At 42.0% G+C, this 288,358-nt stretch overlaps 3 protein-coding genes across 7 annotated transcripts; 2 read left to right on the top strand and 1 right to left on the bottom strand.

Moving 5' to 3' along the window:
• Positions 1–61,667: 61,667 nt before the first annotated feature.
• On the bottom strand, positions 61,668–128,613 carry SS18 (SS18 subunit of BAF chromatin remodeling complex). Of its 3 annotated transcripts, XM_075920820.2 has the most exons (11): positions 128,355–128,613; positions 124,684–124,760; positions 122,559–122,643; positions 98,685–98,838; positions 86,812–87,033; positions 76,117–76,287; positions 71,974–72,078; positions 69,574–69,666; positions 68,708–68,830; positions 66,558–66,691; positions 61,668–63,369 (listed from the first exon to the last, which is right to left on the bottom strand). In XM_075920820.2, the coding sequence occupies exons 1-11, from the start codon at positions 128,421–128,423 to the stop codon at positions 63,343–63,345; spliced, it is 1,260 nt and encodes a 419-aa protein (XP_075776935.1). In that variant the 5' UTR covers positions 128,424–128,613; the 3' UTR covers positions 61,668–63,342. The 3 variants fall into 3 exon arrangements, with proteins under 3 accessions (XP_075776935.1, XP_075776933.1, XP_075776934.1); XM_075920818.2 differs by lacking the exon at positions 69,574–69,666 and having other exon boundaries at positions 128,355–128,540; XM_075920819.2 differs by lacking the exons at positions 69,574–69,666; positions 71,974–72,078 and having other exon boundaries at positions 128,355–128,540.
• Positions 128,614–144,126: 15,513 nt separating this feature from the next.
• Positions 144,127–155,908, top strand: PSMA8 (proteasome 20S subunit alpha 8). 2 transcript variants are annotated; one of them, XM_075920815.2, is made up of 7 exons: positions 144,140–144,615; positions 146,031–146,157; positions 148,574–148,698; positions 151,166–151,288; positions 152,611–152,730; positions 152,826–152,888; positions 155,379–155,908. In XM_075920815.2, the coding sequence occupies exons 1-7, from the start codon at positions 144,514–144,516 to the stop codon at positions 155,466–155,468; spliced, it is 750 nt and encodes a 249-aa protein (XP_075776930.1). In that variant the 5' UTR covers positions 144,140–144,513; the 3' UTR covers positions 155,469–155,908. The 2 variants fall into 2 exon arrangements, with proteins under 2 accessions (XP_075776932.1, XP_075776930.1); XM_075920817.2 differs by lacking the exons at positions 152,611–152,730; positions 152,826–152,888; positions 155,379–155,908 and adding an exon at positions 152,122–152,601 and having other exon boundaries at positions 144,127–144,615.
• Positions 155,909–164,048: 8,140 nt separating this feature from the next.
• On the top strand, positions 164,049–286,416 carry TAF4B (TATA-box binding protein associated factor 4b). 2 transcript variants are annotated; one of them, XM_075920812.2, is made up of 15 exons: positions 164,049–164,870; positions 187,276–187,424; positions 189,342–189,449; positions 193,642–193,809; positions 193,905–194,027; positions 195,398–195,487; positions 203,053–203,565; positions 207,687–207,822; positions 208,483–208,588; positions 212,128–212,297; positions 215,664–215,794; positions 228,403–228,528; positions 229,653–229,709; positions 252,351–252,470; positions 281,778–286,415. In XM_075920812.2, the coding sequence occupies exons 1-15, from the start codon at positions 164,453–164,455 to the stop codon at positions 281,943–281,945; spliced, it is 2,583 nt and encodes an 860-aa protein (XP_075776927.1). In that variant the 5' UTR covers positions 164,049–164,452; the 3' UTR covers positions 281,946–286,415. The 2 variants fall into 2 exon arrangements, with proteins under 2 accessions (XP_075776927.1, XP_089632410.1); XM_089776284.1 differs by lacking the exons at positions 164,049–164,870; positions 187,276–187,424 and adding an exon at positions 189,560–189,639 and having other exon boundaries at positions 189,424–189,449; positions 281,778–286,416.
• The last annotated feature ends 1,942 nt before the right edge of the window (positions 286,417–288,358 follow it).

The following is a 288,358-nucleotide window of genomic DNA, read 5'->3' as shown; positions in this document are numbered from 1 at the left end:
ATCCGGGAGCAGGGCCCTCTTAGACGCGGGCCCCCCTCAAAGGCGTGGGGCCCGATTCGGAGGATTCGGCCTAAAGCTGGCCCTGTGCACTATGACCCCAGATGTCCTTCTGCAGTACTTCTTCCTAGACAGTCACTTCCCATTCTGTGTGTGCAAAATGGATTGTTCCTTCCTAAGTGGAGTACTTTGCATTTGTCCTTGTTAAACTTCATCCTATTTACCTCAGACCATTTCTCCTATTTGTTCAGACCATTTTGAATTTTGACCCTATCCTCCAAAGCACTTGCAACTCCTCCCAGCTTGGTATCATCTGCAAACTTAATAATCGCACTCTCTATGCCATCATCTAAATCGTTGATGAAGATATTGAACAGAACTGATTCCAAAACAGGCCCCTGAGGAACCCCACTTGTTATGCCCTTCCAGCATGATTGCGAACGGTTAATAACTACTCTCTGAGAAAAGTTATCCAGCCAGTTATGCACATACACCCTTATAGTAGCCCTATGTAGGTTGTATTTCCCTAGTTTATTGATATCAAATGCTTTACTAAAGTCTAGGTATACTGTGTCCACCACTTCTTCCTTATCCACAAAGCTTGTTATCTTATCAAAGTAAGCTATCAGATTGGTTTGACATGATTTGTTCTTTTTAAATCCATGCTTGCTGTTACCTATCACCTTATTATCTTCCAAATGTTTGCAGATTATTTCCTTAATTACTTGCTCCATTATCTTCTCTGGCACAGAAGTTAAAATAACTGGTGTATAGTTTCCTGGGTTCTTCTTATTTCCCTTTTTATAAATGGGCACTATATTGCCCTTTTCCAATCTTCTGGAATCTCTCCCGATTTCCACAGTGCAGCCGGGAGCAGGTCCGGTGCAAAATTAAGGACCTGCGGCAGTCCTACTCCCGGGCCTGCCAGCCAGGGGCCGACCCGGAGGCCTGCCCCCACTTCCACGCCCTGGACCGCCTCCTGGGGGCTCATGCCGTCCCTGTCCCCCGGGACGTGATTGACCCCGGGGCAGAGGGCCCGCTCCTGGAGACGGAGGAGGAGGAGGAGGGCTCTGAGAGCCAGGAGCCTGCCGCCAGCCTGCCCAGGACCCGGGACCCCCGAGGCACCCCACAGAGCCACTCGTCTGTGTCATCCGAGGCTGGGAAGGCGTCCACCTGTGAGTACCATCGTGTTCCCCTTATGTGTACGGGGGGCTGGGGCGAGAGGGAGCCCCGGGACCGTGCGCCTGGGCCTTGCCCACCAAGGAGCAGCAGCTGGGGATCCTGCTGGGGCCCTGGCCTTGCAGAGGGGAGCTGGGTTTCACACACCTGGGCCCCTGGGGTAATTGACCGCTGGTCTTGTTGCACCACAGCTGCAGAACCTGGGCCTGCAGGGCGCACCACACCGCCTGCAGCAGCTGTTCGTGCCCGGGCAAGCAGGAGAGCCAGGAACGAGGAGGAGTACCAAAGGCAGCACCTCCAGTTCATGGACCACCAGCTCCGCACCCAGGACCACTGGGTCCAGAAGGACCTGAGGCTGCGCCGGAGGAGTCTGGAGGCCCTGGAGGAGCAGGGCCGTGCCCTGCGAGGCCACCTCCAAAGCCTGCTCGACCGCTTCCCATTTCTTCCTCCCCCTGCTCCCCCTGCTCCCCCTTCTCCTCCTGCTCCCCCTCCTGCTCCCGCTCCTGCTTCCGCTCCTGCTTCCTCCACACCCCCTGTCCCTCCTGCCCACCCCTCCACAACCATTTCCCACTGACGCCCCCGGACCCGCAGTGTGGCGAGACGGGAGAGGCAGCCGGACTCCCACCACTGAGCTTTCCTTTCCCTTCCTCCCTTCCCTCCCCTTCCAGCTCACTCGTCCCAGGTTTCCCCCTCCCCTCTCCCACCCTTCCTCCTCCCTCCCCCCACCCCACTTATGTTAAATAAACAGACGTTTTTGTTTGAAAAACAGGTGTCTTTATTTTACAGTAGGTAGGGAGGGGAAAGGGGAAGGGGGGTAGGGTGGAAGAAGTCCCCAGTGGGGCATGCAAGGGAGAGGTCAGTCCTCCTCCTCCACCAGGAAGCTCTCCCGCAGGGCTTCCCGGATCCGGACGGCCCCCCGCTGGGCTTCCCGGATGGCGGCGGTGCGGGGCTGACCGTAGTGTCCAGCCATGCGGTCAGCCTCAGCCATCCAGGCTGGCAGGAAAGCCTCCCCCTTCTGCTCACACAAATTGTGGAGCACACAACATGCTGCCACCATGGGAGGGATGTTGTGCTCGGCCAGGTGCAGACGGGTGAGGAGGCATCGAAAGTGGGCTTTCAGTCGCCCGAAGGCCCCCTCCACCATGATGCGGGCCCTGGTCAGCCTGGCATTGAAGGCCTGGCAGGAGGGATTGAGGTGCCCCGTGTAGGGCTTCATCAGCCACGGCTGCAGTGGGTAGGCGGCACCCCCACCAGGCACACGGGCATGTCCACGTCCCCGACCCTGATGTGGCGGTCGGGGAAGAAGGTCCCGGCCTGCAGCCGCTGGCACACGGAGGAGTTGCGGTACACCCGGGCGTCGTGTGCTTTGCCGGACCAGCCCACATTAATGTCCGTGAACTGTCCCCGGTGGTCACACACGGCCTGCAGGATCACGGAGAAGTACCCCTTGTGGTTGACGTACCGGGACGCCTGGTGTTCTGGGGCACGGATGGGGATGTGCGTCCCGTCGATGGCCCCCCCGCAGTTGGGGAAGCCGAGGGCGCCGAAGCCCCGGATGACGGCGTCCGGGTCGGCGAGGCAGACCACCCTGCGGAGCAGCACCAGGTTGATGGCCTTGACCACCTGCGGAGAGAGACACAGCAAAGCGCCAATCAGTGGGGCGCCCGGGTGGCTGGGAGCGTTCGTGCCCTGGCAGTGCCCCGCGCCCCACTCCCGGTAGCAACCCCCCTGGCGGCGTGTAGTACGGCCGGGACAGCCCGACCCCTCCGGTGCGGGGCGCTTTTGCCTCCTCCCGCCCCCCCTTTGTCCCTGGGGCGGCCCATCCCCTCCTCGCAGCCCCTCTCCCCCCGGCTCGGTGGCCGACGAGTGCCATACCTGCATGAGCACCGCTCCGACGGTGGATCGGTAGCTGTCCAGCGCGGAGAGCTTCCAGAAGGCGATGGCCACCCGCTTCTGGAGGGGGATGGCGGGCCTCATGCGAGTGTCCCTTCTGCGCAGGGCAGGGGCGAGCCACTCACAGAGCTCCAGGAAGGTGTCCCTCCTCATCCTGAAGTTCTGGGTCCACTGTCGGTCCTCCCAGCGCTCCAGGACGATGCGGTCCCCCCAGTCGCTGCTGGTGTCCAGACGCCAGACGCGGCGGGGCACGCCGGTGCCGGGGCGCCGCCGCGGCTCCTCCACAGCCCCCAGGGCGGCCAGGCGGAGAGGCAGGGGGCTGACGTGCACCAGGTGGTGCCAGGCAGCCTCGAGCCATTGCTGGCAGGCTTGCAGCAGCAAGTCCAGAAAGTGCACCAGAAGGTGCAGGGCGAGCCGTGGCTCCATGTTGCCACCTGCGGCAGCCCCCCCGAAGGGAAGCACCGACACACACGGGCACAGAGACCAACGCTTTGCTGTCCCTCGGCGAGGTTGGCAAGCAAGCAGGAAAAGCTGAGAACCGGCTGTCCGGGGGGGTCCCTTTAAGCTCGAGCCTCAGACAGCAGCCACACAAAGCAACTACTGACCTGATGCCCTGCCAGAACCGGTTTCAGCTGCCCTTAAATGCCCCCCTGCGTCCAATCAGTGTGGACGCGCTAGTTCGATTTAGCCAAACCCTAATTAGAACTAGTTTTTAGTTCTAGACGCGTTAGTTCGAATTAGCTTAGTTCGAATTAACTAATTCGAACTAAGTTAGTTCGAATTAGCGCTGTAGTATAGACGTACCCTTTGTTAGGCATCTCGCCACCATGAATCTTTTTAATGAAAACCAAAATAAAGAGGTCATTAAGCACCTCTGCCTTTTTCAAGTTTCCTAATATTGTTTCTCCCTCTTCCCTGAACAATGGGCCTACCCTGTCCTTGGTCTTTGCCTTGCTTCAAATATATTTGTACAATGTCTTCTTGGTACCCTTTATGTCTCTAGCTAGATTAAGCCTGTTTGTGCCTTTGCCTTTCTAATCTTAGCCCTGCATACTTGAGTTATTTGCTTATATTTATCCTTTGCAATTTGACCTAGTTTCCACTTTTTATATGACTCCTTTTTTATTTTAAAATCATGTAAGATCTCCTGGTTAAGCCAAGGTGGTCTCTTGCCATACTTTCTATCTTTCCTACACAGTGCAATAATTTGCTTTTAGGCTCTTAATAATGTCCCTTTGAAAAACTGCAAACTTTCTTCAGTTGTTTTTCCTTTTAGACCTTACCTACCAGCTCTCTGAGTTTACTAATATCTTCCTTCCTGAAATCCATTGTCCCTATTTTGCTGTTCTCCCTTCTACCATTCCTTAGAATCATGAACTCTATAATTTCATGATCACTTCCATCCAAGCTGCCTTCCACTTCCAAATTTTCAACCAGTTCCTACCTATTTGGTAAAATCAAATCTAGAACAGCTTCCCCCAGTAGCTTTCTCAACCTTCTAAAATAAAAAATTGTCTCCAATGCAGTCCAAGATCTTATTGGATAATCGGTGTCCTGCTGTGTTAGTTTCCCAGCATATGTCTGGATAGTTGAAGTCCCCCATCACCACCCAATCCTGTGCTTTGGATGATTTTGTTAGTTGTTTTTTTTTTTTAAAAAAAAGCCTCATCCACCTCTTCTGCCAGGGTAAATGGTCTGTAGTAGACCCTTAGCATGACATCAAACTTGTTTTTTACACCTTTTAACCTAACCCAGAGTCTTGTAGGAAGTCTTTTTCCTATGTCCATCTCCACCTCAGTCCAAGTGTATACATTTTTAATATATAAGGCAACTCCTCATCCCTTTTTTCCCTGCCTATCCTTCCTGAGAAAGCTGTACCCTTCTGCACCAATATTCCAATCACATGTATTATCCCATCAGGTCCCTATGATACCAACTATGTCATTGTGTTGATTTATTAACACTTCAAGTTCTTCCTGCTTATTTCCCATACAACAAGCCTCTCTAACATCTCAGATATAGGTTGCTGGCAGGCATACCTCCTGAGATGTCATGTTAGGGCAACAGAAACTACTCAAAGATTAAAGGTACAACTTAGTATGAGTTAGAATGCCAGAATCTAGTCCTCAGATTGTGAATTTCTAGGGGCAGAAGCATGTTCTCTACCAAATCTTATACAGCGTTAATCACATTTCTACTTAATAATAATTTGATAAAGTAATTGAAAATTATTATTAAAGACAAGCGGCAGTAGACAATCATGAACTGCTCACAGATTCTGAAATGTAAACTGACTGATAATTAAGCATGTAGAAGATGTTAAGATAATGAAACTACTTGAACTAAGGGGTAATCAGATTTTGTTGAGGGGAGGCTGTGTTTTGATTTTGGAATAAGCAAATATTATCTTTTCTTAGGCTAGCCATTGGTACATCTTAAAAACTACAGAGACACGTGTGATAGACTAATCCAGATTGTACAAAAGCCCATGACACAATAGCAAATTCAAAGTGCACAGAAAAATTAATGTGAACACTGCAATTAAAAGACAGAATTTTTAAAATTGTTAATTGTAGGGTAATTGGAAGTCAAAGCAGAGTCTATTTAAAAATCCAAGATGTCTATTAGGAGTCCACAGAAGCTACAGCACATCAACAAAAATTAGAAAAGGAGACTAAATTTTAATTGTAAATGGGATACTAATCATCAGCAGTTCAGTTTCCCAAGTGTAAGTCAGAGATAGTTGTTTGACATTTTACATTTTACTCTTCATTTTTAAAAAAGCACACAAGTGGCCTGCAGATGGGCAGGCTTTCTGTTAATTGGTAGCTAAAATACACTTAACCCAGAGAAGGTAAGAACAAATAGGGCCAAATTTTCAGTGTGGCCTGATTGTGTGCATCTAAGTACTGTAATCAGGGACATCGTTGCATATTTGCATGAACAGTGCATACAGTCAGAGACACTCTTGTTAAATCCAGGTGAATTTTTTTAACCTCTCAGAGACTAATGTATTCTGTACAGCAGTAGATCTTAGGTTCCACAATAAAAAAGCCTTCTTTTTTAGTTAACTTTCAGATATTCATCTACATAAGATGCAGTTTCAGAAATGACTTAAGATTATTAGATGAGGCAAGAACACAAGAATACATCCCTGCATTGCGAAAGTGTTCAGCATAGCTGCTTTACTTGAGAAAGACTACATATGAGCACTGTGTATACTAGGGGCAGGCAAGATACAGACCGTCCTGATGGGACCCTCATGCACAGAGCAGTCAGCTGCTTCAGAGCAGCCCCATGCTGCTTTAAGAGGCTGGCTGCTCCCTGTGGCTCTCTGCTCCAGGTTCTGGGAGGTGAGGATGGTGTCACAGAAACTGGCCAATGGAAGCTGAGAGCTCTCCTGCACCTTCACAGAAAACTGGCCAATGGGCACTTCCCTGCATTCCAGTCCCCTACCCCAAACTTCCTTCCACTCCCATCCTCCATCCCAGACCTCACACTGTCTCCATAGAAAAGTGTGGCCCTTGGCCAGTTACCAAAATCTTGTGGCCCCTATTCAAAATTATAACTACCCCGGTATATTCTATATTTATCTTCTGTAACAATCACCTCGATAAAAGTATTGCTTCCCACTAAATAAAACCCACTTTACTGTTTTAGAACATCCAGACAATCCAGCTCTAGCAGGCTCATATCTCCGAGGATGATTCTTTACCCTGTTTGTTCTTCTACTTGGCAGGTCTGTGAACCAGGAGCATCTTTTGTGGGTGAGCAGTCCTTTAAAAGTTATTCCCAAGCTGCTTGACCAGTGATGGGCAACTTGCAGCCCATGGGACACATGCAGCCCACTGTGGTTCTGCCTGTAACCTGCGGATCCCCACCTGCCCGCCTCTCCCACACTGGGGCACTGGAACCCCACACCTCCTTGCCTCTCCCCCTCCCTCCCAATACTTTTGGAGTGCCATGAATCTGCTGATTCGTGTTCTGTCCCCACCCCTCCCTCTCAAAAATGGAATGATGAAAATCACCTGCTCATAGTGTTCCAGTTCTGGGGTACATCTACACTGCAACACTATTTTGATATAATTAGTGCTCTTCCGAAATAACTTACTCCGTGTCTACACAGCAGGCAGTTATTTTGAAATAGTGTCAAAATATCCTCAAACTGGAGGACTTCATACTCCGACTCCTATAACTCTCATTGTACAAGGAGTAAGTGAAGTTGGAGGAACATGCTCTATTTCGAAATAAGTGCTGTGTAGATGCTCTCTGTTTTGAAATAAGCTACGCAATTGACATAACTCAACATGCATAGCTTATTTTGAGTTAAGCCCTGCAGTGTAGACACACCCTGAGAGGGCAAGGGAGGAATGCAGACAGAGCATAAATCAGCAGATTCCTGGTACTTCAAAAGTATTGGGTGGGTAGGGGAGGAGCAGGTAAGTGCGGGGCTCCAGTGCCCCAGTGCACAAGAGGGGGACAGAGAAGGAGTGAGAGGGCCACATGGGGCACTGAGATGAAGATATTGCTGTTCTTAACAGTCTGCTGGAAAGAATTGACTTTTCCCTAGACCTTGTATTGGGACTGAACATGGTCATTTTTTCTTCATTGTCATATTCCAGTGCCTGGTTGTGGCAGTCTGGGACTCCAGCTCCATGTAGAGGGCTGAGATAGCTCCTCAAGACCTTAATGCATGAGCTCTCTGCTGCGCAAGCTAACAGACACAGCTCTCTGACACAATCTCTAGGTGGCCAAGCCATCACTCCATGGATCACTCCATCACATCAAGTGGGCATGATTTACACAATTTCATTCCCCAGCAATGTTTGAGGAATGGCTGTTCTTCAAACCAACAGCTGTATTCAGGTGCTAACTTAAGAATTTGTGCGCACACAAGAATAATCATCGTATTCAATATCTGCTATTTCTCCTTTGTACCTCTCCTATTCAAAACGCTTCCATGAGACTTGTAGATCGTGAACACCTCCGCAGGCCACTACCTAACACAAATGAGCACCGCTCTTAGAAGGGGGTTCCTAGACGTTACAGTAATGCGAAGGACAGTAAAATAAATCAGCATTGGCTTGAGAACAAGTTTGCAGACAAAAAAAAAAGGAATGTATCCATCAAATAACTAATTCCAAATGATAAAACTGATTCGGTTTTACTATTCTTTTTTGTAACATGGCTTGTTTGTATAAGTGAGAGATGCTTGCTTTCCTAGTTCATGTAAATTCTCTTAATAATAAAGTGAGTTATAGAGAAATGAATACAAAAATTCAAATATGTGAAGAATGGCTTCAAGAGGTTGGTTTTTTAAAATGTAATACCCATTTTGAATACTATATATATAAATCAAAATAAATAGTCAAAGATACATGTCTACACCTAAGCTCATAGGTTCTGGTTTAGACACCTAAATATGTGACCCATGTTGTAAAGGTGATGAATATCCTACAAGCTCCCAAACAAAATCAGTAGTTGCTGGTAGGTGCTTAATACATTTGAAGATAAGTCAAATATATTGGTTTAGGAGCCTAATTCTAGATTCCCATTTTGAAAATCTTATCCTGAGTAAACTTCTGGAAACTTGCTATGATCTAAATGTAAAATCTAAAAAGCGCAGAACCCTGAATAGATTTCTTGGATGAGAGTGCCCATGTCAAAACTAGCAAGAGAGAACAGAACAGCAGTAGAGCAAATGGAATGAACTGGTTCTAAGAGATAAGACTGATGGAATCCCGTGCAACACTAATACACACTAATCTATGCAGTCGTAGAAAGGAGATGCTGTAAGGAATGTTTGTGATCACATATGTCAAAACAACAATAGATATTGAGTCGCATAGGAAAGCTTATGAATTATGAAGAAATTGTATAGCTATAAATAGCCCTATAACACCAGATCAAGGTATGAGTAGAGCAGAATGCAATAAGAAATACCTGTATATTTGTGTTGACACTTCCATCACAATAAAACTAACACACCATCTGTTTGTTTGGCTAGCAGTGATCAGAATCTGTGAATTATTTTAAAAGGTGACTTTCAAAAATATTTAGCAGGAGGAAATGTCTTTGAGAGATACTGTCTATCTTCTAGAGTTATTAGCTTTGCTCTGTTAGGAGGCTATGTGGCCTCCACAGTGGCAAATATTTCCCAGGATTCTCAGGGAAAGCTGACATACTGAACTAATCTTTAATTTATCGATGTACTACTTCGCTGAGAGATGTAATATATCAATAAATGGCTTTAGTTAAGAAGCTCAGGTCTAAGAAGAAGTGGCAGGAGCTTGCAAAAGTACGTCAAGGCTTGTGGAAAATAAAATCAAGAGCTCTGGAGAGAAAATTGATGTTTGAGAAGAACACAGGACCAAACAAATAGCACAAACTTTTAACATCCACAATGATGGTTTTCTACAAGGCAGTACTGCAGGGAATTTTTAAATGTTACCGTTTTTGTATTCTTTTACATCCTTATCAATTGTCCTATTGCTGCAAAAATGTCATCATGGATTAATTAACAAGGCAGCAATTGTCACACCACAAAATAGGAAATAACTGCAGCCCTGAGGACAATGCGGTGTGATAAATGTTGGCTATTTAATGGTGACCATTCATGCATTACTCATTCGTTAATATACCACCACAATTGATAGCACTTAGCACCCTAGTTGGACTTGGTAACTGATGCGACAGATAGGACAAAGGTTAAGAACGAATCTGAGCTCACATATCTGAGCACAGAGGACAAACTTTGTGATTACACTGCATTCCCTTCATTTTTTAAAAAGAGGAGTGAGGGGCTAAAATACATGAAAACTCAGGGATGCATCCACAAAAATAATGGGAAAAGGCAAATGGTAGGGTAACAAGGACTGTCCAAGTGACTATACCTTGCCTTAATCTGGATTATCAGAAAATTCAGGAGGCAGTCAGAAGGCAATGGACACCGAGGAGTCTAGGGTCACAGCAGCAGCAGTTGTAGGTCTCAGGACACCAGCTAATTACCTTGCAGATGAACAAAGGACACATAGTCATGCAGCGTGTGGCCAAGGACATTCCTTTCCTTGTGTGCACAAACATAGAGGAGGGGCTTTCGTGTGTTAATAGCACTGGCCTGTGTGTCTGGGAAAGTTAGTTTAACTCCCCTCAGAATGGTACACACAAAGTGGGCAAGAGAATGGCTTATCTCCCAGGATGGTCCATAGTTGCCAACAGGCCAAAAATGTTGCCAAAGAATTGCCTCAAAAGAAGTGACACATGCAGTACAGACACTTAACACAAACTTAGGAAAGAGGTAGCCATGGATGAAGGAGATTGAATAAGCTCCTCATGCAAATTTGATGCTTGAGTGTCAAGGGGTTGTGTTTAGTGCAGTGTTGAAGCATCCTCCCTGTCAACTTTGTGAACTCAATCTTTCTCTGAGAAGTCACCTCCTATGATTCAAATGGTGAAAATGGCAGGGAAAGGACCTGATGAAGCCAGAAAACTTAGCAGACTTTCCTCGTGAGAGACAATAATAAACACCACAACATCAATGGGATTAATCCCTCAGCCACAGCATAGAGCTGCCCATGAAAGCTGGAGACTTTGGCAGTGGCTGGGTGGCCACAGGCAGGAGAGTGATGGATTTGTACCATCAGTCCAGTAGAAGTCCTTGCTCCTGAGTACTGGGCGATGAGGTGTGTGATAATGTTGTTTGCACATTGAAGGCCTGAAGGCCACCTAAGTGCCTGAGGTAAATCTGTGTACAGAATAGCAGCCAGGATAGTGGAAATTGTACAGGGTCATAAAACTGACATGAGCTGATAGCACTGGCCTTTGCCTCTGGAGAGTCAGTTTAACTCCCGTCAGAATAGCGTACAAAGGGGACACCCGTGTAGATGGGCCAAATTTCGGAAAAACTTCTTCTGAAAAGGGTATGCAAATTGCAATAGATTTCCAATAGATCATGGTGGTCTAGATATAGCCCCAGTTGCATTCTCCTTTGAAAGTACTCACAGCAGATGCAAACTCCACTTGTGCATAATACTTATTGCCCAGACTAGAACCTGAATTAGTGTTGAAAATTCTTTATAAACGTAGCCCAAAATGGGCATGGACTTCTCTTTTAACCCCATAGTTGGTCCCTCCATATTAAGACTGAGGCAATTGATAAGACAGAAAGCTTGCTGCTAATACAACACAAAGCAAAGTGAAGAACCTTGCTACCCTGGGTATTCTGTGCTGTGCTTGCCCTATGGAGAAGGCTTCCACACTATCAGACACCTTTCACAAGTACTAAATTCAATTCAATTGTATCTGAACTCACTTTATTACTTTAAATTATCCCATAATAAAGATGTCACACTAATTTGTACTAACTATAGGTTCTTCAGAATTTAGAGTTTCCACTTTGTGCTTATTCAGGTAAAAGTAGCTCTAAAGATAATGAGAAAATTGCATGGATAATGAGTATCAGATTAGAGATTAGGTCAATGAAATCATTGCTAAAGAAGGGCGACAATAACCACATAGACACATAACTCCACTTAGCTGTCTGCCAAAAGACTAAATATTTTATTCCATGGGTCTTTTAATCCCCCTTGCCCCAGGAGCTTGCAATTTTCTCTGTAAAGCTACCACAGTTTAATTTGGCTTTGAAAAGAACAAAGAGTGTAGCACCCGATCTCTTTCTGAAAGGTGTAGAAAACTGAATCTTTCTCATTCAGCCTTGACTGGGACTCTAATTCTGAATCAGCGATTAGAGCTCCTATTCTACTATTTCCTCCAGTGATATGTATTTCATCTCAGATTCCTCCATTAGCCTCTTCTACCCCCTATTCTTTGCCTCTGACTTTTGGTCAGTCTTTCTGTCTGATTCCATTCACAGACACTTGAGAAGTTGCAAGTCTGTACTGAGATTTCTTAGTACAACCTCAAAGTCAGAAGGCTTAATGTAACCTGTAATCCAAGCAAAGGTAGCTGTGAGTGACTGGAAGAGAAAGAATCACTGACGGTGAGCAATGAGGACTCATTATGTATTTTATAGTTGGTGTGCTTGTCACAGCTGTCGTGAAAGGTGACCTGCAAAGGAAAGGAAAATGGGTTTGTATCTTTATTTGCTTCTTTATAGTGTGAAAAGTAGGCCTGAAAATCTGTATTTTTTGAATGTGTAGGAATGGGGGGGGGTCTTATTTTTTAAATTAGAAATAAAGCGATGGTGGTTGATTTTTTTCCAGGAGGACTTTATGACTGACTTGAGAGTTAGTAGGATTATCTCTAGTTCCAAAGAAGTGAAATTGAGCAATTAAGAATGGGAGAGATTTTTAATCAAACTATTTCAGCTTTTTGGGGTTTTGTTTTTTGTTTAAACCTATCTGATATTACTCAAATGCCTGATGAAAATCTGGATGAAAAGATCTCTTTGTTAAAGCTTTGTTCAATTAAGTCTATGAACTCTCCCAGACCTGGTATACACTAGGGAGTTATTTCAAAATAACCTCTCCCCCTTATTTCAAAATAATAAGTGGAGTGTCCCACTACAAAGCCTATTATTTCAAAATAAGGGGATGGTTATTTCAAAATAATAACTCCTGCTTTCCACGAGGAATAACACTTATTTCAAAATAATTATTTCGAAATAGCGGTAATGTGGAGGGTCCACTGCTTCTATTTCAAAATAACTACTCCCCAGAGTCTTTCAAAGTAATTCTTTCCCAGTGCTTCCTGGGGCTCCAAGTTGAAGTAGTGCATCCACATTAAGGGACCCTGCCTCAGACTGATTTCAAGGCTTCTCTATAGTGTGGACATGCCATTTCGAAATAATTATTTCAGGAGTTCAAAATAAATTATTTTGAAATAATTTCCTAGTATATACATGACCCCAGTGCTCTACATTAGTCTTCTAGGGAAACTCCAGCAGAAATTAGGAGGACAAGATTTATATCCTACTGATCTTTTTATAAACAAGCAGAATAATACGGGAAGAATAAGAAAAAAACCCAAGATTTTGCATTTGTTCTTTATTCTTTATCTATCATAAAGAAGGACACAACCCTACTCTTTCCATTTTGCAGGTAATTTTAAGGATTCCAAAACATTTCCATTTAAAATGACAGGTTTTCAGTCACCCGTTACTTTTTGGGAGTAGCAGATGGAAATTTTCCAGGCCTCAACTGCCGAGAAATGAAAGTCTGAGAAAAACCCCTTCAGATTTTTTGTGACCAGGCTAGTAGAAAACAATATGCCCTGCCTATTATTTAAAAAAAATAATGTGACCTTTATTTTTGGAACAGTTCTAGCACTGAAATGACTGGGAAAGAAAGCCAAAATCTGACAGGGAGACAATTCTGATTGAGAGGTGCCTGTGAGTGTTCTGCTGAGAAACGGTGGAAATTTCAGTTATAATTGTCTTTAGGAATGCACAGTAAATGTTTAACAATTATCTTGATCTGCCAGCATTCAGAGAGGTGGGATGCACTGTGCATGTGTGTACAGCTAACTTACCTGCCCAGTGAATGTCGTCAGCCTCTGAAGGTGCAAAATGAGAGAGTCAGGGCTCAGAGCAATGTTCCTTAATGGAGATACAAACAGGCTGTTTTGAGGAAAGTAGCTTGTGGACATTTATTATTTTGCCTCTGTGCTCAGCCTGTCTACAAAGGTTCCAGTTCCGACTGGGATTTTTCTTTTCTTATTATATGGAAACTAGTCCAGTCTGAGTTGAAAACAAAAAAAGCCTATAGAATATATTGTGTGGTTAAATCCAGGAGACAGTCAGTGAATTATATCAACTATTTTATAGATGTTTAGGATATTCCCTGTAATTTTTTTAGAGTGCGCACTGGGACACAGAGTAAGGAGTCTGTCTCTCCTGTGGTCTCAATGACCCATCATCCTTCTGGCAACCAGGCAGCCGGGCCATAATGCATATATGTATATGGGTACTAAATTATTATTGCATGGGCTACCTTAACTTATTTCATTTCCCAACAGCTGAGGGCTTGACTTTGAAACCTTAATAACCCTCTTTTTACATAACTGTATTACATTAGCATCTTGGGACACCTACTCAGATCAGGGCTCCAATATATTAAGCCCTGTTCCAACATACAAGAAGAGACCAACTGCTGCCCTGAAGAGCTTAAAATTTGCAAGACAGGCAAAGCATGAGAAGGGAAACAGATACAGAAGTCACCCACATGCAAGGTTAGTAGCAGAACTAGGAATAAAACCCCAGTTTCATGAATTTCAAGCCGGCACCCTGTCCATAAGGCCATACAACTTTTTATAGTGCCTCCCAGGCTATGTCTAGACTGCAAGCCTCTTTCGAAAGAGGCTCTTTCGAAAGATACTTTCGAAAGAGCCTCTTTCGAAAGAGAGCGTCTAGACTGCACGCGGAACTTTCGAAAGAGCAAGCCGCTTTTTCGAAAGAAAGCACCCAGTGAGTCTGGATGCTCTCTTTCGAAGAAGCCCTATTTACATTCAAGAACGCCTTCTTTCGAAAGAAGCACTTTCGAAAGAAGGCGTTCTTCCTCGTGAAATGAGGTTTACCGCCGTCGAAAGAAAAGCCGCGTTCTTTTGATTTAATTTCGAAAGAACGCGGCTGCAGTCTAGACGCAGGTGAAGTTTTTTCGGAAAAAGGCTACTTTTCCAGAAAAAACCCCTGAGTCTGGACACAGCCCCAGGGAACAGGGGAATTACCACTTGGTGCTGTATCCCTTTCCCTATTACATAAGACCAGTCCTGGTTCTTCACAGTAAAGTGGATGCCTAGATGATACGTTTTCTCCTGGTTTCTAACATCTCTTCATGCTTCCAAGATGGACTTAATATTAATCTTTTAATATTTTTGTAACTATGATAAAACCAAGTCTATGGCGATATATTCAAAAGGAAACAGTCTAAGTTCTTCTTTCAGGCTATGTCTACACTACAGCGTTTTTTTGGAAAAACAGCCATGTTTCCGAAAAAAGTCACTTACGTCCACACTGCAATCGCGTTCTTTTGAAAAAAATCGAAAGAACAGGGGGCTTTTTCCAACATTGGTAAACCTCTTTCTACAAGGAAGAAGCCTTTTTCCAAAAGAGCTCTTTTGGAAAAAGGCGTGTGTGGATGGGGAACAGGGAGTTCTTTCGAAAGAAGAGGAAAGAGAAAAAAGCACAGGTGCCCTGGTCGCCACTCTATAGTAATCACAGCTTAAATGTGAGATAGCATCCACACTGAATGGGCGCTAGCTTTCAAAAAAGCAGATCGCTTTTTCGATGTGCTTTGGCAGTGTGTGGACTCTCTCTTTTGGAAGATTTTTCGGAAGATCTCTTCCGAAAAAGCTTCTCCTGAAAGAGGCCTGAAGTCTAGATGTAGCCTCAGTGCATTCCTTTTATTATACTTGTGAAGTAGATGAATGAACTATGCCTATAACTTAGCAATTCATCAGTGGAAGTGAGGTAGGTGAATTGGAAGTAGAGCAAAACCTGAAAGATAATTAAAATGATATTAATGCTGATAATACTTTGCATTCCAAAAGTGTTTTCTTTTTCTAACTCAAGAATCTCAAAGATCTTTAAATCCCAGTGGCACCAGAAAGTATTATCCTTCTCATTTTTTAGATGAGGAAACTGACATGCATAGAGCTCCTGGTACTTATTCAAATTTACATAGCCAGTCAGTGGCAAAAAAAGGGGACCACAACCCAAAACTCGTTGTAACCCACTGTTCATTTATGCACCCCTCTTTTCTGCCTGTGGCTGATGCACAGAAAATAGCAACCTGCTACTGCTCCCTATTAATGGCCTTTCACTCAGGGTGTGTCTAGACTACATGCCTCCTTCGACGGAGGCATGTAGATTAGCCAGATCGGAAGAGGGAAATGAAGCCGCGATTAAAATAATCGCGGCTTCATTTAAATTTAAATGGCTGCCCCGATCTGCCGATCAGCTGTTTGTCGGCAGATCGGGAGAGTCTGGACGCGATGCCCCGACAAAGAAGCCTTTCTTCATCGACACAGGTAAGCCTCGTGAAACCAGGTTTACCTGTGTCGATGAAGAAAGGCTTCTTTGTCGGGGCATCGCGTCCAGACTCCCCCGATCTGCCGACAAACAGCTGATCGGCAGATCGGGGCAGCCATTTAAATTTAAATGAAGCCGCGATTATTTTAATCGCGGCTTCATTTCCCTCTTCCGATCTGGCTAATCTACATGCCTCCGTCGAAGGAGGCATGTAGTCTAGACACACCCTCAGAAGGTGAAAGTTTGCCATGACCATCCCAGGATTCAAGCCCTGCTATCAGCTTGTGGTAGGCGGGTTGTTACTTGACCATCAGAGTCACATTTTAAGTGGGAGCCTGTAAAACAGAAGCCTCTCCTCCAAACCTTCTTAATATCAGAGTCATCAGGAATAACATCAAGGCTGTTTACAGGAGTCATGCAGTGGAGCACCAGCTGGAGGATATCTTGTTAAGGAGCTGATTTAGTATGTGATGCATGCAGGGTTTTCTCTTGAGAGGCTTGGGGGAAGGATCTTCTTATGTTCCTTTTGAAGGAGGAACAAAATTCCAAATAACCTTAAGAACATTTGCATGTCCCTATTAGGAAACGGGGAGCAAAGTATATGGAGGAAGAGGAGAGTTGGGATTGTTTATGAAGGCAGTTATTCAATAGTTCTTATGCTAACACTCTTCTGTTCCAGAGGAAATCTTTGGAGAGAAGAGTAGATTCTGAAAGACCAGCTAGAATGTACTAGCAGTAACAGGCTCCTTACATCTAGTTGACAGTTTTTGGAAAAGCGGAGACCATCAGGGTTTAGAATGGCATCAGCTATTTCTGTTTGTTTTCATTTTTGCATTTTGAACAAGGAAGAGAATAACAGCATCTCATTATATATACTACAGGACGCATTTTTATCACTGTCATGCCAACAACTCAAACTAACTATTAACAAGAGCTGTGTGCATAAATTCCCTTCCCTGTTCCACATTCAAACCCTGCTCTTCTGCAAGAGACACTATTGCTACAAGGTGGATAGTAGTTGCAGGAGAGTAGCATTTTTATGGGGAGAGATGAGATGAGTTTGCCCCCCTCCCATTTGACTGGCATTGACTGACCTCCCATTGACCTTGTTGCAGAGTTGCAGACCCACAACTGAGATATACAAAGTCACCCTTCAAAAAAAGACCACTTGAACACGGCTTGGGGATGATCTCTAGAGGGAAAAAATCACTGCTTGTCAGGTTTTAACATTTTACAAACTTGCTGGAAAAAGAGAGTGAAGAAACCAAGTTGAGGGATCATGTCAAGCTATTTTTTGTTTCCAGTGCCCCCATACATTATTTATTTGTTAGTTTTTTAGTGTAAACTTAAAAAAAACTAGTATTATTCCAGAAATGAGATAGAAACTCCAGGGAAACCAAAGAGTCATTTAGTCAGTGCTAGCACTCAGCAAAAAGGAACATTCTTTAATACTTAATTTTTTGCAATGGCGTTCACAAAATCACTTGTCCTTACACAAAGTCTGGACAGACATACTGACTGATGGTTTTTTTCCCCATTCTGCCCAAGACAAATTTGTTCACTTATTGAAGCCAATTGGAACTCCATCAGGCTGAATTTGGTCCTCTGCATCTTAAAGCATCAATTACTCTCTTTCATAATGGTACACCAGTGTTCCCTGAATGACTGTCTCTTTTTAAACACCTGTTCTTGACAGCTTTATATGAAAATGTATTGTTTTATAATGCCTTTGTATAGTTCCCCTCCCCCTCATTTCACACACCCCCTGGTTCACCTTTCTGATAGCCAGGGACAAAGTGTGACAAATGTACTGAGCATACAGATGCCCAGGAAATAGTTTCTATAGCAACAACAACTCCATTAAAGCATTCTGAACTTTCTTCCTACTCATGATATTTTAGGGTTGCAAATATTACAATTACTGATACCAGACACACTTGATGCCCTTTATACACATCTCTGCTCTAGTCATAAACTAAGGCAAATTCTGCTTATTTACAGCACTGTCAATCCAAAGCAGGTCCATTGATTGTCATCGACAGCAGTGTAACTGAGAGCAGAATTTAGTCTGTTGCTTCTGAGCCTCAAGATGACAAGTCACAGACTATTGTTAGAACAACACTTCTTTGCAATGCTGAGGATGGCTGCTGTTTCTGGTATTGCAGCAAATTTGCAATGTGTGTGTAGTGTGCAAAGGTTACAGCCAAATTTAGTGGAACAGCTATAAAAGTGCTTTGTAAGCAGTTACCCTACCCTTTCTGCAATGTTTCTTGTTCACTGGGAGCCTACATTCTTTTTAAGCGTCTCAGGTCATTTCTATCAGGGTCTTCTATACATCTACTTCCTGGGCACCTGCAAATGTCCACTTGCAATGTTAAGGAGTGAGAGGAAGGAGAATTATTAAAGGAGATCATTATGAATCACAGCAATTAAACTCTAAAAAGGAAAAATTAAGCTGAAAAATCAGTAAAAAGTTTCCCAGGTGTGAGAGCTAATGGGTCATGAAAGACTCCCAAAGGGAAATGGTAGAAATCTCATCACCTGGGACATTTAAAATCAGCCTTGATAAAAATACAGTAAATATACAAAAGGAAACAATTCTGCCTGAGTAGGACATGGGGTGGGAGAAGGCAGAGAGAGGAGAATTAGATTAGAACAAACCAAGCAGGTCCTGTGATTTACTAGAAGGCTAATGTTACTTGGAAATGCCTCTTACTCCAGCCTGAAATCTTCATCCATGGAGAAAGAATGGGCATTTGTGTAATTTAATATCTTACATTTGACTACCATGTTTTTATATAAATGCTTTATTGTTCCATCTGCTTAGTAGTTGTACTGTATACAACAGTATAATAAGCAAAAAATAATACAAAACTGGGTATTTTATGTGGCATCCTCCTCCTTCAAAATCTTGCAGATGTTTGGGTCCCAGTGATATTTCTTACAGGATGGAGTTTGTAACTGCTATAATTAAGCAACACAGTACCATTAAGTCACTCGAGAGGAAATTAGGAACTAAACTAGCGCTATGTGCCGAAGAAGCCAAGCTTATGAGCTGAGATCTTTATTCAGTACATGAAAGTCTGCTCCTTTCGAGTTTATTTTAAGATAGAAGGTGTTATTCCTATTACACGCCATCAGAAAATGTAAAAAGTGAATTAAATCTGTATTCAATGTTTATTTTACATGTAAGTTGGGATCTTAAATAGTGGGAAAAGATGTTTTTGTCAACAGTGCTCTCTGTTTTGGTGTTAGTTTTTAATGGGCAGGAGAAATGTGCAGATTTGGAATTTTTCCAGGGATTTGGCTGTATTCCACTGAATCAGCACAGAGTAAAAAAAGAAAAGAGAGAGAGATCTTAGCCCTCCTTGTTACAATAAGAATTGGATAAAAGTAATGTCACTTGTATGAGTTGCTTTGCAAAACTCCATCTAGAGCAGGGGTCAGCAACCTTTTCAAACCAAAAAGCCAAGCTACATTAAAATTCAGACCAAGTGGTCAACAAAGAGCTATATAAGAATGCCCATTTGCATGACTGAAAATATACAACTAAATATTATTGATAATTGACATGATTAATAATAGCATAAATGAAACGAACTCACAGATTTTATGTAATGGGACTTCTACTGCTGCATCTTTTTGCACACATCTTTGAAGTTTACATCATAACTGGTCAAATTCAGGTTCATGCACACTGTGACGGGGTGTACCAACCCTGCACTGGCCGGGGAGGGGTTAGCCAGGCTTGCTGGGCTGAGAAGACCCCTCCCCTGCAGCCCTGCTGGGCATCCTCTAACTGCAGACCCAGTACAAAGGCCAGAGGAGCAGCTCAGGTGGGGCTGACCACCGAAAGGGAAGGAGCTCCTGCTGGAGCACAGGAACAACTACCTTCGCTAGCCCCACAGCCGCTGCTGTCGCCACTGCTGCTGCCATCACCACCATGCCAGCCACAGCCACCACCTCCACAGCCACGGGACGTAGCCGCTGCACCTGCCGCACCAGCCGTAGCCGCCCCAACTGCATCCACCACCACTGATGCAGCAGCATTCGTCAGCACAGGTGGGGAATATGCCAGCCAGTGGACAGGTGTAGGAAGCAGCCCAGGGCAGGGAGCAGGAGGCCTCCTGGCGGACTTGCCATGTTTCAGGGGGAACTCCCTGCCAAGCCAGTGGTGGGAACCACCTACCGCTGACAGGGCCCTGGGCTGGGGCCCGGTGGAGAGGGAGGGCCCGAGCCCCTGTACCCCACCTCCGCTTGCTCCCCAGAGGGAGGAAGTCAACTTACTGAACTATAGACTCGGCCGCAGGGCTTTACTTATCCCACAGACAGGGACACCATAGACTCGGCCACTGGGGCCGCACTATCCCGCTGACCAGGGTGTGGTGGACTAGGCCCTGAGCCATAACGCCCAGACTGGAGGGATTTTAGCCAAGGCTAGATCATGGGGGGAGAAGCTGACCTGCCTGGCCCTTTGGTGGGGGATGGTCTATGTACCCCGTGATACACGCTTTCAAGCTACATGAGTAATCATTTGTTTTAAAATTTTTAATTCATTTTTTTTATTTTAATTTTAAAAGTTGCATGTATTTTGGGAATGACAAAAAGGCATATTTGGTTCCATACTGAGCCATATTTGGCTCGAGAGCCACAGATTGCAGACCCCTGATCTAGAGAAAGAGACAATTAGGCCAAAACAATCACAGTATGTTATGAGGAAATGATATATGATGGCATATGAACTCCCAGTAACCTGTATGGAACACTGATACTAATACTCCTTATGCAAGTCAATTTCAACAGCAAATATTCCAACAGGGGCAGGAATGTTGTATCTAATAGAACAAGGACTGCCTTACAGATAACGCTGAGGCTGTGTCTACACTGGGCCACTTATTCCGGAAAATCAGCTGCTTTTCCGGAATAAGCTGCGAGCTGTCTACACTGGCCCCTTAAATTTCCGGAAAAGCACTGATGATCTACTGTAAGAAATCAGCTGCTTTTCCGGAAAAACTATGCTGCTCCCGCTTGGGCAAAAGTCCTTTTTCTGGAAAACTGTTCCGGAAAAGGGCCAGTGTAGACAGCACAGTAGTCTTTTCCGCAAAAAAGCCCCGATCGCGAAAATGGCGATCGGGGCTTTTTTCCGGAAAAGCGCGTCTACATTGGCCACGGACGCTTTTCCAGAAAAAGGGCTTTTCCGGAAAAGCATCCTGCCAATGTAGGCGCTCTTTTTCCGGAAATACTTATAATGGAAAACTGTTCTGTTTTAAGCATTTCTGGAAAATCATGCCAGTGTAGACGTAGCCTGACTGATTTGATCTTGGATAATCCACTATCACAAGTGTCTCACATCAGAGAGACTGACAGACCATATGGAGATTTACAAAGCCAAGGAAAGCTGTTCTGATTGCTGTTTTGAAGCAATATGAAAGCTTTACTTCACATGCTTTAAGATACAGGGGGTAGTCCACGTTCACACAGATATGTCTGTTCACTCCCCTCTGCTTCATATCAACAGTACAGCATCCTTGCTAGACAACTATTCTCCACCCTATCAACTGTTGGTATCCCCCTTATGTTTTGTTTTTGGCTGGCAGTGGGCCACTATTCAAATGAAGCTTTGACTTTGAAGATGGGTCTGTCCCCCAAAAGTTACACAGCATTTTGGCAGACTCCAAAAAGTCTTGGCAGGCACTGACTTGTCACAAAGAATTGAATTTCTTCTCTATTTGTCAGAAGAGCTGCCTTTACTCAGCACTGTACAGAAACATCAACAAGATATTGATGTTGTATGTTTTCAATTTAGCCGTTAGACTAATCTTTCTGCACCTGAATTGCTGCTTCAATGAATTGCTCTTCTCCCCAATCCTGACATGTGTCTCCCCTGATCTCACAATCTGCTGCATTTTGGCAGCCCTAGCAGATGAAGTTTTCTATTCTTCCAGTTTCTCTCCTGCTCATATTGCTCTTTTCCTCTCCATTTGTCTATCTTAAATCAGTTTTGATCTCGTAGGACTTACGTGAAGGAGATGTTATCAGTTGTCCTGTAACTACAAAGCCAATAAATTATTCCATTTTAATCTAAGTCATTCCAAAGGGCTTTATTTAACCATCCGCTGCATTTGTCATGGGCTACTCATGAACACACCATAACAAGACAATAGTTAACAGCATGCACCTCATTGGCTTATTATGCCTATGTTCAAACTTCAAGCTTGGTCTATTTCATCATTATGTATTCATTGTATAACACGGTAACATGTAGAGGCTCTAATTAAAATTGTTCCATTGTGCTCCCTGCTGTATAAACATACAATAAAAGTCTGTCCTGAAGACCTAAATTGACAAGAATGACAATTGGTGTGTGACGGGGTGTCTGCGCCACACTGGCCCTTTAAAGGTTAAAATCCAGCCCTGGAAGAAGGCTGGAGCAGTGAAGCCAACAGCTGAGGCAGAGACAGCCAATTAGGGCCCAGCTGGGGCTGTATAAATAAGGGCTCCTGGAGGAGCAGAGACAGACTCACTCTTGCTCCAGTTTTGAAGCAGGAAGGATCTGACTGCCAGGGAAGCAAGAAACTTCCTGACTTAGAGCAGGGCTGAGGAAAGGCAGGCAGAGCTGGGGAAGCTCTGGCCAGGCAAGCTTCCAGGCTGCAGAGCCTAAAGCAAGGCCTGAGGGTACTAAGGGACACAGCCAGGATAGCAGAGGCAGCAGGTCCGCACCCTGTTACAGGGTGGTAGAAAGGGTGTGTTGTTTTCACCACTTTACAGAGGGAAAATGGAGGCACTAAGGGTATGTCTAAACTACATGGCTCCGTCAACGGAGCCATGTAGATTTGTTTGTTCGGCAAAGGGAAATGAAGCTGTGATTTAAATAATTATGGCTTCATTTAAATTTAAATGGCTGCCCCGCTCTGCCCATCAGCTGTTTGTCAGCAGATCGGGGCAGTCTGGACGCTCCCCTGCCGACATGAAAGCCCTTTATCGACCTCTCTGGTAAACCTCATCCTATGAGGCGCGGGAGTGTCCAGATTAGCGTGCTGAGCCGACAAACAGCTGATCAGCTGTTTGTCGGCTCAGCGCAGCAGCCATCTAAATTTAAATGAAGCCACAATTATTTAAATCGCGGCTTCATTTCCCTTTGCCGATCAGCCTAATCTACATGGCTCCATCGATGGAGCCATGTAGTTTAGACACACCCTAACAGATTAAGTGACTCACCCAAGATCACACAGTCAATCAGTAAAGCCATGTCTACATTACAGATAAGACCAAAGCAGCTGCAGTTGATCTTCATGGCTTCGAATTAGCAGATCTAGTGAAGACAATTCAAACTGAGAGGGGTACTCCTATCGGTGGCAGTAGTCCTGTTCCTATGAGGAGTAAGGGAAGTCTAAGGGAGAGTGTGCTCCCGTTGACCTCCCACTGTGTGAATGGTGCCAAAATTCAATTTAAGATACTTCCACTCAAGCTATGTAATGTAGCTGGAGTTGTGTATCTTAATTTGAACGTATCCCCTACTGCAGACCTAGCCTAACAGAGCTGGGAATGGAATCCCTGTTTCCTAAGCCTCTGTTCAGTCCTGTAAGCCACCATTCCTCTCACCCTAGAGAACATTCATTTCAACTTCAAAAGAAAATAAAATTCCTTGGTCATATTCTACCATGGATACAAATGGCTGACTTTTTTTTTTTAAAGTCAGATTAATCACATCAGTTACTGGCATGCCAAACACAGTTCAGAGCTTCTCAAAAGGCACAGATCTGTTTTGTCTTTGCAAATTCTCTACAGAGGAAAGAAAAGGTGCCTGTTTGTCAGCTGCCCCTGTGACTATGCTCAATATGAGTACACAAGGAAGGTTTATTTTCATGAGGCAATTTCTGTGTTGCTATGACTTCCCTAATCTTCAGTCCATAAATCATTTGAGTCAACAACCCACCAAGGAGCTAAACTCCAGAGGAAATTTCTCTAAGGCTACTTTTTTCATCTTTCTATTTCCAGTCAAAGCTCAAGAGGTTCTTCCTGCATGGGGTGTCACCATCAGAGAAAGCTTCTGAACATTCCCCAGACAGAGCCTTAAATCATATCCTGAAGTGAAGATTTTAAGTGAATCAGGACTAGTGTTTGGTGGTCAGATTAATCTTTCCATTCTGTTCCCTCTTGACCCTTACAGGGGGATCCTTCTGTTGACTAGAGGATCTCAGTTCCTCTTCCCACTTCAAAAGCCTTCCTCCTAGCAACAGAAAAACTATTGACATGTGGAAGCTTTTAAGGCAGCCCAAGGCTGTGCTGTCTTGAATGTCAAAAGGTATAGGGCTCACAACTACAGATCAACTGTCATTTTAGTTAATAATATATTTCATAATGGTCTCAATCTAGTGTATGTTAAACAGTTTCCCATATATCCTCTAGGGCTTTAAGTAAAATGGCTACAATTGCCAAGAACTCTAGGATTGTGAAAACATGTACCAGCTTCATATCACAACTTAAAATATGATTATATCAGGACAAAGGAGAAGTCAGAGAGAACAGGCTACAGGAATCCAAAGGTGGGGGGACAGCATGGAGAGAGATAAGAGTTATCATAAGGTGGGTTTAATTCTTCATAGCCTTACACCTTCTGTGCCACTGACGGTAGTGCAAAGTAAGTTTAAATCCCCTATAAAATAGTGCCATATCAAAAGAGTTTGGTTTTGTGCTCACTTTGCCCAAGTGTGAAAGACTATACAAGGTATAAAGGAGTAAAAAATCAGGCCAAGGAGAAATACCTAGATAAACGATGGACTGATGTAACGGAAAGTTTGGTTCAAGGCTGCCAGTTACATGTTTGAATTCTTCCACGCTTTCTCGTGTGGACTGTATATTGCCATTTTATCACTGAAATCCCCAGAAAAGAGAGATCTTTTAGCTGTATTTAATGTGTAAATTGGCAGGAAAGGGCTGCACCTAATGATAAGAGAATGGGATTGAGAGTCAGGACTCCTAGGATTTGTGGCTGAGTCTGACACAGAGTCACTGCATAATCTTGGCTGTCTACACTTTACCTGCCTGTAAAATAGTTTTACAACTGTGCATTGTGAACCCTAATAAATAACATTTCTTGATAAAGTGGAACATCTTTTACTTTTGTTCCCAGTAGTTTCGGTGGAAAACACCCTGTAGATATAGTGGAGCTAATGTTTGCTTCCTAAGCTGCCCTAGATCCCTAGTTACTCTAACATTACAGAAACTGACCTGCCCATTTTTCTAGCAGGCTATTAAAGCTTTGGTACAGCAGGCAACAGCCTTAGAGATGCTGTTTGACAGCTTTTGTTTTCTCCTCCTCTGTTTGCCCTTCATTTTCTTGTTTTTCTTCAACATGACTTCAGGCTTCCCATTCAGATACGGGGTAGAGACTTCCCAGTTTGTCAGTTTTAGTGAGAATGTACTCACATATCCTTGAGAGATTACTCACTTCCATCTAGTGACAGAGGGGCATTCCTGATGCATGACAGTTCCAAGGACAGGAACAGGGTGGAGACCAACATTGCATGAGCCCTAATTAAAAAAAAAATAGACACAAAACACCAATTACTTTTAGACTTGGATCCATTTTACTTCCTGTATTACGTTGCTATCCTTCTTTAACATCTGAGATTATCTCTCAGGTACACTATTCTGTAAACTATCCTCTGATGTTCATGTATTGACTACACCCAATGGCAGAATTCGGGACCTCATTCATTACCTCCCTCCTTTGCCTACACATTAAACTGTTGAACAGTTGTAATGAAAGTTCAAAGTTTTCCAGGTGCTTTATGAATAGGAGTAAGCATTACTAGTCCCATTTTACATGGGGTGGGCGGGTGGACGGGGAATTGAGAGGTTATGATACTTATGTGAGATCATACAACAAGGCTGGGACTAGAAGACACATCTGATGCCCTGGCCTGTGCTACCGTCATTAGACAGCTATCAAATCTGTTTATTATATAAGCATGTGTAAGCAGGGTGTAAATACAATTTGCCCCTGCTTTGCTTAGATGTGTTAGATATTCAGCCATCACAATGGTGTTTTGCTCTTTGTAATCAACTTGGCTGGTGTTGGGTCACAGATTATGTTAATACTAATTGCAAAGTCTGTAATTATTGGGGGAATGCAAAAGACGAAAGTCTGCGCTTAACTGGGCATAAACTCTCAGTGTAAAGGATGAGATTCTGGGTGTATGCATGTAAATACACTCAGTTTGCTTAGGCCTGCTAGATATTCAACTGTTACAATGGTGTTTTGCCCATTGTAACCAATTTGGCTGTTGTGAGGTCACAAATTGTGTTAACACAAATTGAAGGAATTGTGAGATATGTTCAATGCTTGCAGTTATTGTGGGTGTCATGATTATGAGGGTTAGCCAGCAGCCTGGGGATTAAGGGGTTAACTACACCTAGCCAGGTGGAGTGACCAATAAGAATGTAGGTGGGATTTTTCAAACTGGGACAAAGGAATTTGGGTTTTTCCTTTGTCTTTTTGTCTCTCTGAGAGCTCTCTGCAACTACAGAGAGGGACAAGCATGTCTCTCTCTCTCCAAGACACCATTCTTCATTTTCTGTAAGTAGGGTAAAGTTTAGGCAGTTTCGTTAGATTTTATTGTTTTAAGGATTGGGTATGGGATCTGAGATCTGGCACTGTGTAAAAGATGTTTTGGCTTTTCTTTGTAACTAAGTTCTAGGCCCATGGAGTTTCTCCATGAGTATATTTTGTTACCTTCCTCTCTAGTCATTATACTTGCAACCAGAATATTGTTGTAATAATAAAAGTTCTTTCTTTTCTTTTATTAACCTGGCAGTGGTTAATGGTGTGCCCTGATTTTTGTTTTAGGGGGAAGATTTCCCAAATGATCTTTCCCCTGGTTTCTTTAGCAACATTTGGGTGGTGGCAGCGGAAGTTTTATTCCCAAGATCTAGGTTTTTAAGATCTTGGGGGAAGTTTTATACCAAAGCCTGGTAGGTAAGGCTTTGGGGTACACTTGCTGGCCCCCACTTCTGCATTTATCATGCCAGAGTGGGGAAGGAGCCATGACATGGTGGTAGCGGTGGGATTATTTGGAGAACCCAGGATTTTTAAAAGGGCACAGTTTCTTTTGAGTTGCAAGCTTTGCAGTTTTCCTTTTGTTTTTCTTTTGTTTTTGGGCTGCCTCAGGGAGGGGCAGACCTTAAGCCAGACACAGACCTACCCAAACAGTTTGTTTTTTTCTAGCTTTCGGGACAACTGGATAGCTAGGCTAGTTAAGACAGGATGTCCAACTCTAGGACAGATTCATTCCCCAAGGGGAGGGCAGGAGCAATGTATAGCAGCGCTTCTCCCCCCTCACCAATGCCTTCTACATGGGAAGTTGCCTGTAAGATCGGCAGGCCTCTAACTGACAAGGAGATGGAGTTTTTCCTACAGCTGGAGGACAGGCGTGCACAACGAGAGGCCGAGGACAGGCGTGCCCAGCAAGAACATCTGGAGAGGCTAGCAGCAATAAAAGCAGAAACAAAGGCAAAGCGTGCACAACGTGAGGCCGAGGAGGAGCGCAACGAACGAGAATACCAGGCGAGGCTAGCAGCAGCACAGGCGGGGCTAGCAGCAGCACAGGCAAGGCTAGCAGCAGCACAGGCAAGGCTAGCGGAAACAAAGACTGAGACCAGGCAAATAGAAGTGAAAACACAGGAGAGGATTGCTAAAGCGAAGGCCCCATCAACTGACCATCTTGCTCCCATGAATGTTCCAGTCCCTGTTCAATATCCCAGGAAACTCCAGATCCAGGGAGTGGAAGAACAACAGAGACTGTATCCTCATGGGGGTTCAGTGGAGAACCATGTGGGGATGGGGTGTGATTATGGCATGAATAGTATGTATAATCAGGCGGGTACCTTAACCCAGCCCCAGAACATGCATGAGGTTTGGGAAGGGGGTGAGTGTGAATCTGGGAAGTTGTCTGTGGCTAGTCAGGCCTATGGGGAACCAGGTAAAAGTTTTCTTCAGTGTTTGCCTGAGGGAGATAGTTGTGTGTCTGTGAGTGAGGCCTCTACACGTCTGCCTGGAGCCTCAGAGGAGAGGCTAGTGTCAGATTTTTGGGCTCTCCCTGCCCTATTTCAGGAAATTGTCCCTCTGGTGCAGTCTGGGGTGGCTGGCCAGAGTGAAAGTTTAGTTGGGGAAAAAGATCAAATTCTGGAGGGTGTTCAGTGTGAGCAGCCTCTGTGTGTGGAGCCTGGCAGTTTGGCTGCTGAGGAGGGCAGTATGCATGTGGGGGAAGGGTTTCTTCCCAGTTCTTTGTCTACAGGAGGTGCCTGTCAGCCTGGATTGGCTGAGGAGAGTGCTGTGGGCCCAGATTTAGCTCTGGGGGCAGCTGAAGCCCAGAAAGGAGAGGGGGAGGTCTCTGATCTTTCCCCAGAGGAGTCTGTGTGTTTTCCTGAAGGGGGGTTGTGTGAAGACCTGCCTGTTCAGGGGATAGAGGGATCACAGGAGGAGTTGGTGGTGGTTCAGCAGGGTGATGCTGCTGTAGAGCCAGGGGAAGATGAGCTTTTGCTTGCAGAAAGCCATAAGGAAGAGGATCCTTATGGTGAGCCTGGCCAGCAGGTTGCTGTGCCTGAGGGGGGTAAAAGTGATTTAGGGTTAAAAAGGTCCGGTGGGGACAAGGGTAAGGAAGTTGCAGAGGGATTGGAGGTTGTTTCAGATGGAGGGGGGATAGCCAGGGAGATGAACCAGCCCTCTGATGACCAAGTGAATGTGTTTAACCAGCTTGCTGGAGAGTGTGTGTGGCTGAGACATGCATGTTTCCAGTCTGATTCGGTGAAGGGACCAGAGATCCATAAGTCTATCAGGCCAGTTCACCTAGGCCCTGTCTCTGGGAAGCAGTGGCCCACTTGGAAAACTAGATTGAAAGCAGGGGGCCAGGGTATTGTCTGGACAGATTGCCTCATGACTAGCCATGGAGAGAAAGAAAATCCCATGGCCATTGTGAGTGGGGGAGGCACACCCAGCCAAGCCTTTGTCTTTGGAAGAGGGAGAGTTGAACTTAACCCCACAGGGCAAGGGGGAGGGGCAAGACTTGTGTTCACCAAGGAAGGCTGCAATTTTTTAAATCTAAAAGGCCAGAATTGTCAATGTACACTTAGGATGTATTTGTTCCTGCTACTGATGTTAACTTTCATGACCACTGTACTGCTGTTACTAAGAATTGTAACAATGTTCAATGTGCATGATTTTGTACCAAAACCCTGGAAATTGTTAAGAAATGTACCCAAGGACACACTGTATGTTCAAAAGCCTTGTGACCCTGGTATTTCACTGTTAATACTTGTAATTAGTGTTAAAGCTTCTCACCTGAGAAGGGGCATTCCAGAATTGATATACTGTGTGGGGAAGGGAAACTGAGGCACGGCAACATTTTGTGCTAAGGGACCCATGTAAGGTGTCTAATGAAAGCTTGTTCACTGTTGATTCTATGTATGAGATGTGTGTACATGTGTGATGTTTATATATGAAGGTTCTCATTAACAATCTTACTCTCGACATTTTCTTCCTTTCATTAATATATCTTTAGAGTTTAGATTCTAAAGGATTGGCCCAGCGTGATCTTGTGGGTAAGATCTGAAGGGAAATTGGCTTGGGACTGTGGCTGGGTCCTTTGGACCAGGAGGATCTGTTTGGAGTTGGTGAGTGGGTTTTGGTAACCTCTCACCTGTGTATGGAGGCCTAAGTCTGGTGATGGCACCGGGAAGCTGAAGTGTCTAAGGGGTTTTGCTGGTGAGGCTTCCGGCTGACCGGGGAGGCAGCTGAAGTGCTCGGTGTAATTTGAGGGGTGCCTGGGAAAGGACCCCAGTTGAGGGCGGTAAATAGCCCTGGTTTTGTGCTCGGTGTAATTTGAGGGGTGCCTGGGAAAGGACCCCAGTTGAGGGCGGTAAATAGCCCTGGTTTTAAGCAATTCGCCCTGAGCTGACACCCTCAGCGGTGCCAAGACCTGGCCTGGTGTATGATAGTGGTATTTTTGCAAGAGGCACAGGACCTGGTCAATTGAACTTTAGATCAAGACCCCACGCTATTCTAAATTTGATTTTGAGACTGAGAGTTTGATTGGTTAATGAGGCATTTCTGAACTCAACTACTTAATATTCTCTATAGATGTAATGGTACTTTATGGATATGGAAACATTTGCTTACTTTTCATGTCTTCAAGTGTTTAGTCAAGTGTGCATAATGTATTTACTATGTTTTCTCTTAGACCTACAGGAAGAAATCACAGCCAGTGTGGCCAGAGGCTGTCCAGCACCGTCTGTGATTTGGTGGGCATGTCATGATTATGAGGGTTAGCCAGCAGCCTGGGGATTAAGGGGTTAACTACACCTAGCCAGGTGGAGTGACCAATAAGAATGTAGGTGGGATTTTTCAAACTGGGACAAAGGAATTTGGGTTTTTCCTTTGTCTTTTTGTCTCTCTGAGAGCTCTCTGCAACTACAGAGAGGGACAAGCATGTCTCTCTCTCTCCAAGACACCATTCTTCATTTTCTGTAAGTAGGGTAAAGTTTAGGCAGTTTCGTTAGATTTTATTGTTTTAAGGATTGGGTATGGGATCTGAGATCTGGCACTGTGTAAAAGATGTTTTGGCTTTTCTTTGTAACTAAGTTCTAGGCCCATGGAGTTTCTCCATGAGTATATTTTGTTACCTTCCTCTCTAGTCATTATACTTGCAACCAGAATATTGTTGTAATAATAAAAGTTCTTTCTTTTCTTTTATTAACCTGGCAGTGGTTAATGGTGTGCCCTGATTTTTGTTTTAGGGGGAAGATTTCCCAAATGATCTTTCCCCTGGTTTCTTTAGCAACATTTGGGTGGTGGCAGCGGAAGTTTTATTCCCAAGATCTAGGTTTTTAAGATCTTGGGGGAAGTTTTATACCAAAGCCTGGTAGGTAAGGCTTTGGGGTACACTTGCTGGCCCCCACTTCTGCATTTATCATGCCAGAGTGGGGAAGGAGCCATGACAGTGGGAATGCAGAAAAGTCAGACTATGTTTAACTCAGCTAAAAAGAGAGACCCTGTCAGTGTAAATACACTTGGATCGACAGAGACTCATTTTCCACAGTCCTATGAGATTAAGCTGGGAAGTCAGCAGACTGCATGTCCTCCAGGAGTGAGCTGTAAGACTGGTTCAACCTGTTTCTCCCCACTATTTCAATGGTACAGCTAATGAAAGGCACGATAAGGAGTCCCTTTCAGTATTTAAATTTACTCCAGTGATGCTGGAATTTCTGGTGGCTGGACTGTGCTTTGGGATAAGAGCTGAGATCACCAAGAGCTGAAATCGCTAGGTATGGCCCGGAGCCAAATCCACCACTAGCCAGCAGAAGATGTGACAAGCTGCATGATGAGCAGCCAGCAGGGAGGTGATGGAGGGTGTAAGGAGTGGCCAGCAGAGCAGTGGCAGTGAAGGACGACAAATGGCCAGCAGAGCGGCGCCAGAGAGCAGTGAGCAGGTAGATGTCCAGAGACCAGCGGAGTAAGATGCCTCCTACTTCCTCCCCACTCAGGATAGGAGGTGAACTTTGCAGATGTACCTCTGAACTCTTCATCTGCCCTGATCAAGGGCAGCAGCTGTGGGTTGGATGCAGAGAAAGGTTGAGCATGTGAAGGGGACATTTACATTGCCGGACTTAAGAACCTGAGAGGAATAGGACACTGCCCTATCTGCTTGAGCTGGGACATATACTCATGGTTTTGGTTATGAACTCTGTGGTGTTTTCCCAAATTAATGCCACATTACTTCCCTCCCCTTTTATTAAAAATTGCTTTTCTTCACTCAGACTCTGTACTTGTGAGTGGGAAGCATTGCTTTTCAGAGGTGCCCAGGTTACTGGGTGGCGGCTTGAGCCAATTCTGTGTTGGATGGATGGAGAGGGACTCCTAGATATTGAAACCAGCCCTCAAAGGAATTTAGACTCAATAATTTAGAAACCTAAATACCTCTGAGGTTCTGGACCTTAGTATTAACCTTACAGTCTCAACAATATGTCCTCGTAATCAGATGATACTTTAGTAACAAATTTGATTTCTCTCCTTTCACAAATGCGAGACTGCATTGATTGAATTGCTCATTATGAATTTGGGAAGATATTTCATTGAGCCTTTCTTTTACTAGAGTCGTCATTCTGTTTCTCTGAAAAATGTCCCAGTAGAATCACCTCTTTTGCATGTGGTAAGTCTTCTGTTGCAGGAGACTTTGCAGCTAAGCTCAAACAGAGCTCTGTGCAGCCTCTCCTAGGGAGTTAGTATAAGAGAATATGTAAACAGAATTATAATATTTAGACAGACTTCCTGCATCAGTAAAACTAAGGATGAAATTAAGATTTAGATAAAAAAGGTCTTCCCATTAATCATATTGTTCTGGAGTACTCTAAGGCAGTGGTCTCCAACCTTTTTAACCACAAGATCACTTTTTCAATTTAAGTGCAATGTGAGATCTACCTCAAACTCAAATACCCTTGTCCTGCTTCCTTCCCACCCCTTCTTTGAGGCCCTGCCCTTGCTCCACCCCTTTCCCCGAGGCCTCACCCTGCTCATTCCATCCCCCTTCCTTCCCCATCCTCACTTTCACCAGGCTGGGGTAGAGGGCTGGGGGGCAGGCTCTGGTCACGGGCCAAGGAGTTTGGAGTGAAGGAGGGGCTCTGGGCTTAGCCCAAGGCAGGAGATTAGGACCCAGGAGGGGTTTCAGGATGCAAGCTCTGGGAAGAAGTTTGGGTGCAGGGGGACTTGCATCTGGGGCAGGAGTTTGGGTGCAGGAGGGGGTTCCGGGCTGGGACAAGGGTTCAGGAAGCAGGATCTGGCTGAGCACCATTTAACTGAGATGGCTGCTGGGTGGGGGAGCAATGGGGTTAAGGCAGGCTTACTCCTGCCCTGGCCCTGCACCACTCCTGAAAGCAACTGATATGAGGGGCAGCAATGGTTCCATGGCACCATGTGCTGTCCCTCATCTGCTGGGCTCGGTTCCCCATTATTGATCAATGGGAGCTGCAAAAGTGGTGTCTGCAGGCAAGGACAGCATGTGGAGACCCCCTGCTCTGCCTCTCTCAAGGGCTGCAGGAACATGCCAGCCACTGCCAGGAGCAGCAATTACCACAGGGGTAATTACTCCAACCATGATAGGTTAGACATTTTAGAACTCACTATTCAAAGAATTAAATTTAAGCAGACGAGAGAAGTGAAAATTACGAAATGCACAGACCAGTCAAAAACCAACCATAACCCACTTTGCAAGCAGTAAAAGAAGTTACAACAACCCCCTATGTGTGTGTTGGGTTGGGAGATAAGAGAGAAGGACAATGTGTGTTTGTGAGAATGACAGACACACACAGATTTGCATTGCCAAGCTCCCTCCATCTCCCTCTCTCTGCGTGAAGAGAGGGTGCACATGTGGGGGGGAATGACACCCTGACATAAGGGCCACCCCTCTTCTCCCTCCCACACACTACACAGCAACCAGAAGGTTTCCAGAGGGTTAGCTCCAAGGCAAAGGGCAGGAGCAGTATGATAGTGGGTGGAGGGGCAACTGAAGTGCCAACACTTGAAAGCTTTCTTGCCAGACTAGTCAGGATCACCTGTCAGAGGCTCCAAGATCTACTGGTAGATCCCGATCTATTGGTTGGTAATCACTGCTCTAAGGTGTACTCTTCTCTACAATTTTCTTGACCAGTCTCACCTACTTCCCGATTCCCCGAGCTTCTGTCTCCCCTCCCCCCCCCAAAAAAACCCAGGGCTGCATCTAGACTGGCAAGTTTTTCCGCAAAAGCACCTGCTTTTGCGGAAAAACTTGCCACCTGTCTACACTGGCAACTTGAATTTCCGCAAGAACACTGACGATCTCATGTAAGATTGTCAGTGTCCTTGCGGAAATGCTATGCTGCTCCCGTTCGGGCAAAAGCCCTCTTGCACAAATGCTTTTGCATAAGAGGGCCAGTGTAGACAACGCGGTATTGTTTTGCGCAAAAACGCCCCGATCGCGAAAATGGCAATCGGGGCTTTCTTGCGCAAAACCGCATCTAGATTGGCATGGACACTTTTCCGCAAAAAGTGCTTTTGCGGAAAAGCATCCGTGCCAATCTAGACATTCTTTTCCGCAAATGCTTTTAATGGAAAAACTTTTCCGTTAAAAGCATTTGTGGAAAATCATGCCAGTCTAGATGTAGCCCAACAGTTTATAAGCAAATAACCTCTTGCCAGAGAAATGACAACTGATACAGTCACAACACCCCCAATAAATAATATCGCAATATTGTGCTAAAAGACATACGTTATGATTAGCTTCAGAAAAGACTTAATAAAAGAAAAGTATTTTTTACTTTAAAACAACTATCCAACCTTCAGGCTAGACATGTAAAATATTTACAGCTATTTGTTTTTGTAATTAATGCAGACTTTGATCTGCCCAACCCCCAGTCTGACACTGATATTATTCCATTCAGATGAAACATTTTAAAAACACCAAAACCATATTTTGTATAGATTTTTAAAAGTTTTCTGTTAAATTGGTATAAAAAAGGTTTCTTTTCTGTTTTCAAAATGAATTTTCAAAAACTAAAAATGTTAACTTTTGTTTACGAGAACACTGTGATGGGTTGTATCACAGAGGTCCCCTTTGGGCTGTCACCCAGGCTGTGCCTTTTTTCGAAAAAACTTCCCCTGCGTCCAGACTCAAGCCGCGTTCTTTCGAAATTAATTCGAAAGAACGCGGCTTTTCTTTCGATGGCAGTAAACCTCATTTCACGAGGAAGAACGCCTTCTTTCGAAAGTTCCTCTTTCGAAAGAAGGCGTTCTTCAATGTAAATAGGGCTTCTTCAAAAGAGAGCATCCAGACTCACTGGATGCTTTCTTTCGAAAAAGCAAGCCGCTTTTTCGAAATTTCTCCGTGCAGTCTAGACGCTCTCTTTCGAAAGAGGCTCTTTCGAAAGATGCTTTCGAAAGAGCCTCTTTCGAAAGAAGCCTGCAGTCTAGACATAGCCCCAGTGTGCTGATCATGCCACTGAGTCCGCCTACCTTCCCTCTGGGTGCCCCACTGTTATATTCTGCTGGGCCTGAAGCTCAGCAAAGGTACAAAGTTGGGATAACAACCCCTCTACAGACCCACACAGACACTGAACCAGCTCAGTTCTGGGAAGGCCCATCTATAGGGCCTTTTTTCAGCATCCAGGAACACAACCCTCACAAGGGACCAAGAACCCAAATAAATCCATCTTATTCTGCATAAAGTTTTGCAGAGAAAGTTTATAAAGATGTTCGCTTTCTTTATCAATAAGAAATGTGCACAGCCGTGGCTTTCCCTTCATCCCCAGTAACAATTATTTACACTGGGCTTGATAATAAACAAAAATGTTTTATTAACTAATAAAAGAAAGTTTTAAGTGGTTGCAAATGAAAAACAGACACATCAAAATGTTTTACTAAGCAAAAATAAATAAAACATGCCAATTAAACCTAATATACTTGGGCTACATCTACACTGCAGGAGTTCTTGTGCAAAAGGTCTTCTACAAGAGCGCGTCCACACTGCCACGTGCTTTTGTGCAAGAGACGTGCTTTTGCACAAGAGCATCCATGGCAGTGTGCACACTCTCTTGTGCAAGAAAGCTCTGATGACCATTTTAGCCATAGGGCTTTCTTCCACAAGAAATTCATGTTGCCTGTCTACATTGCCTTCTTGTTGAAGAGCTCTTGTGCAAGAGAGCTTATTCCTCATGGGGAGAGGAATAACTCTTCCGGTAGAAGCCGTGTTTTCCAACGCTTTACAGTAAATTTACTTGTGCAAGAACGTCTGTGCAGTGTAGACACTCTGCAAGTTTTTGCACAAGAACAGCCGTTCTTGCTCAAAAGGCCTGCAGTGTAGGCGTAGACTAAGGGTATGTCTACACTGCATAGCTACCCTGCATCTGCACAAGCCACCCATTATTTCTAAATATTTTTTGAAATAATGGGCATGCTATTTCGCTATCCCGATAAACCTCATTGTATGAGGGATAAGGGATGGCTCGAAATAGCATGTTATTTTAAAATTTGGTGCTATGTAGATGTGCCAAATTTCAAAATAATCTATTTTGAAATAGATTCGAGATAAGATACACAATTTGCGTAGCTCAAATTGTGTATCTTATTTTGAGTTCATGGTGCTGTGTAGATGCACCTAAGAAACTTGTTACATACAAATTCTTACCCTAACATTAGTCCTAATCATCTTTTACACAATCTAGGCAGTCTCCTAACTTGGGCCCAATCCTTCCCTCAGTTTAGTCTTAGATATTTCCAGTACAGATCTTGGGAATATCTTTATATCCCCATCTTTATATCCCCTTTGCCTAAGGCAGGAATTCTTTGTGATCAGTTCAAACTTTTCTTATCTTTACTGAAAAATTACAAGATCTCAAATGTGTTCCAGTGTTCCAAATGGCCTGACCACATGTCCTGAGAGGACCAACCACAGTTTGGGCTAACAGGAAAAACGAAGCCATTTACAGGTTGCTGGTTTGAGTACCAAGCCATTATGTTTCTGGAGTATCACTAAGGGTATGTCTAGACAACATGGCTCCATCGATGGAGCCATGTAGATAAGGTTTCTAGACATAGAGAAATGAAGCAGCGATTTAAATAATCGCCGCCTAATTTACATCAAAATGGCTGCCACGCTGTGCCGATCAGCTGTTTGGCGGCACAGCGTGGTAGTCTGGATGCTCCGCAGTCGACAAGGGAAGCCCTTGTCGACCAGCCTATTATGCCTCGTGGAATAAGGTTTACCCAGGTGGTCGACAAGGGCTTCCCTTGTTGACCGTGGAGCGTCCAGACTACCACACTGTGCCGCCAAACAGCTGATCGGCACAGCGCGGCCGCCATTTTGATGTAACTGAAGCGGCAATTATTTAAATCACCGCTTCATTTCCCTTTTTCGAGTACACTAATCTACATGGCTCCATCGATGGAGCCATGTAGTTTAGACATTCCCTAATGGTTCCTATTAGCACATTTATAACTATAAACAGATTCATACTTCACATTTCTAATTTCGCATACAAGAATGATATATACACAGAAATAGAATATACACATTCAGCAGATTGTAACTTTAAAAATGGTATGCCACGTGATGCATTTTACCTCAAGCATCTTTGAGTCATGCCTATTCATATTTATAAGCAAGCTTTCATAAAGCATAGGGGTGGTGACAACCACCATATGATTCAAAACAATTAATTATTTTATTTTATGAAAGTGTCTTATTTCCGAACTAGAAAATGACAAGCAAATAAATTATGAAAAAATTGAAAATCAAGAAACTTTTTAGTCTAATTTTAAAAATGGGCAATATGCTAAATGAAAATGTTATTAAAATGAGCGTGTTAAATCAAATGCTGCCCAACATTGTTAAAACTAACATTTTAAATGAAAATATTGACAAATAAAAAGACATTTTACATTAAAATTGGTTTAAAAACTTTCCGCCCTCACTACTAAGTACTGCTTTACACTGGTGTAAGTGAAAGCAGAATCAGACCTATAGTCAGTCACTGACCCCTGGTTAACACAAGGGGATAAGTTTGAATTAAGACATGCAGCTTCAGCTATGCTAATTGAGTAGCTTAAGTTGAAGTATCTTAACTCAAATGTTGGCATCATCCATACTGTGGGAAGTTGAAGGGAGCACACTTTCCCTTCAACTTCCCTTACTCTTACTCTGCAGGCATTGACAGGAGCACCCTCTCAGTTTGAAGTAGATTGTCTTCACTAGACCTATTAATTCGAACCTTGGAAAATCATCTGTGGGTGCTCCGCTCTTATCTGTAGTATAGATATGTTTGATTCCTTTACAGCATTTCTTCCAGCAGTGGCTATATTTATTTAATATCAAATGTGGCTTATTGGTATTTGCCATTTACCCAACATTATTAGGTGTACACCGTGACTTGCAGTTGGTCAAATGTGCCCAAGAAGAACTATTAGCAGTCATGGAAATCAATGGGATTATTATTTAGAGTAGTAAAGTTAGGCATGAAGCAAAATGCAGGACAATGTAGCACTTTAAAGATTTTTGATCTGAGGAAGTGGGTCTGGCCCACGAAAGCTCATCATCTAATAAACCATCTTGTTAGTCTTTAAAGTGCTACATTGTCCTGCATTTTGCTTCAGCTACCCCAGACTAACACGGCTACATTTCTATCACTAAAGTTAGGCATGTTTGTGTTTGTTTTAGGGCCCAATTCAGGAAGGCATATTCTCAACAATACTTAAAAACATGCTTAACTGTAGGCATGATTAATATTAATGAAACATGCTTAACTTAATGAAATGTAAGCACATGCCTAAAGTTAAGCACATGCTTAAGTGTTGTATTGAATTGGGGTCCAAAACCCCAGAAGATGTCATGATACATGATACAAAGAAACCTGCAGGACCTTAAAGAACAATTGCTATGAAGGCTAAAAGGAGTGGTGAGCAATCAGTCTGCCATATAAATCATCTTTAACTGTATCAAAGTTTTGTATAATCTAATCACAAGCACAGGAAACAATGGGCCTGATTCAAAGTCAAGGAAAATAAATTGATGGAGGACACCATTTAAATGAGCTCTCAATCTGCAACTAAAAAAACCCCCAAACACTGAAAGCAATCTTAAAAGCACTAAGAATGCATCTACACAGCACCCTAAACTCAAAATAAGATACACAATTTGTGCTATGCAAATTACATATCTTATTTCAAATCTATTTCAAAATATCTTATTTTGACATTTGGCACATCTACACAGTGCAAAATTTGTAAATAATGTGCTATTCCGAGACATCCCTTAACCCTCATGGAATGAAGGATGCCGAAATAGTGCACCTGTTATTTTGAAAAATATTTTGAAATAATGGGCAACTTATGTAGACCTGGGGTAGCCACGCAGCGTAGATCTACCCTAAGAGAATACAGGTCTGAATCCTGAATGGAAAGGCATTCCACCAGCTGGGAGCCAGAATTCAGAACTCCCTGGTCTTGGATGTCATGGCAGAATTCAGGTGGCATAATCAGTGTTCTTGCTCAGTATGCTCCGTAATTCCTTGTCTGCCTGTGTCTCCAATCTGCATTTTTTTAAAAACTATCTATGCATTGAGAATACTTGTTATTATTTATGGGGCACTGTAAGTATACATGGCACTTTTGAAACCTGTAACCAAAACAAAGGGCCACCTTTTCAACCATAGCTGGGCATTCCCATGCTTGGTGTTGCAATTCCATGAATTGCATCCATGAATTGTCAATGAAATTTTGGCTTCGAAATATCAAAATGGCTTTTGGAAATTATATTTAGGCTCCTAAATCGGTTAGGTGTTGCAACGCTGAAACCAAACAAAACAAAACACCTTTAAAATACCCGACCCCACAGAGTTTGGCTGCACACATGCAGGATATAATATGAAAATACAAAATTGTTCAAATGGCAGAGGCGGTGGGGAACCTGGGCCGGATCTGGGGGTGCACTTCTCATGCAGCACATCACAAAAAGCACAGCCCAGGGAAGAGAGGACCAAAGCTGGCATTCTGCTGCCTTTGTGCAGCCCCTGCAGGAGCCATGTATTGCCCCTATGAAGAAGAAATTCCCCTGCTGGCTGCTTTGTTCACTTTACACCCCTATTCACTGCTACAGAGGTATCCAGGGGAATGGCTAGGGCCAGAACCGCACCCACTGTTGGCGATTAGTTCACTGCAGGAAATCAGTGGCATTTAAAGGACTGCACTGCTCAATAGCTTTGTTATTTAAGCACTCTCTAACAGATGACTGCTGCAGGCTGCAGGACAGATAATAACTCCACTGAAGAGTTCTTCAGACAACTGAGCGAAGCTTCCAGATCGCAGGCCCTGGTTCTTGTGGGGGACTTTAATCACTCTGACATCTGTTGGGAAACCAATATGGCAGTACACAGGCAATCCAGGAAGTTTTTGGAGAATGTTGGGGATAACTTCTTGACACAAGTGCTGAAGGATCCGACCGGGGGCCATGCACAGCTTGACCTTCTGCTCACAAACAGGGAGGAACTAATAGGGGAAGTGGAGGTGGTTGACAACCTGGGAAGCAGTGATCATGAGATGGTAGATTTCAGGATCCTGACCAAAGGAAGAAAAGAGAGTAGTAAAATACACACCTTGGACTTCAAAAAAGCAGATTTTGACTCCCTCAGAGATCTGATGGGCAGAATCCCCTGGGATGCTAACATGAAGGGGAAAGGAGTCCAGGACAGCTGGCAGTATTTTAAAGAAGCCTTATTGAAGGCACAGAAAGAAACCATCCCGATGCCTAGAAAGAGAGGCAAACATGGTAGGAGACTGGATTGGCTTACAGGGGAAATCCTTGGTGAACTTAAGCACAAAAAGGAAGCTTAAAAAAAGTCGAAACTTGGACAAATGACCAGAGAGGGGTATAAATGTATAGCTCAAGAGTGCCAGGGGGTTATCAGGAAGGCAAAAACGCAGATGGAATTGCGACTGGCTAAGGATGTGAAGGATAACAAGAAAGGTTTCTACAGGCATGTTAACAAGAAGAAGGTGATCAGAGAGGGTGTGCAGCCCCTAATGGATGAAGGAGGTAACCTAGTGACAGATGTGTGGGGAAAGCTGAAGTACTCAATGCTTTCTTTGCCTCTGTATTTACGGACAAGGTCGGCTCCTGGACTTCTGCGCTAAGTGACGCAAGATGGGATGAAGATGGACAGCCCGTGGTGGGTAAAGAACAGGTTAGGAACTATTTAGAAAAGCTAAACGTACACAAATCCATGGGTCTGGACTTAATGCATCCAAGGGTACTGAGGGAGTTGGCAAATGTCATTGAGGAGCCTTTGGCTATTATCTTTCAAAAGTCGTGGAGATCTGGAGAAATCCCAGATGATTGGAAAAGGCAAATGTAGTGCCCATCTTCAAAAAAGGGAAGAAGGACGATCCAGGGAACTAAAGGCCAGTCAGTCTTACATCGGTTCCTGGAAAAATCATGGAAGGGATCCTAAAGGAATCCATTTTGAGGCACTTGGATGAGAGGAAAGTGATTAGGAATAGTCAGCATGGATTCACAAAGGGCAAGTCGTGCCTGACCAATCTGATTAGCTTCTATGATGAGGTAACTGGCTTGGTGGACATGGGAAAGTCAGTGGATATGATATACCTTGACTTTAGCAAGGCTTTTGATACGGTCTCCCACAATATTCTTGCCAGCAAGTTAAGGGAATGTGGATTGGATAAATGGAAAGTAACATGGATAGAAAGATGGCTAGAAGGCCGGGCCCAGCAGGTAGTGATCAACAGCTCGATGTCAGGATGGCGGTCAGTTTCTAGCGGAGTGCCCCAAGGGTCGGTTCTAGAACCGGTTTTGTTCAATATCTTTATTAATGACCTGGATGAGGGGATGGATTGCACCCTCAGCAAGTTTGCGGATGACACTAAGCTAGGTCTTCTTTCCCGGGATGCGGAGGAACAGGTGGCATAGTGCTGCCTTGGTTGTCTCTACACTACTTAAGGCCACCTTAAGGAATCCTTTGCTACCCAGTTAGACAAGCAAATCAGCCCGATCCTGGGATTGAAAATGGAGCACCCAGCCATTTTAAAATAATATTTTCAAAGAGGTGCTCTTTCAAAAGAGATTGAGGGATCTGTTAACTTTCAGGGACACTCAGCATTTTCAGTGTCACTTAGGTTTGGAAATAAGACTCATGGAACCACAGGGCTAAAAGGACCACAAGGGCCATCAAGTCTAATCCCTGCCAAGATGCAACATTTGTTGTGCTTAAAATTCCATCCTAGCTATCCGCAGTCTCACTGTAAAACTGTGGTTAACCAGTGAAGGAACTAATTCACAATACTTTACCCTTCAGATTGGGAGGACATTGCCAGATTTCCACTGAACTGCATTATTTCGGCTGTATTTCAATATGAGGCCCATTGGTCCTCGCAAAAAATAAATTCAGATGGTGTGAGAGAAACTAAAGAGCAGATGGCAGGCAATAGTCTTTAGAGGATAATACAATAATTCCTTCTATTCTAGAAGGAAAAATACCAGTAGAGAATTTGGCAAATAGATTTGCTGTAAACTAGGACAATTAACTTCTGTGTGGACCAATTTTGGGAAAACTGGAATAAAGACTTTTTTTTAAAGATCGTTAGTGGAATCCTACCGTTCCCTAGCTAGCTGCTGCACCTGGAGAAACTTCCTGATATTAAAGATAATCACTTAGTCTCCTGGAGAATGAAAGCACTGAGAGTGAGGCTTGTACAACTGTAGCAAACTGAAATCAATCTCTCAAATAATGGTTTTCCTAACTCTCTACTTTTGGTCATTTCCAACTCAGAGCACCTTTTGAAAACAAGGTAAGAGGATATCATATGTAACTGCCACAGGATAGGCATTTTATAAGTATATTTGTGATTAAAAATGTGTCCCGATTTTATAAAAGCTGTTGCTTAGCCCTGCTCCCAACCCCTCACCTAAATGACTATAACAATGATTACAATGCACACTGGTTTTACACTGATGTAACTAGATGCACTTCACTGGAAATTGTGTGCACTCAGCACTTCTGAAAATCCAGTCATCTTTGTGTAGATGCCTACGTATGGAAATAGGTGTGTAACTTTAGGAAACCCAGTTGCAAGATTGAGTGTCATTCTGTTTTCAGTCTGATGGCAGGTCATTCAAATGGATACTTGCTCCATGACTGGGGTCCCAGATGCATGAGTTTTAGGATGTGCATCCCTTGTGAATTCCATACATAATTAGCTTCCCCTGAGTCTCATTCTGCCAGGCCAGAGAGCCTTCCTAATTCAGGGGGCAGTGAAGTGGAATAACCATAGAGGGATACTCACTGGCCTGTTGCAAATCCCTCCATCTTCGGTTATTTCTATCAAAGGGAATGATTGGGAGCATGAGATATAATATTGATTTGTTCATAAAGAAATCAGCAGGAAATTTGCTCAGGTCCAAGATGCTATTCCCCTGAACTCAAAACAACTGCTTGCATCCCAAACAATAGCTTGCAATGAGTAAACAGAATTAAATGAAGTCTGTGAAACTGGATGCTGATTACAACACCACAAGAGTTGCAAATTATTTTCCAAGTTGCATATATGGGGGCATAATCTCACTTCATTTCACGCATGCAGATTCACTAGGGGGCAGTAAGTAAAATATGTCATTGTTAAAGGTCTGCTGCTGCTTGTGGGAAGTCTTGAAAAGGTATTCTGCCTAGAAGCAGTTCTGCTCCCATATCATATTAGTTGCATTTCCCTTCTGTGAGTGCTCTTCACAAGTATATTGACATATAAATGGATGTTTGTTTTGTTGAACTCATCTTCTCTTGCTACTTTTTTCCCCGCTTGAACTCATTCGGTGAACCATTTGCACTGAACAGTGTATTGGACTAATTTACTCATTTTTGCTTTTCACAAACGATCTGTCAGTTTTTTAACTTTATCAACATTCTTTGCCAAACTGTTAATGATATTCCTACACATTGCTCCCAACCTGTTTGCCATTATTTAATTTTGCTTTAGTTCTTGTAATTTGTGTCAATGGTGCCTGGAGTTTTAAACAGGCAGCCCTTTGTATCATCTCATACCTCTAAAGACATTGTTATTTATTTACATGGAAGTATTGCTTAGGAGTCCTAGCCAGAGACCAGGACCCATCATGCTAGATGCTGTGCCAGCATAGAGCAAGAAGACAGTCCCTGCACCAAGGATTTTATTATACGAGGCTGTTTCTACACTGGAAAGATTTGGTGACAAAAGTATTGTCAACATGCAAAAGAAGTCGCCAAATCATGTTTACGCTGCCACCCTTTGTCCATGTATCATGGCCACATTCTTAGCTCTCCATCAACAGAAAGAGCACAGCAATGTGGGTATGCTTCCCACAATAATTGGCGTCACCATCAGTAGCTAGGCACTGCGGGAACATGGAATGTAGCACTAGACATTTAAAGGGCTTGCAGCTCTCAGCCCTGTTGCTATGCATTACCCAGCAGGCACCTGAGTTGCTGCCGCTATTTAAAGGGGTCGCTTCTCCAGCCCCTGCTGAGGTAGTGCTGTAACTGGGAGCCCTTTAAATAGCCACCGCAATCCTGGGCAGCTCCCAGGTATAAGCAGTAGCGGCAGGGCTGGGAGTCATGAGCTCTTTGCTCTGTTTTTATTTCAAAGCTTCTGGCCCTGGACAACTGTGTCAAGAGGCTAAGTTCCTCCCCAGCCCTGCCCCTTCTTCCCCAGGATCCAGTCCTGCCAAGAAATTGGGCAGAGGGAGAAGTCAGCCCATGACCTATACCAAAATTCATTAAGTACCTCCCTATGAAAATTATTGCCCCCTGCCCTAGAGGCAAACACAAATCTCTCCAGATTTTTTGAACATGGTGAGTTTTAAAGGTGGGGGAGAGTGGGAAGGAGGGTTGAACGTGGGTACGTAAAGTACAGTCCTCACTTGTGCAGCAGATGTACCTGGAAACAATTCTAATAACCCCCACTTGTCCACTGGATGCCATAATTCTGGCTGATATTCTCCCTATTGAAGCTTAACAGGCAAACCCAGGCTCAGCTTCTGGGTGCAGGTGGCATTACTGCTTATGCAGCCAAACTCCGCCACCTTGGTATCAACAGCACAGATTGAAGAATGGTTTGGGAGAGTGTCATGCCACAGGGGTGGGGAAACAGCAGCCCTGCCATGGAATCTCTGTGAGAAAATAAATAAGTACCTCAGGAAAAGCTTTGACACCATCTTCCTGCAAGATTCTATTGATATCTCTGTGCATCAGTGCCCTGTTTGGACAGACCACCAAGCCAGACAGAGCATAGCCAGCTCACAGAAACACAGCCATCAGTCAAACCCAGCCCTTCCCTCCCCTGCTGCAATAGAGCAACTTACCCTGCATCTCTTCTCTTGCTTCATGCTCCCCTTGGGACTTGAGAACAGTTCCTAGCTGCCTATCACAGCAGGTGACCCTGCATTCAGCCCCTCCTTCTCATTCACCTCTGCCTCTTCATCAAGAGCTTCTTCCTCTGGGTTAAGCCCTGTTTCTGCTCACTCTATGCCTTGAGAAGCATCCACAGGGTTCGTGGGTGTGTACATGGTATCTCCACCCAGAATTGTTTCCAGTTCTTTATAAAAATGGCATGACTTGCACGCAGCACCAGAATGGTGCCTCCTTCATCTGCCAAAATTCCTTTATCTTGGCTTGGCATTACAGGGTGTCTGGCTCACACCCCTCTTCACATAGGGGTACGTCTACACTTGCTCCCTAGTTCGAGCTAGGGATGCAAATGTAGCCAACCGAAATTGCTAATGAAGTGGGGATTCATTAAAAATGAGGAGTAACGTTAGTTCGAACCAAGGGGTTTGGTTCGAACTAATGCATCCCGGCGCGCACTTTCACTTTCGAAACAGCTGTTGAGTGGAATAATGGGAGGGCGAGATTATGCTAATGAAGCATAGGATATTTAAATCCCTGCTTCATTAGCAATTTCGGTCAGCTACATTTGCATCCCTCGCTTGAACTAGGGAGCAAGTGTAAACGTTCCCATAGAGACTGAAAAATGTGGCTGTACATGTCCCACTTCCTACATGTCACTTGCAGCTGTGATTGCACCCATTCTTCACCTCATATGCTCATAAGATCCTCTTAGGGTGCTCCAACCAGCAGAGCATCTTGAATGATAGCCATCATCCCTGTTTCCCTGAGATGATGCCATGGGGAGCACTCCATGCTGAATCAGCCAGCAGAAAATCAATTTTAAAGTTCCTGGGGCTTGCAGGGAAAAAGGGTGCATTTCTGTTTACCTGGAAAGCACTGGTCAGAATGGCTAATCAGGCATTGTAGGAAACATCCTGGAGCTCAATAAACTCGAAGCCAAGTCTCCTGTAACACACACAGCTTGATTGTCAACGGGAAGGGGAGGGGCAAAAGTCCCTCCTGGAGGTGGAAGTTTTCTGTCACCAGAAATGGGTGGTTTTTTGCGACTTTTGTCATGTTGTGATGTGAATGCTCTCCGAGTTTTGTCACCAAAAAGGGGATTTTGGCAACAGAACTGGCCAGTGGAGACATGCCCTAAGCATAAGAAGAAAGACAACAGATGGTTATAGACTGACAGGGAAGCACAAGGAAACGATGAAACAATATTGGTCACATGCTGACTGTATACACTAAGAAGAAGAAACACCCCAGCGGCCTAATTACTGTAAAGTTTTTTGTAGGTATCATGGCAAAGGACTATTTTAAGAAAGAAAGTGAAAGAGTACAGGAAGTTTATATAAATAAATACAAATAAAAAACAAATATTGTTTTGGGTATTTGCTCATATGATTAGTCACCTACATTTGTGTTGGTTTTGCATATCCAAGAGCTTTCAGGATGGCCCTGGGGACATTTCTTTCATCAATGTACAAGCAAAGAAAAAAAAGAAAGACACACACATATTTGTGATACTTTTAAAATAATTTTAGAATAATATTTGCAGAGAGTGAAAAAGAACACAAATAAAATCAAAGTGGGGATTTTTTTGCTCAAAGGAAGATTTTAGAAACAGTTTTGCTGTATTTGCTCACCTATCATTCTCGTAACAACCTTGGTGTCACAGAAGGCTATGGCTGCACCTCCAGTTTCAAAAAGATAGTGTCTGTTTTCATACAAAATATCCTCAGCAATAAAGAGAGCATAAGGAAATACTCAGAACAAGGTTTTCCATAATTTTCTTTAATAATTGCAATTCAATATATAGAATCTAACTGACAGAATGAGACCAGAGTATTTGATATGTGATTATATAATGGAGAAGTACTCATTGTTTATATAAAGTATTGGCTCTTGGAAATTTTAAAATTAAGCACTGAGGTTGACCCAAGTTGGGTCAGGTTGGGTGGGAAAGCTTATAGAATTCCAGGAAAGAACATGGCCCAGGGAAATGTCTCTGGAGATAGATATTTTTAGCCTTCCAGACCTGCATGACAAAGAGTGGATTCTGAAAACTGAGAGAAAAAAAGAGAAATTTAGTTTAGGGATGTTAGTATCCTTTCCCGATAGAACTTGCTATGATACAGAACTTGTAAGGCAGACTTTGCTTCAGATGAAGAAGTCATTAGTGGAGTATAATTTGAAGCAGCCATTTTGTTCCCAGCAAAACAGTAAGAGAAATCAAATTAAAATTTACATTGTGGGCATTGGCTCAACTGACAAATAACTGCATGAATCAAGAACACAATGATAGAAGGTAAAATTGATGATCGATGATTAAGAAATTGGAGATGGAAAAGTCTTCAGATAAGATTGTAATTGGACTTGACTTCAACCAATTGCATGTTTCATCTCTTTTTATATATGTAAAAAGGCCAATGTCTAGACAGATGTCATAATAACTGTTGGACAGCATTTCAGATACATTGGTGGAGCAATAGTAAAGAGAATTCCCAATATTTTATATTGGTGCCTGACCTTAGCATATTGCCATATATATTTTCAGCTGTTGTGTGAAATGCTAGGAGAGTTGAGTACAAATTGTTTTGAATGTCAATAGATGTTACCTGACTCTTATGAGGTGTGATCCTCACTCTCACTTTGGCTCCTTTGTGCTAGGTTAAAGGGCTTTAAAAGCCCTTGAGCTAGCCCAGGGTGGGGGTTCCCCCAGCACAGCACTGTAGAAAACAGAAATAAGGCTGACTTCTGAGGATGCCCTCAAGCACCATGGCATAGTTAGAGCAGAGGGAAGGGAGATGGGTCACTCCTTAGGTTGTGACTTTTGTGCTGTGCCATCACGGAATCTCACCCATAGATTTTAAGTCTGCTTTCCCTTTGGTGCGTGTAGTAACTTTGCAGTTACTTTGTATTACTTCCACTGGCATGTCCAATTGGCATTAGGGAAAGCTGGGTAATGAATTCATTCCTTGTGTGTTCCTCTCTGAGTCTCTCTTGCACCAAGCCCCCTTAGGAAGTGGGAAGATATACTAGAACACAGCATAAGAGCAGCTATGCTGTATAGAAAAAGAGCCTGTATCACAAATCTTCGCGTTGCTGTGGTAAGACATGTGGTGTACTTGTGAGGAAGAATCGCTGCTATTATATATTTGTATTGTGATCATTCCTAGAGACTCTACCCCTTTGGGCAATGTGACACTGTGTGAACACACATTAAAGAACAGTCCTCACTTCAAAGAGCTTATAACCTAAAGAGAGAGGGCAGAGGAGATGAGAGGAAACAGTCACAGCAGGTCAGAGGTAGAGGTAGCAAACAAACAAGTCTCCTGTATCCAAGTCCAGTTTCTGTTCACTGAAATGTGCTGCCTTCCAAATAATATACTCAGTGTTATAGCTTTAAAAATAAAAAAAATAATATTAACCCATGAAACCTTCACCTATATTTGCTGAAGAAGCATGAAGAGCCTCAGTAAGCCATCATGTGTTAGCTATGTAATTTATTCTCTCTTCTTCTATCCCCACCTCTTCCATTTGTTGCCCTTGTTGTTTATACTTAGATTGTAATCTCTTGAGAATGCAGGAACCATGGTTTCTCTGTGTTCTGTGCTGTGCCTAGCACACATTAGGATGCTTAGAAAACAATACATAATGTCTTAATATATATAATTTTCCCAGGGGAGTCCGACATTCAATATAATTTGGCTTTGCAGAGGTTGACCTCAAAATGACATTTGGATTTGGCATTTCATCATCTGCCCTCAAAGAATAACTTAGTCCTTATCATGCATCACTTGACAACCATTATCTAATTAATCCTTACAAAATCTCTGTCAAGTCACTAAAGGCCTAATCTAAAGCCCATGGAAGTCAAATAGATGCAGGCCTCGGATGTGAAACTTTGACCCCCTGTTATAGGTTGGAAACTGCTGTACAGAAGTTAAGTGTCTTCTCCAAGAACACCCATGAAGCCAGTGTCAGAGCTGGGATTAGCATTCTGATTCCCTCACTCTGTGCTCAGGCAACTAGAAAGACCATGGCTCTCCCCATATTAAATCAAACAAGAATCATACTGAAGTCTTAGAAATTAAAACACAGATGCCATGAACATTATACCTCATTCTGTTGCAGCACTTTTCCTCCATTGATCTAAAAGTGGAACATTCATGAAACAGAGAAAGTTGCAATCCACTTAATGCCCAATCCCACTGATAGCCAGCCTCATTCCATTAAAGATATTTAGAAGAATATCATGATACACAACACACCACCACAACATTGATCCTGGGCAGATTTTGTTTGGAGACATGAAAAGGAGTCAAGTTTCATTGATCTACAACCCCACATTCAATTCTTGCAAAAAGAACAAGGCATTTACAATCTATTAAAAGTCCAAAATAGCTTTAGTCTTTTCGTTGGATAAATCAGTCTCTCAGAATAGCCTGAGAGTTGTGAATGAAGAAAAACTTTGCCATGCTTATTTAGAGAATCTAACCCACTGGAGCCAGAGCTTATATGAATGCATTTTGCATTAGTGGGCTGCCTCGGAAAATCCTGAGTTTTAGTGCCAAGGGAGTAATTAAAATCAGATCATGTTTGCAAAATGGTTGTGTTTATGTGGGAACAAGGACTAAGTGCTAACATGTAGGGTTTCATGTATTCAACTTTGCTATGGAGTTAGAGCTGGCTGAAATGTGACATACTGAAAATAATGGACAGAGGTAGGATTTCTGTGGCTTGAAAATGCATAGCTGCTGAAGGGGGAGGGGCAGTATTAGTGCTGTGCTCATTAGGAAATTTGTATTCACAAAGGAAGGGTAGGTAGACACTAGAAAACGGTTCATGGTTTTTTACTTCTGTGACCTTAGGTGTCTCACTAAGCTACATTTTTATACTACGATTCTTTCCAATTCTGCATGCTTATTGTCCAGCTAAACTCAAACATTTCTGTTCTCACATGTAAATTCCAGTGGTTGGGTGTGAACAATATGCATTTCCATACAGCACAGGCATGGGGAAAACCAACTTGTGTCACAAATTCTGTGTAATCTGATTCAGATGCTGAGGCCACGTCTTCACTCCGCGGAAGATTGCAGCTCCCACAATCCTTGAGTGCTCTCCCACTACCTACTCCCCACTTTCTTAAAGGAGCAGGTGTGCAGAAGCTGCCTTGCTCTTTCTTGGGGAACACGTGTTCAGTTTGTAATTTCCACACAAATATAAATTTTCTTGTTAATACGGATACCATCAGAGGCCACAGCACTGGATAGCTCCAATTTAGTAAATGATAGTGGGTTAAATGGGTACTCCTAAGTATCCAATGATTGTCAGGTTTTGCATATAAAAAAGGAATAGAGAACGATAGAATTCAGTATATAGGAAGGACCAGTATAACAAGTCTTAGGGCATTGGAAACTATCAAAGGCATCCCCTGGATGATTAGTGGGGTGCGTCCACACATGGACAGCTCCAAATAATGAATAAGGGGCACTAAACCTAAGATTGTGCATGGGCTGGTAATCCTACCACATAAAAACAAACTTACTACAAAAATGAAATACCTGGAGCCATATCGTTATGCAGCTTGAACAAGAGACCAGCTTCGTGGGAAGAACATGATAGGCATTGGTCAAGACTATAAGAAAGGCCAGTCCTGACAAATGCCTGCCTCAAAGACAGATCAACAATGAAATCAAATTTTGGAATGTGAGAACAATGTATGTAGCTACTAAAACTGATCAAGCAATTTCCATCTTGATGTCCTTGGAATCAGTGACTGTAGATGGACAGGTTCAAATGAACTACACTTTAGAGAAACAAATAAAAAAATCATCTACTCCAGGAATGTGGACAATAGACATGAAGCCGGCATAGCAATCCTAATGTGCAGGAATCAGTCAAGCAAAGAATTAATAGTACTTGCTTTCAAATGAGAGTCTTCAAACTAACAGTCATACCATACTATGTATGAAGCATCAAAAAGACAGATAAGGAAAAAAAAGATTGTTTTTATGATTTGTTAAAAGATGTGTTAACCGACATCCCAAAATACAATATTGTGACTCTGAGTGATGTTCACACAAAGGCTGGAAGTAAGAATGATGGGTTGGATAGTTATGGGCACAAACGCAGGACAGGTTTGGAAATAAACCAAGTTTGGAAGGGAATGATTAGTAGAAATTTGCAGACTGAACAATTTAGTGATAGGTAGAACAATATTTTCTCATAAAGTGACAGGGAACTCCCCTGAAGGCACAAGAAAGAACCAGCTAGATCATTTCTACATTTCAAGAATGTTTCTCAGCTTGCTGGCAGATGTATGTTTGTACAGGAGAGTAGATGTGGTCAGTGCCCATAACCTTGATATAGTACAAATTGAACATTAAGTTAAATTAAAAGAAGACCAAGTGTTTTCAACTTAAACTGACAAACAGGTCTTGTGTGCTAATGGAATTAACTGAAGAAATCCAAGACACTGATATTCTGTGGGAAAATACCAGATCTAGACTATCTAGAAAAAGGACAGTGATAGAAATGTAGCCGTGTTCGTCTGGTGTAGTTGAAGCAAAAAACAGGACTATGTAGCACTTTAAAGACTAACAAGATGGTTTATTAGGTGATGAGCTTTCGTGTGCCAGACCCACTTCCTCAGATCTGGAATTTCAGATCTGAGGAAGTGGGTCTGGCCCACGAAAATCCATCACCTAATAAACCATCTTGTTAGTCTTTAAAGTGCTACATAGTCCTGTGTTTTGCTTTAGAAAAAGGACAAAGAGAGTTCTTATAACAAAGAAATCTAAAATGGAAGAATAGGTTATTGGTGCTCCTTGGGAAGCAGCGGACTAGCGAAGACGTGTAAAGCAATAACTCATGAATGCTAAAACATGTGAAAAGACAAGCAACTGGAAAACAGAATACAAGCTCAAGGCAGAGAGGTAAAAAGAAGGGCTAGAGATAAAAGTACATATGTTGATAGACAATGCTAAGAGGTTAATGGTGCCAGCCAAAGAGGTCACCTTATAACTTTGTATTAGACAATAAAATGGCTAAAAAGAAACTCTAGCAGTACTGCAGGCCTTATTAAAGATGCAAACAGAAAGACTTTTAGTACAGAAGAACAAAGGGGAAAAAAAGGTAGAACATTTTCAGGCTGCTTTAAATAGACCATACCCAACTAAACTATTAGAAATACAGCATGTAATGAAGAACTATCACTAGAGCTTCATGTTGATGTAATAGATATTACAGTGGAAGAAGTTAGAAAAGCTGTTATTAGCAAACAAAAAAGGGAAAGCAGCTGGAGAGGCTGATATTATGGGAGAGATGCTTGAAGCAAGTGATGAAATAGCCCTCCAGATTTTCCCAGTGCTTTTGGATAGAACCTAAGTTAGTGGAAGAGAGGCCTTCTAGTAAAATTGCCAAAGAAAGGTGACTTTACCAACTGCAGTAACAGGAGAGGATTTAGTACCTGGGAAAATCATGTGCAACATCATCCTGGGACATACCAAGAAATTAATTATACATCAGTTTTGAAGGGGTTAAAAACAGAACATTTCAGCTAAATGATGGCAGGAATTTGGTACTGTCGTGAGCAAATAATTTACCTATATTTCCCAGCTCTTTCTCTCCCAACCCTCAGTTTCCATGGAAAGGGGTGGCTGGCAGGATGTTCTCTGAGTGAGTCTCAACACTGGAATTTACTCTGCCCCATGCCCACTGCTGTACTTTTAGCTGGAATTTCAGGGATATTTGATGGAAGGAGAGGACTGAAGGCCAGAGGTAGTTTGGCAAAGGACCTGCCTGCCCTGTAGGGTTCTTGCTGGCTGAATGTGGCTCGGTAGCACCCTCCCTCTGTTTCTACTTTTCTTGAGGCTCCTTACCAATTCCACACAATCCAAAGGTATAGACAAAATCCCATTTGGGCTTCTCCTTTAAGAAGTCCAAATGAAGTTGAAATAAAATTTCTTCCACCCAGCATCAAAATAATCCTTCAATATCTTTCTGGCAAGTAGCCTCCTCTCAGATTCAGGGAGGTATGTAGTTCTCCTTTCTTGGAACCTGTTTCTGGGCTTTCAACAGCACCACCAGCAGTTTCCCCAACTTCTTCCTTCAGGAACCCTTTAGCAACTCTCTGGCTACGTCTAGACTGGCATGATCTTCTACAAATGCTTTTAACGGAAAAGTTTTTCCGTTAAAAGCATTTGCGGAAAAGAGCGTCTAGATTGCCACAGACGCTTTTTTGCAAAAGCACTTTTTGAGGAAAAGCGTCCGTGCCGATCTAGACGCGGTTTTGCGCAAGAAAGCCCCGATCGCCATTTTCGTGATCGGGGCTTTTTTGTGCAAAACAATACCGTGTTGTCTACACTGGCCCTCTTGCGCAAAAGCATTTGCGCAAGAGGGCTTTTGCCCAAACGGGAGCAGCATAGCATTTCCGCAAGAACACTGACAATCTTACATGAGATTGTCAGTGTTCTTGCAGAAATTCAAGCGGCCAGTGTAGACGCAGCCATCATGTAATATTTCTCCTTACCTCCCTGGGCTGAGAGCATGCCACAAGAAGCAGCTTTTCCCCTGATGCCGTCTCCCCTTCTTTCATTAAGGCCAGTTGGGCAGCAAGTAATTAGTCACAGGTGCATTGGTCTCAAATCCCTTATAAAAGGAGCCAGTCATCCTATGATGGTCATATGTGGAACAACTGTTTCAGTGGGCAACCATTATTGTGGAGCATGTAATTAGTCCAATCCATTTGATATGTACAGTGAATCTTATGTTTTATTGGCAATTTCAAGATGAATACAAATGCCTTGAGCCAGAGATCTGTGTTTAAATTTATAAACTAAAATAAATAAATGATCTGTAAGGGAGAAACTAATTACACCAACTTCTAATCACTGGAAATCAAGTAACCTTGACTATGTCACATAGACTAGTTAATTTTGCATGAGCAGGCTTCTCTGAAGAAAGTTAACAATGGAAACCATATTCTTTTGTCACAAGATACAACAGGAAGAACATTGGTGATGCCTGTACAGAAGTTCACGATTTAAATCATGTCAGAAGGAAAATGATATCAAAATGAACTTCAGACTTTTGTGATGCAACTGACGAAGTGGGTCTTTGCCCACGAAAGCTTATGCTCTTACACTTCAGTTAGTCTATAAGGTGCCACAGGACTCCTCGCCGCTTTTGCAGATTCAGACTAACATGGCTACCCTTCTGATGCTCTGAAAAAGCACAGGTGGAACAAGACATACAAAAAGTAGACTTAAAACAAACTCTAAGTTAAGACAACAAGGAGAAAATTACATAAACTAGAATGCATTCTCCTTGAAAGGGATGCAAAATTAACTGTTTTAATTTTAAGGGAATTGGGGCTTTTGAGACCATATTGTGCAAAAATTGAATTTTTCAACACTGTCAAACTCAGCAGAACAGTCACTCCCCACGATACAGTCATGATGGCGTCCACATCTGCCTTTGTACATGTGCTCCAGGGAATATAAGGAAACATTTGAAGTGTCAGTGCACAGATGTGATTGCTAAGACTGATTAAAGATTTCCGGTTACCTGTCGAGAATCCATTTGCAGGCCTGAAAACATCCATTTACCAGCCAATAAAACCACACAGGTTATAGCAAAGGCTTCCAATTTTGCCACATGTTTTGTTCTACCTTTATGTTACTCGATCCTGGGAGTACATAGATGTCTAAAAAAGAGGGCAAAAGTGCAAATTACTGCCAACTTGGTTAGTAATTTGCTACACTTGGATGAACTAGTCCTCTGGTGCAGAGAAGTTAAGAAAACCTTGTGAGAAGTATTTACAGCTGATATCCCTCTCCATGAACATTAATTACATTTATACGCTATCTTATGGCAAAAGGCAAATATTTCATCTCAGCAAATGACCCTGGGCACAAACAGGTAGCAGCAGTTATCTAGGTTCTTTGATAAAAAAAAGCCGGCTCTCAAAGGACCTATGTCAATGTGGAGGGTAGGGGAGAACAACAAAAAACCCAGACACACAGATCAGAGTTGGGCACTTTGGAGTTTGACATCTGAGCCACATATCAATTCAACAAGATATCTCGATAAGTACAGCTGTAACTAGTGTTTAGAAAGTTACAACAAGAAGTGGTGACACTTGGTTATACTGTACTTTATTAAAAGGAACAAAGCAACTAACTGAAGACTATACCATTAGACACAGAAATAAAAAGAGCAACCTATACATCTGTATATCAAAAGTGTTTTCAGGACTTAAATTAGATGAAAAGAACAAGTTGTTGATGAGCCCTAATGTACCACAATTTCATAAAAATAAAATGGATATCCCCACCAATTATCTATCTCTACAAAATATCTCCAACAGGCCTATTCAGAGATGTCTGCATTCTGTGTTGGCAACAACCCTCTGAAGTAGGAAATTAGAAGTTATGTGGTATAAAATTAACTTTTAGCTGATGTAACAATGATAAAAATACACTTTTTTTTGAAGGCCCCATAGTGTAATTCACCTACAACTATTGTTTTAAACAAAAAAATGACAAATCAAGCCAATAGAATGCACTGTTCAGAAGAGTTCACAAATTCTAATAGCTTTGTTTAAACTAGCAAAAAAGAGTGAGCTAATATGTTTCTATAATATTTATGAAGCTGCTGACTTTCTTCATTTGTTAAGCATTCTGATGAACAAGCAGTAAAGCAATATCAGTAGCTTAGAAAAAAGTCATGGGTTGTTTTGTTTCTCATTTACTGAATACTGAAAAAAAGAGCCCTATAAAAATGATTAAATCCCAGGCATGTGTAAATCATACATTGTATTAAAATAGTCTAATTTTTTCTTCTAAAGGGGTATTTTTAACTCTTTTCAGAGAAGTGTGTCTGTGGCCAAAAGAAAGCACTTTTCCTCTCTTCCTTATTAAATTACAAATAGATGTTTTGTTTATGTTTAAATTGTTCCAATCAGGAGTTGGAAACTCTTCCAAGCTACACACCCCTTCCCCGTCAACCCCATCTTAGTAAGTTCAATTCCTGAGCATGCTGGGAATTTAAGCTATAAACAGCCCTGTCGAAGTCAATGGAATTTCAGGTTGAATGTGGTTCAGGACTCTCTGGTTTGGCAAAATCTATGGTCTGGCAGGACCACAGATGTTGCTGGACCAGAGAGAGCCCTAGTGGCATAGGTTGCTGGTGGTTGGCAAGTCCGCCAGAGGCCTGCAGGGCTGGTGGGTCCGTGAAGTCTGCATGGTCTCTGGATCATGGTGGGGCAGCGAAACTGGTGGGGGCAGCAAAGACAGTGGAGTCTGTGGGGCTGCTGGAGTACATTGGGCCAGTGGGGCAGCGAAATTGGTGGAGACCAGCAGGGCAGCAAAGCTAGCAGGGCCACTGGAGCCTGGCTGCTGGGGAGAGGAGCCCAGTGAGGAGGCTAGTACCACGCACACACACATACCTCCCCTGGTCTGGAAAACTCCCTTGTCTGGAACCGGTCAAGTCCTGAGGGTACTAGGCCAGGGAGGTGCAGCCTGTACTTATAGGCTTGCTGGTCTGGTGCCAGCCTGCTGGGCACTTTGAAGACTGGCATCCTACGCTGGACATTGGGAAGAGAGGGAAGGAAGTGACTCTCCACCACATGCCTCTCTCTGTGAGACACCATGGAAGCCTCTCTATGGACCACTTCATTGTGAGCTCTGAAAAACATGAAAGCTGAGGCAGTGGCTATTCCAAGTGACATGTTACTCCTCCAAAGAGCCCTATCCAACCCCTACTGAAATCAATAGAGGCATTTCCACTGACTTCAGTCGGATTGGATCAAGCCCTAAGGCAGCAAATGTGCCCCCAAAGTGGCTTTAGAAAATAGCAATGTGAATCCTCAATAATCTATTGCTCCTACCCAAAATCAACCCACCCCCTAAAGAGCTGCCATTTCCAGGGCTCCCAATGGTCAGAGATTGAAATTAAGAAAAATAAAAACAATCTCTAAGTCATTAGTATGTTTCACAAAAATGGTAGAATTGGAAGGGTAATCATGTACCTAAAAATACTTAAAGTTATCATGCAGAATTAATTAATGAGTTTTTCTAAGTGGGAATCAAAGCGAAGTGATTATCTAGGAAGGAGTACTGCTGAAAGGGATTTAGGGGTCATAGTGGACAGCAAGTTAAACCTGAATCAACTGTGTGACACTGTTGCAAAAAAAGCAAACATGATTCTGGGATGCATTAACTGGAGCGTTGTGTGAAAGACACGAGAAATCTTCTCTATTTCACGCTGATTAGGCCTCAGTTGGAGTATTGTGACCTGTTTTGGGCACCACATTTCAAGAAAGATGTGGAGAAATTGGAGAAGGTCCAGAGAAGAGCAGCAAAACTGATTAAAGGTCTAGAAAACATGACCTATGAGGGAAGGCTGAAAGAACTGGGCTTGTTTAGTTTAGAAAAGAGAAGACTGAAAAGGGACATGATAGCAGTTTTCAAGTATCTAAAAGGGAGAAGGGAGAAAAATTGTTCTTCTTGGTCTCTGAGGATAGGACAAGAAGCAACGGGATTAAACTGCAGGAAGGGACGTTTAGGTTGGACATTAGGAAAAACTTCCAACTGTCAGGGTGGCGAAACACTGAAATATATTGCCTAGGGTAATTGTGGAATTTCCATTGCTACAGATATTTAAAAGCAGGTTAGACAATCACCTGCCAGTGCTTGGTCCTGCCGTGAGAGCAGGGGACTGGACTCGATGATCTCTTGAGTGTTCTATGATTCTATAAACATACACAGGGCTTGGCAAATAATACAATCTACTCGCCCATGGCGAGTAGATTGTAACCCGGAAGAGCCAGGTTCAGGCGATCTGCGCATGCGCAGATTGCCAGACAGCGCAGCTGGCAAGCAGGGTTTGCCGTGGTTCTGCGAGCCCTGAACATACATAGTTAGTCACATGCCCACATCCACGTTACAGATTTCGCTCTTGTAGATTTACATCAAATCTCTCCTTTTATCATAAAAGCCAAAAATATTACAAGGATTTCATGTTCAGAAATGGAATATAAAAAATGCCATACTGGTTCAGATGTGCCCAGTACCAGACATGTCAGAAGATGATGATAAATAAAAAGTAACCAAACTAGCAAATGCTAAATAGCTATTGGCTTATTACTACCGAGCATGAGGCTTTATATCCCTTCTAAATAGTGTTTCATCTGATCTAATATATGTTCTGGGGATGTTCTTATCCATATAAAAATCCATTTTTTTAAAAATCTACCGAGCCTGTAGCCTCTGTGATATCTTGTGGATTGTGCAGTTATGCATTTCCTATTATCAGTTTTAAATGAGCTGCCTTTCAGTTCCATTGACTATTCTCCTTGTTCTTACATTATCAGAAAAAATGAGTAGGAGTGCTCAATTTACTTTCTCTATTCTATTTATAATTTTATATACCTCTGTCATGAGCATTTCCCTTCTGAACTAGACAGTCATGTTCTTTTCAATCTTTCCTTATATTGAAGTATTTTCCATACCTCTAATCACTCATTGCCCACCTCTGGACCCCTTCCTATTTCTCCTGTCCCCTTTTTTGAGAGAAGGTGGCTGGCCTAAGCCACGCACCCCACGCCTGAGGCCAAAGCTGAAGCATGAGGGCTTCAGCCTGGAGCAGCTGGGCTCAAGTTACAGACCCTCTACCAGGGGCTGAAGTCCTTGGGCTTCTGCTTTGTTCCCCTTTCCAAGGGCAGTGGTGCTCAGGCTTTATTGCCTTTCTCCTCTCTTCTTTCCCTCCTTCCCAACACGGGCAGTGGAGTATGGGCAGGCTGTCTTTGGTCCCTTTTCCTGGGTTCGTGGAGTGATTTTTGTCAGGAGGGGGTAGCTATGAAATGAAGTTTGAGAACCCCTGGGCGAAGATAATAGAAATCCCTTTCTTAACGTTGTTTCTTTTTTACCCCAGCTGCATATTGAAAATGTTTTCATGTGACTGTGCATAAAGGAGATGTCTACACACCAACTAGACAGCTAAAGCTGGCCCATACCGGCTGACTGGAAGTCGTGAGGCTTGGGCTGTGGGGCTGTGTAGATTTCTGGGTTTGGGATGGAGCCCAGGCTCTAGGACCCTGTGAAGTGAGATGGTTCCTGAGTTGGAAGTCTACAATAAAACTGCCCTACAGTCCAAGCCCCACGATCCCAAGTCAGCAGGCAAAGGCCAGCCATGGGTTTTTCTTTGCTGGGTATTCATACCCATCTTAAAGAGTTTCCAAACTATGATGTAGGGATGTTAGATATCCGGTAATTGAATAGTCGTATAACCACATGAATTCTTATTGGTTACACAGCTATTTGATAGTCCCCAGTGGTGGGGCCAGTAACCAGTGCACTCCCCCCATGCCATCCCATGCTGAGGCAGCAGTGTGGAATGCCAGGCAGAAGCCTGTCCATGAGGAAAGCCCATTTAAAAACTAGCTCCCCCTACAGCCTGGCTGCCGGCTGCCCTGCGCTGCTGCCTCTGATACTGCTCCCTCCCTCCCCACCGTCCTCAGGGGTCCAAGTGCCATGCAAACAGAGGCTGCTACCAGGGAGGGGGTCAGGTGGACAGAGGCTGCTCCATGGGAGGCAGAGCAGCCCCTGTCCATGGGGAGCTCTGGACTGCCACAGAGGCTGCTTTGCAGCAGCCTCCCATGCCACCTCTTTTAAGCCAGTTCCCCCCAACACTGGCTCCTATTCCCCCTCTCCCTTGCTGCCTGTCATACAGAGGCAGCAAACAGCGGGGGAAGGGGGAAATGCATTTTGTTGATAAGATTAACTGATAATCCTATAGTGGACTACATGTTGACATCCCTACTATGAAGGTTCTTATCTTATGACTAGTTTCCTCAGGGGCATCTTGTAAAGACTGTGCCAGGGTTTTTTTTGAAAATCCAAATAAATATCAACCAGTTATTTATCCACTATACCAACCACTGAAACATTCAAAGAATTCTAGTAGACTAATACTAGTAGGGAAGCACAATTTTCCTTTATAGAAAATACACTTGCTTAGCATATCATATTCATCCAAGTGTTACATAATTCTATCTTTAAATTACTACCTCAGCCAATTTGCCTGGTACTGTAGTAAGGCTCATTGGTCTTTATTTCACACTATCCATCAGGCCTTCAGTCTTCTGGCACAGTAGCTGATGTCAATTAGAGAGCATTCAAAAAGCAGCTCACAGCCACTTTATTCTTAAATTCCTTCTAAATTGTTCAATAAATTCTTGTGTGTCCTGGTGACTTGTTACTCTTCAGTTCATTTGGTTTATTCCAACAGCTTTTCTTTTTGACCCCTCAAACATTTGGTACTGCTTCACCCTGAAGATCACCTGAAAATAGTGTGCAATTCCTCAACAGTCTCTGTGGTGAAAACTATGGAGAATGACAAAGAATATTTTTCTGCATCCATGTCCTTAATCCTCTTCATAGAAACACTGTCTATTTAAAATTCACAGCTACATGATTTTAGTGCATTTCTATTACAAGTAATATGAGATTACTTTAACTGAGAGTCTTTACAGAAAAAGTATGTATTTCTCTATTTTTCAGTTTGTTTCCATTTTTATTTGATTCTCAAAACTAGTCAATTTTTTGTTTGTCACACACAGCAGCAGAAGAAAAAAACATTTTTTAAAAGATGAAAATGATTGTTCAATCAATCATAAAAACTAACCATAGACTAATGTGAGCCCCAGACTGCTACAGACTCATTCGTTTTCCTTTTTACTCTCAGAACATACTAATTCTTTCATAGGATTCTTGCATGCAATACTTTCTTTAAAAATTTCAAGTGGATTTTCAAATTCCTTATCAGACCTCATATTTGACACAATCCATTCGATATTTAAGTTTCAGATTCTTTCTGTTGGCTTTATAAGGGTTGGATTTCTGTTTGCTTAAGGATATCTGGTTCAAATAACCTCTTGTACCTTGCCATTTTGTGTCCTATCCATTTATATCTGACATGCCTACTTCCTTTTTTGTTTAAGGAGATGTGAATAACAAAGGTATAATTTAAATGGGAAATACTAACTTTTATGGGGGACTACCTCCTCTTAAGTTGTTCTTCTAGTCTGGTATCAGAGGAATAAAGTAATTTTTGTCACCACCAATTAAAAACTTTACGAAACAGGACCGTTATAAAACAATTAAATGTTGCAAATGCACTAGTCTCTAGGAGGGAAACCCTGGAGGAAATTCTGCTTATTAAAATTGCAATTTTAGTTTCCATTAAAAAGGAGAATAAGACAACAGAAGATGGGTTGGCAAGACAAATTATTTCTTAATGTCAGTTGAGCTTATTTCAAATGAGATAACGTAGCTATACCAGGTTGGGTTCAGCACATTTTTTTTGTCTCTTCAACTCATTTATCTAATTCAGTCATCTTGATTATAGCCTCATGGACCTTCATTTTCAGAGAAAGAATTTTGTAACAAACAGCCTACACAACATGCTGATTACTGAACAGTTAATTCTAATTAACTTGGCTATGGCAAGAGAATTTTGATAAAGTCCTAGAATGCAAATATATTTTGGTTATCCTGGACCAACGTCTATAAAATAAAAACCTACAGCAAAGTCTCCAGATGAGACATTAGAGTGATAGAAATCTAATTTAAAGAAACAAATGAGAAAATTAAAATCACAAATAATTTATTCTTCCTTTAGAGTTGATGGAGTACAGTTTTAAATAGCAATGAAGTACACAGTGGTGGAAAATTGGCACAGAACCTACAAGCATTTCATTCATAATAATGCTCCTCAGGCTTTATCTGTTCAAACCTTGATGTGCATTTTCTACTAATCAACTTTAAGCCAAAAAAATCTCCCGTTAAAATCAATGGACAAATTGAAAAATGTTTCCATGTACATTTTGCTCATTCAAATACTATGTATTACAATTGCTTTCTCCCTGTTAAAACATTATGGTCAACTGTGAAAAAATATTTTACTCCTGGGCTAATTTTATTTTTAAGTTATGTCCTTTGCAAAGGCTGCCAAGAAGTCCTGAATGCAGGTATTCTTGCACAACAGACTATCCCTTCCTATATCTGAACTACACTTGCAGGATGGTCTCAAAACCAGATTGTGTACTATGCTATTGATCAAGGTGCTGCCTCTATCTCACATGCAACACTATAAGCATCAATGCGGTTCACAATAACATTTGGCATTTCCCTCAACAGCAGGTTTATATTTGAATGACCTAAAACATACCTTGGTCTCATATTAACCAGTAAGAAAATGGACACACACAAAAAATGCCCCCTTTCTAAATGTATTAATTCCCAGTTAATAAAGTTTAGATAGAGGTTTACAAATTCTTCTATGCTAGTTTGTTACATACAAAATATCCAACTAAAGGTTAAAATACACTTATACAATATACTTTGACCTGTTTTCAGTATTAGTTTTTGAATTTTTTGCATATTCAAACCAGGTAAAACTAACATTGTTTTAGTCTTTGTTATTGCAATTAGAAAGGGATTACAGCTTGATTAATGTTAAACTGTGACAAAACACCTACAATTTGAACAATTTTTCTGGGTACCAAACCATGTTGCAAAAAATTGTCAAACTATGTTAGAAACCATCTTTACAAAAATGCTTCACGCAGAAAAATTGTAAAGCTTAAAAAAATTAATCCTTTGCACAAGACTATCACATTGTTCTTGATTACCTTCCTGTCTAGGTAACCAGGATTCAAATTCTTTGTGCAAGAGCCTATTGCTGATGTACAGTATACTATGTCTTTATTCATCTTTATTATACACCATTTTGAGACCAACACATTCAAGCATTTACCATGCCCCCATCCATATTAACAGCAGATATCTGATCCTGCCCAGTGAGTAGTGTACTGTCTTGCATATTCACCACATGAAAAACATAATATACAAAATATTGCTGCTGTAAAAAGTGTACATTTCCCCCTTCCCCTTACAAAAGAATTTGTGGAAAAAATATTAAATCCCCATAACCTTCATAAAACATACAAAGCTGTTCACACCTTTCAGTCTGTAACAGTCTGTTTGATGCACAGTTCTGAACTCACTGAAAACCGGTTTATGTTAATGCATTTTCTGTCCAATATTGCCATCTAGAGTACAGATGTGAAATTAGAATTTGAGAGACTACAGCCTTTTATAACTAGACCATAAAGACCGTATATTGTAAAACAGCCATTTATCCACAATATTTTTCCAAAAGCTATATGGAATGGGAGTATCTCTTCACAGGGAGATGTCCACAGTGCTGAGGAGACAATATGGCTGCTAATAGATACTGGATACTGGAATGTAAGTACTTTTTCATTGCTGATAGTTTCCATATTGCGCCTAAAAGTAAATATAAAAATATGATTAGATAATGATTTTGGTTTTCTAAATTAAAACTGAAAAAAAGCAATATCCAAGAGTCATGTGATTAAGATTCAAACACACTTGAAAACATTTTATTAATCTCTAAATTCATCTGTAAATTACATTGCTGATTATAGGTTTATGCCTGGAGTTTAATTCTGTCCAAAAAAATTTTCTTGAATTGGTATTGGTAATTAAATAAAAAACATTAAACATTTAAGACAGATTATGGTAAAACTGGCTCTCTAACAAAGAGCCACTGAATACAAAACTGGAATTTGAGCAGTACTGCAAGAATTTAATTATATTCAAAAGCATAGAAATTCAAAGTGAAGGTATCCACTCAGCCTTTAACTCATAACTATTGTCCACATAATTTCAGAGCACGAGACTAGACTAAACACATGTTGTTCAAAAACCTGTGCATGATCCAAGGCACATCTAAGCAATCATAAAGGTATAGATGGCCAACTTGTTCTACAGAATCATAGGACTGGAAGGAACCTCAAGAGGTCATCTTGTTCAGGCTCCTGCACTCATGACAGTACTAAGTTTCATCTAGACCAGCGGTTGTCAAACTTTTTGGGCTCCGGAGCCCTTTACATGCGTAAAAATGTATGCGGAGCCCCAGCAGTCCACTGATTGTATGTGTTGTACCTATCTACGTTTCCAGTTTGTCAACCTCACGGAGCCCCTAGAGATGTCTCATGGAGCCCTGGGGCTCCGCAAAGCACAGTTTGAGAAACACTGATCTAGACCATCCCTGATAGGTGTCCGTCTAACTTGCTCTTAAAAATCTTTAATGATGGAGATAACAGTCTTCCTGGGCAGTTTACTCCAGTGCTTAAGCACCAAGTTTTTCCTAATATCCAACCTAAAACATCTATACTGCAGTTTAAGCCCATTGCTTCCTGTCTCCCTCCTCCTTGTAACAACCTTTACAGTATGAAAACTTAGGTTTCCTCTTAGGACCAGTCTACACTACAAGCTACACTGGCTGTGCTGCTGCTGTAGCATGTCTGATAAAGACACACTATGCTGACAGGAGAGCGCTCTGCTATTGGCATAATCACTCCATCTGCGTGAGAGGCAGAAGCTATGCTGGCAGGAAGGTGTCTATCGCTGACACAGTGCCAGTGTGGACAGCGCTTAGGTTGCTGTAACTTGAGTCACAGGTTTAATACCCCTGAACTATGTAAATTGCATTGACTTAAGTAGCAGAGCAGCTCTGCCCTCAGCCCTCTCTTCTCCAGGCTAAACAAACCCAATTTAAAAAAAATCTTCCCTCATGTTTTCAGACCTTTAATTATTTTTGTTGCTCTTCCCTGGGCCTTCTCCAATTTGTCCACATTTTTCCTGCAATGTGGCACCCAGAACTGGACACAATACTCCAGTTGAGGCCTCATCAGATGGAGCAGAGCAGATTTACTTCTCATGTCTTGCTTCCAACACGCCTGCTACTACATCCTTATTCCACAGATTTGATGCATAGAAATACTGGTCTCATTACTCTCCTCCAATTCCTCTGATGGAAGAGAACTTTTGAGATGTAACTGGGGTGAACAGCCAAGTGGGAACAGAGACATCAGTATGTGCTTCTCATGATCACTGACAATGACCACATGCATTGTCATCCCTCAATCACCTCAAGATAATGCAGCAAAAAAACCACATCTGATAATGCCAATATTATCTTAAATTGTTTCTCTTGCCCTAAAACAATGCTCACCCACAGGAGGTAGTTTTCAGGGCAGTTGCCAAAAAGGAGCTTAAATAGCACAGTTCCTAAGGGAGTAGTTCTACTGTGGAAAAGAGGGAAACCCTTCCACAAATGGATTCCCCTTGGAATTTGCATTATTCAAGAAACTGAAGGACTAGAACATTTGTTATGTTCCCGATTAAAAATCTTTAAGAGGGAAGTTATTCCTAGCCCATGCCAGAATGACCTGTAGGAAATTCAACAAATTGAAACTTCTTTCCTCCCCCCTCTATCTTCCACCACCTCCTGTTATGTCTTGAGCTTGCATTGGGAACTATGGTTCTTTGTATACTATATTATTTTTAAGACTTGGGGATAAAAAAGTAGTTCACTTCTCCGGTTACCAACGTTAACAATATTTTGTTGCCTTTTCTTCTCTTTTTAAAATAATATTTGTGTACAGGGAGAGATCTGTTCTCTCTGACAGTACTCTAACCACTGTTACATGGGAAACATGTTTTTTCTTGTTCAAAGTCTAAATAGCTGCCTATGAACAAATTATTAAGAATTTATTGTTAAATCTGTGCAGTTACATACATATATTTAGTCAGAATGTCTAGCTTCCTTATGAACAGGTGAGTAAAGGCCTCTATTGTAATAAAGTTTACACTGTAACGTTCATAGAGACATTAGACAACATTTGCTGTTCTGTAGCTTGTAACACACAAAGGAGAAAATCCTCTGTCCTATGTCTAATCTTAATAACTAGGCATCCATACAAGGAACAGAGAGGAAGGATTCAGTGTTCCCTTCTCAATGGCCTTAAGCAGCTGCGGAGCCAGTCTTGCCCAATGGCTAGAATAGCCTTTATAGGCTCTTACTTAGCTTTCTCGAGGTGAGATATAGCAATAGACCCTGACTCTGTCTCTCCAATGCTCTGCCTGCCTGTACACAGCCATGTAGAGAACCAGTAAAAACTGAGGCTTCAAGTCTGCATGGGTTCCTCCCAACATCTATCCCAACACCTGTACAACAGAATTGCTCTGCCTGGGCAAGCAAGTTGCCTTTTATAGCAGCCAAGGAGGAGGGCCGGATTTGCACCTAAGGGAATAATAATAGTAATTTAAAAAGCATTCAGCTATATTCAATACACAGGAATAATAAAATGTGACCCTGCAAGGGGCATTGTGTCCACAATTTTCACTGAAGTCACTCTCATCACTAGGCTAAAATAGTTCCCATTAATTTTGATACAATGGTGAGCTGTATATAACACACTGTTTTGCAAAGTTTAGTATAGTCTGGCCAAGTCCGAAAAGAATAATACAGACTAATCAACTTTCCTAACTGTACATGAATAACTCCAATGGAAATAAAAGCTGGGAGAGTTTTATATATATAAATTCATTAAAAACAGTACAATAAATGCACAAGAATTAATACATTTTATTAAACAGTGTTGTACCTGATCATATCCATAAGGCCTCTGTTGTGGTGGTTGTGGTGGTCCAGGCTGTGTGGGTCTGTATGCTGCATACTGCTGGCCTTGTCCTTGGGGGTAGTTAGGATACTGAGGTCCTGGACCACTCTGTGAAGGACCTGCAAATCATTGAAACAAATAAAAAAAGGTGGGGGGTGGAAATAGAATGGTAAAATATTGCATTGTGCAACTAGGAACACACCAATTAAGTACCACCATTATTTATCAAGCTTAAAGTAGGTTCTCACACCACCTACATCAGGCAATACAGAGTTACATGCGTGGTGCCTGCCACTAGAGCCCCAGAAGACCACATAGAGCCATTAAGTTCTACAGCTTATGAGAGGGTGCTTCCTCTTACACTCTTACACAAACAGGCAGATCTATTTCTGGAGCAAAATGTGACTTGTGTAGACAGTAACTCGATTTAGTGCTGACAAGTGCACATTTTACCTAATCACACTGGTCACTGAGCAGCCATCAGATGGTAACAAACTTGGTAACTTTGGATCTGTGAAAGGTTCAAAGAGATGATCTATTCTAGAGGATAAAAATCTCCATATTCCATTACCATTCTCCTCAGGCATCAAGTTTCCCTGAACTATGCAGCTTCAGCTCTCTGTGCTTCTCTTGGATTGGGACAGAGCCTTGCAGATTCATAACAATTATAAGGATGCTGATTGCAAATAACTGATTTTTTACAAATTAGTAAGTAAGAAGATAAATATTACATAAACAAGGATACTACAGCCCAAAATGTACTTTGGTCATTGCAAACATAATTCAGTTTTATTTATGATATTTCTTTAACAGTTTATTACTAAATGTTCACAAGAGATTTTGTAAAAAAAAGAGTTCAATCTATTAATTTAAGACTTCATCATCAGCTTCAAAAATTGAAATTGAAAAGTGAGCTAATTTGGGTGTGTAAATCATGGTGTGTGTGGACAAGCAGTTTTGTTATATTAGTTTCACCTCTTTCTTCTAATATTGTTATCCTAAACTCCAGATTTTCAAAATGAGTATATGGAAAAAATGAGAGTCCAATTTTTGAGATTTTATTGATTTACTTGTTTTATCCTCTAGGTATAAACACAAATATTTCAAAATTGTTTAACGGTCCAGCCCCAACTTCAAAAAGAAACTCTCCCAAATTTCAGTAGGTCCTTTATAACCACTACCTCAACTAGGCCAGTTGTGAAATTAATATTTGCATGCACAATCATTATGATTGCATATACAATCTCACAAACAAAATTATGAAACTGGTTTTCACGGTCTTTTTTTGAGAGGGTGTTTATTTTAAGACAACTGTGTAACTTTTTAGAGTATGAAAGCAAGGACAATTTAAAATGTGTAGTATTCTCTATTCTGATTCAGAATCTTAAATAAAATAGCCACATGCCACTCTGTGCTACTTGTTATGGAGCTGAGTGAGAGTCTGTGCTGAATCTCTACATCTACAGGTACGTCTACACTGCCCATAGTACAGCATGGCAGAGCTGCCACCATAGCACTGTGACACAGAAAGAGTAGTCATGCTTTATTGCAGGGTTAGAGTTCTTCAGGGGATAAAAGAGGTGGTAGCTTTATCGCCAGGAGCCATGCTGTCTATACTGATGCTTTTCAGCATTAAAACTTTTGTCACTCAGGGGGATGTTTTTACACCCCCGGCTACAGTTTTAGTGAGGAAAGAGGCAGTGTAGACACAGCCGAGGTGCAAGACAGAACTGGCAGCCCTGCAACACAGGGAGTTAAAATGGCTTTATGGGATAAAGATGGTGATCTTTGTGCTCTCCTAATCCTATGCTCCTCCCTGGACTGGAAAGTATAATTTAGCCCTGAAACCTGCCTAAATTACATATACCTCTCTTATAGGCCACAACACAGCCTGGAGTCTCTGCAGTGCTATGTGCTGCCCCCAACGTCCTTCTCTTAGCCTCCACCCCACCCCTTCAGGAAGTTGTACTCTACAGTGTCTGTGCTGCGGAGTTCCTCCCCCAGCTGAATACAGGGATTTTAGGGCCCACTTATATTGCTCCAGCCCTTTCACCCCCCATAAAGGGACTGAACCAGAGGTGAGGGTCTTACCCTTTATTTTTTCTGTGAGAACTACCTTGTTGTCAGCTACTTACCATAACCCTGCTGTTGTCCTGGATAACCCTGCTGGCCAGTGTACTGCTGCTGTTGTGGAGGGTAACCCTGCTGCTGAGGAGGTCCTTGATATGTATCTTGCTGCTGACCATACTGAGAATTTCCTGTAAAATGGTTGCAAGAAATTAAACAATTAAAGATGTTTACTACCATTCTATTTTTCTCTAATATGCACAGCCAATAACACAGGAACAAAAATGGAAATGCAATCTTGATTTAAAAAACGTAACAAAATAAATAAAACTCAAACCAAACAGAAGGAATTTGGCCAAACAAACTGCAGTTAAAGCCAAGTTTGCAAGGTTGAACTGCAGCTTTTTCAGCATCTCTGCCAAACAAGCAGTACATATACTGGAACATCACAGTCATAAGGTCATGACTATGCTAAATAAAATAAAAAAGACAAAATTAAAGACAGCTACAAGAGCACAGACTAGCTACACAAGATCAGCAAGCTTGTTTCCTAATGACACTATATTTATATATATATAAATATATAAATATATATATATGTATATATACACACACACACACAAAAATATATACAAATGAACCAATGGATTTATGTTTAAATAAAAAAATTCCATTGGAAAAAAAGTTCTCTAACAGTGTTTTAGTCATTTTACTGTTGTTAGAAATGGCAAATTGTGATTATACATTTCAGATGTTTGCAAGAAATTATTTTGAATGCTTCAAGTTCCCTGCAATTTTTAAGACAGCCAGCAACTAGTATTCTACAAGAGCTTTGCATGTGTATAAATTGTTTTGTGTAAGAATTTTTGTTCTCATAAGAGGTGGGGGAGAAAAGGGAATGTATGTGCGTATGTGTGTGAAGGTATATAGATACCTCCTTCGTAGTAATGTTGTGAGGAATCCTCATAAGGCCTATCGTAGCCTTGTTCAGGATACGACGGTTGCTGATAACCGTAATCATTATGACCTACATCAATTCGACAAGAGACAGGAAGAAACGTTAATGGTCTCTGAGTGAAAACCCTAAAAATATTTCATCTTTCAGAAAAATCAAAAAAGTTAACTGGAAATACATAAAAAAGATTTTTCAATGTATTAGCCTAAGATTTACCAATATGATTTCCTTTCATATTGAATTAACATGTGACAGGGAACAGAAGCTTAGTGCACTAGTTCTAGCAACATCACAGCAAGGGATGATCTTAACCTTCTCATAATCTTTGTTGGTGGGGGCTGAGGGGGGGGAGAGTACTTTATCTTTTATTTTTAAAAATGAAAGCATTTAGGCCTTTCACGTGTAAATAACATGAATTAAATTAGAATGAACAAAGGAAGCAATTATCATACTTTGGGTTCATACCTGTTCTGCTGATCTCAAATTAAAAGGCATATGCTAAAGGTAGTGTGAAATATAACAAAGCTCAATGAAGTTATGAATCCAGTATTTTTATAGTAAATTTTGCTCTAAAGTGTCAAAAGAAAAATTTCTCAAGGCTGATTTTTCTGCCACAAACATCATTCCTAGCAACCTTAAGATTCCCTGGAGAATCTCATTCATCAGCACAATCATTAAAAAACGAAGTTTCAATTCAGAGGCAATGGGCATCTCTGACTTAGGAATCAAAACATGAAGAAAACCCTACCTGTTTGTTGTTTTAAGACCCAATATATTTATCCCGCAGATTACTAAAATGTACTACATCATAGTGTCCGCTTTTGAAACTCAGCCATGAAAATAAGTGTTCATTTTATTAAAATCTTAGCACAAATTTTATAAAAGTACTTGTATAAGGCAGAGGGCGGGAAGTTCTAAAAATAAATAGACTTTGGTACAAATAGAGAACTCAACACAAACATCTTAAAAACTGACTGATGGTCGTACATCATTGATTTTTAGCACAATTTTTAAAGATTAACAATAATTCTTACTGAACTTAATGGAAAATGTAAATTTATCTATGCTGCCATTTAATTTTAACTGATAATACTCAACTGAATGCATTCAATGCATGAATTTTACCTTTTAACTATTTGAAAACTATGTTATGCTGTTAACTTTTTTTCGTACAGAATAAATGAGGTTGTGTGTACAACATAATGCAAGTTCCAGAATTAAGGCTTTATGTTATGATTTACCATAACTTATGAAATATCTTTGAATGTACACAAATAAAAATCAGTGCCTAAACAAAAATATAATAGGCATTGCTAAAATATTTATTTAAAAAACCTAACACTTTACATTAACAAATAATTCATTTCAATCATTATTAATAAGCAGTTGCTCTGAAATGTTGATAGGATTGGGGGAGGAGAGCTGAGCTATGAATGTTTTAAAAATTGTTACTATCTACCAGGTCTTTGGACTTCACAAAACATGTAATTAAGTAGCAAGCAGATCATCACAACAGCTATGAGTCAACCTGTAATCTTCACCAATAAAGTTTATTCACCCAACTTCTCCCTAAGTAAAACCAAAATAATAATAAAAAAAAGGAACCCCATCCTCAAATTTACAGCACAATCCTGATTCCTCATGTACAAATACAATATATACAGATCTCTACTTCAAGAGAGGAAAAAGGACTGATCTGTGTAATTTTATTTCAGCATCTGATCATGAAAGCATCCAGGGAATTCCACAGAGGAAGGGGCTTACAGGATCAGGCCCTTCAACAAAGACACTCCTCAAGGCAGGGACTATCTTATGCCTTTGTCAAACACTATGTATGCTTAAGGCCCACGCCACAGCAGCAACAAAACATTTATGCAATTTGTTCTTAATATCAAAAGTAAATTATGCTATAGGATAAGAACAATAAAACCCCAAACATTAAGCTTATAAGTAAGTGTTTAAATTTCCATATACTAGCTATAAAAAGAATATATTACTCTGTCTTTTTATACACATACAGTATCATAAAACAGATATACAGCACAACTACTTTAATTCAGATCAGTTCTAATATACTGAAGAACCCTCCATCCTTGTAGCTAAACGGGAGGATTCACATTATAGAATATGAAACCCAATATTAGGGAGTCAAATTAAAAGTATTATAAATGATGTACGTTGAGTAAGCTGTAAAATTATTTATCTTTAACATTTTAAATTATAATAACAATTCTGAATTTAGAAGCTTTTATAAATACAAGATCTGCTATGGTGATCAATTACTAATTATTTTCACCCCATTCTATAGTTTTTAAGTAGTTCTCTACATTGATATTGGGCAGTATAAAAAATGGGTAAGTTAATATTATGAGAGATTACCATCAGGGTAATATTGCTGGTTCATGCCTTCTGGAGGACCTTGTCCACCATGACTGTATTGGTCCCCATAATAGTCTTCCTGGCCTGAGTACTGCTGTGGTGGGCCTGAAAAACCACAACCAGTCAATACGTAAATATCTTGCTTTCTCTGTTAACAAGCTTGCTAATTTCTGACTTTAGTATGAGAAATGTTTCCCCACCCACCCTGTTGCATTTCAGACAACATATTTAATCTACTTCACTATTTATTTAATTTTATACACATTCAGCTGCACTACGTGCCATTGCATATACAGCAGAAAAGAAAGTTACCTGTTCTCATAACTAGTGTTCTTCGAGATATGTTCACATCCATTCCAATCAGGTGTGCGCGAGCAACAGAAACTTTCTACACGAGCATCAGAAACTTTTCCCCTACCACCTCCCATAGGTTTAGCTGTGGAGACCCCTAGAGTGGTGCTGCTATATCAGTGCATATATACCACAGCCGACCCTATCCTCCCTCGGTTCCTTCTTGCCAGCTACTCTGACAGTGAGGAAGGAGGGTGGGTATTGAATTGATGTGAACAACACAACTCTAAAAACACCAGTTACGAGAACAGGGAACTGTCTTTTCTTCTTCGAGTGCTTGTTCACGTCAATTCCAATCAGGTGACTCTGAAACTGCTACCCTATGGAGGTGGGGTCTGAGTTCAGAATCACCGATTGCAGCACTGCCTTACCAACATCTGCGTATTCCCTGGAGAATTTATCGATTGTGCAGAAGCCTGTGAACGTATGAATCGAAGACTGCGTGGCTGCCCTGCAGATCTCACAAAAGCCGCTGAGAGTCAAGTGGCCTGTGACCAGTGGGGGAGGGACCCATGCTAGGTCATAAGAGGTGTGTATGCACCGCACTATCCAGGTAGATATACACTGAGTAGAGACCGGGTCACGTTTCATACATTCCACAAACAGCTGTGTGGACTTTCTAAACAGCCTAGTGCAATCTATGTAAAAGGCTAATGCTCTTCTCACATCCAGCATGTGTAGCACTCTCTGTCTTAGCACTAGAGTGTGGCTTGGGATAGAAAACTGGAAGGAAAATCTCTTGGGTCAGATGGAATTGGGAGACTACTTTTGAAAGGAAAGATGGATGCAGCCTGAGCTGCACTTTATCTCTGTGAAAGACCGTGTACAGTGGTTGTGAGGATAGAGCCCTCAATTCAGACACTGTCCTTGCTGAGGTGATAGTCAACAGGAAGGCTATCTTCATAGAGAGATGAAGCAATAAACACTCAGGCATTGGTTCAAAGGGTGGTCCCATGAGTTTATTGAGCACCAGGTTCATGTCATAAGCAGGTACAGGTGAACAATAGTATGGATATAACCCCTTCCTAATCCTTTCCTAAAACATGCAACTATGGGGTGGCTAAACAGGGAATGCTGAGAGCAACCTGAATGAAAAGCGGATACCGCTGCCAAGTGAACTTTGACCGAAAAGGGCACTAGGCCCTGAGACAATAAGTGCAGAAGATACTATAGAGCTCTCCCAAGGGAAACATAGGCACTCTCCCAGGGGAAACATCCCTCTCCGCACACCAGCTGGAGAACCTTTTCCATTTGATCAAGTATGCCACCCTGGTAGAGGGCTTTCTGCTGCCCAAGAGGACCTCTTGTACCTGGACAAAGCACTGAAGCTCTAGCAAATTGAACCATCCAGTTTCCATGCTGTTAGATGGAGTGAGTGCAGATCCGGATATCTGAGACGCCCCTGATGCTGCGTCAGGAGGTCTGGGTACAGGGGAAGAGCTATCAGGGCATCCACTGACAAGTTGAGCAGGTGGAGAACCAATGTTTGTGAGGTCAAAATTAGATGGGCCTTGTCTCTGCAGGTTTTTAGTAGGAGGGGAGTTGCAGGAAACACATACAGGAGGGGCATCCCCTCCCCCCACTCCATCCCCAGCAGAGAGTGAATGCATCTCCCATTGAACCCTGATAGTGATTCTGGAATGAGCAAAAATCCAGGCACTTTTTGTTCTCTGAGGTGGCGAACAGATCTAGACGGGGAGTCCCCCACTCTTGGAAGATTGATCATATCACATCATCTCTTCATCTCTGACTGACCACTCGTGGACCATAAAGATCTTGCTGAGAGCGCCCACCAGTGTATTCTGTAGCCCGGTGGTTAATGGGCTTCCAAATGGATTTTGTGCTTTATGCGATAATGCCACAATCTCTGCACCTTGCTGCAGAGCCAGGACGATCATGCGCCCCCCTGGTTCTTTATATAAAACATCGCGGTCGTATTGTCTGGACACACCAACACACACCAGCCCTACAACTGGAGTAGGATCACCTGGCAAGCCAGTCTGACCGTTCTTCACACTGATGTGAAGACTTGTGTCTGTGGGCGATCGTAGTCTTTGGGTCCTCAGGTTGCCTAGGTAGGCCCCCCACCCCAGATTAGAGGCATTGGTTACCAGTGTTAGAGTGGGGCTCAAGTGAGCAAATTGTACCCCTTCTGACAAGTTTAATGGATCCATCCGCCACCCGAGGGATTCTATCACCCCGTGGGAGATGGACACTACCATGTCCAGACTATGGCGTGAGAGTACATAAACTTAAGGTGAGCCAGTAATGAAGGTATAGACGCACATATCTAATCAAGTGGCAACAAGATGCCACGTGGCCTAGAAGTCTGAGGCACGTCCTTGCTGTTGTGACTGGGTACTGGGTGAGGGTGCCTATCAAGTCCTGAATAATCTGGGACCATGACTTTGGTAATGTTGCTTTCCCTTGGGTTGAGTCTAGTGTTGCCCCTATAAATTCTATTCTCTGCACTGGACTCAGGACTGGCTTATGCGATAATGCCACAATGCCTTGTTGAACAGCTCTAACACGAGGTCTAGGTGAGCAAGAAGCTGGTCTCTGGAAGTTGCTTTTAGCAACCAATTGTCCAGGTACGGGAAAACTTGGAAGCCACCACCATACATTTAGTAAACACTCATGGGGCAGAAGAAAGGCCAAACAGTAGCACCACAAACTGATAGTGCTCACTCACTATTATGAATCTGAGGTAACACCTGTGACATGGAAAGACTGAAATGTGGAAATATGCATCTTTCATGCTAGGGACTAGACATTTGATAAAGCAAGAACTATATAATTCCAACGTCGCCATGGATGGTAAGAAGGAACTAAGAGAGAGTAGAGTCGTCTGTGGTATATATGAGTTGATATAGCAGCACCACTCTAGGGATCTCTACAGTTTACCATAAAGGAGCTGCTCGAGGAAAAGTTTCCAACACTGGTACATGCAGCATACATACAACTGACTGGAATCAACGTAAACAAGCACTCGAAGAAGAAACTCAGAGTTACAAACATCGTGGGAGTAAAGGTGTTTGTAACCCTGAAGAGTTTGTAACTCTAAACAAAATGTTATGGTCATTTTAAAAAATGTACAACTGAACATTGATTTAACACAGCTTTGAAACTTTACTATGTAGAAGAAAAATGCTGCTTTCCCTTTATTATTTAGTTTAGTAAACACACTATTGTACTGTATTTGCCTCTGCTGCTGCCCGATTGCGTACTTTCAGTTCCAAATGAAGCATGTGGTTGACTGGTCAGTTTGCAACTCTGAGGTATGTTACTCTAGCTCATAGTTCATTTTAAGAACACATGTACAACAGCAACAGGACTAAGCTATCAGTCAAGAAAAATATAGACCTTTTAAAAAGGAGTGCAGTTAAGAAAAAAATTATAAGATTGTGGAATATACTTATATTTTCTCTCACTTTCCACTAATGTTTGAGCAATTTTAGTACCAAATGGTTTATTTAATTATTTTTCATACATATCAAACTTTTGTCACAACAAACTGAATTCTACTTCATACAGCTGGTTATACGGGGTGTAAACTTTTTGACACTCTTTTTATTCAGAAAAGAGTTTCAGACAGAAGAGGTACACATCTCAAAATTCATGTCCATACTAGTAACTTTTCTGCTGCAACAGCTGCCTTTAAAGAGGAAAAATATGCTGAAGACAAAGAAACATGAACTTTAGTTCAAGTATGATGTAGGCAAAAAACGATTTTAAAAAATGTCCTAGCTAATAAAATTAAACTAATCTAAGAAGTTCAATTAAGATTCTTACCTTGCTGTGGTGGCCTATATGGAGGAATCTGCCTCTGACCCATCATGTGATTTCCTTGATTAACTTGGCCCATCATTCCCATTGGCGGCTGCTGTCCCTGGTAATGCTGCGCACCTCCTTGTGGCATATTATATTGCTGGGAAGGAGGAGGCTGCTGGTGCATCATTGGACCTGTAGAAGAAAAAAATTGCACGTATTCATCTTTTCTGTCATGATCTGTATTAAAATCCTTTACAACAGCATAACAAATCAAAATTTAAGCTATTAATAACCAAATTCATGTAGACATTTCAAAAGCAGTATGATTGAGCATTGCTTAATTCTGGACCTATGCAAGCTTAGGTAACCAACTGAACTTTAAATTTACAAAACAGAACTTCTCCAAAAGAGTGAAGATGGTTGCAAAAAGGTATTGTGGCTTTTAAAACAACCAAGACAATGGGCATATTGTAGATTTCATTCCTATTTTCTTCATGGTCAAAGCTAATGGAATCATTTCCCCTCCGTTTCCATAATGGATCAGACCAAAAGTCCATCCAGCCTAGTTTTTTATCTTCGGATGCTGGCCAATCCCAGATGCTTCAAATTGAATTAATAAAACAGGGCAATCATCAAGTGATCCAATGAATAATCCAGTCCTCACAGCTGGCTGTTAGTTGCTACAAACACCCAGAGCATGGGGCTGCATCCCTGAATTTTCCTGGCAAATAACCATTCATGGACCTATCCTCCACAAACTTATTTATTTTTTTTAATCCAGTTATAGCTTTGGCCTTCATAACACCCCGGACAACAAGATCCACTAATTGAGGGTGAATTGTGTCAAGTATTTCCTTTTGTTTATTTTAAGCTTCCTGACTATACATTTCATTGGTTGATCTCTGGTTTTTCTAAGTAAAGGGGTAAATAACACTTCCTTATTCATTTGATTGCGATTACAGATTAAACTACTTTTAAAAATAAGATTAGAATCCTTTCTCCTCTTTTTGTGTCATCACAAGGAGGTTAAGGTACCATATTTTGCTAAATCGTAACAAGGCGGAAATTGTGAAGCACCTACATTATTCCACTATTTACATCATTAGGGGAAGAAAAGTACAACTAGGTCTTAATTGCTGTTTCTTTTCAAAATTCTGAACTGTATTTAAATCCTTTAAAATAGCATAATAAATCAAAACAAACTTCAAAAACAATGTTTTTCTTTTTTTATGATTAGGTTCTAAATTGGGAGCAGATAGTATCAGAGAAATTTAATGGTGGAAATCTGGTAAGCAGACAATTTTGAGGATGCGCTTACAAGCATAATATTTCAAGGTAACATTCAGGAAAGTTAAATACAATTAACTGAAGGTGTGAATCTAAAGTGCATTACACATGCTCATTCAAAAGTGGCCATATTTCAGTTTAGTTTAAACAAATGATAATTTAATTAACAGCACAGTAAGAGGGAGCCTCTTCTAAGTTGTGTTAGTGCCCAAGGTACCCAAAAAGTTCTCAACAAGAGGAGGCAAAAAAGGAGCATTATGGAGGAAAGAGATGTTTCACATTTTCTTTTGAAGATAAATATAGGCCATTAATTAAGACCATAGGCTTTGAAATCCCGCTTTTGTTCTCTAGTATGACAATTTCAAATGTTCCAATTTTAAAGTACTGAATAAAAGGGTTAAAATGAAGATGCTAAAATTATTTTCACTTAACTGAAATTATATTTTGTATTCTGGATTTTCAGAACTAGACAATTCCACCCATTCCATTTCATTACCACTCTATTGGAATGTACTGAGGACAATAACACAGTCATGAGAAAATTATAAAAAATAGTTGCCATAATATTCCTAGATCTCAGGAAAGCTTGTTAATTAACAATATTAATATTAGTCACAATACAATGTGATAAAATATGCTGGCTCCTGACGGTGCAATGTAGCGTTTTCTATTTGCTTTTTAAATTAGAGCTTCATTAATACTTTGTAGAACCACAATGAGAATCTACTACTCTGCATCAACCTAACTGTATTATTGCCAACAACAGAGGACACGGCTTCTTTCCAGTTTGGTTTGGGTCTCCTTTATAAGAATGGCATCAAGAAGGTGAACCATGGGTTTTATTAGTTTCCAGAATGGAACCATTTTGTGCAGTGGTTTTGGGAGTTGTATTTGTTGTTGATGATTTTTTAGAGGGGTTGAATAGTGAGATCTGGTAGCGATTTTTTGTTTTTCAATTACAGAACAGAACAAAACAAAACATTTTGGTGCATTAGCAGTTACTCTGATGGTTTAGGAGCCGAAGTTTGCCAACCTCTGCTGTATTTTAAAAGTTGGTGTAACAAGAAACACACACGGAAGTTTTCCTATAATTATATAATGTAATTTAATGAAAAACCTGTTATAACAGCTTGAATACATATTCACATACTTTCAAAAATACAGTCAACGTTTTAAATATCCATTTACTGATTTTAAAGTCTCATATACTAACAATTTTATTTAAAAAGTCTTAAAATCCTTCAAAGTCTGATTCAGTCTCTCAATCACCAAACAGTTCATTAAACTTGGTTTGAGTCATTGCAGATGTCACAGCAGTGTCATCTTCAGACTCCTTATCAGCCTCCATTGTGCCATCATCAAATATGGCACTGTCTTCTGAAACATTGAGCTGACGCATTGCTGATACAGCATTTTTAAAATAGCATTTCCAAGGGAATGGACTCCCATGCATCCTTCACCCAAGGGGTGACCAGACTGATTTAGGATTTCATAAAATGCCTGCCTTTTTTCACCTGTGTCATGCCTGAGCATTTCCATTCAGACAACATTTTGCATAGTCTGTCTGTAAAGGGTTTGTTCAGGCAGACTAAAGCAGCTGTAGTACAGAAATTAAGACTCCAGGTATTATAATCAAAGTAGTTTTCATTTTTTGGCCACATATTTCACTTCATCCATCTTGTGTGCCCTGAGCATGTCACAAACGAACACAGCAGGTTTCTTGAGAAAATGTTGCTAATCTCTTATTTCATACTTTTTCGCCATTCAATAGTTCCACTTTCGTCCATCCATCCCTTTTTGATATGCGCATATGATAACACCAGCGTGACTTTATATAAGAATGTCACTTGCTTTATCACTGTCAAATTATGATTGTTTTTTATTTCAAAGCAGCCCAGTAGATTGGCACGTCTATGGCGATAACGGGCTATTTAAATTTTATTTCAGGTTCAGTAGATTGACCTGTTAGGGTAAGCTACTGTCACTCCAGGACATTTTGTGTACCTGGAGGGTCTGCAGGCATAGAGACCCTAAGTTCCCAGTGGCCGTGGTTCACCATGCCCAGCCAATGGGATCTGTGGGAAGTAGCACGGGCTGAGGTACATGCTGGCCAGTCACTTCCCACAGCTCCAGTTGGCCAGGAACAGCAAATCATAGTGACGAGGAGCTGCTAAGCGCTGTAACTGTGGAAGTTTCAGGTAAAGAAAATGCCTCAGCACACCAGCATCTTACTCTGACTGTCCAGGAGCTGAAGTTTGCCAAGCCCTAAAACATTGGCTTATGAAAGGGTCATAGGGTTTTGCCCTTTTTACCTATCCATCTTGAGGGGCCATCTTATAAACGAATGGACTAATGAACGATTATATATGGTAACATAACCTTCCTATTACCACTTCAGAAATTGAATTAGCTCTTTTGATCAAAGCATTACACTGGGAGCTCCTGTTCAGGCTGTAAGTATGGCCTATTTTCTTTGTTCCTATATGTACAATTTTACATTTGGTCATATTAAAAAGTACATATTGTTTACTTGTGCCCATCTTACTAAGCAATCCAGATTGTTTGTATTAGTGATACGTCTTCATTTTTTTACCATTCCCCCAAATCTTTGTCATCTAACTTCACTACTGGCAACGTATGCCCTGTTGATCATTCTAGATTATTTTAATCAAAATGTTGTGTGGTACAAAGTCAAAGCCTAAGTATATTATATCAACACTATCACCCTTATCAACCAAACTTGTAAACTCATCAAAAAAGATAAGTTAATTAGACAGGAATCTAGTTTCTATAAACTAATCTTGATTGGCATTAACTGTATTTCCCTCTTCGAATTCTTTATTAATCGAGCCCTGTATAAGCTGTTCCATTTTGTTGCCTGGAATCAATGTCAGGATTAAAGGTCTAATTAATCAATATCATCCCATTTACCTTTTTTAAATATTGTCATAACATTAGCTTTCTTCCAGTCTTCTGTAACATCGTTAATTTTCCAAGAGTTAACAAAAAACACTAACTGTCCAGAGAGTGGCTAGCTGGCAAGTTTTATATTAGAAGGAATGCTATGAATAAACATGAAATATACTACTTTGAAATAGGTGAATCACTACTCCCTAATCACTACTCCAGTTCATCTGATTAAGTGAATTTTGCCCATGAAAGCTCATGATTCTCTATATTTTGGTTAGTCTCTAAGGTGCCATAGGACCACTTGTTTGCAAAGTTTCAGACTGACACTGATTACTCAGATTACTCCCTAACAGGTATGTAAAATCCCATTTAGTTAGTTAACCAATGAAACATTATGTTTAACCAATTAAACAGGGGCAGACAGGGGTTACTGTACATGAGCTGGAGCACTCCCTGCCCACAGCAGGCTGCTTCAGCCCTCCGACAGTTAACCATAACTGGTATGCTTACCAGTTAACCCGGGGTGGGCAAGAGAGCCTTCGCAGATCAGATCTGGCCCACCAAGCATGCAGCCACTCTCTCATTCCCCAGTGCCCAGGCCAATCGAGAACTGGGGACAAGGGAACGCTCGAAGTCTCTTCCCCCCTGCTAGAGATGAGCAGCACCCGAGGGAACCACCAGCTGTTTTGAACAGCTGGCAGTTCTCTCTAGGCACTGCATGCCCCTGGCACAGACAGGGGGCAAAAGACTTCACACGCTCCCCCACCTCCAGGCCAATCAAGGTCTGTGGATGGGGAGGGAAGCATGCAAAGTCCCCTGGCTCCGCCTTTTCTGCCTGAGCCCATGCCCCTTCCAGGACAGCTCACAATAACTTCTGAAATTGATAAAGTGGCCCCGCCTTCAAAAATTATTACCCACCCGAGTTAACTGGTTAACCATTCACATTCCTACTCAAGTTTTAAATGGATCGATTACTTACAAAATAAAGTGATTTCTGCACAGATATTTAGTTTTAATTCTTTCCTTGTGTTTACTTCTTCCTACATCATTTACTTAAGAGTCAAATATTCATAACTAAGGTAAACTTCAGCTACAGCCTAATACTTTCTTAAAATGTTTCACAAATGTAATAAAAAATGCCTCAGGACCCCCTGTCTAAGCTGACATTTTTTGTGTCTTTTTATAAGCATAGATATATTTGCTTTGACTTGCAATCACAGCTACAAGCCTACTGTAATTTTTCTTAACTATCAGATTTCTAAGAGCTGTGTAACTACAATTGGCTAATCTCAGAATAATCAGTTTTCTTCTTTTTGCTAAAGTAACAACACTGGTGGCTCGACTGCCTTCTGAACTAAGGATGACTGGATCTTCCTGTTAATTTGAATCTCTAGCTGACCTAAAAAAAAGAAAAAAGAAAAAAAAACCTATTCTGCCACTGACAGATGTGCAACAAAACATGGAACAAAAGCCATTATTGGAGAGCAAAACTCAATCTCAATTTACACTATTGTATTATGTGTATTACTGACCAAAAAGTCTTCCAAAGTAGAAAATATTTTTTCCACACTAGATGAAGTAACGGTAGTTCCACTCATATTTTTAGTCGACTTGTTTGCAAACAATCCAGAGAGATAGAAAACAAACGTTTTAATTACAAAATTTATATTTTTATTCCGTATTTTGGCTTTTAGGAGGATGGCATGATCATATCAGATGCAGCAAGACTTCACAACCTTCATGCGGTGCTCTGCTCTGCCTGTTGAGCACATTTCCGTGAATACGTACCATAGAAACAAGTTAACAATTTTGTTCACTGTGGTAGTAAGATGATATTTTTATACTACAGTGTACATGACACTAAGATAAGGACCACACTGCTAATAGGACAGAGCATCTCTGCTCTTTATTCTGGATAAATATCTTAAACAGAATCAGTTCTGAATTTTTCTTTCCAGAGTCAGAAAATACTATGTAGAAACAGTGTATCTGGGACTGACATTCCATTCCTAAGACAAAACAAACAGGTATTTCAAGTTAAAAACATGTGTGATAAAGAACAGGGTACACATGGTAGAAAAAATGTACAGACAATCTAATCTTATTTCTACCATTTATCCATGAGATTAAAAAATGATTTGTGAATAAGTACTTTAAAAGAAAATTAGAGCTGTCAATTAACACGTGTTAATGCCTGCTATTAAGCAGAGCACAATTAACGCGTTAATCGCAAGCATTTCCACAGCGCTGCCAGGACTTTTCAAAAGGGGCAGCGCAGTAGGAGCCTGGGATCAGCTGGATTCGCCAGCTGATCCGGGGCTCCAGGCAGCGCCTGGGGTTAGTTGTGCAGCGCTGCCCCTTTGAAACATTTCAATGCGTCAGTGCAACGCAGCCCCAGATCAACTGGGGACTCCAGCTGATCCTGGGTTCCCATTGTGCTGTCCCTTTGAAATGCCAGGGCGGCATTTCCAAGGGGCAGCGCGAGCAGAGCCCAGGATCAGCTGGGGACACTGGCTGATCCTGGGCTCCTGAGGTGCTGGCTCTGGGGCAGCGTTTCAAAGGGGCAGCTGCACTGAGCCTGGGGTCAGCTGAGGACTCCAGCTGATCCCAAGCTCCTGCAGTGCTGCCCCTTTGAAATGCTGTGGCAGCATTTCAAAGGGGCAGCGCCACACAATTCAAAGGGGGCAGCGCACGCAATTAATCGCACAATTAAATTTTTTAATTGTGTGATTAATTGCAATTAATTTTTTTTAAGATACACACAGCAATGTAGTAACTCCTTTATATCATCATCTTCACAAAATGCTGAATGTTACATAAATAACACTAGTGCCATTAGATAGTGTGTATTTTAGTAATTGTATAGCCGCGACCATTATTTGCAGTTACATGGTTACTAAAATATTCTCCCAGGGAAGGGCCAGTAGTCAGCGCACTCCCAGCTCCTAGCCCCACTGCTGATGAACCCCCTGCCACCCAATGTTATGGTGGCAGGCACAGCAGGTCCATGAGGGAAGCCAGTCTGCGAGGAGAGCCAGTTTGATGGGGCTATATGCTAACATCCCAAATAACACTTTAAAAAAAAAAAAAAAAAAGATACAGGTTCCAATTCAGATTTGGCAAAAGCAGATACTTCCAGTAGTTTACACTGTGCATGAGTGTAGCACAATGAGGGTATGTCTACACTACCCCGCTAGTTCGAACTAGCGGGGTAATGTATGCATACCGAACTTGCTAATGAACTTGCTAATGAAGTTCCACGAGGCGTACAGATAGTTCGGAATAACTACGTAGTTCGAACTATCTAGCCCGTGCCGCGTGTAGCCGCACGGCACGGGGTTCGCACTAGCCGGCTTTTAAAAATGGCGGAGCCGGCTTTATGCTAATGAAGCCCGGGAAATTCAAATCCCGGGCTTCATTAGCAAGTTCGGTATGCATACATTACCCCGCTAGTTCGAACTAGCGGGGTAGTGTAGACATACCCTAACTGAAAACACTGACGTGAGAGAACAATGGCATAGTGAGAGTGTTATGTGCCCAGTGGCAAAGGCAAAATTTGCACCCTCCAACCAGACCCCCCCACGGTTTGCTTGTTCTGCCGCCACATGGGGCTCCCTTCGGCGCATGGGACCATTCCATCTCCAGCCAGACTGACATGCTCTATGGCCAATCGGTGGCTGTGGTTTCTTGAAAGGGCTACAGGCGAGGACCCAAATGCTGAGGCCCAATTGGCAATGCCTTGGACCAACATGCGGCGAAAGGGATTGTGGGGGTTATAGTCGCAGACGGGACTTGTGCACCAGCTGCGTATTGCGCATGCTCAGCCTGAACCCCTGCGCATTGCTCCCGCTGGGCGCTTTGCACTCAGTTTTGATTTCCTACAGATGTGGAAGCGGCCGTCACCCATGGGGTCCTAGCGCCGTCCTTCCCTCCACTGCTAAATAGGTGCCCCTCTAACGTGGTGCCCAGGGGCAACTGCCCCCCTTTACCTTCCCTTCGCTACTCCACTGTGACAGAAACACGGGAGAAAAAAGACAAACTTCCAATTTTTTCCAGGGGTAGACATGTTAGTCTGGTTCCACAAAGGTACTAAGGTGTCTAATGTCCATTTTTAGACACCATTTTGACCCCAAAATTCCAGCTCAGCTGCCATCTAGGCTCTACCTAAATATAACTGCTTTATAGCCACAGATGCAAATATCCGTGGCTAATTTTTGCAGATAGATATATGGATAGTAGGGTTCTACTCAAAGATGCTTAAACTCACTTGGCACCAAATTTTTTGCCTCTAGACCAGTGGTTCTCAAACTGTGGTCCAATAATGGTCTGTAGCTCTTTCTGCTGCTCCCATTGGCCAGAGTTGCAGCCAATAGGTACAGCAGGAGACTGTGCCTGGAAGTGATGGGGGCATGAAGCCAGGTAATCCAGCCCCTATGCCCAGACCCTACACTCCAATCCCCCTCACTCATACCCCCAGCTTCCTCCCTTCTGGCCAGACACTATCCCTACCCCATATCAGAGGGGCAGACGTGTTAGTCTGGATCTGCAAAAGTGACAAGGAGTCCTGTAGCACCTTATAGACTAATAGATTTATTGGAGCATAAGCTTTCGTGGGCAAAGACCCACTTCATCAGATGCATAACATGCATCTGACAAAGTGGGTCTTTGCCCACAAAGGCTTATGCTCCAATACATCTGTACTCCTACCCTGCTTCTAAACCCACCCTTATTCATGCACCGTCCCTCCTGGCCACATGCTGCACCTTTCCTTGCTCTTGCTTTCTCTCCCTGGTCTGACATTCTACTGCCAGCCTATTCCTGCAACCTCTCACCTAGAACTCCCATCCTCACCCCCTCCTGAGCCCCACCTCCTGCCCAGATCTTGCACCTTGATCCCTATCCCACTCGCTGACAGCCCTGTCCTGCACACTGAAATCCTCATTTCTGTCCCCACCCCAGAGCTTTGGTGGGGCGGTTCACAAAATCCACTAACCCCAGAAGAGTAAATCCAGCCCATGGGAATCCTGACCCTCAGTCCTCCCTGTCCATCTCACTCGCCCTGTGGGGCTGGAGTGCCAGAGGAGTGCGGTGTCTCATTTGGGGGCCACATCAATGAGGTTTGGAGTCTTTCTGGAATTTTTTTTTTTTTTTTTGCGCTTCTCACTTGTGTAGTCCCAAATGATTTTTTCTGTGGGTCAGTGGCCCCTGATCTAAAAGATTCCCCAGCCCTTCCATAAATAAAGAAAACATTGAAACCTTTTGTGTAAGACATAAATTAATATTTTACTTTTATTTTAAATGAAGTTTGATAAACATGAGAGAGCTAAAGCACTTAGTCTGTTTAATAATTTAATATTTCCTTTCTTACCGGTTAAATTAAACTGCTCTCCCTAGCTGCAGCACTAGAAAAATGGCTCGGGCATAATTATGTAATTAACGGTGAGTTTCCATTAGCAATTGGTGGCCACAGAAAGGTTTGCATTGAGCCAGGTGGGCCACAAGCCAAAGAGTTTGAGAACCACTGCCTAGACATGTGAACTGCAGCCTCACTCCTATCTCCTTCACTAGGACCCATTCTAGGCAACCAGATGCCTATCTCCCACCAAAGAGCCAGAGTAATCCACAAATGAGGAATGACAGGCATTCAGCAACCTATATGTTGCATAGAGGCCCAATTCATTTGCAGCACCTATATAAACATACAACACAAAACAACCTGGAGGGGAAGAAAGAAAAGGAGGATCTCCTTCATAATATTTGGCCTAATGCACAGAGTATTCATCCAAGACATGGGAAAAACAACACCAACATCACCCTCCATTCAAGTCCCTATCCCTCATGAGGTGGAGAAGGAATTCAAAGAAAGATTAGCCACTTCTCAAGGATATAGAATCATATCCTATATCCTAGCAGCCCTAGGATATAGAATCATTCCAACTCTATCTCTGACCCAATTGATATTTAACTATCCCACTGTTTCATTAAACAATCATTCGGAGCAACTTCAACAGGAAAGACTGAGGGACACATCAGACTATTCCACAGCCTACTAATTGGGGCACTCAATTGAGAGATGCTGGTTCAGATCAAATGACTTATCCCCTTCAGGTATCTATCTCCAAAAAAGGAGAGGAGTTTAACATCTACCCTTCTGGTCAGCATCTCCCATAGGCTATTGTAGGCCGTTCCCTAACTAGCATGCTGGCTTTTGTGGATCATGTTCTTCAGTGCTTATTTCTCTCTATTCACTGTATAGGGGGTCTAAGTGTCTAACTCAAGCTTTGTTGAACTCAGTGGTTCTAATGATTTTTTAGGCACCTAAAAGCTAGGTGTAGCAATGCTGAGCACCTAAGTCCCCACAAGCATCCCAACCAAAGATCTTCAGGGACATAAAAGATATATATGTAGAGAAGGAAACATTTTAGCTTGGTATAAAAGCTCCCCCAATCCCTTTAAAAGCTTAAATGAGGCCTTGCTTTCTAGCTAACCCCCACGTAGAAGTAATGAAATTTCATTTACCTTGGTTTGGTTGCATGTTCATATTTGGTCTGGGGCCATAGTTGCCCATAGGCTGTCCTTGGCTCATAGTCATCTGATTCTGCACTGGCATGCTTTGTGAAGATGGCACTGAGTGATTATAACCGCCCATAGACCCATGATTACTTGAAGGCATGTTCATGGAACTGTTAGTTATACTGAGTTGATTAGGCCCAGGTCCCTGCATAGGCATATGGTTAGGTCCTTCAGAGAGAAAAAACATGATATGTTAAGTATCATTAAACAATCAATGGCAGTCACAGTCACAACACTAATTATATTATGTACATATATTAAATTAGGGGCCTGGCTCATGATTTCTTGTTCTTATTAAATCATAAAACAGCTTGCAATTGTCATTAAGTATAATTCTATTCACATTATCTCTTATATAGTAACTGAAATTATTAACATAAAAGTTGCAATCTATCATTCACTTAAATCCATACTCTATGCAAACCTAGTCCTTTTAACATTTAGGGCTTATTGTACTATGTCGGAGATCGATGCACCAGCAGTCTGTTTAGATGCAATAAATTGATCTCCGAGTGCTCTTCAATCGACGTCACTACTTCACCAGGACAAGAAGAAGCATAGCCGGCATTTATGGGAGAGTAGCCCCCACCAACCTTGCTGCACACACGACACTGTGCTAGGAACGTCAACTTCAGCAACGCTATTTGTGTCATTGAAGTGATGTAGATTAGCTCAATGGCGGAGGTCACTATACACAAGGTCTTAGCTCACATATACCCTTGATTTGAATACATCCCTTTTGGATCAGTGAAACAGTAGGATCTCTAGGTTCAAGAGCCCAGCTAAGCAGATTAATTTATTCATACCAGTCAATCTAGATATTATTTTGAGACTGGTACAAGTTGAACTTCTAGTCTCAGAACATCCATAGTCTGCCATGATTTTAGTTAGCTGGATGTCCACTTATCATGGGTGTGGCCAAGTTTCCTGCACTCCCATAAAGTTTGTTTACAGCCACCAGTTCTGGCACTCAGTGTTTTATGCTGTTATTTAGCTCTAATTTACCCTAAATGTATTCTAAAAGTGCAATAAGCAGTGGAAGTGTTGGTAATGTCGTTAGACAATATTGACCTTCAGTGGTTCAGCAAATTCTCTGGTTTGGTGCCAGTCAGGCCCCGAGGGTGCCAAACTAGAGAGGCTCAACTTATATTTAATACTTGGGAAGTAATAACAAGCACTAACCTTCATACAGTGCAAAGACACACACATGAAAACAAAAACACATGATAAGTATATTTAACATTATTTCCTAACATCAAATCTACAGTCAAAAGCTTACAAGTATATGTACAGATTACAGCGGGGGGGGAGGGGAGAGAGACGAGACCAGTTAACCTCTCACAATTGCTCCTAGTGAAGACCCAAAGATGAACAACCTGGTCACACTCATATGGCCAGTTATACCTCTTCACCCTTTACCTCCCTTCCTGGCAAGACAGGTTGGAGTTTCATTAATCTTTTGATTATACCCACTCTCAATGGATATTTTAAAAAAAGCACAAGTATGGCAGTTTGATAGGCCATCATCTGGTCAAATTACTTATTCTTTTAGCTGAGAGATGTGAATTGAAGTCCCTTTTCTCCCAATTTGAATATCAACTGTTCACATGCTAAATATTTATTTCATAACTGCCAATTGCTTCTATCAAAGGGTTTTTCTTGCCTATGGTAGGAACTGAATACAATTTTATTTTGTATAGATTTTTTTCATATAAGCTTTATCCCCCAATACTTGACACAGTATTAAATAATATATTTAAGCTAAAATGAAAGAATACAAGCAGGCAGAGGGGGGAAAAAAGCAAGCGAGAAAATTATTTTTCTGATCAGTTATGAAAATCAAGAACATATTGACAGCAAGAAGGCTTATGTAGATGACAGGTATCCTAAGAGGGTAGTATTGTATGACATGCTGTACCACAGAGTAGCATATGAGTAGAATATGAGAACTCTCATATTCATTACTCATATTTATGGCTATGATATTTCACACAAAGCACACCATAAAAAATATCATACGAAATGCCATGATCTGCTGAAACCCACTATTCTGTCAAAATATGTACATTAGTGTGTATGAAGTTACAAGCTTTTTCCTCTACGACAGTTACTGAAATTTACTGAGTTTCGGAGTTGCTCACTGCTAATTCTTTAGTGACAGCAAAGGAGGTGACCCATCCAGAGGCAGGTTTTAAACAACCTGGCTGTGTCTACATTGGCACCCTTTTCCAGAAAAGGGATGCTAATGAGACACTTCGGAATTGCAAATGCCGCGGGGGATTTAAATATCCCCGCGGCATTTGCATGAACATGGCTGCCGCTTTTTTCCGGCTCGGGGCTTTGCCGGAGAAAAGCGCCAGTCTAGACGGGATCTTTCAGAAAATAAAGCCTTTTCTGGAAGATCCCTTATTCCTGAATTTAAGAGGAATAAGGGATCTTCCGGAAAAGGCTTTATTTTCCAAAAGGTCCCATCTAGACTGGCGCTTTTCTCCGGCAAAGCCCCGAGCTGGAAAAAAGCGGTAGCCATGTTCATGCAAATGCCACGGGGGATATTTAAATCCCCCGCGGTATCTGCAATTCCGAAGTGTCTCATTAGCATCCCTTTTCCAGAAAAGGGTGCCAATGTGGACACAGTCCCATGGATTAGAAGGAGAGTTGTAAACAAAAGATGTATAATTCTGTAAGAAAGGCGCAGAAGCACTGCATAATATCCTATGACTTAGTTGCACAAACCATACCAGGTGGACTGCTAAACTCTGACTCAACAAGGCCCACTAGGACATATTTGGGCCAATATTTTCCAGGGATAACAACTCAGTGTATAAAATAAGCATCAGCGGCATCATGCAATTGCCTCTCTTCTCCCCCACCTATGCTGAAGGCAACAAAAACACTCAGAAGACAAAAACTTGAACTGAAGTTTCCCAGGCTAAGCAGGAAAGTCAGCCTGTGTATTAAGAACTATAGTCTACTTTGGAACATCCAGTGGGGGGGGGGGGGGGGGGTGAAAAAGCAGTTTAATTCACCTTTGTCTTAGTCTAAAAGTTTAGAATACGTTTACTTTTTATTTTATTAAGGCAGCTCTCTCACTTTTATGCCTACCACCTACAGTCACTTAAAATCTTTCTGAAGTTAATAAACTTATTTTAATATTTTATCCTTACCAGAGAGTTTATCTAAAGTGCTCAAGAAATTTGCTCAGATTACAAAGGCTGGAGCATGCCCACTTTCCTTTGATGAAGTGGCAAGTTAATTAATAAGTTTACACTGCTCAAATGAATGTCTTGAGCAGTACAAGATGGTATATTTCTGGGTGCCAGGATGGGGGATTAGGAAACTAGCTGGCATTTCTCTGTATATGATTCATGAGTGGCTTGGAGAGCTGGCTGTGCCTCTACTTGCTGGTGATAGATGCTATGTCTATACTTGCCAGTTATTGTGAAAAAAGTCAGGTTTTGGCACAAAAACCATGCTGGCGTCTTCATGGGAAAGCCACATTTTGCACTCAAACTGCTGACCATCCAAACAAGAACCTTTTAGCACTGATTGGTTTTACTTGTTTCTTTGCCCTCTGGAGCTGTCCAACAAGGCAGAGCTCAAATAGCTGCTCTTTGACACTCATCAGTCCTGCCTGTATGTATGCACTGTTCCTTTCTAACAACCAGGGTCACTGCTCTGGACACAAAACATCATTATTGTGGCATGCTCCTTCAGCCTCCCATAATATGAACAGAGACAGACAGCATTTGCTGTGCAGAATCAGGAAGGGAGGTGGGCTGCTGAGGTCAGTCTCCACCTCCACCTAAAGATGGGTTTCTTCTGACGGCTGTCACACATAAATATCTGCTCCTACCACAACAATTATTTGCTGTGTTCCAGAGCAGTACCAGTGAGCTCCTCTCATCGGCAATGTGAGTGCTGCAAATGTAAATGCACTCTGATGTCTATGGAAAACAACGTGAACAGAAACCAGCACTTTTCTTTTAGTGCTTCTCTATCACTAATAAAACTGCCAGTAAAAAAAAAAATACTGCAAGTGTAGACATAGCCAGAGCAGTAACAGCAGCTGGAGGGGTCTGCTGCTTGTCACTAGCAAAGCACTGTGAGAAACAGCCCAGCTAGAGAATTGAAGAGCCACAGTAGTTTCACAGTTGCAGGTTGTACCCCCAGGGAACCTACCACAGAAAGGAAGTCTATCATAATACCAAGATTATGTGATGGGGGCAAAGAGAGGAGGCCAATGTTATACAAACTCAATGGAAATGTAGAAATAATAGGTCTATAAATAGGCAACATCATGACTAATAAGTGTGAAATAGTCTGCATAAAGGATACTACATTTGATCTCAGCCAAAAGGACAATTCTGAAATGGATTCTAACAGAAACTCACAACCAGTGGAGCTGTATGGGGACATGGCAATTTGGTTGTATTTTTCTGTAGGTTTGGAAAGATATACACCAGCATTTTGTGTGTGTGTGAAGAGCTGAACCTTGGTTAAAGGAAATATAGCAGCAATATTCAAAGTCAGACGAAATTAAGGTAGAGGTAAGGATTTTAGATGAGGCAGTGTTATACTCAGTGTTACAGAGTCAGTTATTGACAGATTTGCAAACAAGATGCATAAAAACAAAAATGAAGGTCAGGGATCATACACAAACAAAAAAGCCAAATGAGAAGAAAATGCAGAGATGAGCTTATTGTATGGTTGGTTGATGATTACTGTTAGAGCCCTGCACAAATGTCTAGCCATGGACAAGGCTGTTCCTGGAGGAGGCCAGAGCGTGGGGAACCCCCTTTCTCCCCCGACTCTATCCTTTCCCCAAAGTGGCCCCCCCTTGCTGAAGCTCCCTACCCCAAGCAACGCGAGCCAGGGAATTACCCAAGGCCAGGCGTAGGGAGGCAACAGGGGTCGGTTCTGCCCCTGCACTCACCACAACAGTGGGAGCTGGAGTGACCCACCCAGCAGCTGTTCTGCTCCACCCTGCTGCCCTCTGTTTTCCTGCAGTTGTGGCGGGAAGTAGAGTGCAGCAGAACTGAGCAAGCACGCCGCTCACCACAGCTGGGGGCGGCACAGTCATACTCAAGGGTAGAGCTGCCAGCGCAGGGCATTGTCTCCCAGGAGCGACAGACCAATGCTGCTCTCCATTGACCACAGTGTCTCTAGAAAGTAGAGCCCTGCAGATCTGTGGATACCAATTTCTATCTACTTAAAATACTAAATTTCATTTAAAAATAACAGTTACAATTAAATCTCATCACAAACATGCTATACCTACACTTAGTCTCATAAAAATGAATTAATGGCTCTCGTCTGTCCAGCCTAACTACCGGCTCTTGCTTCTTGAAAGTTCAGGGCTTTCAATTTCTGTTTCTCAGCAGACTAAAAGGTGACAAAGACACAAGTTGGATAGAATTGTTTTGTTCTGTGCTTATGTGGTGGTGGACCTGAGTGAAGCATGGCAAAGGAGTTAGAGAAGAAAATATATAGGAAAGGATGGAGGCAGCACAGAAAAGAACTGAGTGGACTGGAAAGAAAAAATGAAGAAACTCACACGGTTTCTATATTCTCCCACACTTTTGCCACAGAAAACTGTCATGGCTTCTGGGCATAAGAGAAACACTATCTAGGAATATTTTGAAGAAATTCCTTCGCTGGGTAAAAAAGGAAAACATGTCAGTGTAAGCACAGTATGCGATCAAGATGATGATGCAGGGCCTAGTTGCAAGAATGAAACATCAGAAGGAAAACTGTTTATTTGGGAGAAAATGATGTGGATGAAGCTGTGAATATGGCTGAGTGGTTCAACTAGTTAAGTAATTTTAATTCAAGGAACGAGGAGTCCCATGGCACCTTAAAGACCAACAGATTTATTTGTGCATAAGCTCTTCTGCGTAAAAACCCAATGCATCATTCTTCAAGACTATGCCTTTTAGTGTAAGTATGATTTGATAAGTAATTTCTAAGCTGTTTATGGTATTAGATATTGCTAGAAAATAAAATTTTAGCTTAGCTAATCATTATGGCTTGTTTAATTAGTTAACTAAGTTTAGAATCTATTACTCAAGTATACAATTCAGAAAGCTGCAGTAAGAGAAACCTAGAGTTGCCACTGTGTGTCAATTTCTTATTTTCTATTACATAGTACATGCCCCTTATTTTGGGGCATCATGATCACAGACCATAATGGTCATACCATTGGTCTATTCCCTATTTTACTTATCAAAAAGAATCAGCTTTTCCAAGGGAACCCCATTCTATACTTGGTTTCTCAAAAAACAAAAAGCTGCTTGTGTGTTCAATGGGGCTTACTCCAAAATTAAGTGTACTATAAGCACAGTCAGTCTTAGCTTTTTTTGGTGACTTGATCTAAATTAATGTGGGCTTTGGTTGTTTTTTTCAGTGATTTAAATTAATAATTTAAATAGCCTTGATATAAATCAATCCAGCCTGATTTAGCTGGTGAATGAGTGAAAAAAAGCAAACAGTCAACACAGTAAAAAAATAAAATGAACTAAACAGAACCAAAGAACCTCTTTGGGTTAAAATTCCATGTTTGAAAAACAAGAGTATACATGTAGAAATATAAATATACCACTGATCAACTGACCAAGATGGTGATAGTGTTTATGAAATGATCAGGGACAGCAGAGAGCCTACAAAAACAAAAAAGCATATAAGAAATAGATCTGGACTTCACAAGAAATTAAGCAAGTTCCAGATAATAGGTCCATCAATGGTCATTAGCTAAAACGTTCAGTGACTCAATTCCATGCTCTGAGTGTCCCTAATCTCTAATTGCCAGACGATAGTGGATGGGTAACTCAATAAATTGCCCAGTTCTGAAGCATCTGGCACTGGCCACTGTCAGAAGACAGAATACTGGGCTAGACGGACCACTGGTCTGAACCTGTAAAGCCACTGTTATGTTCTTATGGTGTTGTGTTTAGGAAGAAAAAAAAGTAAAGCCATAAGTTTACTGGATATGGTAGACAGCGATAGATGATGAAAGAATAGCTTGAAGGTGTGCAGTAAATACCACAAGTACAAAACAGGTAGCTAATGTTAAAGACAGAGAAGATAAGTGGAAAGATGGGAGACTCAAAATCAAGTTCTTACAGGACTCCATAAAAGAGGAGTTAATGGCACACAGGAAGATCCAGAAAGAACATTTTGGAGAGACCTGCATAATCACATCTCCAAAGAGAAAAAAAATCAAGCAGCCCTGCTTGTTTAAGGCTACAGTGGTGACAAATAGCATGAAGGTGGCTTTCATTAGAAAAAAAATGGCATCAGCAGTAACTGGGTTTCAATGTGCTAGAGTAAAACAAACCAAGGTTTGAAAGAAAGCTCAAGGATATGTACAAGAAATTATTACAGGGAGAAAGTAGCCTTCTTTCATCAAGTATCTTATTGAAGGGAAGGACGGAGATAAAATAGAGTCATGGTCTAGGAAGCTTTTATTTGCTTTGTTTTCATTTAAAGAAAAGCATTGTCAATGATAGAGTTTAGAGAGCTAGTAAAGGTACAGAGACAAAAATACTGACAGTGCATTAACAGAGAGAAAGGGCAAAAGACAGGAACCAATAATGTGTGAGAGAAAGGGAGAAGGACCAAAAAAGGAGATTTTTTTTTCTTGAAGGACTGGTTACAGTCAAATGTTCAGCAAGATGGCAAGGGAGGAAAAATAAGCTGGAAAAAAGCAACATTAAGGAAGAAGAAGTGGAGGCAAGGTTGTCATAAATATGCATGGCAATGTATTGAAAAGACGAAGCTGGCTGGGGAAAGACTGGAAGGAAAGGTGGATGAAGAAAACAATTGTAACGAAGGGGAGAGAGCAGATTAACAGCCTCTTAGGAAATTTAAAAATGAGAACAAAATGGTTAATATTTGATACAATATTTTTAATTCTCATACGTCCCTAAGTCCCAGTTTTCTTATACATGAACACATCCTCATGAGGCTCCTCTAGATATGACAATGACATGAAACAATTCAAAACTCATAAAAAGTTAATTTTTTAAAAAGACTGCTTTATGTGCAATTTTACATATCTCCCGAGTAACACTTAAGCCAGTGGAATAAAATGTTTTATCCAAGTATAAAATAACATGAACTTGTCTCTTGGCCCATTATGGACCATGTATTAAAGATAAGAAAACATTAGGATAATAATTATAATGCAGGCCACACAGGCTGAAGTGATGTTCACAGGGAGGGGAAAAACATTTTGAAGAGCTTATTGGTAATTTGCAAGAGCTCATTATTCAGGAAGTACAACTGCCTATGGAGAAACACTTCTAGAACTCTCGGGTACCCACTGTCTGAACTTTCCGCACAAAGGCCCATATTGCAAGACTGGTCAATATGATATTCATCACCTGTTGCTTATCAATACTCTCTGCCAAATTTTCTCAGACTGTACCACGGGAATCCATGCTTTAGAGAGACAGGCTCGAATAGTGTAATTTTCTCCATTAGACTAGATCCAGAATCTTCCACAGCTACAGAATGCAGCTGCTTCATAGGGTCAGTATGTTAAATGATACAATTAAGGGCGTATGTGGTACATAAAGACTCTTGAAGCTGCAAGTTCTTAAGCAACCATCTTTTGCCTGATTTCCTTGCCCAGCAGTTATGATCAGCAGGGAATTGGTCTAAAGTAAGTCCTTAGGCTTGCTTAGGACTGACTCTTGCTGAGTAGGTCTTTTTCCACCAAAGGACCCTGTTTATGGGAGATCTTTCCAACAACAGGCCTTCCTGAATCCGTAAGTTGGTGTTTTAAGTGCTTGAATTCTGTCTTCTTCAGAAAGGTCTATTCTTGATAACTTTCTCCTCTGTTCTGTTGGTTTTGCATGTTGTTAAATGGATACTGGTTGTGGACTAATTGTCATCTTAGATTTTAAAAAATTTTGGTTTTGGCTTCTATTACAAAGTGTTTATTGGATCGGTTAAGACCTCCTGCTGAAGGCCTCATGGCCCTGCCATACTTAACCCCAGGAAAAGGGCAACTGCGAAAGTCCTCCAAGCAGCCTAGAGCAGCAGTGTGGCACACAATTACACAGAGAGGGGCTGGGCCTAGCAAGCACAAATAAAAGGGAACTGCAGTGCAGAGCAGAGTTCAGTTCCTTGCTAGAGCTGGAGGAGTGAGCAAGGTGTGCCTGGCTGTCTGAGGGAGCTACAGGACCTTGGACAGAGCAGTACTGGCAGATGGAGAAGGTAGGATGAGGGGAAGATTCAAATGAATGCTAGGCTGGCTGCTGGGACTCAGTCAGGACAAGGCCTCAAGGTAATGATGAAGAATGAGACAAAGCTGTAGGAAAGTAGACCAAGGAATAGTAGCAAGGACACAGGTTAACTAAAAGGACACGATGCTATATGTAGAGTCCCTTGGCTGGGACCTGGTTTAGAGGGTGGGCCTGCATTCCTCCACAAGCCACTGAAAAAGTGGCCTGGACCTCAGTATGCCCCAAAAGGGGAACTGAACTTTTTTGTGGCCCAGAAACAGAGCCGATGTACAAAAGCCCACGAAGGTGAAGAGTCTCTGGGCAAGGAGTCTCTGGGATGCAGCCCCATGTGAGGGTCAGGGCTGCTTGAAGAGCAGGGACAATTTGAGAAAACCCAGAAAAAAAATGACAATTCAATCCAGGGTACTATGATAGGCCCTGCTGGATTGACTGAGAAGTAAAACCAGAGATAGGACTTCAGATTGAGGGACTTTACAAAGGGTACGAAGACAGGACCCTGTTGAGCTTATATCCCAGAAGGGGTTTGGGTTTGGCTTTGGTTTTTTTGTTTGTTTGTTTGTTTTAATTTATCTTAGAGGCAGTGGGCTGAGTCAAAGACCTACCACAAACAGAACAGCATCCACATTGAGGCAGGGGTGTTCAAGTGTGGCTCCATTACAGGTATTTATTCTATGATATCTAAATATATAAACATATACACAAAATAAAATAACTGCCTGCAAGCATGTGTGTCAATTACCAAAGGTATAAATATAGGGAAACTCCAGTCTCTCAAAATAAAACAAATTATCTACATTTCAAAGTTTAACATTTAATGATCTTTCTCCAAAGTGTAGGAAAAGCTGTTCTTCTGTGTCACTACCAACATTAGGAAACAGTCCATGTCTATATTCATATTCTCAGAGACAATCTTAAACAGAGAAGAGAAGGAACAGATGTATATTTAAAAAAAAAAAACCTATGTTGCTGTGGAGGGTAAATTAAAGCTTGGTTAGTAACTGTATTTTAATATTCTTTCCACTGGAAGAATACCCAAACAAAATGTATTTACCTTTAACATTTTCATATGAGATCTTCTTGTATTCTACTTAACTGGCAAAAGATGTATATTTAAGCAGAGTAACTTTCTCCCCCTTCATTCTGCAGTGAAGTGTCAATGTTGACATTGTGACAATGATCTTTTTCAAGGAAACAGATTACTATCATAAACATAATATTATGATTTCACTAGAAGCTCAAGAGTCTAAACTAGGAAGGACAAAGGCATTTTCAATCTGAGCAGATGGACAGTAGGAGAAGCAGGAAACTCCCTACTGAGAATCTCTGTTCCATTTAGGAAGTGAACATCATCATGTATGACCAAGCAGAGAGGTCTCTACTGCCAAATGCAGACTGTGCTAGAAATAGATAATTTAACTAAAGTCTGCTCCTCACACACACGTCACTAAATGACAATTCTTCTCTGGAGGCTAGCCAGCCACTTTTGTCAAAAAGAAATCGGATCACTATCAAATCAATTGGAAAAGAGTTGAGGGGACGCTTGTCTGATTATTGCTAATGTACCAGCTCCTTTTTTATCCTCATGTTTTAAATTCTGTCTGGTTTGTTTATTTATTTATATCTGTAGAGTTTATTCATGTACTTGTTTGAGAAGGGTGAGTCTGCAGGGAACCTCTGATGACAGCTTCCTTTCTGTGGAAGAATCATCATCTTAGAGAACATGGGTCTGAGCTCACTTGTACCTACTGTGGGGAGAATGGGACAAAGGAAATCCGGGGAACACAGTTTTTAAGTCAAAAGTTAAATCATGAGAAATAGGCACCAAGACTTTATGAAAATAAATTTTGGGAAGTGGATTCCCTATAAAAAAAAGTAATCTTTTCCATGTCTACCTCTATTCTGATCTTACAGCTAACAGGAGCACTTATCTCTGTAGTCTCTACTTATGCAGTATGGAATTTTACCATTGTATTTCATTGCTTTGTTTTTTTGCTTCTAAAGTACAGATTCTTTTTTTGCAGTTTAATTACTTAAATTTACCCCTGAAACAATTTCTTCACAAATTCCTCAACATTCAATGTCTTCAATAATAAATGGAATACAGAAAATTAGTGGAAATTAGATTTTTCATCAAGTGTTCTAATTTTAAAGCTTACCCAAGTTTGAAGGAGTCTCTAAGATATATTTATTTCCTTACTGTCTCACTACTTAGCTATCATGATTTCTAGTTTCTTTCCTTTATGGAAGAATTTATATTTCTTCAGCTACAGACCAATACCTTTCCCCAATAAGCCTTCTAAAGCCAAGTGTACTGCATGGTTTTAGACAGACTAAATTTAGCCAGTTCTGTTCAAAGGAATGCTGTATGTCAGCTACATCAAAGCCCAAGGGCAGCCTGATAAACACTGAATACAGGTCACGTAGCTCTGTAGCTAACAAACTCTAAGAGAGCTTGTACTCGGGGGCATTCAAACCAGTTTTGTCATCAACAATCTAGTATCCCTTGAGCCCCCATGTCGTTTCAGTTGCTAAGCAACACTGGTGTTAATGTCTTAGAGGAGAAAAACTTACCAGGCATCTGGCCGTTCATCTGGCTCTGCATGTGTGGTGCAGGAGGGCCCCCACCTACCATACCATCTGAAGACATGTTGTGAGAACGTGGAGGTGGGGGAGGGCCACTCTGACTCATCCCTCCTGGACCCATAGGCATATTCTGTGTGGGTGGCTGAAAGGAGACAGTTTAGTCAAACAAGAGAAGCAGTTAGTCTGACAAAAAAATATTATATGTACATATGGCACAACAGTTGCCTATATTGTTAAGTGAGGTACGAAGGAAAGTACTGAAAAGCATTTCTTGTCTCTTGACACATTTAGCATCTCTTAATATTAATTTTAGTAAAACATTTAATATTTTAAAATTTATTACATCAATTTTACATAATATATTCGACAAAGCATCACAGCTTCATTCAGTATAGCTATTAAATAAAATGCAAATAATGCCTCATTTTAAAAAATTATAATAGTTTAATATTGCTTAAAAAATTAACCCCTTACCCATCCACTCAAAAAAGAGCATTTTAAAGAACCACCCCCTTATAGCTGATCTTTAATGTGTTTGATATAAAAAATAAATATTTTATAATCTCTCACCAACAGATTGTGGTGCATCCACTGCTGATAACACACTCTGCACCAGTAAAGAAGCAGTCACAAAGAGATTAAAATCTCTAAATTCTGAGAACATGCCCAAAATCTGTACTATTACAGAGGAGAACAGTGGGTGCTGAAAGGTCTGAGATCCCTTCTTTTTCTTTTCCTCCCTCTGAAGGCCTACTTCATAATTTTGTGCGGAACACCCCCTACAGACAGAAAACATATTAGTGCTGGTCTCCAAAGGTCCAGAGACAGCTGCCTAGAAAGGATGTTTATGGCAAATTTCCTAATGAAATGGTGAGGAAAAAAGCTGAATAACCTTGTGAGTTTAAAGGGTGAAAGCAAGAAAAAAATATATACATAAGTAGCAATTTACCTACTTTACTCAGGAGGATGTAAAGGGGCTACAGAAATTGCTATTAGATAGTTCCACTGTCCCATGCAACCCTCAGGAGACAATATTAACCCTCTTCTATATCTCAGCCAAATGCTTTCTGTGGGATAAAAATGCTCTCTCTGAAAAGGCTAAGGGCTCTCATCTGGGGCTCCCCAGAAAACCACATACCACCTCCTACAGGCCACCAGGCCACATTCCCTTTTACAGAAAGAAATAAAGGTGACCAAGGGATGACCTCCTATGGATTCATTTCCCTGCAGTCCTGACCTTCCCTTCACTATGTCTATTCATTGGGGATTCAGAAGCAGTTAGAGCTAGAAGTGGCCAGTGTCTTAAAAATGGATAGCCACTCCTCACTTTTCAGAGGGCAGTTTGTTTCTTCACAATTTATTTAGGAAGTCTTCTAAAGTTGTTCTTTCTAGTCAGCTGTCTCTATACCGTTGGAGGCCAAGACCAATGTACTTTCGGTAAGCAGGAGGAAGAAAAAAAAATCAGTGGAGATGGCTTCTAAGACCCTACTAATACCCTTCTTTCCTCTACACTGACAAAGCAGCAAAGGGTTGTTTTTTCATAACCAACTCACCCCCCAACCACAACAACAATAGCAGGAGAAGATGAAGGGGTAAAGAGTGGAAGGCTGGTACCAGTCTACAATACAACCTCAGAGTTACAAACACCACAGTTAGAACCACATACCAGACCAGTCAACCAAACACCTCATTGGGAACGGAAAGTATGCAATCAGACAGCAGCAGAAACAAAAAAACAAAACAAAAAAAATGACTTCAGTGCAATACTGTGTTAAACTACTAAAATAAAAAGGGAAATCAGCATTTTTCTTCTGAATAGTAGTTTCTAAGCGATATTAAGTTAATGTTCAGTTTGAAAGAATCACCATAATGTTTTGTTCTGCATTATGAATATTTCAAAATTACAAACAGCCTCCACTCCTGAGGTGTTCCTAACTATAAGTACTCTACTATGCTTTATCTTTTTTCCTCTGTTCAAGCATGAGGGAAAGCCTCTTACATCCAGCTATTGCTTACTTCTACTTCAAGAGGCTGATCTTTTCTCACTAGGGTTGTGGAACTCATTTTGAGTTGAGAAAAGTAGCTCAAATATATTTCTCAACAGACAAGAATTTTGAGATGTTCTCATTTTATTTTGAATGGATTGTTGTTGTTTTTTGAATATGTGGGGCACCAATATATTGGTCAATGGCATAATCCGGTGCAGGCAGAATTCTCTCAGGGCAGAACCAAAAGAACCAAACAAGTTGGAAAGAACCAATAAACTAAGCATTTTTCCGCTAACACTTTCACAGAGTAAGAATCTGTCACCTCTCAGAATCTGTCTACATCCAACTGTAAATAAAAGCAAACTTAATTTTTACAATAGCACTTTTTGGGTGAAGAATATTATCAAGTTTTGCTGTGATTACGAATGAAGTGGAAAAAAATGACAAAAAAGCGTGTACATGGGGGGAGAATTATGACTAACCCACATACTATTTGAGCCAAACTGGTACAATACTTCAGAAAAAGGAAATCCTGCTTTAGTGAAGCAAATAGAAAACATCATTATCACAGACAGTTAAAATGTAAGATATAAACTAGAATGGCTCAGAGAGATTTAGAGCAAATAATCAAGGACACAAAACATTAAAGAATCATATTAGGTCCTACTTCCACTGTGAATTAATAGGTCCATTTGAATTTACTGGGAAATTAAGGGATCAGTTAGACTAAATACATCTCTGCACACTGATTTATTTGCACAACACTCATTATTGAAGATAGCGCACCTCAGACCCATTCATTTCAGAAGAAAACAATAAGGTACTATCAAATTAAATTGCTAGAAGGAGGTGCTAGAGAAACTGCTAAGTTAAGGAGCAATACCAGAATCAAATGACATTCATCCAACAGTTCTAAAGGAACTTAAGAACGGCCGTACTGGGTCAGACCAAAGGTCCATCTAGCCCAGTATCCTGTCTACCGACAGTGGCCAGCACCAGGTGCCCCAGAGAGGGTGGACTGAGGACAATGATCAAGTGATTTGTCTCCTGCCATCCCTCTCCAGCCTCTGACAGACAGGCCAAGGACACCATTTTATCCCCTGGCTAATAGCCTTTTATGGACCTAACCTCCATGAAATTATCTAGCTTCTCTTTAAACTCTATTCTAGTCCTAGCCTTCACAGCCTCCTCTGGCAAGGAGTTCCACAGGTTGACTACACGCTGTGTGAAGAAGAACTTTCTTTTATTAGTTTTAAACCTGCTCCCCATTAATTTCATTTGGTGTCCTCTAGTTCTTCTATTTAGGGAACTAATAAATAACTTTTCTTTATCAGCCCTCTCCACACCACTCATGATTTTATAGACTTCTATCATATCCCCCCTCAGTCTCCTCTTTTCTAAACTGAAAAGTCCCAGTCTCTTTAACCTCTCCTCATATGGGACCCGTTCCAAACCCCTAATCATTTTAGCTGCCCTTTTCTGAACCCATTCCAAGGCCAAAATATCTTTTTTGAGGTGAGGAGACCACATCTGTACACAGTATTCAAGATGTGGGCGTACCATAGTTTTATACAGGGGCAGTAAGATATTCTGGGTCCTATTTTCTATCCCTTTCCTAATAATTCCTAGCATCCTATTTGCCTTTTTGACCACCGCTGCACACTGCGTGGAAGTTTTCAGAGAACTGTCCATGATAACTCCAAGATCTCTTTCCTGATTTGTTGTAGCCAAATTAGCCCCCATCATACTGTACATATAGTTGGGGTTATTTCTCCCGATGTGCATTACTTTACACTTATCCACATTAAATCTGATTTGCCATTTTGTTGCCCAATCACTCAGTTTGGTGAGATCTTCTTGGAGTCCCTCACAGTCTGCTTCTGTCTTGACTATCCTAAACAGTTTTGTATCATCTGCAAACTTTACTACCTCACTGCTTACCCCTTTCTCCAGATCATTTATGAATAAGTTGAAAAGGATTGGTCCCAGGACTGACCCTTGGGGTACACCACTAGTTACCCCTCTCCAATCTGAAAATTTACCATTTATTCCTACCCTTTGTTTCCTGTCTTTTAACCAGTTCTCAATCCAAGAAAGGACCTTCCCTCTTATCCCATGGCCATGTAATTTACACAAGAGCCTTTGGTGAGGGACCTTGTCAAAGGCTTTCTGAAAATCCAAGTATACTATATCTACTGGATCCCCCTTGTCCGCATGTTTGTTAACCTCTTCAAAGAACTCTAACAGATTAGTAAAACAGGATTTCCCTTTACAGAAGCCATGTTGACTTTTGTCCAACAAATTATGTTCTTCTACATGCTTCACAATTTTATTCTTTACTATTGTTTCGACTAACTTGCCCGGTACTGAAGTTAGACTTACCGGTCTGTAATTGCCAGGATCGCCTCTAGAGCCCTTTTTAAATATTGGTGTCACATTGGCTACCTTCCAGTCATTAGGTACGGAAGCTGATTTAAAGGATAGGTTACAAACCACAGATAAAAGCTCAGCAATTTCCCATTTGAGTTCTTTTAGAACCGTTGGATGAATGCCATCCGGTCCCGGAGATTTGTTAACATTAAGTTTTTCTATTTGTTCCAAAACCTCCTCTAATGACACTTCAATCCGGGACAGTTCCTCAGATTCATCACCCACAAAGGACGGTGCAGATTCAGGAATCTCCCCAACGTCCTCAGCCGTGAAGACTGAAGCAAAGAAATCATTTAGTTTCTCCACAATGGCTTTATCGTCCTTGATTGCTCCTTTTATAGCTCGATCATCTAGGGGACCCACAGGTTTTTTAGCAGGCTTCCTGCTTCTAATGTATTTAAAAAACATTTTGTTATTTCTTTTTGAGTTTTTGGCTAGCTGTTCCTCAAAATCTTTTTTCGCTTTTCTTATTACATTTTTACACTTGATTTGACAGTGTTTATGTTCTCTTCTATTATCTCACTAGGATTGGACTTCCACTTCTTAAAAGATACCTTTTTGTCCCTCACTGCTTCTTTTACATGGTGATTAAGCCACAGTGACTCTTTTTTAGGTCTCTTGCTATGTTTTTTAATTTGGGGTATACATTTAAGTTGGGCCTCTATTATGGTGTCTTTAAAACGTTTCCATGCAGCTTTCAGGGATTTGGCTCTAGTCTCTGTGCCTTTTAATTTCTGTTTAACTAACCTCCTCATTTTTGTGTAATTCCCCTTTTTGAAATAAAATGCCAGGGTGCTGGACTGCTGAGGCGTTCTTCCCACCACAGGAATGTTGAATGTTATTATATTATGGTCACTATTCCCAAGCGGTCCTGTAACGGTTATATCCTGGACCTGATCCTGCACTCCACCCAGGACTAAATCGAGAATTGCCTCTCCCCTTGTGGGTTCCTGCACCAGTCATTTAAGCCACTGAGAAATTTTATCTCCGCTTCTCTTCCTGAGGTGACGTATCCAGTCAATATGGGGGTAATTAAAATCCCCCATTATTATAGAGTTCTTTATTTTGGTAGCCTCTCTAATCTCCCTTAGCATTTGAATGTCAGTATCGCTGTCCTAGTCAGGAAGTTAAGGAAGTTAAGAATTAAGTGTCAAATCTGTTAACATAAGAAATCTCTCATCAGAATAACTACTCCTTCAAAGGATGAAGGGTAACAAATGTTATAAGTATTCTCCAAACAAAGGCAGTGCAGCTGATCCTAAGAATTGCAGACCAGTGAGCCTTATTCTTCAATATCAAATACACTGACTGATAATTTAAACAAACAAAACAAAATGACAGTTCCCTGTTCCATAACTGATGTTTGAGAAGTGTTGCTCATAGCCCTAATGTGGAATGGGTGTGTCTACATTGGCACCCTTTTCCGTAAAAGGGATGCTAATGAGACCAGTCGGAATTGCAAATTCCGCGGGGGATTTAAATATCCCCCGCAGCATTTGCACTTACATGGCTGCCGCTTTTTTCCGGCTCGGGGTTTTGCCGGAGAAAAGCGCTAGTCTAGACGCGATTTTCCGGAAAATAAGCCCTTTTCCGGAAGATCCCTTATTCCTACACTTGAAAGTAGGAATAAGGGATCTTCCGGAAAAGGGCTTATTTTCCGGAAAATCGCGTCTAGACTGGCGCTTTTCTCCGGCAAAACCCGGAGCCGGAAAAAAGCGGCAGCTATGTAAATGCAAATTCTGCGGGGGATATTTAAGTCCCCCGCAGAATTTGCAATTCCGACTGGTCTCATTAGCATCCCTTTTCTGGAAAGGGGTGCCAATGTAGACACAGCCTAGGTGTGTGTGCGCATGCTACATGCACCAGGACTGTTAAGTTTCTCCCTCCAAAGTATCAGTATGGAAGCAGCTCTGTTGTAGTATAAGAGATGCCATGTGCTCTCTCCACCAACCATCCTTTCTTTCCAGAAACTTCAACAGTAGAGAAGGAGGGAAGATCGTGGAATGAACATGAGAAACATCTCTCAAAGAACACCAGTTATGGAACAGAGAAATGTCTTTTCTTCAAGTGATTGCTCATATCCATTCCACATTAGGCGATTCCAAGAAGTACTCACAGATGCAGGTAGGAGTTCTCAGACATATTGATCGTAATACAGCCCTGCTGAACTCAGCCTCATCTATAGCCTGGTGAACATGGTGTAGTGGGACATGAACTTGTGGACTGAGGACTGCATCACAGCTCTACAGATATCCTGGATTGCCACATGCCAGTAAATTTGCCAATGATGCCTGCACCTTTGTCAAATGGGAACAGACGATCAGCGCCAGCGGGACCTTTACAATCTCGTATCTGGTTCATAGGCAAAAGGTGATCCAAATGGAAATCCTCTGTGATGAAACTGGAAGGCCCTTCATCTTATAGGCTGTAAAAATAAAGAGCTGCATTGACCTGCAGAAAGGCTTGATTCATTTCCAGTAGAAAGTCAATACATTCCACATGTCCAGGGTGTGTAGCTGCCTCTCCTCCACCGTCAAGAGAGGTGTGGGGCAAAACACAGTCAGAAATGTCCCGATTCACATGGAAGAATGAAACCACTTTTGACAAGAAGGGTGGGTGAGGCCATCAGTGGACCATGTCTTTCTAGAAGACAGTATACGGTGGTTCTGAGGTCAGAGCTCTGATCTCAAAGGAGTTGTCTTGCCAACATCACTGCCACCAGAAACACCACCTTCCACGACAAGTAGGAAAGAGAGCAGCATGCTTGTGGCTCAAAGGGTGGCACAGTGCATCTGGAGAGGACTAAGTTCGAGTCCCACTGTGGGACAGGGTCTCACACCTGCAAGTAGAGCTGCTCAAAGCCCTTCAGGAACATGACTGTTGCTTCATGTGAGAACACCATTTGCCCCTGGACCAGTTTGTGGAACATGGAGATGGCCGCAAGATGCAGCATAATGGAGGAATGTACCAGACCTTGGTTTCTGAGCTGTAGTAAGTAGCCCAGAATGAAATGCACTAGGGATGTAAGCAAACAATCAACTACTCAACTACCCAATAAGCATAAGTTTATCGGGTAGCCAAGTGGAATACTCAACTACTCGCTCCACCCTACCCCATCCTTGCTGCCTCTATATGAGGGACAGCAAAGGAAGGGGGGAAAAAACAGGAGTCAGTGCTGGGGGAACCAGCTTAAAAGCCAGGTCTCCCCAGCACTGTCTCCATGGTGCCACCTAGCCCCTCTCTTCCCCACTGCCTCTATCAGGGACAAACAGCCCCTGTTCCCGATGGTCCAGGTTGACGCGGGCAGGGGCTGCTCTGGCAGAAGCCCCTGTCCATGGCCAGCCCCGGCTGCCACGAACAGGGGCTGCTGGACACAGTGCAAGCCGGGACTGGGACCACTGCGCCTCAGCATTTTAAATGTAGTAAAAGCTGTTGTCAGATGGGAAAGGTCCAAGAAAGGACCAGGGACACACTCATGAGTGTGCCGAATCAAAACTGGTGAGGCAATCATGATAATCTGAGCTTTATCCCTCTTGATCTTTTCCAGGACCCAACAGAAGAGAGGCATCAGCAGAAACACACTCATCAGCCCCTCTGCAGGAGGAAGGTGTCAGAGAGGGAACCCCACCTCCAACGGGCAAAGCAACCACTTACGGTGAGAGACGTCTCTGCTAAAGTGATGCTAGGGCTCTTGTCTCCAGAAAGATGACAGGCTTCCAGATGGATGTCATAGCTGATGCAGAAGTGCCAGAGACAAAGAGCCTCCTGCCATAGAGCCAATGAACACACTCCCCAGATTGCCTGTTGATATAGTACACCAAGGTTGTGTTGTTCATGAGGACTTGTGCCATATTGCCTAACAGGTGTGTCAGGAAGACCCTACAGGCCAAATGGGTCACACTGAGCTCCTTGATGTGCAATGCAAGGTCTATAGCCCATGGATTTGGAGGTCCCTGGGGTCTGAGGAATCCAACGCTAGCTCAAGCAAGGGGGCAGGAATGTGGAATGGCATTCATTACAGGATATTCTCTGGAGCAACCCATTTCTGCAAAGAGGTAAGCACTGCTGGTGGGATGGTCACAACTTTGTCTAGAAGATCTCTGGCCTGGGAGAAAGCCAGTGCTGGAATGACCACATTTGGAGTCTGGCATCATGGATGATGTAGGTGCATATCCAAAGGCAGATTCTGGCAGCGGACAGGTGAAACGTGGACACTTCTGTGATGAGGCTTGCCAGGGCTTGAAACCTGACTAGTGGCAAGCATGCTTTTGCACATGTCATGTTGAACTCTGCTTCTATGCATTCTATCCTTTGAACCGATAATAGCATAGACTTGATGTTGTTGACTAGCAGCCACAAGGACTGGCACGTGGATGGGAAACCTCGATGTCCTGCTGTACCTACGTCTTTATGGGTATCTATGGCTGTGTCTAGACTACATGCCTCTGTCGTCAGAGGCATGTAGATTAGACACATAGGCAAAGTCAAATGAAGCCGCGATTGAAATGATTGCGGCTTCATTTAAATTTACATGGCTGCCGCGCTGAGCCGACAAACAGCTGATCAGCTGTTTGTCCACTCAGCGCACTAGTCTGGACGCTCCCCTGCCGACATCAAAGCCCTTTGTCGGCAGCCCTGTTATTCCTCGTGTGATGAGGTTTACCAGGGCTGCCGACAAAGGGCTTTGATGTCGGCAGGGGAGCGTCCAGACTAGCATGCTGAGCGGACAAACAGCTGATCAGCTGTTTGTCGGCTCAGCGCGGCAGCCATGTAAATGTAAATGAAGCCGCGATCATTTAAATCGCGGCTTCATTTGACTTTGCCAAAACAACAAATCTACATGCCTCTGACGACAGAGGCATGTAGTTTAGACATACCCTCAGTGACTAACCAGTAAATCTGGATTCTTTGGCATCAGAGGTCTAGGATGGGCTGAAAAGCTCATTTGGTGTTCAGGATCAAGAAATATCAAGAACAGAACCCCCTGTTCCTATACTCAGGTGGAACTCCTACAGCCTCCAGCTGCAGCAGCTCCTGGACCTCCTTCATGAGAAAATTATCATGAGAAGGGTCCCTGAAGATGGAGAAGGAAGGGTTCAAAGGAAATGAAAGGTACAACTCTGACTAATCTGATGTTATGGTGGACCATGCTGGGAAGAAACGAGAAAGGCAGTTGCCAACCAGGGATAAACTGTATCTGTGGGGAAATCTGGTGTATCACCCTCAGGCACAACTTCAAAATTATTTCTTAGCCCCCTACTTGAAGTAGGTGGAGCCTAATTGGGCCACGGGTACTGGTTGAACCAGCCATGACTTTTACCCCTTGCTTTTCTTAGTGGGTAGCTCTTGATGCAACTGGCTCCCTGACCCAGAGGATGTTGGGACAGGAACCTTTTTTGGGATGGGCCAGGGACTTACTGGCCCTGGGTCTTAACGTGGTACTGAAGTCTATAAGCCCATGTAATTTAGTATCCATCTAATCCACTGATCCACAAACAAAGCATGACCATCAAAAAGGGAGATCTTGCACTGATTTTTAATGGGTCTCCACTCAGACTGGAGAGGAGCAACCAGGATACTCAAACAATAGTGCACTCTGCAGAATCCATCACATTTGTTGCCGTAGAGTGGGCCACCCTCACAGCTGCAGTGCCCTCCTCAAGAATTGCTTTAATCTCCTTTCTGCAGCATTAAGAAAGTTATTCCTCGAATTTGGCCATAGCCTACCACATATTAAAATTGTAGCAGTTAAGGAGGGCTTGATGATTTGCTACCTTAATTGGAGGCTGGAATATGAAATAATTTTTCCTCCAAACAAATCTAGACTCTTAGTCTTTGTTCTTTGGCATTGCCCCTGCCTCTACCACCAAGGAATTAGGGCAGCAATGGGCAACCTAAGTCAGTGAGTGGGCCACACAAATGGCCCTCCATCTCAATGGGCCACAAAACTATTGTAACCAAGACAGTCTCCCAAGATAGTGTAGTTTTGCTAACTGTGCTTGCATATCTTGAATTTGTGAGGTGTGCCGACTGAACCATAGCAGCAGTATGACTGGATGCAAAAAGAGTGCACAGTTTACAGTTAATGCTGTGTGCAATCAGTGCACACCGCACTTCATGTACCCTTGCTTTAGATATAGGTCACTTTAGTAATACCAGTTGGGGTCAGAGGAGGAAAACAGATGGAAACCAGCAAATTCTGGCAACCCTGTTGTGGCAGCAGTAAACAAAATGACTTGTGGATCCCACATAGAACCCTGATGGGTTACAGTTGCCCAACACTGAGGCTATGTCTACACTACAGGCTTCTTGTGCAAGAAGCTTTTTGCAGAAGAGATCTTCTGCAAAAACTTCTTGCGCAAGAGCACGTCCACACTGCAAAAGCGCATCGAAAAAGCAATGCGCTTTTGCGCAAGAGAGCGTCCAGACTGCATGGACGCCCTCTCAAAAGGAAACTGATTGCTATTTACAGAATGACCACCAGGGCACCTGTGCTTTTTTCGATTGCCTTTTTGCTCAAAAAACCCGTTCTGCATCCACACACACCTTTTTGCGCAAGAGCTCCTCATAGAAGGAAGAATACCTACATTGGAAAAAGCCCTCTGTTCTTTTGTTTTACTTGCGCAAAAATGCACTTGAGGTGTGGACGCTCTGCGAGTTTTTGCGCAAAAAGTCCATTTTTGTGCAAAAACTCTGTAGTGTAAACCTAGCCTGACTGTAGGGGCTGGGTGACTGTATAAGTACTCACGGGCTTTCTGTTAGCCCTCTTTAAAACAGGGGGCAAGGACAAGAGTTTGCCAGAGGACATTCATGATTTTCAAAATCCTCTCGTGCAGGGGTAAGGCCACCCAAGAGGGCACAGTGGAGCTGAGTACATCAGATAAGGTATTTGCAAGCTCCTCGAGTTCAACGTTAGAGGCTACCCTTCTGAGGAGCTCCTGGTGTGACACTGCATCATCTTGTGGTACCAGATGAGAACATACAATGTCCTCATGCTCGGAAGATAAAGACATTACCATGAGTACAGGTACCCCTTCCTGTAGGGAAACTTGTTAACTCCCTTCCCCAAGACTATGGAATTCCTTCCTCAGGGGCCTGCACCTGGTTGTGGGGGACCAGGCCATTGAGGCTGTTGGCCTCTTAAATGCCTCCAAACTGACTGGACAACTTGGGTAACAATAATAAGCAGCAGGCTACCGGCCGTCATCCCTGAAGCTTTGCTGGAAGTTGTGGTGCAGAAGGTATGACACTATAGGTGTGGTATAACACTATAGGTGGCAGGGAGCCCTGTTCCATGATAGCTTCTGAAGCTGCAAGCACACTGCCTAGTGCCAACCTGCACAGCAGTAAGTAATGTGGAATCCAGTGAGAATCTCTCCAAGTGGAACAAGTCCCGGTCATGGGACCCCGGAGCACATTGAGGAAAGATGAAACAGTGACGGGAACCCAGTAATTGATGCCTCAGGGCCAGGACCTTGAGCAGCACAGAGTCTGAACAAGACCAACAGCCTGACAACAGTCGGGACCACAAGGACCAACGTGAAGGGGGAACGGATGCTGGCACAGTTACCACCAGTGAAATAATTCATCCGAATGGTACTGGAGGAGGTATTGAGGTCCTGGAGATGCAGAGGGCTTGCCTCAGTACCCATGCCTAAGCAGGGGGGGAGGAGGGAGGGAGGATTGGGCGGCACATGCCTCAACAGGTCTGTGCCATGGTGCCAGCAAATATTACTCCAGATCCTTCTTTCAGCAGCCAGAGTCAGGGGACAAAAGAGTGTCAAAGCCTGCCTTCCCATGTCTGAGGCTTCACATGGAGGAGCACTGGCAGGACTGACCCTTAAACAAGGAACTTAAGATGCTCAATGTGGGCTTGCCCCAGGACCATGACACTGCTGGTGCCAGTATGTCGTGCACTGCCTGCAGGGCCTCCAGACTTAACAGCATCTTCAGATGATGAAGGCCTTTATCACTTCCCAGTGTAACTAGCTCAGGATGGGAAGGGATGGACAACTCCACTTGAGCAGGAGCCTGACTCCCAAGTAGAAGTGATGACTTACCCCTCACCGGCCTTAGCTCTCCTCCCGACCTCTCCTTTCCCTTACTGGGGATCAACCCCTTGCCGATGTTTTCAAATTCTAAATCTGAGCCAGCAAAGGGGAATGGTGCTGGCTGGAATAGGGCACAAATCGGGCACTGCTCACTGAAACAACGGCACTTGAGGCTGAGGCCGACCTCTGCTCCAGTGACGAGGACAACGCTGACTCCATTAAAAGAGCTTGAAGGTAAATGCCTCTTTTCCTTTTAGTCCAGGACTTACATAATGTGCAAATTCAGCACTTATTGCTAATGTGCCTCTCAGACACGTTTGGCAACTATTGCCAGGTCACTAACATGCATTGGACGCTTTCCCATTTCACAGCATTTGAAGCTTGGGGATCAGGGTATGCTCTATTTCTGTAATGAGTCCCGTCCAGAACAGCTACAAACCGGGGTTGTGAATGGGTAACTGGTTAACCCAGCCTTCCTGCCCACCTCAGCTTAATAAGTTAACCAGTTAAAACATTAAATTTAACTGGTTAACTAATTAAACAGGATTTTACAACCCTACCACAAACTACCGCTAAAACTGTAACACTAAGGGCACATCTAAACTACATTCCTCTTTTGAAAGAGGAATGTAAATGGAGCCGGTTGAACATTCAAATGAAGCGCGGATTTACAAATCTCGTGCTTCATTTGCATCATTGCACAAGAGCACTTGTTTGAAAAAGGGTTTTTCGAAAAAGAAACCGCAGTCTAGACAGGGTTCTTTTGGGAAAAAAAAAACAAAAACACAAAAAACCCACAACTTTCTTTGAAAGAACCTGTACTCCTGAAAAAAATGAGGTGTATGGGTTCTTTCAAAAAAGGGTTTTTTTCCCCCAAAAGAACCCCCATCTAGACTGTGGTTTCTTTTTCAAAAAAGCACTCACGTGATTATGCAACTGAAGCATGAGACTTGTAAATCCACTCTTAATTTGCATTTTCGATCGGCTTCATTTACATTCCTCTTTCGAAAAAGGAATGTAGTTTAGATATAGCCTAAGAGAATTATCTAGGAAAATTGTCAAGCCAGCAATGCTGCATTTGCAGAGAATATGCAGAAAGCAAGTCTGGGCAAAGCCACAGCAGTTCCATTGCACCATCACTGGTAGCAAGAAGGAACTGAGGGTGGGAGGAGCACACAGCATTCCTTGTACTGTGCAGGGGAGGCATCCCTCCAAAGATCCCTAGAGTTGCTCCCCTATTGATACCGCTGAGGGAAAAACTTCTGGCACTAGTGTATGTGGCAAGCATACACACAAATGATGGTCACATTTGCGCCACTTCTATAAAGAGAATAATATCTATCAGAAATCTCTGAATGTGTCGTCAAAAAATGTGGATAAAGGAAAACTGACTCAATTTATTTAAACTTTCCAAAAGCCTTTGGCAATGTCCCTCATAAGGGTCTACTAAGGAAATTAAACAGCCCTGATGTACATATTATCATAGATCAGAAATTGGCAAATAACAGAATAATACACTGAAACATGGAAAAAGGCTATAGTGGGAAACCAAAAGGAACAAATATTTAACTAAATACAGGAAATTCCTTTTTATATTTCAGACTGCCTAAGGATCTCACTGAAGTATTAGAAAAAAGAGGAAAGCAAGATTCAAAAAACAATTACATATGTGTACGGATAACACCACAGTTACATTAGATGGGTTTTTTAACAGATGGATATGAATCCTCATTCTGCAGGGCATAACTGACAACTAATTGATAAGAATCAGGAAGAAATTCCCACTACATGTATCATCTACTAGGGCAGGGGTGGCACATGTGGCTCTTCAAAGGAAAAATTGTGGCTCCTGCACCCGCAGCTCTTCTCACAGTACCCTGCTTTGACCTTTTTTCCCTCATCTGGGCAGGGCACTGCTTGGCGCAGCGAGATCTGATGCTGCAGCCAACAGAAACCTGCTTGAGCCACACGCACCTCTGAGGGGAGCAGTGCTTTTTTTTTTTGCTGGGGGGTAGGGGAGCATAAGAGGCTCAACAATTTCTTTCCCTCAGCTCTTTGCGCTCTATCCACCACCATTTTGGCTCTTTGTAACGGGTTGGCCACTCCTGTACTAGGGGTTTCTAGCACCTTCCTCTGAAGCATCTGACACTGGACACTATCAGAGGAAGGATACTGAACTGAACTAACCTGACTACTAGTTTGCTCCAGTATAGCAGGGCTACTCAACACACAGCCCGCGAGCCACATGTAGACTGAGGCCCATTTATTTGCAGCCCGTAGCGTGGTCTGGGTTTACGTGGGGCTCAACACACAATACAGCCTACAGGTGGGATCCTCTGAACATGGCCTCCACGGGGAACACGCCCCACAATGGCAAGTCAATATAATGGTATTCTGTTGATATGCGTTTTAGTAGTTTAATCCCTAGACAGCCATTGCTCATTAAAAGTGCTGTCATATGGGTGGAAATTGGGTAAATATTGCATTTTATTAATATCCACAGAATTTACTTAAATGGGGCCTGCGTGTTTTGTAGTCTTGCCTTAATCTTTGCATTCATGCCCATCAGCGTGAAAGAAGCTATTTGATTTTTATGCAACCACACTTAAGTTGCGGCCCTCGGCATGTGCCATGAGTATCATTGTAGCCCCCGGGGGTTCCAAAGTTGAGTAGTCTTGCGGTATAGCAACATCCATGTTGCTACACGTAATACCACAAATAGTGGGACTTGACTCAAATACTTTCCAGCCTGCTTCAATAATAATTTAACCAGCCATTAGTCTAACAGAATCATAGAATTGTAAGACTAGAAAGAACTGCAAAGGTATGTCTACACTACCCTCCTAGTTCGAACTAGAAGGGTAATGTAGGCATACCGCACTTGCAAATGAAGCCCGGGATTTGAATTTCCCGGGCTTCATTTGCATAAGCGGGGCTCCGCCATTTTTAAATCCCCGCTCGTTCGAAGCCTGTGCCGCGCGGCTACACGGGGCACAAACTAGGTAGTTCGAACTAGGCTTCCTAGTTCCAACTACCGTTACTCCTCATTCCACGAGGAGTAACGGTAGTTCGAACTAGGAAGGCTAGTTCGAACTACCTAGTTCATGCCGCGTGTAGCCGCGCGGCACAGGGTTCGAACGAGCGGGGTTTTAAAAATGGCGGCTCCCCGCTTATGCAAATGAAGCCCGGGAAATTCAAATCCCGGGCTTCATTTGCAAGTGCGGTATGCCTACATTACCCCACTAGTTCGAACTAGCGGGGTAGTGTAGACATACCCCAAGAGATCATCTAGTCCAGTACCATGCACGCAGGGCAGGACTAAGTATTATCTAGACCGAGGTGGTCAACAACACAATGGCAATTCGCCAGGGTTAGCTCCAGCCGCCACTAGATTTTCCTGCACAGCTGCAGGGACTGGCGATCGATGCTTCCAGCCAATGGGAGTGGTAGGAAGTACTGCAGACCAGGGCACAGCTTCTCACAGCTCCTATTGGCCAGGAACACTGATCACCAGCCAACAGAACCTGCGATCGCTGGTACCTGTGGCTGTGCAGGTACATACAGCAGTGAGGGCCTGCCAGGAACTATACCTAGTGAACTGGATCCAGCCCGCATGCTGGTATTTGTCAGTCTTAATCTAGATGATCCCTGACTAGGGATGTTAAATTATATGTGATCAGTTAACTGAGTAGTCGATGGAATTTCCATCGATTAGTTGATAAGGGAGGAAAACTGCAGAGCAGCCCCAGGAGCTAACCCCACTGCAGCTCTGCTTTTTAAGTGTATTAAGAACTGCCAGGCTCTTGATACATTTAAAAAAAACAAGAGGTGCAGCATTTGGGACTGGGCACAAGCTGGGAATCAAACAATTCCCAGCTTGTGCCTGGCCCCCTCGCTACGCCTCTGCCTCCCCAACCGCCGCAAACAGTGCTGGAGAGAACTGGCTTTTAAAGTGGCTCTTCCCCATCCCCCACTGCCTCTCTCTGATAGAGGCACTGGGGGCAGGGAAGCAACTATGCATATATTTATCAGGAGGCCAACTAGTCACTTAAATCCCTATCCCTGACAGGTGTTTGTTTCACTTGCTCTTAAAAATGACCAATTTTGGAAATTCCACAACCTCACTGGCCCATTGATTCAGTGCTTAACCATCCTGACAGGAAGTTTTTCCTGTTCTAGTGCTTACCCGCTATTGGTGCAATTTAAGCTCATAGCTTCTTGTCCTAGACTCAAATTAAGGAGAACAATTTTTCTCCCTCCTCCTTATAATAACATTTATGTACTTGAAAACTTATGTCCTCTCTCTTTTATTCAGACTAAACACACCTACTCTTCCTTTTAGATCATGTTTTCTAGGACTTTAATAATTAGTGGTGCTCTTCTTTGGACTGTCTGCAATTTGTCCACAACTTTCATGAAATGTGGTGCCTAGAACTGGACACAATACTCCAGCTGAGCCCTCTTCAGCACAGAACGGAAGATTTCTCGTCTCATTTAAAATACTCCTGCTAATAGATTGCATAATGGTGTTTGCTCTTATTGCAACATTGTTACACTACTGACTCCTATTAAGCTCTTTCTGCAGTACTCCTTCATAAGCAATCATTTCCCATTTCGTAGGTATGCAACCTATTGTTCCTTCCCAAGTCTTCTTTCCTTCTATTAAGTATTAAACCTTTTTGCTTAATATTAAGGTACAAGGCTCTATTTGGCTTCATATTAATAGAAGGCTAAATATTATACATCTTCAAAGTTAATTTTTTTCCTTTGAAAACCAGACTGACCCAACATGTAGCCCAGTCAAATCTCATACTTAGTTTTAGCATAAATCCACATTAAGAGGAAGGTCAGATCTGGAGAGAATAAGGACAAAGGCTATTTGGCATGGAAGGATTTCTCCCTGCACCTTCCCCTCCACGCCCCCGCCCCGCCCCCCAATAATTAAATGCAGACAGCAGAGTCCATGTTATTTTTATTCCAATTACCAACTGCTTCAGAGGCCTGGTCTATGCATAAAAGTTTGGGGAGGGATAGCATATCTGTGAGAGTGAGGGTTTTTTTTAAATCCCATCCCAAACCAATAAGGGTGGTATGGTATTGCCACCCCTCTTCTGCGCTGCACCTGGTGGGGTGCGGTCTTCAGAGTTGGGTGCCTGGCCAGCAGCTGCCATTGTCCAGCCACCCAGCTCTGAAGACAGCACATGAGTAAGGGTGGTAATACCATGATCTTCCCCCCCCCCCCCCCCGCCCTTTTTTTAGTTAAGACTTCCATTTTCAGAAATGCTCTCCCCCATTAAATGTGCACAGTATATGGTGAAAGTACACAAAAGACCAGATTTCACAATCTGTGATGCATTTCTAAAGAAGTGGGTTGTGCCCACAAAAGCTCAGGATACCATCTACATGTTTTGTTAGTCTTTAAGGTGCTACTAGTCTATTTGTTGGTTTTTTTTAAAGTTTTTCCTGTTACAGACTAATTGGTTGCCCTTTAGAAGTACAGGCAGTCCCCAGGTTACGTACAAAATAGGGACTGTAGGTTTGTTCTTAAGTTGAATTTGTATGTAAGTTGGAACTGGTACATATTGTAGGGGAAACTCTAGCCAAACATTTCTCCAGAGCTCAGTTTTATTCTCCCACACCTCACTTCCCTCAGTCCTTTATTCTCAAGCTGAGGTGTCTGCTGAGAAAAGCCGCTCCGCATCTCCCTGATCTGGTGGGGGGGGGGGGGAGCGCTCGCTTCGCGTCTCCCTGGTCTGCTGGGGGGAAGCAGCTAGTGCGGGGTTGCCTCACCCAGTTTGTAAGTAGGGATCCGATGTAAGTCGGATCCATGTAACCCGGGGACTGCCTGTACTGTAATACATATGTACATTTCAATCTCTTTCCTTCCTTTTCATTCAGAGTACAAACGTTTTTGTTCAAGTTATATTTTAAGAGTGATTACTGTTATACATAACTTGTTTTATTGTCCAGCACTCTGCATATTGTGGTTAATGCATTCCATCTAGTAAATGTTTGGTTAAAAAAAACAAAACACTGTGAAAAAAATTATAACAGAGATAGAGAGTAGATAAATTCCAACAGGCTGAACCTCTCTAGTCTGGCACTCTCTGGTCCGGCGAGGTCCATGGTCTGCCATGATTTTAGCTGGATGTCCACTTATCATAAGTTTCCTGTAGTCCCATAAAGTTTGTTTACAGCCACCAGTGCTGACTCTCAGTGTGCTGTGCTGTTATTTAGCTCTTATTTACCCCTAAATGAATCTAAGAGCTCAGTAAACAATAGGTTTGGTAAGGATACTAGACAATACTGGACCTCCAATGGTTCGGCAAATTCTCTGGTTCCATACTGGTCAGATTCCACAGGTGCTGGACTAGAGAGGTTCAACTGGTATTAGAAGTCATGACCGGTCCTCCGACTAAAGATTAAATCCCCAGAGAAAAACCACACCTTTACCCCTTTTGTGCTCTGCTATTTGTAAATGGAAAGAAAAGGTAGAAACACTGAATTTTATGACTTCCTAAAGTATTTTTAAAAAGATGAAACACCCTGCTAGAGGCTAACAGACCCTACCCTGCTTTTTCCATTTCTTTTTTTTTTTAAACTGTAAGTATCAACATCTACCTTATTACACTCAAGACTGCTAATCATAGCACAGTCTCACACAGTGGAATTTATGCTATACTATTCTACCTAGATTATCATCAGATCTTACCAGCTATTTAGGATCAGATCTGGTAATTTCTTATTCAAGTCTTTTAAAAAAAAAGTTTCAAAACAAAACGAATATTTCATTCTATAACTGATTAGATCTTTACAATTAAATAAAGTGATGAAAATCTAATAGGTTACTAACTATAATCTTCCTTTCAGAAATCTAACTTTTTTGGAATAAAGCAGTGGTTTTATGAAAGTGTAATTTAACTAGTATATGTGGTATTACTATGTATGGATACATTCTATACAAAGTGTCAGCATATTAAAGTTTCAGATGAAGCAACTTGTCAAGACATCAGAGATCCTTCTGCCTGAAGAGGAACTATATGAATATAAGGCTGTATTGTTATATTAATATGAAAGAACTGCCTCCTATATGTGTATATAGGACATCTACAGCTTATTACCCAATATAATAATCATTAAATTGAATGAGAAACTTACAACAGTTTATACAAGTGCTGATTATAGTGTTAATAGTTTCTCTTCTTGAAGAAGTTACGTAAGAAGCAATTGGCACTTCATTGGGTACTACTGCCACCTGGGGATTTTTGGACCAAGAAACCAGTGCATTTTAAAGAGCCTTTTGCACTTATGTCAGCAAAAGCCCTTTAATACTGTTTGTACACAGCAGAATTCTCAGATTACTTTCAGTTTCATACATGAAGTAACTAACTTTTTTGGAGGCTGTGATATGTAGTTTTAGGAATTGAGTTTCTCATACTTACACTACATTCACTTTTTTTTTGTATTTTATTAAACCTCTTTCAATTATTTGATATGTAATAAGAAAAAGAAATTGATTTAAAATTAGACGGTGAAGATTTTTCTAGCCATTCAGAAATTCAAATATCTTCTATGAGGAAAAATGTCACTCATAACAGAATATATAGTTATCTTCTAATTCATTAAACAGGGATTGAAATTATTATTTTAAAACTGAACAGTGAGCATGTGCATGTTACTTTGATAAGCATGCAATGATGTAAAGTGTCCTGAAAATTCAAGTGCAGTTTTTTCTGTAGAAAAGGAAAAGGGTAGCAACTGTATGTGCTAGGAACTCTGAAGTCTGAGAAGTACAAGAGAACCTAACAATCGGGAAAGGACAGCACATATAGTCGCTAAACAAAAAGTTTGAGAGGTAAGAAACATAGAAGAGTTTCCTTTAATTTTTTCGAAGAGCTGAACAGTCAAGTTTTGAAAGACAAAAAAATTGATTTTTTTTTTTTTGACAACTCTATAACCGTTAAGTTTTTAAGAGATACACTGGGGGTAGTTTCAGTATCTGTCCCCCGCTTATTTCCTAAAACCAACATGGGTTAGCTCAACACTGTTTGTCACCCAGCTTGAAAATTCCCTTCTTCCTACTTAGGGAAGAAGACAGAAATATTGGACTTCTGTTCACAGATGAGACACCATCCCAATCTTGACATATGCCTCATACACCCTATGTGGTTCAACTACACAGTTCTATTACTGTCCACCATTGTTCAGGAAATACAGAAGGATCCCTGCAGTTGTCCAGATGAAAAGCAGCAGAGTCCATTGATCAATTCTACCATGTTTGGCTTGATGCCACCAAGGTCAAGTGGAAGGGATATCCAAGAGTTCCCACACCTGGAACTCCTTTCTCCATCAGAACAAGCATCTGGGAATGGTGGGGAGAAGAAGAGTTTCCTTTCCCATTTCTGCCTTACTATTCTGAGTAATGTAAGTTTCATGCCACTGATGTCACTGCCAGTTAATAATTCAGCATTTTGTGATATTTGTAAAGATGCGACCTTGATAGGTTATCACTGCTTCCCTCACACACTATACCACTTCCTCCAACTTCTGTACCTGCTCTCTTAATCAACAGCCAACAAAATATTATTTCACCTCTATGCTGCTCCCCTTAGTAGAAGTTCTAACCCCATTCCAGGTGCACCACTCCTTAATCACTCACTTTATCCTTTTTTTTTTATTAAGGTGGTAGATCCAAACCTACACCAAGTTGCTGTTTAGTGACTAGGAAAAATAGGTCTTATTCCCTATTGTCACAGGTTCTATTTTATCTTCAGATAAGGGAAAGGATACTTTTAACACTTGGCAAGTTTGCTCTTCACTCTGGAAGACATAAATCACATATAGGTAGTACAGGAAGTTGAGTGGCTTGCTTTAGTGTCTTACAATTTCATATAATAAACAAATGAAGCAAAAGCATTGGACAGTCTTCTCTTTTGCTTATCCTGTAGAAGGTAATGAGAAGAAATGGCTGGACACACTGACTTTGCTGACAAAATTTCCTAGCAGAGGGGCTGTGACAACTGGGCTGTTCACACACATTAAAGAAGCAATATAGTATTAGGTTCAATCATTCTTTGGATAGCTAATCAAGTCTACAGTACTTGGATCTTTAACCTTGTGCTAGCATTGTTAAACTACATTCTATTCCAGCCAAAATAAGCCCACTCATCTTTCAGCTTATCACCTGCGCATTCTTTAATGTAATTTCACAAATTGATGGAGTGATGCACTGGTACTTGGAATAGTAACTCCAGCAATAAATTTGTAACTAACTGGATCAGAACAAGCCACACTTAAAAAAGACAGGATCAGGTTCGTTAAAAGAATATACTTTTATAAATATATATCTCTCACATTTTATCTGGCTTTTGAAGTTAACCAGGATTCAAGTTAATAATCATATCTACAGTTAACTATAATAATTGCTCTAAGGGCTTCTCTGTTTGACAGCAATAGCTATCTTAACCTTAGTTTTTTAATTGTAAAGGTTCACATATTTGATGCCTTTACTTGTGGGGTTAACATAGTTGTAGCTACGACTTTAGTAAATACAGTGTATATATATATATAAAAAAAAGATCACTGACTGTGGCCAAAGGAAAGGGGGGGGGGGGGGGGAGTCCACCACACACATTCTACAAGGGGCTGTGGGCTTATCAGATCTCAAAATAAGCAGGACCGGACATAGTCTGTTCCTAGGTGACGGTGCAAGAAAAATATATATATATATATATTTTTTTTTACAAGAGTGCCTTTTATATCAAACTACAGCCTCTTGACTCTTTGAAAGCCTTCCCAGCCTTTCTGGCTAAAGTTATTGCCTTCTCTTTTCAGTTTGATAAGATTTGGTTCTCAAAAAAATAAAATTAAAGAAAACCAAACTTTTTCAGCATCAGACATATCTGTCAAAAATTAACATTTTTTATAAAAAGAATTGTCTGAAAAATTTAAATCCACTTCTGAGAACATTTTTACCAAATCAAAAAAAAAAAGGCAACCAAGAAGTTTTGTTCTTATGTTTAGCACTAAACAAAAAAACCCACACTAACTAGAAAATAGCACATTGTTGAAGCTTCACCACACAGAATTAGAAACGCACCTCAGTCCTAACCCACAAACACCCTCCTATTCTAGTCCTCTTTCTTGAGTGCACACCATTATTATATCCAATTGTGCAAAGAGGGAATAGTCTGGTAGGGAACGCAATTAGGTCAAACTCATTTCCACTGGTGATTAGAACCAGGTGATGGATCTGCATTTGGTCTCCAGAACTGAAAGGGTTAATGCTTCAATCTACCCCCCCCCCCACACACACACACACATCCATCCCTCAAAATTGGCTCTAGTCAAGCTAAAATTTTACTTTCCAATAAGATAATACAGTGGTAGCTTTAGGAAAGAAGCCTGAAGAGGCACTGGCTGAGTTGAACACAAAGAAGCAGCTTTTCTATAATTCTTTAGGCACTCAACTGTAGGGATGCTTCACCATGGAAGCACACTTCTCCAGAGAAACAATAATGTACCTATTTTCACCAACTAAAACTGCATATCTGGCAACGGATGTGTTTACTTTTGTACTATAGAAGCTAAACAAAACATATTGGAAAAAGCTTCAACTGTGTATTAAACCCAAAAATGCAGTGAAGCCCCTTCAGTTCATTACAATGACTTAAATCAGACTTTTTAATTGGAGCTATGTTACGTGGAAGCTTGGCAAGCAAAGTTAGAGGTAGAAGGCTGCTATATTATCATCATCAACATTATTCACTCTCCTTCCTTTACCTTACTCTGGCAGAAGTCAGGTCAGTTAACTGGCTAGGTTAATGAGGAGACACAAACAGTTAACACTAACTAAAAAAAAAAAATGCAAGTGTATATATTCATCAGGTTGCCAGTCTGTCCCAACTTCAGTCCAGGAGTGGGTTAGAGCCAGGTGGGAGATGATCTAATTTACAATCAGCTGAGGATGCCAGAAAGCACCATACTTTAGAAATGAACATTCCCTTACCCACGCACCCACAAAAAGGCTGACGAGTGGGAGGACCACGGACATAGGAATCAGCTCAACCAGCTGGATAACTACAGTGACACTTCAGGAATCCTTAGTTGAGGAAATGTAGGAGCTTTCCACTGAGTCACACCAGTGGCATCTGTGTGCTATTTTTGTCACAGCACCAATCTTTCTTTAGACAACATAATATACATGAGCAAAGGGACTCCAGAAGCATGAATTATTGGTCCCAAGGAGCAATATGAAAACACCTTAACTTTCCCCTGAGTGGGAAAAGTAACTCAACTGTTCAAATCTTTGGCCCTTCAAGTAGTTCTCAAAGAATCTAGAATCCACATGAAAATAACTGCCTCCGTTTATAATATTTTACAAAGATACTTACTGCTGGTAGTAGAGATTGCATGTTTTGATTGGAGTCTGCTATAGTGGCCAGGTAGACCAAGTTAGTATGCAACATCTGCTGATACCTATCAAAATGAACAGAGCAAAACAGGTCCTAAAAAGCTAACATCACCACAATATTAAAATTCACCAGCTTTTAATTTACATATGCATGCACAGTGAACTCTGGGTCTGGGGTATCTGAAGAACTGTCTTCTCCCATATGAACCTGCCTGGGGATTGAGGTCAGCTGGGGAGGCTTTGCTTCGTGTTCCTCCACTTGTGGAGATAAGATTAACATCTACACGGAACAGGGCAGTCTCAGCTTTTGCTCCCAGACTGTGGAATTCTCTTCCTCGGGATATTTGCATGGCGCCAAAGCTAGCATTGTTTCGGCCTAAAGCCACCCTCTTTACTCGTGCTTTTATTAATGTTTGAGTCTGTATGTGTGTGTTCCTCTTCTCTATATGTTTTTAGCTGGTTATGTCCCTCTGAGGTATCATATTTTAAATTCTCACATTTTAAATTTTTATATATATTTGGGTTTTTTTGTTTGTTTGTTCTTGTAAGCCTCCTTGAATATTTTAAATAGAAAGGCGGGGTAAAAATATTTAAATAAATAAATAAAATAAATAAACTCTGATTTCAGTACATTAAGGAATTATGGTAATAGATGTGGAAAGTTTGGGATTCCTGTATTTCCGTGCCCCATTTTGACAATTCCCTTGCAAAAGCACTGGAACCTCTCAAGCATATTCTCCTAGTAAGGATGACAGAAGCAGCAGAGAAGCTACACTGTTTTTGTTTGTTTCATGCCCTGCTCAAGCTAAGCAACCCAAAATGTCTTGTGTATCAGTCTGGACATGATCATTTGATACTGCTTGAGGCACAGGTATAAGCAAAAGACAGCTCATTTCTCTCCTTGTCATGCACCCAGGAGCAAAAGATCATTCCTGTATAATCCATCATATAATCAGAATAAGCAGCATATAATCAGGGCCCCATGTATTCCACAATTGCAGAATTTACCACAGAATTCAATCCTTGCTGCAGAATAGTCCTCTAATATCTTAGTCTCCTTTTCTTAAAGGGAAATTAAATCTATCATTTTAGTTGCAAATTTACTATGGATCATGCTTCCAAGGTTATAAGCCAATATCTACTGGAGTCTGCAAAAAGCCTGAAAAACAGGACTCAGAGGTATAGACCACCTCAGCTCTCTCATTTAGGACTCCAGGGCTGAAGGACACTGGAATTTGGCATTTTTCCAAGATACCACAGAATTCAACAGTTTGCTGCAGAATTCATTGTTCAAGAAGGTGATACATTATCATTGAGGCAGAATGTGGTCCCATTGTGATACAGAACACAGAAGACGTAATATAGAGTGTTTCCATATCACAGTTATAGTTCGCATGTACAGGTACAGGCATAATCCTTCCTTAGGGACTATCACTAATAATACGGAGCAACCCAGACAGGAAAGGGAGCTGGTCTACTGGAAGGAAGCAGTTCATGACCTCACCATAAACTCCATTCTCAAACTAGCTCTGCTTGCAAGTACTATTAAATTAATTTATTCAGACTCGAGGCAGGTATGATGCACTTTGTGTTGGAACACTTCTAACTGAAAGATCAGCACTGGCTCACTCCAGAGGACGATGGATCCAGTTCTTTGCCAAAAGTCAGGCTCTGTTATGATACACAGCCTTTCTGGAAGAGTACAAAGTTCTTGGATATAATCCCAAAACACAGCCTTAAAAATAGTATCTGCTCCTCCCCCTACTACTTTGAATGAAATAGGGAATGTTCAAAGCAAACAGTCTAACGCTGTCTAGCTCTGACTCAAACAGAAAAGTCTATGCATTTTCATTATGAAATCCCTTAATTTTTACCCTATCTTACTGTCAGTGTATAAGACGTTAAACCCAGCACTTCTGTATTTCTAGAGAACATTTTAATGATAATCATATACCAATTTAAAGTCAAAGGTACACTATCATTAGCAATGTTTCTCTATGCTCGCTAGTACAGTTCTCCAGTGAGGTGATCTAAACAAACTGGGTTTCCCATTATTAAATCACTGGTATCACCAGGCACAAAATACATTTAATTTAAAATCTTACTGAGAGCATTCTGAGGTCTTCCCTTTGTTCTGGTAGTCCATTATACACTGAATAAGATGGTTATTTTCATCCAACATCTGAAATAATAAACACAAGTTTGGAATAAGTTTCACACCCTTTTGATGTAAGTGAACTAAAAGACCGTAAAAGACTGTAAAAGACCGACCAATCTCTTCATAATCATTATGAAAAAGTGTTTTTAAAATATTGTTTCTTATTTTGTTTTGAACAGATATCACTTGTAGATCTTTTCTCTTCTCCTACCTTTAACTTTCCATTTGTTTTACAGCTTTTAATTTAAGGTTTTGGATTTAAGTCACTGCTATAGTTAAGGCTGAAAGGCTTTCTAGCTCCTAGACTTCCTCTACCACAGTTTCCTATGAATTTCCAGAAGTTTAATTTTCCAAATTTGGTCTCTGCATAGAAATTTGTTTACATAGTATAAACAAACAAAAAAAAGTTTCCCTCTCTCATATGAAATGCTATTTAAAAAAAAGTCACAATAGCTTGTGGCAGAAAAATCAAAGGATACTGTACTTTGAAACAGACCTCATAACCTTTTAAAATTAGATTTGATTGAAGTATGAGCTTAGCACAACCACACTCCATGAACATAGAAAAAATTGTATTAACTATTCTCCATTATATTTTAGAAGTATTTAGGATTGTGAATCTGTGTAACTTACTTTGTAAAAAAAGGTTACAGTCATACGAAAGTTGTACACTTCCTAATTTTCCACAAAATGGATTTCTTATGAATATCTTACACTGTCTGAGACATCATTTTGAAGGTATCCATAGGCAAGTAGTTCTACATGATGGGACTTCCTTTTTCAATCTTGCTCCTTCCAATTATCATACAGTAACTCCAAAAAGGGAAGAGTCAGAGATTTCACTGAGACCATTAAGGACTTAGTGATTATCAGCATTAGAAGTCTAAATATTAAGATGGGTGAACTAGGGTGCCTCGTATTAAAGGAGGATATTGATATAATAGGCATCACAAACTTGGTGGAATGAAAGTAATCAATGGGGGACAGTCATATCAGGGTACAAAATACATCAGAAGGACAGAACAGGTCATGCTCATGGCGGAGTGGCACTATACGTGAAAGAAAATGTAGAATCAAGTGAAGTAAAAATCTGAAATGAGCCAAAATATTCCATAGAATTTTTATGGGTAGTAATTCCATGCTCCAATAATAAGAATATAGCAGTAATGATATATTATTGACCACCTGATCAGGACAGTGATAGTGACTATGATATGCTAAGGGAGATTAGAGAGGCTATCAAAATAAAAAACTCAGTATAGTAGGGGATTTCACCTATCCCCATATTGACTGATTACACGGCACCTCAGGATGGGATGCAGAGATAAAATTTCTTGATCCCTTAAATGACTGCTTCTTGGAGCAGCTGGTTCTGGAATACACAAGGGGAAGAGACAAATCTTGATTTAGTCAAAAGTGGAGCACAGCATATGGTCCAAGAGGTATATATAACTGGACCACTTGGAAATAGTGACCATAATGTAATAAAATTTAACATCCCTGTGGTGGGCAAAATGCCTCAGCAGTCCAACACTGTGGCATTTAATTTCATAAATGGGAACAAAAATGAGGAGGTTAGTTAAACAGAAATTGAACGGTACAGTGACAAAAGTAAAATCCCTGCAAGCTGAATGGAAACTTTTCAAAGACACCATAATAGAGTCCTAACTTAAATGTATACCCAAAATTTAAAACAGTAAAAGAAACAAAAAAAGTGCCACCATGACTTGACATAACCAAGAAGCAGTAAGAGATAAAAAGGCAATGTTTTAAAAAGTGGAAGTTAAATCCTAGTGAGGAAAATAGAAAGGAGCATAAACTCTGTCAAATTAAGTGTAAAAAATATAAGTAGTCAAAAAGGAGTTTGAAGAACAGCTAGTCAAAAAAAATCAAACAGTAATAGCAAAATGTTTAAGTACATCAGAAGCAAGAAGCTTGCTAAACAACCAGTGGGGCCTCTGGACAATGGAGATGCCAAAGAAGCACTCAAAGATAAGGTAATTGTGGAAAAACTAAATGAATTCTTTGCTTCGGTCTTAGATTCCCAAAACTTGAGTCATTCTTTTTAAGTGACAAATCTGAGTAATTGTCCCAGAGGAGGTTTTGGAACAAATCGATAAACTTAACAGTAACAAGTCACTGGGACCAGATGGCATTCACCCAAGAGTTCTTTCAGAACTCAAATGTGAAAGTACGTAACTATTAACTGTGGTTTGTAATTTATCTTTTAAATCGGCTTCTGTACCTAGTGACTGGAAGATAGCTAACGTGACACCAATATTTTAAAAGGGCTCTAGAAATGATCCTGGAAATTACAGACTGGTAAGTCTAATGTCAGTACCGGGCAAATTAGTTGAAACTAAAATTGTCAGACACATAAATGAACATAATTTGTTGAAGGAAAGACAACATGGTTTCTGTAAAGGGAAATCATGCCTTAACTAATCTACTAGAGTTCTCCGAGTGGTGTCAACAAGCATGTGGACAAGAGGGATGCAGTGGATATAGTATTCTTAGAGGGAAAGTACTTTCATGGACTGATAACTGGTTAAAAGGAAACTAAAGGTAGCAATAAATGGTAAATGTTGAGTGGAGAGAGGCAACTAGTGGGGTCCCCCAAGGGTCTGTCCAGGGACTAATTCTATCCAACTTATTTATAAATGCTCTAGAGAAAGGGGTAAACAGTGAGGTGATTTTCTTTAATCACAGAAGCACATACCAAGATATCAGCAGTGCCTATAATAGCACCTAGAGCAGGGGTGAGCAATAAAACAGTGTGGGTTATACCCTGACAGGCTTCCTCCGCTATATTTACCTGTGTCTCCAGAGGCACTGGCAATCACAGCTCCTGCTGGCTGAAGATTGCTGTTCCGGCCAATGGGAGATGTGGGAAGCAGTGTCCAGGCCACACCTTTACCCACCCTTCCCAGTGGCCAGGAAGAAGTGATTCACAGCCGATGGGAAAAGCGATCATTGGAGGCTAACTATAGCAGATCAAGTCTAGCCTGTGGGCCAGTATTTGCCCATCACGATCTTAAGGGGCACCCTAAGTCTCAAGGCTCTGCTCAAACCACCTCTCTTCGTTACTAGGCAAGATTTTTTTTTCAAGGGATCAATAAAACTAAATTGAGACGCTGTAGTTTTGTCTAACCTCACCAATAAGCACTGGACAAAGACCGAAGTGATAAAAGCCTGCTCATCCCAAAAGGTGAGATATGACAGTTAACCAATACACACCTCTGGGGTAGTTATTGGCCTGACCCGTTACCCCAATTAAGAGACACGGTGTGGAGCGGGCAGTGTGTGTGTGTGTGTATGGTGGGGGGGGGGGGGAGATGGTGTTTAAAATTTTCTATTGAACCAACTTGGGTGGGTGAAAGAGAGACGCTTTGGAGGCGCCCAGGGCTCTTCTGCACACCTGGGGAAGATCCCCCCCCCCCCGCACTCCTGCCTCCCCAGGGGCCCTCCGCAGCCTCCCCCCCCGGCACTCCTGCCTCCCCAGGGGCCCCTCCGCCCCTAGCGCCACAGCCCTGCCCCGGCGTGTTTCCAGCCCCCGCCAGTCGCCGCCCCCTGGCCGGGCCGGAAGCAGCCCCGTGTCGGGCCCGGCCCCTCCCTCACCTTCTGGATGGCGGCCGGCGTGATCTCGCCCTTGCCCCGCTGCCTCGGGGCCGCGAACGCCACCGACATGTCGGCTCCCTGCGCGCACGAGGGTCCAGCGCCCCGGCCGCGAGCCAAGCAGCGGCGGGAGGAGGCTGCGATCAGGGAAGAACATTCACCGCCGCTAGAGGGAGGGGGCGTGACGGCTCGCAGGGCCAGCCCATCCCGATCGAGAAGAGGGGGTGCAGGCCTCGCTGCCACTGCCCTCCGCCTTCCGACCGCATGTGGCAACCCCAGCGACAACTGGGACCCTCCCGTTCCCCCTAGCGAGCAGCAGCTTCGTTGACAGGAAGCAGCCGCTTGCCTGCTTTAAGCGCGTCCTTTTCGTTGCGCATTCCGCCCCCCCTGCTAATATGGTACACTCCTACCCAGAGCTCTCAGCCTGAGACAGGCTGCAAGTGGTACGGCCGGGAGTTGGGGGAGCTGGAAGTGCTCACTTTACAGGAGAAAGTGGCTCGTTTCCCCTCCTCCCCCGCGCCCAGTCTTGGTTGCGCCTAGTCATTACGTTCCTGGGCTAAGCGACCCGGGGCGGGGCTTGTGCAAGTTGCAGTGAGGGCAGGAGACTTATTGGGAGCGCGTGCTGCTGAGTCCCGGCCCCGGGAACGTTCCATCCCCTCCGCTGGGGCAGGAGCCTGGCCCCTCTAAAGGGTCCGGGCGGGAGCTGCTGCAACCTGCGCAGGGACAGGTGGTTTTATTTGGGAACTGACTTGCTCAGGAGTCGTGCACTCACGTTGGTGTCGCTTCTGGGGCTGGAGGGGGAAAGTCTGCACTTGCAATGTTGTTGTCTATAGGTTCTTAACCTCCCTATTCCCCAGCGACTAAGGTGCCGGGGAGACTGCTGAAGGAGGGGGACGGGATAACATCTCTGAGCCTCTTCCCTTTCCTGCCCTGGACCCTGTCCCACCTCTCCCGCCCGCCCCAGTGATGTGGTTTGGGGGACTAGTAGGTGGTCGGGCACCGTTGCAGGGGTCCAGGCCTCTGCACTGACTAGCAGCTGGTGGTGGAGGTAGGGGAAGGGGAGTGACACAAACCTGCAATCCCAGCGCCAGCAGAGTCGCTCTGCTTCTGGTTGGTGTGGGGCAGGGGAGTGTCTCATCTCTCCCTTGAGTGGTGGTGTAGTAAAATATGCTTTGCATCTGAGCCGTAACAAGGCCGGAATTTAGGCCACTCAGAAAAAGATCCTACATTATGAATTCCAAATGGAAATGACCTTCTGGGGCAGAGTTTCTTAAATGACAAAAATTCACCATGAGAGAAAAATGAAAAGATGTTGAGAGAAATGGGGAAATGGCTAGTGGAAAATGCACTGAATACTGAAAATGCACCATTAGCTGAACCCTGGGATGACAATGATCATACAACTTCAGTACTGATTATTACCACTGACCAGCAACTGGAACTTGACATTACAGCTTCAGCATCAATCTCTGACTCTGAGATTGACCACAAGCTCAATCTCAAGGTCTCAACTTCATCACCGATTATGATTATTGACATTAACAATGACCAGGACTATCAACAAGATTCAACTGTAATATAAATAAATTTTAACAATCCACCATCTTGGCTCTCTATAAATGACAAAATAAGATGCCATCTTATTGAACAAGCACCTGGCGAGAGAAAAACCATGGATTTTCATGAATCAGTATCATCAGAGGGCCAAAAAGTTTCAGGTGATTGGTTTTAAAAAGTGCTTTATAATGAATTTTAGAGCACAATTGGCTTATTTATTCTGAAACTAGTAAGGCCATTTTTTGTTTTCCATGCATATTATTTGATCAGCGTTTTTCCAAACTGAATATTGCAAATCAGAAAACCAGCAGATTTAATGCTTTGAAAAATTTAAACCGTATTGTAGAGCATGAAAATTCAAGCATTCGTCATGAAAATTTCTGTAAATGGAAATCCATGCGAAAAAGATTGAGTAGAGAATATATTGATGATGCACTACAAAAAAGCTATTGAAGCTGATAAGCAAAAATGGAGACATATCGTGAAAATAATTCTAGATTTTTTGTGCCAAAAATAATCTTCCACTTAGAGGATTGAGTAGTGTTATAGGAAACCCTAATTCGGGAATATTTCTTAATCTAATGGAATTTATAAGTCATTATGATGTTGAACTAAAACAACATATTGTAACTCACAAAAAGGTTCGGTGAGCTCTTTTTCACTGGCTATCCAAAATGAGTTTACACCTGGTCCTGAGTTACAAACCAAACACGTGGCCGTAACTCGAAGTGTTCATAAGTCGGACCCATTAAGTTACATGCGACTGCGCTGTTCATAAGCGTGGGTTGCGTTCGTAACTCGGGAACCACCTTTACGACCGCTTAATGGGAGGTTTGGTCATAAGTGCTAACGGTCATAAATCGACCGTTCGTAACTCGGGGACCGGCTGTATTGGGTTACTAGCAAACCAAGTTCGAATTGAAATTATATCCAAAATTTTAAAAAAGCAAAATATTATTCTATGCTTCTGGATTATACACCAGATATACCTCATCGTGATCAAATATCTCAGATTGTGAGCTGTGAAAATTGATGATAGAATCATAACTATAGAAGAAAGTTTCATAGACTTTATTGAGACCAAGGAAAAAACAGGAAGTGGATTAGCCAAAGAAATAGTAAAGACGTTTGAAAAGAATGGAATTGATCTTCAAAACGCATGAGGCCAAGGGTACAATAATGGTGCAAATATGTCAGGCATGTACAAAGGCATCAAAGCTGTCATTCTGCAATAAATAAATTTGCAAATTGTGTACCGTGCTTGGCCCACAGTCTCAATTTCGTTGGAGTACATGCAGCTTCTGTAAATTCCTCTATGGTTTCATTCTTTGGCACTGTACAAAAATAAACACTTTTTATTTCTAATTCTACCACCCGCTGGAATATTTTAATGGGTTTATTAAAAGTATCACTAAAAGGTCATGCTGATACTAGATGGGCATCAAAAGCAAATTCAATTGCAGCTTTAAATTTGCAGATTTCAGAAGTTACTAAGGTCCTAAATGATGTTGCTGCTTCATCTAAATGTGCTGAAACAGTTTTAGCAGCTAATAACTTTCTTAAAAAATTAATTTTGAGTTTTTGTGCAGTTATCCATTTGGCATAATATTCTAACTCACATTGCCAGAATGAATAAAGCGTTACAAGCAAAAGGCATTTCTGTTTGTCAGGCTTCTAAGATGATCCATGGAAACAAGAGCTATGTGGAAGATATTTTTACTGATTGTAAAAAAACGGTCCAAAATATAGAAATATCAGCAGAATTTACAGAATGCAGAAAGTGAAAAGTTAAAAGACAACAGCTTTGAGTCACAAGATGAAAGTGTTAATTTATCAGCTGAAGAATCATTCAAAATACAAATAAAAGCATATTTAACTGCATAATATTTGAATTAAAACTGGAGATATGAAACGCTAAATGAGAGCTCTTCGGATTTCAATTTTTTTATCAGGAGATTCTTTTGTTAAAATGGATACTACTAATCTTCAAAAAGCAGCAGATTTAAGTTTTAAATATGGCAGCGATTTGAATGCCTCGGAAATTTTGTCAGAGATTCAGAGTTTTAAACATCAGGCATTAGCGCTGTTGCCAAACATTTCATCTGCAACTAGTTTGGACCTTCTACAGTTAATTTATGAATATAGTCTGGCCGAATCTTATCCAAATTTTGAAATCGCCCTGCAAATATTTCTCTGCTTGCCAGTGACTATGGCTTCTTCTGAAAGAAGTTTTAGTAAACTAAAATTAATTAAGAACTACCTTCAAGCATCCACAGGTCAGGAGAGATTATCAAATATGTCCCATTTTATCAATAGAACACGAGGTAGCGAATAATATTAATTACAACACAATTATTGATGGGTTTGCCTCATAAAAAGTGTGCAAAGTACAATTAAAAACGATTACCTAATAGTACATGACATGGTGATATTTTATAATTATATATATATATATGTATTAATTGATTGGTTATGCAGATCTCAACTATAATAAATAAACATTGTATTATTATTATTTTATTATTATTGTTTATTTTCCCTTTTTCTACGAAATAACTACTATGAATATATAAACATGAAGGGGTGCAATTTTATATTCTTGCCTCAGGCGCAAAATTAGCTGGTTACAGCACTGGCTGTGGCAGCCTCTGGGGAGTGAAGCCACGTTATTCCACTTTCCCCCACGGCCACCAGTGAGTGGAGGGCGATCCCTCCTAATATCCTCTTCCCCTTCTACTGTGGCATTTGAGTGGGCATGTGGCCCCTCGAACCTCCCTCACATGTCCGCATGTGTGAACACTGCTTTGTCAGCACCAGAGCTCTCCTGCTGACAAAGCAAAAGCCACTCATGGGGGCTAGAAGTACTTTGTTAGCAAAAGTGTGGAACAAACAGCATATGCTCTCACTGACTTTTAGCAACAGGGCTGAGTCCATATGCTCTTAGCACTTAAAGCAGTGTACTATAGCCATAGCATTAGTGCAGACATAGCCTTAGTTTATAGCAGGGGTGGGCAATAATTTTTGGTGGGAGGGGGGCCACTCCAAGATTTTGGTAAGTGGTCAAGGGCTGCATTTTTCTGTAGAGGGGCTGTGGGGTCTAGCGCGGGTGCATGGGGTAAGGGACTGGGGTGCAGGAGATGGTGTGGGGTCTGAAAGGTTGTTTGGGTGGAGGAGGTTGTGACCTGGGTGGGGATTGGCGTGCAGGGTCTGGGAGGGTGTTTGGGTGCAGGAGAGGATTCTGGCATGGGGGAAGGTGGAGGAGGGGGGTACAAGGTCTGGGAGGGAGTTGGGGTGTGTGACGTAGTGGGGGTACTTGCTGGGATGTGGTGACCCCTGCTGTCTGGAGCAAGACCCAGCAGGGAAAGCCTCACTAGGCAGAGGTAAGGCCAAACTTGTTGAACCAGTGGCCAGACACCCCCCATGGAGAGGAACAAAGGAAGGTGGAATGCTGCCCTGGCTTGGGGGGCAGGGCTGGAGGAGGCTGGGTTAGTTCCTCGCTGGAAGGCAGGGTATAAGGAGCTGGGGAGGGGGCTGGGACTCCCCTATCTAAAAGGGGGGGCACTGAGGCCTCTTAGCCCCAGTTCCTGTAACCAGATTACATCTGTGCTGCGCTGTGCTGGAGGAGCAATAAACCACCCTCAATTCCACTGGCTGGTGCAGTCTGTTTGTGCCATTTCGGGGTGCAGGAGACGGGGAACCCCCAACGCGCCGTCACAGGGTGTAGGAGGGGTTGGGGTGCCAGAGGCAGGCACTGGCTGGGAGAAGTTTATCTAAGTGTCTCTTGGCCAGCAAGCTGCAGCACCCCACCCCCAGGCAGACTGGGCTCCCTGCCTGGTACAGCCCTAGCCTGCTTGAAAATACAGACTGCTCTCTGTGTCCACAGTGTCTCTTAACTCCTAATAGGGAAAGAGGCTTTCTGCCCCAGGCTCCCTGGTGAATCTCTCAGCTCCGATTGGCTGGCTGTTTCCAGCCAATAGGAGCTGAGAGAGTGGCTGAAGTCAGTTCTTATTGGCCAGTTGTTTCTGGCCAATTGGAGCTGAGGATTGGGCTGGGGGTGGGAAGATTGCAGAAAGCCTCCCCTGCTCTGCAGAGCAGAGAGCCACAGGGGCTGTGTTTTAAACCAGCTACATGTGCCTGACAGTCCCTGCAGAGTGGACCGTGGGCCAGATCCAGTGGCTTGCCGGGCTGTATTTTGCCTAGCCCTGGTCTATACTATTCAGCTTTTAGTGACAAGAGTGTGCTGACACAGCCGTATCACTAAAAGTCAGCTTGTATGAATGCTGTTTGTCAGCACTTTTGCCTATGAAATACTTCCACCCCCTAAAAGGACGTGCAGCTTTGTCAGCAGGAGAGTGTTGATGCAAACAAAGCAGCATTCACTTTTCACTTGCTGTGGCAAAACTTTGTCGTAGGGGGAGGGGATTTTTAAGCACCTGTAAACGATAAAAGTTCTGTCATTAAGTGCAAATGTAGACATACCCTTAAACGGTCATTCTCATAGACCTGTCCTTCCTCTACCCAGAGTCTCTTGGGGGTCCTGCAGTGGTGGCCTAAACCGTCCTATTGATTGGACCTGAGGGATTACCTGCGGACCTGGCACAGAGTGGCATCAGGGATTCACTCTCCCTCCGCCAGCCGCACTCACTACTGCATTAGGAGCAGAAGCAGCCTGGCAGCCTACTCTGCACTGCCCTGCTGCCTTCTCCCAATCCACTGTGTTTGGCTTCTCTGCAGCAGCAGGAAGTAGAGCACTTCCTGCTGTTGCAGAGAAGCAGGGCGCAGTGGGCTGGCAGAAGACAGCAGGGCAGAACAGGCTGACTTGTTCCAGCTCCCACTTCTGTGGTAAATGCGAGGGAAAGGGGGCAACCCCTGTTGCCATCCCACACCTAGCCCCTGGTAATCCCCTAGTTTGCATCAAGCAGAGGAGGGGGAAAGAGGTGGAGCAGGGGCAGGGCTTGTGAGGGAGGGTGGGGTCTATGGCAGGGGGTTGTCTCAGACCTTGCATTCCCCTAGGATGTCCCTGCCTTTACCTATTGTGTTGGAAATTCTTCACATGGTTTTCTTGATGTGGTTTTTGTCACAGTCCTTTGATGGATGACTTCTGCTTTTGTGGGTGCAGAATATATAATACCATACCAAGACATCTCAAAGGGGTAGCCATCACGTTAGTCTGTAACTTTAGAAATGAGTGGTCCTGTGGCACCTTAGAGACTAACAAATTATATATTTGGTTTTGGTTTTGCCCACAAAAGCTCATGATACTATATAAAATCTCTGGGGGGAGGGCTACACAGCAGTGCTTTCAGAATAACTAATATAATTCCAAAATAACATAGTCCACATCTACACTACAAGCAATTATTTTGACTTCTTACTCTGACTCCTGTAACCTTCATTTTATGAGGAATAAGGGAAGTTGGAGGAAAAGGGTTCTTTCTCAGACTTCCTGCTGTGAAGACAGCATCAAAAGTTGAAATAAGATTTTTCTACTTAAACTACGCAATTGAGGTAGCTCAAGTTGCTTAGCTTAATATAGCTTTAGCCCTGTTGTGTAGACATATCCTAATGTCCCACAGGACTAGTCCTTCATATCAAAACGTTTAAGCAAGTATACTCCCATACGTTGATTTTTGCTCTTTTATAGCTGACTGCTGGCTCAGGTCCTTGGCTCACTGCTCTGATCACTCTCTTCAAGAACCTGCCCCACTGGTTCTCAGGAATAGCTTGACCACCATGCAGGTATGCTGCTGCCTCCCTTCCATCTACGCTCATCATCTCAGTCCTCTCCTGGACTGGCCTTTTTCTTCAGCCCTAAACTGATTGCACTTCCTGGCTTCTGTTCTCCCAGGATTTAACTGTAACTACCCACCATCAGGTTCTAAAGTTTTAACTATTTTTAAATTCCATAGACAGTGGCCGACAGCTATGAGGCATCAATCTGTCACATTCCCTTCCCTCCATTTCTACCCCTGGATTCTTGCCTTCTATTGACTTCATGCTGATTTGGCTTTCTGCCCTTTCCAAAAAAACTTTGTCCCAATCATTTTGCTCCCGGTCATTCTGAAATGGGAAAGTACTGCTTGTTAATGAGTCAACAGCTTCATTACACATCTGTCTGGGTTTTAATGTATCACTCAGCATCATTGTACCTGTTTAGTTTCTTTCTTCCCTCCAACACAGTTTTTTTTATTATTGTGGGAAAGCAAAAAGCTCAGAAGAAAACCTCCCTCCTCTGTCATTTTATTCTGAAGGTGGTAAAAATGACAGTCATTCTGATGTATTCTGGGAGTGACCTTTATAGTTAGGATAACTACCAAGATAGCTCATTGCCCAGACTTCAGGTTTAGAGAAGTGATACTATATATATATAGTATTATTTTATCAACAATTGATTAATAACATAAAAAAACATAGTTTGTTAATTATTAACCAAAGTTATTAAATCACAGTGTTATAATATTGTGTGCTGCACAGAGCTGCAGGAGATGCATTAAAAAGCAACTTGTGTCTCAAGCCTCGGTTTTGGTATCACAGGTTTAGAGATTCTATTCCTGGAAAAACTTGAGAGTCATGAGTGCACAGATCACTGTGGCAAAATCAGACTCTGAAAAGAAGATGCAGTCATCCGGCCAGCTGTAAATTGGGAAAAAAATTAAAGCAGGCTGTCCTGACAATGAAGGGCCCTTGATAGATGTTATAGACACTGGCAAGTCTTCATAGTGCTTTCTTCTACCCACACCCAGTTTCAGGATTCTTCTCTGCTCTTTTAACAGAGCACTTTCTGCCTACGGTCACTTTTTCTTCAATGAGTTTCTTCAGCGTGTTCTCTCTGTCCTGCCTAGGGCTCTTGCAACCTCCCCCAAGCAACTTCCTGCTACTTTTGCTCCCCCTTCCTTATTGACTTCTGACTCTCATAGCCTTAGGTGCTGCCCTGCCCCAATAACTGGCCATACTGGCAGCACTTGTTCTAGCACTAGGACACTGGACCTGCTTCTTTTAAAGATGCTAGCCATATGTGACCATGTTTGATGAAGAAGTGCAGAGCTAGGTTCCATCCACATATTGGTCACTTTGAAGCTATGCTGTCACCTCATATCCTCTCATACTTTGATATAAAATATGAATGGGGGATGGGACTGAGCTTTGGGGGATTCCTCAAGATGCAAGTAATTGCTCATCATAATCCTCTGAGATTGGTCCAAAATAACGTATTGGAATTATTTCAGTGTATTCCCCTTCATCTTTGTTACATCTCAAATATGGGAAAGTAATATTGGGTAGTCAACAGGATCAAATGCTGCAGAGACTAAAAGATAATGCAACTAGCACTTTGACCCCACAGCTGACATTTTACAATTAAACTATCTATGTCCCTTTCTCTAGGATAGTTTTACATTCAATATGTCAATATCAACATTGCTGAAGGGTTTCCACTTTCATTCATTAACAGCAATTGAATCTGATTCAACTGTAAGTATACGGATTATACTGTAGCCCCTATTTGATAAGGGAAATATTACACACTAATTATATTTAAATAATGGTACAAACTCAGGCAGGCAAGGAAATAGCTACAATGGAAGTGTATGACATGTCTCAGGACACAAAATCACAACAGGGTGTCTCCTTTATGTTTTTCTTAATGTGCTGCAATATGCCTTGGTTTTGGAGGACATATGGTACATTTTCTCCTTAATTATACATTTATTTGCTTGTGTGAGTTAGTCACAACCTTAACATTATTTCATTGTAATTTTGATACATAATTCTCGATCACCACCAAGTGTTTCAAACAGAAAACAAACATTTGATCCTGTGTGTTGTAGATGCATAGCGAGGGCGTTATGTTCCCCGGGAGCAAAGGCAAAATTTGCGCCCCCACCACTGCTGCCATGTGGCAGGGCCCCGAACCTGGCACACAGCTGAGTCCGACTCTGAGGGGGGGAGCTCGTGCCGCATCTTACCACACCCCCTCCAGTTTGGGGCCGGGCCCTGCACACACTAACCCTCCAGCAGAAGTGGAAGAGGGTCAGGCTGGGGGCAGGTGGCTCCAGCTGGTGGCAGTGGGCAGAGGAGGTACAGGCGAGCAGAAGGGTGACGGGGAGTGAAGGGGGACTAAATTGGCACCCCACTAGTGTGGCACCCGAGAGCAACTCTCCTCCCCTCCTACCCCTCCTCCACGCCCTCCTCACTACACCACTGTAAATAATCCACCTCTTAGGATATTTATTGTTTAACGAATTACTTATTTTACTAACTACAGACAAATATAAATTATAAAGTTTTTGTGGTTTACATTCTGCTAAATAATTTTTTCTCTTTAATTTGTTCATATCCTGTTCTCATTAGTTTCATGTCTTTTACACAAAAAATGTCAAATTCTTAAAATATGTAAGTTTTATAAAACACAAGAGAAATAAATGTTATACAACCCAAATATTAATTTCACCACTACATTTCAATCAAGCATTTAAAACCACTGTTACAGCAAACAACTCATTTCTTTAATGAATAAAAGGTAAAAAAGATTTTGAGCCTATCAAATTTATTGTAAGAAATCTGTAATGCTTCTCAACTGCCTAGTTACTTACCTAGTTAATCTAATTGTTTTTCATTCTATCGCATGTAAGAATGTAAGGGTATGTCTCGACTACATGCCTCTGCCGACAGAGGTATGTAAAATAGGCTACCCAACATAGTCAATGAAGCAGGGATTTAAATATCCCCGGCTTCATTAAAATGAAAATGGCCACTGCGCTGTGCCAGCTCAGCTGATTGTCGGCACAGTACGCGAGTCAAGACGCAGATCAGTCGACAAGGGAAGCCTTTGTCGACTACTCCCTTATGCCTCATGAAATGAGGTTTACAGGAGCGGTCGACAAAGGCTTCCCTTATCGACCGATCCGCGTCTTGACTTACGCACTGTGCCAACAATCAGCTGAGCTGGCACAGCATGGCGGCCATTTTTATTTTAATGAAGCCGGGGATATTTAAATCCCCGGCTTCATTGACTATGTTGCGTAGCCTATTTTACATGCCTCTGTCGACAGAGGCATGTAGTCTACACGTACCCTAAGAGATTAACTTGCCTGTTAAAATAAGACTCAGAAAACTTTTAAATAAAACTAACACACAACACAAGAATCGCTCTCACTTTCTTAAAGTCACTTGAAGCAATAAGTAGCCTAAGGTTGAGGATACACTGCAAGCATGGCTTTCTGTCTGCCACAAGGACTTTTTTCTCTCAGGCTGCCATGAGATTCTATCCTTAAGAAAGGAGAGAGGTCTCTGAGCTGGTCATCCAAATTTCACACAAGCCATTCAACTGAAGCCATAGATATCAAGATTCAAGGCCAGCCTTGCCTTGAGCAGACTGCCATGCCAGGTGTTCACAATCACAGCATCTGAACATGTATAAGCCTTTTGTTGAGAAAGCCATGTTAATCCCATGTCTATAGTATGACTGGAAAATGTGGGTGACCTATAGAAAACACCAGCACTTTCTTTGGAAAATCCACAAAACATGGGGTGGATCCATCACTTCAGTAATGCCAACTCCTTTAAAATTGAGGCTCTGATTATCCAGCACCAGCTGAGTACAGCAGGCACTGTGTGCACATGTCTGATATATTTTTACTAAAACTCCTGCCTGACCAACTCGCCAAAGGAGAAAGGAAACGGGGAAGCCAAAAGGAACGGTACAGAGCAGTGTGTCTCAACCTTTTTTTATAAGCTTCAGAGGGGTAGCCGAGTTAGTCTGTAACAGGAAAAACTTAAAAAACAACGAATAGTCTAGTAGCACTTTAAAGACTAACAAAACATATAGATGGTATCATGAGCTTTCATGGGCAGAAGTGGGTTTTGCCCACGAAAGCTCATGATACCATCTACATGTTTTGCTAGTCTGTAAAGTGCTACTAAACTATTGGTTTTTTAAGCTTTTTCTTTTGTTATAAAGTACCTTTTAAAAAAGAAATATAAGTACCCCCCAATGCTCCCACGCCTTCCCCAGAGCCAGGCACCCCATCCCAATGCAACCACCCTCCCCCAGAGCCAGGCACCCCCAACAGCCCCCATCCCAATGCTCCCACCCCTCCCCCAGATCCAGGTACCCCCAGCGCCCCCCTAACCGAATCCCCCTCCCACAGAGCCAGGCACTGGAGGTACAAGACGGGTAAGGTAATCCTGCCGTTAAAGTGTCCACTTCTGCCACCCAGCCCAGCAAGGCCGGCCCACATTTTGGCACCTGAGGTGGGGAGCTCAAGTGACATTCCCTTGCCCCCTTGCTTGGGCAAAAACTTGCAGTGTAGCCATAGCCTGACTGCCAAAAGGTGGGAGTGGACAACAGAGGTAACATCACTTGATAAATATCCTGTACTGTTTATCCACTTTGAAGTATCTGCCACTGTCCCATCATTATTCCATCAAACTATGTAGGACCTGGATTGAAACAGGAGTGGTTTCATTTTCTTTTCATTAGGAGTCAGCTACCCTGTTACCAAGCCTTATATTGGCTGGGAGCAACTGCTTTGAATGGTGATGTGGTTTAACTCTTAGTTCCTAAAAGAAATTATATCAAGTGGGAAAACTGGGTTTTTAACTTGTTCTATTTATTGACTAGTTTCTTCTTGCCTGGTTCTTTACATTTTGACATATATTCTTTGCATTGGCTATTGTGTGGAATATTAATAAAGAGTAACACTTGAAATATGAGCCTCTATGTCCTGATATAAAATGAACTACCAAAACAATATTGCACATTAAAAAGATATTGGTGTCTATGCTATCTTCCAGAGAGACAATAACAAAACCAGAGAAAATCTCTGTGATGCTAAATTTTTACTCTAGTATCTGACATGTTAGTTTGCAAATATAAATACCAAGAATAAGAAACACGTCATGTTCAACAGTCAGCACTAATGGGAACAAGCAGTGCTGCAGCTGTAAGAAAATATTTCAGAGCCTAGATTTTATTCTTCAAAGGGGAATCTCCTAGAAGGAAAGTATGCTATAAATAATATATATATATTGTCTAACTTCCCATGCAGCTGAAAGTTATATAAAAGTTCCTAAAGGTTAAAATTTTCTTTCAGGTCAAGTAAGGCAAAGTATTAAAGTGCAATGACTTCTTCACTTCTGAATAGTGATAGAAATGTAGCCGTGTTAGTCTGGTGTAGCTGAAACAAAATACAGGACTATGTAGCACTTTAAAGACTAACAAGATGGTTTATTAGATGATGAGCTTTCGTGGGCCAGACCCACTTCCTTTGATCTGAGGAAGTGGGTCTGGCCCACGAAAGCTCATCATCTAATAAACCATCTTGTTAGTCTTTAAAGTGCTACATAGTCCTGTATTTTGTTTCTTCTTCACTTCTGTATGTCAATACAGCAAGTCAGAAAAGGTACACATGGGATGGCATCTGCTACCAAGTACTGCTGTAGCAAGTTCTTGGTGGCTTTCCTCCTTTGAAGAACAATCATGCTGTCACAGAGAAGCCTTTCTTGCTGAGATGGCTCTGGCACCTTTTCCCTTTTATGAGCCATTATTGGCATTCTGAAGAATCATCACCATTAATGAGAGAGGAACAAACTTAATTATGAGATTCAAATCCAGAAGAACTTGGATCCATAGACTCATCTTGGGGAAGGACCATGATCTCTGGAGAAACATGGAGCCAAGAGGCACATAATGTTAGTGTTATACATTATGAGGCATGATCTGAGATTCCCCATAACATATAACATGTTAGCATATCAAATTCAAACACTAGAGGTAGCAAATGAATGACAGGAGTGCAATGTATAATGCCTAACTCCTTTGAGGAGTCCTGTGGCACCTTATAGACTAACTGAAGTGTAGGAGCATAAGCTTTCGTGGGCAAAGACCCACTTTGTCAGATGCATGCATCTGACAAAGTGGGTCTTTGCCCATGAAAGCTTATGCTCCTACACTTCAGTTAGTCTATAAGGTGCCATAGGACTCCTCGTCGCTTTTGCAGATTCAGACTAACACGGCTACCCCTCTGATACTTAACTCCTTTGAGGTATCAAAGCACACCAAAGAATCACATCAAACAACTCCAGTGATACTTCCAACCCCCCTATCTGAGGCAGGGGGAGATTGTCCTTGTACTCCTGAGCGCTATATATGGTAGTAGTAGTGACTGGATAGAGTGTGAATTCCTGCTGTCTACATCAGGGATCTCAAACTCAATTTACCTTAGAACCAGTGCCAGTCCTCAAATCCTCCTAGCAGGCCAATGGGCACCCCACTCTGGCAGGGCTCATCATCCCTCCTCCTCTTATCATTCCCTTCTCCCATGTGTCTCCCAGTCCTGGCTCTTAGCCTCTACACATACCATCTCCCCTGCACATTCGCAGGTGTCACCTGCCATCCCCAGATTATTTAAAATTCACCGGGGGAGGGAGGAGGTCCCACTGCCACCACCAGGAGCACAGCAGGGCTAGAGTGGTTTCTGGCTGCTAGCTCCATTCTGTAGCCAGCACATCCCTGTGACCTAGGGGAGGTACATACAGAGCCACCCCATACATAGACCTCAGCTATGAAACTATTAACTCATTTTGTGAAACTGACTAAATCAGTGATGCTAATTTTCCTGATTTGATTACAAGCTTGTTGATAATTAGGGCTTTTTTTCCTGCAAAGCTCCAGCCACGTTATTAGAATTAAGCCAGATCTGGAAATTTCTCTACTTGATGCCTCATGCATTACTATCAACTGGGATCACTTGACTATTTGGGTCCTGGGGGCTGCAGTGTGTCCCTCCATGTCCTCCTTCCCTCCCCCCACAAACACTTTGGGCCAGCGCTGTAAGGGCCTTATTAAATAACTTTTTCAAATAATTTTGAGAGCCTGACTGAGGAAGTGCTCAGGCCGTAGATGGCCCCCAGGTTGGGAGTTTGACACCGCTGGTCTATGCCATCTTTGCAGATCCCTCTTTTCTCTTTTTCCTGGAAGTTCTTGCCTCCCAGTCTGATGCTGCTTCCAGGTATTAACTCTATCCTATTTGTTTGACCTTTTGGTTTTCTTCTATTCGATCCACTTTATTTATATTCTTTTTATATTACTTTTATTTAATCTCAGAAGGATAATCAGAGCTGTACAGTATTATTAGCATTTTCACACTGCACTTTTAAGTTATGGACTTTAATTTATATAGTACAATCTCAGAATCACTATCTTCAAAAAAAAATATGTTTCATTTGATAATAAATGGCCAATGATAAATGATACAATGAAACACACAAGCAAGGAATACATAGCTATGTTTGACCAAAAATAGATTGCAGCATTAGTTTTGTCAGTATCAATAATCATTGGTACCATTTCTCTTGCATAATACCTCAGTGCCAAAAAGAACACAGAAAAGAAACTATATATTAATATTTCTGCAAATATGCTTTGAGTATTACTGTACTTGAAAGCAATTTGAAAAATTGTGCTGAAATCTTGAAATGCTGTGAATGTACATTTATTATTTTCCACTTGAGAAGTCTTCACATCATTTTATTTCCAACTTTCATTATTTATTTATAAAAGAATTCTCATTATTATTAGTATTAACCTGATCTTGCAATCAGATCTGCACATATGGATCAAATTGCACAATTTGGGAATAAAATGTTATAATTAGTTAAGTGACTGAAAATAGAGGAGTTTACGAAAGATTACAATAGAGTTCTTTTCTTGCCAGCCCTCCCTATACACAATATATAGAGGTTCCAACTTTACGAGCTAGGTTGGTATCTTTATCGACCTTTCACAGGTGGCGAAACTGAGGCACAGAAAAGTAACTTGCCCAAGGTCACAAGCAAGGCAGTGGCAGAACGAGGAATTGAACCAAGGTCTGCTAACACCATTGTCAATGGTTTGATGCCGCTGTTTACAGATGTTGGAGTAATAAATAACAGAATGTCAATGCAAAATACAAATATGGGCCGCAGTCCTACATGTGGCAAAACAGATCTCCCTGTGGGCATGGGGAGCTGGGGAATGGCGGGAGGTGTTTGTTTTCATATGGTACTTGTGCATACGGGAAAGCCACGGGTACGGGCGTGGGACTACCGAGGAACAGACTATTGTAATGGGGAGGGGAAGCTCTAGCGTTAAAAAAGAACACAACAGCCGCTGACTATCACTATAATGAGGAGCCAGAGTTGGGTAAGTGACCCCTTTCTTTCATTGGCCCTGCGGCTAGAGCGCAAGCCATGCCCAGGCCTCTTCCTCGGGTGACCAGCCAAAGCTGTTCCAACAACCCAGCAGCTCCTGTCCTCCTATATCCACTTGCAATGAAGTGACACTAGTTTCTCGTCTCCCACTGCCTCTCCGCGGCTGGTTTGCGCGGTGCCGTATTGCGGGGGGGCTGGAAGCTACCCACGCCCGTCGGAGAGGAGAGCCAGAGGCCCAAGGCGTGCGCCCTCCCTCTAAAACAAAGGGGCAGGCTCCGGCAGCGAGCCTGCAGGGCAGCGCCCAGAGAGCCTCTCCCGGCAGCGGGCGCGCCCCCTAGGCAGCGAACGGCAGCCTGAGCCAGCGCGGCAGGTGCGCGAAGCGAGAGCGGCGTCCCTAGCGCGCCGCAGGAGGAGCATGGCTGCCCGCTATGACCGCGCCATCACCGTGTTCTCCCCCGACGGGCACCTCTTCCAAGTGGAGTACGCCCAGGAGGCGGTGAAGAAGGGCTCCACGGCTGTGAGTGCGCCCCGCAGCCAGCCCCCGGCAGCGCCTGCCCTGCCTCCCCCCCCCACCCACGCCTTCCCGCTCGGTTGCCAGCAGGGAAGAGGCAGCTCTTGGCTCACCATCTCCTAGGGGTGTGCTAGGGAGAGACGCCCCATGAGGAAGGGGCTGGGATACGGAATAAACTCCCCCATGGAGAGGTAGACGCTCCACCCATGGGGGGCCATTGTAGAGACTTTTTCCAAGGAGCAGCAGAGGAAGAGAGTCCCTAGGGCGGGGCTGGAAGAGAGACTCCCTTATCAGGGAGAGTTAGGGGTTTGTGTGTGCATTGGAGTGATGCACTTTGGAGGGGTGGCCTGCTCCATGGACGTACAAAGAGACTCCTCAAATTATGAGGAGAAAGGAAATGGAGGGTATGGCGTCAGGTCTTGAGTCTTGCCATCCCTGCTTGGGATGAGGGATGTTGTTGGGGTTGTTTCGAGATATATACTAGGGATATTAACTATCGCTTATTTGTGTAAACATGTAGCTACTGGAAATTTCAGCAGTTACACGTTTACATGTGGGTGCCGGGGGGAGAGCTGGGGGGCATTTGAATGCAGCTCTGGAGCTGGCATGCATGCCTCATGGGCACTGGCTCCTACCTCCTTCTTTCTCTCCCTCTTCCTCTCCCCCCCCCGCCTCCCCCATACAGCAGCAGCAAGAGATGGGTTGCATATAGTCAATATGATTATTTGATAAGCTAAGGCTTTTTGGTTAATCATGTAATCGTCTACACACTAACATGCCTATCCTTTACATGTGGTTGGAGCAGCCCATAAACATCTTTATCCTTCTAAAAAATACTTCTTTAGAGCTCTTCCTCATCATGATGCCTACAAAATATCTGACATCGGTTAGGCAGCTAGCATTCTGATACCAAAGGCTATCACACTCACCAATATTGGCTCATTGTTTTCTTCTGCTCCTCTATTTGTCTGATCATATTCACCTTTTGTAACTTGTCTTTTACCTAGATTGTACATTCTGTGGACGCCAATAGTCTTTTTGTAATGCATTTGCTATAATGAGATGCTGGTCCATGACTGGGATACCTAGGTCCTATTGCAATGCAGATAATATGTAAGACAAATAATTAAAATGGCAGAATACACACCATATCATCTTCCTTTCTAACAGAGAGTCAAATATTATTGTTTATTACTTATATTGTCCACTATTATGGTACTCAGTAACAATCTAGAGCTCTTATTCTGCAAAGAATTAGAGGTGTGCATAATGGCATTATCATAGTTTGGCGGCTTAAATGTAAAGTAAAATGCCATGTAAATGTAAATTTTTACCCCAAGTACTCCTATTGTCTTCATTATATTGTTAATAATGAAAAAAATCTGTTTCTATAGCTTGATTATATTTTAATTATTTAACAGGTTGGAATTCGAGGGCTAGACATAGTTGTATTGGGAGTAGAGAGAAAATCTGTTGCCAATCTTCAGGAAGAAAGAACTGTGAGAAAGATTTGTGCACTTGATGATCATGTCTGCATGGCTTTTGCAGGTATCGGTTATAGAGTTATTGTCCCGTGGAATATTTTATTGCAGATATATGTTAAGAAATATATCACGGAGGTGGTCAGGATAGTTCAGAAATCTGATAAGGGGAAATGCAGGGTTTCACATTTACTATATAGATTTGAATGCAGTGACCAGAAACCATTGTTTAATTAAGTTTTGTTTTGTTTTTAATGTGGCTGGTGGGAAATAATTTGTTCTTTTACTAAACTCTGAACATGTAGGGTCTTTTGATTGACCCTTTCATTTTTTCCCTTTTTGCTCAGGTAGATCATATGATTTGGCCAATTGGGGTAGCAGGCTTCCTGTAGATTGGCTGTAATAGCCTTAAACAGACCAAGAGACAATATCATGCCTGTGACTATCCCCAGCAAAAAAAAAAAAAAAAAAAAAGAGGGGAGGTAATATTGGAAACACACCCATAAATATGGGAGAGATATCATGGGACTGGAAAATCACACCTATCCCATTTGTTCTTTTTTGGGCCCATCGCTTTCTGAAGGGAGAGGGAGAAATACCCTTCTATCATTCCATGCATGAGACAGGCAACTGGTGTAAGGTACAAGGCAATGCTCTGCCCACAGAGTAGATTCGGGGGGAGGGGGCAATTAGACAAACATCCACCTTCTAAAAAGGTTGGAGGAAGAGGAACTCAGTGGTTTGCTTCCCTTTCCTTCCCTATCACTGTTTGCAGGGAGAGCGAAGAAAAGAGAGGGAGCCATAGGAAGACTCTGAAACCTCTCCTTTTTAGGCTGGGGTGGTTCTCCTTTGAGCTCTCCCTCCCATTGTTTGTTTTAGGACTACTGAAGTTTCTATAGCTTCTCCTGTTGGGCCTGCCTCCGCAGATTGTGTGAGTTTGCATAAACAACTGAAACTTCTACCAACAGAATATAAGAAAAAGGGAAAGATCAGTCAGGGTCCTTAAATATTCAAAACGTGTGTGTGTGTGTGTGTGTGTGTGTACACACATACTCAAACATGATTAGTCATATGCACACTCTAACTACCCTTACTTTATAAAAAGTAGGGATGTTAATGTGTACTTGAGTACACAGTTAATCGATGAACCTGAGCTCATTGGTTAACCCTCTGGTTACAAGCAGCCACACACACCCCGCCCCTGTTGCCTTTGTATCTGAGGCAGTGGGGCAAGCAGGAGCCAGTACATGTGGGGAGCTGACTCCCATGGAGCAGCCTCCCACAGAGGAAACAGTGCAGAGGCAGCAACATACAGGCAGGGGGCAGGGGAGAGCCAGTATTAGCAGGGAACTGGCTTTTAAACCAGCTCCCACTAAGCCAACGGTGCTTGCAGGATTGAGGTCTGAGAGATTAGAGTGGAAGGATATTTTGAAGACAGTATAAGGGTGCATTTTATTCTTGAAAAAGGAGTAAAAAATAAGTCTTTATTCTCAGTTGACCACTTGATAATTAAAGGTACACTGTCAACTTAAATCAAGCATCTGTCTCAAAATGTCTTGCCTACTATTCTTTCAGGGGACATGGAAGATTATTATACCTAAGCAAAGGAGAGAGCAAGGTTTTCATCTTTTGGTTTTTCTTTTCTTCTCAGTTTGTGTGCTTTGGTGTGATTGACCAAACTTTGTGGATGGCCCTTCTGTAGACTGACTCAGACAGAGGAAAATGACATTCACAAAGGAAAAGGGAGAAAAAAACAGAAATCAGTTTGTAAAAACACAAAACTTGGCAAAATGCTCAAAGTAGTTGTACTGTCAGAAACTACTTTTTCACATTGGGCATGTCTACAAAGCAGGGCAAAAGTCAAATTAAGATACTCACCTTTAGCTACTTCAGTTGCATAGCTGAAGTCAACATTATTTAATTAGGCTTTTGGTGCTGTCTACACAGCAGGAGGTCGAAGGAAGAATACTCTTCCTTTGACTGACTTTCCTTATTCCTTGTACAGTGAGGGTTACAGGAGTCAGAGTAAGAAGTCCTCCATCTCAATGTTATTTCAAAATAATGGCTTCCTGTGTAGACATGCACTTTATTTTGAAATAATGTACTGATTCTGAAATAATGCTGCTGTGTAGACATAGCCTTACTTTTTAAATATACTAAACTTCAGTATACCTTAAAGGGAAACTGAAAACTTGATTTGATTTTGCTGCTAATGCCAGTGCTCAATAAATATGTATACCTTAATCTTAAAAATTTACATGTCCTGAACTGTGCATTTCTTACAACAATGCTTATTTTAAACACTTTTTTTTTAGAATAATTTGGGTTATATTTGTAGCCTGTATTATGTCTTTGTTAATCAGATTTTGAGCAAATTAATTTTTTGAAACTGAAGTAAAAGCTTCTTAAATGATGCATGTATTGTTTGATAAATAAAGAATATTTTTGTTGTTGTAATATATCTGATAACTATGATTCTGTAGGTCTGACTGCTGATGCTAGAATAATAATTAACAGAGCCCGCGTGGAGTGTCAAAGCCATAAACTTACTGTTGAGGATCCAGTCACAGTAGAATATATAACACGTTACATAGCAACTTTAAAACAGGTAAGTGTCTTGCTTAGTGCTGTTAGTTTTCTATATGGGCCTTTAGATAACACTATTTAAAAGCAAACACACTGCTTCTATTTCACAGCCGTAGAAACAGAAGCCAGTTTCAGGATATGAGTAAAAATGGGAGCGTGGTTAAATTTTTAATAAGTGGACTTTTGAGAATGTAAATACAGTTTGATAGAAGTATTATTAGTATTTTCCACAAGGATGTAGTTTCCATTATTAGCTTTTCTGTTTTGGGGACCATCTGTGAATATCATTCGTGCTCTGCCTCATGTGCTATAGTCTCTTTCATGTCTTTCCTAGCTTAGTTGGAAATGAAAATATATTATTGTATAACAAAAGCGAAGACAAAAAATAAATTAAAAAAAGCTTTTTTCAGATTAGTATTAAATGATGTGACAGGCTGAATTTCAGATAACACTTACAGGTGCAGATTCTTTACTCAAAATGTCCTTAATATTAGCAGAAAATTCAGGAGTAGACTAATCAATCATAAGTCTATGGGGAGATAGCCGTAGAAATTTGCTGATAACAATACCCTGCATTCTATTTGCAATAGCTTCATATATAAAATATTTGAAAGCAATCTGTTTATTTTTAATTCCTATAATTAGTTTATCCTAGTTGCGTACTTAGTGTCTCACTAAAAGCCAGATTCTGCTGTCAGTTACTCCTGTGCAACATCACTACGGCTGTACAAATATTACTCCTGAGAGCATTCTATGACAAAAAAATAAAAATTTTGCACACTGTATTTTAAAATTCTGCAAGTTTTATTTGTCAATAAATAAATTCAGAGGCTCCAGCACGACAGTAGGGAGCACAAGCCACTGGCTGCACGAAGGTGGGAGATTACCCTGCAACTCCCCCACTTCCAACCCCTGAGACATAGACTCACTGATGAAGCTGCACTTGATCCTGGTATAAAACAAGGCCTGTGCCTGCCCTGGAAACACCCTGGGCACTGCCCCTCTATCACAGGTGAAACAGTTGGGTGGCAAACAGGCTTAGCTAGGCATGATTCAAGTGGGGAAATTTAGGTGTGCAGTGAGAGGGTTTCTGTGGGGGGCAATCTAGGTGTAAGAGGATACGAATGCACAGAGGCTCATCGGGGGAGTGTTTCCAGGTACAGGGGCAGTGGGACTTTGCAGAGGCTTCCAGATGAAGATGGTTGGGGCTCAGCGGGGGCAGAGGACTGGGGTAATAGGCCTGGGTGGGGTGGGAGTCTGGTTGCAGCTAGTTGGGGGTTAGTTGAGTGGACATCTGAATATGGGCACTGACAGTGATGCAGGGGATAGGGCTTGTCGAGGGGGGGGTGTACTGAGTGCAGGGAGTTAAATGGGGGAGTAGTCTGGGTGGCTCCAGGGGCTGAGATTCAGTGGGGTGAGGTTTAAATATGGAGGGCTAGGGAGTTTCTGGATATACCGGATGAAGCTTGGCAGGAGTATCTGGATATGGGAGGTCCAGATGCACAGGGGTTTGATGGATAGAGCAGCAGCTCCCCTGTACGGTGACCCTGATGAGGTGCAATGGGGGGCAGGAAGCAGGGGAGGAGGCTGAGCTGCTTTCATCTGGGGGATGGTTTGCAACAGCTTCAACTAGTCCTTGCAGGGGAAGAAGAAGTCTTGTTCTTCCCTGATTCCAGCCCAGCAGGGATAAGCCTCTAATTCCAGCTCAGGGTCAGAGTCACTGCCTAGGGTGTCCCTAACCCCACACTGATTTATTTTTCCACTGGCTGCTCCAGGTGCCTAATAAAATTACCTGCACTGATAGTGTGTGTCTAGACTACGGGGTTTTTTAGAAAAAAGTAGCCTTTTTCGAAAAACTTCACCTGCGTCTTGGCTGCATCCATGTTCTTTCGAAAGTAAATCAAAAGAATGCGGCAGTTTTTTCAATCACGGTAAACCTCATTCTATGAGGAATAATGCCTTTTTTCGAAAGTACTCCTTCGAAAAAAGGCGCTGTTGAATGCAAACTGCTTTTTTTGAAAGAGTGTCTAGACTCTCTTTCAAAGAAGCAGCTCGCTTTTTCGAAAAATATGCTTGTAGTCTAGACTCTCTTTCGAAAAAGGTTTTTTCAAAAGCTTCTTTCGAAAAAGCCTCTTTCGAAAGAGGCTTGTAGTCTAGACATAGCCATAGGGAATTGTGCATGACTGCTCTTGAAGCTTCTCTTTGCTTCCCTGTCAGAAGGACATTTTTCTGCAGAGAAGCAAAGAAATCTGTGGGGGACATGAATTCTGCGCATGCACAGTGGTGCAGAATTCACCCAGTAGTAAAATATTACACAGGGCAGAATTTTATCCCAAAATATGTAGCAATTGCATTCTCCTAATAGTATGTTATTAATAATCAGTTAAACTGCTGCATAGATCCTTTTCAGTTTTATGCTATTTAAAAATGTTACCAGTCTAGCACATATTAACTTCATGGAGCGTTAACATTTTACATTTTTTTCATAGCGTTATACACAGAGCAATGGACGTAGACCTTTTGGTATTTCTGCTTTGATTGTGGGCTTTGATGATGATGGTAGTCCCAGACTGTATCAAACAGACCCATCCGGTACATATCATTCTTGGAAGGTAAGTTCGACTTAATTCATAAACTATATTCCAAAAATGTATATATCTTGATGCAAAGATTTTCATGGACAGTGTATTCCACTGAAGTCTGATGTTTCATTTTGTAGTGTGGATCCACAGAACGAAAGAATCTGTTCCCTGCTTTCAGCAGGCTAGTTTGTGAGCCATTAAAACTAACTTAGGGTACTTTACACTGGAATAAAAGACCTGGAACGAAGCCGTGGTCTTGGATCAGCTGACTTGGGACTGCAGGGCTAAAAATTATTGCATATGTATTTGGCCACAGATTGGATCTGAAACTTTGCTTCCCCTTATCCCCAATCACAGGGGTTCCATCTCAAGCCTGAACGTCTGCACAGCAGTTTTATAGCTCCACAGCCCAAGTCACCTAACCTGGGGGAGTGGAGGGCTTCTGGTGTTGAATTGCTGTGTGGATGTACCCTTAACCTTGTAGTTAAAGTAGTAGTGAATCAACAACAAAAATAAGAAAAATACTTTAAAAATATATACAACGGCAAATATGCTGCATGGTGGTTGGGTATGTGGTGTCCCTGATTATGAAGAGAGAACCTCTCTATAGTAAATCTTGAAACCAGATTCCATTATAAGGCTGACTTTCAAACTCTCCTTAACTTTTCCATGGAAAATGGAGGCATGGCCTAAAATTACCATATTTAGTCTGAAAGCAAAAGAAAACATATGAGAGAAGTTTAAAGAAAGTAGGTCCAATATTATGAGTTAAAGGTCATTAAAAACTACTGTGACTTTAATTTTTTTCTCTGTTTTGCTCTAAAACAGCTTATTACTTTCAAGCCTTTTATTTCCAATTATAGGGATCACCTGGCTCCTTCCCAACTGGGACTGAAAATTGCACAGGACTGCTGCCCCTGGGCCTTAGAGGGGGAGACCACTCTGTTACAGCAGGGAAGCCTGAGGGTGGTCCATTTATGGAAAAGAGGGTTCTTGTGTGAAAAAGCTTGAGAACCACTGTTTTAATATTTTATTTTTGTATCCTTGGGTATTACAAGACCTAGGACCACTAACAATATTTTTAAAGAACTTCAAATTAAGGTTTATTATGTTGTTTTGTCTTCTCACCTTAAATACTTAGTCCTGAAAATCTTGCAAATGTTGCAGTGTTCCTCATGGAAACAGTGAAATAAAACCTTTGCTGGCAAATACTGCAAAACCCAAATCACATGAGTGATGATGGGAAGAACTGCCAAATCATGTAAGAAAAGTGTGCAGATCTACATGGGTTAGATTAGGTAAGGCAAATTAATTACATCTTAGTGAGATACATAACTGTGTGTCTTCTACAGGCACATGTAATTGGTCGCAATGCTAAAAGTGTGCGTGAATTTTTGGAGAAGAATTACACAGAAGAAGCTATAGCAACTGACAAGGAAGCTATCAAATTAGCAATAAGAGCTCTGCTAGAAGTATGTAATCCAGTAGAATACTAAAAATAATGCTTCCAGAAAAGCTTGTTGTTTTTCATTTTGTATTATTCTTTTAATAACATTCTGTATCCTAGGTTGTGCAATCTGGTGGAAAAAACATTGAACTTGCAATAATAAGGAGAAACAAACCACTGCAGGTATGAGTTATTGATTATACAGGAATAATAATAATTCCTATACAGAATATTTTGGCAAAAATTATTACAGTTTACACCTGTACATTTCAACGGGCTGTGTAAAATATCCCTAACATCTGCTAAAACAATGTTACATGACTTCTGTTGTGTGTCTGTATAGACTGATGATGCTATGAGTTCTATAGTAACTGCTGATAATTCATATTGTGCTTGGAAATGCTGTGTTGGACACATTCAGTGCGGGAAACAGTTCTGGGAAAGCATATAAAATCATACTTTCCTGTATTGTGTGTAGGATAAATTACATTTTTGCAATGCAGTATTTCTGGCAAATATTTCGTGACTCCAAACATTTTGTAGAAGCTGTTACTGTGGAAAAGGCAGACTCCAGGCATGAACATTTTTTAAAAAAAGAAGCTTTCCAAACAGTATTTACTTTCTTTTGGAATAAACAACTCTATTCTTTTTTTTACATTACCCCTATAATCGATAAGTCTAAATAATCTCTTTGAGCAATTTTAACAGTTTGAGTTGTCTGGAATTTTACTAAGATGAAATATTTAGTACTCAGTCCTAAATGACACACTATTATTAAAAAAACCTCCCTAAGTTTCATTCTTTTTGCCTCATTTGAAAGAAGCTCAGCTCTAGAATAAACTCTTGGCAACAAAGTTAAAAGGGTTGATTTGTAAATGATGGTGTGTACACTCTTGGAATAAATGCATCCTCTACAAACTACATTCAGCATTACACCCTTAGCAATGATCACCATTTCCTGCAGAAACACCCACATCCTGTCAACTCTAGCTCAGTAAATCCTCTGTGTGACAATGGTGAATTGAATAATGAATTGTCAATTGAAGATAACTGGCCAGAAGTGTAGCCAAAAATTATGTATGTCCTTTTCAAAGATAGAGTGATAGCAATAAATCTATGAAGACTTGGAGAGGTAGGGGTGATGTGAAAGGGCATCAGCTCAGCAAGACTTAGTTCCAGGCTTCAGAATAAATGAGGACACTGCCTGACCATTTGAAAGGACAGTACATGGTGGTACTTAGATCAGGGTGGCCAAACTGGCTTATAGGCCACATTCTGCACTTTTATAGTTAGGCTATGTCTAGACTATGGGGTTTCCTGGAAAAACTCTGCCACATCCAGGGAATGTGTCTGCTCTTCTGCCTTTTTTTGCAGAAGAGCAGATATGCTCTTTCGGAAGCCCTGTCTTCTTCCTCCCACGAGGAAGAAGGGCTCTTCCAAAAGAGGAGGCTTTTCCGAAATTTGGCCCAGTGTAGACAGGCCAAATTTCAGAAAAGCCTCTTCCAAAAAAGCTATCGGAAAAAGGTATGCAAATTGTGGCGTGCAATTTGCGTACCTTTTTCTGATAAAGCTCCGTAGTATAGGCATAGCCTTAGTGTGGCTCGTGGAGCCCCCTCCCTTATTCTCCACTTACAAGACTGGGGAGAATCGGGGCCCTCTGCCTTGCAGTGCAGTGGTGGGTAGGAGCTTCTTCCTAGTGGGGGAAGGGGTGTCTCAGGGCTTCAGCCTTGTGGGGTGCACTCACCAGGGCTTAGTGCTTCAGCAGGTGCAAGGCTGAAGCCTTGAGACCCCTCGGTGACTTCTCATGGGGCTCAAAACCCAACCGTTGCATTTTGGTTCCCAAACTTCTGAAGGTTGTCATATGTGGCTAGGAGGGCCAGTTATTTTTGCCATCCCTGTCATAAATAAAAGTGGACCTTAGTATCCTCTCCTTCTGTTATCAGGATGGTATAGATATCGTGGGAAAACATCTCCCTCTTGTAGTAGATGGCTTCTCCCACCTCCGTCCATGAATATGGCTTTAATTCTTATATTTGCTATTTCAAAGCTGTTGTGTAGATTTTAAACACTTGTAACCAATCTGAAAGTTTGGGTAACAACATATTTATAAAGAACTAAGGAGGTTATGAGATTAAATCTTGCCTTTAATTTCAGTTATGAGTTTGTTAGGATTTGAGTCCAACTGGAGGTCTGAATGAGTGTCCACAAAACTCATTTAAATTGCTAGTGAACAGACCAATAAAATGAAACCCTCACACATAATTGATACAATTGCCAGTCTGTACTGAAGAAGCCTATGTTTATGCCAGTATAGACACTAAATTACCTTCTGCAGTTGAAGTTAATGTTAGTGGACTAGCACAGATTTACAACTCTCTCTCAATATTTGGTCTGAAAATTTACTTGTAAGGAAAATTATCATACCTGTCAGTCTCTTAACCTTCCAGGTTAATAAATGCAAATCTTTATAAACAAGTATCTTGACTTCAAAAACATCACAAAAGACTGGTTCTATCAATTTGTGTCTCAGGAACTTTTTGAACTTTTTTTTAAACTCTTCTGGAATACATTTTATAGCTCCAAAATGTAACTGAATCTATGGATTATAAAATTGTCAGTGGAATCTGTAGCATTTACACTTTATATAAATCTTTGTCCTGTGTTCCATTTCAGATGTTCAGTGCAAAGGATATTGAATCACAAGTTGTAGAAATAGAGAAGGAAAGAGAAGAATCTGAAAAGAAAAAGAAGAAAAGTATTTAAATCCCAGTTAAATGCTGATGGCTGTTTATTAAAACTTTGGAAACATTTTAATAAATACTAGATCAGAATATTTACAGTTGCTGAATACACTTGTCTCTTTCATTACTGAATTCTCTGGTTTTCTGAAACCTGCCAATTATAAATGTGCTAGTCCTAATGAGCTTATATTCACTATGGTGTGCAAACAGGCAGGTTTTGGCACCTTATCATTCCTCTGTCTGTTTATTGTTTACATACTCAACATTAAAAGGCATTGCCAAACTTCCTGTAAGCAATTATCACCAAACGATTGGCATATCTCTGTACAAGGTATTAAAGGTTTCCAAATGTTCAATTTTTTTCTTATGTAACTTTACAACTTTGATAAGTTTGTGTTTGCATGCTATTACTGTTACATATGCATTGCAAATCAAGAATTCAATAAAGTTCTGATTTATGTTTTGACAGTTTAATTTGCTACATTTTTCAAAGCATGTTGCACTGCTGCTCTCTGGTAGATAGCAGAATACATTGAATTGCACCGCTGTTTGAATGATAGAAACACCTTTCTCCTGTTAATGGATTGTACGAGATAATGAATGGTATGTTCTTAGTACATTTGTATTATATTTAACTTTCAAAATCTTAACTGATGAAGCCTATCATTTATTGGACCAGTTTCTGTTCTCCAATTGAAGTTGGTCCAATAAAAGATGTGTACAAGGTTGATGCAGTAACAACACAGAAAGGCTATCACTTCACTAAAAATATATTTGTAGCACAGTTAAACATTTTAGTGCTTTGCACCCCTTCTCAGGGATATTTTTAATTGAATTTCTCTTACTATTGCAACTTTTCAGTCGCCCAACTTCTTTCTCTCATCATTATTATTTTTTTCCTCTCTTCCTTTCTTTAACCCTCTCTCTCCCTTAGTTTATCCCTCTTTAATTTACTTCCCTGTTTTACTTCAACAATCCTATTCCCTTTCTTCTTCTGCACTGTAACCCCAGCCAATGTGGTTCTCATAATCCTATGACCTTGTCACCTCACTGGGCCACTTTAGGTGCTGTATTGGCTGGTTTTCTATGGGTGCACCAAGTTTGGCAGATATACCACCAGAGAAACTTTCTTGAAAGAACAAGTTTCCCTGAGATAGATCAGTTGTCTTACCTCATGGCTAAATCAAGTTGATGCTTATTATTGGTAACTATTTTCTAGCAAACTCTTTAGAATATAGTTTTTACCATCAATTCCTGTTGTTTGTAGATATGTTATTGTAAATTTCTACTGTATTATGGCTGTTCTTTTATTCTGACATTTATGAAGACAATGTGCAGATTTAAGATACTGCTTGAAGTCTACCAACCTGAATGTTCAGCAGATAAGTCCACCCATACAAAAAATCAGTACAAGAGGACAGAGAAGACATGGGGAGGTGGTATTTGTGACATCAGGTGTGAATTTAAAATATGCCTGTATGATTACTGAGGTTGTGCACAAATAGCCAATTATTCACCCAGTTACCCATTTGCATTAATAAATATCTGGGCTGTCAATCACAGTTAATGCATGCAATTAATTAATTATAATTATTCATACTTTTAATTGCATTGTTAAACTATAGAATACCAATTGAAATTGATTAAACATTATGGATTTTTTCTCCATTTTCAAATACTTACTTCAATTACAACAGAATACAAAGCATACACTGTTCACTTTATATTTGATTACAAACATTTGCACTGTAACAATGATAAATATTTTTCAATTCACCTCGTACAAGTACTATATTGCAGTCTTTCATGAAAGTGCAAAAAGCTAACTGGTTCTGAAAACTGGCCATTTATTTCTCCGCTTTAACCAGATATCAATCCATGAAAGGATATTCCCTCTTATTGCATGACAGCTTATTTTGCTAAAGTGCCTTCGGTGAGGGATCTTGTCAAAGGCTTTCTGGAAATCTTAAGTACACTATATCCACTGGATCCCCATTGTCCACATGCTTGTTGACTCCCCCCCCATGGTTTTCCTTTACAGAAACTATGTTGATTTTTCCCCCAACAAATTATATTCACCTTTAAAATGGAGATATACTTATCTCATAGAGCTGGAAAGGACCTTGAGAGGTCAGTGAGTCCAGTCCTCTGCCCTTATGGCAGGACCAAGTACCATCCCTGACAGATTTCCTATAGATCCTTAAATGGCCCCCTCAAGGATTGAGCTTACAACCCTGAGTTTAGCAGGCTAATACTCAAACCACTGAGCTATCCCTCCCCCCAAGACCTATGTGTCTTGTGGTATGGTGGGCAGGTGGGACCTAGCCACGTGCAGCAGCCCCAGATCCCAGCCTCAGCCCCAAAAGATCCACCGGCAGTGGCACCAGAGGACCACCCGTCCCAGACTTGGCCATGCTGCAGTGGTCCCAGCTACATCACGATCCTGGTTCTCGGTGGTCATGGCTATGTTACAGCCCCAGATTCCCCAGCTCTCAGCCATGCCATGGCTCTGGTTTCAGTGGCCCCAGTTGCCCTAGCTCCCTCAGCCACACCACAGGCCTAGCACCTGGCCATGTTCCTCATTTTAAGCACCTCCAGCCACTCTATCTCCCAACTGCACTACAGCCTTGGGTTACAGCAGTGGCCCCTGTTCTGGCCATCCTGGATCTGCCTCCCAGCCACACCGCAGGAGCCCTGGCCTCAGCACTCTTGACCAAAATGCCTGCTGCAGCAACAGTAAGACACCCCCGAGCTGACCTGCCCCCACCAACAGTTAACCGGTTAAACAATATCATTTAAATTATTTAATTGGTTAACAGTTTTGATCAATATTTACATCCTTAAATGCAATAAGGACTTCTGCAAACTACTCCACTTAAGAAGAAACAATCCACTGCACACCTACAAAACGGGAAATGGTTGTGTAGGAAGTTTTGTGGAAAGGGATGTGGAGTCATAGTGCACCACAAGTGAAATATAAATCAATAGTGTAACACTGTTGCCAAAAAAAAAGGCAAATATTGTTCGGGGATGCATTAGTAGGAGTGCTATAAGTGACAAGAAGTAATTCTTCTGCTTTACTCTGCACTGATTAAGCTTTAACTGAAGTATTGTGTCTAGTTCTGGATGTCACATTTGAGGAAAGATGTGGACAAATTCGAGAAAGTCCTGAGAAGATCAACAAAAATGATGAAAGGTCTAGAAAATGTGACCTATGAGGGAAGATTGAAAAAAATTGGTTTGTTTTGTCTGGAAAAGAGATGACTGACAGGGGACATGATAACAGTTTACAAGTATCTAAAAGGTTGTTACAAGGAGAAGAGTGAAAAATTATTCTCCTTAATGTCTCATAGGACAAGAAGCAATGGGTTTAAAATGTAGCAAGAGAGGGTTAGGATGGAAATTAGAAAAAACTTCCTGTCAGGATGGTTAAGCATTGGAATAAATTGCCTATGAAAGCTGTAAAATCTCTATCATTTGAGATTTTTAAGAGCAGGTTAGACAAATACTTGTCAGGGATGATGATCTAGATCAGTGTTTCTCAACCTTTTTTTTGTAAAGTACCCCTTTTTCAAAAAAAAATAAGTACCCCCAGTACCTACAGTTTTCAGACACTTTTTTTTTCTACCATTGCAACACATTTGTTTAAACAATGTAATCGTAGCCGGGCAGTCGATGAAATTTTTGGGTGTAGAAAGTACAAAAGTGCCGAAAAACTTAAAACAATAATTCAGTTTTCTCCAAATTTCAGTTGTGTTGACGTACCCCTCCAGACTTCTCTCAAGTACCACTGAGGGTACTGTACCACTGGTTGAGAAACACTGATCTAGATGGTGCTTGGTCCTGCCATGAATGCAGGGGGATTAGGTTTGGTGACCTCTCTAAGAGCCTTCAAGTTTCATGATTCTATGATTTTTAGTGCATTTATTTTTGTACATAACTATATTTTTAAGTTCAACTTTCATAATAGAGAGATTGCACTACATTATTTGTGATCTAAAAAGCACTATTTATTTTGTTTTTACTGTACAAGATTTGTAAGCAAAAATAAGGATATAAAGTGAGCACTGTACACCTTGCATTCTGTGGTAATTAAAATCAATATACTTGAAAATTGAGAAAACACCCAAAATATTTAAATAAATGCAATTGTATTATTCTTTAACAGTGTGATTAATTGCAAGTTTTTAATCAAGTAATTATTCAGGATTCACTTTTAATCACTTGACGGCCTTAGTAAATACCTGATTTGTATTCATAGTTGTAACTCCACTTCCATTGCTTAATCTCTTCTCTCACTTGTCTCCTTTCCAGAATAAATAGTCAGAGATTTCCCTCCCCTGCCCTTTTTATATGGAATCTCAATTTCCTTACCGACTTTTACTGCTCTGCTTGCTGTGTCTTTTGGAAATTCATCCTGAAAAGCTCAAGTTCTCTGGTGTGAAGTTATGCTGCCACTTTAATGCATTCAGAATGCTGGTAAATCTAGTAATGATAATTTAATTTTTTCCATGAGAATATAATTTTAATTCAACTGGTGAAATTGATTCCTCAAATACATTTGCAATTGTTGCAATTAGGTTCATGAATAAAATTAAATCGGCAATCCTCACAATCCTCCCTCATTTGAGATGAATTTTAAGGCAAGTATTAAAAGGTTCACACAGTGACAAAGAATTGCTGTATTCAATTAAAATTATAAAATATAATTTTGTTTTAAAATGGTAATTTTGTTATCTGAATTACAATGCCTTGATTATTAATCTGAAGTAATTGTAAACATTCAGATTTCATACTCCTTACTATTCTGGTTTACTTTTGCATTTTTTTTTTTTCATTTTGGGCAATGAATATTGCCTGATTAAACTTTTTACCGTAACCGGAGTTTGAAAAATTTACTCAGTACCCATATACCGAAGGATTATATGACTAGCCAAGAATAAAACCTGTTCCCCCAGCCTATGCCCTTTGCAATTTAATGGAATAATACAATTACATACTCATTAGCAGGGCTCGCTGAACTACGGCGAGTCCCGCTCGCCAGCCGCGCTGTCCGGCGATCTGTGCATGCGCAGATCGCCCGAACCCGGCTCTTCCGGGTTACAATCTATTTGCCACGGGCAAGTAGATTGTATTATTTGTCGAGCCTTGCTCATTAGAGTTTCTGTCAACTCTCTTAATTTTTTTACTGTAACTTCTTAAATAATTTTTTGGTGTTTTTTCCCTCTGGAGTTCTCACTGTTATCTCCACCCTCCCCAAACTTCTTTCCTTCCCCCAGTCATGCTATATTATCTTCTTTGCATCTCTCTTCACTGTTGAGGATGTTAGGGAGATCCCCAAACTTGAACCATTGTTTTTAGGTGACAAATGTGAGGAATTGTTCCAGACTGAGGTGACATTAGAGGACATTTTGGAACAAACTGATAAACTAAACTGTAACAAGTTTCCAGCACCAGATGGCATTTACCCAAGAATTCTGAAAAAACTCAAATTTGAAACTGAGGAACTACTAACTATGGTTTGTAACCTATCCTTTAAATCATCTTCTGTACCAAAAGATTGGAAGATAGCTAATGCGATACCAATTTTCAAAAAGGGCTGTAGAGGTGGTCCTGGCATGAGCAGACGGGTAAATCTAACTTCAGTACGAGGCAAATTGATTGAAACTATAGTAAAGAACAGAATAGTAAGACACATAAGTGAATATAATTTGTTGGGGAGAAAATAAACCTAGTTTCTGTAAAGGAAAATCATACCTCACTAAACTAATAGAATTCTGTGATGAGCGTCAAAGGGATCTCACAAAATTAGGTGACTGGGTAACAAAATGGCAGGTGAAATTTTATGTTGATAAATTAAAAGTAATGCACTTATGAAAAGGAAGTATATCTTCACACAATGCACAGTCAACCTGTGGAACTCCTTTCAAGAGGATGGGAAGACCAGGACTTTAATAGTATTTAAAAAAGAACTAGATAAATTCATGGAGAATAGGTCCATTAATGGCTATTAGCCAGGATGGGTAGGAATGGTATCCCTAGCGTCTGTTTGTCAGAAGGGTGGAATAGGTAACCTGATGATTACCTGTTTTGTTCATTCCCTCTGGGGCACCTGGTAGTAGCCACTGTTGGAAGACAGGATACTGAGCTAGATGTACTTTTCGGTTCTTATGTTCAGTGTCACTTCCTCCATTACTTTCACTATCTTCAGATACTTTTTTCACATTATATTTGTGTTGTCTACTTCCTTTTTTCTCCTTTCAAAAGCTCTTTCTCTCATGCTTATCTAGCTGCTTCACCCATCCATGTCCACCTACTTCTTTACATACATCCTCTTACACTGGTCCATTCACATAGGGGTCTTTGAAATTTTACTAAACATTTAAGAGAGGATTAATCCTTCTAACAAATGAAAACTAGGTGACCCCAAGATACGGAGGTAGTATCCAAGTAACAAACCTGCTCCACCCCCTGCCTAAATAGATGTTGTCCATGGACAATGCCCTAAGGCCTACTTTTTGTATACATCTCCAGTTAGTGTAGTCATTGAAAAATATACATGGGCCACATCTGCTCTGGCTGCTGGAAGGAAGGAGAGAATCCCTTCTCTGTTCCCCTGTCCCACCATAGCATCACTTTGTCACTGGAATATGAGAGGAATTACACTACTTTACCTCTCCCCTATTCTCCTGGTTATTGTGATATAAATGTCTCTGCTACTTTTTCCTCACTTCACCTTTCTTTTTGAGTCCTCCTCTGCAGTGATTAGCACTAGTGACCACCCCTCATACTGTTCAGTGTTTTCAAGCAGCAATAGAGTGAAATCATCCAAAGCTTTGAACAGAAAAAGAAAATATTGAAAGATTCTAATTAGTTTTCAATAGGCAGCAGATTGGCAAATCTGTGAACGTCAGCATAGAGCTATCCACCTCCACATTAGGAAAATAATACTGCATCCTTTTACACTCAGTGCATGTTTTACATGTTTTTGTGTCTATCAGAACTAGCATTTGTTGTAATGAAAACTTAGATTTTGTGGATGCTAACTGAATCTTTTCCAGGCAAGTGCCTATTTGCTGTGTTCATTTTTCTTGTCTTTATCAAAGTAATACTTTTCATTTCTATAGTATTTTCCTTAAAAATCCTCAAAGCCTTTGCAAAAATGAGGGACTCTCAATATGAAACCATATATTTCTGTCTGAAAATATTGCACCTACTATGGTTAAAAAAACACCTAATATCACCAGGAGAGAAGTCAATGGAAACACTTTTGCTGCAGTTTAATTATTTACTCTGTGCATTTGATAGCACTTTACATATGCTTGATTTCATTGTTCTATATTTAGTGGGCCTTGATTCTGCAATAATTTATAGTTTAGTCCTGGAGGAATTCTGCAATTGTTGCATTTGGAGCCATCATAAAATTGAAGAATTCCATCTAGGCTGATATTTTCAGTTAACTTTATATGCATTACTTCTATAGCACTAATTATTTGCTTAAAAAATAAGCATATGCACAAATATTCACAGGATTGGGGCTCTGGCAATAATCCCGGCACAATTTATTCTTCAGGTTCAATATACCACTGTAATAGAACCTACTCACAGTAGTAAAATCAGACGGTTTGTTGTTTTTTAAAATTTTTCCTGTTACAGACTAACTTGGCTATCCCTCCGAAGCTAGTAAAATATTGTTATCTCTGTTAAACAAGCAATGGAAACTAAGACACAATAGCATTCCACTCTGAACAATTGCATTTGTCTCTTATTGACTTCCATAGTAAAATAGGTTTCATTTTTTATTTGGAAAAATGTTTTTCTTTCTGTAAATTCAGTCTGGAATCTGAAAGTCAAGCCAAATCCTAGTCCTGAAGTCTAGTCCTGCAATGAGCGCAACACAAGCACATCATTGTGGCAGCAGGACCTTACTTACACCTCTGCATTTACTATTTATTAATGGTCAGCTTTTAAGTTGACTCCTCAATGACATCTCAATTGCTTTTACAGCATTTACACAGGCATATATGACTGAAGGCACTCTAGAAGAAATATACCCCAGTTCGTTTCCTTTTATCTTTGTGGGTTCTGCAGGGATGACTGTAAAACCTCATTCTAATCACCTCAATCAGCAGCTGTGAGTCTACACAGGCACAAGGCGGGGTGAATAAAAAGAAGGCGATTAATATGGTCGTTTTTCAGAACAAGAACCACTCTTTAAAAGCCCCTGTTTGCAATGTGCTGAACTTCCTCCGTTCCCGGGAGTAAAGAGATGGCTCATTACTTTGCAGGGTTTTTGTTTTCATCTAATGTGACCTGCCCAAAGAGACCCGTGGGATCTGTGCCAAAATAGGTGCGTTACAAGGATTTTTAAATCCGGCCGCCCCAATGTTTCAATCAGCCTGAAATGCGTCTGTTGCTTTGCTTGTGTGTAAGAAGGAATGTCGTATGCACCCCAAACGTGCAGCCTGAACGCTCCCCTAGGAGAGCGCTCCCACACGTCCCTCTCCAGCCTCCCAGCTGTTTGGAACGCGGCCCCTGTGACGCCACAAGGCCCAGCCCTATAGGCTCGTTCGGCGCTGCCAATCCGAAAGAAGAGTGCCCGGGGAAAGCCTGGCTGCGGCCCCGCGCGCCTGCAGCGCGTGCGTGGTGGAAAGGGCGGGGGAGCTCCGCGTGGCTCTATAAACATGGCTGGGGCCCGCCGCCCGGGGGCGGGTTTATATGCTGGGCACCAAGAGTGCGGGGGGCGCAGGCGCAGTAGCGTGAGCCGGTTCCCTGAGCCCGCCCCACGTGTGCGCAGCCGGCAGGGGACGGATGACCATGTGTTTTCCCCAGTGTGGCAGCGGGAGCTGCCCGCAGCAGCCCGGGCGCTGAGGCAGCGTGTGAGCCCCGGATCCGGCCGGCCGCCAAGAAACCAGCCTCCCCCTTTCCCGGCTGCTATGCTGCGGGATAACGCGGACGCTCCGGGAAACTCCAGCCCTCCCCGCCTTGGTCCCGCGCTCCTCCTCCATGAGCACCTCTGCGGCAGCCCCGGTGAGGGTGATGCCCGCCGGGCACGCTGAGCAGGCGCTGGCGGCTCCTGCAGCGAGCGGGGCCGGTGGGGCTCAGCCGGCACCTGCCCTGCTCTGCTCTCAGACCACGGTGTCCCCGGCTTCTGACTCTGGCGCTCCCGCGGGGGGCCAGGCAGTTGCCTTGAGCCACGCAATGACTAAGGTTCCCATCAGCCTGGTGCCTGCCGTTTCCCAGCAGTCACGGGTGGTGACGGCCCCCGTGGGGACTCTGGTGGCTAAAGTGGCCACTGTCACCGCTGCCCAGCAGCCACCTAACACCTCTGGGGGTCCCAGATTGGCTGCTCCGCAAACCGTGGCTCTCAAAGCCCCCCAAACCACTACAATACAACTGCCTGCAAACTTCCAGCTCCCACCAGGTGAGTTGCCTGTTTTTTCTCTACAGTACCTCTCTTTCCCTCCTCCCCCCCCCCCCCATCGCAATGCCAAGGGGCAGCTGACGTGCTAGGAGAGCTCGATGCTGTGTGAAACTTCTCTAGCAAACTAACTGCAGTCACAATATAAAATGCCTCCCTTTGAGTCTGAAGTACTGTTCTAGTTCCTGTTGTAAGGAGGGGCAAAGGGTGATCAGGAACTTTTATCTTTCATCTTTCTGTTGATATGTAGTCAGTTAGCATGGATTCGTTTCTCTGTACAGTATTTCCAGGTTTCCTCCATTTTCCCTCCTCATGAAGCTTCTTAATTCTCTCTCCTCTCCCCCCTAGCCCCCCCCCACCCCTCAAAAAAAGTGGCTCCTTAGGAGCAGGGGTTGGGTGTACTTTGAAGACATTGCTGGCAGAACTGCAAATGGGTGAAAAGGGAAATGGGGGAAATGGGAAGGATACAATGCTGATTAATTTTAGTTATTAAATGGGGATAGAATGCACTAGGAGGTCCTATTTCAATCCTGAAAAGCAAAGTGTTGTCATAGAAGTCTGACAGCTCCTGCTGTATTGGATTTTAAGTGCTATAAAACAAGCTCACTTCAAGAGAAACACTTGAGCTGATAAATGCCCAGGGAAAAGTTCTCGTCTAAATAAGGCCATGTGACTTTTTTATCATAGTTTCAAATGTTGGGAGTTAAAGGGAGTTCCCTTAGTAAATGGCCTGTCTCTCAAAGGGGGTTGGAGGCTTAGCATCACAGATGCTCAGATCATGTATTTAGCTGTCTGACTTCTTGCCTCCAAGCTTTAAATTTCTGGTCTTTGTCCTTTTGTGGAAGCCTGTAATAACACAGACTAATGAAATCTAATGGAAGACGAGGGCAATTTCAATGGCATTTCTGAGTCTTAGTTTGGGCTATGTACATTTTAAGAGAGATGTCTTTAAGTATTCGTGATAAACATAAGGAAGCATTTTTCATGCACGCTAGCTTTCTTTTCTTAATTTTTAGATAATATAGGTGAGATTGAGGTGCTACATGCTAAAACAAATCAGTGAATTAAAAAGTAACAAGTCACCAGGACTGGGTGATATGTATCTTCAGGATTTAAGAATGAAATAGAAGCATTATCAACCAAAACGTGCAAACTTTCATTGGACTCTGCTGCTTTAGCAGTGGACTGGAGTAGCAGCAAGTAAGACAATCCTACTGGGTCAGGCCAACAGTACATTTAGCACAGTATCCTGTGTTCTGTGAGTATTCATGAAGTTGCAGGGTTCTAGCAACATATACGAGACCAATAGGGCCCTGTCCAGCCACCTGGCCAGGAACTAAAGCCGCAAAAGCAGCAGCATGTCAGGCTGCTGCACACAGGATCCAGCACTTAGCCTAGGCAGCTCCTTCAGCAAGGCTGTATTGCCTACAGTTCTGTCTCGTGGGGCAGGCACAAGACTTAGCAGCAGCTGTCGCATATCACATTATGTGCAAGTGGTTCATGCACACCTGGAGTGGAGATGCATGCCATTGCATGGAAGGGACTCCTGTCCAGAAGCATGTGAGTCATTTGCACATAGTAGTGTGACCAGATAAAGCTGCCGATGAGCATAGTCCCCACCCCAGTGGGTAGGGATGGGGGCAGTATAACCATGCCACAGGAACTTCTTTTGCTGCTGATATTCTTGGCTTGGCTGCTGGCCATGGCCTTGCTGGTCTTGCTTGTTGCTAGAGCCCCACAGCTTCATGGCTACTGCATCTACAGATATGAATTTTGTCAGCACAGGGCTCTACCGACAGTGGTCAATGCTAGGTATGTCAGAGAGTATGAACAGAATAGGCAGTCACTGACTGATCCATTCCCTGTTGTCTACTCCCAAGTTCTGGTAGTATTGGGGTCCCCTCCCTGTCCATCCTGGCTAACAGTCAGTGATGGACCTATCCTCCATGAACTTTTCTTTCTTTCTTTCTTTTTTTACAGTTTTGTCCTTCATAACTTCCCTGAGAAGAAAGTTACACAGGATGACCATGTTGTGTGTAGGGATGTAAAATCCCATTTTAATTAGTTAACCTTTTAACTAATTAACCATGGCCAGCCTCATGCCCGCACCATGAGCAGGGGCTGCTCTAGCCTGGCTGCTTCTGATCCCATGATGGATTACTGGGTCCCAGCCCTGATGCCCACCCCACCCCATGCGAGGCTGCAGACTCTTGGACTGGAAGCTGGCAGCCCACCCCTCTGCCGCTTCTTCTCCTTCGCCTGCCCGAGGCTGGTGACTCCCAGGCTGAGCTAGCAGCTTTGCAGGGCTGGACCTCTGCCTGCAATGGGTTGCAGGCAGGAGGCTACTCCTGGGTAATGGGTAACCATGGATTACCCAGTAAATATCACCCATTAACAGTGATGCTTACTGGGTAACTGGTTACTAGTTCATATCCCTAGTTGTCTAGTGCTTCCTTTTTTGTCTATTTTTAATTTTGTAATTGTCTATTTGATTGGATGACTTCCCCGAGCTCCCAGATCTTGTTCTGTAGCATAACACATCCTTATTCAAGGTGTTGGGGTTCCATGGATGTATGTAGTGGCAGTTTGATATTTTTTAATCTTATTAATATGGTCTTAACAAATTGGCAATTAATTTTGCCCATGAATGGGGAAGCAGGCGGGAGCTGGACCATGTGGGGGAGCTGGTTTTTAAACTGGCTCCCCTCATGGGGTGGCAGAGGGCTCCCTTGGAAAGGGAATTGTGAATGCACTGGCTGCCCCTGGGAGCTATCAAATAATCATGTAACTGATGATATTTGGTGCGGTTACACGACTATTCAATTACTGTTGACTATTCTATTACTATACTATTCACGGTATCTGACATCCAGAGCTGTTGCTGGCAGGATGCCACCTTCAGAGCTGGAGGCCTGGCCTGACAGATGCTGTTCTCTGGCCACTTATTTCTGCATTGGCTTAGAATGAAGGGTAGCTATACTGTGATCCCTTACCCCAAAATACCTTGCAACCTCCCAGTGACTCCCTATTAGACCAGAGCCCTGAATTTGAGAAACACTGTTCTCCCCCATGAAACCCCTATAATATAGGGCAAAAGTGCACACAAGACCAGATTTCTCATTTCATTACATGTTTTTCATGGTGTGTGGGGCCCTATTTATTAGTGGTTTCTAGCATTCTTGACTGCTGCTGCACATTGAGTGTTTTCAGAAACTTTTCATAATGGTCCCAAGATCTTTCTTGAGCAGGAACAGCCAATTTAGATTCCATCTTTTTGTATGTATAGTTGGATTCAGTTTCCCAGTGTGCACCACCTTGCGTTTATCAGCATTGAAGTTCATCTGCCATTTTGTTGTCCAGTCAGGCAGTTTTGTTAGGTCCCTTTTTAACTCTTTGTAGTCAGCTTTGAACATAATACAAAATTACTCAAGATAATTATCTGCAGTCTTTTGCCACCTTGGAGTTTCATCTTTTTCCAGACCATTTATGAATATATTGTACAGCACTGGTCCTAGTACAGATCTTTGAGGAACATCAGTGGTTGCATATCCATTCTGAAAAATGACCATTACCTCTATCACTTGTTTCTACCTTGTCTTTTATAACTAGTTACTTATTCATGAGAGGACCCTCCCCTCTTACCAGTGTTGGTTTGCTTTAAGAGCCTTAGGTGAGGGACCTTGTCAAAGGCTTTCTCAAAGTCCAGCTACACTGTAGCTACTAGATCACCCTTGTCCACATATTTAGTCTCTCTTAAAGTGTAATAGTGTTGAGAGTGATTTTCCTTAACAAAAGCCATTTTGATTCTCTCACAACGTGTTCATTTGCATCTGACAATTATGATCTTTACTAGCCTGGTACAGGAGATAATTTGAATAAGTTGCATACCACTGATAGTCCTGTAATTTCATCTTCGATTTGTTTTTTCAGAATTTTCAGGTGAATACCATCTGGTTCTGGTGATTTATTACTGTTTAACTTATCAGTTGGTTTTAGTACTTTCTATATTGACTTTTCCATATGGGATAGTTCTTCAGAATTGTCATCTAGAAAAAATGTCTCAGCATCTTCCTCACATCCTTTGCAGTGAACACTGATGCAAAGAATTCATTAGCTTGTCTGCAAGGGTCTTTTCTTCCTATGGTCTTATCTATCTTCAGTGCTACTGTAGCACCTTGATATTCCAGTGGTCCCACTGGTTGTTTGGCAGGCTTCCTGCTTCTGATGCACTTAACTTCTTTTTCTCTGTTAATTTGTCTTTGCTTCCTTTTCAGACTTTTTTGGCCTGTGTAATTGTTTTTACACTTGCCAGAGTTTATGCTTCTCTTGATTCTACTGATGAAAACCTTATTTCCTAAAGGATGCCTCTTTGTTTCTAACCATTTTTTTTATTTTGTTGCTTAGCCATGTGAAATGCTTTTTAATATGGTCTGTATATTTAATTTGAAACTCTATTATGGTGGTTTTTAAAACTTTCCATGCAGCTTTCAGGCATTTCACTTTTTTGTGACTACCTTTCAATTTCTGGTTAATTAGTTCCCTCATTTTTGTATAATTCCCCTATTTGAAGTTAAATGCTACTGTAGTGGACTTTTTTGGTGTCATCCCTTTGCCCACATGAAATGTTAAATTTAATTATGATCATTATTACCAGGCAGTGTAGCTATAGTCACTACTTGGACCAGATCCAATGCTCCGCTTAGGACTAAATCATAAGTGCCTCTTCCCTTTTGGGTTCCAAAATTAGCTGCTTTAAGAAGCATTTACATTTGATATCAAGCAATTTTCTTGTAGACATGGGCAGTTACTTAGGGCTAGTCAATTTCTAAAATGGCGACTGGCTGGGAACATGCAAATCAGGCTTGGGATATTTAAATCTCGGGCTTGATTTGCAATTTTGGTCACCCTTGTTAGCCTCCCTAGATTGATCTAGGGGGCTAGTGTAGACGTACCCCCACAGAATTTCAGTCATCACCACCATCCTGGTCAGGTGGTCAGTAGTGTATTTCTATTGCTTTATTTTCATTATTCAAGCATGGAATTGATATCCATAGAGATTGTGGTTCAGTTTGATTCATTCAAGATTTTTTCCCCCTCTGACTCTGCTTTCTTTGACATATGGTATTGCTTCCCCATCAGCACAACTTTGTCACTCCTATATATTTTGTACCCCAGTGTTACTTAGCGATGTTAAATTTTGATTAGTTGATAAGGGCACCTCTGCCTTTGAAGTGTAGAAACAGCCCCAGGGCTTTTGCTACACTTCAAAGGCGAAAGTGCTCCCCGCCGCGTTTCAAAGAGGCAGCGCCCTATGGAGCCCAGGATCAGCTGGGGAATCCCCCACTGGCCATCGGCTCCATGTGGCACTGCTGCTTTGAAACACCATGTGCAGCCTGGGAACTCCCCAGCTGGCCCAGGGCTGCAGGCAGTGTTTCAAAGCAGCAGTGCTGCATGGAACCCGGGATATGGCTTTGAAGCACCTCTTCCTCTTCTCCCTGCCCCTCCCCTTTGCTGACTCTTTCTAATAGAGACAGCAAGGGGGACAGGAATAATGACTAGTCAACTAGCAAAGGCTTATCGGATTGTCGACCACTCGACTGGTTGTTCCCGTTGCTAGTATTACTATGTTCAACTGATTATCATCATTCCTCCAAGTTTCTGTGATGCTTATTGTATCGATATCCTCCTTTTAATACCAGGCACTCAAGTTCACTTCTTTTAGGTCTGGTGAACTCTAGGAGATTACACTGAATTTAGCCGCATAAGGTTGATTTTTTTTCTAAATGATGTGTCCACACTATCAAGCCTGTCTCGTTGACCTTAAGGGCCGCTGAAGTCTGTTGGGTACTCCTGATTTCATGAGGAGTAATACTGTTCCTGTTCTTGCATGGTTGAGTTTGATAGCGTAGACACAGTGTTGGCAAAAGTCCAGGTTATTGGCCTCTGGGAGGCATCCCACAGTGCCCTGCTCTGGCCAGAATTTGCACCTCTACTGTTCTCCAGGTGAACAGAAAAAGCCCTGGGAAAGACTGAATTTCGTTTCCTGTGTAGCCAGCGTTGCCATCACACCTCAGAGCAGGCAGCACATGCCTTTCAATACTTCATGTCCCATGAGCTCCAACTATCAGGGGCACAGGATAGCACCAGCGAGGAGTTTCCAGTAGCTCTTGGACCTAATCAAGGCATGGGGAGACAAATTAATTCTGTCTGAGCTCCAAACCAGCAAAAGAAATGCGGACATCTAGGCAAAGATCGCAAACTGACTGATGGCCAAAGGATACTCTGGGGATGCCCAGCAATGCAGAGTCAAAATAAAGGAGCTGAGGCAGGCGTACCACAGGACAAAGGAGGCGAACGGTCTGGTGCATCACTACAAATGTGCTGGCTCTACGAGCAGCTCTATGCTATTTTAGGGGGGACCTGAACAGCTTCCCAAGCCTGACCAAGGAGTCCAGCCAAGACACTCCTGACATCAGTGTGGAGAACAGCGAGGGGGAGGATGACGACAGTGAGGAGAATGGCCAGCTGGTGATGGGCAAGAGCCAAGAACTTTTATCACAGAACCAGTCCTCTCCTCCCAGGACATCTCCCAGCTGAGCACTGAACCTAGGGAGGTTGCTTCTGGTGAGTTCAATTTTTTCTTACTACAAGCGAGTTAAGGCAATTGGGTGTGATGTGCAGCATGCTCTGTGCCTGCACAGCACAGGGGGCCCGGAATAGCTTGCTAACGTGTCTGGAGATGGAGCAGAAGTCCTTCCTGCCCAGCTCCATGAAGTTCTCAGCTAGGAACTCTTTGATCCTTCTCACAAGGTTTATGGGGAGGCCTGCCTTATTCTCTTTTCCACGGTAGGATACCTTCCTATGCCAAGCCACAAATAAGTGGTCTGGCATCAGTGAACCACAAGGCATTGCAGCATAAGGCCCAAGTTTGTGGCCATGTTAAGTCAGCATCTGCTCCCCATCGCTCTGTGTGATTTGGAGAAGACTGATGTTGCATGGCAACCTGGATGGAGGAAGAGGGGAAGCTATTAGCACTCTCCCAGGGGAGCTGCGTGCTTCCTCACCCCCCGCCTATAGGCTGAGAAAGTAGCACTGTCCTGGAAAGCTGCATGTGCCAGACACCACCCTGCTCCACTGCTATGACTGAACCCTGTCCTGCCTGCAGGATCATGTCCTGGCAGGAACCTTACTGTGCCTCTTTTTGTGTGAGTACAGAGGCTCCCTTGAACTCTGCTGTGTACCTGCTGTACAGTGGCCACTTTAAAGCAAAACTTTAGCCTTGCACAGAACTCAGCTCCATTGTCTTTACAGAGACCATATTAGGGTTAGGTTTAACACACTGTATCTCCTGAAATGTTTGCTCATGTAACTCTTCATTACAGGAGTTAATTCACTGCATACTCACCTGGCACCACTAGCTGTCCACCTGGTGCAAATCCTCAGGCAAAAACCATCAAGGGAAGATGAGTTCACGGAGTAAATGGACTGGATGAATATTCTCCTGGAGGAGATGCGGGCCAAGCATCAGGACAGAGTCATGCAACAGCAGGAGAGGAGAGTGTGCAGGGAGTTGCAGACCAGGCAACAGGACAGTATCTTTGCCTCCACGATGACAGTAGTAGCAGCCTGGAGAAACACCCCTCTTCCCGCCACACACACACAGAACCCCATCCACCCTGTGCAAAATAGCTTTCCTTCCTCACCAAGTTCCATAGCCTCCATCCCAGGGGGCCCAGGACACAGGGAATGTCAGCCCAGGACCTCAGGAGGCAAAAGGCTGTCCTTCTTACATTTCTGAGCCCCGCCCTCCCCTGCATTTCCACCATGGACTTCTTATTTCCCCGCTTTAATCCCCTTAAATAAAAAAGCATAATTTCTAAACAATAGTCATTTAATTGCTTGTACTATAGGGGTGGCGTAGGGGATTATAGGCACAAAGAGTGAATGCAGGTGTACCTCGGTAAAACTTTCCTTCAAAGCCTTTCATACAGTTCCTAAAGATGTGTGTCATGCGCCTTTCCCGACCCATGTTGATGTCAGTGAAATGGTTCTTGTGAAATACCATGCAGCACCATGGAGAAAAACCCTTGTGGTTTATGTACTCCTTGACAAGGTGGTTGGGGCCAAAATGGGGATGTGCATTCCTTCTATTGCTCCACTGCAATTAGGGATCCCCATGTTGCAAAGCTATCTACTATGGTATCCATGTTTCCCAAAGTCAGAACCATCTGAATCAGAATGGTATTGAGTGCCTTGGCTACTTGCATAAGAGCTCCCCCACTGTAGATTTTCCCCACTCCAAACTGATTTCCAGCTGCCTGGTAACGGTTTGCAAGTTTCCAAAGGGCATTTGCCACACACTTCTCATTTAGGTATTCTTGAGCTTCAGGGTGGGAGACAGCCATTGGCAACATTTCAAGAAAGCAACCTTGTGCATTCAGTTTTGCAGCTCCTGCTGATTGTCCCATAGCTGCATCACAGTGCAGTTCCACCAGTCTGTGCTTGTCTCATGGCACCAGAGCTGGCCTTCCACTGTGTCCATAGGATTGACTGTGGCGGCTGTTTGCCTCAGTGCAAGGGCTTGCATGAACAGTGAGTTCGTGCATCAGGCAGCCGCACAAGGAGGGGCAAGTGGGAGCCAGTGCTCACTGGAGCCACCTGCCCCTCAGAGGAGCGCTGGTTCTGGTGCTGTAATAGAGGCAGCAGCATGGGAGAGTGGGGGCAGTCGGCTCGGTAGGAGCCAGTACGCGTGGTGGATCCAGCTTGAAACTTCCCCGTGTGTCCTGTATGCCACCTAACCCCTGCTTCTGGGAGGTGGCAGCGAGGCGGGGGGGGGGGGGGGGACAGCACTGGCTTGTGTCTCATCCCCCTACTGTGGCTGATAGAGGCAGCAGTGCTGGATGGGGGAAAAGGGGCGTGTAACCGTGAGGGTTAACTGATGAGCCCAGTTTCATTGGTTAACAGTGTACACAGATGGGGGACTGTTCCAGCTGTTCAGAGCAGCCTGCAGGCAGGGGCTGCTCCCACCTAGCCAGTTACCAATTACACAGGATTTTACATAACTACTCTAGTTTTTCCTATGTCAGAAGGAATATATGTAAAGTAACCACCAGCTCCTCCTCAGCACTGCACGCAATGTTTTGAGAGATCTGCAACCCTTGAACTCAGTCAGTTCACCATTTGGTTCTCCTGGTATCAGAGATCTATCTATCTATCTTATCTATCTATCTATCTTATAAGTGCCTGAGCTGGGGAGCGGGGAGGAAGATGGCATGATTCTGGAAATTGGAAATTAGTAAACTTTGCATTAGTAATAGGGAATAAATTGAAACTACAGGTTGAACCTCTGTGGTCTCGGATTCTCTGGTCCGGCAACATCCATGGTCCAGAAGTTTGCTGGGCTAGTGAAGCCCACCGGGCACTAGAGCCCACAGCCAGCCAGGCTGGGAAGCCGGTGAGGGCACTGGAGCCCGTGGGGGTGGGGAGCACTGAACCTGCAGCTGGTGGGGCCAGGAAAGTGGTGGTGGTGGTGGTGGTGGGGGGGGGAGTGTAGAACACAGCTGGTGGGGTTGCAAGCGCCTGCAGGGCTGCTGCCAGATCTCGTGGAGCTATGGATCCCATAGGGGTGCTGAAGCCATGGGGCTAGGTAGCTGGGCAAAGGAGCCCATTGGAGAGGCTGGTAACATCTTCCCCCCCCTCCCCCCCACGATCTTCCCTGTTCCAGAAAACTCCTTTGGTCTGAGATCCATTAGGTCCCAAGGGAGCTGGATGAGGGAGATCCAACCTGTATAATTAAAATAAAATTATGGAATAACTAAAAAGTGGTGCTAATTTGTTCCTATTACATATTTTTATAAAGGAAAATTATGCTTCTAAAGACACTAGAGTTCTTTAGCTGTATCATCAAATAGTGGGTGAAGGAGAATTGGCTGATCTTCATTTGGATTTTCAAATTCTTTGACAAGGTATTTCTTACCTTGTGTCTTAATTTTCTCTAACTTTTGCTGAGGGAAGAGTACAGTTGGATCAGAAAATCAGTAAAACAAAAATGAAGTAGGCATAAATGGTCAGCTTTTAACACAGCAAAAGTTTAACAGTAGGGAATCCCCAAAGTTCTGTGTAAAGAAATAATAACTTGTGGTTAAAACATTGAACTGGAAATCAGGCAATTAAATTTCCAGCTGTGCTGTAGGCATCCTTTGATCTTAGTCAAGTTGCTTAATTGCTTTGTCTATAGTGACATAAAATAAGATTGGTGCTAGGGATGTAAACGACTAGTCAACTATTCAGTAAGCAGAACGTATCAGTTAACGAATGATGTGACTAGTCGCTTTTCTCCCCCTTGCTTCCTTTATCAGAGAGAGGCAGCAAAGGGGGGAGCCGGGGCTGGGGGGAGCTGGCTTAAAAGCTGGTTTCCCCGCAGCACCATCTGCGCGGGGAGTAAGGGAGGTAGAGGCACAGAGGGAAACAGTGCAAGCAGGGACTGAAGCAGTCTCCACTGGTGTTGGTTCCACTGTGATTCTGCTTTTGAAATGTACAAGAGCCCCCGCCCTTTCAAAGGCTCAGACACCTCAGAGAGTGTGAGGCCAGCAGGGGAGTCTTCTGTTGGTCCCATGCTCTCTGCGGGGCTTCTGCTTTTGAACTGTAGCTCTCTGCTGGGCTCTTGCTATAGTCCAAAGATGGAGGCACCCTTATCGAATAGTTGATGGGAATCCCATTGACTGTTCAATTAGTTAATTTAAATTTTAATATCCCTAGTTGGTTCTCATCCTCAAAACACCACTAAGAGGTAAAATCTGTTAATGTTTGTGAGATACTTGGATAATACTGGATGTGTGTGGGAAAGAAAAGAATATCTAAATGGATCAGTTTTTAAATCTACAGCTTTGTGTTATTTCTTACTGGTTCTAAACTTGTTGTTTTGCCTACCTTATTGTAAAGGCATTGGATTAGGTGACATCTGGTGGTCCCTTCTATTCCTATGTTTCTTGTATTAAATCACAGAAAGCTTTTTTTAAAAACAGCCTCTACTGGAATTCACTGCCCTGTATATCAAGACTGCAAGGGTTTAGTGGGATTCAAGAATTGATTAACACGCACCTAGATTAGATTAAATTCTCAACATTAGAAGAGAATCATATTTCTTTAGGTGGTTAGTTAATGCCCTGAAAGTTCTTATCCTAGGTGTAATGTGGAAATAAAAATACAGGTTGAACTTTTGTAAACTGGGACTCTCTGATCCTGCAACATCCATAGTCTGTCATGGCCACAGATATTCCGAGACCAGAGAATCCCGGTGGAGCACTTGGTGCCTAGGAAGGACTGGTAGGGTTGCGGACTGCTGTCAGTGAGCTGCCAGAAGGGCCAGGAGCCTACATCCCCACAGCTGAGAAGTTGGGCATGCCCCAGTGGGGTTGGGAGCCAAGCAGGGCTGCTCATCTAGGCTGCCCGGCATGCCTCAGCTGGGCCTCTCAGCAGAGCAGAAGCCTGGCGCGCTGTGAGATGGGTTGCCCAGTGTGGGAGGTGGGGACTGGCAGGGCAGCAGGGCCTGCGTCTGGTCTAGCGGGGGGGCCAGGAGCAGAGGGCCCAGATATGATCTCCGTTGGCTGGCAAAATCCCTCATCTGGGACTGGTCAGATCCAGAGGGTGCTGCCCCAGGGAGGTCCAACCTGTATTTTCTTAATTGTACATCACCACGAAAATTCCTATATTAGACGCATTTGTCAAGATGCTAGACTAGATGAACCTCTGGTCTGATTCAATATGGCAATTCTTATACTCCTATTGCAATTCTCCAATTTTCAGAGCAAATTCAATATCCTGAAGTGCATGTTGTATTCTTTAATATTTAAAGTATGCTTCATGCAATTCCTTTTATGGATCCCTAGCCAGTGTTAAGAAAAAAAAAACCTAGTCTATTTTCACAAATCCATGTCATTTCCTAGTTCTCAGACACTAGCACAATATGATGTCTGAGGTACTCACAACCCAGATATGTTTAACGCCATCCAGCTTTTCATTGGAGGCATTGCAGAAGTGTGAAGTTTAGCTTTTGTGACATAGATTTTTTTTTTAAGTCTAAGCCTCTAATATGGTCCTATATAACATACAGACTTTTGTCATAAAAATGGGTTTAAGAAAAAAATTGAAGTTCATGCTCACTAGTGATGATCATAGCGTGGATACTTTCAAGATTTTAAATACCTTCTATGTGTTTTTTCTTAACTGGTGTATAATCTGTATTTATTGAAGATGTGATTGTTGCAAAAGGCTTTTTTCTTTTGTACTTAAATGAGGGCCTAGTGCTAAATATGGTATCTGTGGACCCAGGATGTGTCACATACAATATTACATCTTCTGGGATAAGAAAGGGTGAAGCTGTACTAAGTTTCAGATGGGAGTTGAGGTTTTAATATATAAAAATGTCATACTTGTCTCTTAAGCACATGGAGTTATTCTGTGCACCACTATTACAAAGATAAAATTCAAATGTACAAACATCATTGGGTGTTGCACTTGGATTACTTTGATCCTTTGAAAAGACACTCTTCCTCTTGAGAAGGCTTTATTCTATTTACAAGTCTTCTCTCTCATGGATTTCAGTCTTAATAATTAGCAAAGAAGGTAATTCAGGCAGCAAGTCCTGATCCCGAATTGTACCATTACAGCTCTGTAAATATTAATGTGATGCCTTGAACATATGATTGACTTAATCATAGAGTGTCAAAGCTTATATTTGAAAATAAATAGCTACGAAATCTAGCAACAAGCAGAAATGAAAAATGGTAGGTAAGAGAATGCAATTAGCATTCAAAATAGTGGTGTTCAGTCTGTGGCTCTCAAGAGCAACTGTTGAGAAAATGCATTTAATTATGAATTAAAAGCATGTTCCCTGTGATTCTTGAAGTGTTTGAATTGGCCCTGTTGCTATGGGAAGAGGCAAGGAGCACCTCTTACTACTATTTGTTCTAGAACATTTGCAAGGGGAACTGGGTGCACTGTTTAGCAATAGCTGCCCTTTCACCTGTTGCAGCACCCAGAAGCTCCCTTGCTGGCTGCTTGCTGCTTTTGTGGAGAGATGGGAGGGGGGAGAGTTTCTCTATCCCGCTCCTCTGCTGGGCTCTAGGACTCCCAAAGGAGCAGGATAAGAACTTAACTGGCTCCCTCCAGAGTCTAGGGGAAGGAGAACATCTTTTACTAGAAGCTCCACTAAACAGTCATCATGGGAAGTCCAGGGGAAGAGGAAAAACAGTTCCAGATCTGACAATCTGGAACAGGTTTGTCAGTCTTGTGTCAGCTTAAAAATGTCTAAGGACCATTCTACAGGCTGGCACTCCCTGGTCCAGCACTGTCAGGACCTGATTGGTCCTGGCTGAGGGATTTTGCTGGACCAGGGGAGGTCATTTCTGGCCCACCTGCCCCTCCAACACTGGCCCAGCTGTCAGCCTCATGGCTGGCATTACCCCTGTGCCCTGCTGGGACAGCTCTGCTGCCATCATGTGCTGGGCTCCTGCTGCCCTGCAAGCCCATTGGGATTCTTTGGTTTTGGAACATCCATGGTCCCGTTTTAGAGAGTTTCAATCTGTAGAGCCAGATCATTGTGCACTCAAGCCACTTTCCACTGCACCAGGGCTATGGGTAAGAGGCATATGGGCTGTTGTTAGTTTCACAGCTGCTGGTGGATAGGCTGCGCTGCAGGGAGGGGGACTAGCAGGTCTCTGTCACCTGAACAGAACAGAGCAGAGCACCTGTTCTAAAATGTGTTGGCCCCTTCATCTTGACCTGTGATAAACATTCAGACTGAAGATTTTCATCTTTGATATGAGACTCTTCCTGCATTGCCTTCTCTTGGAAAAAGTGAGTGATTTTGAGAACTTTGCAGTTTGTACTGCTGTCAATGTAGTCTGTGTAGAGAACATGTACAGCATGCACAGCACTAGCCTCATGGCTATGCAAGTATTCCATTGTCTTGATCTCTATTCGTTCAGTCCCTGGCCTATCCTTGTAGCCACAATGGCCTTGTGCTCTGGAGACTGCCAAAAATTCCACAATCCCATGGCCTGACTTCTTGTCCTCTGGATAGACAAGTTGAGTGGAGAGTGATGTTTTCCTACATTGCAGCATGAACAAAAGGGTGCAGTGGTTACCTTTTTCTTTGGGAGGGCACTAGAAAGCGTGGCTGCACTCAAGCTTGCATAATGCAGCATAGATGCTGCAGCCCCAGGTTGAGACCCAAAGTTCAGCAGTTCCTCACTTGCAAGTTACAAAGGAGTGTAAATGCGTAAGCCCTCTAACAAACCCAGGGTCTTCTAATCTTAGGACTCAATTGCTCTTGGCCAAGAGAATGACTTTCCAGTTAGAAATAATCCATCTTGTCTCTTCAGACTGAAAAACTAGTGAGACTGTCATCCAGTGTGCTCTACTTGGTGTGTCACTTGAAGTTCATGCAAACTTAAGCTGATGCTAAATGGTTGCTGCCATTTAGTTAATTGGAATGAATTACATCTGATGTACCAAGGTCTCCATTGATAACCAGTTCCTTTTTTGGGGTTCGACTAGGGATATCGTTTTGACATCTGAAACCTAAATGACGTGACCCTTTGTTACCTTATTGCAGTGTTGTGGCAATGGACACTAAAGTGTTCTGTACCTCAGCTTCATTAACATCCCTGGTGTGGCGCAATCTCATTCTGTTCTCTAGGTCTTCCATTTTTCCTGTTTCTACCATCCAAACAATGTTGATGTTAGTACGCAAGACCTTGGCCCGAATTAATGCTCGATCAAGCTGTTTGTTGCTTTTTCCTTATAAAGCCCTTTCTAAGGCATTGTCTACATGGAGACTGTTACTTTGGGACCTACAAAATCTACCCTATTGAAAGCTCACTTGTATAAGTGAGGAAAAGTTCCCAATGTTGTTATAATCTATAATTTGTGCATACTTGAAAATAAACCATCAAAAATAGGTTGAGTAGGTTTCTAGTAGAGGAATATTGCAGACAAAGCAGTTGGATTAGTTCAAACTGATCAGATGGTTACTGCTGAAATTGTGCTTCATTAAAAATTGAAGATATGGAACCAGAAGGTTAATAGACTAAAACTGGTATAATGGACATTAAGCCTAAATTGTGGACAAAATACTGAAGAGGTGACACATGCTGTCCATTTCCACCCTTGGATATTTCTTAGAGTAGGGAAAATGTCTTTCTCTCCTCTTCTCCCTACCAGTACCACCTTGCATCCCAGTTAATCTCCTCTTCCCTTACCCAAAGCTTAGAAGGACTAGACCAGAGTGTAACTTTCTTCCAGAAAGAATGAGAGCCAGCTGGCCTTGCTCATGTTTTTAAGAAATTGTCATCTCTGACTGCTAAATATCATGATACCCTGGTCTCACTCCATCAGTGGAGATACCTAATTGCTAGCATTGTGATCCTATTTTTCCCTTCCACTCTATTTTTTTCTCCAAGCCTTCTGATTTTCTCTAAGCCCTAAAATCAGTAACATTGTCAGCCTAGTAAGGTGACACAACCCTGCCCTCTCTGATATGAAAAGACCCAACAGATATCCCTGACTGGAAAGTGAACGATGGTAAAAACAGGTGCCATCATAAGCCTGTCAGCCAACGCATCCATTTTCCATCAATCTGCCATCCAGTATTCCAAAGATATCAACAAAAGCCATATTTCCTCCACCCTTGTCTGCTGAAAACTGGAGAAGTGAATGCCCCTTATATAAATTAGGACTGAAAGTAGAATTAACCCTTTCCTTTTCATCAAGAAATGTTGATTTGAAAATAAGAAACTAATACTTTGCCTCCGAAGAGAGACAGACACTTCAAGGTTTTGATTAAGTGTGTTTTGTATAATCACTCAACTGTCGTTTGAGTAAAAGGCTTGTTTTAAATTTCTTAGTCTTGGGTTTAATCAGTAAACTTGTAAAATAATGTTTTTTTGGTGTTTGCCTGGTAACTGAGCAAAACCAAGGGCCCCATTTAAAAAGAATCCCAAACCTGTATCACTGTTTAATGTTCAGAGTTTATAAACAGCTGTAATTCTTTAGGTCTTGAAGATCAATATCCATACATCAGAACAAACATGGCAGTTGATTCTTATTTTGATTTATCTTAATTCAAGTTAAGGCCCTTCTGAATAATGTCAGCGCAATTTATCTAATCTGACCTAACATTAAAAAGTGTATTAACTTTCCTGACACTCCCCATGTAAGCAAGCTCTGAGTCTAAATTAAGCCACCAGTCAATGCTTTATATAAGGGCTTGCAAACACAGGGAACTATTGTGGAACAGCTTATTCTGGTGACTTTCCCTATTGGACATTCAGTACAAATAAGAACACTTTATTCTTGAGCAATTTTCCCATGAAAAAAAGCTCTTAGGTTTTGTCTAGATTAGGATTTAAAAGGGTAATGTTAGACTGAGTCACCTAACTCAGTCTAGTTGGCAGCCTCTTCAAAAATCCTGGTCAAGACAAAAGCAGCTGTGTAATAGCATATGTTCTCCCTTAGGCTTTCACTTGAGAGAGCCTAGCCCTAGCATATGCTGAAGTGCAATTGCTTTACCTTGGCTGGGGTCGTTAAAGATGCTAACTAGAGCTACATAACTATCGAAAACTATACAGCATGCTGGGGAGTGTGGAATCCCTCTCCTGACACCTTCAAAAACTTTTAAGATACTTTTTGTTTTAGCCACTGTAATATGAAAACTATACAAAAAGAAAAGATCTGCCCTGGGGTTGGAGAAAGCATTACAGTATCTGTATAGCAGTGTAGCTGTATATACTGCTGTATACTGTGTGAATGTGCCACACAGTTGACTTGCTATTCAAAGCAATTAAATTAAAGCAGGCATAAACCATACTGAGCAGTACACAGCAGAACAAAGAACCGGGTGTGGTATGTGAATTGCATGCTTCATGGAACATCAGTTCCTTTGAAAGTGAAGACGTGGCAACTTCACTTACCAGCAGCCAGCTCAGCCAGTAGTAATCTAGCAACAGCTCAAAGAGCCTGACTCCCTCAGCAGCAACTAAGGTCCCAGGAGTACTTGGGTTCAGGTGAATAAATCTCACACAATTGACTGAGGATAAATGGTCCAAACAGTATTATGTGAGACTTCAATTATTCAGCTTTCAAGACAGCTAATCTATCAAGGCTCTACAAGAGCAAAGAATTGGGATGCAGACGTGCTAATGAAAAGCTATCTGAGAGGTTCAAAGGCTTGGCTGCAGAGCAGTAGTCAGAATAGGTACTGGGCAGGGCGGATAAAATGCATTTTAAAAATGTTTTTATTTGTCAGACATTTTTATTTTTTTAAAACCAATACTTCATTTCTCATTTAAAAATAACACTTACAATTAAATCTAGTCACAAATATGCTACACTTACACTTAGTCTCATGAAAATGAATTAATGACTCTTGTCTGTCCAGCCTACCTGCCAGCTCTTGCTTCTTGAATGTTCTGGGCTTCCAATTTCTGTTTCTCAGCAGACAAAAATTAACCTGTGCAAAGACCGACACAGGCTGGATAGGCTGTTTTTGTTCTGGGCTTATGTAGCGGGGAACCAGGGCTAAGCATAGAAGAGAACATAAGAAGTTCAAGATGGAGACAATATATAGGAGAGGAGGGAGGCAGCCTAGAAAGAAACATTGGAGTAGACTGGAAAGAAAAAGGGAAGACATTATTCAGCTCACAACCAACACTTCCCCCGCACAATATTCCCCCACACTTTTGGTACAGAAAAACTGTCATGACTCCTGGGTATATGAGAGAGACTGGGAATATTTTAAAGAAATTTATTCCTTGAGTAAAAAAGGAAAAATATCAAGTGTAAGCAGAACAAGAAAATGATGCAGGGCCTAGTTGCAAGAATGAAACATCATAAGGAAAACTTATTGGCTGAAAATGATGTACAGGCAGTCCCCGGGTTACGTACAAGATAGGGACTGTAGGTTTGTTCTTAAGTTGAATCTGTATGTAAGTCGGAACTGGCACCCAGATTCAGCCGCTGAATCTGGACACCAGTTCTGACTTACATACAGATTCAACTTAAGAACCCCAGGCGTCCCCAAGTCAGCTGCTGCTGAAACTGATCAACAGCTGATTCCAGGAAGCCCAGGGCAGAGCAACTCTGCCTCGGGCTTCCTGTAGTCAGCCGCTGGTCAGTTTCAGCAGCGGCTAACTTGGGGACGCCTGGGGCAGAGCAGCTCGGGTGCTGCTGGGTTGGTCCAGTAGCGTGGCCACTCCTCGGCGCTACTGGACCAACCCAGCAGCACCCCAGCTGCTCTGCCCCAGGTGTCCTGATTCAGCCACTGCTGAAACTGATCAGCAGCGGCTGAATCAGGACTCCTGGGGCAGAGTAGCTGGGGTGCTGCCGGGTTGGTCCACCTGCTCTACCACAGGCCCTGGGCTTTGCTCCACATCTCCCTGGTCTGCTGGGGGGGGGACACTAGCTGCGTCCCCCCCAGCAGACCAGGGAGATGTGGAGCAAAGCGGCGGAGGACCCGGGCCAGACCCGCGGCGCTTCCAGATCAGCTGGAAGTGCCGCGGGTCCGGCCCCGGGTCCTGCGCCGCTTTGCTCAGCGTCTCCCTGGTCTGCTGGCTCCCGCAGCAGACCAGGGAGACGGAGCAGCTTTTTTCGCCCCGGAGGAGGCGGGCAGCGGGACCGGGCGTCCCGCCGCTCCAGTCCTCCGGGGTGAGAAAATCCCCGTTCGTAACTGCAGATCCGACGTAAGTCGGATCCGCGTAACTCGGGGACTGCCTGTAGATGAAGACGTGGATATGACTGAGTAGATCAACTGGTTAGTAGTTTAAATAATTTTGCAACACATAATTCTTCGAGACCTCTCTGCCTTTGATTTGTCAAATCAATTCCCAAATTGTTTGCTGTGTTGGATGTTGCTAGGAAAAAAAAGTTAAGCATAGCTAATTCTTGTATGTTGAATTAGTTACCTAGGTTTGGAATCTCTTACTCAAGAATACAGTACTGAAAGCTGCAGTGAGAAATCTAGAGTTGCCTGTTGTCACTGAGTGTCATTTTCTTATTTTATATTACACTAGGGCAGCGGTTCCCAACTGTCAGGCTACGTGTGGATGGGCGCTGGGTTGCAAACTGCTAGCTACCAGACCGTGGTGGCTCTGGGGGGTAGGTTACACTGCCCAGTGCCTCTCCTCCTGCTGTGGCTGTTGCCCCACCTCTCAGCCAACTAGCATCAAGCATGGGTGAGGTCTCTTCCCAGCTGCAGAAAAGCGATTTGCTGAGTGGCGAGAGGGCCCCGTGGAACCCGGTACGGCAGTCGTAGAACAGTTGCGACCTAAGCAGAAGTGCTCAACTGGCGGTTGGGAGGCAGCGCAGGGCTAGGTGAAGGGGGTGAGGCAGGCACTAGGGACTCTGAGGGTGAAGCTAACACTGAGGGACTCTGGGGTGTGGGGCTAATATTGAGCACTGGGGGTGTGTTGGGTGCAGTGGGGCTCTGGATACAGGTACTGGGAAGCCTGGGGGTGGAGGCTTTATGGAGCGGAGGGCTGGCACTGAGGCATTTGGGATGAGGGGCTGGCACTGGGGGGCTCTAAGGGCAGGGGGCTGGCACAAGGCGGTTGGGTGCGGGGGCTCTGTGGTCAGTGGCTGGTGCTGGGGGGTAGCGGAGGGGTGGGGGGCTTTAGGGGTTAGGGCTGGACCTGGGGGGTTTTGGGGTCCGGGGTTTTTTATACCACGGACCAGCCAAACCCATTCACAAACTTTTGGTGGAATGGCAAAATGTTATTTGCATATTCATTATTTGCATAATAAATATGTAAATAAAATGTTGCTGGTTCACCAAAAGTTTGTGAATGGGTTTGCTGCTCCGCAGTTTAAGAGATTAGGAACCACTGCACTGTCCCTCTGGGGGGGTAGGTGTGTGGTCAGAGGAGAGGGAGCAAGAGTGGTCTGGGGGCAGGGGTGAGCTTTGGGGTTGGTGTCTGGCTGGGGGGAGGGTGCAAGAGCAAGTGAGTGCAGGATCAGGCAGGGATTAGGTGTCTGGTCGTGGGGAGGGGGCAGGAGCGGCTGGGGTGTGGGGTCTCAGGGGAAGGGGTGAGTAAGCTGGGGAAGGGTTGGGCTCAATGGCAGAGGGTACCTGGTGCTGCCCATAAATGAGGGGTATAGGGGAGAGCTTGGATGGCAGAGGGTACCTGGTGCAACCCAGGCGTGTGGGGGGGGAGTGAGAAGAGAGAAAAAGAGAAGCAAGGGCGGAGCAATTCAGGCAAAAAGTTATGTTGAGCAATTCTGATTTGTATCACAACACAGGTAGACTTGCAGAATGCTTGATTTAAGTTGTTTCTATTGCTTACAGATACTTTACTACTATGGATAGCTGAGACACAGCTTCATTATTAAATATGCCTTGAGATAAATTTTAATGTCTTTAAGAAAAGGTTGTGGGAGTTGCTACTGGGAAAGAAATGCATAAGAATAATTCACTTTAAGACAGGAAACATAAGAGCACCCATACTGATTCAGAACAAGGGTCAATCTAGCCTAGCATCCTGTCTTCTGAGAGTGGCCAGTGCCAGGTGCCACAGAGGAAATCAACAGAACAGGTAATCAACAAGTGATCCATCCACTGTCAGCCATTTCCACCTTCTGGAAAATAGAGGCTATGGATACTACTCCTGCCCATCTTGCCTAATATCCATTAATGGACCTGTCCTCCATGAATTTATTTAGTTCTTTCTTTAATCCTGTTAAAGACCTGGTCTTCATATCCTCTGTCAAGGAATTCAACAGGTTGATTGTTTTGCATGAAGAACAACTTCCTTTTGTTTGTTTTAAACCAGCTCCCTATTACAGTAATTTCATTTGGTGACCTCTTGTTCTTGTGTTACGGGAACAAGTAAATAACTTTTCCTTATTTACTTTCTCCACACTAGTCAGGATTTTATAGACTTGTATCATATCCCCCCTTAGCCTTCGCTTTTCTAAGTGAAAAGTCCCCGTTTTATTAATCTCTCCTCATATGGAAATTTTCCAGTGCCATGATATCTTTCAAGATTAGGCAACACAGTATTCAAGATGTGGGCATACCATGGATTTATTTAGAGGCAATAAGATATTGTCTCTTATTCTCCATCCCTTCCTTAACCATTTCTAACATTGTGTGCTTTTTGACTCCTGCTGCACATTGAGTGGATGTTTTCAGAGAACTATCTCTGAAGTTGTAACAGCTAATTTAGTCCCCCTCTCTTTGTATGTACAATTGGGATTGTTTTCCAATGTGCATTACTTTGTATTTATCAACATTAAAATTCACCTGCCATTTTGTTGCCCAGTCACCTGGTTTTCAGTCTGCTTTGGACTTAACTATCTTGAGCAGTTTGGTATCACTGTTGACCCCTTTCTCCAGGCCATTTAGGAAAATGTTGAATAGGATTGGCCCTGGTATGGACCCCTGATGGACATAGCATCCCTCCATTTTGAAAACTGATGATAATCTATTCTTACCCTTGGTTTCCTATCTTTTAACCAGTTACCAGTCCATTAGAGGACCTTCCTGCGTATCCCATGATAGCGTACTCTCCTTAAGAGCTTTTGGTGAGGGACCTTGTCAAAGGCTTTCTGGAAATCAAAGTATACTTCCCTCCATCAAAGAAAGCAGGATGTCTTTCTTGAGTATCTAATTAAAATCTCTTGATCCTGTGTGAAAATTTAAAACTTATTTTGAAAGTCTTCAGCAAGGGCTATGGTTCTCACTGGGAGGTCCTTTGCTTTTTAATAAATAGCAATCTGCATATTTCAGTTTCCATTGCAAGATTCCTCTAAACTGTAAGTGCATGCTTATGTTCATTTATGTATAAGTGCACATTTGTTGGTTCAGGGAGTTAAGTGCTAACATCTATAAAAGCTCTTCAGCTTTCTAAGCCAGATAGTTGAACAGGCAAGTGCTGCCCAACCAGTCTGTTCTGGATTTTCTTCATACCTTTAAAAAAAAAACCCACCAAGCAAACAAAAACAAATATCCTTGGAAAAGAAAAAAATCCCAACAACATCTAATTAAAATAAAAATGCAGTATGTGGTATATTAAATGTGTTGCTATTTTATTTAATGTTGCTGTCTGACTATAATAATTAAATAATACCATGGTCATGAAATCTACATAGAATTATAAAATCCTAATTCCTCCCTCCTTCTTGTAACACCCTTCTAGATACTTGAAAACAGCTATCATGTCCCCCCTCATAAATTTCAAGACTGCCAATTTGACTGCTCATCAAATCTTAGCCCTTGCATTTTCTCACTTTCATCACTTTGCTGGCATATTGATATCACCTTTAACTCACTTCTTTGCAATACAATTTTTAAAAATTCTTAGTCTTCAGTGCAATAATTCCTCTTAAGTCTGATTCTTCTTCTTTCCAACAGGTACAGTTCTTATAAGAAGTAACAATGGTCAACTAATGTTAGTATCTCAACAAGCAATAGCTCGAGCACAGAGCCAGACACAAAATAATGCAGGTACAAGGCCATCAATACCTACCAGCACACCTTCAGTCAGGATTTGTACTATACAGGTAAAAAATGTTCAAACTGCTTGATTTTGCAGTAACTGTACAATATTATGTTTCTTAATGTGATGTATTTATAACTTCATATTTGCAAGCATTGTAGAAGATTCATTAAACATTAAAGAATGAATGTCACTGTATCTTACTTTCATACCAAAAAACTAGACTTTGTCAGTTTAGATTATCAGTAAACATTAGCTTCACTGTGTGTACACAAACTGACTAAAATATTTCCATCAATTATAATCTGAATTTACAGATAGGCAACGTTTAAAAAAATTCTACTTGTACTTGAGTTAGATTTAAAAATATTTATTTTGTATATTATAAAGCTTTCAATTTTGGAATCTGTCATTAACTTCCTGACCTTATTATCTGACTCGTCTACCCCATATCTTCTTGAAACTGAAAATTAAATTGATGAATGAAAAATCTTAAATATACCAATCAATTGAAATTATTAAAAAATACAAATCTGATTGCGTAAAGCCTATTGAAAGCATACCCTGGATTATAAAATTCATGTGATGAGAACTTTTGACATTAGAATTTTAATAGTCCTGAGAAGTAGTTAAAATTAATCGGGATTATCTGCACTGTTAATAGAAGACCACTTGTTTAAATATTTTTGATATTTTCAAATGTATTGATTTCATTTACAACACAGAAATAAAAAGTATACAATGCAAACTTACTTTTAATCAAAATATGACTTTCTCTGTAAAAATAATATTTTTCAGTTCGACTAATACAAGTACTATAGTGCAATCTTTCTCATGAAAATTGAACTTAAAAATGTAGAAGTATGTTTAAAAAAACTTAAATTTAAAATTTTAGATTCTGCAAGTTCCCTCAGTCCTATGTCCTGTTCAGTCAATCGCTCAGGTAGATAAGTTTGTTTGCATTTGCAGGAGATAATGCAAAAATTTAATGCATACATTTTTAAATGAGTCATCAGCATGGAAGCATGTCCTCTAGACTGTTGGACAATGCATGAAAAGGCATTCAAATGTTTATATCCAGCATGTAAATACCTTGTAATTGCGCCTACGAAAGTACCATGTGAATACCATGTCTTTCAGGTGACACTATAAATAGAATTACATTTATAGGAAGTAAGAGGCAAACAAAGTTGTTTCTTAATGATTGGCTGAAGAAGTAGGACCAAGTGGACTTGTCGGCTCTGAAATTTTACGTTTTTTGTTTTGAGTGCTGTTTTAAGAACTAAGCGTGTTTAGGATTAAGATAAGAAGACCGAGGATCTAAAGAGGATTGTGGTCACTAGTTCTCCATGTTCATTGAAGGTGGGACAAGAAGTAATGTGTTTAATCTGCGGCAAGGGGGGTTTAGATTAGATATTAGGAAAACTTAAACTGTAAGACTAATTAAGCACTAGTATACGTTTTCAAGGGAGAATGTTGCACCCATGTTTTTAGGAACAGGTTAGACAAACTACTATCATTGATGGTCTAGATATACTTCAGTCTGCCTCAGTGGACGTGCTGGACTTGATGGCCCTGATTTTCTGTGATTCTATGTGTATAGCTGAAAATAGAGAATTTTAGCCTTAATGTGTGAACCATGAAGATATGGACGTACTACAATGAAAAGTAACTGGAGTATTTCTCTTGATGACACGGTCAGCATCTGATTACTCCTGAACTAAACAGTAAACATGCCTAAACTATTTTGTTTAGTGTGTTTCTGGTCTGTTTACCTTGTTATAATATAGGTAATTCAGTAGGTTTATTTACACCTGCACACTCATTCCCAAATTCATGGATTAAATTAGTGAATATTTTTAAAATTTTACCTTGGGCAAGAGTAAGTTCTAATTTAGGTAAATGTTTGCAACTGTATTGATGAACTAAAGTACTATTTTATGCTTCCTGTATCTTAGAATGTTCTGTCTTATTTTTTAAGAACACTGGCACCAATTTACTAAAAAAAGTAGTAGCGACTCCTGTGAAAACAGTATCTCAAACAACAAATTCAGTTGCATCTACTGATCGAAGACCTGCTGTAGTACAGGTATGTCTTTAGCTTTTTTCTTTAGCTAACTGTGGGTCATTCTCTAATATTTTTCCACATAAAAATGAAGATTATATAATGTTTAAAATTTTACCTGTTTGTCCAAACAGCTTAGGAAAGCCAATCATCTAGATTAGAGAAGAAGTGTGAGGAGTTCAGTGTGAGCTCGCAAGTTTGCCTCTCAACAGAAGTAAGTCCAATAGGAGAGTCCCTCATACACTTTTTCTCTCTGGGACCAACATGGCTACAATAACACTAGATGATTATAGACAAAGTGGCAGTAGCTTGTATGTACTATCTGATTTTAAAAACATTGCTATGGAATTTAAACACATTTCTATCTAGCTATTTGGATAGAAACAGTTGTCTCAGTATAGTGGTTTAATATCCACAGCAGTACTCTCAACAGTCATCTTGTTTTGAAAGAATCTCTTGTACGTCATAGCCTAAAACAGGGCTACCTGTCTCAGTTCTGAAGGAACAAAAAACCTCGAATAAACATTGAATTTAGCAAATTAATCCATTTTGTACTAAAATACTCTCTCTATCTAGGTGGCAAAGAAGCCAGCAGGGTGGGGAGGTTGGCTTGAGGGAAGTCTGACATGTTAACTCTGCTCTTTCCCATCATGAAAAGACAGTATAAATGGACTTGAGTTCAAAGTCCAGAGTAGCTAAGCAGACCCATTGGCTGTGAGTTCTAGTCTTGGCTGTCTGATAGGAAAGAGATTTCTTAGCTTACAGCCATAATTAACAGATTTGCCTTTCAAAACTGTTCTGCTGTTCGCAGATGCCCACATATATTGGCAACAAGATCTGCTTATGATATCATAAAAAAAGGCTAAGAAGGAGAGTCTTTCCCCCATAACGAAGAAGCACAGCTTAGGGGGTGGAGAGGGAGAAAAATATGGCAGTGGCTTTATTTTTAATATTGCCTATTTAATTTATACTCATTGGGGTAGAATGCACCCATCAAAAACAGAGATGGGTGTTCTGCATTGCTGTTCTTCAGTTTGATCTAATTACAAGCACTTGCAAACCTTCTCATATGCTGGTGATCTCTTTAGACAAAGATCCTCTCATGGACTTTTCTGGTCCAGATCCCACACCATGGCTGGCTACAGGAAGATAGGCTATCAGTAGGGGAAGATACATTTGTTTAATCTTAAGGGTGAAGCTTCTTATTTTGGTCTTTGCTGCCCTATCCTCCATCCCTATATTTAATTTTGTGTCTTTGTTTGGTAACAAATCTCACTTTATTTGCACACACCCTCCTCCCCTGCTGTTTTAATTTTGCCATCCTTTTGTAGTTCGTATCCCTCTTCTGTTCAGTTTGCTATTGGCATGTTTGGTCAGTTAAGGTTTTACATTTTCCATAAGAAACAGCTGACAAACATGGACACCTCACAGCCTTTTACGAAAGGGTGCTTAGAGGCTTTTGGTTTAAACCCCCAAAATTCCTGGTCACTCTGAGTCTGATTAGGCCAGAAGGATCACTGTTTGAATAATGACAGCTTCTTGTACAGAAGCAGCCTTATAAACTGCCAGTTTTCTAAAGGACTGAAATCTAAACACCACTGCGCAAAAGGGAAAAATCTTCTTGCCCTCTCTCAGAAATCCTGAATAAATGTGTAGTATAAAGTGCTCCTGCCACTGCAGGATCATTCGCCTGCGCCTGGCCATGAATCAGCCAGTGAAGCAACATCCAAGCTTGTCTTGAACTGCCTCTGACAAAGGAAAGAGGGGAGCCCAAGAGAGTTATTCTGTAACTGTCATATGAAATTGCCAATGTCAAATACCCTGCTTGCTAGCAATAGTCTTGACAACATCAGAAGACCAAAAAGAAGTAAAAACAAAGCATGGCATCATCAACAAGAAAAATTAATATGGGGATACAATGCTAAGTTAAAATAACTTACAGTAGTTCCATATAGGAATGTAAGTGACTACTCAAGTAGTCAACTACCCAGTAAGCCTAAGCCAGTGGTTCTCAAAGGGCGGTCCATGGACCACTAGTGGTCCACAGCTTGAGCTCAGCTCCTGCTTCTCCCTCATGTAATGGGAAGCCTTTGTTGCCACTGCAGCCTCGCAATTGCCATGCAACTTCAAGGCTGCAGCACCAGGTCCAGTTTACTGCTCGGAGGGTGTGCAGGGAAGTCTGAGGTGAAGAAAGCCTCGACCTTTCCCACCAGATGGGCTTGCGGAGAGGTGCAGAGTGCCACTCTTTTGTCTGTTGAAAGGTTTCTGCCAGCTCAGCAAGCGGCAGCTGCCCTGCCATCTCCTGCTACCTCACTCCAGGGGCAACCCTGAGCCAGGGGAAGCTCAAGCTCAGCTGCTGCTGGTGACCTCCTGCTGCTGCACTGAGGGGATAGGTGGCAGAAGAAAAGGAGCCCACAGGGCCGTTCCTAGCAAGCGGGTGGCGAGCACAGCTTCTCCTGCTGCCGCTGTGGTCCAGGTGGCTGCTTCGGAGCTCTCCAGCGGGGCGCTGGGAGGGGTGAGCAGGCTGCAGTGGGAGGTGTGGCCGATGGGAGTGGGTGGCCAGTTGCCCTGCCTGTGCAACTTGGTGCTCTTGTGGGCAGCTTTCTCCAGCTGACATGGTGCTGCGGAGGAGCAGTGTGGGGTCCCGGGAAATGCTGGTGCTGACTCAGGCCACCCATCTCCCTCCTGATAAAGAGAAGGCAAGTCCGTGGCTACAACACGGCAGGGCTGCCTGCCTGCTAAAAAAATGTACTAGCAAGTGCAGGGGTGTGGAATGCATGTAGTCTATAGCATTAACCTAAGCTTTTGCTTATTGGTTAATCAGTTAATCAACTACACTTTTACATCCCTACAATAAATATATTACCAACTCAATAGTCCATCCTGGCTACAGAGGTATTCTTATTCCTCTGGTGTTTCAGCTTTAATGTTCTTAAACCTTGAATCCCATGCCTCCCTCTTCTCTCACCCCAAAGTGCGCAGGCTTTCTCGTGATCCCTTCTGGGGAGAATAACATTAACTATCTAATTAGCATCATCCTGGGATACTGTGATTCCAAGAGAGCAACTGCTCTGCATACAAACCTTTTCCAAATAGGCAGGGTAAAATCCACTCTTACAAGATCTATCATTTTTGTCAACTTCTCCATTGTCCACACTAAAAATGAGTATCCTGTCAAAAGTAGTGAAGTTCAAGAGGCAGGTGATAAAATCATGTCACCTTTTTTTAGATGAAGGTAGGCTTCCTGACTCCTTCCCCTCAGTTTACAGAACACTGATCTTCTCTTGACCTATAAATTATACCAAACTCACAAGAGTAACTCTAGAACAGCAACTTCTTCTTTTCAGCCCCAAAACATAGCAACTAAACAGGTATGTACTCTGTCCCCCACCAGCCCTTTTCCAATCCATCTGTGTCTGAGATTCTCTTGCCTGGTCAACCTCCCTATGGTCATAGATCTGTTGAGCCAGTTCCTTTGAATAGACAGTGGTGGCAAAGATCCTGTAGAGAGCTGTTAAAGTGTACCAGCAACAGAAAGCTAAGCTGGCATGCTTTCTTGAAATTGCTCATCTCTTCCATATCAGATGGATCAGCTTGTGGTTATTGGCAGCTACGTGGAGACATGCCTGCTTGCAGGAAAGACATGAAAAGAGAAATTGAAAGAATGATCACATAGGTCATAAATGTTCAGGAATTTTTTTCTGATTCTGAGAAGTGACCTCTTAAAACAAAGCCAGTGTAGCTCCTCCTTACTCAACATACATAATTGATATGTATCCAGTTATGCCTGTTTACTGCATTGAAAGATGGGTTTTTAATACTTCACTCGTTTGTGCAGTGTAGAGCAGAGACAACAGATGAGGACGTTGAATTCAGCTTTAAAAACTCAAAAAAAAGTTGATTACCTTAACTTTTTTTTATTCTGGAGAGATTACAAGCAATGTGACTGACTCTCTGAAGGAAGGAGGAACATATTAATTGGGGAAACAAGACTGATTTTTTTTTTTAGTTTGAATAAGATTAATTTGCAGTACATAAAGCACATAATATTAATGATTATCCTTGCAAGTTTGAGACAGATGTTTAATTTTGTGTGGGGATATGGAGTGACTTGATGACTTAAGAAAAAATACTGTTTACACTTTAGCAGTACATGGCACATGTTTGTGAAGTTGGGAAGGTATCAGTAAAACAAGTCTTCACTTTTTTTCTTCAGACAGCAGCTGCAACTAACAGTGTTATGACAGTTACTACTGTAAAACCTCCAGGGACTGGAACACCTGTAAAGCTTCCTGTTTCAGGACCACCTGCACCATCTGTCTCCCAACAAGCAACCTCTGTCAAAGGAGAGGGCACAACAGTAGCACAGCCCAACACTTCCACAGTAAGGCAAACAAGTAGTTTAAAATATCACTGTATCTAAGCTTCTGAGGTTGAAAGTCAGTGCAGTGTGTAACTTTCCTTCACTTCCACAACCAGGAAATGCTAGAGAACGTGAAGAAATGCAAGAATTTTCTTGCAACGTTAATAAAGCTGGCATCTAGTGGGCCTCAAGCCCCAGAAATGGGACAGAATGTGAAGAATCTGGTACAGCATCTGTTGGTAAGACACTTTTTTTAAATTCAAAGTCTTCTTGTATCAGTATTTAATATTTAAGGTATTACTTTGCAAAGCGCTTTGCATAAGTTAGCTTATTCTTTTTATCTCCCTCTCCTCTGCTATCACTATTTGTTTTTTCTGTTCAAGTTAAATTCATAAACAGTGCTTAGGTTGTTAAGTGAGGCACTCTAAAACTAAGAAAACGCATGGGAAATCTGAACTCTGGCAACCTTAATTTTGCCCCTTTGTGCATATGAATTATTCAGGCTTTAATTAGATGATCATGTGCAATTTTTTTACACAACCTTTTTGCTTCATTCACTGTACTGAACTAATCAACTGTCAAAGTATCATAAATTAGTGTGTATAACCCGCACCCAGGCATAAACTACAGTTTTTCCTGAATGTGTAAAAAGTTTTAGATAACCTGCAGACGTGTATAATCCGCGGGTTATATTCACTACTTTAAGGTAATTACATATACCTTCTGCCAGTGAAGGGAATGTAAAGCGCAGTGCAGGTGAGCTGGCCAGCCTGCGGGTAGGAGCCGCACTTGTAGCCAGGCTCTGCGCAGCCACAGCCAGGCGCAACCCACCCTCAACAGAACTGAGTAGGCAGCGTAGTCAAGTAAAAAAATAAACTTGTATACCCCGCAGACATGTATATCCCGTGGGGGGGGGGGGGGTTGTAAAAACATGTATAACCCACGGGTTATATACGCTAAAAGATGGTAATCTGACAGTGCTAGCATATGGGATTGAGGGTTAAACTCACTTGGTTTCAGATTCTCCCTGATAGAAGCCTTCATACATTTGACTTGTGGATGGATAGGTTCTTCCCTGCGTCATCTCATTCCATACTCCGTTAGTTGCATTTTCTTTTAATTTTCTCTTGTTTTCTATGACTTATTTGTAGTTGCTTACTTTCACTCTGCTTTTATGGTCCTACCTTAGAAACTAGATACCTCCATTGGTGGCACTGGAAATCTGGTTTACATTGGGGAGGTAAAATATTAAATGATCAATCAATAACCATTAGTCTTATTGTTAATATATTGCTGCTAACATTAAAGCAGATTGGTGACAGCCCCGGGATCCTAATCCCTGTGGTGTGGTGCTCTTGTAAAGTGGTTAACTGTTCAGAGATGAAATAAAGGAAACTAATACAATATTTCACTTAACTACTATGACATCAGTGAGTATTAAAAATCATATGAATAAAACTATTTGGGAACTCTGATATTCAAGAACTTTGTAGTCTTTGGAATTCCAATAAAATGGGATGTTTTCTCTTTCCTTTTAGGTATAATTTGAAATTATTTCTATTTATGGTTGGATCAACTTCATATAAAAGGTTTTCCTTATTCTCTTTAGGAAGCAAAAATTGAACCAGAAGAATTTACAAAAAAGCTCTATGTAGAACTCAAGTCTTCTCCGCAACCATATCTGGTTCCTTTCCTTAAGGTATGTTTCTGTGGTGGCTCTCAAATTTGTAGTGGTTACACTTTAAAAAAGAAAATCTTTTGCAATATGAGTCTGAAATTATATCAATGACTAATCTATTAAGTCACATCTATAGCAAACTTAGTGAGCAGAAAATATGCCAGTGTTGTCTTTGTTAACCACTTCCTTACTAATCCCTTTCTTTTGATTGTTGCATCCCACTTCCAACATCACAGCTTGTAGCATTTGGTCCAAAATAAGAATGTTAAGGAGTAGTTGACTAGTCACTCTCCCTCCCCCCGCCTTGCTGCCTCTTATCTGATAGGCAGCAAAGGGGTTGGGGGAAGAGAGGATACTTCAAAGCGGCAGTGCCACACGGAGCCCAGGATCAGCTGGGGACTGCCCAGCTGACCCCGGGTTCCGCACGGCATTTCCACAGAATCTGGCATCAGCTGGGGGAGTCCCCCGCTGATCCCAGGCTCCATGCAGATGCTTCCGCTTTGAAATGCACAAGAGTCCCCAAAGCTGGTATGCCCACGTGCATCCCGGAGTCTGCGGGACTTTCCTCTTGCCCCAGGCTGTATGCCAAATTGCAACTTTGATATGTACAAGAGCCCCCTGTGGGGCTCTTGTACATTTCAAATGAGGAATACGGAAGTGCCTATCAACTAGTTGAGTAGTCAATGGAAATTCCATCAATTACTCGACTAGTAAATTAATCGATATTTAATATCCTTAGTCCAAAACTTATACTTTGAGGCTTGGGGTTTTTTTGTTGTAAAAAAATCTGCGATCAGTAGAGCTTTTGAAAAAAAAAAGTTATAAAAAGTTAGTTCCTTAATATGCGGTTATAAGGCTTGAAATCCATGGCTGTGTTAAGAACCTGATAGCAAAATGAAGTCATTTCTGTTTCATTATCTGAGCAGCAAGAAATGAAAAAGAAACTGAGCACAAATAGTTGCAAATCAGACAGATGTGTAAATTCATTCACTGTTAATCTAAAGCGTTAACAGAGCGATACTTGTTTACAAAACTTTCCAAATTTGCCATCTTCTGGGGGGAGGGCCTTTGGGCTAATGCATGATAGTCTTTTTGATGAAATAGCTGTGACTTTAACTTACTTCCTTCGAGCAGCAATCTTACCCCTGCCTAGGGCTCCCACTATCTTACTGCTATCAGGTAGGGGACCTCTATCACAAATGATAAAAAAAGTAGTAAAAAAAGCTGCAGAACTGAACTTCAGTGAAGGACATGGGTACTCTACTGAAGAAGCTACAACAAAAATATACACTCTTTCAGTTCACTTACCAAAGTGCTTACAGATCCAGTTTTCAGGGAATGAAACAATAATACATCTAGCCAAGAAAACTAACCGATATAAAACATGCTCCCTTCTTACAGAACTAATGTAGATCATCCCAGAGCTTATGTTTTTGCTGATACAATGCTAGAAGCTGTTCTTACTATACTTAGCACTAATTCGTGGGGAATCGTATTGCAGTTGTTCTAAAACTTAATACCCAGGCAAACATAGTGAAAGTTGTAATCCACACATTGCAGAGCTGAATAAAGTTGCACATTTAGGTATTTCTCATGGAATAATAGTAACAGTGCTATAGTTAAAAAGTGAGTACTGTCTGTCTTTAGGTTCCTTTGCTATCTATAGTTAAACTACGGGTTGGACCTCCCTGGTCCAGCACCCGCAGGATCTGTCTGGTCCTGGACGAGGGAGTTGGCCTAACCAGGGAAATTCAGGCCTCCGGGCTCTTGAGGGGTGCCAGCCTCCCCGCAGACTCCGCCAGTCTCATGGGTCCTGTTGGCAGGCTCTGCAACCTCTGCCACTGGGAGTCCAGGGGCTCTTTGGTCCGGCAACATCCATAGTCCTGCCAGACCATGGATGTTGCTGGACCACACTGTTCCGGACCAGAAAGGTTCAACCTGTATGAGCTGGAAAAAAAATTTTTTGCACAGGAATGGTCCAACCAGGGTACTACAACCAGGAAAAAAAGTCCAGGACAATTCCCTAACCTCATTCAGCCAATTTGATCTAAAGCCTGATAGTAATTTTTTTTTATTAGCAGTGAATCATGTTCTCCCAAGGGATTCATTCTATTATAAGGCAAAGATCTGACTTAAGTAGTAGTCAGTGAACACCTGCACCACTCATGAAAACAATTCTCTCTGCACAGCTGTACACAGAGGCACTTGTATCCAAAGCTATTGTGTGCATGAAACTTCACAGAAATATATCTGCTCACCTAGTATAGACATAGTACAGAGCAAAGATCTCTCAGCCTAGGAGAGAACAGCAATGTGGCAGAACTGGGTTAGGCCGTGAGAGGATTGCCACTTCTGTTTCTCCAGCATATTCTACTACTATGCAAACTTCATTGGATAGTAACTTTAGTTCTTTAAACTAAGGTAATCTGTCAACTATTGAGCTAATATCTTTCAATAGTAATGCTCTGTCAGGGCTGTTTCCCACTCTGGCACTCTGAGTGCAGAAGATGGGGGCCCACAAGAGACCTTAAATACCTTGCCTCTATAGGCTCTGCTTACAAAAACTCCCCGGAGTCACAGATTCACTGACTTTTTTGGGGGCTGGCGGGGGGGGGGTGATAAGTTTATTTCACTAAGTGAACCCAGGAAGAAAGCACTTGGACTTCTTCCAGAGGGGTACCCCTAGACTCCTTTGCCACAAGAGAGCTTGAAAACAGAGACAACTGCAACCTCTGGTAGCTGACCTCTTAGTCTGAGGCATGCAGTCTGAGGCAGGCATACAGACAGACCTCCTCTTTCTTTCCAGGACACACGACTCAAATCGTTGCCTTAAAAGAGGCGATTTTCTTAAAACAAAGATAGACGTGATAAAGCATACTTAGTTGCTAGGTGTTACAAAGTAACTGAGTGAAATAAATTAAAACAGAACATCTCTTAGTGAATGGGGAGGGAAGGCATAGGTTTACACAGAAAAGTGTAACCAAACAACCAAAACAAAGAAAAATACCCTGATCACGACTAAATATACACTTTTCACTGTACTAATGATCCATGTCAATCTGTATTTCAAGGTCCAGTTCATTCCCACAACCAATATTTCTTATAGGCACGGTAATTCTGATTACAACATCTGCTTCTTCCAGTCTTTTACTTAGAAAACACAAAGGAAGAGCAGACCAGGTATCTGTATCCAATTCAGATTTCAGCTCTGTATCTCATTGGTTCTTCTGGCCCTTGCTAACTACCTAAGTTTAACCTTTTAGTCACTGAGTGCTGGCTAGCACTCCTCTTATCCATCACATCCTCGAACTTCTTGTCAGTAAGCTTACCGATTTCAGTCAGTGCCACTGTATAGTGCTTAATGTAAAACTTGGCATTTGTGAGCTTAAGTAATACCATTTCTTAGTCTCATTTTTTGAGCTTTTCTTATAACTTTTGCAAAGGGCATTTATGCAGAATAAGGGCTTTCTACAGTGACTTTATAGTGTGGGGTTGCAGCTTGCCCAATTACAGTAAAATATGCAGTTACTTCATCTCTACTATTCTAGAACATTTTCCCCTCTGACTAGAACCTCAGATATGAATCACTGGGGGAATGGAGAATGTATGCAACTCTAAACAAAATATTATGGTTTTTTAAAATTTACACTGAATAGTGATGTAATGCGGCTTTGAAACTTTACTATGCAGAAGAAAAATGCTGCTTTACCTTTATTTTTTAATACTGTAGTTTACTATCAACACAGTACTGCACTGTTTCCTTTTTTTGTCTCTGTTGCTGCCTGATGGCACACTTCCAGTTCCAAATGAGGTGTATGGTTGACTGGTCAGTTTGTATCTCTGCTATTGGTAATGTTGAAGTTCTACTGTATATAAATTCTCACTTCATAGCTTATGAAATGAACATAGCATGATAACTGAAACGAGCACTTTAACTGCATATAGGTTGGTCTCTGATGCAAAACTTACTTGTGTGAAAGCTTGAAAAAGGTTAATTAGCTGACATGCCAACCATGACTTTGCAGCCAGTATAAACCAGGCTTATGCGGATGAAATCCTGTGGATCATAACTAGTTAAACGATGATGAATAACATTTGATTTGGTGAGAAGTACTCAGTGGTCTGTAAACTGACACACAATCTAAAGCAATTCTTAACATTCATGTTCAAACACAGTAAACCTTTGTCATGGATACAAGCTGTTTCTAGTTTCTTATCCTATTTGAGGTGTTATTTTTTTTGTTACTTAAAAGCATAGATTTTTATCTAAGTTTAGACATTCTTAATGTGTAACATACAAAAATGTTTTCATTGCTAACCTTTTTTCCTCTTCAGTATAGATATAAGCAACACTGACATATAGACTAGATACTTTTTTTCTTTAATCTTCAAGAAGTCCACAGCTGGAATGCCTTTAAATCTCCTTGTAATGTAACTTTTAACTTATGTATGTTACATAGCTGAAAGTTTGGAGGGTCTTCCTTTAGCTATTAAATTTAGACTCATTGGTTTAAGTAGCTGTCAGCCGACGGTCAGGGTGGGTGGGTGGGGGTGTGGTGGGTGGGTGGGTGTGTGTGTGTGTGTGTGTGTGTGTGTGTGTTTCCGAGAAAAGGTTTAACATCCGTGTCTTTACTGCTAGGACCAGGGTCCCATCACAGAGGGTGGCCAGCAGGCCAACAGACGCCCCGTTATATAGGAAGAGCTTATTATACCTTAGATTTTAGCTGCTAGAACACAGGGGTTCCTTCGCAGCGGGCAGCCTAGGAAAGGCTGAAAAGGTGCCCTAACGGATCTTGTCACCTGGGAGTGACACAGATCCAAATGCCCAAGCTCTCCCTATGTCTGTCCCTTTATGACCGGCTGAAGTTCTTTTAAATTGTGCTTGGTTCTGTTACAGCAACTGGAGGAGTCAGGTTAAAGCTTAAACAGTTACAGGTTTATTAAAAGACTTACAAAAGCATATGGTTACAATGGCTATTGTTCTATTTCTTAAATGCTAGCGCGCATGTATGTATGTATGTCTTAAAAATGATTACAGGAAAAAGGTAAAGATAGAAAATAGAAATAATGGTACTAAGTGACTTAATCTTTAAAGAGCTCTAACACTATGTATATATATACTTAAGCAAAGGACCACATCCAGGTACAATTTTTACCCCTTTCTGTGCCTCTCGACTCCAGCGTGTCAGGCCAGGGCCGGTCTCTCAATTCCTAGGAAAGACGAATACGAGGTGGGCGTCCCCTCTGGAACCTCGGGAGATCAAACACCTAACCCGACCAGCAGATAGATGGTAGATTGACACTCAGATAAAATGTGCTGCTGAACCCATCTATATACCCCTGGGGGCCCGTATCCTCTTTCTTATCTAAGATGCTGAATTGTACTGGTCCATTTTGTGGCGCCAGTTCTTACAAGCAAGTTTCAAGTTAATTTACACTTGCAAGAAAGATAACTAAATTGTGAATACTAGACATTTTTTTACTGGGCGAGAGATTCCTCCCCCCGCGGATGGATGTGTGTTCGTATCAATATGGGTTTCAGTCAAGGGCACTCCTTGGCAGCCTCTTGGTCAGCAATTGGCGTATCTCTGTTTACAGCCATTCACGGTCACACAGCCTGGGCCTTCTGCTCTGTGTGCCCTGGATGCTCCAGGCAAGCAAAAATGGATGTTACAAGGGGGGTTCCTGTCTGGCTACAGTAGTCTATGAAGAAAACTCTGTAGATCTTTTGGATCATCCTAGCCACTGAAACCTCAAACATTATAGCCAGCAAAAGGTGAAAACTAGCCATACATCTCAGTTTGTTCATATTGTCCTTTTGTTACAGCTAGAGCTTATCTATACTTAATTATCCTGTTATGTTTACAATATATTAGCAAAATTAAAGCAGCAATCTCGACTCTGTGGATGTAGTTAGTACTAGTATACTGCTGTGTATATTTCTATAGCTTTCCTCCAAACACACACGCTCTGGCTCCCTCATCTGGAAAAAGCTATGAAGTATAAGGCCCCTCTGTACAGATAGTGGCATCTACATTAGTGCTTTTGCCAGTGTAACAATGTTGGCAAAAATCAACCCTAACTAATCCAAGGAATGTCAGTAAAACTTACTCTTAGGGTGTGTCTACACAGCAGGGCGCAAAACTCAAATTAAGCTATGCAACTTCATCTATGTCAATTGCATAGCTGAAGTTGAAATAGCTTAATTTGGCTTTTGGTGCTGCCTACACAACAGAAAGTCGAAGGAAGAACACTCTTCCTTTGACTTCCTTTACTCCTCGTAAAATGGAACTTATAGGAGTCAGAGTAAGAAGTCCTCCAGCTCACAATTATTTCAAAATAATGGCTTGCAATGTAGACGTGCTCTTTGTTATTTTGGAATAACATCAGTTATTGCAAAATAACGCTGCTGTGTAGACGTACCTTTAGTGAGCAAGACTATGCATTATGATGGGAGGGAGAACTCAAAGCAAATAAACCTAAGATGCTAAAGATATATAATCATTGAAGACAGAAAGCATATTGAAACATTAGACCTTATTATAGGGCAATAATTGTAACAAAGAATAATAATGCCCCCTGAATGCTGATTAAAGCTTAAGTGAATGCTTTACAACATTCGTTTTTTTAAAAAGGAAAAACAATTTGTAAATAGAATAGAGCAAAACCTGAAGTACTTTAACTAAATGATGAAGCTTGCTAATATGCGAACGTGGAAGCATATATTAAGAGTTGCATAATTAGGTGATCCCTTAGAAAGAGAAACTTCCACCGACTGCTCTCTTTGAAGTTCTCATTAAAAGTTTTGTGGAGATTTACTAAGAAGGCTTAACAGAATCTAATTTAGGAAATCTGAACCAAATACACCAGCCAACAACGCAGATAATGCATTATTCAGATTCAAAATTAAATGTAACTCTAAGTCAGAGTAAAGCTTTTTGTCCAATAATTTGGGAGAATAAAGAATGGTAGGGCTATTCTCTTCCAGGATGAAATTAAAATTTTAGTGGCTCCCAGAATTTTATAAACGATTAATATGTTATAAATGACATTTCATATACAAACAATATCAGAAATGGACTGGATAGGCATATTTCAATGCAGGAAGCATGAAACTACCTTAGTGAGTCACCCGTATTTAATCTTATAGATTGTCAGAGAATTTTGCTTTTGTGTGAATATAATACATTTATTTAATAGAATAAACACAATGCCAGAATTAGCTGCTTTTTTTAAACAAAGATCAAAAGAATATAATTATATTATTCTCATTGTGAAACATGGATTGCAGCCTAGTTACTAAATGAAAGGTAACTAATTAAAAGGAAACTTAATTAATTGAATATCAGATGGGGTTTATTCCATGGAGGAAAGCAGTGAATAACTTCTGACTATTGCACATTATATGCTGTAACTATAGCATTATGCATGCTGTTTTGTTTTGACAGGAGTTGTATGTAATTCTGAAAAATAACTCGTCTTCAAGATTCACTTTGAAAATCAGTTGAAAAGTAATACAGTTCTTATACTTGTGTAAGGTATTCACAGTATTCTGATCAACTGCTTTTTTTTCTCTTTTTTCCTAGAAAAGTATGCTTGCCTTACGGCAGCTAATGCCCAATGCTCAAAGTTTTATCCAGCAGTGTGTGCAGCAGCAGGCTCCAATCCAAGCAGTTGTTTCTACCTGTATCTCGACAGCCCCAACTTCCTCCACAGTAGTGACCACCTCAGCTCTGGCAACAACCTCTCTTCAGCCCGTAAAACCTGTCCTTGCTTCTGCAGTGGTCACAGGTGCTCAGACTGTCAAGCCAGTTCCTTCCACTATACGGGTGACAACAGCAGCTGCCCCCCTCCAGACTGTTAAGCCAGTGTCAGCCCCTTTTCAACCTGCAAATCCAGTCCACATGTCTGCAGTGGCCACAACCTCTCTCCAGGCTGTGAAACCTATCTTTGCATCTCCGGTAGCAACCACAACGACAACCCCTCTTCAGTCTTTGAAATCTGTCATTGGGACACCTATCAGTATTAAAATTACACAGCCCAAATCTACTGTTGCACAATCCGTCCATGCTCAACAGGCAGTTAGAGTAAAACAGCTGGTAAGATTCAACTTTCCTCTGCCTTTGTTTTCAAATCAAAAAGCACAATCTTAGATCTGAAGTTGCATAAGTGTGTAGGTAAGTGTATTCTTCCCTTGGTTAATGGGCTACTTCAGGTTTTCCCGAGACATTGTTCTATTATGCTTGATACATTTAATATATTGCCTCTAAGTATTATGGTTTGCAGCTGTTTTAGCAAGTAGGGTAGAGCGATTGTAGTGATGAAGACACCTTACTGTTGACGAACTTTATAATTCAAAAATTTGGGTGTGGAATAGTTGTACTGAACAGATTTTATTCTGAGCTTAATGTTTGTTTCAGTATCTGATCTTGCAAGGTGTGCTGAGAATGCTCCTAATGAGATTGAGGGGAAGAGTGTCTGCTCCTGACTTAATGCGATCATGGTTATTCCAGGTGACCCACTGCAAAAAGAGGAAGATTTTTTTTTCTATAGCAGGAATAATAAATCCCAGTGTAGCTGTAGCTGAGTGCCCTAATAGGTGTTCTGCCAATACTGTCAACTTGGTGGCAGAGCTACAAAGGAACAGCCTATGGAGATAGGACTTCATCTCTTCTAATGTGACATCTTCTGTCTTGGGCTTTCCCTAGGAATATTGATGTGTGGATTCCTGTTTACTGGGGACTGATGGGAAATCTGCAAGCTAACTCATGTAGAAATGCATAGTGGTTTTCAGAGCTAAGTGGCTAACCCGCTTAAAGACATAAGTTCACTACTTTTATATTATCAAAGAAACTCAACTAATGATCAAAGAATGACATTTAATGTGAGATTCACTGTATCTTAAGTTTCTTGTTCTGCCCTGGGTCTTTAACAATGTGTGTGTTCTGTGTTGTTTTTTTTAAGAGCAGTGTAAATGTTTGATGTAAACTATCCAGTGTGATATCATTTGTTAAAACTGGCAGTACCTTAAAGACTAACAAAACATGTAGATGGTGGTCTGAGCTTTCGTGAGCACAACCCACTTCTTCAGATGACAGGAGTGTAGAAGACCCGATCCAAGAATAAATAAGGGAAGGAGGGAAGGGGACGGAGGAGAGAATGAAAAAAGGAGGAATAAGGGTGGGGAGGAGGAAGAAAGAGACAGAGCAGGCTGGCACATTATCTTCCACATGTCAGTGACTTAACCATTAGCACCTTCATTGGTTGGTTGGCTGGTTTTTATCAGCCTCTTGTAACTATTTAGTCTTTAAGGTACAACTAGACTATTTGTTGTTTTTTAGTTTTTCCTGTTAGTCTAACTCTGCTACCCCTCTGAAGCTTTTGATCATTTGTTAAGTTAATATTGAGACTGTCTCCTTTTCTCAAGAATATTAACTAAGGAGAAGCCTAAGAAATGTGCATCACGGGTGCCCTGAATACAGGGGCATTTAGAGGCTAATTTAGCTAGCTGCTTAGGGTGCTCACTTGAGATACAAGAGACCTAGATTCAGTTCCTCCCTCTGCTTGATGTAGCACAGGGATTGGAGCTTCTATTCCTTCTTGGTGAATGCCCTAACCATGGGGATGCAATGTATTTGAGGGTGTAGAGACTTTCAATATTGGCTGTTAAAGCTGCTCGGTTTCTTAAGCATTAAATATTTAATTGATTAAGGAGTTCAACTTGTGTCCCCTACTTCCCAGGTGAGTGCCTTACCCATGGTGTATTCATTCATTCATTAACTCATAATACCCATATGAGGTGACATTATCCCTCTCTTGGTAATTGAGGGTAGGCAGGGGCAGGGTCTTTAATCCCAGAGACTAAACTGTTTGCCCAACTATTTACTCATCAAGAAGTCATGTTACATCCAGCACGGACTTTGAGTTCCTGTCCATATGTAGTGCTCAGACCTCTAGATTCTGGCTATTTCCAAGATCTGGCCCTTCTTGAGAGGTGAATAGGTGAAGTTAGCCTATTGCCTTTTAACTTGGCCATTTCAATGGCTTCTACTAAGCGGCCAAGCTGTTTGAGATATGGACCTTAAACAATCCCCTGAGGAGCAGAATTTTAGGAGTCATTAAAAAAGGGATAGAGAATAAGACAGAAAATATCTTATTGCCTCTACATAAAATCATGGTATGCCCACATTTTGAATACTGCATACAGATGTGGTTGCCTCATCTCAAAAAAGATATATTGGCATTGGAAAAGGTTCAGCAAAGGGCAACAAAAACGATTAGGGGTTTGGAATGGGTCCCATATGAAAAGAGATTAAAAAGATTAGGACTTTTCATCTTAGAAAAGAGAAGACTAAGGCGGGATATGATAGAGGTCTATACAATCGTGACTGGTGTGGAAACAGTGAATAAGTAAATAACTTTTCCTAATTCCCACAATATAAGAACTAGTGGTCACCAAATGAAATTAATAGGCAGCAGGTTTAAAACAAACAAAAGGAAGTTTTTCTTTGCTCAGAGCACGGTCAACCTGTGGAACTCCTTGCCAGAGGATGCAGTGAAGACTAGAACTTTTAACAGGGTTAAAAAAGAGCTAGATAGATTCATGGAGGTTAGGTCCATCAATGGTTATTAGCCAGGATGGGTAAGAGTGATGTTCCTAGCCTCTGTCTGGAAATGGATGACAGGAGAGGGGTCATGTGAGGATTACCTGTTGTGTTCCTTCCCTCTGGGGCATCTGGGATTGGCCGCTGTCAACAGACAGGATACTGGGCTAGATGGGACCTTTGGTCTGACCCAGTTTGGCTGTTCTTATGATCCCTTAAACAATCCCCTGATGAGCAGGGCCTGGTTTTCCCTGTCCGGATAAAATGAAATTCCCCTGAAATAAAACAGTTGTGAAAAATAAACAATTTCACGGGGCTCTGTATATTGATTTTATTTCCTACTTTGCCAGCTTCTCCTCTGGCTGCCATTCTGCTGACCAGGACATGAAGGAACACAGTCCCTTGCAGGACCTTGCAGATGCTAAAAACAGGGATACAGCTTCTTAGAATGCTAATGTATATTTTCAGTCCTTCCAGCAACTGATGTTTCTGAAGCTTGTCATTAAGACTGCTTAAATGGCTAACAGGATTGTTACCCATTCTTCCTCTCCCCACAATAGCCTTTCCCCTCCTCCACCTGTTCTGGTGCCCTTGCTTCTGGTCAATTGATCCATTCTCTTCAGCTTCTTCTGCCCCATCCTGATTTGTTACATCAGCTCTTTCAGATGCAACACTATTCTTATTAACTGTGCTTTTTCTGAAAGACTTTTTTACTGCATTTTTGTCCTGCTATCCACTACTCCTTACCTGTCAGGTTGAGAGGGTTTGAGAGCCCGTTTTTTTTTTTTTGTCTTTTGTCTGAGTTTTATTGTCCACCTTGCTGCTCTGAGTGTACTCGCTGTCGCCCTGCTAGCATGGGACATTCATTCCCAGGTGCAGTGTAGACTTAACCTCTATTTTAGAGAAATCTTACTATTTGTGCTTGAATTTATTTGTTTTTTTAATAATTTCTAATCCATGTCCTCTGCAAAGATGTATATTAGAAGCTGCAAGACAGATTCCATTGGCAAAGAAAGCTGCATTCACAGAGTAATACAACTCATTGTGTGCTTGTCAGACTTCATCAACTGCTCTGAGTGACAGGAAACAGTGGTGTATCTCTGGAAAACCATTTGTATGTGGCTTTTGAAAAGTCAAGTCTCATGTAGGTGCTGTTAATGTAGCATTGAATCATGCTAACTGGGTTTTGTTTAAGTGTATTAACAACAAAAATGCCCCTAAAGAGAACCAAAACCTAAGAATTGCTATACTGGCTTCCTTTTTAATCAATGTGATAGTTTAAATCCAAATAGTAACAAGTTCACTGAATTATATGGTATTCAAACAAATGGTTCTAATATGGCAATTTAAAATAGGCAACATATCTATGGGTGATATGTCTGTTTAACACTCCAAACAAGTTAGTGTTAACTACAAATTTTAAAGACTGGTAGCTTACTTGTCCTGTCAAGAAAAGTATATGCAAACTTTCATGAACATGATGTATTTCTTAAGGTGAAAGCTAGACATGCATGCATGCCCCCAAGCAGTTTTGGTTGAATGAGCATGTTGATAGGATTCATGTCTTGCTGTATTTTAGCTCTTTCCATGTTTGATATTGGGGATACTCTTTCCAGGTAGTCCAGCAGCCATCAGGAAGCATCGTAAAACAAGTGGCCACACTTCCACAAACAGCAACGCTGACTCTCCAGAAACCTGGTGAAAAAAGGAGTCCCTTAAATGCACTAATTCAAACTAACCAGGTTCCTGCAGGTAGGGCTGGACATCTATTTTTGGGGATGTTTGTTTTAAACAGAGAGGTGGGCAAAGGACTTCATTGTAACATTACATATTGTAGAAGAAGGCTATTGAGGGGATAAGGGGAATAATGCCAGTCAATTATGGTAAAATTATATGGATGTCTTTGGTAGCTGCTTGGAACTATGCACTCAGAGCTTTGGGAGTACTCTATGCATCATCTTTCCTGTTGAGAAAATATTTCACTAAAAGATAAGTAGTTTTTACTATTGAGTACTCAAAGTATGCCCATTCTAGTAAATTGGTGTTTCTATGAACTCTTTTGATGTTTCATCGTGCTAAGTGTACTTCTGAGTGTAGAAGTAATTTGATGTATAATTTACTAAATTTTGTGTTCCGTTTTGTCTCGGCTAGCTCATTCCCGCAGAGAGTTGTGTGACCTGTGTAGGTTAGTGATAAGATGGTGGAACACTGTTGCATTAAGGGGGATAACCTATTAGTTTGTTAGCTTTGCAAAGTATGTAAGATATAGTAATTTTGAATGTCTGCTTTCCAAATGGATATAATTGGTTTTTCAGTCTGCAAAAAAACCTATTGTTTAGAATATGTATTAAATAAACAGGCATCTCTATTTTTTTTATTTTGTATTTCATTGTGGCATGTTGATGTTTTTAGGTTCCTTTCTGAAACAAATTACACTGCCAGGAAACAAAATTCTGTCGCTTCAAGCATCTCCTGTTCAGAAAAATAAAATAAAAGAGAATGGAACAACATCCTTCAGGTAAAAAATAAACAAAGTTGGAAATTTGTGTGGCTGTAGGAAACAAGACTTCAACAAAAGGAGCAGACAGCAGTATAGATATGGGGAATGATGCCTCAGTAAATAATTTAGAGATTTCTGATGGATGTTTTCATCTCTTAATGATGGGGTAGAGGAGAAGAACCTAAAAACATTGACTTGAAAATTGAGGGGCTTGTCTTAATTGTATGGGAATTGTACTGCTAGGTCTGGGCTTTTATCAGCAGTTATTACCACTGTATGTTAATGATGCTTTTATAGTGAGGATGCATGTCAATGTTTTGCCTGATGAAATCAGCATTAAGTAGTCTATTGCACTGTTACCTTTTATTAAAAACTCTAGTGGGAGGTTAACCTAAAGACCTCTGCTCAATCCAAACAGCCAGATACCACTGAATTATAATTTGATCTGTAGTGGTAACCTCCTAATGCAGCTGGGGACTTGAATGGCATCTTTTATTACCTCCTCCTAGATATTTGCTCCTTTTAGGTAGAGGTAAAAGTCTCTGGCTAAAGCTCTGACAGTAGCGGGCAGCACAATATCTGGCCCTTTAGATCACTAGAATCCTTGAAGATTTTAGGCCCGGTAACTCATTAAATTTCAGAAATCTGTTTTCCTCTTGGAAAGTGAGCATTGGAACGGATGTGGAGACAGAAGCTGCCAAATTCAGTTCCACTTCTGACTTAAATTAGAGTTGTGCCTAGGCTTCAAGAGGGACTGCAGAGGGCTTCCTCTGATACTGTTCCTGCCTATTTGATTACTGAAAGTACAAGGTACCAGAGGGAGGCTCTGGACCCTGGCTGGTCTGAGCAGCCTCTCCACTCCCCACCCAGTGACTAGGAATCTTTTCTCTAGCCGTGCCTGCAGGGATCAGCTGTCACCAGCCTGGTGTCTGTGCAGGGAGCCCTCTGCTGTCATACCCCTGCTCCCTCCCTTCCATGACCAGAGGTCTGCAGAAGAGCCATTCAACAGTAAGGTGGCCTTCCTCATGGCTGGGACTCTCTGTTCTGTTATATGAATTGCTGTATTGGCCGAATACCTTCCTTATTCTGCATTTTGGAATTTGGGTAATATGAAGGTTTAGATAATAGGATTTCTGAAAGTTGTGAGTATATGGTATATAGCAGTGGCCCCTATTTTTACAATTGAGTGCCCTGGAAACTAGTGCATATGGCTTTCCAAAAAAAAACCAAACCCTGAGCACTTTTTTTTTTGCCAAATAAAATCTCCAATTTTAATGTCAGCACTTCCCTTTTCTTTTTTTCCCTATTACTTTGTCATTCTAGGCCACTAAAGAGTTCTTGCAGAATATATATACAAATATATACAAATAGCTCTATAGATATTTTTTTACAGTATACTGACCGCATTCCGTTTACAAAAGCAATCTTCCCCAAATACTTATGTGGAAAGATGGGCCTTACCACTTACCTGAAAGGATAATACATTTTGGCCCCCTCAAACAAAGGGTGAGAGCAAGACACCGTCTCAGAACACACTGCTGACAGATGTCTCTGCATCTAGTAGTGGTCTCACTCCCACTCTAAGAGTGCTTGTGGAATTCTTGCCCACTCTTCACTTTGTATCATCTTTACTACCAACTTTATCAGTCTCATCTGGATAGAATTTAAAGGCCATATGCTTATTCTGATTAGTAATCCAGGGTCAATATAATGTAAGGTAAGTATACCTTTCTAGCCTTCCTCTTCTCCCTTCTGTAAAATGGAGTACATAAAATATTGAATGAGAGGAAAACAGATCTTGTCAAACACCAGAGGGTGCCAGACACTCACTTTTCATCTAACACATTCAAGTTGACACAGCGAAGTACCTCTACGTTGCATGACTTTCATTTCAATTTAATACCTGTTGTGAGAATCTCAACCTAACTTCAAGAAGAGATGAGCAAAGAAAAGGGGTATAGGTGCCTCTTTTTTTTCAGGGATTCAGCACCAGACCTCCTAGTAAGAAGTGTTCAGAGAAATTACTATGGAACAGCATTGTTGTTATACAGATGTCATGCAAGTCTCCCAGAGTAACCACTACATGGAATAACTTGAAAATACTTCAGGACGATAGCCAGAATCTAACCTCTATTGGCTATATTGTGTGCATGCCTTTAATTTTACATTGGAGTTCATTACATAATGCCGTACTTGAAATAAATGAGTAGAATGTATCTCAAACTAGTAACTGGTAGGATTATTCAGAGAAATTGATATTTTCAGGTTGAAATTGATTAGTAGAGCTACGGTACATGAGGAAGCATGATGTAACTTATCCACATATTCAGTTAGTCCCTTGAGCACTAAACTACAAGTTAAGAAAAAGGGTAATTTGGATTAAGTAGTATGAAGTGTTATCACAGATGCAAGTCTTTCTGTAGAACCCATCCGTGAAAGATCTCAGCCAAATTTCAGCATGAACTTCAGTTAAGTCCTCTGGTGGCTTAGTGTATATGCTGTATTTGTAGGTACATTGACTACATAACCTCCTTTACAGGCTGATCATGGAGTAGTGGTAATTATACCACAGTGGGATCACAGACTTAAACTGCAGCCAAAGATTCTGTGGTCATTAGGAAGAGGGGGTTTGGAGTGAATTTGTGAAGATCAATTAGCACTCAATTACCATGCATTCAAGGCCTAATTTGCACATTTCCTGAAAGATTAAGAATTGTATTCTGCTAATACATTATGAATACTCTCTTGAAATTGCTCAGCCACTACTGATGGGTAGAGGGAGGAAATGGTCAGTGGTGATTTTAGTTTTAAATTTCACTGGTCACTAACTGTTTTGATAATCATGGGCTTTAGTCCTTTTTTAATGCATTGAATTGGTGTAAAAGTTTCAGCCACTTAAGAATAAATTAAATGGGCTTGAGTATCTATTAGTCTTTTTCCCTAAACAAATTATGTAAAAATTGCCTAGCTATAAAAGTAAACAAATGAAAAGGGTCAGAAACTGCATTTATATTGAAGATATACAATTGAACCTCAGTTATGAACACTAGAGTTATGAGCTGACGAGTCAACTACATACTCATTTGTAATGAGAAGTACACATTTAGGCAACAACAGAGACCCCAAAAAAGCAAATACAGTACATCACTGTGTTTAAAGTAAACTACTAGTAAAAATGGAAAAATTTTAAAAAGGGTTTGACAAGGTAAGGAAACTGTTTCTGTTCTTGTTCCGTTTAAGTTCAGAGTTAAAATCAGCATTTTTCTTTTTGCATAGTCAAGTTTCAAGATGCAGTAAGTCAATGTTTGGTGGTAAACTTTTGAAAGAACAGCCATAATGTTTTATTCAGAGTTACAAACATTTCAGAACGATGAACAACTTCCATTCATGAGTTATTTGTAACTTTTAGGTTCTACTGTAGTAGACTGTTTGCCCACTGATGCATAGGGATGATTATACATAGGTAATTTAACTGGTCACCAAAATGAAAGACTGTTTCAGGATGTGATGGAAAGAACAAGGCATAACAAAATAACAATTGGTTTCCTGTCTGGTAGAGATGAAGATGACATCAATGATGTGACTTCTATGGCTGGAGTCAACTTAAGTGAAGAAAATGCATGCATCTTGGCAACGAACTCTGAAGTAGTTGGTACGCTGATCCGATCTTGTACAGATGAAACATTTCTCTCCTCGGAGGCTTTGCAAAAGAAGATCTTAGACATAGGTGAGACCAAGCATTTGTAATTGACATTAATGCTCGCATTTAACAATTGTCAAACTTATTTTTTCTAAAAAAGACTGCACTGTAATCTCATACTGAATTCATAAATTTCTATTTAGTCTGGAAAAGAAGACAGCTATTCTTCACTTGAACTTTCCATCAGGAAATCTGTCCTAAACATTTTTGGGTGGGCCTTAAAAACAAACTCTGTAGGATAACCTAAAGAAAAAATTAGATAAAACTTAACTCCAGCAGTAGCAATGGCACTGCTTCTGTTCATTTACCTTTTAAATTATGATTATGAATTGTAATGGGTATTGAACACTATCAGTTACCCACAGGCATATTGGAACAGAATATTGGATAGGCGTCTTTCTACCGATGCAATCCCTAACATCTAACGTGGGGAAAGTATGAATTATTGTTAACCCAGTGGCAGATATCAGGCTCTGAAGTCTCACTATTTAATATGTATTTCTTACACAAGTGTTACAGATTCTTTTCATGTGATCAGAAGGAAACCCATACTAGCCAATACAAACAGATCTGTTTAGTAGGAAGGTGACCTCTTCCAACATACTCCTTTTTTTCAGTATCTTCAGGGCTCTTGATATCTTGAAAGCTCTTTCAGGAATAGCAGTTGTGTTCGCGTGCATTGATGCTAAAATGACTGCGTTTCCTTCAGTCCTCTTCTTCAGACCATTTTTGCTTCAACGCCTGCAAGAATTCAGCTCACATTTTAAAAAGCTGGGTTGAGGGCAGTTGCACCAAGTCTATGCTTTAAGTATGTATTTTTACTTGTGTATTTATGAATAATATAGGGAGCATATACTAAGAATGCATATATTTAAAAACTTGATTGTGTCCCTCCTTCAACCTTGTTTGCTGCTCAGAACGGAGGCTAGGTCTAGACTACACTCTTATCAGAAAAAACTATGCAAATTGTGCTACACAATTTGTGTAGTTTTTTCTGATTGCTTTTCTAGAAGAGGCTTTTTTGCCATTTGGTCCCATCTAAATGGGGCCAAAATGGTGGAAAAGCCTCCTCTTTTGGAGGAGCCCCTATTCCTCAGAGAACATAGAGCTATACAGGGCTCCCTGAAAGAGTGCATTTGCTCTTCCACAAAAATAATTGGAAGAGCAAACTCATTCCCTGGACACAGCAGAGTTTATCCAGTATCCCGGAAAAACCCACCAGTTTAGAAGTACCCAGAGAGAGCACATTTGTACAACACCTAGCAGAATGAGGTCTTACTCCAGATTATCTCTATTGGATGCTCTTATGAACTGATGAGAGAACCATTTTTTTTAAAACAAAGTATTTCCTTGTTCGTTTTTTTTGCTGCTTAGTCTCTACCTGCTCAGGTTGTCTTAATAAAATACTAAGGTTTTACAGTAAACACTTTCAAAAAATAGCATTTGTGTAAGTGTCCATAACTCGTGTTACAGAGGTCCAATTACACGATTAGTCTCAGTTGAATTGTACTGTATTTCTATACCCTTAGTCTTTTATGTAATATCTATGTAATAGTCATCTATGTAATATCTTTACACAGAATACTTGAACGAATTAATTTGTACAAATGTTCTGTGTAAAGTATGCTTAGTGTGGAAATGCTGTTTACAGCATAAAAATCTAACTAAGTTAATAACCGAACTTTATACTTTTCTCATCCCTGAAATGTATGTCAGAAAAGCAGTGCTGATAATTGAAATGAAAAAGCATAATCTATAGGCAGTGTGAATTTAATAAGTATCTTGGAAGCAGTGCTCCTGTGGGTCAGGAAATAGATACTGGAAGGAAACTTTTTTGTTAATATTGCAAAGATCTGTCCTATTATGCAGAATGTAGACAAAGGGGTACAATAAAGGCTGAATCTGCAACCTTTGATAGTTCCTGATTTGAGTATTTAACGACACAATTTTAACATGACACATTTTATAAATGAAAGCTATCTTCTAGTTCATATTTCCCAATTTTAAATTGGGAGGTCAAGGGAAATATAGCAAGTACTGGTAACTTGACTAGTCAAAAAGTAAATAGAAAGCTAAAGAACAATTCTTTTAAGTGACTTGTAATTTCAAATATTTCAGTATGTATTTTTCACCTCTGCTTTCAGTGGACTAGCTTTCGAAAACTGTCTGATCTAAATTAATGTTGTCCCAAATAAGGTATTGTCTAAAACTGGGCTCCTAGTAATTATTAACCTATAGTCAAAATGTTCATGAAGTTTGACTTTTACTTATAACAACACCATAGGCCTTTTGTGAGAACGTAAACAAGAAGAGCCTATATTACCTTGGTGCTACCATTAAATGAAAATAAATAAAAGCATGCAAGTGATTATTTCAAAGTATATGCTATGTTGTTAGCACTTGATTTTTTTAGATAATAATAAATGACATATTGCTCTTTAAACGTACTATTTTGTATTGTAAAATGCGACATTCTTTATGTGGAGGGCAAAAAAAAGCCCTTTGTCTTAACTCGGATATCAGCATTAGCCATCGGTAGCTAAACTAAACTTTTTTTTTTTTTTTTTTTTTTTTTTTTTTTTAAATAGAAAGCAATGGTGTCCAGGTACCTACGCACTGACATGTTCATTGAGTCAACCATAGAAATGCTTCTCTTTGGCTATCTGCAACTGTGAGAAGGTTGCAGAGGTGACACTTAGCCTCCGGTGTACAGCTCATGCAGCTTTGCTCAAAGCTGTCTCCCTTTTTGATAGCAGCTGTTGAAATATAGAGAGAGGCAGAATGGCTCATTGGGGAACATTGGTAACCTGAAAAAAGAGTGCAGCGGTGATGGCATTATTACCCCAATTGGACTAGATACATATTTACAAAGTTACTACCTTGGGAGTCCGAGGTTAATTTGGTATATGCTGTTTGGTCAGCAGTAGATGAAAGGAGGCTCTTGTGCCTGGAGTACTCGGCAAAAAACATTATTGAAATAAATGTCATGAGTTGTTAACAAGCAGTGTCTAACAGGGCAAAATGTAATTCTCTGTTTTTTTAATTACTGAAATTAACAGAATATGGCACTAATTTCTACAGCTACTGTTTCTCCCCCTGAACATAAGGCTTGATTTGTGTTCTTATTAACTTTGTCCTATAAATGACCTTGCAAGGAGAATGATTCTAGAGGCTAAGTGAAACAATGTCTATATTTTCTGAAGCTTCAGGCTAAGTTTTATTAATGTAATGTCTAAGATCTTTGAAGTTGTGACTTTACCAGGAAAATCATAATCTCCAAACCTTTATTCGTAATGGGTATGACTTCCAGGGGGAACAGAATACCTGCTGTGCTAATTATTTCAATTATCAGCTACTACTAAAACACGTAATGGATTTTCTCTGCTTCCACAGGTAGAAGGCATGACATTATGGAACCTAACTCTGATGTTGTGAACTTGATCTCCCATGCTACACAGGAGAGATTACGAGGGCTCCTAGAAAAACTGACTGTAATTGCTCAGCATCGAATGACAACCTATAAGGTAGTGAATTTTTTCTTTTAAAGTTTGTCCTCTTCTGCAGTCTTAATAGTAAACCTGTTCTCTATATAAACACATATGTTGTATGCAGGTTTTTAAACTGACCCAAGACTATTTTTCAGGCTTCCTCCTGTTAATGGTGTCTACAGTTAATCCTGATGTTTCCCTTTTTGACATCTTAGCTATGTGTATATAAGTTAAAATATGGATTTAAAAACCCCTAGTTCAACTGTTTCATGTAAATGATATCTTTAGTTAAGTGCCATGAGAGAGGTCCTTGCATTATTGTACCACTTCCAAAAATGAAACGTTTTTCCCCATGGCCACTTGGTCTGCATTGATTTCAGAGATATTAACACTTGCTGGCTTGCCTTTGCTCGTTAGCACTTCAGTGCAGTCTTGAGAGAGTCAGACGGTTGGGGAAGGCGGCTGCTGTTACCCCATGCATCAATAGATTTAAGTTCCAAATGTAGGCCAAATTCTTCCTCTAGCTCACACATGTCATTTCTCCTCTCTGCCCCCTCACTCCCACAAGGACTCTCTGTCTCTGTCTCTCTCTGTGTGCCCTCCCCTCACTCCCGCAAGGTATGTGTCTGTGTCTCTCTCCGCCCCCTCACCCAGGGCAGTAGGCGGCTCCCCAGGACTGAGGTGGTAGGCGGGACCCAGTGCATGCCAGCTCCTGGGGAGCTGGCTGCTGCCCTGCGTGTAACCATATAACCTCTGAAATTTTCAGCAGTTACATGGTTAATAAATTACACGACTAGCTAGTGTTGAACAGCAGTAAAAAACCAGGGTTGAATTGTCTTGCTCAACTTTTGTTACTGGTAGTGAAGCATGAGCTTGCAAGAACAGAGCTTGTCTTCCTGATTTCAACTTCTTGGAAAGGCTGGCAGTTGCTTTTAAACTGAACTCATTTCATAGGGAAGTAATTGAAAGACGACAATCATGGAACCTCCCAAGACCATTTTTAGTTGCGTTTCAGATTAAAACCACACTAAGTTGATAGGTAATGCCATAGGCATGGAAATGGAACCTTCTCCACTTAAAAAAAGAAAAGAGAAGAAAAAAAGGGGGGAGTGTGTAGCCATGACAACTGCTCTAAATGTAATTACTTTTCTGATAAGGTAGTTCATGTTGTGTTTGCACCTATTATACTATTTTTAGAGGATAAAACATAATAGAGGAGTAGGAATCTTATTACACTGATTTAAAATTAATTACAATTGATGGTGGATTCCTCACATCTTTGTATTTAAATTTTAAAAAATTAGGTATTCATACTTGAACAGATTAATAGCCAGGAAATGTCAGTTTCCAAAATGGACTATTGTGCAGTAGCTTTGTCTGAATGCTCATGTTTAAAGAATGTTCTATGTAAATGTCATGTATGCATTTAAAACAAAACAAAGCGGAGGGAAGGAACTGTTAGCTCCTCCAGGATTCCCATATGGCTGCATTAGGGAAAGAGTCCCTCTTTGCTAAACCAACTCTCTCAATCAGCACTGGCTGGAATGATCCTAAAGTAAATCTGAGTTTTCTCTGAATTTTCTACAACAGTGGCCAGTTAATATAGTGCATATGTACATAACGACAGGCCCTAAACATAATTTTCTGAAGGCTTTTCTTAACCTTCAGTTATCTACAAGACTATCTTGCAGTGTCAGAATCCTTGCAGTGTCAGAATCCTGCCACTTGATATGGCTGAATTGTTTATAAATGAAGCAACATGTGGGAAGGGCATAACTAGAGAAACTAATAGGAGTGTCAAGTGTCAGAGGGGTAGCCGTGTTAGTCTGAATTGGCAAAAGCGACAAGGAGTCCTGTGGCACCTTATAGACTAACTGAAGTGTAGGAGCATAAGCTTTTGTGGGCAAAGACCCACTTCGTCAGATGTATGTAGTGGAAATATCCAGAGGCAGGTATAAATATGCAGGCCAGAATTAGGCTGGAGATGACGAGGTGGATCCAATCAAGGAGGATGAGGCCCACTTCTAGTAGCTGCTCTGGAGAGCAGAAGCTGCTTTTGTAGTTAGCAAGCCATTCACAGTCTTTGTTTAATCCAGAGTTGATTGTGTCAAACTTGAAGATGAACTGTTTACGCACAGCCCAATACACACCCTGCAGGTGGGATCCACCCACACCCTCCACTGGGAACACACTCCATAATGGCAAGTCAATATAATGGTCTTGTGTTGAGATGCATTTTAGTACTTAAATTCCTGGATTGTCACTGCTCATTAAGAATGCTGTCATATGGGTAGAAATTGAGTAATACTGCATTTTATTAATATCAGCAGAACTGACTTAAATGGGGCCTGTGTGTTGTGTAGTGTTGTCTTAATCTTTGTATTCATGCCTGTCAATGTGAAAAGTTATTTGCATATATTTGCAACCACACTTAAGTTGTGGCCCTCAGCTTGTGCTGTAAGTATCATTGTGGCCCCAGAGCTTCCGAAGTTGAGTAGCCTTTGTCTATGGGCAACTGGGACATACTGTTCCAGACCAGAAAGATTAAATGGATTGAAATCCAATCTGAAAATAAAATACGGGACTATGTAGCACTTTAAAGACTACTAACAAGATGGTTTATTAGGTGATGAGCTTTCATGGGCCACGAAAGCTCATCACCTAATAAACCATCTTGTTAGTAGTCTTTAAAGTGCTACATAGTCCTGTATTTTGTTTCAGCTGCGCCAGACTAACACGGCTACATTTCTATCACCAATCTGAAAATAGTCTACCAACTCCTAATGAGAAGAGTTTCTGGAAGTCAGCAAAATTTGATGTCTCTATCCCCCACAGAAGACTTGGAAATTAGAAATCTTTTTTGCACAGATGGGTGAAGCAGAAGCTGAAAGCTTGCAAAACTACCGGAGAGCTATGCCTTTGTCTTCTGCCTTCAGAGGATGCTAAAGGGCAATTTCTGAACAATTCTTAATATGGCGTACAGATTCTGAATGCCTTTGTCCTAATGAAATGGGAGCCAATATATTTTGGTCAGATCAAGAGCTGCCAGAAGCAAAGACATAAAGATTATAACATTTTCTTCAGCTGCCCCATTTCCTCGAAACAAAGGCTGTAACAATTCCCAATCATATGGATAGTCTTGAAGAAAAATGCAGGCCCTGAAAACCAGACTTCAGCAAGCACCTGTTTTTTACATTGGTAGTGTTTCTTGTAATTCTCTATAATGTTAAAAAAAAAGGGGGGGGGGGGAGAGAGTGTAATTGTCCTTCCCTTCTCCTCTTAGAGCCTGATACTTAGGGCTAGGGCAGGGCGGGGAAATTTTTTCGAGTTGGGGCTGCTGACACTCAGATAAATCAGTTAGGGGCCGCACACAAGTGAGAAACAAACAATAAAAAACCCCAACAACCCTCACTGGAGTGGCACCTGACTGAGAAGCATCTCCCCACATTCCCTTTACACGCCAGAGACTTGGGAGGCCCTGGCTAGTAGGTTTTGTGTGCACCAGCCCCAAGGAGGGGGGGGGAGAGGTGGAGCTCCTTGTTGCTGCTCATTGCTGGGGCTGGGGGAAGAGCGCTGAGTGTTGGGGGCCAGACTAAGCAAGCCAGAAGCCGCATCCGCCCCCCTGGACCTTAGGTTCCACACTCCTGGGCTAGGTATTCATTTGCAACATGGGAATGCATTCCTGTTTTGCATGTGTCTGCTCACCTGGCTGGCATTCACAAATTCAGACGTGCATGTGCAAAAGAGCTAGATTTCAAATCTGCAGTAGGTTAGGAGATGCACCATGTAACTCTCCAAGGATTACATTTTGATTAAAATAACATCCATCCATACTGTACAATAGGAGTGGTAAAAATGGTAAGGGGTGGGGGGGAGAAAATCCTGTTGGGTGTTAAGTCAGGCCAAAAGCAAGTAAGTTTTTTCCCCTTGCTGGGTAGAGAAGTAAATACCACAGAGTAACATGCATAGTATTTTTGTACTAGTCTTTCTAAAGAGACAGTAAGATGTGCCACTATGAAATTCTGCATCTTGTCAGTTAGGTGCTGATGCAGCTTATTCAGTGTGACTTGAATAAAAGTAACTGATTTAAAATGTGCTACTTTATTCACGTACTCTGAGGTAAGGAAACTGATGTTGAAGCTTCTATACCTTTTAATTTTAGCTCTGTTGTGTGAATCCTTGGATAAGTTGAATTACACTGTGAAGATACAAAATTATTTCTGCTGTTACAACTGGCAGCTAATGTAGATCAATACAGGAGGGCAAGCTAGCTAATCCTGGCAGCTATCTTCTTCGGTGTTATATGCATGCAGTTATATATCAGGTTATAGCACTAGGAAGACCACAAGAATAGAACAATAAATGAACAGTTTGAGAGAGGAGTTGATACCCCCCAAGTAAACTTGTTGCTAGGCAGAGTGTTTATAATTTTGGTATGGACAGGTTCCTGGCCCCCGGATCCCAATTTCTACCAGGATGGAGAATTTTCCATGGACTTCAAGCTCTGTGAAAGTAGACCTGCCTGTCCACTTTTATTCTTTCAGGGAGTCAACAAAGTAGCTCAAGGAGAGCAAGTAGCTATGTCTGCCTTTCAAAAAGTCCTTGATGGGTGCCACACAAACTTCTTGTTGAAGGCGTTCATGTACACATGATGTACAAGGTCAACTTCCATCATGGCTTAGGAACTTGCTGCAGAACAGAGAGAATAAAAGGTCAGGCTTCTGCATGAAAAGAGGTTAAGTATAAAGTATCTAAGCTTTGTCATCTAAGAAAAGGTTTTTAGTGTATTGAATGAGATGGAAGAAGTTGTGAATAGTGAGGTGGGAAAATCCTGCAGATGAGACAATTTTGGGTGAGCCCTAGCTAAAGGATAAGGTATTTCAAAATGGTTCTCAGTCTCTTAAGCATTTAGACAACACAGTGGCAAGATTATTGTGCTTGTCTATGCTGAACCATAAGAGTCGTTCACATTTTTCCTTTCTGTTGATGGGTGGTATGTGTGAGAAACTTGTCATTGCAGAAGGATCAATGTGGCACAGCAGTCATCAAATGAGAAGTTAGGTTTTGTTGTGGAGGCATCTCTAGCAACTCCATGTAGTTTTTTTCCACATAAAGCAAGGCTTCAACCCTTTATGTATGTCTCCTCTCTCAAACTACTGCGCTGACTCTTAACTTCTCAGAAAATTTCATTCTGTATTCAAAGTTGAAAAATCTTAAAACAACAAATGGTCTATAGTGGCACTTTAAAGATTAGCAAAACATGTAGATGGTATCATGAGCTTTCGAGGGCAAAACCCAGTTGAAAGTTGCTAATCGGTTCATGAGTTAAAACTAAGTAGGTCCCTCAAGAAGCTTAGTGCCTACTATTAGCCTGTTTTGTGCCCAGTAATCTCAATAATGGAAAACACTCTTCAAACTTCCCTTACAGTTAAAACTGGCTAAAGCTTTGTTCATGTCCTACACTTGAGTATTTGTTAAGGATAAGTGGGCAGTTTTCATTCTCTGTAGTGGTAGAAGGATGGAATTGTGTACTACCAGGGATCACATGTAGAGTTGCTCTTTCAGTGTGGCCAGCAGCTCCCGTTGTTCTCAGTGGGGTTGAAGCCTGGGCTGCAAAAGGGGTCTCCATTCTCAACCAGAGCAAGTGTCCCTGTTTTATGGCATATGGGGCCACTATCATTTCTAAGCAACTGTAGCTTTAGCCCTATTGAGGACAAAGAGATGGGGCTTTAACTGGTAGCTGCAGCCTGTTCTGCCTAAATGACAGGGGGCCCATATTACAAGCTGCTTAATGTTCCCTCCACTTAGAAGTCACCCCCTTTTCTTATGGTGTTTTTGGACTCTGGTAGAAAGAACCATTATTCCTGAAGGGGACTCTGTTTTATTTTGTTCCTATGGTTTGGGAGAAATTCTTGGTAGTGTTGGCATACTGAACCATAACTGCCTTAGTGAGATTTCCCATTCCTTCATAGCAGCATAGTACAGTAAAACTCCGGTGGTCCGGCATCCAGTGGTCCGGTACGTCTGATGGTCCGGCACCAACTGCAACCCGGAAGTGCTCCTGCAGCTGCTTCAAGTTGTTAATCAATTACACTAACTGCGGCTGGATCTGCAGGCGACAGGCTTGCAATTTATCTTTGCTCTATCTATTGCCTCTGGGGGGCGGGAGGGGAAGGAGAGAGGGAGGAGAAGGGGACCGAGGTCTGCGGCAGGGGCGCCAAACTCTCCATCATGTTGCAGGGTGTGGAGAGGGGGCAAGAGGCAGGCAGCTGCTTCAGGAATTTCTAGTCAATTACACTGCCCCGGGCTGGATCCACAGCTGACAGGCTCTCAGTCTACCTTTCCTCTCCACTGCCTGGGGTAGGAGGTCGGCGGGGGGAGGGTGCGGGGGTGTGCCAAACCCTCCCTCCTGCTGTGGGGAGGCAAAGCCTGCAAGCAGCAGAACCGGAGAGGGAGGGAGAGGCAGGCAGCTGTTTCAAGAAGTTCTAGTCAATTACACTGCCCCGGCAACAGGCTCGCAATCTACCTTTCCTCTCCACTGCCTAAGGCGGAGGGAGGCATTGGGAACGGGTAGATCCGCAGGTGACAGGCTGCTGCTGAAACTCAAAGGGAGGGGAGATGATCTAGAACTGACTAGAACTTCCTGAATGTGGCTGCCTGCCTCTCTGCTCTCCCCTTCCGCCTCTCCCCAAAGCCTGCGAGCAGCGGAAGGGGAGAGCGGAGAGGCAGGCAGCCGCATTCAGGAAGTTCTAGTCATTTCTAGATCATCTCCCCTCCCTTGTGAGTTTTAGCAGCAGCCTGTCACCTGCGGATCTACCCGTTCCCAACGCCTCCCTCCGCCTTAGGCAGTAGAGAGGAAAGGTAGATTGCGAGCCTGTTGCCGGGCAGTGTAATTGACTAGAACTTCTTGAAACAGCTGCCTGCCTCTCCCTCCCTCTCTGGTTCTGCTGCTCTCTGGTTCTGCTGCTTGCAGGCTTTGCCTCCCCACAGCAGGAGGGAGGGTTTGGCACACCCCCGCACCCTCCCCCCGCCGACTCCTACCTTCCCCTGCCCCCCCTCCTACAGGCAGTAGAGAGGAAAGGTAGATTGCGAGCCTGTTGGCTGTGGATCTAGCCTGGGGCAGTGAAATTGACTAGAACTTCCTGAAAGCGGCTGCCTGCCTCTTGCCCACTCTCCGGTTCTACCCCTTGCAGGCTTTGCCTCCCTGCAACAGGAGGGAGGGTTCAGCAACCCCCCGCCCCAGGCAGTAGAGAGGAAAGGTAGATTGAGAGCCTGTTGATCCAGCGGCGGCAGTGTAATTGACTAGAACTTCTCGAAGCGGCTGCCTGCATCTCTGCTTCCGCAGCTCGCAGGCTTTGCCTTCTTCTAAAATGGTGGAGGGTTCGGCCCTTGTGGTGCTGTTCCCCTCTGAGACCCACCCCTGCCAGAGTACCTCCGGATAGTCCAGCATTTCTGATAATCCGGCAACACCTGGGTCCCAAAGGTGTCTGATTATCGGAAGTCTACTGTAATAGAGTAAGGAAATAGCAAGTTATGTACAGAGAACTTACCTGCTTTTTGAACTTGTGTCCTACAAAAGACAAGCCACATAATCTTTTATAATCTAGCTGCTGCAGAGACACTTTAAAAGTATGCAGATATAACTTTAAATATATGTATACCTACAAAATTTAAGTAAAATATTTTGAGTGTTGCATGCACTTCAGCTAACATATTAGACTAAACTTCATCAATACCCTCTTAAGACTTCATCCTTCACAAAAAATTGCAAATTGGTAGTTTTGGGGATGAACTGTAAAAATCCCATAACAGACTGTGTTTAAACTTAAGTTACAAACAATTTCACTTTAAAGTGCAGTTCTAGTCTGAAAAAATTCTTGGATTGTCACTGGGGGAGACAATACAGGTTCCGTGTTTCTTTCAATTACTTTGAGTAATCATGCCCACTTTTTAAAAACAAAAGCATATATTTTGAACTACCAGTCATGCAAACTCAACCTGACATATGAGAGTCCAGCTTGTGGTATGCAATAATAAATTATGCAGTGCAAATTCTTCCCTCCATGATATCTGTGCAACCTCAGTATCTTTACTGGACTTGTGCCAGTATAGTTTATGGCACAGTTTAATCTTGTATTGGAAATTTAGCAATTGTATTGGTGCGTGAATGAACAGAATCTTGCACTCATAGCTCTAATGGTTCTGCTGTATGAACAGGAGAAAAATGTAGTTTTATTACTGTAAAACAAGTGGTTATGATGCCAAATGTTTGTAGGGAGCAGACCCGTCCAGTGAACATGTTGGTTGTTAAATATTAGGGCTGTCAATTGACCTGCGTTATTAACATGTTAATCTCAGGTGTCAATGCTGCACTGCCTCTTTGAAGTGCCATTCCGGCACTTCAAACAGGCTTTGCAACGGTGGAGCTGGTGATCAGCTGGAGTCCGCAGTTGATCCCTGGCTCCTAATGTGCTGCCCCTTTAAAGTGAAAAAACGGCACTTCGAAGGGGTAGCTTAAGCAGAGCCAGGGTCAGCGGGAGTCCCCCAGCTCCTCTTGAGCTGCCCCTTGGAAATGCTGCAGCAGTGCTTCTGAGGGGCAGTGCTGCATGGAGTCGAGTCAGCTGGGAATTCCAGCAGATCCCAGGCTCCATGCAGTACTGCCCTGTTGAGGGAGTTGCATGCAATTAATCGTGATTACAATTTTTAATTGCTTGACATCCCTATTAAATATTTAATATATATCTGAACTTTAAAACTAAATAATTGGAAAAAATAGTTCTTCCCTTACTTCAGACCTAATTTCAGTCCTGTTTCTCTATGGAAATTGAGGATGGTGATGTTACCTGTTCAAGGACTGTATAAAATCTCTATTCCCTGCATTATTTGTGCTTGAAATCTTGCATTTGGGCACTTCAGGTTGTAATGTCTGACATTCCACAGTTGTAAAAGGTCACTTTTAAAGTGTATGTAGATTGCATAGGTGTGACGTCAACTTTGAAATCTCAAATTGAAGAACTTAAACTTGTTCACATGCATTTAAATTTCACAGTCTCTTTATCTGCCATTCAAAGAAGAATAGCAGCATGGTAGATTCGAAGTTGCTACTTCAAAAGAAATTATCCTGAATGTCAGTACTGATATATTAGTAGAGTGCACATCCTGTGGGGAATGGTGTAAGATCTAGAGCAATAGCAAAACTGAAAGAATAGGGGAGAGGAGAATGGGATTTAAGGATGTGCTTTTCGATTGCTTCCGAGGGGGAAGGAGAAGAGAAGTAATTCTTACCATGGTTTTTTTTTTTCAGAATGTTTAACATAATGGGAGCCTGATCTGTTGGACTCCTGAGGCAATACCACAGTAGCCTGAATCTTTCTTCTAAGAGTTCTTCTTATAGACAAAGGGAGAGAAAGGGAGGGATCAGTTAGGCCTAGACCAGGGCTACTCAACATGTGGCCCACAGGCTGCGTGTGGCTCGTTGACAGCCTGCGGTGCAGTCTGGGTTTACGCAGAGCTCAATGTGCAGCCCGCGAGTGGGAGCCAAAACAAAAAAGTAGTCAATATAATGGTCTTCTTTTGATATGCATTTTAGTAGTTAAATTCCTAGACTGTCATTGCTCATTAAAAGTGCTGTCATAAGGGGTGAAAATTGGGTAAATATTGCATTTTATTATCAGCAGAACTGACTTAATGGGGTCTGAGTGTTGTGTACTCTTGCCTTAATTTTTGTATTCATGCATGTCGGTGTGAAAGAAGCTATTTGCATATATATATGCAACCACACTTAAGCTGCGGCCCTCGGCATTTGCTGTATCATTGTGGCACCCAGGGCTTCCAAAGTTGAGTAGCCCTGGTCTAGAGCAATGGTTAGCTGAGAATTCTGTTTGCCAGAGGTTTGAGATGTAGATTTTGAAGAGATTGTTGTGCCCATTAGTTCTATAATTTTCCCATTTTAAATTTTGGCACTGGATTCTTTCTGCACGTTATTTTTGTAACACTAGTGATGGTTTAAATACAAAGTCAGTTCCAAAATGTTTGTCTAACAAGAGTACAGGCAGTCCCCGGGTTACGTACAAGATAGGGACTGTAGATTTGTTCTTAAGTTGAATCTGTATGTAAGTCGGAACTGGCGTCCAGATTCAGTGGCTGCTGAAACTGACCGCCAGTTCTGACTTACATACAGAATCAACTTAAGAACCCCAGGGTCCCCAAGTCAGCTGCTGCTGAAACTGATCAGCAGCTGATTCCAGGAAGCCCGGGGCAGAGCAACTCTGCCTCGGGCTTCCTGTAGTCAGCGCTGGTCAGTTTCAGCAGAAGCTGACTTGGGGACGCCTGGGGCAGAGCAGCTGGGGTGCTGCTGGGTTGCTCCAGTAGTGCCGCTCCTCGGTGCTACTGGACCAACCCAGCAGCACCCCGTCTGCTCTGCCCCAGGCGTCCTGATTCAGCCGCTGCTGAAACTGACCAGCAGCGGCTGAATCAGGACCTGGGGCAGAGCAGCTGGGGTGCTGCCGGGTTGGTCCAGTAGTGCCCAGAGCAGCGCTGCAGGACCAATCGGCAGCGCCCCAGCTGCTCTGCCCCAGGGTCCAAAACAAAAGCCTGGTCTGCTGGGGGGGGGAGGGCACACTAGCTGCGCCCCCTCCCCCTCAGCAGACCAGGGACACGGGGAGCAGAGCCGCAGCGGGGTGCCGCGCCTCTGAGGCTTTGCTCTGGCAAAGCCTCAGAAGCGCGGGAACCCGCCCGGTGCCCCTGGTCTGCTGGAGACGGTCTCCAGCAGACCAGGGGCACCGGAGCAGCTTACGAACGGGGCTTTCTCGCCCCGGAGCTCGCAGGTAGTAATCCGCCACCTCGACCTCCGTGGCGAGAGAGCCCCGTTCGTAAGTGCGGATCCGACGTAAGTGCGGATCTGCGTAAGTCGGGGACTGCCTGTACATCCTTAACACACTGGAGTAGGGGCAGCCTGCTGAAGCAAGGGGTGAATGTTCCAGGAACCATTAAGAAAGGCACAAGAAAACAAGAACAGATCTGTAGTAGGGAAAACTTTAAAAAAGGGTTGGGGTGCTACATAGAGAAACTAAAACCTTAAGATAGGGGGAAAGTACCACCAGGAAGAGGAAACACTAGTAATTTATCTAGAATAAATGGGGGGAAATACTTGGTTTTGTCTACATTCTTTTCTGGATATTATGTGACATACTTAATATATATTTTAAAGAATATGAGCAAAAATATAATGAATTGACTAGCCTTCATGCCGTGCATATTTAAATTAGTTTTTTTACCCTCGTATCTACAAAGGGTAAAAGTATGCTTCATTCGAAGAACTCAAGGAGCAGAACATTGATGACATTTACCATTAATGCCCACTACGAGTCTTATTCTCACCTTGATGCACAAAAGTACAATAGCTACCATTAGTATTAATGGGAATTGTTAATCCACCAAAGTGAGAGTATATTGCTAAAGCACCAATGAACAGTGCATGTGTGCGTTCTTGTTCTTAATCTAAATAAGACTTAACTGGTTCTGAAAAAATAGCCCCCTCTTCCATTCCCTTTGGAAGTACCAGTAAGGATTAATTCACATTCTGGAATGACTAGCTGAAACAATGCTACAACATTTAAATTATTATATTTTGCCAGAAGCGTTGAAATATAGTTCCTATGGTTTTCTTAAGTAGATGGTAAAAATGGATCTGTGTATCCTAATTGCATAGCATTTTGACTTACAAACCATTTTCTTACTGAGCAAAAATTTTTTGTGGGTTTTTTTTTTTCCTTGGGTATAAACGGGCAGTTTCAAATCACATGTATCTAAAACCCAGGTTGTTAGTTTTTTTTTTTTTTTTTTTAAATTAGGCAGTGAGGATAGGAAGCCAAATAGAGGAACTGGATGTAGGGTTGCCAGGTGTCCAGTATTGACGCCTCCTGTCTGGTTTAAAAAAAAAAATCAGAAAATACTGGACACCTAAAATGTCCGGTATTTTCTGAATTTTTTTCCCGCCTCCTTCCCCTCCCGCTCTCCCCCCCCCCCCCCCCCCCCCCCGGCCAGAAGGCAAAAATACCGGACACTTGGCAACCCTACACACTCATCAACCGGGTCCAGCCCTCTTAACCCTCCCCACCCCCACCCCGCACTTACCTGGTTTCGCAGGGAAACTCTCTTCTGGCTTGGAGCAGGAAAACAAGATGGCCGACAGCAAAAAAGCTTCAAAGGCATTTCTTAAAGGGGCCATGCTGGTTTTAATATATTTTTTTTCTCCACTCTTGGGGTTCTTTGTTTCTCAACAACTTTGGTCTCCCCCCTCCTTTTTCTCATCAGAATTTTTTCTCTGGTGTGTGAATTTTTGGGGGGGCAGAAGGGGGGGGGGGTGTTTGGCATGTTTGGTAAAACCATCTGGCAACCCTAACTGGATGCTAAAGGGCTGTTAAGTAGTTGAATAGACAGATCTTAAGAAGCATACTACATTGGAGGGAAGACATGGTAATGGATTCTCTTGCAAGCAGAATCCTATGGAAAGCACTTACAACGATCAACTTTGAAAGAGAATTTCATACAATAGAGTTTTTTTCCAATAAGTTATTTGACCTAGGATAGGATTTTAACAGGGTCTAAAAGCTTGACCAGCTTTAATAAAGTTCTCTTTGCAGGACAGTAATAAGTACATCATGTCTAGTGACACTAGAGCACAACTGAGATTTCTTGAGAAGCTGGATCACATGGAAAAACAGAGAAAGGATGAAGAGGAACGAGAAATGCTTCTACGGGCAGCCAAGGTGAGGGAGTGTCTTGTTCTTGGTCACCCAGAAAAGTGACTGCCTTTTGAACACCAGACATTGAATGGCACCTGTCTCATATTTCTACATTAATTAATTAATTAATTTTAATTTTTATTATGTGAAAGTACATGCAGAAAAGGTATTCTTATTGGGGGGTTTGTTTCTTAGAGATGAATGTTTAGCTCACGTGAAGGCCATAGAGTAAATATCTGTTGCAATTTCCGCACATCTACACTCCAGTCCATTGTGTACTATACTTTTTTTGCCCTAATCTTCCAGAAATAAATGCAAGAACAAAGTGTACTCAGGAAACATATTGTATGATTGTCGATACAGAAATAAACAAATCTTTAAAGAATAAATTTGAAAGATTGTTATCAAAAGGCCATATTTTGGTACATACACATAAAACCAAAACAGTCATTTACTCTACATTCTTAATCTGATCTCCTGTCTTTGTTTCTGGATCTGGCTTGCTTGCCTGTCTCAATACCTCAATGTGTTGCTTCCTCATATTTGTCCTCACTGTTTCTGCCAACGCTCCAGAGCTGTGATGCTTGGCAGGCTGTGTTGCAATCCAGTCAGTCCAATATGTGATCCACTTCTAGCCTGTGCTCTATTGGTTAAAATTATTGGTTGCGTATAAACAAAACGTGTAAATGCGGCACCTCTGTGTCCGCGCAGTCTTGGCTCAGTTTGTGTGTTTTTTAAACAGATAAGTCTGGGGCACATATTCTAGAATCACTTGGGTGTGTTTGGAATTTAGACTTACTAGGAGTCTCACTGTACTTAAACAAGAACAATTTCTTCTTCTCTACTTCCTGTCCTTTTAAGTGTCTGCGGCTGACATGAACAACATCATGCCTAGACTGGACCTGACTGACAGTGTTAGCATCATTTTTAGTTTGAGCTTCCTCCAGGCTAGAACAGAGGCAGCCAGGCCCACATGAAGAGGAGGGAGGCTAGGGGGAGGAGAGAAAAGCCAATCTGGATTGAGGCGTTCACCCCTGGAGCTAAGACGTTCAATCACAAGAGGGAATTGTCACTTATTAAATATTTAACGGATGCTGTGATGTTTAGATGCTAGTAATTTCTGTTAAATTTTTCTCTTACTTTAATAGAGTCGTTCCAATAAAGAAGATCCAGAACAGCTGCGATTAAAGCAGAAAGCAAAAGAGGTAGGACTTTCAAGTTACCATGTTTGCCTTTGTGTGTTGAGGGAAGGTTGGCAGCCCTCTCCTGGCAATTAGGTCAGGGTTTATTTTGCTGTTGCATACCATTTGTAGAGGCCTTGGGGAAGGACAGGAACTGCTACAGGCAAGGGCAGTACTTCAAATGAGGTCAATGAATTACGAGCTCTTTTTAACATTTAATTTTCATAGTTTAGGCCTGTCTAGAAATGGTTCTTTGTAAACTGCAACTATGCACTTAGTAAGAATATAATGTGGGATTAGAAAAAAAAGGAACTTTGAGATTTAGCATCTGGGACTGTACAATAGGCTACATTTTTCCAGGGTAATTGTTCGTTTTGTAAATCTGATACTGCTTATAATTCTTTGGCTGGGAGGCGGTACTGGGATTTAGTTTTAAATGGAAAACGCCTCTGGCTTTTAATTTTCTGGGCCCAGCAGTTTTCTGTTCTGGAATGGAGCCCTTGTTTCACACAGTTCATGTTTAGCTGCAGGGGTTTTAGTTTATAGCTTAGACTGGTTAAGCTTTTACTCCCAGAGGCCTCTGCATAGCAACTGTAGAAATCAACAAATAAGTTCATTTATGTCTGCAGCCTCCTCTCAGTAGCTGACTTTTTACATTTCCCAATATCCATTTCCTGACTCTTCTAGCCTGAGAGAAAAAAGCTCCACTAATTGGAGCTTATTTTAATTGAGCCTTAATATTGGATCTCACTGGAGTTGCCCCCACAGCTACTGGGAACAGAATGAAATGAAAGTACCTAAGGTTGGGGGAGGGGAGGGAGAGTGTGTGTGTGTGAAATTTTTCACTTGACCTACAGATTCTTTTCCCTGCTGAATAAATCATCAAGCCTGTTCACATTTCTGATTAAGGATCTGACAGCAGATGATAATAAAGACAATTGAGGTGTGAGACGTGTGATACAGAGCTGAAGAAATTGGTTTCTATAGTTACTTGACTGATTTCATGCAATTTTTAAGGATCTTTGTGCTAAATTAGAAGTGATTTTTTCTGAGCAACCTTTTTCTTTAACTGTGCCTTTTGAACTATGAAATTTGTTGTTGCTTAACATTGCTGCACTTGGCTCCTAGGTGCCAGCAGCACTAGCAGGTTATTTATGAATGCTTTAAAGGCCCTTATTGTTTGGATTAATGTAGGAGCTGAGGCAAAACAAATGGAAATCCAGTAAAATAGTCCTAAAATCAATGCTCTGGATTTTCACTAGAGTAGAAAGAGAAATGCATAAAATGAGAGAAGGGAGGGCAGACAGGAGAAATTTGCTGTCACAATGTGACTTTTTTTTCATATTGGATTACTGTAGACATAATTTAGAAGGGGGAATGTTAAATTTTCTTCATAAATTGATTCTTATGTCACTAAAATTGCAGCAGATGTATCTCTTCAACTGCTTGTGTGGTTGCGTCCTGATTTCCATTATCTATCTTTTTGTAAATATCCAATAAAACACTGTGTGCTGCAAGTTTTTAGCAAGACTTTAATGCACCATTGCAAACTAGAAGTGCCTGTATGTGAGAGACTGATAGAGTTCCTGGCCATCTTTCCTCCAGTGTGTTGTACAAAAGCCTGAAAATCCTAAATTACAATAGGAAATAAAAATTGAAGACCTTGGATGATATTAGTCCTGAATATTTTGTTCAGTTCTTTTAAAATGACTTATTAATAAACCAACAAGAAGGCAACATGGTAAAGACACTCCACCTGTATTTAGTGCTCTGCCTTCCTTAATTTGAGCCATGTCCTTTAGACCTCTAGTTTGTATTATTTCAAACAGCCTTTGTACCATCTGTCCCATATTTCCATCAAATTTTTACACCCCACTGAATGCTACTCCTAATTATCTCTCCATCAAAAGAATCCAGGGATAGGTTTGCCATACCTCTTTGAATAATAGAGATCTTTCATCAGTGCGAGATTCTGGTTGCCTGCTGCTCTATCATTTCAATGTCCTTTTAAAGAATGAGGAAAGTAGAGCGCCACAAGATTCCAAATGCAGCTCATTAACTCAGCCTAATGAGCTAGGATTTTTTTTTTCTGGACAGATTCCATTCTAGGGCTTGCATTGAGCCCAAGTGCAACCAGTCAGTTCTGATGCTACTTTACTGAATGTCTTCATTTTTTTAATGCAGATGTAAATAGAATCTAAGAGCAAAGTGAAATCAACAAATATCTTATGGCTGACAGCTTTAATCCTGAATTATCACAAAAAGCTGTTATCTCCAAGACTGCTTTTGTTCCTGTCAAACCCTGTATGAAGCCTGACCCCAAACACCTGTGGGCAGTGTTCCCTCTAAGATTTTCCATCCTTGGGTGGGTTGAATTTTCTTTTGGGCAGGTTGAGATTTCTTATGTGCAATGCCAATATTGAGCTAGTGTGGATGTGCACCCACCACTACAAACAAATTGTAGATATAAATATATTAAATAGTCCACAGGTGTGGAAGAAAATATATTAAAACAAGGGATAATTAACAAGATGCAATGTTTGATAATTTTCTTTTTATTTGATTTCATATTAAATAAACACTACCTTTGGCTGAAGAAGTGGGTTATGTCCATGAAAGATCATTATACTACTTATATATATTTTTAGTCTATAAGACCGTTGTTGTTTTTTAAGTTGTTTTAGTTTCAGAGTAACACTACTACCCCTTGAGACCTTGGACCACATGTATCATCATCCTTTCTAACAGATTAATCTTTCAAAGATCTTGCAAATAAGATCTCTTATCCTACAAAACAACTAGCATCACACCTAGTACTTGCTACTTCTGACTCATAAGTGCTCAGAACTCTGCTAGATAGCAAAGATCTGGCCTTAATGCAATACAGTTGACCATGTATTAATTTGTAACACAGGGTTTTAAAAAATCATTAAGTCCAGAGTTTTAGATATCAGCAACACTCAAAATTCTGTTAAAAGAATCCATTAACACAGGAGTGGGCAATATTTTTTGATGGGGGGGCCACTCCTAGAATTTGGAAAGTGGTCAAGGGCCGCATTCCTCCATTATTATAATGGAGGAAAGTGGTCAAGGGCCGCATTCCTCCATTATTATAACGGGGGTCTGGGATGGAGGGTTGGGTGCAGAAGGGAGCTTGTGGTGAGGTATTGGGGTGAGGGATATGGGAGTGAGCTTGGGCAGAGTAAGGGATCATGGACTGGGGTGAGGAGGGGGTGCAGGCCTGGGGGGGTTGACTTGGACAGGAGTGCAGTAGGGATTGCAGGCATTTCGGCTGTAACCAGGGATAGCAGATTGGGATACAAGGTCTGAGAGGGAGTTGTGACCTGAGGAGGGATGTAGGAAGATATGCAGTGTCTGGGAAGGTGTATGGGTGCTGGAGTTGGGGTGCAGAAGGTTTGACTTACATGGGGTAGGGAGGAGAGGAAGGGAAGGGCTGAAGTGCCAGAATAGACTCTAGCTGGGAGACCTTACCTTAGCCAGGATCCCTGCCTTCTACCCCTGTATATGCTATGGGGAGTTGCAGGAGCCATGTTTATTGCTCTAAACTGAATGCTGTGAGTCTGGGGATGAGGCAGGAGGGCCACTTCACATGCTGTCCATTCTGCAAACAGGCATCTGGTATTGGCTGGGGGCGGGAGCAGCATGAGAAGCCTGTGTCCACTCCCTCTAGGCTCTCAGCATTCACAAACACACATGTGGTCCTGCATCCAGCTTTCTGGAGTGCCAAGTGGGTGCTGGGCAGGCAGAGAGCTAGCTGGGGCTCTCATGGCTTGATCTGGCCCACAGATCATCTTTTGCCCGGCTTTGGGGTAGAGGCTGCAGCCAGCTTCTCCATTTGTAGCAAGCAGCAGCTGCTGCTCTTTCTGCTCCTCCGCAAGGGTGAGTGCCCCCACCTTCCCTTCCCCAGCCGATCAGCTGAGCTCCCTGCCTGTGCAGGGGAACTCTGAACCTCTGCAAGGGCTCAGGAAGGGTGTGCGCAGCTTACAGGGAACCTTGTCTGTGGGGCTTTGGAAGCCTGTGAGCAAGGATTCTGACTTTTCCAGACAGCCTTTCCAAAAAGATGAGGTCATGGTGGCTACCTAGAACTGTTTACAGCAGGGGAAATTCCTAAGTCGTTGGATCACAAGTAACAAAAAGTTGAATCATCTATTATAAGATGGCTTGCAGGGAAAAAACCCTATTGCACTGAAAACCTTCAACATCCCTTCTAAGAAATGTTTCCTCAAGAGTAGAGTGCAAAGGATCAGCAGGGTGAGGATGGGTCGCAAACAGTCCTTACAATAGTTCTCCAGAGTTTCAGCTTTCAATTAGAGCAACTTTTTTTTTTTTGAGCTGTTGTGGTGGCAGGAGAGATCCTTAAAATTAGGATCTTTAAATAGTGTTTTCAGAAAACATGAAACAGTTAGCACTGACATGTACTGCCCTATTAATTTCAAAGGGAAAAGCTAACTTAGATGTTGGTGATTTTTTTTTAAATGTTAAGTGTTTTAATTACTTACTGCTCATTCAAGCATGGAAGAAAGGATCACACCACAAAGAGCTACAAAATAGAAGTGAAAGGGCTTGTAAAAATACAACTCCGTTTCCTTCCGTTAAAGGTCCAAAGGTGGGTGGTAGGTCTCTAATACAGTGGTGGGCAATCCACGGCCCATCGGCCCCATGCAACTGTCAGAGTTCTGTGTGTGACCGATAAGACACATTTTTTACAATTTCCCATGCATAGAGTTGCCAGTTTCCACTGATTTCCATCCATGTTTTTTTCTACCAGTATTAAAGTGACACACACCTAAATCAAAGGCATGTGAATTGAGATGCGTGCCGATAGCACACACCATTGACTGAGAGCCGTTTGCATCCAATCAAATCACTTCTGTTCAGTTCGCAAATCCCACAAACACAGTTAGCAAAACTATGCTATTCCAGGAGACCATCTTGATTACGACTGTCTTGCAGCCCATTGAAATGGAGAGCCACTCATGCCCATTGCTGCTCTAACACAAGGGATTTGAAAATGAAACTGAACATCCCTTCGGGAACAGTTGCATGGTTATTTTTCCAAAGTTGGGTCAACACTTTGAAGAGGACTGGAGTTAAGAACTTTGTGTTTTGAAGCCTTAGAAATGGAGGCATTACAAAAGACTTTGTCAAACAATTTAGGCACCCAGGTTGAGACTTTCTAAAGTGGCTAGTCACTTTGGTTGCTTCAGTTTTGGTGCCTTACTTAAGGCTTGATTTTTTTTTTTTTTTTAAAGGAAGTACCCAGCACCCATCCGACTGAAAACTTCACCCACATTAAAAGTGTGATTGAGCGCCCAAAATAGCCAGTCACTTTCAACAATCTTGGCCATAAAGTATTTTCCATACAGACAAGCCAACCAACTTGCTGGGCCCCTGGGCAAAGTGAGGGTGGAGGGCCAGCTCCACACTCCTGGTAGGGGCAGAAGGAAAGAAAATGGAAGCAGGATACCAAGAAGTTGCTCCCTTTGCCTCTTTCTCCCCCTGTACCCTGTTGGAAAGCCTGGTTTCATCAATGTTATCACCTCATGTAAACAGTGTCTCACTTCTACCTTTTGCTCCTAATTCATTAAATACCATCACATTTTTTTTCCATTCTCCATTCTTTCCTCCTTTCTATGCAGCTACATTGCATCTAGAGATGTAAAATCCCAGTTAAAATAACTAGTTAAACTGTTTATTTTGCATCATAGGGAATAATTCTGGACACTCTGGATGCAGGTGAAAACAAGCTGAGGATTTATTGTACACCAGCGCTGGTGGAGTACCAACCAGGGGATAACCTGGAAAGCACTAGTTAATCAAAACATTACATTGAATTATATAGGCAGCAGGTGGGTGGAGTGGAAGCAGTTTCATAGATTCTAGCAGCAAGACTTAATGAGCACATACGCCAATAAACTACAAAAGTTACACAATATCTCTGCCCACTGCCAATTAAATGTCTTATCAATAATACAGGTAGTTATGCCTAATAAGCTAAATAAGCCAACATAAGACATGTTGATGGCAACTTTGTCTGCTGAAATTATGATATGTCTACTGCGGGGGTGATACTGCCTTGCGCAGTCCTTGGGATCCAGGCCTATTATCTAGGGTTAAAGAAGACAGAACAGCTTCCGTGAAGTTTGTTTTGGTACCAGCGGGGCCTTATCGGAATGAGGCCCTCTTGGACTGTGGTTGCCAGGGCGACCAGGGTCATGATAGCTGCTTGTTCTCTGTTCCCAGGCCTCAAATTTAGGATTTGAATGAGCGTTCTTAGCAGAATACCATGGACTGCCTCAATTTACCCCTACATGCATCATGCCGGGGGTGGGAGGCAGCTGGACAGGAGCTTACTCTGGACAGGCTGGAGCACACCCCAACTGTGGTAAGCCTGACAGTGTTGGGTGCCAGTTAACCAGTTACTGGGCTCACCTGGCAAAAGTGATGGTTAACAGGTAACCAACTACCTGTTTACAACCCTAGTTGTATCCTCCTCTTTGTCTTTTATACAATACCAACATATATTTCTATAAATGTTCACCTGCCATCTGCCCAGCATTAGCCCAGGAATTCTTAATTAAGGGAATGTGTGTTTTTTACAATAGATAGAAAGTTGGCAGGGAGTTTTGAAGATTTTGGTCCCAATGGTGAATAACATATACATTCAGGGTTAGCTCTGATACAATAAAACAGTTTTAAAGAGATGTTGAAAGTGAATCCAAAGACTTGGGCAATGGGCATGTGCTGTTATAAATGTTGCCTTTTCTATGGCACTAACCTCACTCCTTAATCTTCTCTACAATAATATCCACCTGTTTGCACATGAGTCTCAGAGGGGTAGCCATGTTAGTCTGTAACTGAAAACTTAAACAACGAATGGTTCTGCAGCACTTTGAGACTAACAAAACAAGTAGCTGGTATCCTGAGCTTTCATGGGCACAGCTTGCTTCAGATGAATGCTTTGTCTAGCTACTCCACACCAAATTTAATCCTTTATTTACTCTTCCCCTCCCCTTCTCCCAAATGTGTCAGTAAATTATCCCCTATAGAAAGGGCACATTCCTCTTCGGGTTGCTGGTAGGCACGCTTCAAGCAATTTCTTTATCCATTCAAGAATTTTGTGCTTTCTACTACGCTTAATAATCTTGCATGTTAGCCTTTTGTGGACGAGCATTCCCAAATCATGAATAAATTGTTCATGCCTTTCCCTCTCGTTTGTTACTTCAGGCATATGGGGTATAAATCACCTTTAAAAAAAATCTGTGGTGCTTGTTCTTTAAATATTTAATATTTTAGATATTTTTCTGCCCCTCCCCATTCTATTCCAGGCTTGTTTAAATTTTTTTCTTGCCTAAAATAAAATGTGAAAAAGACTCTACATCTTCCCCAGATGATGTGTTCTTAAATATCTCTGACTTGTCTCTAGAACATTAATATAATCTTTTCCAGTGTGACTTAAATAGATGTACTGAGTAGGAATATAATATGAGATGAGAAGCATAAACTACATGTAAATGGAAAATTCCAGTGGGTTTGTCACATGCTGTGGTGCTCATTGTAAGTCTAAATCTAAAATCTCATCTTTCAGGCTTTCCCGTCTCTTGCCTTTCCATAATCTTCTGTGTACCATGGGACCTTGAAAACTGTAATTCTTTAATTCAGGGGTTCTTATCAAAATCTGATGTCCCACATCTTAGTGTCTCAGGGATGAATGTCCCAGTATTTGGTTTGATTTCCTCATCCTCTTTAGTTTAACCTGAAATCACTGGCAGCTACTGTACCATTTTTCAGAGAGATAGCAATAGGAGAAAATATAATTTATTTAGCAGTAACTAATATTTGCATTTATCAGTTTCAAAGCTAGTCTGACTCTATATTTCCACTTCCCTTCATGTTCCTTCCTTACCTCTGTTCTTTTTATCCCCACCCCACTCCATGCTCTACAACTCTGGTTATCAGTTCCCCTTTTACAGATTCACTCATCTCATTTAAAAAAAAGTTTCCCAGTTTTCTGGTTACCTTCCCTTCTGCTTGACTTTGCTGATGCTGTGCAACATACTGCCCCATCTTTGAATTCTCATTCTTCCACGCATTCCTCTTCCCAGCGATGACTCTCTAATTTTCAAAGCTAACTCATTTTCTGTCCATTACCACTTATGTATTAGTAACCCCTGCAAAAGATAGCTAGGAGCTGAAAACAAGGAAAAGACATCACAAATGTCACCAGCCAGCTGTCAGATCTTCTAGTAGCAGCTGGACTATGGTTTGGGATCATAGCTGTAGTAATTTGATTGAGATCTGGATTTCAGCATTTCTTCCACCATCCCCTCCCCGAGAAGTAGGATATTTGTTGAAGCAAATTTGACTGTGAAACCAAAACTGAAGTGCTAACATGTCCATACAGCTGAAAGAAATGAACATTTGTATAGGATGCAGTGTAGGGCAGGTACCACAGTGAATGGTGGAGAGCTGTTGTTTCAGGAAAAAGATGAGTATAGGTAGGTGAGTACAGTTTGTTCCAGATTGCTAGGATGTACACCCAGGTGGCTTTCTGAAACCTCTTAGAAATGGAGCTGCTGAGCCGTTAACCACTGGAGTAAATTTCCCAGAGAGGTGGTGGAATCTCTGTCATTGGAGATTTAAGAGCAGGTTGGACAAACACCTGTCTCAGCTGGTCTAGATGATGCTTGATCCTGCCATGAGCGCAGGGGACTGGACGTGATCTCTTGAGGTCCCTTCCAGTTCTATGACTTGATTGTGTGTAGTACCTTATGAAAATGAATTACCCTGAAGGACTGGAATGTAACAAATGGTATACATATCTGTTAAAAAGCCTGAAGAGTGATTTCTTTTAGGGTTATCAAAGTCTTTGTCAGTCCCTCATGACAGGCGTTTGAGGAAACTACAGGTATGTCTAAACTGCAACTATACCCCCCCTCTTCTCCCTCCTCCCCCATTGGTCTGTGTTGGCTCATGCAGGCTCAGGGCTCTTTAATTGCTGTGTAGATGTTTGGGCTGAGTTTGGAGCCTCAGCGCTGGGATGCTGAGGGGAGAGGGGGGAAGTATCCTGAGGATACTAAATGTCTGCACCACAAATAAACCACCCGTGAGCTAGGGATGTAAGCAACTAGTTGACAAGTCAACTACCCAATGCTTATCGGGTAGTTGAGTAGTGACTCCACTAGTCATTTTCCTCCTCCCATTTGCTGCCTCTATCAGAGGCTGTGTCTAGACTACACCTCTCTGTTGACCGATGTAGATTAGGCACGTCGAAATTGCTAATGAAGCAGGTATTTAAATTTCCTGTGCTTCACTAGCATAAAAATGGCCACTGCTCTTTTCAAAATTGAGCTTTTTCAGGAAAAAAATGACAGTCTAGATGTGGATTTGTCAAAAATAAACTGTTTTTCGACTGATCCTGTATTCCTCAAAAAAGAGGTTTACGGGATCTGGCGACAAAGGGTTTATTTTTGACAGATCTGCATCTACACTTGTTTTTTCGGAAAAGCTCCGTTTAAAAAAAAAAAGCGACGGTTATGTTTATGCTAATGAAGCGCAGGATATTTAAATCCTGCGCTTCATTAGCAATTTTGACATGCTTGATTTGCATCCCTCTGTTGACAGAGGGATGCAGTCTAGACATAGGCAGAGAAAGGCAGGAAGGGAGGGAGCAGGAGCCAGTGCTGAGAGGATCCAGCTTAAAAGCCAGTTCTCCCCAGCACAGTCTCAAAGTGGGGAGCAGGGGAGGTAGAGGTGTAGTGGGTGCTCTTAACACGTTTGAAAGGCAGAGCCGCAAAGGGGTTAACTCCTGATTACATGTAATGTAACATTCCTACTGTGAGCCCAAGTCAGCTGTGAGAGTGTTGCATTGTGGATGTACCCTGAGTAATTGCAGATTGGGAGGTAAAATGTACTTTTGTTATAAACTTGTGAAGAGTGAGAAAATAGTAAGTATAAATAGTTTTCAGCATAGCAAAAAGGTTTAAAAATGGAAATACCCCAAATTCTGTATTAGGACCAATGCTGAGTGTACTTAATTAGTGGAAAGAAGTGATATGGCAAAAATTAGAGCACAGTTTAATTATATCAAGATCAGATTATACTTGAGGGACTGAACAAGAGGAAGTAACTGGGCAACAAAATGGCAGATAAAAAAAAATACAGTACAAGGCACATTAAAAGGAGCTGTTTGATACCCAGTGCTGGTTTTATGTTAACCTTCTCAGTAAAAGGACCTTCCCATCATTGCAGACCACTGAACGCAAGCTGTTGCTCAATATTTGACAGTAGTCAAAAGCAAATAAATTACCATATGAAAAGAATGACAAGTACTGAATGTTATAGCATTATAAAATACAGTATCCTATGGAATGCTATTTTCAGTCTGGCCACCCTGTCTCACAATGTCTAGTACAAATAAGAGTTCAGAGGTAGGTGCTACAAATAGGGACTGAGAAACTTTCATGTGAGTAGACACTGACAAAATGTATAGAGATGACATGATAGATATTTGCTGTATAGATAGAATAGTGAAGATAAATGATGGGTTCCAATTTACACTCATGAACAATGGCACATCTGTAACATTGAAATGGAACAACTCTAAAACTGGTAAAAAAAAAAAAAAAAAAAAACCTGGGGTAGCACCTAAGCACATATGAAACATGCTACAAAAAGGATATTTGAGACCATGAGTGTAGTGGGACTCAGAAAAGGATCTGGCAATTTTTTTTCTGTAAAGGATCTCAATCCTCATATTTTGGGCTATAAGCTAGCCACAGACTTGGGAAGCAAATCCCTCCCTGCATAGGTTTTGTACAAATGTCTTTCACGTTGTTTTGAAACATCTGGTTATAGCCATGATCAGGCTAGCAGATGAGACACCTGACCCAGTAGAGCAAACCTTAGGTAGTGTTTACTTTAGACCTTTTTCTGCCACTGAAGCTATGTCTCTGAAACTTTTAAAATCCACAATGTAATCTAATACTACTTCATTTAATGCAGTTGTTTACAGAGTTGCACACCAAGCCACTGCATATCAAATGCTGCCTGCTATCTTGTATTTAACTATAAAATACAATCTAAAAGCCAGTAAAAACAAATTATATGGCTAATTAAAGCATTCAGTTAGGATTGAAGGGGAGTGGAGGAAGCAACTGCATCAAGAAAGAAAAAAGGCAAATACATTAGTCACAGTTTTTTTTAAAAATTCCACCTCTTGCTGGAAAGAATGTGACATTCGGCCTGCAGGTCAGAAAACTGCCTGCAAAACAAGTGAAATGTAAAGACTCCAATGCTAAATGGACTAGGTTTGCTGGAAGCTGGTGTTAAGGTCCTGAGGAGGCAAAGTAAAATAAACATTTTAAAATAGGAATATGCTTGACATGCAGCAAAAAAGAATGCAGAAGGTAGATATCTTAGAGAAGAGGTAAAAGCATCTGAAAACTTGATGCATGAAGAGTAGAGGGGGATTTAAGCATCTTAACATCCTTCAGCCTTTAGGTGGAGCAGGATAGAATGTATAGAATGTGGATGAGAAAGTAATTTCAGTATCTAAAACAGCCTAGGTTAAACTGCCAATTAAAATTTAGAATTTTAAGATGCATAGATAATGTACAGCAATGAAAAGACTTAAAAGGATTTCATTCTCCTTTTAAAATTAGTGGAAAAGTTAAATGATGATTTGTGATTACCTGTTTTATTTCTTTATTCTGTAAACTCAAAGTCCTATCTACCTTGTTTTCTTTCATATGTCTTTGTCTGCCATCTCCTTTCTTCAAGCTTTCTACATGTTTTTGTTCATCCATGCTACTGTTTTTATTACTCTGAACATATTTTTATTGTTGAACAGTGTGCATAACCCCTGGGCATACACTAACTTGTCTTTCAGCCCTCCCCAGTTTCCTTTGCTGCCAATTCCTCTGATGCTTTACATTGTTTGATGTAACCTTTTCCGCTGTTCTTCTAAAACTTGGTGTACTGAAGTTGTTCCTCTTTTACTTATTAATAAACCTATCTATGTAATGGGCACTCTTGGTGGGTGCCACACATAATTTTTCTTAAATCCCTCCAAACAAAGCCCAGGATTGTTCTTTGGATAGTTTCCTTTCCATACTGTTCTCTCTGTTCTCATCCAAACAGTTGCATACTCTTTGGTGCCTGGTCTCAAAGGTTTAATTTCTTTATATTGCTCCTTTTCTTTTGCCCCCACATGATAGTGTTTCTTAGCATTTGATTTTTCCACTTCCTGTTTTTCCTTCCATAGTTGCGTAGAAGGGTATTTTCATGGTATGTGGCTGTTAAATTTTGTGTATGTACGGTTATGTGCTGCATTCATGCAGAATTGAGCATTTGGATTGACCTTTCTACTAGGATACCTATCTGTCAAATTGCTGTCTTTTGTCCTCCCTTAACCTTAGGCTCTCTGTTTCTCTTTTGTCTACCCTGAACTCTTCAGACCTGCTCCTCTTACACACTTGCCTCTTCTGCAAATCTTTACACTCTGCCTCAAAACTGACCATCCTAAACACTGGCTAGTGTAGGAAAAAATAGGTTGTTGAGAACAGTACAATTACTCTCTGGATCCCTCAAAAGTATAGTTTTCCTCTTCCTGTCTTCCCCAGATAACGTCATCTGTTTTCTGTGGACCAAAATGCAAGTTCTTTTCCTACAAAAATAACTGTAAATTTATTTATGTAAACAACATACATATTGAATTAAATAGCTCCTTTTTTAGCCCATGTTGCCTAAACTGTGTAATTGAATAACATAAATCACATACCAGAGAAATGACATACCACTGTGAGTGTAGTTAGAAGTATAGTTCACTAACAGTACACTGATTTGTTTCTTTCCCTGTTTCCCAGACAAACTTTCATGAGTGCTACAGTTCTTACATAGCACATAACTGTCCACATTTACCCAGTGTGAAATAGGGCTTTGAGTAGTCTTATGGTCACCATTCACCTAGGACCACCTTATCTGAATTATTAAACAATTTAAACTCCTGTTCATAAGACCCTGGATCTGTTGCTTGGAAGGCCTGGTGGCTTGAAGCAACTTTTGAGGTTTCTAGTTAGTGAGTGCAGGTTGGAAGTGCCATGAAGAGCTATGTCCCCTTTCCTTTTGTCGGGTGTGAGGAAGTGATTAATACTATTCTGGCTCCTGCCCAATGGTTACTTCCTCTGGAAACGGAGGGTCCTGCTTTCTTATGTGAGACAAGTAATATACTATTGCCTCTTCGCTTTGTGTAATTACCAAAACAGCCCCCCGCCCCAAAACCCTGTTAGAGTAATAACAGAGAAAGTTTTCTCCTTGGTCTAGCAGATCTAGGACTGATGGGAGATTATTGATGAGCATCAATGCTCTAATTGCCATTGCAACCAAAGATTTCAGGTTTGGTAATGCTTTGCATAGCAACTCAAATTGCTTTTCCATGAGGCTGGAGTCTCATAACTGAAATATTGCTGGTCTTCTCATAGGTTCACTTTTATTTTTAAAAGGCATTGTCACCAAAAATGTAGTCAGTTTAATTTTGAATAGAGGCTTTGCATATTTTACTGAAATGTAGAGAATAAGGCTTCACAAGAGTGAAAAATCAATTTCCATGAGCTGGAATGGAAATATTTTTATTGGTCGAGGAACTGAGTGGAGAAGAGGTCAATTTTAAAACCTTTCATTTTATGTGATTACACCTATGCTGCAAATGACATTTCGCTATATGGAAGGACTTACAAATGTGCCTTTTTTGATTTGTGCTGCAGGTCAGATTAACTCAAATGGTTATTGTACCCCTAGAAGTTCCTGGCTGCTACAAGACCAGACTTTAAAACCCATTTTTATTATTAAAAAGGCCAGCAGCAACAAAGACTATTTTGCAACTTGAGACATTTTCACAGCAATTTGATCTTTGTGTGTACAGGATTTTAGAAGTCTTTGTACTGTAATTCTTAGAGTGAAAATAGAAATCCAAGGGAGGAAAATGTTCATGAACACTCTCTGGTTTACTTCTGGTCAATGAGTACTTCCTTTATGCTGCTCTTGAGCCTAAATTTTCAGTAGCATTTACAATAATGGCAGCTGTGTCTTTTCAGTGGCTGACCTGTAGATCAGGATAGGAGAGGGAGCTTGCCAGTTTTGGTGGCATGTTGACATTATTGTGGTGCTGTATCATTGGATCCATCTCCCAGTAATGGGATGCAACAAGAAGAGAATATGAAAAGAGTTCAAGTACTACATAGCCAAGGATATAAATGTGAAGTGGTGTAGCGCTGGGTAAGGACACATCCCTCATCCTAACTGAAATGGGGTAGGAAGAGATTCTGTTGGTACAAAGCAGTCAATGGAAAACATTTGAAATGCTTAGATGCAACTGCTTGCATTTTAAAAGATGCAAAGAGACTTCAAAAGTTAAGCATAATGTCTATATATTTTGAGAAGGATCTGGGATGTGTCCGGAAGAATGGAGTGAGAGGGGGGGTGAACAGGAAAGGTAGTGGAGAATGAGATTAGACAGCATCTCTTATAGAGGATAGGGTTAGCAGAGATGCTGCCTCTTCCTCATTCAGAGCTATTGACTTCTACCCACTCCTAGTGGAAATCGGGTAGCCCGTGAAGCCCTTCGGCCTAGCACCAACTCCTTCTGCAGCTTCCACATCTTTTAGTCTTCACCACCCAAAAGGGGTTGTTACTCTGCTATATGCTGCACTCTAAACTAGGGATGTAAAATCCAGTTAAACATATTGTTTAGCTAGTTAACTGATTGCAGAGGAGAGGTAGGCACTCCAGCCCAGCTGGAGCAGCCCCCTGGCTGCCACTGGGTTTGAATGCTGCCCTGCCCCTACAGGCAAAAGTGCTCCAGTCTGGCCAGAGCAGCCCCTGCCTGCGTGCCCTCCTTCCCTGACCTCCCACCCCTGCACTGCAGGCAGGAGCTGCTCAGGCAGGGAGGATGCCCCACAGACAGGAGCTACCCCTGCCTATGGGGCACCCAGGCCCACTAATTCCCCCATATGTCCCCCACAGGGCTGGAGCTCCAGCCTTACTGGTTAACCTTAACTGGTAAGCCTCGTTAAGAGTGAGGTTTACCAGTTATCTGGTTAAACCCTCACGTCCCTAGTTTTAAAACCACATTCCATTTCTCTCCTTCCTCAGCTTTTCTGATAGCTAAAGAATGTACTACGAAAATGTTTAAATGAGAAAAAACTTCAGTGTTTCTCTTACCTTCCTGACTGCTGTCACAGCAATAAACTAGCCATTGCCCGCTGGCATGTCTTGGCACCATCTTGTGAATCTCTCTTTTCCATCCTAGTTACGCTAATCTCAACACTTTTGCAACTATTGTACATTTATAGCAAAGTACATTTCAGTCAAATCTTTCTAATCGACTGACCAGTGTATCAAGCTGGGCTTCTAGCCTGGTGCTCTTCATTACTATTTCCCTGAGTCCCGTACAAGGATTAGAGGCATTTATACTGGAAGTTCACACTGGCGTGGTACTTTGCAATTGGTGTTTCTTTGGACCGCAACTTTCTCCTCTCCAGAACATAGCCAAAATACGAATTGTCCTTCAAACCCTGGCCAGATTCTGTGTATTGGTCCCAAGGTGGAAGATGTGGTGGGGATGGATGCAGTAGTTAAAAACATCCTCAGCTCCAAAATGATTTGGCCCTACAATGGTAAATGCTAAAAAGTGATGCTGGTATAAGTTGGGTTGCATCAATTCACCATGTTAAAGAAATTCTCCTTTTCCTGGTGATCTTTGTTGCCCCCTCAGTAGTGGACAGGCAACGATACCAGCACCCACCCTCCCTCTTGGTGGGGTTTAGAATTCCCTAATACAGCCTCTCCCCGAGTTACGGACCAACCAATTGGCTGTAACTTGATTTGTTTGTAACTCGGACCCCATTGAGTTACATAGCGACCGTGCTGTTCGTAAGCACGGGTTGCATTCATAACTCGGGGACCACCTTCACGACTGCTCCATGGGAGCTTTGATCGTAAATGCGAACAGTCATAAGTCGACCGTTCGTTACTCGGGGACTGTCTGAATGGAAGGAGATCACCTCACATATGGAAGAATGACTTCTTTTTGCCAGTTTGGGTGAATATGTCTCTAGAAATGATTGATAAATGTCTCCAGACCCCATTATAACTTTTTAATGGCATTACTCAATGCACTGTACAAAGTTCAGTGGCCTGTGTTTTCACCAGTAGCCAGTTGGATAATCATATCACCTTCTATTGGCTCTCCATTAAATCAGTCATAAATTTCAGTCATAATTTGTGAAACTAGCTCTTGTTTTGCTATTACCATAGTGGCTTATAAAGGTAAAAATTGGTGGGCTACTTACTTTGCCCAAATGTAATGGTCTTAAATCTGTGAGAAGACCAGTTAATTTTTTTGTTGCTGCAAAAAATTTTTGTCCCTGCTGGTCTTGTGGCAGTTGGCTTATATCCACTGTGGAATTAAATAAAAAAAACTTTCAGTGGGATTTACCAGTTATTCAACACCTTTGAAAATCAGGCCTCTTACTACAAGGCGTAGCTATGGATTAAGTCTTTGGTCTTTCAATGAGCTGTGCATCCACACAAATCTCAGTTTAGGACCAGCATCTTAGACTCCCTGTCTTTAGGTACCATCTTTGAAAATAATCATCATTGCTTTTAATAAACTGTCAGTGAAAGCAGTTATATGCTGGCCTATCTGTATTTACTGGGTGGGGTTGGGTTATTTTGGTGTATTATTGAAACAGCCATAAAAACATATGCTCTTAGAACTAGTTTCACTCTGCTCAAGTGTGAAATGTAACTTTCCCAAAGTTGAGTCCTGTCTGCTATGGGTAAAGATGACACCTGCACATTGTGCAACAGATTTACAGACTATCTAGTCTGCAAGAAAGTTCAGCGTGGCACACCTATATGAAAAATGCTACTACAAAAATATATCAATAGGAATGCCTCATTAAAACAAGGGATATGCAGTTTTGTAAAAGTCAGTTCACATGACTTCTCGCAAATTTGAATGTTTGTTGGAACATCCTAGATGTAGAAACTTGGGCTTGGAAATCAAACAGCTGATTGTCAAAGAACCCCAGCTTTTAATTTCTTCTAATAAAGAAAGAAATGATTAAGCTTTATTTTTTAAATTTGTTTTTGAATTTTTCCAAACCTTGAGGGTTTTTTTGGTCTGAACTTCTAAGTGAAGGTTTGGTTTAGTTACTTTGATCTAAATTTTCTCCTCTCCTGTTGAGTAAAAATCAGGACTATGTAGCACTTTAAAGACTAACAAGATGGTTTATTAGGTGATGAGCTTTTGTGGGCCAGACCCACTTCCTCAGATCAAATAGTGGAAGAAAATTGTCACAACCATATATACCAAAGGATATAATTTAAAAAAATGAACACATATGAAAAGGACAAATCAAATTTCAGAACAGAAGGAGGATGGGGGGGGGGAGGTAAATGTCTGTGAGCTAACGATATTAGAGGTGATAATTGGGGAAGCTATCTTTGTAATGGGTAAGATAATTAGAGTCTTTATTCAAACTTAAGTGTAAAGTGTTGAATTTAAGCATGAATGATAGTTCAGATGATTTCCTTTCAAGTGTAGTCTTAAAAGGCCTTTGAAGCAGGATGCAGGTAATCAAGTCGTTGAGACAATGTCCTTGCTGGCTGAAATGTCAAGAAACTGTTTTTTCTTTGTGATCCTGTCTAATATCTGTTTTGTGGGCATTAATCCTTTGGCAAAGTGTCTGAGACGTTTGTCCAATGGACCTAATCAAGTGAGTTATAAGATCAAGAACACATATTCCTGCGCATCCAGAAATATAATTTATGCTATCATGTGCCGAAAGTGTCCGTCTGCTATGTACATTGGACAAAGACTTGTTAGTCTTTAAAGTGCTACATAGTCCTGCTTTTTGTTTTACACCAGAATAACACGGCTACATTTCTATCACTATCCCAGTTGAGTAAGTTATTCTTGACCTCAACATATTTTCTACATCTACCTCTTTATTAAAAATAATGTTCCTTCCAAAACCCACAACACAAATATTAAGCCTTTACGTAAGGCAGCTATAAGTAACTTAAGTAACTACAAAATTTTGCTAGTAAAATAGGCTCCCAACACTCTAGAAAATGTTAGTCTAAACTACTAAAAATGGAAACGAAGAATGCAAAATGCAAGAAATTCTGATGGACAAAGTATTTATAATTTACATTTAACAAGTAAATAGAAATAAAAAATACACAAATGTGATCGAACCTCTGTAGTCTGGCTTTCTGGTCCAGCAACATCCGTGGTCCTTGATTTTTAGTTAAGCCGGACGTCCAAGTAGCCACGTTTCCAATGGTCCCATAAAGTTTGCTTATAGCCACCAGTCCTGGCACTGTGTTCTGTGCTATTATTTAGGTCTAATTTACCCCTAAATGTTTTCTAAAAGTCCAGTAAGCAGTGGAAGTGGTGGTAATGCTGCTAGACAATATTGACCTCCTGTGGTTCAGCAAATTCTTTGGTTGTGCAGTGGTTGAGTCCCAAGGCTGCCAGACTAGAGAGTTTCTACCTGTAGTTAAAGCTATAGGAATATTATTTAACTTCTCTGAGCAGATAAGGTGAGCTGCAAAATAGGGATGTAAGCAACTAGTCACTTCTCCACCCCTTTGCTGCCTCTCTGATAGAGCCAGCAAGGGGGGAAACCGGCTTAAAAGCTGATTCCCCACAGCACCATCTCCATGGGGGCAGGAGCACAGCAGGGAACTGGAAGTGCTTCTACTTTTGAAATGTAGCAAGAGTGGAGTTCTTACTACATTTCCAAAGCAGAAGCACTGTGGGAGTAGGAGGCTAGCAGGGGACTCAAGCAGTCTACTGGCCCTGTGCTCCCCGCAGCACTTGAGCCTTTAAAATGTAGCAAGAGCTGGCAGGATTCTTGCTGTATTTCAAAGGCGAAGGTGTCCTTGTTGACTAATTGAATAGTTGATACAAATTACAATGACTATTCGATTAATTGATCTAAATTTAACGTCTTTGCTGCAAAAGATCTTTTAAAAATGTGGTTTGGTCCTTTTGTATATTGCTGAATAACTAGGGGGGGATTAAATTGTTTGTAACCTTAGTAACACTAGAAATATCAAGTCTGTGTTTGGATGGAGGAAATGGACTAAGCATGTTTGTTGCTCTTCCACCTTAAGTACTAGAATAGAAAAGTTGAATTGGACACCTCGTCTTTTTCTTCTTCTTCTTCTTCTTCTTTCAAAATGGCCACTAGGCACTGGAGGTAATAAATCTTGTCTACCCTAAAAGCCTGGGGCAGCTTAAGTTATTTGAATTGTTTTTTAAAAAAACTAACCAACCAGAAAATGCATTTTAAACAAACTTTCCTGCCTTTGTACACTAAGTACTATAAGCCTAATTACTTCAAGTAGTATTCCTTTGGGTCTCTTATTCAGGTGCTTATGCACATCTCAGGCCCTTGATCCGCATTTTCTAGCGAGAAATGTCCATTCCCTGCACATCAACCCCTTGCTTCCTCATGGCAGACACTGAGGCTGTATAGGGGTACATATGTGAACTACCCTCATCATTTGAGGCACAATGCTTGAAGTGTGCCTGTCATCATTGGTACAGCCATAGCAGCCTCAGCTGCAGTGTCCCTATCTGTTGCCACGGGAGTTCTGATACTTGAGGGACGAATCAACTGAGTCTCCATTGCGGTCCAGATACCAAGGATGTCTCAGTGCAGAAACATTGGTCTCTGTGTGGCTGCTCCATGGCACTTGACTCTCTCATGCTCAGTGACTGTCCGTTATGGCAGGGGTAGGAGATCTTTTTTGGGTCGGGGGCAACTGACCCACAGAAAATCAGTCAGAGGCCACGCACAAGTGAGAAGCAAAGTGAGAGGAGCCCCTGACTGAGAGGGAGAAAGACACTCCCCACATTCCTCTTGCACACTAGAGCTTAGTGGGGCACAAGCTAGTAGATTTTGTGTGCTCCAGACCTGTGGTTGGATGGCATGGGGGACCGAGCACCAGTGTGGGCTCCCCAGTGCTGAGCCATGGGAGCCGGATCCAGGCAAGCCAGGGGCCAGATGTGACCCCTGGGCCTGAGGTTCTCCATCCCTGTCTTATGGGAAGATGCGGAGGAGTAAAAGGGCTGCCAATTAGTAGTCTTCTCTGTGGGGGATTCTCCTACATCTCCCTTCAGGAACCTACCTTTGCGCAGGGAGGTCCTTGTGGCTCACCAAGGATGGTGGAACCAAACTTATATAGCATCTTCGCCCCCTGCAATGACCATATTGAGATCCATGGGCTGCCTACTGGAAATGGTGCAACTGACTTCTGCTAGTCTCCCTGCTAGAGGCCTGGGTTTCACATCCTCCCTCTACCCTTTCATGATAGGAGATATTGGAGGAACAGGATGCTAGGTCAGATGAGGAAGTCAATCCGGTGATCACAATTTTGTCTCCTCATTGGATGAGGCTGTTGTGCTTTGCACTGCCAACAACTTCAGATAGTTCCAGGACCTCATTAGAAGGGTAGCTGATGCTGTGTAGATCTCTCTGGAGGAGGTTAGAGATCAGTAGCATAAGCTGCTGGATGTTCTGTAGTTGGCAACAGGCTCTAGAGGCATGATACTTGTTAATGAGGCGCTCATACTTTTGGATCTGCTACTTTCCCACGCAAGGTGAGAATTCGTTGTGCTCAGTTTAAATTTCCTGCCTTGGGCAAAAGGGGCATAAAGGTGGGAAACCAAACAATAGAGAGTAGCCAGATGCTGGAAGACATCCTTACCAAAAGATGCCAGCTGGAAACATGGAAGACTGAACAGGGAGAAGGATTGGGCCTAAGTTTAGGAGGCTGCTTAGCTTTTGAAAGAGATAATTAGAACAACTGTTAGGATAAGAATTTGCATGTAACAAGTTTCTTAGTGTATTAGAATTAGCAGCTGTGTTTATTTTGGTTTAGTAACTTTGATCTGTTTTTCACTTGGAATTATTTAAATCCTAGTTTTTATATTTAACAAAAGCACTTTTGTATTATGAAGTCCATTGTAAATGAGTGTTACATGTGGGGGGGAGGGGCAACCATTATGCATATCTCTCCTGTATTGATAGAGGGCCAACTTAAAAGCTGTCTCTGTAGAAAACTTTTATACAGAATAAGGTGGATTTATTTGGGGCTTCGGTCATCTTTCAGGGCCATGCTCCTAGGTGTTGTCAAAGGCTTCATAGCTGAGTTCTCCCAGAGCTGAGTTGGTTCAGAGTCTTATTGCTCTGCTGGGAGGGCAGTAACCCCAATTTTGCTTTCTCTGGGGGAGACCAGAGCCAAGCTGGGCAGGATGGTAGGGAGCCACAGTGGGCAGGAGGATGGGCATGAGTGGTTCGATCAGGACGCTGGGTGATAATCCCAAAATGTGAGCAGACTGCAAAAAGTTCCAGTGAACTTTTGAGATAAGGAGAAACATAGCTTCTTTCCTTACACGCAGTAGTTGAAGTAAGCAATCATGGTATTCACCTTTGGCTGAAAATTTCCCAGGCATTCAAAGGAAGTGTGGCCATTTTAATGTAAAAAACTAGCTAATGCATGACTAAAATATTGAATATATATGGGCTTTGCAGTCAGGAAAAGTTTTGAACCCTGAGCTGGAAAATTATTTCCTTTCTGTTTTGCCTCTTTGGTATTCCTTCATGGCAAAACATACTTACAGACTGCCCCTCTGTTTTCTTGAGTTATTCTACCATCCTATAGACAGTATAATATTTCAACACACTTGGGAAGTGGTGGTATCTGCCCTGCTATATGAAATTCATAGTTTTTATTTTTTTCAAAACAGCTGGTAATTTTTGGTGGTAGCGTGAGGGTAATTAAAAAACAGTAGTAATCATTTTGACTAAACTGATGCAACCAGCTAATCATGCAATCTGTTAAGTCTTGACTTATTTTGAGGGAGTTCTTTTCTTAATGAACAACTAAAAATCAGTATCTGAAGTCTAAGACTTGTCTAATACAAATTCCAAAAAAGGCCAGATGTGTTAGAAAAAATTACTGAGCGAATTGAAGTGCCTGCTATTAAACCTGTCACCTGAAATTGTATGATCCAGCTATTTTGTCCCCATGACATTCAGAGTAAAGTCAGGACATAAGGCCTTCATTTGTAAAATTAAGCTTCAGATATTTAAAGACCAAATGAATGTCAACAAATACAAGTCTTGTTTCAAAATTTCTCATGTCTGCTCTAATGAAACCAATCTGAGAAACTGAGCACAGAGTGACCAGTTTGCAAAAATCAATAACCTTCAACTCTGTGTTAATTTTGTGCCACTTAAACTGGTTCTGTGAGAAACTTTTCTTGTCTCACTAATCAGTAAATGGCAAAATTCACTGAAGTTCAAGACCAACAGGAATATCTCTGGTATTATTGTTGGTCCTGAATTCTTGAACCTAAGGATTGTATATGTAGTGGGGTCAGCATTTGTTGGGCTCCTAAAATGGTTGATGTGATGGAATGTGTAAATTCTGAAAAGCCATAGTCTCATGTCTGATACAGATGTATAAGCTACATAAAAGGCAGAGCTGATGGTTGAAGCTGAATGAATGGTACTGGCCCTTTGTATACTGTATATCATAGATTTTTCTCTCTCAAATTAGATGCAGCAGTTGGAACTGGCCCAGATGCAACAAAAAGAAGCTAATCTCACAGCATTGGCAGCCATTGGGCCAAGGAAAAAGAGACCACTGGATTCACCAAACCTTGGATCTGGCCTTGAGGTATTGAAATGGTTTGCATGCTTTTGTTCCATTTTTATACTGACTTGTCATCTTTTGCTCCTTTTAGGAAAATGAGGGAAACCCTCCCTTGTTGAATAGTGTACAGAAAATAAATATTCAATAACTAAAGAAATACTAAAAGCTTTTGTTGTGGTGAACCAAGATTAGTAACCATATTCAACTAATTGTGTATTGATTAGTTTGCTGTATTCACAAGACAAAATTAAAAGAAGGATGAAAGTCTCTACTTCAGTTTCCAAGAGAAATTCCACAACCTCAGTGTTGTGTGGCAGCAGTGTAACTATTTCTGAGGTTGAGACAGGACACTCAGCAGCTAGTTGTCTAAAGGGGAAGAGAAGCTCACCCACAGGGACAAACAGGTGGTCTCTAGAAGACACAATCAACCTCCCCTTCCCAAAAGGAGTAGGAAAGAGGCAATTGCTTTTAATCCTAGTTGTTTGAGACTACCAAGAAGGTTTAGTACACAAGCTGTGCTTCCCAATGGCTTAAGAGAGTGGGTTCAAGTAATGTCCTCCTGAGTCAGTGCCCTTGTCTAAACACACAAGTTGTACCACTTTATCACAGAAGTACAGGAGGATAATTAAGCAGCATCTGTACAAAGCACTTGCATCCTTATGAGGGATGGTACCACTAAGTACTTCTTAACAAAATCACAATCACTCCCCTCCCTCCCCCATGCCAATGTAGTTATCCCTGTACAAAATCTGTGTAGAACGTAGCCTGATTTGTGGCAGGGTGCTCCTGAAGGAGTCTGGAATCTCCAGTAGGGTGGCCATGACCATACTAACTTTTTGGAAGAGAGGTACTTTTGGGTTACGAACAGTTACGTAGTGCAAGAGAGACTTTCGGTTTCACCATAATCTCAGCTTCCTTACACTTCCAGCCACTGGTTTTGATCATCCATGAGCGGAGTGAGTTTTGTCTTGTGTGCCATCAATGAGGCCATGTTCACTTGTTAAGATATGTGCTACTGTGGCACCCACCAGTGATGCTGCTCCCCAAGAGACTCCCAGATAGCAATCCCTGCCACATGGTCCCAGCTGCCGGAGCAGCCGTGGCCCCACCGCCACCACATGGTCCCAGCCACCAGAGCAACCCTGTCCCCCACCATGCAGCTCTGACCTCAGCTGGGGTTGCCAGAGCGGCCCTCTCCCACCACACGGCTCCAACTCTGGTATTGGCTGCTGGAGCAGCTGCCCGCAATGTGGCTCCAGCTCTGGCCCTGGTTGGGGTCATCGTAGCAGCTGCCGGCCGACATGCAGTCTGCAGCTGCAGCTCCAGCCCTAGGGAAGGGCTTAAGCTAGGGCCTGGGCTGCATGGTGGCTGGCCTGCTGCTTCTGTAGGGGGCGGGGGCAACCGTTTGTCACATGGCTCTGCCCTGGAACAGGTGAGCAGCCACTATGCAGACCCGCTGAGGTGGTGGGTGGGCCTCAAATTCTTGGTGCGCGCCCACTTAGGTGCGCACCTTAGAAGGAACACTGGTGGGGAATCTCAGACCCAGGGGCTGGATGTGGCCCCCAGCTTGCCTTGAGGCTCAGGGCTCTCCCCACAGTATTGGGGAGCTGAAGCACACAAAATCTACTAGCCTGGGCTCCCCAAGGCACTGCTGTGTGAGGAGAATGTGGGAAGCACGTCAGTGAGGGTTTGTTTTGAGGTTTTTTTGCTTCTCACTTGTGTGGGCCCCAACTGATTTTTCTGTGGGTCAGCAGTCTCTGACCCAAAAAAAGTTCCCCACCTTTGGTTTAAAAGCCGTAGACTCCAAGAGAAGTTCACAAACCGGGGACAACAAATGGGAGTTTGTAAGTGGGAGTCATAATAGAATAACTATAGTTAGGGAGCTTCAGGGGTTGGTTAAAGTTACAGTAACTGGAAAAACTTAAAAAAACAATGAATGGCACCTTAAAGACTAACAAAACATGTAGATGGTATCATGAGCTTTCATGGGTACAACTCACTTCTTCAAGCCACTTGTACCCACAAAAGCTCATGATACCATCTGCATGTTTTGTTAGTCTTTAAGGTTCTGCTAGACTATTGGTGGTTTTTTATGGTTAGGGAGAATAGCGTCACTAGTGTCAATGCTGCTCCTGTCTCTTCCACCTGCTCCTGTATTCAAAAAGAAAACTTAGATATTGATGCTTCTGTTCAGGTTCTGGCATGAGTTTCCAGCGACTGTGACCTGAGTGATTGGTGGAGTGTAATTATCAGTAATTGACTGTCACCTGAAGAGACAAGCTCTAAATTTCTTGTTTAGTGTATATTCAAGGTTCAGACTCCGGAGGAGAAAACTAATGAAAAATAATAATGATAATAAATAAAACATTTCTGGGGGCTATTCAAAGTGTGTTATGGTCCAGATTTGGCCCATGGTCTGCCTGTTGACTACCCTAAGTTTTGTGGATGATACCAAGCTGGGAGGGGTTAGAAGTATAGTATCTCTCACAGCAAAGGCACGTGACTTGTCCTCTGATATCTATGTATTTGCAGGGCTCTGTGCTAGTGACAGAGGGTGTGCCAAATCTCCAGCCACCTCTCTATCCCCAGAGACCTCCTGCATACCTGATCTACCCCCATTGTAACTTTGCTTGCAGCAGGAAAGAAGTACGTTCTTGGCCCTTGTGTGTAACACTGCTCCCATTGGAGGCTCAGACAACTCCATGCAGCTGTCATGGGTCCAACATGCTGTGCTTGGCTCACTGCACAGGAGCAGAGTCACACTCCCTTCTGGGAGCAGCAGTTTACCTCCTTCATCTGAGAGAGCTGGGAACTACAACTCCTATCACTATTGCTGCTTAGTGATTCAGAGAGCCAGGCTGGAATGCTGTAGAGCCCTGTGCAGATACAAAAATGTGCATCTGCATCCAAGCTGTGACATGCAAAAATGGGCTGTGGATGTCTGCATCAGTGGATGGGGATATGAATCAAATGTCCATGGATTTTCAGGGCTCTAATTACAAGGGCTTTGGAGGATAGGATTAAATTTCAAAATTATCTGTACAAAGTGAAGGGGAAACCTAAATTTTCAAATACATAAAAGGTGTTTACAAGGAGAAGGTGAAAACTTGTCTTCAGCCTCTTACCAGACAAGAACCAATGGGCTTAAATTGTGGCAAGAGAGCTTTAGGTTGGACATTAGGAAAAACTTCCTAACTGTCAGGATAGTGCTAGAATAAGTTGCCTAGGGAAGCTGCAGAATCTCTCACTAGAGTTTAAGAATAGGTTAGATTAGCACGTGTCAGGAATGGTGTGGTTATTCTGTATTCCTGCCTTGAGTGCAGGGACTGAACTAGATGATCTATTGAGGTCCCTTCCAGATCTACATCTCTGTGTTTCTGTGGTTGCAAACTGACCCAAGACCCTATATCTTTCCATTTACCAGCCTAATTTCTGCAACTCGGTCAAAACCAACCTATCTTGCGGGCCTTTCTTCATCCAGCATTTGATGAGACGGTCCTTTGTTCACCTGCTTTACTTCACTGTCACCTTCAGATTATAAAGAGTCAAACTGGAGAAGCAAATGAGGAAGACGTAGCAAGTAGGAGGCTCCTATATGATCCTCATTTGCAATCCTGCCCCTCAAAGCAAGTGAGGAGAAACCTAGCTCAACCAAGTCACAGAGAACAAATTATGAATTTACCCACCTTTTTGTATGGCTGCATTTTATGATCCTTGAAATCTTCAGTATATCAGCAGTGGCCTTTCTTCTGAGCATAGAAGTGGTCTTGTTACCCACCTTTTTATGTAACACTACTTGAAAACATGAGCCTGGCCTTAGAATAACTTTCCTCATCTGTCCTTCCCACCAAGCTCTTTTTGGAGTGGGAGGGTCATCATTCTTTTTTGTTTACCAGTGCCTTCGATAGATAAGGAAAGGATTTGTAACACAAGGTTGCAGTTGCTAACATTCTTTTGTTGTAAGAGAGTAACGGCTGTGCAATGGCTCCCTGTTACTATATTTCAGCTGCTGTTCATTCTGTGGCATGTCCATGATTTCTTTATTAAAAATTGTGTAGCACTGTGCCAAAACGCTGTAGCTGAGAATAGTGTGATATCCCAAGATTTGGGGCCATTAATATAGGGCCTTAAAAAAAAAAAAAGAGTAGGGAGGGGATTGGATTTAGGGATGTTATAGTTTAACCAGTTTACTGATAAGCTGTAGCTTATCAGTTTGTTACCTGTTAAACTCTGCCTGCCTGGGGAGTGACTGCCCGGTGCTGCGGAATCTGCAGTTTAACTTAGAGCCAACAGACTCCTGGCGCACACTGGCTCCTGGCAGCCAGCCACACTCCTGACTCTTCATTAGGAGCCGGCAGGCTCTGATCCGGCAGCTGGCCTCACTCCTGGCAGTGCCCACAGCGGGCTATACATCCTCAGGTAAAACAATTAACTGTAATGGATCAAACGATTTTTTTTTTTATCTCCCTAGTTTGCATAGGAACTTAAACTGATTGTGTTGGTTCTAAGTTCCATTGGAAATTCACATTCATAAGTTTAACTGTTGATGGTATTGTATTGACTAACATCTAAATCCTAGCATGCGGATTAATAAAAGATGTCACAAAGTTAATTTCACATGTGAAAACCTTCTTGACTGCTACTCTGCATTTCAGTTTGTGGTATTTGTTGTCTTGGACAGAGGAGTGATTTGTCTAAGAGTGCCTAATTCTTTGTAAAATCTTAATGATTTATTCCATTTCGAGGTGCGTATTTTGATAGCGAAGACTGTCGGTCTTTGGAGACTAACATCTGTTCAGAAGTTCCCATCATAGTTGACATATCAATCTGCTTATTTCAGTGTGTCTTGTGCAAATATAAATCAGTGATGAATCCGCAGGTGTGCTCTACGTTGGGCAGACATGGCCACCTGTTTAGCCACAGCCTGCTTTCTTTGCTCCCACTTCTTTAGCTTGATTTACAGTAATTCCTCATTTAACACTCCAGATGTGTTTCAGAAAATGATCATGTTAAGTGAAAATGTGTTATGCGGGGTCAATTTTTCCATTGAAAATAATGGAAAAGGTGGGGGTTGTGTTTCCAGGGGTAGTGTCTGTTGGAACCGGGACATAAGGTTGGGGGAGAAAGGGGACTGGGTTACAGCAGGGAGGGGAGGTGTTTGGCTCTGGGGAAGGGAAGAGGAGGAGAGGGGAGGGGAGTTGGGTTGGGAGTATTCCCCTGTGACGGGTCTGCCAGGACCTGCACTGCGTCCAGCGAGGGGAGGGTTGCCGGGGAACGGCACGGTGAGCGGTGAACCTTTTGCCACTTTGCAGGGAGGCAGGGGAAGCCCTGCACAGCTGCCAGCAACAGGCCGGCTGGGGAAATCGTGTTATTCCGGGGACGATCATGTATTTCAAAAAACGCCCCCCCCCCCACCCCCCAAAATCATGCTATCGCAAAAACATGTTAAGTGGGCACGTGCTAAATGAGGAATTACTGTATTCTGCTATTCTCAATGGCTTAACCACAGACCAACAGGTCTACCTTTATCCTTAGCAATCACGCTTCCCATGTGTTCAGTTAGACTTGATCAGCTTTTAGTTGAGCTTTGAGAGTGTCCTGATGTCATTTTAGTTGGCATCCTAGCATACATGCTCCCATGTTCAAGAGTGCATAAAATATGACTTTGGAAAGTTGCAAACCATCCATACAAGATGACCACCCAGTGAGTTTATGCCTGTATGATTAGTTATGCAGCACCAATCCAGGACTACTGACCACATGAAGATACATATGAGAAGCGGACAGGACATTTGAAAATGCTCTGTTTGTCAGGTGCCTGCTGTAGTATCCAGGTTTCACAGCTGTAAAAAAACAACACTGAGTATGACTGCACGACATTCACTAATCTTAGTATGAAGTTGATGCCCATCGCCTTCCCCAGGCAGTGAGTCAGCCATAGGCAGAACTGGCTTTAGAAACGTGCCCTGTGATTTCATCATTGATCATGGCAAGAGGAAGACCAAGAAGAGGGTAGGCCTGCTGGTCAGTGAGGAGGGAGAAACAGTAACAAGAAACTTGGAAATGGCAGAGATGCTTAATGACTTCTTTGTTTCGGTCTTCACTGAGAAGTCTGAAGGAATGCCTAATACAGTGAATGCTAGTGGGAAGGGGGTAGGTTTAGAAGATAAAATAAAAAAAGAACAAGTTAGAAATCACCTAGAAAAGTTAGATGCCTGCAAGTCACCAGGGCCTGATGAAATGCAACCTAGAATATTCAAGGAGCTGATAGAGGAGGTATCTGAGCCTCTAGCTATCATCTTTGGAAAATCATGGGAGACAGGAGAGATTCCAGAAGACTGGTAAAGGGCAAATATAGTGCCCATTTATAAAAAGGGAATTAAGTACAACCCAGGAAACTACAGACCAGTTAGTTTAACTTCTGTGCCAGGGGAAATAATGGAGCAAGTATTTAAGGAAATCATCTGTAAACACTTGGAAGGTGGCAAGGTGATAGGGAACAGCCAGCATGGATTTGTAAAGAACAAATCCTGTCAAACCAATCTGATAGCTTTCTTTAATAGGATAACGAGTCTTGTGGGTAAGGGAGAAGCGGTGGATGTGGTATACCTAGACTTTAGTAAGGCGTTTGATACGGTCTCGCATGATATTCTTATCAATAATCTAGGCAAATACAACTTAGATGGGGCTACTATAAGGTGGGTGCATAAATGGCTGGATAACTGTGCTCAGAGTAGTTATTAATGGTTCTCAATCCTGCTGGAAAGGTATAACAAGTGGGGTTCCGCAGGGGTCTGTTTTGGGACTGGCTCTGTTCAATATCTTTGACAACAATTTAGATATTGGTATAGAAAGTATGCTTATTAAGTTTGCAGATGATACCAAGCTGGGAGGGGTTGCGACTGCTCTGGAGGATAGGGTCATAATTCAAAATGATCTGGACAAATTGGAGAAATGGTCTGAGATAAACAGGATGAAGTTTAATAAAGACAAATGCAAAGTGCTCCACTTAGGAAGGAACAATCAGTTTCACATATACAGAATGGGAAGCGACTGTCTATGAAGGAATCCTACAGAAAGGGATCTAGGAGTTATAGTGGATCATAAGCTGAATATGAGTCAGCAGTGTGATGCTGTTGCAAAAAAAGCAAACATGATTCTGGGATGCATTAACAGGTGCGTTGTGAGCAAGACACGAGACGTCATTCTTCCGGTCTACTCTGCACTGGTTAGGCCTCAGTTGGAGTATTGTGTCCAGTTCTGGGCACTGCATTTCAAGAAAGATGTGGAGAAATTGGAGAGGGTCCAGAGAAGAGCAACAAGAATGATCACAGGTCTAGAGAACGTGACCTATGAAGGAAGGCTGAAAAAATTGGGTTTGTTTAGTTTAGAAAAGAGACGATTGAGGGGGGACATGATAGCTGTTTTCAGGTATCTAAAAGGGTGTCATAAGGAGGGAGAAGAGAAAACTTGTTCATCTTGGCCTCTGAGGATAGAACGAGAAGCAATGGGCTTAAACTGCAGCAAGGGAGGTTTAGGTTGGACATTAGGAAAAAGCTCCTAACTGTCAGGGTAGTCAAACACTGGTATAAATTGTCCAGGGAGGTTGTGGAATCCCCATCTCTGGAGATATTTAAGAGTAGGTTAGATAAATGTCTATCAGGGATGGTGTAGACAGTATTTGGTCCTGACATGACCTCTCAAGGTCCCTTCCAGTCCTAGTATTCTATGATTTTTCTGCTGCTTTAAGCTGTGTCATCAACCGCAATTTTGGAGACCGCGCACATTTTTTTTTTCTCCCCCTGGAGCAGGCTAGTAAAGCACTTGGGTTTCCTTGAGGCTGATAGAGCTCAAATCACTTGACTGATTTAGAAAGCAATTGATTAGATGCTGCATGTCTTCACACGTATGCACTATGAATGCACAGTTATCGGCCACGAGGCGTTCCCTAATGAGCATATCAACCAGTTTGGTACGAACATGGAGATGGAGGAGATTGAAGAGGCAATTCCCTGTGCACAACTGCATATAAATACCCCGGTTGCTGTCTCTGAAACAATTTCTAGCAGCAAAACCCCAAAGAGAATGGTAAATGGTGTAGGTGCAAGCACATAGCCCTGCTTAACGCCATTTGTGACAGAGGCTCAGAAGCACTATATACCCAGCATGCTGTCATGGAATGAACACACGCTGGTGACTAATTTGTGCAATGAATTCAAATTGATGAAAGCAAGTACAATGTGGCTTTAGGCCCACACGCATTGGGCATCTTTAAAATCCTCTTTTTGGGCAACTTGTCAGAGTAATTTAAACTGGTAGAGTGTAATTATTCATTTTATATTGCAAATATAGAAAGTGTTACACTCCATCTTAAATGGCAGAATTTTCTGGCTTATAGCAGCTAGGAATAAGTCTGTTCCTAATACTCTTGTATCTATTTTCAGTACCTACATTTTGTGTGATGAAGGAATTACTTCTTGCTTTCTAATTGTCCTTTATGCAATTCAATTAGGGTATGTCTACACAGTGGCATGAGGTCAAAATAAGCTATGCAATTTGAGCTATGCAAATTGCGTAGCTTATTTTGAGCTTATTAGACTGCTATTCCAGCAAGTCCCTAATCTGCGTGGAACAAGATTTACCGGGACATTGAAATAGCAAGCCCGTTATTTTGATTGAATTTCAAAACAGGTGTGCTAACCTACAGAAAACACTTTTTTGGGATCCCTGACATCCTGAAATAGTGCTGCTGTCTAGACATATCCCAAGATGTGTAATGTTCATTGTAGAATTCGGCTTTCTTTAAAGTCACTTTTACCATGAATGTTCAAGATGCATCAGGTAACATTTTGTACAAAAATTCTGGTGCCTTCAACCATTCTCCAACATAGCTTAAAATAATGGAATAAGATGGTGGAACATTTAGTTTCTTTTCTTTCGTACTATAGAGCTCAGTATTTAAAAAATAAATGGAAGTGTTTCAGGCCATTAGTCAGTAATATAAACTAAAGCTCCAGGGTGTTTAGGGAAGGAGGAGAGAAATGATTAGTTTCCAAATGTTGAAGTGAAATGTTTCACCTACATAAATTAACGTTTTACATTAAAATCTACCTTCACTGGGGAAAGAATCCTAGCAAGCAGTGGCAGAGGGCAAGTTAACACATTAGACTGTAACGGTTCCAGTCAGTGCTCCAGAAATAACAATAAATGAAAGATGGATTTTAGCCTCAACGTGTACCATGTCTCTTCCCTACTTTCTTGCTACTTCCCACAATTGGGTCTGTGTCTTTGGTCATGATGGCTGCTCACCTTAGAATATTTCTCCTCATCCTCTATGCCTTGTAATCTCATATGTTTTCTCTTCGAGCCTCCCATTCCAGTGCTAGATTTTTACTCCTGTGTGTTCTGGTCACTCCTGCACTTGAAGAAATAATTAAGATTGCAGAGAACAAAGTTGGGCAAATGGGAACAACCATACAGGTTGTACCTCCAAAAACCAGCATTCTCTGGTCCAGCAACAACCATCATCTGGCAGGACCATGGATGCTCCCAGATCAGAGAGCAGGGAGACTAAAGAGGACCCGGCCAGCTTCCTGGAGCACGGGACTGTGGCAGCTCCTGGGAGCATGAGGCTAGAGTTGCGCCCTACAGCAACTTGCTGGAGCATGGAGCCAGACCCCCACAGTTGCTCCCAGCTGTGTGGGGCTGGTCCCCTGGGGTATACCTGGAGCCGCTGCTGCCCAGGAGGCCAGCAACAGCTGGGCAAGTAACCCAGCCAGGCTGGGGGTGGGGGAAGGCGGGGCAGTCTGCCAGCAGTGGGCAATGGGCTTGGGAGCTGACAACAGGAGCCCTCCCCTGGTCTGCAAATTTTCTCATTTGGGACCAGTCAGGTCCCGATGGTGCCAAACCAGTGAGGTTCATCCTGTATCTAATCTATTGTTAGAACCTTTGTCTCCCTTAAAGTCCCATTACCCTTTGTCATCCCCTGCTGAAATAAATGTCTGGAATAAATTGTAAACTCCTCTAGGCAATGAGATACTGCTTCTTTTGTTCTCTAAAGCACCATGGACATCTGTGCCACAATATACAGTAAACTGTAATGGCTATTGATGATGGGTACATGCCACTGCATTTTAGCAATGTTGTGGCTATGGAAAAATCAATTAAGAAGATCAAGCTGACAGTTAAGGCTAACATTTCCAGGTCTAGAATCTACATCAATGTCAATATAAAGAATTACCTTTTTGTTCTTGTTTGAGACATTTATTATAGTCTCATCAGGATTAAACATCCATATTCAAATGAATTTGGGCTTAAACCCTTATAAAAGAATCTGGTTATCCTGATAATGCATTTCAAGGATCATTAAGAAATTCTTTTCATTGTACCCTTTTATATCTTCATTAATTTCTCGAGTGTAGTCCCTGAGTACACTTTTCATGGACACAGTAGGCGCAGAGGCCTTGACACTTCAATTCTATTTTTTTGGCCATGTTTTCCCCCCCAAAAAAACTGGGGGGAGGGTTAATGAATAAGATGGGGACTATGACAGGGTGTATATACCCCGCACTGGGCCAGAAAGGGTTAATGCCTGTGAGTGGAAGAAGCCCCACCCTTCTAACCATGCTGGGCACTCTCCAAGTACTGAGGGTAATGTAAACAGGAGCAGCTCAGTTTGGGCTGGATGCTGGAAAGGAAGGACCTACTACAGGAGCTCCAGAACTTCAGAGACACTGGCCGTTCTGCCCTATGACATAGGAATGACTCCATACACTTTAGCCACTAGACTGTTCTGCCCTGCACTCAAGGGCTACTAGACCGAACAAATTCCCTGGAGCAACAAGGGCTGTCTGTAGTGTGTGTGTGTTTGAGAATTATCTGCTGGCCGCCTGGAAAAATACTATATGCTGAACTTGTGTTTTGTCTGTTTGGAGATCCGTGTGCTGAGCTGTTGGTTTCAAGGACCATGTCCTGAGGGCCGGCAGTTGGAAGTTGTGAACTTCTTAATGAGGATTTGAAATCTAGAACCCTCTGTTCACTGGTCAAGCCTTAGCCCCATCCCCTGGTTATCAAGAAGGGAAGGCCAGGGCTATATAAAGTCTGATTGTTAGCTGCTCTTGTTCACTAACTGGGCGTTTCCTGAGGGAGTTCAGAGGGGGAGTTGGCATTCTTTAAAACTTTTAAACTAAACTAAAACCAAACTATCAGGCTGTCTCTACACTGGGCCACTTATTCAGGAAAAGCAGCCGCTTTTCCGGAATAAGCTGCGAGCTGTCTACACTGGCCGCTTGCTTATCCGGAAAAGCAATGACGATCTACCGTAAAATTGTCAGTGTTTTTCTGGAAAAACTATGCTGCTCCCGTTTGGGCAAAAGTCCTTTTCCGGAAAAATGTTCCGGAAAAGGGCCAGTGTAGACAGCACAGTAGTCTTTTCTGCAAAAAAGCCCTGGTTGCGAAAACGATGATCGGGGCTTTTTTCCGGAAAAGCGCGTCTACATTGGCCACGGATGCTTTTGTGGAAAAAGTGCTTTCCGGAAAAGCATCCTGCCGATGTAGACGCTCTTTTTCCGGAAATACTTATAATGGAAAACTGTTCCGTTTTAAGCATTTCCGGAAAAGGGTGCCAGTGTAGACGTAGCCTCAATAATCATCTGTAGGAGGGAATGCAGGCAGAGGCTCAGCAACAGACTGGGGGTTATCCTGCTACATTGGGTGCAATAAACATGTCTGATTACTTGTCCTCTGGACAGATGGCCTATGTGTGCATCTGGGGAAAGGAGCTCCTGGCCCTCAGACCACATATGGGCTTTGGAGGCCAGAGTGGCTGAATTGGAGGATCTAAGGGAGGCAGAAAGGCATGTAGATGAGGCTTTCTGGAACACTGTAGAACTGTCCCGCACCCAGTCAGACAGCGCGCCTATGCTGTTAAGGAGGGCGAAAGGTTCAGAGAAGAACATTCATCTGGAGCAGAGGGAAAGCATCTCATAGTTGGGACCCTCCTTCCAGATGATGTGGTGTATCCTCTTGCACTGAGGGTACCTCTATGGGGGAGGGAGCTACAGTCATTAGGAAAAGGCAGTTGTTAGTAATGGGGGATCCAATCATTAGAAATATAGACAGCTGGGTTTGTGATGACCAGGAGAACCATACAGTGACTTGCCTGCCTGGTGCAGAGGTTGCAGATCTCTTGAGACGTGTAGGTACATGTGTAGTGCTGGGGAGAAGCCGGTGGTTGTGGTACATGTAGCTACCAATTATGTAGGGAAGGGTTGGAGAGAGAGAGAGTCTGGAGACCAAATTTAGACTTCTAGGAAAGCAATTGAAATCCAGGACGTTTACGGTAGCATCTTCTGAAATGCTTCCAGTTTCATGCACAGGGCAAGGTAGGTAGGCAGGCAGAACTTCAGAGTCTCAATGCATGGATGAGGTGATTGTGTAGGGAGGAGAGGTTTAGATTTATTTGGAACTGGGGAAACTTTTGGGAAAGGAGGAGCCTGTATAGGGAGGCTGGGCTCCACCTAAACCAAAATGGAATCAGACTGCTGGCACTTAGTTTATAAACTGCTCTATAATTCTTTTTAATGTTAAGGGCTGGAGGAAAGCTGGCAGGTGCGAAGGAGCACTTGGACCAAACAGAGACATCTCTTAGGGGAGAGTCTATTAATAGAGATTCTCCATTCTAGAGAGGATGGAAGAGGATAAAGTATAGGTAAGATCAGATGAGAAACAATCCAATGAAAGAGTCGAACACATCAGAAAATGACAGCTAAATAAATAGTGGCAAATTTTTAAAGTGCTTATACACAAACGCTAGAAGTCTAAATGATAGATGGGTTAACTAGAGTACCTCATATTAAAGGAGGATATTGATATAAAAGGCATCACAGAAACTTGGTGGAATGGGGACAATCAATGGGACATAGTCATACCAGGGTACACAATATATCGGAAGGATGGAACAAGTTGTGCTGGTGGGGGAGTGGCACTAAACATGAAAGAAAATGTAGAATCAAGTAAAAATCTTAAATGAGCCAAAATGTTTCATAGAATCTCTGTGGATAGTAACTCCATGCTCCAATAATAAGAATATAACGGTAGGGATAGATTATCGACCATCTGACCAGGATAGTGATAGTGACTATGAAATGCTAAGGGCGATTAGAGAGGCTATCAAAATAAAAACCTCAGTAATAGTGGGGGATTTAAACTGTCCCCATATTGATTGGGTACATGTCACCTCGAAGATAAGGTAACTGCGGAAAAACTAAATTAATTCTTTGCTTTGGTCTTCATACCTGAAGAAGATTCCCAAACCTGAGCCATTCTTTTTAGGTGACAAATCTGAGGAATTATCCCAGATCAAGGAGTCATTAGAGGAGGTTTGGAACAAATTGATACACTTAACAGTAACAAGTCACCAGGACCAGATGGCATTCACCCAAGAGTTCTGAAAACTCAAATTGGAAATTGCAGAACTATTATCTGTGGTTTGCAACTTACCCTTTAAATCAGCGTCTGTACCTAATAACTGGAAGATAGTTATTGTAATGCCAATATTTTAAAAGGGCTCTAGAGGTGATCCTGGCATTACAGACTAGTAAGTCTAATGTCAATAGCCAAAGACAAACAAAAATTGAGTACCTTTGTTGCTGCCCTACACGCCACTGGGTGTAATAGGCATTAACTAAGTGTAACGTCTATACCGGGCAAGCTAGCTGAAACTATAGTAAATATTAAAATTGTCAGACACGTAAATGAACATAATTTTTTGAGAGAAAGTCAACAGGGTTTTTGTGAAGGGAAAAATCATGCCTTACTAATCTACTAGAGTTCTTTGGAAGGGGGAGGGGGGATCAACAAACGTGGACATGCGGGAATCCAGTGGATATAGTATAATTAGATTTCCAGAAAGCCTTTTACAAGGTTCCTCACCAAAGGCTCTTAAGTAAAGTTAGTTGGGTTGAGAGTGGAGATCCTCACATAGATTGATAACTGGTTAAAAGACAGAAAACAAAGGGTAGAAATAAATAGTAGGTTTTCAGAGTGGAGAGAGGTAATTAGTGGTGTCCCCCAAGGGTCAGTACTGAAACCAATCCTATTCAACTTATTTATAAATGATCTCGAGAAAGGGGTAAACAGTGAGGTGGCAAAATTTGCAAATGGTACTAAACTGATCAAGATAGTTAAGACCAAAGCAGACTCTGAAGATCTTCAAAAAGATCTTACAAAATTAAGTGATATGACAACAAAATGGCAAATTAAATTTAATGTTGGTAAATGTAAAGTAATACACATTGGAAAAAATAATCCCAACTATACATACAATATGATGGGGACTAATTTAGCTACAACTACTTGAGAGAGATTTGGAATGACTGTGGATAGATCTTTGAAAACATCCACTTGATGTGCAGCGACAGTCAAAAAAGTAAATAGAATGTTAGGAATCATTAGAAAAGGAATAGGGAATAAGACAGAGAACATCTTAATGCCTCTATATGAAACTGTGGTACACCCATATATGGACTGTAACTACGGCCAAATCTGGCTCCTGGGTAACTGAGTATGGAAGCCTGGCCCTGGAAAGCGAGTGACACTAGTGTCTGGAGAAAAACGGGGCAATAGCTTTGGTAGACTCTGGCTGCAGTAAGATCGTTGTACAAGAGGGACTAGTCCTGGGTCTCAAACCCTCCAGAACTACAGTGCACCTACAATGTATTAATGGGGATATCTGACCCTATCCAACTGCCTGGATAAGGCTTGAGTTCTGCATTTGGGAGGAAGTTTTCCAGGTCGGTGTGGCACCCTGACTGACCTATGCTGTGATACTGGGCAAAGACTGTTCCATGTTCAAAGAAGTTGTTCAAGATTATGACTACTGACTTTCATGAAAAGACATCGATGCAGGAATCCCAGTGACATAGCAGACAGAGACCCTGACAATGGGAGCTGGAGAGCTGCCAGAGCCTTGGGAAGAGAACTCCTGCCCAAACCCCTCTTAAGTGTGGAGGGTGTGTGATGGTGTGTGCACACACCGCACTGAGCCAAAAGCAGTTAATGCCCTTTGGGTGGAGGAAGCCCTATCTCCAGTCGTACTGGGAATGGTCCAAGTACTAGGGTACTATAAAAGGGAGCAGTTCAGTCTGGGCTGGATGCTGGACAGGAAGGACCTGTTACAGGAACTCCAACTTCAGAGACTCTAGCCATTGGACCATGCTGCCCTGTGATGTAAGGGCTACTCCACAGACTCTGGTCATTAGGCCTTATTGCACTGCATTCAAGAGCTACTAGACAAAACTAATTCCTTGGAGCAACCAGTGGGAGATGCTGTAGCAGTGGAACATACTCCATGACAGGGACACTTTAAAGATATATTTGTGATGAGGATATTTTTGAAATTCTTTGAAAGTGGAGCACTTAAGACCTATTTTCAAAAATAATTGTAAGTAATTAGTGTCTCTCTGAAAGTCAATGGAATTTAGATCAAGGCACTTTTCAAAAAGCAGTTAGGTCCCATTTTCAGAAAGTTACACAAAATATGTCAAAGTTTCTAAGACACTGTCCTGCTGGGACCTAAATTCCACTGGCTTTCAGTAAGGCTTAGTAGCCCAAGTGCCTAAATCACTTTTTAAAAGGGCATGTTAACCTTTCAAATATTTCCATTTATCTCCTCCATGATTTGTATATCAGAGTGCTCAGACAGTGCTTTGTAAATAACAAATGCTATTGCTAGTCGGGCGAGGACACAGTTCACAGCCATGCAAATACTTTGACTTCTGAGGGACCCCAACTCCAGCCCACAGAAGTTTGACAACATGACCAGTAAGCAAGATGTCAGGATGGCGGTCGGTTTCTAGCGGAGTGCCCTAAGGTTCGGCTCTAGGACCAGTTTTGTTCAATATCTTTATTAATGACCTAGATGAGGGGATGGATTGCACCCTCAGCAAGTTTGCAGATGACACTAAGCTAGGGGGAGAGGTAGATAGGGTCCAGAGTGGCTTAGACAAATTGGAGGATTGGGCCACAAGAAATCTGATGAGGTTCAACAAGGACAAGTGCAGAGTCCTGTACTTGAGATGGAAGAATCCCAAGCATAGATACAAGCTGGGGACCAACCAGTTAAGTAGTAGTTCTGCAGAAAAGGACCTGGGGGTTACAGTGGATGAGAAGCTGGATATGAGTCAACAGTGTGCCCTTGTAGCCAAGAAGGCTAATGGCATATTAGGTTGCATTAAGAGGAGCATTGCCAGCAGATCCAGAGATGTCATTATTCCCCTTTATTTGGCTCTGGTGAGGCAACATCTGGAATATTGTGTCCAGTTCTGGGCACCCCACTACAAAAAGGACGTGGACGCATTGGAGAGGGTCCAGTGGAGGGCAACCAAAATGATTAGGAGGCTGGAGCATATGACTTACGAGGAGAGGCTGGAGAGGTACTTGGGTTTGTTTAGTCTGCAGAAGCGAAGAATGAGGGGGGATTTGATAGCAGCCTTCAACTTCCTGAAGGGAAGTTCCAAAGAGGAGGGAGAGAGAGTAGTGACGGATGGCAGAACAAGGAGCAATGGTCTCAAGTTGTGGTGGGAGAGGTCCAGGTTGGATATTAGGAAAAACTATTTCACTAGGAGGGTAGTGAAGCACTGGAATGGGTTACCTAGAGCAGTAGTGGAGTCTCCATCCCTAGAGGTGTTTAAGTCTCGGCTTGACAAAACCCTGGCCGGGTTGATTTAGTTGGGATTGGTCCTGCCTATAGCAGGGGGCTGGACTTGATGACCTTCTGAGGTTTCTTCCAGCTCTATGGTTCTATGATTCTAAGCAAGATAAGACATAGAATGAGATTTAGGATCGGAGTTGACAGTAACACTTGCAGTACATTACATGGCTTCCATTATCCAGCTCATGCTAAATTATGGACACCAAGTCTCCTTCATTTCTAAAGAATGAAGAATCCCACCAAAACTCCAGCATTCCAAAATGGCTGGACTTTCTCCAGCTAGGTATAGACCCTAAGTATCTGTTCAGCTACCTCTAAATCCACCATCAACCATATTCTAAATCCTTGGAAGACCTTCGCCTCATTCAGATTCCTGTGGGTAGCTGCTCATTCAATACCAGCACCTAGACCCACAACACCGGAAGGTGAAGTGACAAAAGCTGAACTCTGAAAATCATTGGAAATGGATCCATACAAACATCTTCAGGCATCTTCCCATGAAACTTGGGAAGAACAGGGGAAGACATATCTTGTTCTGTGGCACCTTCTTGAGAAGAAATGAAGTATGCAGATCTTCAACTCAGTCATCCACTTACATGTTTATCAAGCACTATAAGCTAGATCTTGTTTGTTACCTCACATACGAATCCTTTGGACAAAGTACTGAACAGAATGGTCACCAAATAATCCAGCTGCTCCTCTTAAATAGTCATGGTGAGTATATTTCCTGTCCAAATTGTTCTCTATACTTATTCGTGTCCCATTTGTCACAGACTGGGGAAGAAGTCAGGATCTAAGATACTCTAGTCTTAACTGTACTGTCCAGCTGACGTGCAGTATATTGCAGTCATAAAAACAAAACCTTGCAAAAAAGAATATTGTACTTTGCTGCAAGACTCAGGCTCAACCCCTGTCAATTAAGGCTGTAGTTTCAGTTTCAGCTCTGAACTTCATGGCAGTTGTCAGTTTAGGCCATACCCATGACATATTTTAGCATCTAAGTATACAAAGATATTCTAAACTGCCAATTAAATATTAAAGAATGTAGCTCATTGGCCAATATAGTGTTCTCTGTTGTATAGATTAACTTAATTCTTTTCTTTTGTGTGAAGGATATCTGCAATTTAAATGACTAATTGCATTGTAGCTTTAGGCTGAACATATTGGTAACACATAAATGTTGATGACATGTGAAGGGTCAAGAGATTTATAATTTAGTTGACAATATATTGCTTAAAATGATGTGGCAAAAAGCCAGAAAACTTCATCTTAATAATTGTCTATTAACTAACATGACATTTGTATAGTATTCATTACCTCCAGGTACAGATTAAGCATCTGATGTAGCCATAGAAAGCGACACACGTACATGAGTCTTGGGCATAATAGTGAATAAACTGACATTACATTTGCAATAATTTGTTTCAATATGTAAAACATGTCGCCTACATTTGAAAGGACTTGTAAAAGTGTCATAGGGAAATCTGAGGGGGAAAAAATGTAGTTGAATATTTTGTTCTGTAGATGTTTGACATTGTAGTGAAGATCCTTTTTAGAGTAAAGTTATCATAAATATACATGTTTGTTTGTTTTTAGCTGTATGAGAGAGCCTGGAATAGAGATCTAAGACCTTCAGACTTCAACTTGATTTCCTTTTTAAACAAGTTTTTATATTTAAAAAGAAAACCCACCCTGTTTTGAATTCATTCACTACTGTTTCAGAGAGCTTTCTAACCAATTTTGTGGACAAAAGTACTCTTAGCCAACCAAGATTTATCAGAATAGGGCAAAGTGAAGCAGAATTACTCTAATCCAGTTTGATGTAACTTGGGGAAGCTGGGTTTGTTTCACTACGTACCCTTTACTTTCTATGGGCTACACTGTGATCCTTTTCCTCAATTTGGTGCGGGCGGATAGAAGTAGTCTCTCTGACTCAACAATGAGCAAGATTCTGGAAGTTTTGATTTTTGTGTGGTTTTTAATTTTTTTTTTTTTGGCAGCATTACTTAAACAATAAGCTATTTAATCGATCAGCTAACCTTTTACTTGGCCTTCATCCCTGTAGTGTCTGAGCACCTAACAATCAGCAGCCTGTGAGGCTAGAGAAGTGTTATCTGTAAAATGCAAATAGGGATCTTCATCACAATGTCCATTGTAAATGGACTGTGATAGCATATGAAGTCTAACTGAACTGGGAATTGCAGCCATCAGACTGGCCACACTGGGTCAGACCAAAGCTCCATCTAGCCCAGTAGCCTGTCTTCTGACAGTGGCCAATGCTAGGTGTCTTCAGTGTGAATGAACAGAACTGCTAATCATCAACCTGTCACCCATTTGTAGCCTCTGACAGAGGCTAAGGACACCATTCCTACCCATCGTGTCTAATAGCCATGGATGGACTTATCCTCCATGAATTTATCCTCTTTTTAAAATCCTGTTAGTCCTGGCCTTCACAACGTCCTCTGGCAAGGAGTTCCACTGGCTCTGCATTGCATGAAGAAGTACTTGCTTCTGTTTGTTTTTAAACCTGCTACCTATTAATTTCATTTGGTGGCCCCTAGTTCTTATGCTATGGAAACAGGTAAATAACTTTTCCTTTTTCACTTTCTCCACTCCAGTTGTGATTATATAGGCCTCTCTCATATCTCTCCCTTCCCCCCCAGTCTCCTTTCTTCTAAAATGAAAAGTCCCAGTCTCTTTAACCCAGATTGAAATCCCATCATGTGAAGTACTCATCAGATTGTCTAAAATTATTTGGAAGGTTGACAGTGAACCCAGACCTTCCTCTGGCATTTGTTATGACCCTAATCCTATATCTGTATTGGCTGTATTATGAACAGCAACTATATCAGGTCTGTATTTGTATAGCTCTTAACTTATGTGTCTTCCACTTCTTTTTTGGTATACAGAATAGGCTAGTAGAATTACTGTGAAAATACAGAAAAAATCCTAAAGAATTTTTTGAAACCCCACTATGCACACTTAACAGAGTGCTTATTTTTAATGTACTTATTCCACACTCACATAATGTAAACAGTGGTTCTAGGATCTGAAGAAACAAAATTAACATTCATGTATTAAAAAATAGAATGGACTAGTGAGTTGCATATATAGTAGCAACAGTATGCTAACATTTTAAACAATCTAGGTATCAGCCAGTTATTTTTAAATCTGAGCAAGAATTCTGAGTGGAAAAAGTCACTTCAGTGAGCAATTGGTTCAGGTCCTGAGTGGACAGCTCTGAATACTGACATTGACTGTACTTTGAAACATATGTTCTAGAAGTCTGCAGTCTTACCATTTCAACTGGTTGCAGTCCAGGGTTTCCCAACCTATGGGTCGGGACCCAAATATGGGTCGCCATTACATTTCCAAAGGGTCGCCAGGTGTCTCCCCAGGAGGCTCTTAAGGAGCCATTCACACATTTTTTGAATTGCCCTGGGTCACCAAGTCTTCCTGAACTGTCAAAATGGGTCCCCATCTGGAAAAGGTTGGGAACCGCTGCATTACACACTTAATATCTTGGAGGAGACTGAATCCATTAAAACAGATAATTACTGCACAAAGTGTAATGTTCTTACTTCATAATCACCACCACTGTTGTCAAACTCAAGCTTTTTGAGGTACAATTCAAGTATAGAACTGTTGGCGCCTAACAAAAGCTCTAGGTTCTCTGGAGACTTTCCATACAAAAGTTTTGAAGAACAATCTGAGTATTACATGCGGCTGATTTATAGGTCAATGAAAGGTTTTTATTTGGAACCCTAAAATCTTATGGAACCGTTGTTTCCATTCACTCTGTACCAAAATGATGCTGGCGATTGTAAGTCCTCCTGTCTTCTCACATAGTATCTTATGACGAGTTCACTGGTAAATAAAAGATTCTTATTTTTACAGAAAGAAAGGCAAGGGGAAGGGTTGCTTATTTGATACCCTAAATATAAAATTGTCAGAATGTGCCTGCAGCCAGATTAATGGAAAATGGGAGAGATGCTGTATGACTACAAGAAGATAAATATTGTGCCAATCTAGAATAGAGTGAATAAGGACAATTTAGAGGAATTACAGACCAATCAATGTAACTTCAGTACCCAGAAAGATAATGGAGGAAATAATCAAGTAATCTATTTGCAGACACTTAGAAGATAAGGTGATAAATAAGTCAGTGTGGATTTGTGAAGAATATATCAAACCAACCTAATAGCCTTCTTTGAGAGGATATAAAAAAGGGTGTGCATTGGGGAAGTGTTAGATGTAGTTTATCTTCCCTTCAGTAAAATTTTTGGTGCTGTCTTGTGAGAACTTCTCATGACCTCGGAAAGTAAAAACTATTATAAATTGAATGCATAGCTGGTTGGAAAATCATTCTCAAAAAGTAATTATCAGTGGTTCACTGTCAAGCTAGAAGGGCATATACAGTGTGGTCCTTCCAGGAATGGTACTGGATCCCATTTTGTTCAATATTTTCACAAATAATTTTAGATAATTTGCAAATGATACCAAGCTGAGGGGTTGCAATTGTTTTGGAGGATATTAAAATTCCAAATGGTATGGACAAACTGGAGAAATGGTTTGAAGTACATGAAAAGTACTGCACTTAGGAAGGCATAATCTGTTGAATCCATACAAAATGGGAAGTGATTGCCTAGGAAGGAGTACTGTGGAAAGGGATCTGGGGGTTATAATGGATCACAAGCTAAATGAGAGTCAATAGTGAAACACTGCTACCAAAAAAAAAAAGAGAAAAGTAAAAACCATTCTGGAATGTCTCAGGAGTGTAGTAAGCAAGACCTAAATAATTCCTTTGCTCTACTCTATGCTCGTAAGGCCTCAATTGACTTATTGTGTCAAGTATTGTATTGAGCAGTGCATTTCAGGAAAGAGGTGACAAATTCGAGAAAGTCAGGATAAAAGCACAACAATGATTACAGGTCTAGAAAATGCGGCCTACGAGCAAAGATAAAAATAATTGGGTTTGTTTATTCTAGAGAAGAGAAGACAGAGAGGACATACCTTTTCAAATACACAAAAGGTTATTACAAGGAGAAGGGTGAAAAATTGAACTCTGCCTCTGAGGACAGGACAAGAAGCAATGGGCTTAAGTTGTAGCAAAGGAGACTTGTTAGATATTAGGAAAAACTTTGTTAGGATAGATAAGCACTAGAACAAATTGCCTAGGGAAGTTGTGGAATCTTTCGCTGGAAGGTCTTAAGAGACAGGTTAGACCAAAAACACCTTTCAGGAATGGGCTAATGATTACTTAGTCCTGTGTTGAGGGCAGGGGACTGAACTAGATAAGATCCCTACCAGTCCCACAATTATTTAACTATAGTTACAAAGAATAAGTAGGAAGGGTGTTGACAAACGTTACAAAAATTAAAGGTGTAACTGCTGAATTTTTCGGTGGTTACACATTTATACACAGTGGGCAGGTGGGAGCTGGTGCTCAGGGGGAGTTGGCTTTAAAGCTGGTTCCTTCCTGCCACTCCCCCATTGCTACTTCTGATAGTCAGGTGGCTCTGTGGGAGCTGGTATATGCAGGGAGCCCCCTGCCCCTCATCACCCCCGCACTGCTGCCCCTATATCTGTGGGAGGCAGTGGCAGAGGTGGGGGAGGTGGCTCCCTGGGAGCTAGCACACGGGGAGAGCCAACTTAAAAGCCAGTTCCCCATGGGAAACACCTTCCACCTCCCCCGCCTTGCTGCCTCTGCGTGAGGTGCACGCAGTAGTTAGGATTAACAGATGAGCTCAGGCTTATCGGTTAATTGTGAATGACTACACGCTAATATCCCTACTAAGGAGGCCATTGACTCTGTGGTTTCCTTCTTTTTGGCTACATATAATGTTGCACCCATCTTCATTTCAGATAAGATCCACGAAGAGCCATAATTTTTAACCAACTATTTCATATAGGATGTGGTAATTCTCTCATTCTAACTGCCTTCTGGAGGGTAATGCACTCATTCTTAGGTCTGCTAATTTGTCTTCCTTGGGTTTTGATACCTTGTGCTATAATTGTTTCTAGCATATGGATATAGCCACATGTCTATCCCTTGCTTATTTTGATGAGGTCTCTCCCACTAATACATTTTCAGATTAGCAATTGGAGAGTTCTTATGAAGTGACATCAAAGCTGCCCATAGGCAGTAATTTAAGGATTTCTTGGAGAAACTGGATAGCCCTCTACCCCTTTTTCCCCTGTGCCACTCCGGTAGTATAGGGAACATCGGGGGCCAGCTGGGGGGAAAAACTGGAACATACCTGTAGTGGAGCGAGTTCTCTGCCGATTCAGCCACAGAAGTGGAAGTTAGAGTGGATTTGGGGCTTTGAAAACACTGCTCTGGCCTAACTGGCTTTCAGGCCCTGTGTATAAGGAAATAGGAATCCTTTACCCCTTGTATCTGCTGCTGGTCTCCTACCTCTACAGTAGGGCTCTTGCTCTGTTAAATTCTGACCTTCAAGTTAGAAGGGTGAGTTTGTTTTGTGTTGAATTCATTTAATGGGTTTTCTTAATTTTATTCCAGTAACTGATTTGGAAGCCTACTTCCTCATCTGTTCAAGCTGCCTGGTGCTTCCCCATTCTGTCTGAAACCTTTCTTCACTTGAAATTACATTTTTCACTAGCTTCAGAGGGGTAGCCAAGTTAGTCTTTAAGGTGCTGCTAGCCTATTTGTTCTTTTTTTCAGTTTTTCCAGTTACAGACTAACAAAACATGTAGATGGTATCGTGAGCTTTCCTGGGCACAACCCACTTCAGATGAAAGGAGTATTAAAGGTCCAATTCCAAAATAAATAAAGAAGGAAGGGAAGAAGAGAGGGGGAGTCAATTAGTGTTCATGTTACGTGAAGCTGATCGAGGAGGTGCAAATTGTTCATAAGTATCCATTGTTTCGTTTATCAGGATGTGGAAGATTGTGTGCTAGTCAGGTAATTTCTTTACTTGTACCTCTGTGATGGGTCCCAAACCTGTAAATGAAGTTAAATTTCAAGGCTTCCCTGTGTATTTAGCTTGAAACAACAGGGTGATTTGGAGATCTATTAATGAGTGCCTGGGCAGGTTGAAGTGTTCCCCCACAGGTTTCTGTGTGTGGCCTTTTCGGATATCTGATTTGTGTCCATTAATGCTTTCCCGTAGAGACGGTCGAGTTTGGTCAATATACATGGGCATATATATTTTGGAACTGGACCCTTAATAACTCCATTCATCTAAAGAAGTGGGTTGTGCCCAACGGAACCTCATGATACCATCTACATGTTTTGTTAATCTTAAAGGTGCTGCTAGACTATTTGTTGTGTTTTTAAATCTTTCACTAGATCACTCTCCATTTGTGCCTTGCATTGGTAAAAATACTTTGAGTGGAAGGGAAGAATAGTTGTTCAGCTTGCCATGCTGCTGACTTGCATTCCCTATAAGCCTCCTACCTTTTTATTATGTTTTTTTGAGAGAAATGGTCAATAGATTTAGCTGAAATCACAGTTGTCCTAAAAGCTGCCTTGATACAGTTACTACATATCACTTTTGTATGTGTTGTATGAAATCACATCTGCGTTGATTAAAACCCTTTTTGAAGAGAAAGGCGCTTGTATTTCCCATGGCCCAGGGGAATTCGATCCACCTCTGGGGATACTGCTGAGCCATTTCTTTTTATTTGCATTGATACAGTTCTTCCAATGGCATGTCATCTAAAACACTTTCCCAGAACAGAGAGAGGGGCTTGGTTCACTGGTTAGGGCACTGGAGTGGGGAAGTCAAAAATCCCTTAGTCGGCTCCTGGTTCTGCTACTGATTTGCTTTGACTTTGGGCAGTCACTTCACTTGTCTGTACCTCTACTTCCTTTCTCACCTTTTTGTCTTAAGCCCTGCCCTGAAGAGCCTAGTTTGCCTTTCGCCGTGCATGTATGGTGCCTAGTAGAATGGTGTCCTGACCTTAGGTAGGACACTTGTTACTGTAATACAGATGATGGAAGGGAATTCCCTATAGAAGGAATTTATATCTTTTTTTAAAAAACTGTTGTGTTCCAAAAAAGAAACACCCCTTAAGTATCTTGCTGTGACATGCATACTACAGGTTGAATTTTCCTGGTCCAGCACTCTTGGGACTTGACCGGTCCCAAACCAGGGAATTTGCTGGACCAGAGAAGGTTCCCTGCCATAGTCAATCAGCCCCCAATCCTCAGTTCTGCCAGCTCCGGGGAGGGGTCTACTCACTGCTCCATCCAATCTGCTTCCTTTGCTCTGGCTGGACTGCCTGGTGGGCTGCCCGGGGGCTCAGCTCTAGCTCTGTGCTGCTGCAGGTCCAACCCTGATCCCACTGCTGTGGGCTGGTTGGGGGCTGCTGAGAGTTTGGGCTCTGGCCCTGCATCAGCCTGTGGGCTCTGGTCCCCCGATCCCATAAGATGCCCACGGCTTAGGGCTTGACTTCCTGCCCAGTCTCTGGCTTCACATCACAGACCGCCCTGGGCACTGTCCAGCCCGGTTCTGTGCTGCCGCATGCTGCCCCATACCAGTCCCAGTGCCACAGGCTGCTGAGAGCTGCTGCTGGCTCCAGTCCACTGCTGCAGGCTGCTCAGGGCTGTCCCTAGCACCAGCCTGTGCCCCATCTGCTGCTTCAGTCCACCCCACTTCTGGATAGCCTTCCTGTCAGTAGGCTACTGGTCTGTCTGATCCAGGAACATCCGTGGTTTTGCCGGACGAGAGAGTGCCAGTTTTAGGAGTGCAACCTGTAGTTATAGAAAATGAGTGGAAGGAGTATGAGGAGGAGGAGAACATGTTCCTTCCTGTTTGAAAACTTAACACTAGAGTTCAGGCTGGTGCTTGTAGGCTGATGTACCTATTTTCAGGTAAGCTCTGAAAAGCAGAGGCAGGAGCTACTATCAAGGCATCTAGAGTAGGGAGGGGAAAGGCCAAGAAGGAAGGTCAGTAATTCACACCATCTATGTAGGGTTTGCCCCAATCCTGATGAAGCATCTTAATCCTCTCCCCCACACAGCAAGAAGTAGAGGAATCTTCTGGGAATTACACTAGAAAGAGCACTTTCTCTGGAGTGATATAAATGTAGTCGTGTTAGTCTGGTGTAGCTGAAACAAAAAACAGGACTATGTAGCACTTTAAAGACTAACAAGATGGTTTAATAGGTGTGAACTTTCGTGGGCTTCCTCAGATCAAAAAGTAGAAGAAAATTGTCACAAGGTATTTGGCATTAGCAGTGAATTATGCCAATAGTCTTTTCTTCTTCTTGACAGATGCAGACATCTGATGCAATTAGCTGTTCTCAGTGCACAATGTGAACACAAACTTGTAAGCACTGAGTGCCGGTTTGTATTTTTGGTACCTCAAAAAATGGTTTGCTTTTAAAACAATACCCTTAAAGGTAAAAAGTGTCAGTACAAACGTTTCCATTTTTCCCCACTTGCTCCCTGGTTTGAAACAAAATATGAAAGGACAAAAAATTGCTGCGGGTGGGGAAGGACAAACCAAGAGGGAACTGGCATAATAAACATCTGAGGTTTTGCTAGCATGTGCTCTGTGGTTAACTTGTACTTTAAAAGAGGTGTCTCTATTCTGTAGCCTCAAAGCAACACAGCATCATGTGTTAAGTGTCATTCCAACCAGATTCATTCCTTTTGCAGCGCCAACAGTTACCTCTTCAGATCTGTGAGTGGTCTGACCCAGATTGCATTTAAAAGCAGAATAACTTAGAAATATTGTCTTACATCATATTTAGTCTAAGTGTTTATGCTCTTAAGATCCAAAATCTCACTGGCAATCAGCAGGATTTCTACCAAGTGCCTAAATCCCATTTGAAAATGAGATTTAGTCTCCTAAATCATTTTAGTGTTAGTTACAATGCTGAGTGCAGTACTGCCTGATTTCCTTTTAAAAATCTAGGCCTTTATCTTTTTTCAGATAAACCTGCAGTGGCCTTAACTTTCTAATAAGTGAGTGTGGAGGAAGTAGCTGTTGGTTTGGGTGTGTTTTGCAGTCAGTTGAAAGGCCCTCAGAAATGTTGTAGTTGAATAGCTTATTGATAAAGATTTGTATAATAGATAACAGCTGTCTTATGAAGTGTGAATTTACTGTCTTAATAGACCACAGTCTATTATAAGCTTGTTTGGTTTTCTGATTATTCTTTCGTAAGGCAATTTCCACATTGCAGGACGCACTAAAGATGTTTCCCAAGGACTCCAAACTTCAAGACTAAATTAACTCTTTTCAAAAAGATAAAAACAAAATTCCTTTAACTAGGACAAGTTGGCTTTCCCACTTATAACATCTTGCGCTACTGGCAGCTCCCAGACAGATTGGGGATTTGAGATATGTGCCCCCATTTTTCCAAAGGAATGAATAAGATTGAGAGGAATTGTGTGTTTATTTTTTAAAAGGTAAGACTTTGCATTTAGAGAGTGTTTTCACCTCCATGAAGTTCTTTGAATTATAAAGGACATTGCTGTTGGGTTACTGAAAATCCCTGGGGGTTTGTTTCATTTATAACATTGCCTTGAGCCTTCTGCTGCATCCTGTTGGATTGACCTCCTTTTCAACTCTATGCTAGCAGCTGCACTGCAGAGCTATCTTTTCCCTGGATCCTTCAGGGTTGTCATATGACAAACTTGAACTGTGACCCTTTTGTGTCTTACCCAGCCAGCAGTGCCCTCTTTTATGCTTCGTGGCCGGCAGTCTTCCCCCATACAACCATTTGTTCCAAGCCATTTAACAAACTGAAAGTTTCAAATGATGGCATTTCATAGTTTAATAGTGATGACTGTAAAATAAATGAAATAGTGCTTAATTCTGTGCATAGTGCTGGTAAGAAATACAGCTTAATTTTCTGCAAATCTTTGTCTAATCTCTGAGACTACATTAAAGAGCATTTAAATTTTATAAGATAAAATGTATTAAAAGGTAAAGCCTTTCCTTATGGCATAAATATGCAATTTGTTGCCGCAGACTGTCCTGTACTAGCTTTTATTTCTAATATATGTTTTTAATCAGTTTTTAAGCCAAGGTGATAAAGGCCCATTTTGCTGAAGTTTCACAGAGACTATTAGGGTAAGAACTGACAACAGTGAAGATTGCATCCAAGTAACACCATCTCCAAGTGGCATTGATGCTGGTGGGTATCACCTGGCTGAAGTTAGTCTGAGCACTCTTATTTGTTCAAATTGCATTCATTACCAAAAAGCCTCCAGTAGTGATAAGAGACTGGCTGTATAGTATAGATTGGCTCCAAGATAAGTATCCAGTCAATTGTGTAGATCATAGTAATCTTCTTTTGTTTCTATTAATTAATCTGTTTCAAAATGGGGATGGCAGTGTACACGTGCTAATGCTAACATTCTGAACATGAGACAGCTAATCCCCCTTTTCCTTCTAATTGGATTTTCATATCCAGATAAACCTGCAGATCGGAAGACGGATAGACTGCATGTTCAAGGAATGCCATCCCAGTGTTTAGATGCTCTAGCTGTGTGTGTTTTTTGCTTTGAATGATACAATCTCCTGGATTATTTTTAAACACTTTTAGACAAATGACTGTAAAGACTGGCAAATGGTTAGACTGTTCCAGTTCCTCTTTGCCGTGTTCACTACGTGTTAATACTTGAGTCCCTTCTCAGGCACCACTGTGTTTGTGAGGAGACCATCATTTGAAGATTGATTGTGGTTGTGGGAAGGAATGAGGATTTAATCTGTCTTTTTCCAAACTAGTGTATTCCTATGGTATTCTCTCTCCTATGTTCCCTTTATTTTGTCTACAACAATTCAGAAACTTTCTGACAAAACAAAAGATGTTCGTTCGGTGAACCCAAAATATTTCACAAACATGATTCAGGTTTGATGGAATTTTGTTGAATCACAAAGTTCTTTTTGATGGTATGCTGGCTGGCGGGAATGCTAGAAAACCTGGACTGCCTTGGCCTGTTGGCAACCCAGCCATGCTGGTAGGCTCGAGGAGCCTAAATTTTCAGGGGACCAGGTGTTTCCAGGTTCCCTGCGCTGGAAAAGCAGCTGGTATTCAGTGGTGATAATCAGCCAAATTGACAAAGATTTTCATTTCACTCAGGAGCTGCCAGGGAACAGTGTGTGTGGTTCTTGTTGTTCATCAGTTTGTCCAAAACAATTTTTTAGGGAATCTTTGCTTTGTTGCAAATGCTAAAGAAACTTATTTTGGTCCTGATTAGCCCAGAACCAAATTTTAAAATGTCAGTTTCTTACAAACTGAAAATTCAGAATTTTCCTCAGTTGTGTAATTAGATTGCAATTTGTTTCACCACTGGCGTGGCTTTTGTCTGTACAAGCACTCACTGATCTGTAGCTGTAGTGAAAATACAATTCATTGTAGAGTTTACTGTGATATATTTTCTTCCATTTGTTGAAATAACAATTAAAATGGCAGACTAATTATTTTGCAAAAGATAAGTAAGTCATAGGAAACGTAGAGACTTATGGATTGCAGGTTTGTCCTACAGAGCCACCTATAAAGCTGATCATCAAGATGCTAGATTATATTGTCTTGCCTTTGCATGACTTTAGTTTATTCTGACTAGACTAGACTACTGATGTATATATTTTGAAAAATAATTTTAATTTTCTCTTTTGTCTCTTCTCCCCATGCCTGTTTAGGGCTTGAATGGCAGTGCAGCTGCTTCTGGATCATCTGGTTTTAGTCTTACAAAACAATTATTTCGTCCAAGAATAACACGTGTCTGTCTCAGGGACTTGATATTCTGCATGGAACAAGAGAGGGAGATGAAGCATTCTCTAGCCTTGTACCGTGCTCTTCTCAAGTAATGGTTCAAAGCTTATATTTCATTTCTTGCTGTCTACTGCCAAAGAAAACACTGAAACATTGTTGCACTGTCCTGAGATTCCAATTTCTGGAAAATAATCCGTTATAAGGATAACTTTTGTTTACAGATTAATTTTTATTAAATACCTAACTTAGCACCTGGAGGGCTTTTTAACTAATCAGTCACATTTGGGGCCAGTCCGCAAAACACTGAAGATACCTTGCACACAAGAACTCAACCCACTTGCATGCACTGAACTCTTGCAGACTGAAGACTTAAGATGTGTACCAAGATATCTGTCACTTGCTTCAGTACTTCAAACTCTACAATGGCTGTTCTATGTGTAAAGCCTTCCTGTCAGCCAATCTTATTTAGGAAAACAAATTTCAAGGCACTTCATAGCCCGATGAATGTATCTAATCATGAACCAGAATCATCAGTCATGCTAGTATATTGCCTACCTGACGTAGCATCTCTTTACATTTTCTGGCTTTAAAATTAGTTGCTGTAACTATTTCTAAAATGCAAGGAACAAGGCAGCAAGCAAAGGGATGTGGAGTAATATCCCTTCTAAATCAAGAGGAGGATGAGCAATTATTTTTCCCACCCCTGAGTGGAATGAATTTTGTGTGCACCCATATGGGGGCAATGTGTGACACATCACCTTCATATTGGTGCACAAAACAAAATTCATGTGGTGGTGGTGGGGGCCAAAGGGTTTTGAGTGTGAGAGGAGGCTTGGGGCAGAGGGCTGAGGTAGAGAAGTGTGAGGGCTCCAGCTGGGGGTGTGAGATCTGGTGCAGGGCTGGTGATGAGGGGCTCAGGGCTGGGATACCAGAGTGTTAGGGCTCTGGATAGGGCTGTGGGTTCTGGGATGGGGCCAGATTGAGTCCCTTGGGATAAGGGAGGGTGCTCTGGGACTACTTCCCATCTCTCTCTACTCGCAGCAACACTTGGACTGGGAGAGAAAATCACTTTTTCCTGCCATGGCAGCTGCAGGGCTGAGGATGCAGGACAGGCACCTGGCCCCAACAGGTTCTAGTTGGAGCTGAGTATCTAGGGCGAGGGATGCTCTGGCCATGGCAGATCCTGGGGCTGGGCCTGGGCTGGACTGTTCAGGTCATTGTGTGGGGGAGGGGGGGAGCCCTCTGGCCATGGCAGGGAGTGGTGGGGCAGCTTACAGGGAATTTAGAATGTGAGTCTAAATGCACAAGCTCCTGTGATCATATGCTATGGTTTGGCTAGGATGAGCTTCAGTGTTGCAGAAACCTGGAGCTACTAAAAATCCAGAATGAGAAAAGGAGCTTAAAAAGGAATGAGAAACTAGATGTAGTATGTTCCTTTGCTAGTCATTTAATTAGCAGGAAGTTCAGGTAACTCTTGAATAAAAAATGGAACAATCAAAAGCAGCTTGCATTGGCTTTCTGCAGAAAAGGCCATTTAACATGTTAAACATTCTAAGACTATACAGTCAGAAAATAAGCCCCTTTTTAAAGGGGAGAGTAGCATTTGAAAGGGGACAAAGCTTTCACTGCTTCATTGAGAATGTAAATGTAACTGAGATGCTGATGCTAAATCAGAGATGTGCAAAATAGCTGAATTAGTGGTCAGGGATCATCTCAAAAATGTAAACTAAACAGTTTAACCACTTGTGGTGTTCCTACTCAGTCAAGATGACTCCAGTTTCTTAATACTGTTGGAATAGTTTCTTTTCTGCATTGGAAGATCTGGTGAAAGCTGCCTTTTTGAAGGGAAAAAATCCCTTTCTCTTACTGCATCATGTATACCATGACACCTGATGATATAGCATGGCTTTTCTGACACAACTGCTAGGGAAAGCAGGAACTGTGTATTGAATGCCTTCCTGCTGAAACTTCTTTAGAGAAAAGGCTTCCTACGGTTATTTGGCATGCTAAAGTGGAGAAAAATTAAACTTAAACATATCAGTCACTGAGATCACTGTAGACACTTACCAAATACAGTATGTTTTGAATGTCATATTTTTCTGTTGGGACAGTAGTGAACAAAGCTAGTAAATGGCTGTAAATTATTTGTGTACATATAGCATATGTATATGTATATACAAAGCAGTACTTTGGCCATGAAGCAGTAGTTTGCAAGATATTGATGGCATCAGGCAAAATTGTTTTGTAATTAAATGCTTAGCTTTACTTTTTATGTAAAGTGCAGCATTTTTCCATATTTGTGTACTGTATCTTATTGACCAGATGTTTAAAATTATTTTACATACTACATTAAAGCAATTATTTTATTAAAGTAATGGGTAAGCTTGCTCCATAAATACGCAGTCTTCAGAGTGTTTGAAAAGCGAAAGTTCAATGAGTAAGAAGAGTTGCAGTTTAACCATTCAAATTATTAAAAAGCAAAACAGAGCTTCCTGTACATACATCTATGGGACTGATTACCATGACTAACATATTAAATTCCCAATAAACACAAATGGGGAACAAAATCAGCAAGGTGCTCTTTAATAGAAATAACCTCCAAATTGACAGCTGAAATGCAAAATATTGCTCTCAGGAATAATAACTCATATCTGTGCTAGATTTGTGTGTGTGTATAATATATAAAAATATCAAGAGAAAAAACTTTTTAATCTGAACAGGAATTAATTCAATGTAGTATTTTTGGTGCCTGTTTAGTATTTCCTTCATAAAATAGAAACACATGGACACTTGAGGCCCTGAAGCCATTGTCTCTCTATTGTCTTCATGGCAGGGGATAGGCCAACATAGAGAAGCGTATCTCAATAACCTTTTATTGGACTTTTAAGACTTTCATACCTGAATGAGATATAACTCAGGGTTATTTTTGTAATCTTTAGCAGTTTGCTAACTTAACACTGGGAATGTACGATAATATATTTTGAGTTACTTGTCTAGAATTTGCACAGGTTATATCATCTTTGAGTTACATGTTCATATAATTGGCCCCCTAAATGTTGTCCAGATCATGGTATTATTCCAACATTCAGAATACGGTGCCATTCATTTCTAATGCTTAGATTCATCACCTACACAGATGTGCATTAAAAACACGTCACATACCTCTCTAAACAGTTACGTTCCTACATAATTACATTTCCTGCACATTGACTTACACAATTGTTTTAAAATCTGTTTAGAGTGAATCTGACACATCATCTGTTTCTCAGTAACTGAAAGCCAATTCATATTGGTTTACTTCCAAAATCTGTCAGTTAAGTTTTGAGTTGTTTGGTGTGACAGCCTTAATAATTAAAATTGTTTGTATAGGTTCCTTACTGGTATTCCCAGAAGTTGGAAAGGGCTGTGTATTTTATAAATGAATGCATACTGTGTGTGTCAGCTCAGACCTGAATAATGTGGAGTGACTATCTTTCTAGGGGAAATATTATCTCTGGTGCAACTACTGATTTAATGATATTCCCAAATGTGACAAATAATAAATTTGCCAGTAAGAATTGGGAGAAGATGGAAAAAAGGGAAGTCGTGTAAGATTTGTTTTTATACATTAAATCCTTTGATGCCTTGTGATTGGTTGGGGAGAGGGTAACTTTAAAACAGTTCAGCTGAGTACTCTACACAGTATGCTGAGTTGTGCAGGGAAGATATTCTTTTGAAAAACATTTGATCATTTTGGAATGATCAAGGAGGACAGTAGTAAAAGTAAAGGCATAATTCGAAGGAAGGAAAATAATTAGCTAGAGCTGCTCTTTGCTCTGTTTCAAGTCACTTTGAAGTATGTTCTCTTGCATTCTGGCACCAGTATGTGTCCTCTAGAATTCTTTCAGACTAGCAGACTGGTTGGTATTCATCAGAGGAAGAAATGTGTGAAAACCTCACACTTTTCAGTCCACTTCACATTCTGTCCAGTCCTTTCCTACATGAGTCTTGGTTCTGAAAAAATCTATTGTAGTTCTTTACACTCTCCCTTGTTCCCAGGGCCGGATTAAGGGGGGGGGGAGAGGGCTAGCTGGGTAGCTGCCTGGGGCGCCAACCTGTGGGGGGTGCCTGATGGCAGCTGTAAGGGGCACCGTGTGCCCAGCCCCCGCCCAGCTGCGCAGCGCCCCTTAGAGCTGCCATAAGCTGCCATGCGCCCAGGGCCACGGGCTGTGTGGCACCCCTTAGAGCTGCAATCAGGCAGTGCACACCTGATTGCAGCTGTAAGGTGTCCAGCGGCCTGGGGGTGGAGCCACGCATGCGTCGCGCGCCCGCTGCCCTGGGCGCAGGAATGGCTCGAGCCGGTCCTGCTTGTTCCATCTTGAATAAGTGCCCGAGGAACACCAAAAGTTTAAATCTGCTTAGGCTTCATCTTGTCCCATTAGAGTTCTACTGCATTTCAGTGATATCAACTGATGCAAATTTACAAACTGACCAGTCAATCACACACCTTATGTGGAATGGGAAATGTGCAATCAGGCACCTGCAGAGACAAAGTGCAGTACTGTGTTACACGTAAACTATGAAAAAAGGGGGGAAGGGGCATTAAGGTTTGACATGATAAGGAAACTTTCTCTGCTTGTTTTATTTAAATTAAAATTAAATTAAATTATTTAAAGTGGTTAAAAGCATAATTTTTCTTTTGCATAGTAAAGCTTTAAGTCAATGTTCAGTTGTCAACTTTTCAAAGAACAACCATGACATTTTGTTCAGAGTTCTGAACATTTCATCGTTATGAACACCTCATTTTGAACACCTCATCTGAGTGGAGGTTGGTAACTGAGCTTCTACTGTGTTTTCAGTGCAAGGATAAAGTATCAACTCTGTTCCTCCATCTCTTTTCCCCTACCCCCATTTTTTCCCTTGGGTCAATGTTGCCTGATACAGACACGGGGATATGTTTAGACTGCAGGCTTCTTTTGAAAGAAGCTTTTCTGGAAGAGATCTTCCAAAAAAACTTCTCCCTAAAGAGAGTGTCCACACTGCCAAAGTGCATTGAAAAAGTGATCTGCTTTTTCGACAGCATCCAGTGTGGATGCTATCTTGCATGTAAGCTGTGATTACTATGGACGGAGTAGCCACCAGGGCACCTGTGCTTTTTCCTCCTTCCTCTTCTTGTGAAAGAACTCCTTCTTCCCCGTCCACACATTCCTTTTTCCAAATAAGCTCTTTCAGAAAAAGTGTTCTTCCTCACAAAATGAGGTTTACCAATGTTGAGAAAACCCTGCATTCTTTTGATTTTTTTCTTTCAAAAGAATGCAATAGCAGTGTGGATGCAAGTGAAGTTTTCTTTTGGAAAAATGGCAGTTTTTCCGAAAAAAAAAAACAAAAAAAAAACCCTGCAGTCTAGATGCACCCTGGGTGGGCATAGAAGGATGCAGAGGAAGGAGGGTAAGTAGATCTGTAGCATGTCCCATATTTAACTTCCTTTGAACTTCAGTTGTGTACTGACCTGAAAGTAGTGTAGACCGCTGCTTCCTAGAATGGAGAGTTTGAAGAAGATACTTTGAAAGGGATTGTCTCTGGAATGGACTGGTCAAATCCTTGAGACTTGTTCTGCAGCTGCAGTCAGAATTTCTAATCTATCTCCTGCCACTCAGGTGAGTGCAGCTGGAAGGCCCTGAACTGAGATTGTCAATAGCACTAGGCCCTTGTATAAAACCAGGATACTCCATGTGAGTGGGATGTAATAACTAGCCTAGAACAGCTGCAGGGCAGTTTTGAGTTTCACAACCTTTTCCAAGGCGGTAAAAATGCCGAGAGCATAGGTAGAGAGAGGTTTACTGGGGCAGCAGATTTCCCCTTCCTTGGTCATCTGAGTGGTGTAACTGGGCAAATGGCACAGCCTCTCTTCCAACTGTAGCACCTGGCCCTATCTCCTATACAGAAAAAAAAAAGTGGACCTTTAACTTGAAAAGGTTGGACACTACTGTTCCCTTGGGGTGCGTCTAAACTACATGGCTCCATGGACAGAGCCATGTAGATTAGTTTACACGGAAAAGGGAAATGAAGCCGCAATTTAAATAATCGTGGTTTCATTTACATCAAAATAGCCGCCGCGCTGTGCCAATCAGCTGATTGTTGGCTCAGCGCGGTAGCCTAGACAGGGATCTGCCAACCCCAGAACCCTTCATCAGCAGATCCTGTAAGCCTTGGCACAGCGCGGTGGCCATTTTGATGTAAATGAAGCCGCGATTATTTAAATTGCGGCTTCATTTCCCTTTTCCGTGTAAACTAATCTACATGGCTCCATCGATGGAGCCATGTAGTTTAGATGTACCCTTAGACTGTAGGGGAGAGAGGGTCTTTGGATCTAGACAGGACCAGTTGTACAGTATTGCATCAAACTCAGTGATGCACTGTAGCAGGAAGAAGTGAGGACACTTTCTGGTTTCTACTGACTTGGAAGTGGCTTACCCATACTTGCTCATGGTATAACTGGTGTTTCAGGTTCATAACCTATAGCTTCAGA

The sequence above is a fragment of the Pelodiscus sinensis genome, chromosome 2, assembly GCF_052426305.1.
Source record: "Pelodiscus sinensis isolate ZL-2025 chromosome 2, ASM5242630v1, whole genome shotgun sequence".
Lineage (NCBI taxonomy): Eukaryota > Metazoa > Chordata > Testudines > Trionychidae > Pelodiscus > Pelodiscus sinensis.
Note: the sequence above shows the minus strand (reverse complement) of the source record. Positions and strands in the feature narration are given on the sequence as shown.

Bases quoted from the DNA above. Each gene is read 5' to 3' on its own strand.
- TAF4B (XM_075920812.2), top strand. From the start codon at position 164,453: ATGAGCACCTCTGCGGCAGCCCCGGTGAGGGTGATGCCCGCCGGGCAC. The intron at 194,028-195,397 runs GTAAGACACTTT...TATTCTCTTTAG, and splicing joins ATCTGGTACAGCATCTGTTG to GAAGCAAAAATTGAACCAGA. The intron at 215,795-228,402 runs GTAGTGAATTTT...TTCTCTTTGCAG, and splicing joins ATCGAATGACAACCTATAAG to GACAGTAATAAGTACATCAT.
- PSMA8 (XM_075920815.2), top strand. From the start codon at position 144,514: ATGGCTGCCCGCTATGACCGCGCCATCACCGTGTTCTCCCCCGACGGG. The intron at 151,289-152,610 runs GTAAGTTCGACT...TGTCTTCTACAG, and splicing joins GTACATATCATTCTTGGAAG to GCACATGTAATTGGTCGCAA. The intron at 152,889-155,378 runs GTATGAGTTATT...GTTCCATTTCAG, and splicing joins GGAGAAACAAACCACTGCAG to ATGTTCAGTGCAAAGGATAT.
- SS18 (XM_075920820.2), bottom strand. From the start codon at position 128,423: ATGTCGGTGGCGTTCGCGGCCCCGAGGCAGCGGGGCAAGGGCGAGATC. The intron at 76,288-86,811 runs GTAAATGAAATT...TTTCTTCTACAG, and splicing joins GAACATGCAACCAAACCAAG to GTCCAATGATGCACCAGCAG. The intron at 68,831-69,573 runs GTATCTATATAC...ACCATTTTACAG, and splicing joins ACAACATTACTACGAAGGAG to GAAATTCTCAGTATGGTCAG.